The sequence below is a fragment of the Acinonyx jubatus genome, chromosome E4, assembly GCF_027475565.1.
Source record: "Acinonyx jubatus isolate Ajub_Pintada_27869175 chromosome E4, VMU_Ajub_asm_v1.0, whole genome shotgun sequence".
In the NCBI taxonomy this organism is placed as follows: Eukaryota; Metazoa; Chordata; class Mammalia; order Carnivora; family Felidae; genus Acinonyx; species Acinonyx jubatus.
Window position 1 is genome coordinate 44,425,319 of NC_069395.1, and position 288,358 is coordinate 44,713,676.

Below are 288,358 nucleotides of genomic sequence, written 5' to 3' on the forward strand. Positions count from 1 at the left end.
ATAAATGCTTAAAATGTCCTACTCTGCCTATCTGAAACTCCTCATCCTTGGCTTCCACGTCACATACTCACTGCGCTTTGCATCTTACTTTTCTGACGGCCCATTCAACAAGTCTATGCTTCAGGCTCTGCTCCTCTAATCCTGAAAGGTGGATCCAGCCTAAAAACATGGCCCTTGGCAGTCTGGTCTTTCTTCTTTCCACTTTCTTCTACAGAGATCTCATCGACTTTCACACTTTAAACTTACATGACAGGGCAATGAATGAGGCTTCTCCTTTTCTCAGGAGAAGGAGCCCTGGAGCCAATGCTGAAGGCAAAGAGGCCTGAGTATTCCCCACTTTCTCAACGGGGCTGCAAATAGCTCTGCTGTAAGGAGAATTAAGAGCTTCTGGGCTAAGGGTATTCTTGAACTTTCTTCCGAACCAAGCATCTGCCCAGATCTGAGTGAGCGCAGAGGGAAACGATAGAGCGCATTTGATCAGGCGCTAGCTCCGTTGGCCGGAGGGAGGGGCTGATGGAACTTTCCTCCTCTGAGGATCTGCGCCCCTCCGCCAGGAGGCAGCGCGCGCCGGGGAAGCGGAACCCAGCCGCGCGCGCCACTGCTTCCGGCCGGGCGCGGGGCGCGGTGCACCATCGGCTCGCCGCCCAGCCCGGCATGGAGGAGCGCGGCGGTGCCGAGCCCGCGCCGGGCTGCAGCGGCCTGGGCCCAGGCGGCGTTCGCGGCGGCGGCGCCCACTCATGGGCCCCGGAGGACGCCTGGATGGGCACCCACCCTAAGGTCAGAAGGCGCGAGAGGAGCAGGGCGCCGGTCCGGGGCCCTACCCCAGGTGGAAGGCCGCGCCGCCCCTTCGGCCCTCGACGGCCTTGGGGGCCCTGGCGCCGAGTTTGCGCGCGAACCTCGCGGAGGGGGACCCGTGTGCACACTGCCTGTTGCAGCCAGTTGTTGTTTTTGTTGGTTTCAGTGAGTTGAACTGTTGCTCTGACACCCCACTCCGACACACACACACACACACACACACACACACACACACCCAGCCAGAGTTGAACTATTGCTGGGACACCCCACCCCCGACACACACACACCCCAGCCATTCCAGGGCAAGACATTAAATCCAGCGCCTCTCAAGGCAGAGCCCAGTAATAACGTAGGGCTCCTCCTGAGAACGGTCTCATTTAATCCTTGCAGTAACCCAACAACCACAGCAAAAACAGTCTGCGAGCCTTGGATGCATAAGAAGATAAGAGTTTAGGCACAGCTACGTTTGCACTTAGCATTGAGCCCAGAGTGTGCCGTTGTTGATTTTGTTGAAGTGCGAATTCCTAATTTTTCTGATATCTTTTAAAATTTGAATACTTCCCCAAAGCAAAACTGCTTAACAATAAGGGTGTATTTTTTGGTAAAGCAGCAAAGAAGATAGAGCACCTTGCTTGCTTCTGTTTGGCAAATTGCTGCCTTGGACCAGTGATGTCCCAAACAATGAACGGACAGTGAATGGAGATGGGGGTTTTGTAGGAATCTCAGAGAGGGGTCTAGTAACTTTAGTACCATTGCAGTCTTCTGCTGGGGAGCAGTATGTGATAGATAATTATCTAAAAACAGTCAAGGAAAGAAACATTTTTGAAGATAGAAGTTTGGAAAGAGTTCACCCCTTTTCATGTTCTCTTTCTTGATTTTATCCTCCTCCTCTGTCCCCTTATTCCTGGTCAAGGTGAGAAAAACAAACATGGAGATGTTACTCAGTGCCCTAAAAAGAGACAGATACCATATGTTTTCACTCAAGTGGATCTTGAGAAACTTAACAGAAGACTGTGGGGGAAGGGAAGAAGAAATATATACAGAGAGGGAGGGAGGCAAACCATAAGAAACTCTTAAATACAGAGAACAAACCGAGGGTTGGAAAGGTGGACGATAGGGGAAAATGGGTGATGGGCATTGAGAGGGCACTTGTTGGACTAAGCACTGGGTGTTGTATGTAAACGATGAATCACGGGAATCTACCCCCAAAACCAAGAGCACACTGTATACCCTGTATGTTAGCCATTTTGACAATAATAGTTTTTAAAAAAAGGACAATAATCATAACACCCTTAAGAAGCATGAACCCAATAGTTCTCTGCCTGAGACTTTGAGTAACTGCCGGGCTCTGAAAACCTGTTATGTCACCAGCTTTGTGATTTTTTGAGGGGGGCCGGGGGGAAGTTTTCAAATCTCATTGTTCCTCAGTTTCCTCATCTGTAAAATGGGGATAGTAATAGTACTTACTTTAAAGGGTCATTACCGGATTAAATCAGTTAATGTAAAGCACTGAACATTTAGTAAGTACTATATAGTATATATAAAATATATATAGTATGCAACATCAATTTCATTATATTGGTCTCATGCTTAGAAATCCTCAGTGTTTCTTTATGGGTAAAATTCAAACTTTTGGTTTGACTCTCAAGACCCTTGCAACCTGGTCTCCAGTCACCTTTTCATTGTCATTTTCAAACACATCTGAGGTATGAGGGGGACAACTAATAAAACCCCTGTTCTCCCGGACCTGTACACACTTAGGACAAAGCTAGTCGGAGAAAGGACTGAAAGTTTATACCCATGTGGGTCTGCCGATGCCTCACCTCTACTTTAGGCCTGCTCACCCACTGAGTCACTGGGATAGTTGGAAAACCTCAGGCTTCCCTTGCAGGCATAGCCCACTGAAGAATGCTCCCCCAGCGCTGACCAGCAAGTCTGAATGAAGCGGGAGTGGTATTTTAGCAGACTTTCTTCACAGGCAAACAGAGACCATGGAAATAGTGGCTTCCACAAACATGCTGCAACAGAAATCCTATTTAAAAAATGTTTTGAGGCGCCTGTGTGGCTCAGTTGGTTCAGCATCTGACTCTTGATTTTGACTCCCATGGTTCATGAGTTCAAGCTCCACATCAGGCTCTGCTCTAACAGAGTGGACCCTGCTTGGGATTCTGTCTCCCTCTCTCTCTGCCCCTCCTTCACTCACACTCACTCTACCTCTCTCTCTCTCTCTCTCTCTCTCTCTCTCTCTCTCTCTCTCTTTTTCTCAAAATAAACATTTAAAGATTTTTTTTTAAAGTCTCTATTCTTGGCAGATAGGTTTCTTTAGAGGCCCTTGAGTATGTGTGGCTTATTCCCACCTGTGTGTGATTATTCACACTGTTACCCTGACTTCTCTATTTCCTCAAATCATATCTGCCTTTCAGGGCCCAACTTGTATCCATCTCTGCCATGAAACATTCATGAGCTGATCCACCTGAGTAGAGCTCTGACTTGTGTCATGGTTTCTTTTTTATCCTACACACTGGTTTTTCATCACTTACTGTCATGAGTTCTTATTTGCCTAACAGTTGCAAGTGTGCATGTGTTTGCCTTAACAATTTCAGGTTTTTTTGTTTTTTTTTTTAGAGATGGGGATCAGGTATTAATTGCCTTCTAACTTGCACTATACCTAGAAGAAAGTCTTCTACTTTTTTGTATATGTGTAATGAGTAATTGATCAAGTGAAAGAAAATATTAAGACATTCGCGCCTCTCTGACAATTACATTTTCATTTCCAGTATTTAGAAATGATGGAATTAGATATAGGAGATGCCAGCCAAGTTTACATAGCATTCTTGGTTTACCTGGACCTCATGGAGAGTAAGTTATTTGTTTTATTGTTTTGTTGTTGGGCCTGTGGTGGGGGGGCTGGAGGGCTGGGTTGGGCTATGGCATTTCTTCATTCATATACTTTGGGAATTACTGGGTAACAGAATATACTAGAAAGTGAAGAGAAGATAATATTATGGGTGATGTTTGCTCAGCAGAGTCTTAGGTGGAAGTTTAGAATTTTATCTTTTATTTTTGATTAACATTATTGTCCATTCAATGATGTACTTTCAGGTAAAAGTTGGCATGAAGTAAATTGTGTGGGCTTACCAGATCTACAGCTCATCTGCCTTGTCGGTACTGAGATAGAAGGAGAAGGATTACAGACTGTGGTGCCTACACCCATCAGTGCTTCCCTCAGCCATAACAGGTAGGCGGGTGATTTTGGTCTTTATCAGGTTGTTTCCTTTCCACCAGGAATCATTAAATTCACAATAGTAAATATTTTTAAAGGAATATAGGGTACAGAGATCATAGCTTTACTCTGGGCTATTTGAGGACTGAGTTAAATATGAACATTTAACAAGTATTTAGCACTTATTGTATGGTCAGTACTTTTTCAGAGAAGGAATATATATGTTAGAAATACTGTCCTTAAGGAAACAAAATGTCTTCATTCTTATAAGGAGGCAAGACCTTACAGTTGAAACAGATATTTTAAGATATACCATAATAATTGGTATGGGTAATATTTGCTTTAGATGTTGGGGAAGAGTGTGATTAACCTGCAAGTTGAAATCAAAGAAAGTGTCATGCATTTCTGGAACCTTTTTAAAAAATCTTAGTTACACATAGTTGGAAAACATCTTTATTTCATGACACATTCTCTAAATCAACCTCCCAAAACAAAACTAGATTCTTGGCAGTAACTTAGAGCTAACTTTGTGGGTTTGCTCCTTCTCTGTTTCCCAGAAAAAGGCATATGTATATATGCCTTATATAAAGGGCATGTAATCTTTTGAGGTTGACTTTATGCATTCTATATTATACTGCTGAAATTCACCCATTGTTCTGTATGTGTATTATATTCCATCGTGTGATGGTACCATAGTTTTCACATCCACCCTCCTGATGATGGAGTGTTGTAATGTTCAACTTTAGGGGATAATTTCAAACTGTTTTCCAAAGTGGTTGCCTCACTTCACTTTCTACCTGCAATGTAAACAAGATATTTTGGAGTAGTATTGTCTCTGACATTTAGTATTGTCAGATTTTGAGATTTTTGCCGGTTGAATGAGTTATCTCTTGGTAGTGTTCATTTGCATTTTTCTGATCTCTGATAATGAACATTTATTTATATATTTATTTTTTCTTTTCTTGAGAAATTCCTGTTCATATCCTTTGCCTATTGGATTATTTGTAGTTTTCTCATTGACTTGTAGGAGTTCTTTATATATTCTTGATAATAATCATTTTGGTTGTTTCCCGGTTTTTAAATCTGTTTTCAGGTATTTTTTGATGAATAACAGTTCTTAATTTGAATATAATCATATTACATATTTTTAATAATCAATGTCTTTGTGTCTGGGTTAAGAAATATTTCCTTTCTAGACAAATATCATGTGACTTCATTCATATGAGGACTTTAAGAGACAAAACAGATGAACATAAGGGAAGGGAAACAAAAATAATATAAAAACAGGGAGGGGGACAAAACATAAGAGACTCTTAAATATGGAGAACAAACAGAGGGTTACTGGAGGAACTTTATTTTCACGTGGATAATCATTTTTTTCTACTTGCATTTGCTGAATAGTCCCTTCTTTCCTCATTATCTGACATATCTCCTCTGTCATTTTCCAAAGCTCCATCTGTGCAATGGCTTGTTTCTGGGCTCTCTTTATATTCCATTTGTCAATATACCTATGCTTGTGCCGGTGCCACATTTTCGTAATTTCTGCTTCAGAAGTCCTGGTATCTGGTTATCAAGTTTCCCCTTCCTGCTTTTTTCCTTTAGAAGCTGTAGCAGGCACCTTCTAACCTGGCTTCCTGTACTCCGGTAGTCACACCCTTGTGTAATTCCCTGTCCTTGAGTGTGGTCTGTGCTTATTGACTGGCATGTAACAAATAAAATGAGACAGAAACAACGGGATGTTACTTCTAAGATGACATTACAAATGACCATGGCTTCTATCTTGGGCACTCTGTCTCTCTTTCTTGTTCTGAGGGAAGCCAGCTGTCCTGTGAACTGTCATTCAGAAAGGCTGAAAATAGAAGAGTAAAAAAATTATTGATAGAGTAAAATTCTTAAAAAAAATTTTTTTTAATATTTATTTTTGAGAGAGAGAGACAGAGTGTGAAATGGGGAGGGGCCGAGAGTGGGAGACACAAATTCAAAACAGACTTCAGCCTCTGAGCTGTTAGCATAGAGCCCATCACGGGGATGGAATCCATGAACTGTGAGATCATGACCTTAAGTCGGACACTTAACCGACTGAGCCACCCAGGCACCCATCATGGAGCAAGATTCTTGAGAGATGGGAAGGGATGGATTCAAGGAAATAGTTGAGATCAATATTGAGCTAAAGGAGGAGGATCCTAGCTTCTGAGCTTGTGAGTCAGGAAGAAAGGACAAATAAAAACATAGCTATATTTGGGTAGGTGTATTTAGCGTGGAAGACGGCATAGCACCTTAAATTCCAACATGAAGGACTTTGATAAATACCTGTTTTTTCTAGTTCACTATGATCGAGGTAAAAAGAGCACTGGACTAAAACCTTAAGACCTGGGTTCTGGTCTTGGCACTGACACTTAATATTTTGTTTGATGGTTGGTGACATACCTAATTTCTCTGGGTTTCAGTTTCTTTGTCCTTTATTGAGGGGTCTAGATTATCCATAGATAATATGTAAGATCCCTTCCAAATCAAAGCTATTATAATTGGTTATTTTTATTGTTATATTCCATAAAACTGTACTACACTAATTTTTAGATTTCTATTAGTATTTTTGTATGGCTTTGTATAATTCGTTATGAGAATTGTGTTTTGATATATCAGGCTATTCACACCCTTCTCTTAGAGGCCCTTTATTGTGAGATTTTTGTATGTGTTTGGATCACAAATAGTTGATAGAGTTGACATAAAATTTGATCACTGTTACTTTGTATTTTTCACTAGCATGATTTCCAAGCCTTTCTATATCTAAAAGACTTAATAATTCATTCCTTAAAACTCCCCCTCTGTGTCTTTTAGTTATTGCAACAAATACTATATTATCTAGTATTATTGTTATATTATTTGTTTGGACAAGGAACTACCATTTTTAATTAACCTGAACTTAATCCTAAAAAATAAAATCAGTAGTCTATTTGAATCAAAATGATTTCATAAGTCTAGAGGTACAAATTTGAGTCCTATTAATTTCTAGGTCTTGCCAACTGATGATTATTGATTTTCCAGCTTTATTGCATAAAGCTTGTTTTCTTCTTAAATAGAATTAGTTGGAAGGATAACTTAGTAAGCCATTTTTACACTCTTGCATTTAATAACCCAGAGGGCTTAAGTCTTTGTATATTGGTTTTTATATAAATATTCATAGTTATATTATGCAGTAGAATAATAATATAGAAAATAGCATAAATGAGGCTCAGCACCTATTAGATTTATTATGCCTTTTATGGCATAAAATTTTCTCAACTCAAAGTATGCAAATAACTTTTTAACAAATAAAGATTTGTGTGTGTGAATGAGAGAATGTGTGTTTGGTATGGTTCCTCGGTCTTTAGCAGAAATGATATTTTAGGTGGTAGGCATACTTTTATGTGTTTTTACTTCCATGAATGCTTTATATATAAAATGTTATGTATCTAACAGTAATGCTGTAATTTCCGACATTTGTGGTTAATGTAGGAATTTTCCTTCATTAGTAACATAGAGGAGAAAGTTGTTGGCTTTAAATCTTTGGCAGCCTCGCATAGGTAAGAAATTCATTGAGATATGTCCAAAAAGTATTTGGGTAGGACCTTGTGAGGGTAGCTCACCATAAAAATATATATTAGAGAGCTAACAGCTCTTACTTTTCTCAATAATAAATCACTGTGTTTATTTGTAAACATCATTATTTGTCATATAATAGGCTTTTTAGTCTTTACTTACCAAATATTTATTGAGTGTTATGTGTCAGGCAGTGATCTAAGTACTGGGGATACCATGTTAATCAAGACAACTCCCTTTTTTGGTGTAAGTGACATACAACATCATATTAGCTTTCAGAAGTACAATATAATGATTTGGTATTTGTATATATTGTGAAATGATCACAATAAGCCTAGTCAAGATCTGTCACCTTATGTAGTTTACAGAATTTGTTTTCTTGTAATGAGAACTTTTGTGATCTACTCTCTTAGCCATTTTCAAATATGCAATATAGTATTATAAACTGTGGTTGCCGTGCTATACATTATATCCCCATAATTTATTTATTTTATCGGAACCCTGTACCTTTTGACTCCCTCAACCCATTTTGTCTACTGCCTACCCCCTGCTTCTGACAACCACCAATCTGTTCTCTGTATCTAGGGACTTTTTTTTTTTTTTTAAGATTCCACATGTAAATGAGATCAGATGGTACTTAAGACATCTCCTTAAAAATAGTGTTCTAGCGCTAAATGTTGGCGTGGAAAATAAATTTTATTTCATTTTTTGGTAATTGTTGGATGGAATCTAATAAAAACAATTCTCCTTTGTTCTGAGATTTCATTAAATGTGTAATTTGGGACTGTCTCAACTTACTTTATTGTTAGGTAATTGAATAACAAGGATAATGGAGTATGAGTACGGAAAAGTACTTTATAGAAGGTTGTAGCAGGATCCAGAGGAAGGACAGGAAAAACCTCCTGAAGGTGGTAAGAGGCCATGTTTTAGCAGGACAGCTACAAGTAATTAAGCATGATTGCCTGGCTGTATGCATGGTGTCGGGTTCAGAGTAGATGCTTAATAATGTTGGATAAGGTAGCTGATGAACAAATGAGTAAATAGAACTCATGAGAAAATAGGGAAGTATGGGAAATGAGGTGGAAAAGGTTACCTAGATTATGAAAGCCATCACTGATTTCAATTTTTTGCTATCAAAGTTTGTACTGTAATGAAGAGCCTCATAAGTATATCTTTGTTGTCATGTATGAGAGTTTCTCTGGTGAAAGTCTAGAGGTAGAATGGCTGGGACTTCTAGCATTTACACCTTCCCTTTTACTGGTTGTTAGTAAATTGCTCCTGCATACGCTGTATGTTAGCCAACGTGACAATAAATAATATTTAAAAAAAATAAAGTTCAAAACTACAAAAAAAGGCTATTGGTTTATAGTCTCATAATATGTAAGTTTTCATGAGTAGGAGAAGACATTTACTGACACATAACTGACAAATTCATAGTATATGAATAACTTACGTGACTCCAGGAAAAACAACCCAACAAAAAACATGGACAGAAACAGACAAGTCACAGAAAAGGAACTCAAATGGCTCAACTCCATTTGTAGCCAGGGAAAGAGAAACCTAAAATGTGCTCATTGGAGGTTTGTCTTAACTATGCAGAAGCTTTTCAGACAGTGCACATTGTTACTGTTTGACAAAAAAGAAGGTATTAACTTATGGGGGAGTCTTTGAATAGGGCTACAGCTAGCTCAGAGAGTGCCTTTGAATTAGAGATACTCCTCCTGGACTGACAAAAGTCTCTTCACCAGGACTTAAGGCTTGGCAAGCAGCATAAGCCGGATTTCAGACCTGCTTGCATCTGGCATTCTTGTGCAAGGCACAATCTGTGCAATGTACATGAGTCCCTGACCCTGAAGCATGTCTGTTGAGTCCTAGGTTCCACAAAGAACACTGTAAAACTTGCTGCCAGATGGATGGTGTCACTGAAGGGCTTTAAGCAGGGGGAGTGATACTGTAGATTATAACTTGTGGTTGTAAGAGTATTTTGCATTGTAAACATTACAATATTTCAAAGTATATTCCTAAGTATACTCTCATTTCATCAGTATTAAAATTCTAAATAGTATATAGAGAACGTATTTTATCCCAATTTCACATATAAAAAGCTGAGGTTAAAAATGTATCTTTATTTATACTCTGCTGTTTCCAAAAGATAATGAAGGATTAAGTGAGTTGAACCAAGGTTTCATAGTAGGCAGCAAAGTCTCATAGCTATTAGAGTTTTTTCTATTTTATTGGTGTTTTTTTTTTTATTGAAGTATAGTACATATAGTATTATGTTAGTATAACGTAGTGATTTGACAGTTATATACATTATAAGATGTTCACCACGGTAAGTGTAGTTACCATGTGTCACCATACAAAGTTATATAATTATTGACTGTATTCTTGATGTTACACTTTTCATCCTCATGGCTTATTTATTTTATTACTGGAAGTTTGTAATCCCTTTCACCTATTTTGCCTACCCTCCACCCATTTCTCTCTGGCAACCACCAGTTTGTTCTCTACTTATGAGTCTATTTCTGGGTTTATGTCTGTTTGTTGTTTTGTTTTTTAGATTCTACATTTAAGTGAATTCATGTGGTTTTTATCTTTTTCTGACTTGCTTCATTTAGCATAATATCTTCTGGGTTCATCCATGTTGTTGTGAATGCCAATATTTCATTCTTTTTTTTATGGCTGAGTAATGTTCCATCATTTATATTACATATATATGATGTATGTATACACACACACACACACACACACACACCCACATCTTTACCCATTCAGCTATTGATGGACACTTGGGTTACCCCATATCTTGGCTATTGTAAATAATGCTGCAGTAAACCTAGGGGTGCATATATCTTTTTGAATTAGTATTTTCATTTTCTTTGGGTAAATACCCAGTAGTGGAATTACTGGGTCATATGGTATTTATTTTTAATTTTTTGAGGAACCTCCATACTGTCTTCCATACTGTTTGCACCAGTTTACATTCCCACCAACAGTGCACAAGTGTTCCCTTTCCTCCATATCCCTGCCAACACATTGTTTCTTGTCTTAAATCTTTGTTGTAAAATAAAACCAGATACAGAAAACTGCACAATAAAAATGTATAGATTGAGTTATATAGCAAACATCTTGAATCCTTGTAACTACCATCAAGCAAAGAAATAGAACTCTTTTCAGCTATCCCCAAACCCCTTCCATGTGCTTTGTTCCAAGCATAACCCTCTCCTTCCCACAAAAGTAGCTGTTATTCATAGTTTTATAGTAATAATTTCCTTGTGTTTCCCTGTAGTATAGTTGTGCCTTTTTTTAAGTCAATCTTACTGAGGTAAAATTTATATATTGTAAAAATCACTCATTTTAGGGAAATAGACCTGTGAGTTTTTAATGAATGTATAGTCATGTAACCAATACACAATTCTCCCCAAACTTCCCTCATGTTCCTCTGTCATCAATCCCTACGGTTTTGTCTTTTCCAGAATGTCATATCAATGGAATCATAACCTTTGTGTCATGTGTCCGTCCCTTAGCATAATGCTTTGGAGATTCTTCCATGCTGTTGCCTAAAGTAGTGTGCCCCTTTTTATTGCTGAGTAGTGTTCCATTATGTGGATGCACCACCATTTGTTTATCCAGGTGCCAGTTGTTGGGCATTTGGATTGTTTCTAGTTTGGGGCTTTTATGGATGAAAACACTGTACATATTCTCATATAGGTCTTTGTGTAGACATATGCTTTCAGTTTTCTGGAGTAAACATTTAGGCATTGAATTACTAACTAGTTCATATGGTAAATATATTTTTAATTTTATGAGAAACTGCCAAACTATTTTCCAAAGTGACTGTGTTACTTTCTATACTCACCAGCAAAGTATAAAAGTTCCAGTTGGGTGATCATTTTGGATGATCAGTTTATTTAGTTTTAACCATTTGGATGATCAGTTTATTTAACTTTAGCCATTCAGTTAAGTAGTGATATCTCATTGTGGCTTTAAATTTGTATTTCCCTAATGACTAACGATGCTGAGCATCTTTTCATGTACATATTTGCCACCCATACCTCTTCTTTGTCAAGTATCAGCTCAAATCTATTGCTTAAATTTTAAAGGTTGTATTGTGTTCTTCATAAATTGTAAGAGTTCTTTATGTGTTCTAGATGCAATTCTTTTATCAAATATTTTTTTGAAAATATTTTCTTTTAGTCTATGACTTTTACTAATTTCTTTAGAGGAACAGAGGTTTTAATTTTGATTGATGTTCAATTTAATCTTTTTATTTTCTTTTACAGTTTGTCATTTTTGGGTTCTGTGTGAGAAGTGTTTTCTTATTAACCCACAGTCATAAAATTTTCAATTATGTTTTCTTTTGAAATTTTACAGTTTTAGTTTTTACTTTTAGGTCCATGGTTAATTTTGAGTTGAATTTTATATGTGGTGTGAGCTAAGAGTCAAGATTCTTTTTTTCTTTTTTTGTTTTTGCAAATGCATGTCCCGTTGTTCAGTGTGATTTAATTACTGTGACACCTGTGTTGAAACTCAGTTGACCGTGTGTGTGCTTCTCTTTTTGGACTCTCTAGTCTGTGCTATGCTCTGTGTGTCTGTCCTTATGTCAGTGTCACACTGTCTTGATTACTGTAGCTTTATAGGAAGACTTGAAATCAGGTAGTGTAAGTCTTTCAACTTTGTTCTTTTTCAAAGTTGTTTTTTTTTTTTTTTGCTATACTAGTCCTTTTATTTTCCATATAAAATTTAAAATCAACTTTATCTCTGCAAATAAATTTGTAGAGTTCTTTGTGAATTTTGCCCATTAAATTTTTTTGTCGTATCTTATAAATCTCCCATGAGATTTTTGCCCATTAAATTTTTTTGTCGTATCTTATAAATCTCCATTAATCTGCAGTAGAGATTGGCACACTTTTTCCATAAAGCTCTGGATAGCAAAGGCTGTTTGTTTCACAGGCTCTTTTGTCTCTGTCACAACTAATCAGCTCTGCCATGTTAGTGTGAAAGCAGCCATGGACAATACATAAACAAGTGGGTGTGGCCGTGTTCTTATATAACTTTATTTACAAAAACAGAAGTTCAGATTTGGCTCACAGACCAGTAGCTTACTAGCCCTGATGTATTGGTTCTGCCTCTATCCCTTTCTTTTCTTAGCAATTTTCCTGTTAAAGAATCTGGGCAGTTGGACCTGTGTACTTTCCCATAGTCTGGGTTTGCTAATTGCTCACTCATGGTGCATTGCAACATGTTTCCCTGTCCTCTGTGTTTGCTGCAAAGTGGCAGCTGCAACCAGAGGGTTTATAGATTTAATTTGATCACGTTAGTAAGACTATAGCTGGTGGTCTGTTCTTTCATTGGTAGGCATATAATGTCTGGTTACGTCTCTGTGTGATCTTAGTTACGTCTCTGTGTGATCTTAGTAACTATCGATACTTAGTGCTTAGCTTTTGCTGGTGGTTTTAACCTTTGTTATTATAGTTGTTTTGACTCACTATTCCAGTTCACTTTTGTTGGATTGCTGCATAGACACATAGTATTAGTATTATAGGCTTTGGTCCTGTATTGTTCCCAGGACTTCTTGATGCTGACTTCTCTCTTTGACTCTCACTTAGGAAAGCATGGTGGAATGTAAATGGATGAGAATGATGATTATTTAATTTTATATTGAATCATAACCTGCCAACTTTGGTACTTTATTGTTATAAACAAATTACTTGTCACACATTGCACAATCAACCTGAGCACACCCAATTGTAAATCACTATCCTAAACTATGCTGCTTAGCTGCTTGATTGATGGTATGCATGCATGCATGCATGTGTGTGTATGTGTGCATGCTCTGTATCCCTCAAAAACATTAAATCACATTTTTATTACTAGGGAATCTGGGTAGTATACAAAGCATGAGAGCCAGAGGAGTTAGTAATTTGCTGGAGGTGTAAGCTCATGCTGTCTACAAATGACATATAGCATATAAGGCATGATAAGCTGTCTCCTTTATTTACATCCTAAATTTTGGAGTCTGTTGTTTGTAAAACTGGCCCAAAGTCTATCATTTACATAGGTAACGACAACTTAGTTATAAAGCATTTCCCCAGTGATGATAATGAACAATCTCACTGTATCTCTTAAAATCACTTCAGTAGGTACTTTGCTCCCTAACCACTGAGTGCAGAGTAGCATGGGTATTTGCATAGCTTATTCTTTCCATTATTTATTTTTGGTGTATATATATATTTACTGACACCTTAAAAGTTAACAGTTCTAGTCAATATCTAATGTTTTATCTGTGTGAGTTTATAAGAATGCCTGAACAGTTTTTTTATCCATTTCCTAATTGTTTTCCCAGGCTTTGGACATGATTTAATTTACACAGTTTCTTGCAAGAGTGAATGTGTATTTGAGTGGAAGTGGGTAAATGCATTACTTTGAGCAAAAGTACACTTTGCGACCTGTAATTTCTGTAAAGCAGTTATATATGATATATGTCTATAGTTAAAACACTTTGATGTATATTTCAAGTCTCAGAAGGTCTTGTGTATAATAGTCCCTTGTGAAAATATTGATTCAATACTAATTGCTGATCTCCAGTGGGGAAGTAGAATTGGTAAAGTGCCCGCATCCGACTATGTAGTGGGAAAATTATGCTGATGGAGTAGGAGGTTGTTTGTGTCTCTTTCAGGAAAGGACACATCTCCTTTTTCTCTCATCTAAAAATACCTCTTAAAGCTACTATAGAATGATTTTTAGCTTACATTTTAAAATACTATATTAAGTTATATATTTGGATGGTATATGCAAATGGGAAGTACTCCACGTTATTTCTTACTAAAGTGAATCTAGGAATCCATGTAGCAAGATTGGTAAATGACAGCAAATGTTCTGAGTAGAGTTTCCACAGACTCAGCAATGGTATAAAATCATATTAATGAATTCACTGAGGTCAAAGAGATCTGATGAATTTAAAGATGAGGTAACCAGAGGAATCCTAATGAAAGCCAGAGACCTTTTTCAGTGCTACGGTAGCAAATGAAGTCGAATAGTTTGATTAGCTTCTCTTTGGCCACTGATATTTGTTGAATGTTCCTAAATGGGAGAAGTATATTATAACAAACTTAGGACAATGGTATGACAGGTTTCTGTAGTAGTATTATAGGTAGCTGTAAATGTGAAACTAGCTTTTCTTTTTTAAATGTTTATTTATTTTTGAGCAAGAGAGACAGAGCACGAGCAGAGGAGGGGCAGAGAGAGAGGGGAACACAGAATCCAAAACTGGCTCCAGGCTCTGAGCTGTCAGCACAGAGCCCGGCGCAGGGCTCGAACCCGTGAACTCTGGGATCATGACCTGAGCCAAAGTCAGACACTTAACTGACTAAACCACCCAGGTGCCCCAGTGTGAAAGTATCTTGATTAATTTACACCAGGACACATAGCAAATTATGAGGAAAACTTTTTTTTCAAGTTTTTTTTTTTTTTTTTTAAAGTAAGCTCTATATCCAGTGTGGGGCTTGAACTCACAACCCCACGTGCTCTACTGACTGAGCCAGCCAGGAGCCTGTTTTTTTGTTTTTGAACTATGAGTTTTCTTTCCTGAGAGAGCCTGTGTCATCTCCCAATTTCAATGTCAATTTAGTTTCTTCAGTAAAATGTGAGAGATGTGCTGAAAACTGAAACCACAGTTGCCATATTTTATGCTTATCTGTGTGTATGGATATTATAAGTTTAAAAAAAAGCTGAGTGAAGTATTTTGTGCAATTATGAAAACCAAGGATAGTTAAGATACTGTTTTTTGAAACGATCTGTAGATTTCTTATATTACAAAGAATTGTAATTCCTTGCTTAGTAATATGAATTAATCATTCATCCTTTTGAAACCTGACTAAATTATAAACGGTCCTCTCCTCTTGGTCCAGAGGATAGTGGATAGCTCGTGGGAGGATAGATTTTCCAGCGGCCATTTCATCCCTCCACTCCCACAAATTAGTGGCATTTATTTTGATTTATGGTGATTGATAACCTCTCTAAAATGGGTACCGTCAGCCATTTTATCTGAGAGAAAATGTTTCTGAATGTTCTCTTTCTTAGTACCTTCCAATCTGAATATTACTCTAGAAACTTAGAAAAAGGTTCAACATTCCATATACCAAATTGGGCATCTGCTAGTTCAGCAGCTGTAAGGCTAACAGTCTAAGAACTGTAGTCATTTGGTTTCATCAACACTCTTCCATCAAGATCCTTGATCCTGGTACAGTTAAGGGAATTTATGTGGTAAGAGAGGTGAAAACAATTCATTACACATAGAAATGAGTGTCAGAGCCAAAATTAGGATTTGTAGTCTGTGATTTTTTTAAATTTGATGCTCACCTTATTAAGCCCTATCAACCTGTTTAGTACAACATTATTTTCTTTTTAAAAATATTTTTTAAAAAATCTTTATTTTTGAGAGAGAGAGAAAGAGAGAGAGAGAGATTGTGAGAGGGAGAGGGCAGAGAGAGAGAGGGAAACACAGAATCTGAAGCAGGCGCCAGACTTGAGCTGTGAGCACAGAGCCCAATGCGGGGCTCGAACTCACGAGCCATGAGATCATGACCTGAGCCAAAGTCGGACCCTCAACCGGCTGAGCCACCCGGGGGCCCCTACATTGTTTTCAAAAGAATGCACTCACCTTTCTTCCAACATTGAATCAAAAAAGCTGCAGTTCTTTTTTCTCTGTTAGAATTAATACAGCTTTTAAATAATTCTGTTTAAAAACTATTGATAGTAATTTTCCCTTTTTAAAGAACATGATTACTTTAGAAATATTAGCTGTTTATGTGTTTTCACAGCAGTAACCCAGATAATAAAAATGGACCAAACATTTATATTTAAATATGTTATGTCCGTGTTTTTATTGGAAGAAGAAAAAGAACCCATATTTTAAAACACTGAGATGTGTAGGGAAAAATTAATATTTTATTTATTGTTCTTATACCAAAATAATGTACCTTTTAGTAAAAATGTTAAAAATGTATAAATTATAGTTTTATTTAACATTAAGTATAATGAACATAAATGTAATTATAGACTAGAGCAAAGTAGAAGCAGGTTTTGCCTTTAGAGGTACTTAAAAAGGCAGTATTTTCTAGGTTTTCTATTCATTTACCGGGTGCCTGTTATGTATTGGACGTAAGGGGTACAAAATATCACAGACCTTGCCCTCATAATGCTCACAGTCTAGAGCTGAGACGGACAGGCATTTATATCCAGTGTGAGAGATGTAATGAGAGGTGTGTACACGGCACTGAGGAAGACTGCAGAGGGAGAAGATCCAGCCTCGGCTGGTGGTGTGGGAGGTGGGGGAGTCTGAGAACGTTCTTGCAAGACCAGTTGTTTGAAATATGTGTAGGCGTGTCATATGGAATGGGGATAGGAATGCAAGTTCCTGGCAGAAGTAACATCATGAGCCAGGTATTGAAGACCGAGAGCCTGAAAATTGCAAATGGTTTATTATGACAGAGTATTAGTAACGGCAGAAGGAGTACCTGTCTGCAACTGGTGAGAAAGCCCTAGAACAAGGGTGTGCGTGCGTGTGTATTTGTGTATGTGTGTGATGTGAGAGAGATGAGGGTTGGAAGAATGAGGAAGAAGTGGGGGGGAAGGAGAGACAGACAGAATATGAGAAAAGTAACCACCCTCCAGGTAAGCAGTAGTAGATCAAGGGAGGCAGAATGGAATCCAAAGACAAGAGAAAGTTAGAGCAGAGGTTTTGCCTCTTTGAGGCCTTTGAGAGACACAGGTATATCCTGACACAAACGTGGGAAATTATTTGAATGAGAATATTAGGAATTGTAATGTTTGTTTGCATTCTCTCTAAAGACTCCAATTAAAATACACACATCTGAAGAGATAGGAAATGATCGGCTATTAGTGCAGAGTATAACTTGGGGATTTGAGGAGGTTAATAATTCTCCATCACTTGCCATTTCTTTGCCTCCTGTGCTGAACTTTTTCAGGTTTCTAGCCTCTACATGTTAAAATGCTCTAAGGCTTAGATCTCTGAGCTTTTCTCTTCCTCATACTCACTCCTTAGAAAACGTCATCTGGTTCCAGTTTTATTTATTTTTATTTTTTTTTTTATTTTTATTTTTTCAACGTTTATTTATTTTTGGGACAGAGAGAGACAGAGCATGAACGGGGGAGGGGCAGAGAGAGAGGGAGACACAGAATCGGAAACAGGCTCCAGGCTCTGAGCCATCAGCCCAGAGCCCGACGCAGGGCTCAAACTCACGGACCGCGAGATCGTGACCTGGCTGAAGTCGGACGCTTAACCGACTGCGCCACCCAGGCGCCCCTGGTTCCAGTTTTAAATATCATTGATATACTGAGGACCCCCAAATTTATGTCTCCAATTCAAACTCTCCATGTTTGACTGCCTTTTTGATATCACCACTGAGATCTAAAAGGTACCTCAAATAACATGTCCAGAAAGAACTCAATTTGTCACCTAGACTGGTCCTTCTGCAGTTTTCCCCAAGTCTGTCAATGGCAACTCTATTCATTCTGAAGCTCAGGCCGAAACCCTTGGAGCTGTTCTCTGTATAGATAGACTTTAGTTTTGAGAATAATTTTAGATTTACAGAACAATTGAACAGATAGTACAGAGGTTTCCCATATAAGCCCCAGCCCAACGCAGTGTTTATTAGTGTTATTTTTAGCATCTTGCATTAGTGTGGTGCATTTGTTATAATTAATGAATCCATATTGATACATTATTTTAACTAAATCCCATGTTTTACATTAGGGTTTACTCTTTATTGAACACTTCTATTGATTTTGACACATTCATAGTGCCATGTGTCCACCATTACATACAGAGTAGTTTCACCACCCTAAAAATCCCCTGTGTTCCATGTATTCATCCCTTACCCTACCCTGAACCCGTGGCAGCCCCTGAACTTTTAATTTTCTCTATAGTTTTGCCTTTCCCAGGATGCTGTATAGGTGAAATTACACAGTATGTAGCCTTTTCCTATTGGCTTCTTTCACTTAGCAATATGCATCCTTGCCACCATGGCATTTTCTGTGTTTTGAGTTTTAGCTATGCTCATAGGTGCATAAGTAGTATCTTGTGTTTTTAAATTTGCAGTTTCCCAATGACATATGATGTTGAGCATCTTTCATGTTTATGTGCCACCTGTGTATCTTTTTTGGTGAAATGCCTGTTTAGATCTTTTGCCCACTTTTTTTTTTATTTGGTCTGGTTGTTTTTCTTTTTGTTGAGTTTTAAGGGTTTATGTATTTTGGATACGAGTCCTCTTGTCAAACACGTGTTTTGCAAATATTTTCTCCCACTGTGTGGCTTGTTTTTTCATTTTTTTAATAGTGTCTTTTGCATAACAGAAGTTTTAAATTTTAACAGAGCCCAACTAAGTAATTTTTTCTTTTGTGGGGTCACACTTTTGGTGTTGTATCTAAAAACTCATCACCAGGGGCTCAGTTGGTATGGGTGGTTCAGTTGGTTGAGTGTCCGACTCTTAATTTTGGCTCAGGTCATGATCTTATGGTTTGTGAGTTCAAGCCCCACTAATAGTGCAGAGCCTGCTTGGGATTCTGTTTCCCTCTCTCTCTGCCCCTCCCCTTCGTGTTCTCTGTCTCTCAAAATAAATAAAAATAAAATTTTAAATAAAATTTTAAAAAACTCATTGCAAATTCCAAGGTCACTTAGATTCCCTCTTATATTGTCTTCTACAAGTTTTATGATTTAGTGTTCTATATTTAGATCTATGATCATCTTTGAGTTAATTTTGGTGAAAAGTGTAAGGAGCGTATCTAGATTCATTTTCTTTCTATGTTGATAGTCAGTTGTTCCAGCACCATTTGTTGAAAAGACCGTTCTTTCTCTATTGACTTGCTTTTTGCTCCTTTGTCAAAGATCAGTTGACTGGATTTTTGTGGGTCAGTTCTGGGCTCTTTATTCTAGTCCATTAACCTATTTGTCTATTCCTTCACCTATACAACATGGTCTTAATTTAGTATAGCTTTATAAGTCTTGAAGTTGGATAAGTCAGTCCTCTCACTTTGATCTTCTTCAGTCTTATGTTATTCTAGGTCTTTTGCCTTTCCATATAAACTTTAGAAACAGTTTGTCCATATCCACAAAATAATTTGTTAAAGCTTTGTTTGGGCTTGAGATCTGTAGCTCTCTTTGGGAAGAATTGGCATGTTAACAATATTGAGCCTTCCTATCCAGGAACATAGACTGTTTATTTAGATTTCCTTTGATTTCTTTCATCAGAGTTTTATAGTTTTCCTTATATAGATCCTGTACATATTTTTGTTAGGTTTATGCCTATTTTATGCAAGTATAAATGATGTTGTCTTTTTTATTTCAGATTATAGTTGTTCATTGCTGGTATATAAGAAAGCACTTACTTGACTTTTCTATATTAACTTTGTATCCTGTAACCTTGCTATAATCTCTTACTAGTTTTAGTCCACCTAATTCTCATACCCCAAATTAATACATCAACAAATTCTGGCAGTTCTGTCTTAAAAGTATATTCCAAATCTGTCATTTCTCCCCACTTGTGCTACACTGTCCTTACTCTGGTGTAATCTACTATCACCCGCTCTACAATTGCAGCCGATAAAGTAGTCCTCCTTTAGAACACTTACCACATTTATTGCTACTCAATATATTATATATTTGGTAGTCTTTGATTGTTTCCTATCTTCCTTCCTCCACTAGAAAATAACATCCATGAAAGCAGGAACTTTGCTCTTTTTGTTGCTATTGCCCCAGTGTCTAGGTAGTACTTGGTCTTAATTAAGTATTTGTTGAATGAGTGAGTGAATGAATGAATGAATGAATGAACTCTCAGACTACTCAGTTCCTGCAGCAGAGACTTGCTAAGTAACATTATAAAGAACATAAAGATACACTACAAGCAACCTTCCAAGAGTTTCCAAAGAAAATTAGAATGTCTGAAAAATCCATCCATTTGCAAGGTTTATCACTGTTTCCCACACTTTATACTGTAACTATAATATGCATCTGCAAATAGAGAACACTCACAGGTCTGAAGAGGCACTCAGCCAGTGCTATGAATAGCTTCCTTACTTCTTAGTTAAATTCTTTTTCATTTATATCCTCATTGGGCACCAACCACCTTTCAACCCTTCTTTTTCCTTAGTGTCTTGAGGAAAGGACTTACATTAATGGTGGAGTAAAAGGTTACTAAAAATAACTGAGTTCCTTTTTTAGGATGTTTGAAAAGATGTTCTTAGTTATAAGATTTAATCCTAAAGTGCTACATATGTCACTGAAGGATACTCCATTATTTCCCTGTAATCAAAAAATATTTCTTCTCTCCAAAAGTATATACTTTATTACAAATGCATTTAATGACCATTATTTTATTTGAGGCCTGAAGTCTAATAACTGATAAAACAATTTCTGTCATTTCGTTCCCTGCATATCAAAATGTGTGTCCTCATACTGCCTCTGCTGGAAATCTGTTGCTGGAAACCCCCAATTCCAGCAGTGTCTTTCAACTGACACAGCATTTTTTCTCTTAGCCTCAAAAAAAAAAAAAAAAAAAGAGCTTGAAGTTTATTTTAGCAGAATGGCTTCCCACTGGGGTGAATGGCCACACAGGAACTTAATTATTCAATAATCCAACCTTGGGACTTAAGCTGCCTTGATTTTTTTTTTTTTTTAAACTAAGAAGACATTGGCATCATTCCCAAGGAAGTGGTCTGTTATCCTTGAAACTTTTCATCAAGGTCGAGCCTGTGAATGAATAAGGCTTCTTTGGTACCCTTGGGCACCAATTTAATTTTGTATTGTGTTTCAGAGTTGCATTATGACGTGTTGTTCCAATAACAAGGCAGATCAAGGAGTATGGCTTGATACAGTTACAGTATGTACCAGTTTGGCCACCTTGAAGAGGACAGGACACACTGCTTTCTGTGGATTGAAATTAATAATAATTTTAACCTGTTATACATTCTATTTTACAACATTTGAGCTAAAAAAACGTTTTCAACTTGTTTGTCCTACGTACAGATCTTCAGAGATCACTCAGTCTCTGTTAGGGAATCGTCACAGAAAAATGAATGCTAAGATTTACAGAAGGCATTTACATACCTTGGAGGAAGGGCAGTAGCCAGATAACGTTACCTATGTGTTTGCCTCAGACTTTTTCAAGTGAGCTCTTATGAAATTGCAGAATTACTCTGTGTCCAGTATGTTTAGCTCTTCTCTGAAGTTATGAGAAGGAAAACCTGTCATAAACCTCAGCTTCTGTTACTGCTGATCAACAACTGTCATTATTACTTATTTCTTTCTTTAGGTTTTTCCTTTGAAATACAGTGAACTTGAGACCGGGAACTTCTTATTATGAATGCATAGGTTATGTTTTTCATATGTGGATTTCTATGAAATAAGAACTATAAATAATTTTCTTTTTTTTTTTTAAATTTTTTTTTCAACGTTTATTTCTTTTTGGGACAGAGAGAGACAGAGCATGAACAGGGGAGGGGCAGAGAGAGAGGGAGACACAGAATGGGAAACAGGCTCCAGGCTCTGAGCCATCAGCCCAGAGCCTGACGCGGGGCTCGAACTCACGGACTGCGAGATCGTGACCTGGCTGAAGTCGGACGCTCAACCGACTGCGCCACCCAGGCGCCCCTATAAATAATTTTCTTATCTAAATTATTTTAGATTTGTGTGATGACACATCTCCCCAATATATTTCCAAAGAACTGAGCTTTAAAAATTTTCACATATAGGAAACTTTGTTCTGAGCTTTCTGAGTTAAGAATTCAAGCTGCAAACTTGTTAGAAGTCAAGTGAGATTATAGTATTTTAGTGCAGCTTCATTGTTCTCAGCATCTTTACAACTGTGTGTGATTTTTAAAGTAGAACTTTGGAACCTTTTGTTATATTGTTGCTGTTAGATTGAGAGAGTGCAGTCTGTTGACTTAAAGGCAAAGTAACATTTTTAGAAGTTTATCAGGGTCCCATAAAGGAGACAAACAATGAAGATCTCCAGTAGGGAAAAATGATAGTGTTGCTTTGATGGCGTTACTTTAAACATTTGCTAAAAACAGACCAGAAGAGATCCTGAACAAGAATCTTTGTAAGACTTCCTTCAATGCTTTTAGTTTTATTTTGTTACTACTGAGAAAACTCACTGGTAGTTTTCCCCCAACACACAAACAAGTAGGATAAACAGAGCTCTGAGATGGGAACTTCCATTTCATTTTTGACAGTGATTTCCCTCAACTCTGAAGACAAAACCCCTTTTACAACTCTGAGCTAATTTTCACATGTTAGGTTTCCCACATAGGTGTTTTGAGTAAATTTGAAAATGTTTTGCTGTTTATATTAAAGAACTCTGGAAACAAATATGAATGAGATGGAAATTTCTATCCTAAAGTTTAGTATATGGGCTAGAATTTGCAAACAGTTTGCCTTAGGAAAAAGCCACACGCATACATGCACGTGCACATGTACATGCACACACGTATATGTTTCTGATTCAAACGATACCATATCTTAAGAAATGGAAACTATGTAACAATTGCTTTAATAGGTTGTTTTTTTTTCCCCCTTCCATCTGTGCCCCATCCTTGTCATACTCTGCCAATTAGGGATATTTAAAGAAAATTACTTTTTTTGGTTTGTATTTTAATTCCAGTTAGTTAACATATATTAGTTTCAGGTATAAATATAGTGATTTAACACTTCCATATATCTCCCAGTGCTCATCACAAGTGCACTCCTTACTCCCCGCCACCTATTTAACCCATCCCCCTACTCTCCTTCCCTCTTGTAACCACCAGTTTGTTCTCTATAGTTAAGAGTCTGTTTCTTGGTTGGTTTTCTCTCTCTCTCTCTCTCTCTCTCTCTCTCTCTCTCTCTTTTTTTTCCTTTGCTTGTTTGTTTTGTTTCTTAAATTCCCCAAGTGAGTGGTATCATATGGTATTTGCCTTCTCTGACTTATTTTGCTTAGTATTATACTCTCTAGATCCATCCATGTATTGCAAGTGGCAAGATTTCATTCTTTTTTATGGCTGAATATTATTTCACTGTATATATATATATATATATGTATATACGTATATATATGTATATACATATATATATATACGTATATACATATATATATATATACCAAATCATCTATTCGTCAGTCAGTGGACACGTCAGCTGCTTCATATCTTGGCTATTATAAATAATGCTATGATAAACATAGTGGTGCATGTATCCTTTTAAGTTAGTGTCTTTGTATTCTTTGGGTAAACACCCAGTTGTATGATTGCTGGTTCATAAGATAGTTCTATTTTTAACTCTTTGAAGATCTTCCATACTGTATTCTTCAGTGGCTGTGCCAGTTAGCATTCCCAACAACAATGCAAGAGTGTTCTTTTTTCTCCACATCCTTGCCAATACCTGTTGTTTCTTGTGTTGTTTCAAGGTACCCGCATGGTCTTGTTCTGGTGGAGGTCCTGTCCTCTTCCTGTTTCAAAGCCAGCATCTTCTCACTGTGTCCTCACATGGTGAGGGGCAAGGGATCTTCATGGGGTCTCTTTTACAAGGCACTAATTCCTTTATGAGGGCTCTACCCTCGTGACTTGGCCTCCCAAAGGTCCCACCTCCTAATAATCATCATCATTGGGGTTAGGATTTCAGCATAGGAAATTTGGGGGACACATTTAGAATCTAGCAGTATAGAAGAAGTAGCTGAAATGTTTCCAAAATTGGTGAAGATCCTTTGCCCCTTGTTCCAGGACAAGACCATGCTGGTACCTTGATCTTGGGCTTTCTAGCCTCCAGAACTATGAGAAATAAATTTCTGTTGTTTATAAGCTACCTAATGTTGATACTTTGTTATAGCAGCTTGAACGGATTAAGGCATATGCCATTCTCTCTCCTTCTGTAATTCTATTTACACATATGTTAGGCTGATACTGTACCAAAGTCCTCTCATGTATTTTTTTAATTCTTATTTCTCTTTGTACTTTAATTCAGTTTCTTGTGACCTGTTTTCAGCTTTACTAAATCCTTTAGTTAGCCGTATGTAGTCTACCACTAAGCCTAGTTGATACTTTGAAAAAACATATATATTTTAATTTTAGAATGTCTATTTTCTTCAGAATTTTCATTTTTCTACTTAAATTTTTTTATCTTACCCATTTTGTTGGTGTTTTTCCCTCAATAGTGTAACATTTTTATAATGGTTATTTTAAGAGTCTTTAGCTATTCCTTCCAACCAACATCTGAGTTTTTCAACAACCTTAGTTTTCTGAAGGTCTTCTTATATTGACTTTTTGCGCTTGATTATTAGATACATTGTTTTTTTTTAATTAAAAAAATTTTTTTAATGTTTATTTATTTTTGGGGGAGAGAGAGAGAGACAGAGTGCAAGCATGGGAGGGGCAAAGAGAGGGACACAGAATCAGAAGCAGGCTCCAAGCTCTGAGCTGTCAGCACAGAGCCCGATGTGGAGCTCAGACTCACAGATCATGAGATCATGGCCTGAGCTGAAGTCGGACACTTAACTGACTGAGCCACCCAGGCACCCCTATTAGATACATTTTCTTGCTTCTTCACATAGCTTAGAATTGTTCACTGTGTCTGGACATTGTGTATAAATAAGAGACCCATGGGGCGCCTGGGTGGCGCAGTCAGTTGAGCGTCCGACTTCAGCCAGGTCACGATCTCGCGGTCCGTGAGTTCGAGCCCCGCGTCGGGCTCTGGGCTGATGGCTCGGAGCCTGGAGCCTGTTTCCGATTCTGTGTCTCCCTCTCTCTCTGCCCCTCCCCCGTTCATGCTCTGTCTCTCTCTGTCCCAAAAATAAATAAAAAACGTTGAAAAAATAAATAAATAAATAAATAAGAGACCCATGTTGTCTACTCCATGCCCCCAAGGAGCTCATCCTTTCCTCTATCTGGCAAGTTGAGTCAGGGCCTGATTTAGTCAATGTAGTCAGAAGTCAAGATTAGTCATGGCTGAGTTACAACTTTAGTTATCTCCATTCTCTTCTAGTTTCCGATGTCTTGAGAATGGAATCAGACCTCTCTCTTCGTGAGGCCTTTGTGATTAGAGCTTGCTTGCTATTTTCCAGTCCCTGCCCTAACTTCTCATGCTGTCCCCTAAATGCAGCATTAGTCCTATAAAGGAGAGTTGGTGAACTGGAGGGACTGGTGTCCCTACAGACTTCAGTCCACCATGCTAGGTCATGTGTGGCTCTTACAGGTATTGATGCCTTCTTTTGTCAAAGTGAAGTTGCTCACCTGTGACTGGCTTCCTCATCTAGCCACTGTGCCCACACTTTGCAATTGCCCTCAGGGATGGAAGTGGCTTATCTCATGTTCTCTACTTACCTGAGAAGGACTCAGTTCTCATTAAAGTGTATTTCCTCTAAACTCTGTGTTCACATTTCTTTTATGCCTTTAAAGAAAAATGTGATATTTTTAAAAAATTCAGGTGTTTTTTCTTTGTTATGGTAGGAATGGCCGTTTTTGAGGTCTTCTACGTTCTAATTAGAAGTAGAACCTCCTTCTGCTCTTCCTTTTGAATAAATAGTTTTGAAAAAAAGTACACTGCCCTGATGGTCATTTCTTACAATTCGTATTTTTAACCTTTTTCATAGTATACAGTAGGGGTCAGCAAATCTTTTCTGAAAGGGCCAAGTAGGAAATATTTAGGCTTTGTGGACAAAGTAGCAAAATCGTGGCTATTGTGTAGATACTTATATGACCATTTATTTAAAAAAAAAATTTTTTTTTAACGTTTATTTATTTTTGAGACAGAGAGAGACACAGCATGAACGGGGAGGGTCAGAGAGAGAGGGAGACACAGAATCGGAAGCAGGCTCCAGGCTCTGAGCCCAGAGCCCGACGCGGGGCTTGAACTCGCGGACCGCGAGATCGTGACCTGAGCTGAAGTCGGACGCTTAACCGACTGAGCCACCCAGGCGCCCCAATGACCATTTAAAATGTACCATTTAAAGACAGAGGTCATTCCTAGCTCATTGGCCATGAAGAAACAGATGACTATAGTTGGCCAAGTTCTGGTGTGGAGACAAGTGATAAAATAATTAGAATGTTTTGATGAATAAAAACCAAGCAAATAGCAGATACTTTCAAGAAATTCTAGGGAGTTCTTTGATACACCATCTACCATGGTATCTACAGTAGTAAGTACCAAAAATGATCGTGATCTCTCAAGACCAGGTAAACTTTTATTTAGTACAATAGAATTGCATAGTAAACTTTAGAAAAGTATTTGTCAGAAATATATTTAGCCATATGAAATCTTTGTTCAAAGCTTCATTAATTCATTCTGCCCAGATATTCTACTACAATATTGGGCATTGGGCTAATGTGTTTATCTTCAGCACTGAAAATGGGTACAGTCCAATGGAAAACAGACACTGAGAGGTATAAATACAAGGTAGCAATTATAGTAGTATAGGTTTGCACAAGGTGCGCCTGTAAGGTAAGATACATGACTTTGCCTAGATGTTGGGGAAAGGTGACAGGGAAGACTTAAGAGAGAAGATGATGTTTTGCTAATTCCTGAAAAGGAATTAAGATTTTGCCAGGTAGACAGATTTTATATATCCAATAAATGTTGCCTGACAGTTATGCTTAACAACTGAAGTATTACCATATTGTTGACTTGACTCACTCAAGGTCGTTTTAGAAATGGCTTGACTCTGAGGAAAAAAAGTTAGAAACACATTCCCTCCTTATATCATTACATACCTGTGAACACTTAAATGAGAGGTAGTAGGTAAGCAGCCTTTAGCAACTGTTTTCACAAACCACTTATCACTGGGTGACATAAAGTGATTAAGTGATATTTTAGCAAGAATAATTTAGTTCCAGCTTTCTAAAAGTTTATTGCTGTTTTTAAATCACTAAATTCTCCAGTCTCTGTAATGTTTTTTTTTTAAATTATAATTATTGTAGTAAGAATGCTTCAAAGCAGAGACTTTTCTTTTTAGATTGTTTATAGATTTAATAGCTAATAAGATGAGTGAAGAGTGACCATAAGAATTTTTACTTAGGGATGGGAAGTAGAACTTAAGGGGATAAATTACACTTGTGCTAAAGAACACAAGAATATTGAGTTATTTATGTATTCACTTGTAGCATGTTAATATGCCAGTAAATCTTTTTGCAATTTCTGGAGAATTGGTTAGCTTAATGAAAAAAACAACTGATCATTTTTTTTTAATTTTTTTTTCAACGTTTATTTATTTTTGGGACAGAGAGGGACAGAGCATGAATGGGGGAGGGGCAGAGAGGGAGGGAGACACAGAATCGGAAACAGGCTCCACGCTCTGAGCCATCAGCCCAGAGCCTGACACGGGGCTCGAACTCACGGACCGCGAGATCGTGACCTGGCTGAAGTCGGAGGCTTAACCGACTGCGCCACCCAGGCGCCCCACAACTGATCATTTTTTATTTGCCTTTTTAAGAAAGCTCCTCTGGAGGATACATTTTACTGAATTATTGAACATAGGCTTTATTGAGTAGGTAATAAGGATTTTTAGTTTGTGGTAAACAAAAGCTAATAGAACTTTGAAGACCTAGATATTCGATTTGGTACATTATTTTCCATAGCAGGCAAACTGAAATCCTTTATAAAATTGATGCTTGATATATAACCTTATAAGAAAAAAAGTTTTATTCCTCTCTATATTTTTCTCTTAGCTTCTGTTAAGTATCAGAATACATATTGAGAACCATAAAAATATTTATATTCATATATAATAATTCCAATCCTTGGAAAGACCCAACAGAAACAACTAACCTCATAACCACATCTTTGTTAGTACCCTCCTCCCCCTAAAAGGCCTCAAAGAACTTTATAGAAATAGGGGGATGATTGGGTAAATTTTGAGTCAATAGATACTATATAGCCATTTAAAGGTAGAAATGATTAATACCATGTAGAAACTTGGAAATGTTTATCATAACCTTTTTTTTTTTTAAAGCAAACCTGAATACCACATTGTTCTGCCATATGATACCAAGTTGGAAAATTGGACAATGAATTCCCAGGATCCCTAGACAATGTAGACTCACTGAACACTGTTAGTACCCTATTCTGTAGGTTCCAGAATGCAGTAATTTTCTCATGTACGATGATCAGGAGAGACGGGTAAATACAAAAGGGACTGAAAGATGGCTTTCAGTAAATGGCTCTTAGTTGCAGGATTTTCTGTATGAGATGGCAACTTTAGATGTTTATATTTGAGCTTTCAGACATTTCCTGAGTCAGCACTGTGGATATAATGTTATTGACTCTCTCTTCCCCAAGATTTTACAGTGTTTGATCTTATTATTAATTGAGTGACTATGAATCCTAAATGTATTATGGCTTTATTTTCAGGATAAGGGAGATCTTGAAGGCATCTCGAAAATTGCAAGGTGATCCAGATTTGCCAATGTCTTTTACTTTGGCCATAGTGGAGACCGATTCCACAATAGTCTATTATAAACTTACTGATGGATTTATGCTGCCAGACCCTCAGGTCAGTTTTGAGGCAACTATCAGTAAACAGTGGAAAAAAAAAAAAGAAAATTATGACATGTTTTGAAGTGTGAATCAAGCCATTCAACTTCCTTTGCAATATGAAAATTCAAGGAAAAAATGACCTGATTTTCACACCTCAGAAAACTGGCTGTTTTGTTTAAAGTAATATGTTCCTAGGTTTCACAAAAATAATTAGATTTACTTATTCTTTGGAGAATTTCATCATTTCCTAGAGTACTTTATAAAGTCATGATACTATTTGATAATTAACTAATGTGGAATATAAAGGCTTATAAAAGTTTCAGCCAAAAGAATACATCTTTAGAAAATGTTAAATGGGTTGGCATTTTGATAGGAATATTTTAATAAAGTAAATATGTTGTATATGGTTTCTTTATATATTTTGTTGGTGTAATTGGGATAATTACATTAAATATCTATCTGATTTTGCTTTTAAGTTACCTTCCATACTGGGGAAAAGGTCCATCCTGATCTTTTTTTTTTTTTTTTTTTTTTTTTAATTGCAGAATATTTCCCTTAGAAGATGACACCTATTCTTCCTGATGCTTACTTTGGGATTGGATTTGAGATCCGTCAACCTGATTCATCCTTTATCTCAGAGATAGTTAGGGTTGACTTAGCTGGTCCCATTCCATAAGTTTTTCTTTTTGAGGAATAAAACTTTCCCAGATAGAAGAATTTTTTGTTGTTGTTCCTAGGTATAGGATAGTTGCTCTAGAACTTTCTTATCTGGAGACAGTTTAATTATAGTTATATACAAATTTATGCTTAGGATGTGTTCAGAGGGGTAGAACACATGTGTTTCTTCTGTCTCCCCCACTCATAGCTGCCTCACTGTTCGTTGCCGCCACTGCTTACACGTTGTTGAGACTGTCACCTTTTTCTTATTCAACGCACTTAGTGCCTTTTGGCCACTACAGCTAGCCTGGAATGGCATTTCATGGACAACTTGACATCTGGAGAGTTTGCTCAGTTTACTTTTAAATCCCCAAGTTTTCTTCCAGTTGGTTTTTATGTGGCAATTACTGTTGACTTTACACCAAAAGTAAAAATATGCTCATTCCAACCATAAAAGTACATGCACAGGTGGATTAATAGGGACCAGAGAAGTGCTACCTATGAAAGTACGGGGCCTTGCTTTCCATTCTTATTACCACTGCCATTATTGTATCCTGGCTAGAATGTTAGAGAGATGGTGAGGGACAGTGCCAGCCATAGAAACATCTTTGTTAAGTAGACCCAGTTATTCCACTTTTGTTTAATACCTCCCAATTATGTTGCCTAGAGTATACAAAATTATATGCACAAAGATATTCTAAGTGGTATTAGTTGTAATAACCCAAATTGTAAACCACTTAAAAGTTTAAGGCAGTGGTCAGCAAACTTTTACTATAAATGGCCAGAAGGGAAATATTTTAGGCTTTGCAGACCATATAGTCTCTCTTAAAACTTCTCAAATGTGCTCTTTGTAGTACGAAAATAACCATAGACAGTATGTAAGTAAGTGGGCGTGGCTGTGTTCCAATAAAACTTTATTTACAAATGTAGAGCCATAGTTTGCCAACCTCTGGTATAGGGAAATAGTCATTAAACAGATACAGATAGCCAATATATCCAATGAGTGGTACGTTATGTACTCATTAAACATTAGTAGTGAATATAATGAAAAACATGAGAAAATATATAATTAATGAAACAAGATATGGAAGTGTATGAATGGGTAGGACCATGGATGTAAATAACACACCAAGCATATAAAGAAAGGGTGACAAATTATTAACTGCACTTACAGTAGGGTGACAGAGCAATAAATGGATGACTTTGTCTTCTGTTTTTCTTGTATCACTTTTATAATAACAATGTTTTAAAATAAAATATCTTGAGATCAATATTAGTCATCTATCATTGCATAATAATAGTACCACAAACTTAGCAACCTACAATAACATACATTTAATATCTCAAAGTTGGGTTCTTTGTAAGGCTGCATTCAGGCCAGTCTCATCTGAGGCTTGACTGGGCAAGGCTTCCTTGCCTTCCTCGTGTGGTTGTTAGCAGCTTTCGATTCCCTGTGGGCTGTTGGACTGATGGTCTCAGTCCCTAGTGGGCTGCTGGCAAGAGGCCACCCTCAGCTCTTTGCCACATGGGCCTTGCCAGCACAGCTGGTTGTTTTCCTCAAAGCCAGCAAGGGAGAAAGTCTCAGCAAGATGGATCTCATAATTTTACCATGTAATCAGTGTAATGTTACAATAAATCCTGTCACGTTGGGCATGTTCTGATGGTGAGAAGCAAGTCACAGCTAACTACACTAAAAGACAACAGGAGCAAGAATGCAAAAGTGGCAAAAAGGAGGAACGTTATAAAATAGTGTAAAGCATCGTTCTTGGTCTGTAGTCATTCCTGACTACTTTCCTTTGATGATATTTGAATTTCACTTTTATTCTTGATGGAAAGTCTTGACAACTCCTTCAGACTCCCTCTGCTTTCCCAGAAGGTCTGAAAATGCACCCGTTCAAAACAATGTGTGTTTCTGTGACTCCAGTTGGCAATTTGTAGACCTAAGGATCCTAAGACAGTTTATGATCTATTCTTAGGGTCTCTACCACTTGATTCCGTTTGAGCCTTCTCATCACAGTGCTACAAAAAAAGTCTGCATTTTCAGAAAGAAATGTGAGGCTTAATGAATGTTAGATTTGTATGTCAGATCTGGTAACCAGTGAGCTCTTAGGTGTCCACAAGACCAGAAGTATCTTCTGGGGTTAACTCAAAGGAGCATTCCCACAGAAACCTTTCAAACTAGGCCTTGATCATTATAATAGAGGATGGCTTCTCTATTTCAGAATGTCCCCTTCACCAAAGGGGTACAAAGGTTGTACTTCAAAGACTCTTCTATCCAAAGCCTGCCAGATACCTGCTAACATGAATAATGGTTGAGAACAGTTTGGAAAGGGAGACAACCCAGATGTGTCAGTCCCATTTGACTGAGAAACTAGGTAAAGGGTTTTCTTCTGTATGATCAAATTAACTGTGTGATTGCAGCCGCTTTCTCTTGTTAGATTTTGGGCCCCGTAAGAACACAGCAAGGAACCGTGTCTTTTTTTCTTTTACATCTGTGTATCTCATCTCCTTCCACAAACTCGCATGTACTAGGCTCTCCGTAAATATTTAGTGAAAATGAATGCGGATTGTAGACTAGTTTAATTATAGAGAGGCTTACTTTTTTGCCTCAAGGCAAACTAAAGGAATCCATTTGGACACCAGAGGGCAGTGCTCAATAAGCACCAAATTTTCAGGCGCTGGGAGTAGGTTAGCTTCAGAAGTGGTGCTCTTGAAAATTTCTTTTCAATCTGTGGGGAGTAGACATAAATAAAAAATATAAATAAGTTTTACGTGCTTACATCCCCCCTTTTCCTTTCTGGCCTGCCTGTAAAATTATACTCTACTGACATTAAATATGTGACTTGATTCATGCTTTGTGCAAAATGTAGATCTATATTGAAAAATAAAAGCTTGTTTGGGGCAAGGGTGGGGAGGTGGGTGTTTTTCCTAGACTATGGTTTTATTCATAACCATATGAAGTGACACATTTCCTTTTTTCCTTGCAAAAGCCTAATTTATTAAGTAAACTTCAAGGTCCCATCACATAGCAAGAGACCCCAGCTCTGAAACACTCACTGAACTGGCTTATAATGTTGGTAAAAGACATAAATTGCTGCCCTAATAAACACAGACTTTCCCTATAAGAGGGTCCTCTCTATGTGGGAGCAGGAACGGGGAAAGGGCATTGCTGACTTCTCTCCAGTGCTGTCTTGGCCTTTGTTCTTTGGAGTCCCTAGTCAGTGAGCCCTCTGTGCTGGGATGGATCAGTGGAACATTGGCGAATCTAGATCCAGTGACTCCAGACTAACCTATTTTGCTTTCCAGGGCGTGGGCCTCTCTAGATGAATGTGTTCCTAAAGGTGAAGAACATGAGGGCAGAGGCACTTTGGAATTCTAAGCTCTGGTGAGAATAGCAATCTCTTACCAAGTTCATGTGACCTGCATTATTTTTTAACTGAAACTTTTATATGCCTGGAACCAAATGACTTAACCAAAAACTTCTGATGTGTCATCTTTTTCTGAGCATTTCTGTTCTCAACTCCTCTGTGAGGTCACGTTTTCCATTGCAGCCCCAGCAGGAAGCTTTTCACTAGTGCAGCACAGTGGGTCTTGCCAGAGCTTATAGCTCCTCTATATAGAAGCCCTTTATTCCTCCACCGCACTCTGTTTACTGTGCAGAATGGTGTTGTATCTGAACAGTTAGTACAATTTTCCTTTCTTTCCAGACTGATAGCTGTTCCATTCCTTACACTCTCACTCTTGCAACCCAATCCTTTTAATGATCTTTGAATAAGAACTGCTTGTGCTCGCTAAGGACAGAGGATGGAAAAATCATGTGACTTACTGGGCAGGTGGACTTTTAAAATGTTTTGGTGGATTCTGCGAAATTGAAAGCCAGTTTAACCAAAATCAAACAAAAGTTGGCTTTTTAGGTTTTGGGGTGACTGAATGGAGGTAATATTAGGAAGTATTTCCTTAAAGTCACTCCATGCATTTATTAATTTATCTTCAGACATTAGCTGGGCTCCTTCTGTGTGTCTGCAACACTAAGGTAAATGTGGGATACAAAGGTTAATGACATATGACCTGTTCCCTCAAGGAACTCAGATAACCAATTACAACTCTCCTTAACCAAAATTCTGAAAGGATGTCAGTAAGGGAGGAATATCTGTCATGCAGTGTATGAAGTTTATGCATTTGACTTTTTTAATTTTTTTTTAACGTTTATTTATTTTTGAGACAGAGAGAGACAGAGCATGAACGGGGGAGGGGCAGAGAGAGAGGGAGACACAGAATCGGAAGCAGGCTCCAGGCTCTGAGCCATCAGCCCAGAGCCCGACGCGGGGCTTGAACTCCCGGATCGTGAGATCGTGACCTGAGCTGAAGTCGGACGCTTAACCGACTGAGCCACCCAGGTGCCCCACATTTGACTTGATGGTGAAGGGGTTCAACAACTTTTGGTAAATTGAACAGTTTTCAAACAATCATTGTATGTATATTATTTGTCCCAAAGGACAGAACGTCCCAAAGGTAGCATACAAAGAGATCTTACACAGTGCACCTCTAAGGACTTACTATCTGGCCAGAGAGGAGAAAATCAATGTGTATAAGATAATCTGAGAGCATTCCAAGGCAGTATTCTATATAAAGGCTAAGTTTCAATTGCGTAGCACTTTATTTACGACCAAAGGCTTCTGTACTCTTTATTTTGATTCTCCCAGCAGAGCTGATGTTACGTACTTGTTGTTATTAACTTAGTATCCTCATTTACTAGGAGGAGAAATTAGTGCACCCAGTAGCTAAGCAATGGCTTCGTGTAGTAGTAGCAAGTGAGTGGGCAGTGAGGGTGAGAACCAGGTGTCCCAACACCCAGCTCACTGTTCTTTTCAGGATGCCATGCTGCCTGTTTCTTGTGTGGTGCAGAGACATGTATTAATGTCAAAAAAAACCTCTGGGGAAGAAAAACAACTCTAGTGAGTCCTGGAGGGAGTTGGGAAGAGATTTAGGGATCACTTATATTAACTTCTTGTACTCTTGAACAAGAGTGTCAAATGTCAAGCTATTTGTGGATAATTTGGAAAACCATATTCAGAGGCAATATATTTACAAAGTTTTATTCCAGAGAATAAATACATTCATGCCCACACTGTTTTGCAGGCAAACTTAAAACAGTATTTAGTGTTAAGTGAGAAAGAGTTCAGGAATGTTCCCTGCTTGTTGGAGCTAACTTTTGTGTTGGTACAGAGTAGACTCTAGGAACTTTTAAATGATCGTTTCACACTCAGTGAGAAAGGGTCTTGCACCTTAAATATCCCCCAGATCTGCTTGCTGTTGCTTGAACGCCTATTGTAATTCTACTTCTTAATCATGAAGCTTTGATTCAACTTGACAAACATTTTTCTAGTACCCCATGGGTGAGGCACAATGCTAAGATTTTGAGAGACTGTAAGCCCAAATATTATTAGATTGAACAGATAAAATTAATCAGATAAATTGCTATAAGAATTTCTAAATGTTTATTCTTAGTATCTGTACTTACTTCATTGCAAACCGGCCATATTTTATGGATACCATAAGTGTGCACACCACACTTTGAGTAGCGTGTGTTTGAGCTCAGGTGAGAAGTGATGAGAGCCTGAAGCTCAACAGGAACCCAAGTGTATGAGTCAGGATGAGCTAGATTATGATGCTGTTGGTTCACGGCCGAAGGATTTCCCGGGGTGAAATGCAAAACTGGCCCCCATACACACTGGGCAGGGAGAGAACAGAGAGAGGCAGAGCACTCCAGATTGGTAGATGGCAGTTTTAATAAGCAAGGGATCTTAAATCCAAGGCTCATCTTGGGTGGCTGCAAGATAAGTAGATCTCCTCTCCCACTCTGCGAAAATCGTAACTGGCTTCACTCACATGTATCGTTCGGATGGTTTCAACAACGCATTGCTCTGTCAAACTTGCATCCTTGAAAATGGCTTCCCTGGTGGGAATGGTGGGCAGAGTGTTCATGCCAAGGATAGGGGAGAGGGTGAGGAGCCTCTGATTACCTGGTCCAGCTCTTGGGTCAACCAGTGGTCATGCCCTCTTGATGACATGCAGTAATAACCAGTGAATTAGTTAAAAAATGTTGATTTCTTGGTCACATTACACACCCATTGGACACAGACTTGGAGTCCTTACTCTGAGAATCAGGTCAGCAGAGCCTCTGCCATCTGAAATGTTGTCGGTTCCAGCGGCCGGAAAAAAGTGTTGTAGTCTCACATATTGCAATTAACCACTTCCACCAAAAGCAACATCCCCTCTGCCCAGCTTTCATTGGCCAAAGGGTCACATGGCTGGCCAAGATCAGCCTCAAGGAGGAGAGGAAGTGCAATTCTGCCATGTTCCTGGACTGAGATAGAGAACAGCATTTCCATGTAACGGAAAGGGAAGGAGAGATAGCGACAAGGTAGGTTTAACAACTGATTGGCTGTGGAAACAGGGGAGGAGGAGGGGTTAACCTCATGCTGTTCTAAGTTCCTTGACCTGAATGTGAATGAGTTTCAGGTTGCAGTGGGAAGACGGGGACATTGCAAGAAGCACTGGACACCAGGCATCACAAAAGTGGGAAAAGGGGCAACTTAGAAGGCTGACAAGGAGAGGAGAGCTTGGAAGACACTTTCCCCACCATTCTGCTCAGGTTCTAGATTTAGAATCTGAGCTAAGAAGGGAGATATTGTAGGTATCAGGAACCTAGGATCACTGTAGACCTACTCTTCTCTTGCGATGTCTCATGGGCTGTTACACAGGATATGTTGCCTGGTCTTCTCTTTATTTCTTAAGAATGAAAAAAAATGTGCCTACCATGTCAGGAGTATAGTTGAACCCTGTGAGAATTTTTCTGAAGGAAGCTGGTTAAGCGTGAATGTATAGATGGGGCTGGGTTTGTGACAGAGAACCCAAGGGGGCTTCTTTTCTGGGATGGATAATTATCAGGAGGAATCATGAACCTGATGTATTTGTACAGATCTAGGGAGCTGTCAGAGTGCATTAGCATGGGATGGGGAGAGAAAGTTGGGGGGGAGATAACCAGTCCTCAGGGTTTCTTATCAGTCCATGCTGCCATCTGCTGTCCTGCTCACATCACACTACAGTGACTGTGTCCCACACAATTTACCACTGTGTCCTCCCAGCCCCGGGCCACAAGATCTTTCAGTTCTGAGTCTGTCCCATCTATTCCTCTTGGGCACTTGGAAAATATTTTCTTCTGTCCCTGAACTCCATGGGCATATGGGGGTAACTTGCAGGCTGTTTTGGGTCCTCTTCATCTAGATACACGTCCTCAGCCAGGCAGTCTCTGCCGTGTCCCCAAAATGCGGGGTAAGTGACCCTAAGGGCCTGGGGTCTGTGAGGCTTTCCCTGAGCCTGGAGGCAGCAGCCAGAAATGAGAGGCTGGGTGCTGGCCACAGATTGCCCTCACAAAATGAGGGATTTGCCCAGTTTCCTGGACTATCTATTGTGTCTCCTCTACACCAGGAACTCCGTCCAATGAGGTCAGGGCAGAGGAGACAAACATAAGCCTCTTTAGTGACCCATTCAAGTGTCTACCTTTTCTGCTTTTACTCTCCCTGCCATTCCCCACTCCCCACCCCCCAGTTTTATCTTATCTTAGGATTAGAAAAAAAAACTATAACCATTTCCAGATCTATTTTTCTTCCAGACATACTGTTTTTACCAAGATTTCAGGTTTTGAAATTCAAAAGGCAAGAATTTGCCTCCTTTGTTCTGTAGTCTAATCCCATCCCTGAGGCAGTGTGCCAAGAAATCCTGTGTGGGAAAAGGTTCACAGGTAACAAGAATTACTGAGAAGGGAAAACATACCATTTAATATATCAAAATATTATCCTGTGACATTCACAAACAGAAGGTGTTCATTATCATTAACACACGTATTTATACTCACAAGAACTATTTAATTTTCCGAGTGTACATCTTATTTTACCCATCAAACCACATCCTACCTGTCAGTAGTGCAGTACTTGGCACAGAGTAGGAGCTCAATAAATGTTTTGTTTGATGACGTCCAAATGTTCAGAGAGGGACTGCTCATCATCCAGTCTTATTCCTGCCCATTCTAATGACAGGACATGTATTGGAAGCCTCTCTGCCCTGTGAACCCCATGTAGAAAGAGGAGCCCTAAGTTCCTTGGGGCATCAGAGATCTCATCGCATGCTATATGCTCGTGTAAACATGCTTATGCTATGAGATCCGTTGTATTTTGATCCCTTGCCTTAGTTAATTTTAGGGATCAAGATGGGGATTTCTAAACAAAATATATCTGCCTGAAAAGCTTACTTAATATTTTATTACACATTCTGTTCTATGCTAAAGCTGTTCATTTTCATTTAACCATTCTGGAGGGGAATGAAGACATGCGAACACTGCTGAATTTAGAAATCCCTCTTAGAAATGGTAATTTCCTACTCAACTATAAAATTATGGTGATGATACTTCTGTTGATGATTTTAGAGGGGGATACTGCAGTTTTAAATGCTTTTTTTTTAACATTCATTTTTGAGAGAGAGAGACAGGGCATGAGCAGGGGAGGGGCAGAGAGAGAGGAAGACACAGAATCTGAAGCAGGCTCCAGGCTCCGAGCTGTCAGCACAGAGCCCAGTGAGGGGCTCGAACCCACAAACTGTGAGATCATGACCTGAGCTGAAGTCAGATGCTTAACGGACTAAGCCACCCAGGCGCCCCTGTGATTTTATAAAGGGGCGAAAACTGGTTACCTCTTCTCTCATCCCCTATTAGAAAATCTGGTTCCTGTAAATATAATCACGTAGGTGTGCTTTTCCTGGACTGTACGTTGTAATCTTAATCCTTCAGGCTTAAATGAGTATAATTCCTCCACTTTGGGCCTTGCCATTGCACTTCTGCCAGATGAAGGCATCAGTGCAGGCACTACCTGAGATACAGTCTGTCTCTGCATTTTGGTGCACCTGTAATTGAGAAGTCTGGCTGCATGGACCCTGTGTCATCAATACCTACATCACTTGCTCCCACCTCTGCCTGTTTTTTAAAAAACGCCCTCCATTCTGGGCTTTAGATAATCCATCATCAGAAATGTGCTCCTTTGAATTTTTGAGGCTCAGGAGGATTGGAAGGCAGAGCTGACTTCAGACCATCCAGTGGGAGATGGTGATGTGGGAGGGTTACATAATCTCCTTGAGCCTCAGTTTTCTCATCTGGAAAATGATGGACAAAGTATGTCCTTCTAGGTTGTGTTTTCCTCACACATTGAGAGGATTGTGTGGGGATAAGGGGAGCCTGATGCATAATAAGCTATCAGTGTTCCTCACCCACCCCCCTTTGCGGTCTCCAAGCCTTCCCATTGAGGTGCACCTTGCCACCTTAGGAGGGAATACATGATAACCAGTTGAGGGCCAGGTTCCAAGAAATGGAACCTAGATGTGCAGGAGGGTAAGAAGGAGGTACCAGATAAAGTAAGAAGACAGTAAAGATAAACTCTGTCTTTGGAAATTTTTATCAGCCCTAACCCTGCTGCTGCTGTAGCTGCTGCTGCTGCTGATGGTGATGACAACGACAATTATGATGATGATGACAAAATTATTTGGTCCCATTTTGGGAACCCCTTTGAACTTAGATAAATTGCACAGGAATAAGACTCGCTATGTAGCTGGAAGCTTACAACAAGTAAGGGAAATTTCCACTGCAAGGAAATTGTATCGGGACAATTCATGGAGTTTCAAACAACCAAGTTAAACTTAGCTCAACACAGCACAAAAGCACATTGAAAAATTCCCTCTAAAGAGAAGCTGGACTGTTCAGGGTGGGTTTAAGTCATGGGACCTGGCATGGAGCCTTCTGTTGATGGTGAGGATTGGGCCTCTTCTGAAGGGATGAATAAGTAAAGAAACATGAAATAATAGCTAACAACATATCTATATAGCATGCTTACATTAGAGTGCAGGATGTAGGGTGTATTTTGCTCCCTTCTGTGTTCCCAAAGCTTGTAGGAAGGACAGTGCCTGACACATAGTGAGGGTTCCAAAAATATTTGTGGCAGGAAATAAAAAAATGAATACATCTAAAATAACGTCAAGTGATGGTAATACTTGAAGAAAGTAAAGCAGAGTAAGAGAACAGAGTGCAACGAGAATGCAACCTCAGGTGGGATATCAGGAATGGCTTTTCTCTGCAGACAGCATTGGAGCGGAGACCAGAATGCAGTGAAGGAATGAGCCCAGCGAGTAACTGGGAGATTAGCCTTATAGACAAAGGGAGAGCAAGTGCAAATGTCCTGAAGTGAGATCATGATGGATTTTGCATTTCTAATAAGCTCTCAGTTGTTGCCAGTGTAGCTGGTCCACGAACCACACTTTCAGTAGCAAGTGTTCAAACTACAGCTTGACCCTGGAGTCAGTAACTAAAGTGAGGAGGTCATGGAACTGAGAAATGAGGTCACTGCATGAGAAAAAGAGGATGAAAAGCTGCATGTGCAAAATAACCCTATTTATGTAAAAAATATATGCAAAAATGGATATTAAAAATATTAATAGTATTTTCCTCAGTGAGATCACATTTTAGGTGATTTAAATTCTCTTCTTTTTAGACTATTGCAAAATTTCTACCATGTGTATTTATCACTTTTGTATTCAGAAAAAAAAATTATTTTGGGGATGCTTGTGTGGCTCAGTTGGTTGTCCAACTCTTGATTTTGGCTCAGGTCATGATCTCATGGTTTGTGAGATCATGCCCCACATCGGGTGCTAACTAGAGCCTGCTTAGGATTCTCTATTTACTCTCTCTCTCTGCCCCTCCCCCTCACTCTCTCTTTCTCTCTCAAAATAAATAAATTTTTTTTTTTTTTTTTTTTTTTTTTAGAAAGAGAGAGAGTGTGAGCAGGGCAGAGATGCAGAGGGAGAGAGACAGAGAGAGAGAGGAGAATCCCAAGCAGTCTCCGTGCTCAGTGCAGAGCCTGACCAGGGATTGATCCCATGACCCTGGGATCATGACCTGAGCCAAAATCAAGAGTCAGTCAGTCAACTGACTGAGCCACCCAGGCGCCCAAGGGAAAAATATATATATTTATTTATTTTTATTTTTTATTTTTAAAAAATGTTTTTTAATGTTTATTTATTTTTGAGAGAGAGAGACAGATCATGAGCGGCGGAGAGAGAGAAGGAGACACAGAATCTGAAACAGGCTCCAGGTTCTGAGCTGTCAGCACAGAGCCTGACACCAGGCTTGAATTCGGGAACAGCAAGATCATGATCTGAGCCAAGGTCGGACGATTAACCAACTGAGCCATCCAGGGGCCCCTGAAAAAATTTTATTTTTAAATTAAAAACAGGACATATGTCTTTAGTTAAAACTCTGATTTCAAAATGTACACAAAATTTTCTAAATTAAAAATATTAGTATAGACATATGAGAATTGGCTGGGGTTTGTTAGGAAAGTCTTCACAGAGGGGATGATTTTGAACCAAATCTTGATATCTAAGTAAGTGAAACCTAAGTGTGAGCTCTTAACAACTTCCTTTCTTATTTTCCTTTCCTAATGTGGGAGTGGGGAGGGTATGTGGGGTGCGAGTAGTGTATTAGTTATTTCTTGCTGTGTAACAAATTATTCCAAAACTCATCTGCTGAAGACAGCTAACATTAATTACCTTACAGTTTCTGTGATTTAGAAATTTGGGACCTGCTTAACTGGGTGGCTTTGACTCAGGATCTCTCATGAAATTATCATGAAGACATTGGCTGGAACTGTCGTCCTCTGAAGGCTTGACTAGGGCTGCCCAGGGGATCCAAGATGCTTGGCAGGATGCCTCAGTACCTCGTCATGTGGAACTCTCCATAGGCCTGTGTGATTCTCTAGAAAGAGATGTGGCAGCTGGCTGCACTCAGGGTGAATGATGTGAGAGAGAGGGAATGGAGGAAAGAGAATGCCTTTTATAACACATGTGACACTTTGGCTTTATTCTATTCATTCATAGAAGCATGTCACTAAGTACAGTCCAAAATGCAGGGGAGAAAAATTAGAGTTTACCTTTTGAAAGGAGACTGTGCATATATTTTTAAACCACCACAGGTGGAATGGGCTGTGATAGTTCAAGGGCATTCTAATTTTCATTTAAAATGAACTGTATAAGATTATAGAACACGGTGGCCTGCTTTGTTAGTCATTTGGCATGCCTGATGTTAGCAGAGTACCAGGTGGAAAAGATGAAGGGTAGAAAGACGTGGTGAGGAAAACATCTAGAAGATAATGTGAACCACAATGTAATTTTAAGTTTTCTAGTAGCCACATTGGAAGATATCAAAAGAAACAGATACAATTAATTTTAATAATATGTTGCTAGCCCAGCATATGCAAAATATTCTTTTACATATACTCGATATAAAAGTTATTAATAAGATATTTTACATTCTTTTTTGTCTTACTAGCCCTTTGAAATCTGATATGTATTTTATATTTTATACTTATAGCCCCCCCTCAATTTGGATTAGCACTGTTTCAAGTGCCCAGTAGCAACATGTGGTTAATGGTCACCATATTGGACAATTTAAGTCTTGAGAGCTAGGCCAGAAACCAGTCACTGAGAAAGTACTTTGGGCAGAATCCATCATGCAAATAGCGGGCCCAATAAAGGACTTAAGCTGAAGAGTAATATGATCAGACTTCCTTCTGTTTTAGAAATCACTCTGACTGCCTATGTTTAGGACCTGGTGGGATAGAGTAGGCATGACTGGCCTAAGAGACTATTAGAATATTCTGGGGCGCCTAGGTGGCTCAGTAGGTTGGGCGTCCGACCTCGTATCAGGTCATGATCTCACGGCTCGTGAGTTCGAGCCCCACGTCAGGCTCTGTGCTGACAGCTCAGAGCCTGGAGCCTGCTTTGAATTCTGTGTCTCCCTCTGTCTCTACCCCTCCTCCGCTCATGCTCTGTCTGTCTCAAAAATAAATAAACATTACAAAAAATTTTTAAAAGAGACTACTGGAATATTCTGTGTGAGAGTTTGGATGAGGCTGGTTACAATGAAGATGGGGAAGAAAAGATATAGATAGCAAGGAGGTGGTTTCTAATTGGTTCAGTGATTTCTTGGATGGAGGGAAGTAGGTGGTCAGAAGAGAGAGAAGCCTAGAATGATTCCAAGGTTTGAGTGGTTGACAGGATATAAAAAGGAAACACAGGACACAACATATTTTGTCCTGGGAAGGTGGCAAAGGAAGATTACAAATGTAGATTTGGAAAAGTTTTGGTTGAAATAATTGTGCAGGCGAGAGGTAGAGGTATCTCACAGACAACTGGATGGATAAATCTGGAGCTTAGCAGAAAAAAAAGAAAACAAAACCCAGCTTCAAGTAGAATCATTACAGAACTTATTAGAACCTTCTATGTAAAATTACTATGAAATTACAGAGCAGTTTGGGAAGTTCCAGGCTCTCAGTTTCTTGTTGTGGAGGCAGACTTAGCTGAGAGGAAGGAGCAGAGCTGCCTCATGTATAGGCCTCTGAGCAGTGGGCACCAGGCTGGGGGTCCTGCTTTCCTAGCCCAGTGACCTGGTTGCTTGGGAGCAGGAGAGATGCTATGGGAGCCACGGCGAGTGGTCATCTTAGAGGGAGGCAGGAGCCCCTGGGCCTAAACATTGTGTTGTGTCATTGAGGAGGAATGGAGGAAGCGAAAGTGTCTGATAAGGCATCAGAAGTTAAGAATTCCTGTCCTGGAATGTGGTCGTTTACCTCATATGTTGTCTCCACCTCTGATAGTACCTGTCCTGTGAGTGAAGTGTGACTAGTAACCTCTTCCTCTTCATGACTAGAGATGGTGCCTTAACTCAAGGGTTGCAGACTGAAATGCCTACAAGGGCCAAGCGGGGCACCTGTAGGAGTGAAGTGAATGCAAAGAGCGCGCAGTGTGCTCGGCCAACGGGAGCAGCTGAGGCTCAGCTCCCGGAGATTTTCGTGAAGCGGCAGCAGGAGCCTAGTTGCCAGAGATTTTGATTTTTTGTGCATGCAGATTTTTTTTGTGAACTTTTCAGACTTTTAAATATTGGATGAATTGTATTTAAGCATTGCAAACCAAACAAAATATGTCTGTGGGCTCTAATCAGCCCACAATCCACCAGTTTTTGACATCAGTCCATTTATGCCATTATATATCATGCTTGTTTGTATTTTTCTACTTAGGTCTCCTACTGTAACCACCATTGTTCATATGGGTTGTTTCTGTTTGCTTTGCTTGCTCGTTTTTTATTCCCCTTCTATAATGGGTCAGACCCTATTTGTTGATTAATTTCGTATTTGGAAGGTGGACAGAGATACAGGAGGTGCTAAGACCTTTCACTCTTTTAGGACCTAAAACAGCAGACCGTATGGAAAATGACATATTCCCCTGGCAGATTCAGGCCTCACAATTGGGGTAGGAGAGGAGTAGCTAAAGACGCAATTGGCCATGTTTTGGTGATGACTCTCCTAATAAACTGAAGATTATTTAAAGTAGATCCGTATTTAATAACAAAATGAAACATCAAAGTCATTTATGAGGGTAGTAGGTCTTGTGATGAGAAAATGTTACGTTTTCCAGGGCTCAAAACTAAACATTTATTTTTAAAAATTGAAGGAAGAATGAAATGAAATAGAAAGTACAAGAAGAAAACAAGTGAGGGAAAATGGGAGAGAAATATGTAAGATAAAATGGATGTACTATGCATTACCCATGGATGTTATCGAGCTATGTGCTTTAAGTTTGTAGAAAAGAGGGGATGCTCTTTCATCATGCTTCTTATCCCTCCTCCCTCTTTCCTACCTATGGACAGAGTTGCTATAGATCAATGACATTCTAGGACACTGGACCATGTTTCCCAGTAAGTCCATTAAAAGATCATGGGCTGTTCATTAAAAGTTCGTGCACAATGTCCACACAAAGACTTATACACAAGTGCTCATAGCAGTTTTATTCATAATAGCCAAAACCTGGAAACAACTTGAATGTCTGTCAGTAGGTGAATGGATAGATGAACTGTAGTGTATCCATACAATGGAATACTACTCAGGAATAAGAAGGAACAAAAATTATGATACACACAACAAGATGAATGACTCATGAAACATTCTGTTGAACAGAAGTCAGAGCCCAAAGAGTTCACACTATATGATTCAATTAAAAACATTTTTTAATGTTTGTTTTTGTTTGTTTGTTTACTTATTTATTTATTTAGAGAGGAGAGTGGGGGAGGGGCAGAAAAAGAGGGAGAGAGGTCATGGAGCCCAATGCCAGGCTCAATTTCACAACCATGAGATCGTGATTTGAACCAAAATCGAGGGTTGATTAATCGACTGAGCCATCCAGGCACCCTCTATGTGACTCAATTTATATGAAACCCTTAAACCCAGGCAAATCTAATCTATGGTAACAGAAAATATATCTATGATTGCTTGGGGCTTGGGGTGGGGGCCATGGAATAAAAAAAAAGCATGAAGGAATTTTTGGTGGGGTTGGGTGATAGAAATTATCTGTATCTTGATCGTGGAGGTTACATGTGCGGTTATATGTTTCAAAACTCCTCAAACTTACACTTAAAGTAAGTATATATTGTTCTATGTGAATTATACCTCAGTACAGTTGATTTAGACAAAAAGGTCATGTACAAAGGTATAGCTCTCTCTGCTGCTCTCCGGTACCTTTCTCACCTGTGCTAAAGAAGCAGTTATTAGATCTAGCTCTCCTTTCTGCTTCCAAATGGCATAAATGGGGAGAAAGCCAGGGCCTTTCTGCTTGGGACATGTCCAGCTAACCTGTGGGTCTCACCTTGCATCATCAAGCATTTTTACCTGTTTGGTTTTCTATCTCCATTGATGGCAGATGAGATGTGGTGAAATCCTGAAGTTGGGTTTGGGCTTATGGGGAGAAAAGGTGTTCCTGCTCTGAGCATTCAGGCTTACTCAGGTGCTTGCACTAGCCCAACCTACAAAGGCTCTGCATCAATAGGTGTGTGGATAAATGGTGTAGGAGCCCAACTTCAGCTGTGAACAGGACTTACTTTGCTTTTCTTTACAATTGTTCTATAGGTAGATAGCTCCCTCAGTGGAATTTTGAAGAGGGGTAGCTAAGGTTGAGGACATGATTTGCGTATTTCTAGGAACTTGGGTAAATACCATCTAAACATCATAATTATTTCTAAGATAAGTCTTCCATAGACCTACCACGCTCATTCAGGCCTCAGTACCTTTGCACATATTATGGCTTCCACCAGTCTGCCATACTCTCTGGCTGGCCAAATGCTTACTTTTCAAGGTCCAGCTTGAGTCATTGTCCCTAATCCTTTCCAGTGACCAGTCTCCAAGCAGATCTATGTATTTCTTGCTACATGATACAAAAGAAGGGAAAAGGGCTTGAGTGTCATACAAGTCTGGGTTCACATCTTGACCTGCCACTTGCTATGTGACTTTGAACAAGTTATTTATCCCCTTTGAGCCCCAGTAGTGTGTGTGTGTGTGTGTGTGTGTGTGTGTGTGTATAGGCACTAAGGCTTAGTGATATATTTATGTATTTTTTATCTCTAAAATAATGATAATTCCTACTTTTTAGCATTGTTGTACATATTAGATGAGATAATTAAAGTATATAATTTGCAAAATGAAGATGCGTAATGTATTCTAGCTATGATGATTATTAGACTCTGGTGGCAATAACACCTATAAGGCTGTTCTTGCATATAGGTGTGGACATGTGACATGGAAACAATAGAATATGACTGCTGTGTGTCACTCCTGGAGTGAGAATTTTAGGAGAGGGTATGTACCTTCTCCACCATCTCTGTCACCAGCAACACCTACTTCGCAAGGAACAAGCTTATTTTATGTTAGGTCCCTGACATCCTAGGGTTTATTTATTATATCAAGCTAGTGTTAATTACTCTAGTGAATTTAGAAATTGGCACTTTGAGGTGAGGGGTTAATGGCAGAGAAACCTAAAATACATTGTGTTGACTGTAGTTGGATAGTGGGTGGCTCAGACACTGATATGGAAGGCTGGGAAGATGGAGACCCATGGAAGAGAGGGCAAAGAATTTGGTAAATCTGTTGCTGGTGATAATTTATAAGGTAGGCCAGGTGCCAGACAAGCTTTTTGTCTCCAGATCCTGGTTGTCACTTACTGTGCTTAGTGAGATAGATATGCTCAGGCAAGATTTGGTGTGTTTGAGAATGAAATGAAAAGGGATTAGATACAGTCCAAAAATGTGATGCTTTTCTGGGACTGGAAAAGAAAATACTTATTGACCCCAACTAGTCAAAGATATGCCTGAAAAAGGCTTTGAGCAACAGAGGTCCACTTAAAAATCGCAGTTTAGTAGATGCCATGTTAGCCTCCAGAAAGGTTATAAAATAGCTAGGGATTGTTCTCTACCCTCAAAGAGTTTATAATTTACTAAAAAATTTTTTAAAAAGACATGTACAAATAACTGTGGTGGGAGACAGTTAATTATCACAGCATGCTGCTTTAAATAATGGAAGAATTACAACCTTCTGGAAGAGCCCAGAGTAGGGTTCTCATGGGGAATGAGGAGCTTGGACCTTGGTAACGTATCAAACCTTCAGACCCATGAATGAATGAACCTCAGTTATCTTTCAAACTCATTTTCATCTTTTTGAAATGTGAGGGTTCAAATTTGGTCTGTGGGGTAGTAGCATTGAGGCAATGCCTCCAGCAAGCCCATGACTTCTCCATTGATGTTCTTTCCTGACTTTACAAGTCATTTGGACTAAAACTTGAAAAGGTTCCCCCTCTTCAAGTCTCATTTCCGTAAAGGCAGAAGAGGACCCTGTTTGCCCCATCCTTTTTCAACTGCCCCAAGAGTATGAGATGCCCCAGACTTTAAAGCACATAGATTGCTTGTTTTTATTGTCTCTTGTTTTCTAATAGTCATTCTCTGGGCAAAGAAAGAGAATTTGCAGCTTCTTATTGTTTCCCGGCATGAGTCTAGTACCTTGTTAGCTTGTTTTTATTGTCTCTTTGGCTCTGCAAGGCATTTATCTAAATATAGAATGGTACAACACTATGGACAGGATTGGAATAAGATAAAATTCTTTCCAATCAATTCCCTTGCATTTTCTAGTGAACAGTAGGTACTGTTCTTTTCTCCGAGTGGCAAGAGTGGGCAGCAAAAAGAAATTATATTGAGCTGTGGCACTTTCCACCCCAGAAGTCAATCACTCTAAGACCTTCCAAGGTAGGAAGTCCAGAGTGGTCAATGCTCTGGACGCTGGCTCTCCTGTGACCTTAGGCAAACCACACAATGATGGTCAGCAGCACATACCTGCCCATTGGGGCAATGTATGGAAGGGGCACAGGCATCAACAGTCCCAGACTGGATCTCTTGCCTGGCCACTTATTTCAGTGGGACCTTGGGTAAGCTAGTCAACCCCATCTATAAAATTGGTGATCCTAATGAAACCTATCTCTAGAGTTCTTATGGGGGTTAAATGAGATGGATATATGTAAATTATTCAATAGATTTTCAAGAAATGGTAGCTATTATGTTTTGTAGCCTGATATTTTATAGCATTAATGTTTCAAATGAGACCATATCTTTAATTTTGTTTCTGGGAGAAATAATCTATATAAATTTATTTATGATATTAATAAAAAGCAGCTCTCACCTACCTTATGAATCAGATACAAGTCTCTTATTCCCTTCATTCTGATGAGAGGGTTTCATTACTGGAGGCAGTGCCGTATAGTGGTTAGAGCAGGGACTCTGGCACTAGTGTTTGGGGCTCGAATCCTAGTGTGTGATCTTGAGCAAGTGGCTTAACTTCTCTGGGACATAATCCTTTATCTGCAATTCAAAAATGATACTTTCATGTGCATTACCACACAGTATAGATCTTCCTATTTTTGGTGCAGAAATATTGTGACTGAGTCTAGAGGACTCCCTTAGACCCTGACGGGGCTTCTGCCATATATGTTACGTGCATCCTGTTATCTTTATGAAATCTGAATTCTGAATTCCAAAACTCATCTGGTTCCAAGGGTTTTGGATAAGAGAACTGTGATACACCCTCCTAAGATTATTTTGAGTTACATTAACTTCATGTGAGCCCCTTGGAGCCTGATTAGCTATTACTGTCATCCTTGGAACAATCCTTTGAGAGACTAATTATTATCCCATTTTATAGATGAGGAAACTAAGATACAGAGAAGTTTAGCTGCATGGCTCATATGTGTTAGAGCTGGAATCCAAACAAGGCCTTTCTGACTCCAAACCCCAGGCATTCTGTTGAAACAGATCAATTCCCAGGGCCCTGTACATGCCCCCACAGAGCCAACCCTAGTTAAGATCCCACTCAGAGAATTAGGGTCTATGGTTAAGGAAACACCATAAACCGGGCCTGCCCTTTCCAGACACCTCCACGGGCAGACCAGCGCTCTTATGGGCTCTCCGCCCCCTTTCCACAGCCATACAGAGGAGGGAGGAGTAGAGAGCTGCCAACCACACGGCGTCATGAGAGAGCCAGCCCTGCACACGCTGGCCAGCTGCGCTCCTGTGTCAACTTGGGTCTCTCCAGAAGCTGACAATAAGAAAAGGGCTTTAGTGCTAACAGCTGATTTGTGAAACACAGGAAACATCATTTGCCATTCGGCAGTGGAGAAGTGATCCAGAGAAGGGAAGGCAGCTAGTAGTAGGTATGTTATTATGCTATTTCTCACAGTGAGCGACTGAAACTCCACAGGGAAATGTGAGTCACGGAGTAAGACACATGTCTCAGAATGATCCCACCCAGGGGATGAGAGAACTGAGGTATTTATACTCCATCTCTGGAGAGTCCTTGATTGAGGGCGACTCCCAGGGATGTCCTTGGCAGGCAACCAGAAATAGCATGGCCTTCCTCATTCTGAAATGTGAGGTCTAAGCGATGTGAGTGAAGCATTGACAGGGTCTGTGACACACCCTTTAGCACAGTTCTGTGCAGTAGCAGGAATAGCTTTATTTGTGAAAAGCCCAGGGTGGATGATGTCTCACTCACTGTGAGTTTGATATCCACAGACAGACCTACCTACCCTCACAAAAATTCCCACTGTGCTGCCTGCCATGGTGCCTGAAATTTGTGTCACAAGTTCCTAGTTCTCTAGAGGCCACCAATAAAATGTTGGTACACTACCCAGGAGAATTAACAAATGAGCTATGACCTTTCCTTTCCTAGCTAAGAGACCTGCCTCTAGAGAATGGGACTTTGAGCAAAGAGGTTTTAATGGAAGAAATATTAAAAAAAAAAAAAAAAAAAAGTTCTGGATAGGGGTGGGAGTAAAGGAAGAACATTAAGAAACGAGTCACCACCATTGAAGACCTTACGTAATCTGTGGTGCTAGCTACCAGGTCACAGATGGACACAAAGGGGAGCCTCTAAGGACAGTGGGACCAAAGGGGGACCAGAAGGGTCTCTCAGACAAGGAAGGGGCCCAAAGGGACATTTTCTTGTTCCCCAGTTTTACCCAGATCAGGGCCTGGGAAGGAAGACTCCCTTCACTGCTGCTGTGACAGTGAGCTCCGGAAAGACAGTGACCGTGTCTTCTTGTCTGTGTCCCCAGAGCTCAGCACAGTGACTTACCTCACTGAGTAGACCTGCCATGAATTCACTTCCCTGCTCTCGTTTCACCTGCTTGTTCCTTTCAGATGTTTCTATAAGCAACCCTACATTCATACCAATGAACTTTCCATATCACCATTTTGCCTTCTGTAAAAAAAGCAACACCACCACCACCAACTTATTTATTGGCAGTGAGACCTTGGACAAATTACTTAACCTTCAGTTTACTAGACAATAAAAAGGAGAGAATGCCCCTGACTTCCTGAGCTCGTAGTGTGGACTCAGTGGGGTTGTTATGAACAGAATTGTGCCCCCCCCTCCCCCACCAAATTTGTATGGTGAAGCTCTAACCCTATTTTTGACTATTTGAAGTCAGGGCCTATAAGGAGGTAATCAAGTTAAAATGAGGTTGTAGGGTTAGGCCTTAACCCAATAGGACCTGTGTCTTTATAAAAAGAGGAAGAGACTCTAGAGATCTCTGTCTCCTTGGGTGCACAGAGGAAAAGCCCTGTGGCGACCCAGTGAGAAGGTGGCCGTCTGCAAGCCAGGAAGAGAGGCCTCAAAATAAACCAGATTTTCTGGCACCTTGGTCTTAGACTTCTAGCTGCCAAAACTGTCAGAAAATTGATTTCTGTTGCTTAAGCCACCCAGGCTGTGGCTTTTGTTATGGAAACCCTAACAGACTAATATGGAGGTAACTCATCTAAAGGGCTTTGCTACAGAGCCTGACACAGGGTGGGGATTCATTAAGTGCAGCTGTTGTCATTACTTATTGCATCCAATAAGAATACCTTTCTAGAAGAGAAAGAGAATCTGGAAATGCTGATACCATACAGTTTGAAAATCCCCTTTAAGCTCCTGACGAGAAATTGAGGACATCAGAAAGAAGGCAAACCACACTCACTGAAGTTTTCCAATCCTATTTCTGCGTATAAGGCATAATGATTTGTGTCAAATAATATGCCTGCATCTTTCCTCTGAGGAATTTTACGTGCTCATGCCAACAACTTATACATCAGGCAAACGTCTGTGTCCTGAGGATGAGCTAAGGGAATGTCTGAGATGGCCCGGTGCCTGAGGCCAGGACCGTGCGCAGAGGGGCGCTAATAAAATAATTGTGTTTGCTTCACTCTCTCTGTAGTTTAGGCTGTGCAGTCTGGAAGCAGGCCAGGCTGGTCTGTTTTAGGAATTGCAGCATTGAGTTTACAGTATAAGACAGGTTTTACTTCAAGCAGGCCTTAACTAATAATGGCCTTTTAGAAGTACAGCTAGCTGTGACTCATGGGCACATCAGGGTGAGGGACCTCCCAAAACTCTATTCTTTCACTAAAACTCTGAGGTTCTGGTTTCTTAATGTTGTTTACATTCCTCAGGACACCTCTGTTGGCCCCTCCACGTGGACTTCTGGGCTACGGACCTCCTGTGAGCAGGTGGGGAAGGGGGAAGAAGAGGCCTCTCAAGCAACTACAGTTCTTTTTGTTTGTATTTTCAATCCAAATTCATGCGTTGGATATGGTACTAAAATCCATAAATCCATTTGGGAAAACAGAGCCATCTGGGCTCATTGGTCAGAGTTCTAAATGGTGTAGAAAGAAGGAAAAAAATGTGACTTCTCATAAATGGGAAGGGGGTTGCCTTGGCTTAATTGAAAGCAGTTGAAAGGATTCTTTTGTCTGTTTTTTTCCCCTTAAGTTTTTCTTTAAATCAATGTTGTCCAATTGTCCTCAGAGACGACATAAGGCACAGTTGAAACTTCTATTATCCTTTGCTGTTACTGCCTCTCCATCAACCTGGCTTCACAGGGTATGATGTTGTGGCCTATAGGATTTCTTGCCATTTATTCCTCTCTTGCAGATGAATGAAGTGCTAAAATATGGTTCATTAAACTCACTTCTTTTTGTATCTCCCAGACACTAAGTATTCTTTGATTCAGTGTTGATTCAACATATTCATTAAACCCAAACATTTACTCTACATTCACCAGGTTCCAGGCCCTTTTAAAGGCAGTGGGGATGCAAGGCAAATGAGACACAGATCCTGCCTTCAAAGAGCTCCTGTTTAATGGGAGAGCAGAGAATTCATTCCTAACACATGACCACAGAGGAGGACAGAGCATGGAGAAAGTCTTTGAAGAGAGTACCAAAGGATTTGGCAGTGACCTTCCATGAGGGAAGAAGAAGAGAGGAGCATTAGTGGGAAGAAAGATGAAATGAGGAAAAAGAAGCAATATGCAGGTTGTTTTCGAGAGAATCAGTCATTCTGATGTATGGATGAAGGCAGCTGGTGATGTCAATGTATATTGCAGACAAGTTTAGTTTGAACACCAGGAAGGTAGCCTCAGTAGGTGAAAGCCTGAACGGAACAATCTTTCTCATCTTGAGCTGCACTAAATAGTAATTTAGCAAAGGAAGGAAGGGTGGAAAGAAGGAAGGAAGGAAGGAAGGAAGGAAGGAAGGAAGGAAGGAAGGAAGGAAGGAAAGAAGGATGGTAAGGAGGGAGGAAGGAAGGGAGGGAGGGAGGAAAGGAAGTCACCTTATATGCTTGGTAAAAAATCGTATATGAATCTGTCTGCCTCCATTCCATAATTCCAACCCCGCTTCCCAGAAAGAGTTGAGAGATTGGCCCACCAGAGTTTCTCTTTAAGAGAAACTTATAAGATACAACTAATAAACACCAAATTCATTGTTTGCCTGGTTTCTCAGAAGATTGGGGAATGGACTGACCTTGCCTTAAACCCATGAGAAGTGCACTATCTTAAGAAAAGCAACGGGGCACCTGGGTGGCTCAGTCGGTTGAGCGTCTGACTTCAGCTCAGGTCATGATCTCACAGTTCATGAGTTCGAGCCCCACGTCAGGCTCTGTGCTGACAGCTCAGAGCCTGGAGCCTGCTTTGGATTCTGTGTCTCCCTCTCTCTCTGCCCCTTCCCCACTCATGCTCTGTCTCTCAAAGATGAATAAATGTTAAAAAATTTTAAAAAAGCAACGACAGTATGATATCTTTTATTACATAGGGTGATATAAAGATGGACAAAATTAAATATATATTATGATGTGGTTTGAACATTGTAGTAAATTAGCATGTAGCTTTGAATTTGTTATGCTCGTGGCCAAAATCTGTTATAAACAAGTTGGAATGCTGCTCAGATTGTGTCAAAAATAAGTTTCCAGAAAGGAGCCCTAGCATATGCCTACACAAATGTAGTACCACTCATAAGGAACAGGGAAGTGAGGGGCAAGAGAGAGATCTACTAGCTACTAATTAAAGCTGAATTTAAGGATTGCTATGGGATTTTCAAATGGACTGGGGTCAATGGTGAATCTTATTTAAAGGCCATTTGGGGAGGAAGAAGGGCCAGCAGGAGCAGGAAGACTTCAGGAAAGCACCTGTACCCCTTCAGAAATACATGTCTTTGGTTTCTTCCTTTCATCCCACTCACTCATCGGGCTTAACTGGTGGGATCTGGTTTTGATTCTATCTGCATAGCTATTTTGTACATATGTGGACACCCCAGATAGTGGTAGTAAAGAAGTTCACTCAAACTTGCTCAGTCCAGAGATCAGGTGATAGAAATCATGTTCACCTGTGCATTCCGAGTACCCAACATAGATGTTCAATATGTTCAGTGTCTAAATTAACAGGCTCCTTGCTCTATTAGTTGTACTACTGGAAAATCTGTTTCTCTAAAAAATATTTACTAATTATCTACTCCTTGGCAGGTATTATATAAAGCACTAGGGATATAAGTGTGAGCAAGAGAGGCATGACCCTGTCTTCCTGGAGCTTGTTGCTCATAAAGAGAGGCAACAATGAAATCAGAAATTATAAGAAGTTATGATAACATCGTAATATGGTAAGTGGGGTGCTGATGAGGTCAGTGCCAGGGAGACCATGTCTGCTGGGAAGGTAGATCAAGGAATGCTTCCTGGGATAAGTGACTCAGATGAAGTTAGTCAGAGTTCTCAGCCCTAATGGGATTTATAATCTATTTGGAGAAGGAACACTGTCACACATGCAAAAGTAAGGAACAGTGTGAGATAAGATGCTCCAGGTTCAGTGTTAGAACATGGATTATAGATGGTAGAAAGGGCAAAACCAGAGGACAGAAGTGGGCATGGAGGTTTTCCAGGAGGGAGGGGCCCATGACTGTCCTTGAGAAATGGGGAGGACAGTGGAATAGAACAAGAGGAGAAAAGGCTGAGAAGAGAATTGCACCAGCTGGGGAAGGGAAGCCTAAGATGCGTGGTAGCAGGAAATAGGCTGAATTATGCAGGACCTGGAAAGTCAGGCAGAAATGGAAGTAGAGACATAACCATATTATAGTTATTATTTTAATAATATGATAAAAGCTACTACCTTTCACGTCCCAGTCTGGGGTTAGGTGCTGGGCAGGAAATGTTTAGCAATAAGCCTGCGATCCTTCCTCTCTCTTTAGCAGGGGGAGGCCTATGGGAAAGGAAGAAGGAAGGTAACAGTCAAATCTTCATGTAAACACACTAATGATGTATGGCTAGCGCAGGTTCTTATCTATGAAATGCTTTTGGAAGGAGGTACCTGTCCTGCCTGGGTTGCTCATCTGTGGCAAACCTGGAATCTATGGATGTAGCGAGCATGGGTCCTGGGAAAAGGTAACGTGAGTTATGCAACTATCTGAATATAATGTGAAGATACTTGATGATGGCTCTTTTCTGTATAGGTGATGTGGCCACGTACATGGCTTAAAGGTTTTCTGTTGATCTGGGTAAGAGAGTGTCTTGATGTGGCATGAAAGGCCTGAGGATTTGCATGAGTCCTGGACCCCTGGCTGCTTTACCTGGGCTTTGTGATTGTTTACTTCATTGAAATTATTGGGGCGCCTGGGTGGTGCAGTCGGTTAAGCGTCCGACTTCAGCCAGGTCACGCGTCAGGCTCTGGGCTGATGGCTCGGAGCCTGGAGCCTGTTTCTGATTCTGTGTCTCCCTCTCTCTCTGACCCTCCCCCGTTCATGCTCTGTCTCTCTCTGTCCCAAAAATAAATAAAAACGTTGAAAAAAACATTTTTTAAAAATAAAAAAAAGAAATTATTAGTAAAGCTTGATGCTGGTCAAGGTCTCTATTTTTATGAGTCTGCTTTAACACTCTGATCCTTTGTGTTGCCTTAGATACATTACGTATATTGTCTCATATCAACTGTATATGGTAGGTGCTCAGAGAAACTGGTTAATTTGTCCAATATCATACAATGAGGAAGCAGCAGCCTCCAATTTCAACCCAGATCAGACTCCGCAGCCCACACTTCCCACTGTTCTGCATTGTTCCCCTTTTTAAACTTGAACAGAACAGAACAGAAAAGAACAGCTCATGGGGCCCCAGGAAAGCCCTGGAGGACCAACAGGAAGCCCAGAAGCCCTTTGAAAGCCACTTCCCCAAAGTACAGTTTTAATGGGAAAAGTCTTTCTGGTGTAAAACCTGATTCATTCGAGATCCGAAAGGTAATGTTTGTGTCACATTTTCCATGGAAATTCCCATTTTCACCAGAGGCTTACATCCCCACTGGGACTCTGCGACTCATGGAGCATTTGTGTGCTATCGGGGGAATAATACCACAGTCTTTGAATGCTGAGAGAATGGCCAAAAGACTCTGCCCTTGATCAGAATCAGATGATATAAATTGGAGTTTCTAGTTCCATCTTTAGCTCGAAAGCAAGCTGGGCCTTGTGGGAAGACTCACTATTCCCCGATGGGTTGGATCAGCCATATTTCACATGGGCTTCAGTTTATGAGGATATTTGTACGCATTCATTCACAGCTCTGAGGGGTTTTTTTTCCGTCTGTTTTGTTTTGTTTTGTTTTGTTTTCACATGAATTTTTACAAAGCATTGGATCCATTTCCTGTTAGGAACTCGAGGTTCTCTTAAAAAAAAAACTGGCATATGAATGTGAGGAAAGGGGGTAGGCCATATCGAAGAATCCACTTTTTCTTTTCTGGAGAAGTGGTTTAATTCTAGTTGCCTCAGGTCAAGGAGTCCCATTCTTAGAGGCCAGCTGACTAGTATAGCACCTTGGTTCCTGTTAAAACCACCACGGGATACCCATAACTGGGATGTGGCATATTGCCTTATGCCTGGAGCTCTCTCAGGGCTGCCGGCATCGTTAGTGGACAGATGGAGCCATCTTCCCTTCCCTGGCTGTGCCTGTTTAATCATCTCTGGAGGTAGCTATTGTACCACCAGCTAACACAAGTGCTTAATAAACATCTAAATTGCAATACCCCCAAAAGGTGTTCACCTTGATAGAAAAATCTGACGGAAGAGCACCAGAATCTTTATTTCAACAATCAAAGCAGACCCACACATATCTGGTATCTATTTACAGCAATATGCTGAGGAGCACTTTACCTTGGGTCTTTACAAGAAAAGTAAAAATTTAGTTGAGAATTACCGAAACCCAGTAATTACTGAGCTTAGTTGAGAGAAGGCAGTGGTCTGATGTAGACTTCAACTTTCTCTTTTTCTGGATTCCATTGATCCCCTTCTTCGCCTACACTTAGCATCCCACTGTGGTCTCTCTCCCCTGGGCAATTGCTTTCTTGCTTCTGGACTCTTACCATCTTCAGGGTCTTTGGTCTTTCTTTATGCTCTTATCCGATCTTCCTTTTATACACAACCTTTCTAAGTCATGAAGGAGAACTTGATTTGTTCTAATGCATGGCAGAATACTGGCTATTCACTTTGTTGAGTTGCCAGCCTATTTGCTGATGGTCCTGTGATTTTCCAGACTCAGCACTTGATGTTCTTTATGTCTTGGTGCCCTGCCTCTTATATTCTTTCTTTGGCCTTCCGTGTAATGAGGAAAAAAAGAATAAATACCTCTTTGCTTGTGAAGGGAAGAGTAAACTACAACTGAATATGGATTTCCTGCAGTGTTACAAAGACATAGACATACAACTGTCTTTGTAACACCACAATCCATCGAATCATCTGATAGGGTAAACAGAATATCTAACTAACTACTGGCTTAAACAGGGAGCTGTTTCTAGGCATAATTAATACAGTAACAAGGTTGTCAGGATTCCAGATTGACTTATCTGTCATTCTTTGTCTTCATACTACAAATCCAAAGAAAGACAGGGAGAAAGCTCATCCCATTAGAGTTCTCTCTTTTCAACAAAAATAAAATGGAGGGAAATCTTTTCCAGAATATATACCCCACCTCTAGCAAGTTTCACTTTAATACTATGGGTCAGGATAGGGTCACTGCCTATGCTGCCTGTAATGCAACTGGGAGAGTCACTGGTCTCTTTACTGGAAGTGGACTTTGTGTGTAAAGAAGGAGGGGAAAGCCTCTTGGGTAGCCAACCACTGTCACAGACAAATTCATATATTGAAACCCTACCCTTCCATGTGATGGTGTTAGGAGATGAGGCCTTTTGGAGGCAATGAGAATGAGATAGGATCCCTTGAAAAGGATGGAACCCTTGAAAATCATGAGAGAGCTTGCTTCCTCTCTCTGCTTTTTCCACCATGAGGAGAAATCTGCAACCCAGAGCAGGACCTGACCATGCCTGCACCCTGGTCTCAGACTCCCAGCCTCCGGAACAGTGAAAAAATACATTTCTGTTGTTTATAAGCCATCCAGTCTATGGTATGCTGTTAGAGCAATTCCAACAGACTAAGACAACCACAGCCATTCAATACTCACCTAAAGTGCAACAGCCCAGGGATGGATTATATTTAATCATTTCATGCTTGCTGTCACATGAGCCACACAAACAGTTACTATGGAGTCATAAAAGAAGAGACCTCAAAAGTTGGGAAGTTCTGAGTCTCTGGCAAGCTTTTATTTTTTACAAAAGCTCCCTTACCTGGTTTTGGTTGAATATCTACTGAAACCCCGAGGATATCACACACACACATGCACACATGCACGCACGCATATCTGACACCTTTTATGTAGACTTGGTCACAGCTATGCACGTTACTGAATCATTTCTAAAATCAGAACAGGAGCTTACCAGAAAATAATCTAACAAGTCTAGGAATCATAACAAAATCTTGGGTACAGCAAGGGCTAGATGCAGCTTAGCCTCTGAGTATTGCTGATTAAGTTACTGAAAAAGAATTTAGCAACTAGGATTTTCTAATGATGAAATTTTTTTCCTGTGTAATTGACAGTAGCAAATTTAACAGAAGAAACGCTGAGGAATGGTGATTATAGATGCATCCCAACCTAATTTTTCTTCCCCAGTCTATAATAAAAGGCATGGAGCTCAAACCCCTGGGGAAAGCAAGAAAGCCAGGTCTGTATACTTTTGGTAAAGACAGGTTCCCTTCTTAGGATGATGTGTCTGCAGAATCATCTGGAGAAGCAGATGTGAGGGAGGTTAATCCGCTTACTTAAAATATCCTGAAATAGCAGGAAAAGCTATTTGAATCTCAGAAAGTCTGTGAGGTAGTTGAATGGGTTAATCAATATTTCATTTGATGAACTGGCTTGCTGAGGGGCTTTAGGGGACACCTTTTCCCTTCCTCTGAAGAAATAACAAAGCGGTTGGGTGAATCCAGGGTCACACCCAGGGCACCTGGAAGGGAACCTCTGTGGAACTCTCTCTTGGGTTTGATTGTGGAGTTTTGTTTGTTTGTTTGCTTGTTTTTTTAATGTTTATTCCTTTTTGAGAAAGAGAGAAAGAGAGAGCAGGGGAGGGGCAGAGAGAGACACACAGAATCTAAAGCAGGCTCCAGGCTCTGAGCGGTCAGCACAGAGCCTGGGGTGGGGCTCAAACTCACAAACCTCAAGATCATGACCTGAGCCGAAGTCCGACACTTAATCGACTGAGTCACCCAGGTGCCCCAATGTTTTTTTTTTTTTAAGTTTATTTATTCATTTTGAGAGAGACGGAGACAGCATGAGTAGGGGAGAGGCAGAGAGAGAGGGAGAGAGAGAGAATCCTAAGCAGGCTTCGTGCTGCCAGCTGTGGAGCCAGATGCAGGGCTTGAGCTCACGAACGGTGAGATCATGATCTGAGCTCAAACCAAGAGTCCTTCACTTAACCGACTGAGCCACCCAGGCACCCCCTTGATTATGTTTTTAAGGGTTTGGAAAAATTAAGAAATGTTAGGCCTGTTTCTGATTAGTTTCTGAGACACTCACCTAGTGTTGTAACAATGTTTATTGAAGAAATTGTATATTGTGTGTATAGCAGTTTTGACAGGAGTCCTGACCCTGTGGGTGAGGAGGAGCCCGTAAGTAGCACAGCGTGATCTCCAATCGGAAGAAAGAACATGCGGGGGCTCCTGGGTGGCTCAGTCGGTTGGGCATCCGACTTCTGCTCAGGTCACCACCTCATGGTTTTTGAGTTCGAGTCCCACGTCAGGCTCTGTGCTGACAGCTCGGAGCCCGGAGCCTGCTTCAGATTCTGTGTCTCCCCCTCTCTTTGCCCCTCCCCTGCTCTGTCTCTATCTCTCAAGAATAAATAAGCATTAAGAAAATTAAAAAATAATAATTAAAAAGAAGAAAGGACATGCTGGGACACATGCCTTTAGAAAGGAAGCATTTGATCCTTGAGGAGACAAGGGGACAGAAAATTTTTTAAAAAATCTAGCCTATGGGAAAAAAAGGGCAAAGAGACATTTAGAGTAGGTTGAAAATAAGAATGTTAAGAAAATTAACATCTTCTCTTTGATAAGAGTAAGTAGACAGTTATGGGCTTTTTATTCCATTTAGAAGTTCTAGAACCAGTGCAGTCTCACTGGGGAACTGCAGACAGGCTGGGCACTTTCACAATTTTCATACATGTATTCACTCATTTATTCTTCCAGGCATCGTTCATTAATCATCCGTCCCCAGTCATTTACGAGGGGCCTCCTCTATTTCAGGCAGCAGAGCCACCATGATGAACAAGAAGTTCTTCATCTGGAGGACTGTGGCTCGGCTGGAGGGAGGCGTATATAAACAGCTAGTAGGGTAAACACAGTAAGTGCTGCACTAGACCTAATAGCAGGTCACTGTGGGCGCACAGGAAGGAGAACCCCTGACTCCTCTTGGGTGGCTGGGAAAGGCTTCACAGAAAGGGACGTTAGAAGTGGCCTGGGAGGACGAATGGGAATTGGTCAGGAGAAAAGAACGAGGAGGAAACCCCACTGAGGGAAGGGTCTGTGTGAAAGCCCTGGGGTGTGACTGGGCTCGCTGAGAAGAGGAGACAGCAGTAAGGGTAGGGGTGAGGCCCGCCTCCAGAAGGTACGGGAGAGGTGACCAGGGCGAGCTGAAACAGGAGCCTTGGTGTGGGGGAAGCCCTCCACCTCAGGGGCCGGAAGGTACCAGTGCACCCCACGGGGCCCAGGCCCTCCCGCCACACACACACACACACACACACACACACACACACACACCCCACACACACACCCTCCACACACACACAAGAACTGTTGTTTCAGTCAGCCCCCTCCTGAGAATACAGTTGAGTCTCTCAGTTGTGCCCTCCAGAGCCCAGCACTCTGGGAACGCTCTAAGGTGCTTTGGTAGAGAGGACCCAACAATGGTTTTTAAGCATGGGAAAGACACACACACACTGGATCTCTAGGCTGGAAGTTCATTGAGTCAGGACTAGGTCTGAGTCGTGAGCAACTCGGTCTCCTGTGAAGACTTGGCATGTAGAAGGTCCTTCCTAAGCAAATGCTACTTTGTTAAATGAACTCAATGAATCAGGCGGAGTGGAGAATGGACTAGCGAGGAAGGAGACTACGATCAGCCCAACTGAGAGGCTGAGACATAAGAATCCAGGTGAACTATCACAGTAGGGTTAGAGAGGACGAGCCAGTATTTAGACCAGCACTGTCCAATAGAACTTTCTATAGTGATGGAATTGCTGTTCGGCACCGTCCATAACACCAGCCACTAATCACATGTGGCTCTTGAATACTTGAAATGTGGCTAGTGAGAGTCAGGAACTGAACTTTTAATTTTAGTTAATTTAAATGTAAATAGCCACGTGTGAACAGCCACACTGAACAGCACAAAACTAGAGTTTTCTGTGGCAGAATCAAAAGAACTTGTAACACATTGGATATATTCATTAGTTCAATCAACAAAGATTTATTGATCATTTTCTGGGTTCTGGAGGAGAAAATGGGGGCCAATTTGTGGCAACTGTATGTACCATGCTAAGGTGTTTAGAGTTTGTAATAACAAGGGGAGGAGAATGGACAGGCTATTTCAGCAGGATTGGTCAGGGAAACCATCTCTGCATGACAAGTCGAGAGTTGGATGATGAGAAAGTTATGCAGCTTAAGAAAAACAAAAACAAAGACTCCAAATAAGAACTAGATCAATCATTGATGAAAGAGAGCAATAAAATTCAGCATGAAACACTCAGAGCAAGAAGGGACCTGCACCATCTGTAAGTCTAACTCGCTCTTCCTTTCTCTAGGAAGACAACAGAAGCCCAGAGAGGTAAACTGACTTACCTAAGGCCACACAGCTACTTAATAACACATTTGAGAACAGACTCAGTCTCCTGACTTCCAACTCCACTACTTACTGGGTAAGTCTATCTTAGCATCTCAAACCTCATTTTCCTGATTACTGCAAAGGGTTATTGCGAGAAATGAAAAATGTAACAGAGACAAGGTGTTAAAAATGGTAGCTATTTTCATTACTGGAGTTGCTTTAATCTTACAGGGTCCTCTCAAGTAATTATGTTATTAATAAGAACTATGTCATTCTTTTAGCAATACAAAAGCATAATGCAAAAAATTTAGTAATTTAATAATACAAAAAGCATTAAGAGAGGCAATGAGCATTCAACTCCTAATTTGTTTTAGTTGTTCTTTGGGGTGACTCTCAGCCTTGGTCCTGTGCAGTCAACAACAAGTACCACCTGCCATTTGCCTAGAGGCAGCGCAAGAATTACGAAATTCTGGAATTCTCTGTAAGGGAAGAAATAACCAGCCTCGACACGGCCACCCTTACAACCCACCTTGTTAAGTGGTGGCAAGTATCACAGTCCTCAGATGCTTCTGAAGACAGAAAAATGAGGCTTTGGTTTTCCCGACAGGCACAGCTGTCATCAAGTTCCTTGTGGAAAGCTGCTGTAGACAGAGGCTGAACGGAAGTGAGGGCTTTAACAGGATGTGAATGTTGAAATGATGAAGTGTGCGCTAAAAGCATATGGCACAGGGAAGGATTTTCTGCCTTCAGGATTAGGCACCACATCTGTGCCCTGTGAGCTTATAGTTTTGTAAATATTCAGACAAGGCAAACAGTACGATAAACAGGGTCATGCCTTTGCCAGAGTGACAGTCGGCGTGGAAATATACGTGGTGGCTCTCTCTGACTTCTCCGGGTCATTTGGTGTTCAACCCAGGAACTAGCCCACGCTCAATCCATTCTGTTGTGTGGTGTCCGAGCTTAGGGACTATGGAGCCACCGATGCAATTATCACTAATCAGTAGTTGGATACGCTGCCTGAGTAACATGAACAACGAGGCACTGAACAACTGCAGGCCGTTGTGAAAGAGTGGCTGAGAGCCATGTCTGAGGCTCGCTGCCCATCGCCTCACCGCTCCAGCCCCACCTGGTGAAGCCAGGATCCTCTGCCCAGACCGTAGGGCCGTCACCTCCTCCCATCATTCCTGAGCAGCAGGGACCTATCAAGATAATGCCTCTGCACCTTCAGTGCTCCCAGTGTACCTCCCAGTAGACACAGTGACATAGTCAGAGCCATAGAGGCAGGGGGTCCAAACCCTTGGCCTGAATCCAGCAGGTCTGGATCCCAGACCTCTTTGTACCACACAGTTCAGCTTGGGACAGTTACTTAGTTTCTCAGAACCTCTATGTTCTCAAATGTGGAACTGGAATAATGTCTACCTCATAGGCTTATGTGAATCAAAAAACTTATTATTGTATGGGAAAATGCTTTGAAAAATAGAAAGCACTACTCCAATGAGAGCAAGGTATTATTTAGTAGTCTACACCACATGGTATATTTTTGTGGAAAAAAATAAAGCCTCCTGAATATTACATTATATTCATATCACTTCATTCATCCATTCATCCACCTCTTCATTCATTCAGCACAGTTTTATGAGACAAGGAATCTAGGCCCAGTGCTGTGGTGTATACTAGGTAGATATCAGATCATGAACAGCTCAGATTACTATTCCTCATGGAGCTTACAGTCTATTTAGGAGAGGGGGACACTGTAAACCAATAATTATGCAAATGCATTTAAAATTACAAAGCGCGCTAGGTGCTGTGAAGAAAAAGTGCGTACGGCCATGAGCGAGGCTAATAGTGGAGGTCCTAAATATGAGACTCAGTTGAGTTGACTGACTTGAGACAAGGGACTTCAAGGTAGCAGAAAGAGTATGGGGGAAGCCCTTGAGAAAGCAGAGCATTTGGTAAATTCAAAGACCGAGAGGCCCATGTGGCTGGAACCCAGGAAAGAAGGATCGTGTCGCCAAATTCGTGCAGGCAGAGCAAGGGTAGCAGATGCCTCCTAGGATTCTGTTGTCAGAGAGCTGCGAAGTTTGAGCCCTAGTGGAGAAAGGACAGAGCAGTTACAAGACTGGGAAAATGAACTCACTAGAGAAATGTGGTAATATAGTTGTGTGATCCATTTAACTTGAGATAAGATAAACTCATAAAGATTCTAATCTCTTGGTTGAGAGATTTCTTTTATAGCAGTGTTCAGCACTTAGATGCACTCACATAAATTAATTTTGACATTGTTAGTTGTGGCTTTCCACTCTGTACTATTCTACGTAAACATTTCTACATGTTTGTAGTCCATAAACTTGTTATGCGTAATGGCTGTATAGTGTTCCATCACGCTTTCCACCGGGACATTTTGGGCCCTTCCACACACTGGTGTGGTTTTTAGTTCTGTATAGATCCCCCCCCCCACCCTTAAAAATAGTGCTGCTGGGAATCTTTTTGTTTTCTTCTGAGTTATTTTCTTGGGTTACATTCCCTCATGGGTCACTTCTCTGCATGTCAGATGGCTGCTCTGATGCTCATGGTCTTGTTTTCTCATGCTTTATTTGTCTGGATGTGAGCAAATTCCCTGGGTACCAGCTGCCTCAGGGAGTTGCATGGGAGGGGCAGGGGCAGGCAGGAAGAGGGTCATCCTCATTAGAAAGACGGAGAGTACCAGCTCTTGCCTTAATGTGTTTTATCCTCGAGGATGACACCTGTGTTGGGGGTTTGCTCTACACTCAGAACCTCCATGGCCGTTAGCCTGACAGGTAGTTCATTCACTCTCTCGCTTTGCAATCTCCCTCAAGGGACTGTTAAGTTCCTGGGGAACGCTGTATGTGGAATAAAATGCAAGGTATGGCAATGACTTGACTTGTTAGCAGGAAGTGATTGTGAGAAGAGACCTAAAATCTCTCTGAATGTTATTCACTCAAAGTGATAATTCTATCATCTAAGGCAGATGGTTCCCTGAGTATCAACCTTTTAATTTCTTTCTTTAATATTTCATTCAGAATTTCTAGATGTTGTTTAGAAATTGGTCAGGGACCAACTAAACCAAATCGAGCACATTATCAGGGAAATTCAGACAACAAACATCTTTTTCTTGCCTGATCATGGCTCACCCACTCATTTGATCCAGTGTATCTCTTAAGCATTTGCTTTTAACATTAGTCAAAAAGTTAACGGAACAAAACAGAGTAGCTGAACTCATTTGATTTGGGATAGAATATAGCACTCTGTCCTCTGGGGAAAAAGTTCTATTCCCTGAGTCAAACATAACACCACATAATAATGATTCAGTCTAGAGTTTTTGAAAACTGGAGAATAAGTCCCAAAAGGTTTCTCTATTTTATTAAAAGAAAACAAAACAAAAAGACAAAAATGGAATATAATAACTATTTTGTCCTCTTACCCAAAAAGGGTGCATAGGAAAAGACAAAATCATAGCCTTTTTGATCAGAACCACCATCACTGACTGTCAGTGATACCTACTGTTAATAATAATGGCACAAAACAGCTATGGAGCATTCACTGTGTGCCAAGCACGGTGCTTTACATTTTGCCCTCATCTCACCTCCACGAGGTAGATTTTCTCAAAGTCACACAGCTAATGAATGATGGACTCAGGATTCAAAGTGTGACCCCAAAGCTAGTGCCCTTCACCTCCTCTCTGCCTTGGGGCTACAGTGACTGGAGGCAGTGTGTGGTAACAAGACAAACCCATGCCAGGGGTTCCGGAGCATGGGTGTCACCTCCATGTTAGCCTCCAAATTCACCTGTTAGGTGAATTTAGGTAAGTCGCTCAAGCCTCCTTGTGATTCCACTTTCAATGAAGCAGCATGGACTCGTATTTTTTTCTAACTCCCAATGTGAGGTCATGCTAGGTGATGGCTGTGAAAGTTCTCTGATAACCAACCATAAAGTCCTATAGAAATAGAAGGACTTATTAATGTGTATTGTGATTGCTCTGATGATGTGGCAAGATTCTCATATTTAAAATGTGAGGCACGCAATAGCCGCTGTGGGGTAAGGTGGCTCGGTGGGGTCAAATTTGAATGTCACATCCAGTGAGCTTGTGATTCAAAATTAATCATCTCATACCCTGACGTGCCAGGGAATCAGAGAATACCCAGCCAGGAGGCAGCTGGGGTCATGTATGTTGTGTATATGACTTGACTGATGTGATGACAGATGTATTCAAAGCATCACCAGGGTCTCTAAGCAGACCTCCTTCTTGGAAAACTGATGGGCATGGGAGGCTTCCTCCAGTGGCCGCAGGTTGGGAATGGATCGTACCAGATCTAGATCATGAGGTCGAGTTCTAGAACAAGACTGAGGGGTGGAGCAGGAATCGGACATTCTTCAGAGCGGTCTTGTTGGCCTTGTTCCAACCCAGGCTCCATGCCTTGAGCAATCAGCACATCTCAGGTCTTGGGTTTCTAGATGATGGAATATTTTCCGTCACTGATCAGGACATGGAGGCCAAGGCAGAAATTTCATCTGTACTTCTTGTAAACCCAGCAGACTAGTAGGTCTCAAACTTCAGGGAGACTAAAATCTCTTAGAAAATTTGTTCAAAGGCAGATTTCTGGGATCCATTCCTAGGGGGTCAGGATTTCCTTGGTCTTAGGTGGTAGCCAGGATTCTGCCTTCAAACAAACTCTTAAGCAACTTTGATGCAGATACATACAATTTCTATTTTAGGGGGGAAATGTAGAGGAAGAGAAGAGAGCTAGTGTGCTAAAAGTTAAAAAGCATTTATTGACCACTTACTATCAACCAGGCAGTCTTCTATACATAAATTACCATAAGACATAAAGTGCTACATAAAGTAACTCCATGAACCCTCACCACGGTCCCCTGAGATATACAATATTTCCTCCACTTTACAAATAGGATGACAGAGGCACAGATTACTTGAGAAGACATTGGCACCCGGTTTCATGGTAGGATGTAAAAATGTTAATATCTCAGAAGAACTTTCCAGGAAAGGGATAGATTGCTCAAATCCCATCCAGAGGGAGAGCCATTACTCCTACTGCTTGATTCTAACATTAAAAATTCATGCCAGCCCAGGGGCACCTGGGTGGATCAGTCGGTTAAGTGGCCAACGTCAGCTCAGGTCATGATCTCACCGGTTCGTGGATTCAAGCCCCACCTCAGGCTCTGTGCAGACAACTCAGAGCCTGGAGCCTGCTTCAGATTCTGGTCTCCCTCTCTCTGCCCCTCCCCCACTCACACTCTGTCTCTCTCAAAAATAAATCAACATTAAAAAAATTTTTTAAAAACTCATGCCAGGTAGGAATGGAGGTTGGGTGAAATTGCTTGCCCTAGAATCTGTTTCACCAGATGCAAACTTTGAGACTGGGGGCCATGAAGCTCCCATAGTTCCAGCTTTGTTCATAGGGCCCAGCCTCTCATGAAGAAGTTGCCTTTCTCCCAACCAACTTTTTCCTCGGCAGGCTCCTAATTGAAATGCTGCAGGCCTCATACTTGCCTATCAGGTTTATAGAAATAGGAGTTTTAAGCCTCTTCTAATTAAAAGTATAATGCTAACCATCTATGGTCAGTTAGCTCATTTGGTGAGAGTCAATTTAGAGTAAGGGTGAACTCACTGGATTTGCTCTGTTATAATAGAATTCACTGGAATTTCTTTCATGTCTTTGCCTAAGAAAAACTCAGGGAGGCAGGGAACTCAAGGGACCCCCTTAACCGTCCCTAGTTACTAAGACAATTCAGGCAGCCCAGAAAGGAGGTAGTACTTGAATGGTTGGTTAGAAGTGCTCTCTTCTGATTTCATTATTCATATACTATGATTTTAATAACATTGAAGTTGGCTGAAGGTTGTTTAAAAATTTGAAGCTCCCGAGTTCCAGACCCACATTTTTGTCTGACTGTTAAGTTCCATTTGGTGGCTCTGCCAGCATCCCATCCCCAAAACGTGTCCCAAACCAAATCCATCATGTTCCCCACCAAGTCCCTCTTCTCTGGATGACACTGTTTCTGTTCACGATCACACCATTCTCTCAGTCTAGACCCAGAACCACAGCCATCTTTGAATGTACCCTCCCTAGTGGGCTATGAGAGACAGTCACAGGTTCTCCCAGCTCTGCTTTTATTCTTCCAATACTGCCATCACTATCGGTACCACAGTCCAGATCCCTTTTCACCTCCTGGTGTCTGGACCACATTCTGGAACCTTCCTGACTAACGTCTTCTTCCTTTGTTCGTCCTATGGCTTTTTCATACAGTGGCGCTGGGATATTGAAACCATATTATTCTTTAGCTCAGAATCTCTCATGATTTTTACTGCCTACTAAAAAGCTTTGCACTCATTCCAGTGTGTGTGTGTGTGTGTGTGTGTGTGTGTGTGTGTGTGTATGTGTGGGTGTGTGTGGGTGTGTGTGTAGGGGGCAGCGGAGTTCTTACTCACACCACCAGTTCTCTGACACCAGCTGGGTGTCCTCTAATTCAACTCATTTCGGACACTGTCCATCCAGAGATAGCGTCAGATTCCACAGGGTGAGGACGCAGTCCCTCAAGACTGTCCCCCACTTCAGATGCCAGTTGCAAGTCCAGGTTGTCATCTAAACCTCTCACAGACTGGCTATACATCAGAGGTCCCCATGACTCCCAACTTGGTTTGATTAATTTGCTGGAACAGCTTATAGAACTCACAAAACCAGTTTACTCACTAGTTCACCACTTTAACGACAAAGGATATTAAAGGATACCAATCAGGGGCGCCTGGGTGGCTCAGTTGGTTAAGCGTCTGACTTCCGCTCAGGTCATGATCTCATGTTCCTTGAGTCTGAGCCCCACATCAAGCTCTGTGCTGCAGCTTGGAGCCTGGAGCCTCCTTGGAATTCTCTCTTTGCCCCTCCCCCACTCACGGTCTGTCTCTGTCTCTCAGAAATGAATAAATGGTAAAAAAAATTAAAAAGTTAAAAAAGGATACCAATCAACAGCCAGATGAAAAGATTCAAAGCACAAGGTCCCAAACAAAGGAGCCTCTGTCCTTGTGGAGTTTGGGGCCAGCCACTGGCGCTTGGAAGTGTGCTGGTTCATCAACCTCTCTCTGAACCCCATCCTTTCCATTTTTTATGAGACTTCATTATATAGGCCTGACTGATTAAATCATTGGCCATTGGCAGTTGAACTCAATCTCTGGCCCCTCTCCCTTCCCTGGAGGAGGTCAAAACGGGGCTGAAACTTTCAGCCTTCTAATCTTGCCATTGGCTCCTCTGGCAACCCCTTCTATCCTTTGGATACCTAGGGCTTTCCAAAAGTTACCTCATTAGCATAACAAAAGCACCATTATCACATTCATCACTAAGGAAATTCCAAGGGTTTCAGGAAATCTGTGCCAGAAACACGGAGGAAGACCAAATATATATTTCCTATTATAAATTACAATATCACACCTTCTAATGTTCAAATGCATAATATTCAAAGTAAGATGTACAAGACCTTCCATAATCTTATTCCATGTTATTTGTCTAGCCTTGCTACCTAATAATCTTTAAAAACGTTTTGCTATTCACAGGGTTGACTTATCCATTAGGAACAGGAGGCACAATGCCTAGGGCCCACAGTGCTTTTGGGGTCCATAAAATGTTTAATTTATTTCAAATCAGAACAAAAAATATTTTCCACCTTGGATTATGTTCATATGTATACCAACATAGTTATAAAACATAATTTGAAATATATCCTATGGAAGAAGGAGCCAATGAAAGCAAAAGTACCCAGGGATCTTGAAAATCTTAATTGCAGCCTTGTCTCCTCATTCATTCAACCACTGAAAATTAATTAAGCTCCTACTATTTTTCAGGCACTGAGCAAACAGATATGGTTTCTGCCATCAGAAACTTTAGTTGCAGGGGGCACCTGGGTGGCTCAGTCAGTTAAGTGTCTGACTTTGGCTCAGGTCATGATCTTGCAGTTCGTGAGTTTGAGCCCCCTTTCAGATCCTCTGTCCTCCCTTTCTCTCTGCCCCCCCCCCCAACTCACTCTCTCTCTCTTTAAAAAATAAACTTAAAAAAAAAGAAAAGAAACTTTAGAGGCAACTGTTAGAGACAGACAAGTAAATGTATCAACATAATGACTATAAACTATGGTACATGTTATCACTTAAAAGAAGGGGCACTGAAGGAGGTAACATTGTCAGGAAGGAGTCCAATTTGTACATGTGGTGGTCAGAGAAGGTCATTTTTGAGGAGGTGACATAGAATCTCAGAGTTGAAGGATGAGAAGGAGCTAGTCCTACTGACAGAATTGGGAAGAACATTCCTGCAAAGTTTCTGGGTAAGACTTGGAAATCATGCTGTTCCTCTGTTTTCTGGGTGCTTCAAATGAAGGAGCCTCTGGGACTTGAAGATTCCTGTCCTTGTCAAATGACAAAAGAAAAACAATTTAGGAATGAGTTTGATGTCCTTTATTCAAGAGAAGACAGTCCACAAATTGGGGCAGTGCAGTGCCTCACAAGCAGTGGAGACTCTTTCCAAGGGATTGTGGGCAAGAGTGAGCATTATAGAGCTTTAGAAGAAGCAACTCGGAAATAGGGCATGATTGACTAGGATTTGGGGAATTCCCTGATAAGGCTACCAGGTCTGATTTTCTAAGGTAAAGTAAGCTAGCTAAAGCTGAGTCGTAGGATGGTGATTGGAGTATGTTAGGTTTCCTTGACAGTTATTTCCCATAAGAGCAGGCTGACCTGGGTTTAGATTTGGGACGTGGGCAGAGTCCCAGGATGGCTTCCATTTTGTAGGTCCCCATATACAAATTAACTTTATCATCCTCAAATACAAGCTAAGTTCTTCTGCTTCCATGGTTTCGTTCATACTGCTTCCTCCCCTTATAATTCTTTCTCCTCTGCCTTCCTTTCTCTGTTTTTAAAAACCTTACTCATCCTTCAAGTCCCAGTTCAAATGCCACCACCAAGCCACCGTCTCCATGAGACCTCCTCTGACTATTCCAGCTGAAGTGATCTTGCACTCTTTTGAAGCCCCAACTCACTCAGGTACCTGTCATCTGTTACCTATTTCTTTCATATCTCTCTGATGTCCGCCGCTTGCTGAGGAATCCCTTGAAGGTAGAGAGTTTTGTATCTCAGCATTTTTGGAAGCACCGCCATGGTGACCTTCACAAATTAGTTAGTGACTTACCACAAATTTTCTGGCTGCATGGAAAATGAATGGCTAATTCCAAGGCAGACTGTCGTAATGTTGTATTCCTGCAATCTTTCCTTTATTTCCTCCCGCAGACCACGACAGCTATGACTGTAATGAGACCTTGCATATTTAACGTGAGGCTGAGAGAGGAGGAGGCATGATGAATGAGCTCAGGAAAACGTGCGGCTTCTGCAGTGACACTAATAAATGAAATGTAGAATCCAACTCCAACATTTGGGACTGGAAACTAACTACAAACAAGCAAGCAGAAAAATGAACGGGTTGGGGGGTGGAGTGGGCAGCATATGCGATAAATGAAGAAGATAAAAAGCTACATGCTGCTGATAGGACAGAAATGTCTGGTTTTACATTAGGATTGTTCTATTTTTCTTTTTCTTGCCTTTAAAAAAAAATTAATGGGAAACCAGTCTCCAAAAATTTTTACACAGTCTGGGAGTCTGTGGGTAAGACAAAGAGCCTGACATTGTAGGTGGTCCCCCAGCAGGCCTTGGATCTAAATCAGAGCTGTTACAGCGAACTGTCAGGCCGGGTGCTGCTGTAAACACCACATCCACGGGAGTTGGGTGGAGCATCCGAGTGCAATAGGGACACAAGAAAACCATTCTCCCACTAAAACATGTGTTTAAAAAATATTTTGGTCATGCTTTTGGTGGCTGGATTCTTACTAGACGGCAAGTGAGAGACAGTCCCTTCTTTCAGTCGGAAATGCAAAAGAACAGAGCTCAATTCTAAAGACCAAAAAAAAAAAAAAAAAGCAATTTTAGAATAGCAGGAGCTGAGTGAATGGTGTGATTCCCAGGAGGCGTTCTTGACCGACTGGTTTTAAGATTGAGCTTTAGCAAGATGTTAAGATAGGGTGAAAATATGGTCTGGGCTCCAAAGGATCGGAGTCACTTACTGAAACACACTGGTGTGAAACGCTGTGGGGTATTGCTGACGGGGTGGGCATGGGGGTGTGAGGGGACAGAGCTCCCTGGGTGTAGAAAGGGATTCAGGTTAAGGGGTCTCTAGAGCTACGCTCTGGGTGTCCTGGCTTGAGCTCCACTGCTTTTCCTGTTCTCTGGTTGTCAGCTGTTCATTCATGCAACAGATATTTATCGCTGGCCTGCTAAATGACAGATACTGTCACAGACTCTGGGTGAACAGCTGTGAATAAACACCAAAAATATCTGCCCTCATGGAACTTATATTCTAAAGGGTTGAGAATATAGGAATATGTTCTTTCGGATTCTATAGACAGTCTCTAGACAGATGATCAATGAAATACAGACAATTACAAAGATAAAAAGGGAAAATGCATACATAGTATGTCAGGTGGTAATAAATAGTATAGAGAAAAGAAAGCAGGGAAGGGAGATTGGCGGGGTTAAAGGGGTGCAATTTTAAAAAAAGGTCAGTGGAGAAGGTCTCCCTGAAATGGTGGTTTGTGAGTAAAATCCTGAAGAAAGTGAGAGAGTTTATCATATGGATATTTGGGGGAAGAACACTCCAAGGAGGAGAAACAGCCAGTGCAGATGCCCTGACGCGGGGCACGTCTGGTGGGCTGGGAGAAGGATGTGGCTGGAGCAGAGAGAGGGGGAAAGTATTAAGGGATGAGGCTGGAGATATCATGGGGGGCAAATCATGTAAGGCCCCAGGGACTTAGGAGCTTACCTAAGGACTGGCTGTGAGCAACATGCCCTTGGACAGACTGTAATGATTTATAAAAAGTAATGTGACTTTCCTCACTCCCTTTTTCAGAGGACTCTGGAGTCTTCCTCCTGCAAACACCGCTTCATATCCTCCAATTAGAGCCATCCTCTGACCTTATTTATTTTTGAGAGAGAGAGAACGTGTGAGCCAGGGAGGGTCAGAGAGAGAGAGGGAGACCTAGAATCCACAGCAGGCTCCAGGCTCTGCATCAGCACAGAGCCCCACACGGGGCCCAAACTCACAAACCACAAGATCATGACCCGAGCGGAAGTTGGACGCTTAACCAACTGAGCCACCCAGGTACCCCAAGAGACTAATATTATTGTCCAAGGAGAACTCACTGCATTTCAATGGATAGCTTACCAGTTTCAGGCCCAAGGACCTCAGCAATAGAGTTGGGGGCCTTCATGCCAAGGGTCTTCATGGCACATGAGTGTGTATGTTCTCCTTATATTTTCCCAGAATTTCCGAAGGAACGATGATCTGCAGTTAACAGTCCATGGTGGAAAAAGAAGTACAAGTATTGTTCTTATCAGTATGTTGACCTATTGCTTTTTCTTCACCTACAGGGTTGATCATATGTTTGTCCTTTATTCTACTAATATGGTGTATTGCATTAATTGCTCTTTGAATGCTAAACCAACCTTATAAAAATTCCACTTGGTGATGGCATAAAAATTCTTTTCATATGCTCCTGCACTTAACTTTGTCAAAATCCTAAAGACTTTTGTGTCTATTTTCCTGAGGGATACTGGTCTGTGGGTTTCTTTTCTTAAAATATCTTTGCCTGACTTTTATATCAGGGTAAACTGGGCTCATAGCATAAGTTTGGAAGTGTTTCCTATTCTCTGTTTTCCAGTGCTTGTAAATAATTAGAATTATTTCTTTTTAAAATATTTCTTTTTAAAAATATTTGGTAGAATTCACCAACGAATCCACTTGGGCCTGGCTTTGTCATTGTGGAAAGATTTAAAATTACTAATTCAATTTTTTACTTAATATTCTATTTACATTTTCTATTCCTTCTTGAGTTAGTTTAGGTAATTTGTGTCTTTTTAGAAATTTGTCCACTTCACAGAAGTTGTGTGACTTGATACAAAGTAGTTCGTAATATTTACTCATAATCCTTTATTTTTTTTTTTGTAGAGATGGTAGTAAAAATTGCCCCTTTTTTTTCTGATTTTGAGAACTCCTGTCTTCCCTTTCTATTTCTTAATCAGTCTAGCTAGAGATTTATCAACTTTGTTGATCTTTTCCAAGAACAGATTTTTTGTTTCATTGACTTTATTATTTTTCAGTTTTCTACTTCATTGTTTTCTAACTCTTTGGATTTAATTAACTCCTTTATTTCTAGTTTCTTATGGTGTATGTTTAAGTAATTGATTGAAGATCTTTATTCTGTTACAATGTAGGCATTTATAGCTATATATTTCCCTGTAATCACTGCTTTAGCTGCATCCCATAAATCTTTATGTGTTGACTTCAGTGTCATTCAACTAAAAATATGTAAAACATTTCCTTCTGGTGTTTTTGGTTGACAGTGGGTTATTAAGAAGTATTTCTTTAATTTCCAAGTATTCGGTAATTCCTCAGATTTCTAATTTAATTGCATTGTAGTTAGAGAACACACTTTGTATGATTTCATACCTTTTAAATTTATTGAAACTGGTTTTATGACCTAACATATGGTCTGTTCTAGAGAATGTTCCATGTGTGTTTGAGAAGAATGTCTATTCTGATGTCATTGGGTGGAATGTTTTATAAATACCAGTGAGGTAAAGTGTTCTTCACATTTTCTATATGCTTGGTTTCTTTTCTTTTCTTTTTTAATGTTTATTTATTACTGAGAGAGAAGACGGGGCGGGGGGTGGGGGGAGAAAGAGAGGTGGGGAGGGACAGAGAAAGAGGGAGACACAGAATCCAAAGCAAGCTCCAGGCTCTGAGCTGTCAGCACACAGCTTGACGTGGGGCTTGAAGTCACGAACAGTGAGATCATGACCTGAGCTGAAGTCAGACGCCAACCGACTGAGCCACCCTGGTGCCCTGCTTGCTGATTTTCTAATTGTTCTATCAATTATTGAGAGTGGGGTATTAAAATCCCCAACTGTCATTTTTGAACACCATTATCTCTTGCTGAGGTTATTGTGATAGCTTAGCCCTCCCTTTCCACCCTCCCTATTTTATTTTTCTCCATAGGACTTATCATCATCTGACCTATTATATATTTTACTTATATGCTAGAATGTATAATCCCCATGATGGGAAGGATTTTTGTCATTTTTCATCACTGCTGTATTTCTGGTACCTTTAACAGTGACTGACACATAGTCGTCACTCAAAATATAGTTGTCAGAAGAATAAAAACATTACAAAACAAATGACATCCCCTACTCTCTTGGATCAGTACAAAACTCCTCACCCCCACCATCTGGAGGAGATCTGAAATGGGTCAACACCAGTGGGAGTACTGAGATAGATTCAAGGCAAAAGGTGGGAGACATAAGGGGTGCATATGCTTTTGGCCACAAGTAGAAGCTCTCCCTTTCCCTGCATGCCTTTCTTTTGGATTTATCCCTCCTTCCACGTTCTTAGTCATAAAAGTGGCAGATGCTTGAGAATCAGGACTGCAGGTGAGTTTTGAGGATATGGGCTACTGTGCTTGATCTTGGTCAGGGCTATTTGGTTTCCTTCTCCAGGCAAAGGAACCCCACTGACATCAGGTGGCCTTGGGTATCTCATTGGGGGTTAGTTCCCAAGTGAAGAGGGCAAGGTAGGACTTAAACTTCTGAGTAATGAACAGAATGGTTTTCTCCTATATATATGCTTTTCCTTCCTGAACCTGAGAGAGGTAGGTGGCTGGTCTGAGATTGTGTTCAGAATCCCAGCCAGATATCATCCCACCTTAGCATGGTTGACACTGTCTACTTGGATGTACACCTGAGGTAGATCTGAACTTTTATGTTTATCTTGCTTTCAGAGGGCTACATTATAAAACAACATCAGGAGGGGGGAAAAAAACATTATGTAATATTTATTGAGTGCTTGGCATATAATTTAAGATGTTTTATATGTATCTGGCACATAGATACTTTACATATCTATAAGCTCAATCAGTGAAAAATAAAAGATTAATATTTTTTTCTTTTACTCATTGAAGTTAGGCCTAAGTTTTGTACACTGTTTTTCTAGGATCTGTATAACCAACTGGAGCTCAGAGTAGAGGTCTGGGCTGGAAACACAAATTTGGGCACCATGAATAAATATATGATAGTTAAGGCTCTTGGAATAATAGATAATATGCCCTAGAGAATGGGAAGAGGAGAGTGCCTCGGGAAAAACTTTGAGAAATTTCACTTTTCAATTAAAAATTGAAAATGGCTGAGTAGAGGATGAGGGGCCTGAAAAGAAAAAGAAGGAGCATCCAGAGAGGTAGGAAGAAAACTGGGAAGATATTACATACAGGAAAGTGTTTGTCAGCTTTCTGGAAACTGACCATTCTCATGACACACCTTGCTTTGGGGGAGTCTAACTCTTAGTAAAGTACCTTCATTGAAGTATAAGTTCTCATTAAATGGGTGGTCTTGAAATTGTTCTTGACACCAAGTTTTATGTTATTCAGATGCTGTGTTTTCATCAAAATTATTCTACTCCAATTCTTGGGTCCCCCTCTAAGTATGGCATACCCTTTCCTGATGACCCTCTTATCAATCTATGACTTTTGGCATTCTAATAGTAACCTGAATACTTGATATCAGTAAAGCACGACAAACAAGCATTGCACAAACAAAGTTGAATTATCAGAGCAGCATATCCAGCTTTTGTGTGCATCAGAACCACCCGGCAAACTTGTTAAAAATACATAGGCCCCAATCCCACCCCTCATATCAGCAGGTCCCGGGTAGGTTCCAGGAGTTTCCACAAGCTCTCTGTGTGATTATGAAGCACAACCAAGTTTTAGGATTATTAGTCCATGTAAAAAAATTAAGTGAAAAACTTAAATGTAATAAAGTGTAAGAAGTGTCAAATAGAAGTATGTTCAGGGTAAAGTGTATATTAAATTTTATTGTATTCGTATCTTAGCATAACAGTAGGCTGTACATTCAGCAATATTATTACAATTTTCAACTATAATGGAATTTTGTGTCAGGGCTTTAAAGCCTTAGAAGTATGATTTTAGTTTCATGAATATTGGAGCAATTTTTAATGTCTTTGTAAATGATCATAAAGATAAGGGAATGCTCTAAACATACAAATATCATGATATTTGTGCTTATAACTTACTTTAGTAGGAATGAGGAAAGCATCTGGCAGTTCCTACTTAAACACTGGGGAGCTTAATAAATGGTCATTATGGGACTGGGCCTCTCATAAGTATTCTTTCTTTTTCTTTTTTCCCTTTGTCTACTAGGCTCTTTTGCAGCCTGTTGATACAACAGATTCAAACAGCATTGCAGGAATATTCATTAGCAGTTTCTACTAAAACCCCAGCAATGATGTAATGTGCAAAACTCTGAGTCTTACATTAAAATAAGCTTTCTTTTAAAGAATAGTTGGTGTTTTCTTCTTAAAAGGAGGTACTCAGTCACCATGCCATTCATAAAGAAACTTAGACTTCTGTGAGGGACAGATCATCTCCGCTTTTATTGTAGGGAAACTGAGATGTTCTTTAATTACAACAAGACTTAACAGGAAGAAATAAAGATTAGAAGCAACTATTTAACAAATCTAATTCAAACATTGAGTGGAAACAGCACACAGAATTAGAAAAACAAGTTCAATAGTTTCTTCAAAATGTTGCTTCAAAGGGTCACTTGGCTTCTTGAATTAGCTTCAGTAAGTGTGACACAGCACTCATCGAGCACCAACATTCCTGATCTTCTCTCCTTCCTGGGCACACAGCTGAGCTGCCCTTCCCAGCTTCCTTTGCCATCTATATGGTCCTGTGACTAAGTTCTACCCAATGGCATGTGAGTGGAAGTGACACAATTATACACCTGTTCTAGGCTTGACCCATGAAAACACCCCACCGTGCTTCTCTGTGCACCTTGTCTGTTAGCTGGATAATGACACCCAGGCAGCCTTGAAAACCACACGTTGAAAATTGTAGGGCCTCGGTTAGCCTGGGTTCTTGAATAAGTATATGGAGCAGAGAAATGCAACCTCTACTCTTCCCCACCTCTCCTCTTCCCCATTTCAATGCCAATGGGCTTTGTTTGAGAGAGAAAGAAACTTTCACCTTGTTAAGCCCCTGAAACGTTTGGGTTTGTTTGTAACTGCAGCTAACCTACTTTAACTAATACAGGATGTAAGGATATAGGCAAGTCTGTATCATGAGAACATGCAGTGGCCTACTATTTCTGGAGCCAGAGCCCAAATATAGTCTCATAATTCTCCTACAGAGGTTGTTTTTACCACAACCTCTCACCAAGAAAATCCTCTAGAAAAGAATCCTCTGGCTCCAAAGGGCAGTACTTGGGCTGTCAGGAGTGTTCTAGTCCCGCAAGGACAATTCAGTTTGAATTGGGACACAATCCTAGAAGCACACAGAGAAAAAAATACTGAGAAATTCTAACTCCAGAACTTGTCGTGAACAAAACTGGAATGAAGGAGACTGGAGCATAGCCACAACAGAGCCTGACATGCAGCAGAGACAGAATCAGAACACAGGCCCATCTTCTGGACCCCCTACTTTCATCCGCAACAGACTGGCACATGCTATCATTAAAATCTAAGAGAAAGTCCTCCTGGTTTTTAAATGTTTTACTGTGTGGAAAGTCAGATAACAAATTTCACAGGGTTCAAAGTCCTAGTTCTTATCAGTTATGAAGAGATAGGTTTGTCCCTCCTTTTAAGATGATGACTGAGCCCTTTGTAAACATCTCCTCCCTTCCATGGAAGCCAGCCTCTCACATACCAGCACCTTACCCACTGAGTGATCACTTTCCACTAGGTAGCTATTTTTGGTATTGCCCATTCTGAATACAATCTCAGTGGATATAGAAAATATTGCAGCTTGACTTTATTTTTAATTTTGCCTTCATTCTTATCCAAAGTATTCCTCTGTTAAAAAGAGACAATAGGCCCAAAATGGAGTCACTTATGCTAAGCCCCAAATCACCAAACCAAGAATTACTACTTAACTTAATTATAATTTCAGCCTTTCCTTGGCATGGAACCTTAAACCAGTCAATCTAGAATTACCTGGTCAGCACTAGTAGGATAATCTGCTTGATAGATCCTATCATCCCCTAACGAAAGGTGACCGTAAAGTAATTTTTTTTTTAATTGGGTGAAATGGTAACCAAGCTGCAGATGATACTTCCAATTATTATTTTTGAACATTTGGCCATTTATAATTTTGAAAAACTTAGGGAAGTGCCCTTGTAGAGCACTGGTTTCAATCATTCCCCTTAAGAAGCTGTTTGATGAAGCACATTAACTTTCGCAACAGAAAGGAAGAAAAAGACAGGTGACTCTACCACTACCAATTTGCTTTGTGCTGGTATAACTTTCTTGTCCTCCTCCCTTCTGCCTGTAAAAGTATTTCATTTTGTACAGCCCCTCGGAGCTCCTTTTTATCTGCCAGATAGGATGCTGCCTGATTCATGAATCATTGAGTAAAGCCAATAAGATCTTTAAAATTTACTCATTTGAGTTTTGTTTTTTAACACCTCTAAGCCTTAAAACTCTTTGGCCATTTAGGTACCTCTCTCTCCTTCCTAGTCTGTTAAATAAAATAGCTGTCATCTGGGGTGCCTGGATGGCTCAGTTGGTTAAGCGTCCAACTTCAGCTCAGGTCATGATCTCACAGTCTGTGAGTTCAAGCCCCATGTCGGGCTCTGTGCTGACAGCTCAGAGCCTGGAGCCTTAAAAAAAAATAGCCGCCATCCAAGCAGGAGTTATTCTGTACCAGGCATTGTACATGGCCTTTACATACATTGTTACTTAATATTCACACTAGAAATAGATATTATTATTATCCCATTGTGCAGATTAAACAAAAAAGGAGGCTCCAGAAGGTTAAGTAACTTGGCCAAGCTCATATAGCTACTAAGGAGCAGAACCAGGGTTCAAACCCAAGCACCCTGAGCCCCCAAACCTCCACTCTCAACCATCGTACACTGCTTGTACTTTCATTCAGCGATTTTTTGCTCATGAAAGACACCACCTGGAAGAGTAGTTGATCCTTCAGAAGGTCCAATAAACAAGTTCCAGTCCCTCAGAACTTTGTATGTGTACGTTTTTCTTCATTCCAGCACTCGTGGTATGTGGGAACCTTGCACATCACGGTGCTGGTGTTCGCTCTCAGAGTTACCTCCCGTCTCTACATCTTAGCAGCTTTCTGGCATGGTGAGAGCCTGGGGCTGTTGCCACAGTCATCCGGAAAAGAGGAGCTTCTTGGCTCTAGCACGTTCTTAACGCTCGGGGGAAGAGCTGTGGGGCCAATCTGTCACTGTGTCTATATTTAGCACCATCTGCCAGGAATATTTCAAGCTGCCTATTTTAGTACATGTCGTTTTGTGCAAATGCCACTGTCCCACCACTAGTTCGTGGGAAACCAAGGGCATTAAGTGGGTTTTCTGGTGTTTATGTTAAGTGTTGTGAGTTGGCCCCTTAGCCAACCTTCAGATGAGATAGGGGAGAGGATGGAGGCAGGATTTTCCCAGGGTGTCAGTCCCAAAGGCCTACACTTTTTAGTGGCTCAAAAGTTATGCAAGAGCAGCAACTCCAGAGGAGATGGTGGAAGTCCTGGCAGGGGAAAAGGAATATAAAAGGCCCAAGTCTCTTGTCCAGCATCCCTGGGGCAACATGGGAGGCTTGCCCATTTCAGAGCTCCCCACATTGGCTCCATACATTGTTGTATAGACTCTTACAGCCTTAACCAACTCCCCATACAGCCTTATTGGTCTGTATCAGTGAAAGACAAGAGCTCCCATTGACTGAGCGTTTCCCAGTGCTGGCTTGGACACACACCATCCATTTTGTCCATATGACACCCCTATGAGGCGGTTCTATTCCTGCTTCCACTCTACAGCTAAGGAAACTGAGGCTGAGAAAGGCTGAGGGACTTGTTGCAGAGTCGGAATTAGAACTCAGGCCCACCTAAATCCAGACCTCGTGATTTTACCCATTATCATCAGACTGACCCATTCTATGTCCCCTACCCATACAGTCTCCCTGTTTTCTTCCCCCAGTGACAGACACTGTACTTTTTTGCATATATTTCCATCTCCAGCTTATTTTCCAGACTCAGTGCTTAACTGCATTTGAGGGGTTCTGACCACAAGTTTGTTATCCAACCCCACTGCAGATAAATACCCCTCCCAGATGGGGTCCAGCCAAGTGAGGTGATGGGGCTCTGGGATTTGCCCCTGCCCTTGAGTAAGTACTGGTAGGCAGAAGCAGTTGAGCACCCTTTTAGGAGGGGTTGCCCCTGCTGCAGAGGTGAGTTTGACTGGCTTTCATCTGATAAGGCTGCTGGAAAAGGAACTGCCACCAGGAAGTGGCATGGGGCTGGGCCTGAGAAGACGAACAATGGGACGAAGTTCATTAATCCAGCTGTCCTAGGTGACTTATTAATCTTCAGAGTGGCTGAATCTAGGAAAATTCTGAATTGTGATAATAGGAAAATCTTGATATATATATATATTTATTTTATATTTTTATAAATATATATATTTTATAAATATATATTGTAAATATATATTTATAATATATATATATATATATTTTTTTTTCTAAGCATAATTCCTGAAGATAAGCACATTTCACTAAATCATCCTAGGGTGAAGGTTAGAAGAGATGGCTACACTTTTGCTGTGGTTTGGTACGTTGGAAATAGTCTTTGGGAAGAAGAGGGACTGGCAAGTGTGAATGGCACAGAAGACAGATTAGAAATCAGATCTTCTAATAGACCATTTCATATCCCATCTGTTTCAGTTACTTATTCCTACAGAATAAGCATCCTTAAACTTACTGGCTTAAAACAAGAATGATCATTTTATTATTGTCCTCCATGGATTTTAGGGGTCTGACTGGCTTGTGGTTCTCACTGTGGTCTCTCCTACAGTTGTAGTCAGACAGTGGTTGGGGCTGGAGTCATCTCAAAGGCTTCCTCCTATGTCTGGAAGTTGGGACCTCAGGCTGTTATCTGGGACCTTAGCTTAGCTGTCAAGACATCTACACATGGCCTTTCCACATGGCTTGAGATTTTACACAGGATGGGGGCCGTGTTCCTGGAGGGAGAGGCCTAAGAATGAGGTAAACAAGGTAAACGCTGTCTCACCTTTATGACCAAGACTTGGAAGTCACATGGTGTCCCATTATAGTCCCATAATAGTCACAGACCAGCCTAGATTCAAGAGGAGAGAACACGAACACACTCCTCAAAGAAGTATCAACATCAGTTTGTAAGAGGGACATGTGAACTGGGATATACATTATGGTGACTCTCTCTGAAATATACAATCTTCCATACCAATTGCATTGGACTAGGGGAAGAACGTGGGTTTGGAAGAAATTGGGTGAGGTAGGGTGACTAGTATGGCAGTGGAGAACCAAGACTCCAAGAAATGCCTTCAGTCAACACATGTTGAATCTCATGAGGTACTCACCACAAGCCAGAAACCAGGGATACAGCAGTGAATAAGAGACAAGGGCCTGGCCTTCATGTAGGTTACAATCTGATAGGGAAACAATGACCAGCTACTCAAATAAATACAGAAATGCCATGAGGAACTATAAAGTTGGAAAGGACATTGACAAGTTTGGAGACAGTGTCTAGTTCAGATAAAGTGCTTAGGGAAGACCTGTCTGAAGTGGGAACATTTGAACAGAGGCCTGAATGAACGGAGGGAAGGAGGGAGGGAGTGAAGCATGCAAACATCTGAAGAAAGGGCAATCTGGGCTGAGGGAAGAGCAGGTATAAAGTCCCTGCAGAGGGATAAGCTTGGTGTGTTCATACAGGAAGCTGTAGCTAGATTGAGTTGGATTGAGTTGGAGAAGGGTAAGAAATGAGGTACATGAAGTTGCCAGTAGTTGTGCTTAATCTGAGGCAAAATCCATTTCAAAACATTTTTTTTTTGCTGTTGATATTTGGTTTCCTAAGTGTTAGGATGGAAGGACAAATTCTCAACAGAAAGTATCCATCATTAATATGGGCTTCCTGTTTTCTAAATGTAAATGACCATTTTCCTTTGGGGACAGAGCTGACTGCATACAAACTTCGGAAAAATGTCTCTGACATGAATGTAGTAGCATCTGGCTACCCTCAGGGTACCTTCCCACCCCTTACTGCAGCCAATCTGGTCTTTGTCAGGGCATCTTTCTTTTCAGAGAGTAACTATGACAACGGAACGTGATGCTGTGGGTCTGCGGCCCTGTATTTGCACAAAATATGTGATGCTATCAGAACACAGAATTATGAATCAAGATAGCGTCAGCCTCTCCCTTTGTAGTGAACAACTTATCTGCTATCTGATTCAATTAATGTTTTGTTACTGGTTTTGTTTTTACTATGACTCTCATAACAAGGTGAGTAGTATGTTCTATAATCTATAGCATCACTTCCTAAACTAACTTGATCAAGACCTCTGCATTAGTTTTCTATCGCTGCTGTAACAAATTACCAAAAATTTAACAGCATAAACAACACAAGTGTATTATTATACAGTATGTAGATTGGAAGTCTGATGCGGGTCTCACCAGAATAAAATCAAGGTGTCAGTATGCCTGTGTTTCTTTCTTGAGGCTCAGTGAGAGGATTCATTCCCTTAGTCATTCCGGTTCTTGGTAGAATTGAATTCCTTGTGGTTATAGGACCGCAGGTTTCCGTTTCCTTGCTGGCTGAGGGCCATTCCCAGCTTCTTCTAGAGGCTTCCCGAATTCCTTGGCTCCTATGTCAAAACCCTCTTAAACTTTGAATCTCTCCCCCTTCTTCTTCTGTCTCATCTCTCTTGGACCACAGCCAAGGAAGATTTTCAACTTAAGGGCTCATGTGTTAGGTTGGGCCCACTTGGATAATCCAGGATAGCCTCCCCATCTCAAGGTCCGTACTCTTAGTCACATCAGCAAAGTTCCATTTGCCATGTAAGGCAACACAGTCACGGGTTCCAGGAATTAAGGTGTGGGCATCTTTAGAAGAGACATTATTCTACCTGCCATTCCCTAACCCCCAATAAACTAGAGCTTAATAGTTTGAGAAATACTGCTCTAGAGGTATCAAAAGGACCGACTTTTTGGCAGGAAAGGCACTAATTCTTTGGGGGCAGTGACAACAGTCAAAGCCCTGGATGAGCAGGAGACCAGGTGTAGGCTGGATTCCTCCATGTGGTTGGGGATGGAGGTACAGAGGAATAAGGTTTCAGTGATGGATTTACTTTCTTGCCACACCAGCGTATGAATCAGATAGGCTTTTGGATTGGGCTGGTCTGTCAAGATCTTCTGCCTCGTAATGCCTGAAGGGAGAGGGAGGGACAGTTACTGTACCAGGGGCTTTTCACAATCCCCTGATATAATGGTCACTCTAACTTGTGAAGGTGAACGCTGCATTGGAACCTATGTGTGATGGATTCATTTGCTGTCCCACCCACGTCCCTCTTACCATGCTGGTGAACCCATCCTACAGCAGCCGTGTGCTAACAGCTCACAGCTTCCCTTACAGCTAATGGGAGATGACTCAGCTGTGAGGTCAAGTCTCCCCAACACACACACCCACACATACCCACACACATACACGCGCGCACACACACAGACACACACACACACACAGACACACACACACACACACACACACACACACCTTCCCAACCCACAGAAGTCTGGCCCTCTTGCCTTGTGGTGAGAAGATTTCTGTGATATCACTTATGCCTCAGAGTTTTCTATGGATCACGTCTGGCATTTTCTGAGACCACATCCTTGCTCTACTCTTTCCTTCACTTTTCTGCTTCCCTGTGTCACTTACAAGTTTTTCCTGAATAGATCAATAAATCACATGTCCCCAAAACTTTGCCTCAGGCTCTGCTTCCAAGGAACCCAACCGAAAATATGATAATGTTAATTTGTATCTGGGGACCCACAAAATGGAGGCCACTTCAGTGGACCTGCCCACATCACAAATCTGAACCTAAGTCAGCCTGCATTTACGGGAAGCACTTGTCAAGGAAACTTAACAAACACCAATCACAGTCCTCCAACTCAGCTTTAACTAGCTTACCTTACCCTAGAAAATAAGACCTGCTTGCCTTATCAGGAAATCCCCAACGTCCTAGCCATCGTGTCCTGTTACACAATACCTCTACTAATGCTAACACTCGCTCTTGTCCAAAATCCCCTGGGAAGATTCATCCACTGCTGTGAGGCACTGCACTGTCCCAATCCATGTCTCCCTCACTCCAAAGTTCTTGCTTTTTGCAGGCTCCTGGCCTAGAATCAGATGGCACCAAGAAAAATCCTGGAGAAAATGACGCACCTCGTGCACGTCCCCTTCGAGGTATGTGGTTGAGCAAATAAAAGGAGGCTTGATTGTTTATCTGCAGAAGTGAGGGTGGGAATTCCATGCAGGATTCTAAAGACTTCATCTGTGGAAAAGAATGAGAAGCTGAGAATATAGTGCAAAGGCAATGGTCCTCTCCAGTGCAAGTTCCTGGGGGCAAGGACTGAGTCCCCGGAGCCTCGCACAGTAGCTGACACACGGCAAATCTGCTGCTTCCTGAATAAGTGACTAAAGTGGAGACGAGCAATAAGAGGTAAGGTCTCTGTGAACCAGGATTAGCAGGGTAAGCAGGAGAAAGTTGGGGAAAGAGCGTCTGTTCTCAGTAACATGTGCTCCTTGGTGCCCTCCCAAACTCCTCTGTGATAACGCTTCCTGGAACCTGCTTGTGGTTCCCAGGAATCTGTGGACATAGTCCCTCACCTGGGAAAGAGGCACTTCTGGTCAACCCTTCCTCCACAGCCTGGAAAGAGCACCAGCAGCCTGCTCTTTTACCTGGCACGTGTCCTGCCTGTAAGAGACCTAGTGTAGCTTTAGGTTAGGCTTCATTTATGTTATTAGCATGCTATTTATTTATTTCTTTAATATGAAATTTATTGTCAAATTGGTTTCCATACAACACCCAGTGCTCATCCCAACAGGTGCCCTCCTCAATGCCCATCACCCACCCTCCCTTCCCTCCCACCCCCCATCAACCCTCAGTTTGTTCTCAGTTTTTAAGAGTCTCTTATGGTTTGGCTCTCTCCCTCTCTAAGTTTTTTTCCCTTCCCCTCCCCCATGGGTTTCTGTTAAGTTTCTCAGGATCCACGTAAGAGTGAAAACATATGGTATCTGTCTTTCTCTGTGTGACTTAATTCACTTAGCGTAACACTCTCCAGTTCCATCCACGTTGCTACAAAGGGCCAGATTTCATTCTTTCTCATATTAACTTCTACAATAAAACACCAAGAATTAACCCGTTTTACTTTAGTGCTTAGTAAGTACTAAAACAAATAGACCCTATATATGGTTTCCCTCTAGGCAGCAAAGCCCTGGAGAGTCGAAAATAAGTCTTCACCTTGGACTCCCCCATCGTGCCGGCCACATCGTAGATGCCCAAATACGTATTCATCTGAATGGTCTTGAACTCTTAGGTAGTCATGGCCCAGCCTGAGATCTTTCTCCAAGGATTATCTAGAATTAGAAAAAGAGACTTTGAGGCAGAGAGTGTTTCTGACAACACGCATCACTGGCTAGCCTTGGGAAAGGAATGGGAAGGTTTGGCAACCTCCTTCAGAGGCTGGACCCCAAGCCCCACTAGTAATGTAGGTAAAAAGCATGTGACTCAGAAAGTAGCAAAATCGTGGAGCAGCATGCCAAGTTGAGAATCATTGAAGCAAGTGGTGTAAATGATGAAATTGAAAAGACAGAGACCTTTTTAGAAAAAGCCAGGGTATGCAGAAGTGACAGCGCTGAGAGCCAGGTTTGGGTGGAAATGACAAGACCTCCCCCGTCCCCTTGCAGGAGGGCCTTGGTGAGTGGCTTTTATATGCCCTTTTAAGTTGCTGCAAGAGCCACCTGCTGGATCAGCTAAGGCTGGAAGTTCCTCGTGATGATTTGTAACACAATCGAGGTTCCCACATCCTCTCTGTACAGGCTGCTCCTCCGGTCAGATAAAATGCACCCCGGGTGCTCCACAGTTCATTTGTTTATGTTTTCCTCCCTTTACTGCCCTTGTTCTTTTGCTCTTCCAGAATCGCCAGGTTCTTGCTCACCTCTCATTGAACAGGAAACTTTGTTTCCTCTCATAGTGTTTGCTGCTTCCTCTCTGTGCTGGTTTCCAGCCAGTGAGAAGCCCAACCCGTTACTGGTTTGTGGTGGGTGCTGGGCAGCAGACAGCTTGACTTGCCCCGTGTTCTCTCCTCCCCCACTTGCCTGAGAGGAGTGTTTCGGACGGAGTTCCCAAATGTCTGCTAAACCGCAGGGTGTTTTCCGTGACTGATACCTTTCCAAGCTGGGACATCCTTCCCTATATCACTCAGTGTGGGTGGAGAGAGGAAAGGAGCTGCTATCTTAGACATGCCCCATCCATGCCGGGTACTGGTCTAGGTACCCAGTGGAATGGCTGGAATTCTCACAGCCACCTGGTGGACTCAGTGCGGTCCTGACTTTGCAAATCGGGGAGCTCAGATTTGCCCAAGACGCAGCCAGGACGCTCAAGAGCAAGGGCTCAAGGCTAGGTCCCCGGCCCCAGCATCCACATCCTTGAACACACCAGAGGGACTTTAGCTTCTCCGCCCACACCCCCCACCCCACAGAAGGGAACTTGTTCTCCCCACTTCCCCTCTCCCCTAACTCCTGATTCATGAAGAAACTAATGAATTCATGATTTGTGAAGACTTTTGTCCTTGAGCTCTGCTCAGATAGGCTTTGTTTCAAAACAGTGTTCATTCATGCCAGATTCTCCAGGGCACTTCCAATTTGATACAATTTTACAATTCTTAATAAATTCATTTTGGTACATTTATGATAAGTATGATCTCATTTTATACTGTCTTAAGGCATTCCATGTGCAGAAATTCAGTAACTAGGTAAAAAAATTTCTCAGATACCATGCCCTGACTTTTGAATCAAAATGCTTCTCTCTCTGATGCAGACACCAAGACTGCAACACGATCGTCTTTGCTCATCTGTCGGCATTTTTTTTAGGGAGCAAGTTCTGTGTTCCAGACCCTGGAAATGCTGCTGTGCATCCCTCATTGCAGCCCAGCCCCAGGATATTCCAGCACCTTTTCCAAACAGATCCTTGACCAAGCAATCTCAGCTTCCCTCCCCACCCCGCACTGCCATACTGAGAATCAAGAGGGTTTTCTCAACCTTGCTGCAGATGGAACAGCTGTTTCTGCCCTGAGACTCCCTTCTCCAACTCCCATCCATGGACATGTGGGGCAAAGCCCCGAGTGGACAGGCTGATTGCTATCTCTGGGTGCCAAAAAGAAAGTCCTGCGTGCCCCTCCCCAGTTGCCTGCCTCCGGCTGACTCCACTCCCTCCCTATGGATGGGGCTCCACACATGTTGCCTCCAGCCTCTCTGAAGCCCACTCTTTCCAAACCATTGAGTCATTTCCTCTCAGGGACTTTCTCATTAAAACCTTCCTGTTTGCTTTTGCTCTGGAGCTCCACTCCGAGTTGCTGTTTCCTTCTCTGTCCCCACTGAGCTGTAATTAATGGCCCAGCACCTTCCAGCCCTCCCTCCCGCTGCAGTGTTCCTTCCCACTCTCTTCTCTTGGCTGGAATCTCTACACCTTGTACACATTTGTGCAAAGCCCCAGAGTTCCTAAAGCTGTGAGGAAAATGGGGGATACGGGTCTTGTCCTACAAAGTATTGCTTGAAGGATAAATTGGGAAGATGAGTGTCTACAAACAGACACCAGGGAGCAAACCCTCTGACCAACAGCTTGTCCCAGATCTAACTGACACAGCAAACAGAGCGGTGGGGAATAATAACATTTGATTAATGCACTCTGAGCTGCATGACCCTGAGCAGCTGCTGAGTCCCCCGGAAGATGTCTGTGGTCTCTGTGAAGCCCCAGTTTGGAGTGTTGCAGGCACATCTGAGACCTGCTGACCCGGGGACAGTTTGCTGTGTGGTCAGCAGCACCAAGGCAGGACTGGATGGGGCAGAAGAGGCCAGAGGACATCGGGGCTTTCTGATTGAGTGATGGGGCGATGGGAAGAGAGTACAGAGAAAGAAAGGAAATGATCAGACTGAACATGGCACCTTTGTTCTTTCTTCAGGCTTATTTTTTCAGGGAGGCAATTCTCTGATCCGGGCACACAAGAACTATTGTCTATTTCTCATTGCAGGTACAGCCCCAGATTATTCAAGCCCCTTCACCCAGTTTGTGGATCAAATGAAATGTCATGGGCTGTACTGAGAACACTGCCATTTTCGCCCTGTGGGTATTTGATAAATGTTCACTGAAGCAAGTCAAACTGAAGTTCAAAAAGTGTACATGACAGAAAGGATAGACCATAAACTCATCTACTGACCCCAAACCTTCCACTGTCTATTCACTCATCACAGCACCTATCACTAAGAAAAACCCATGGGAGATACTCCTGGGGTGATGGGCCACCCCTCAAATCCCATCATATGGACAGCCTCCTGCTCCAATAATGTGCGAGGCCCACATGGTCTAGCGCCTCCTAATGTGGCTTTGCAGAACTTAAAAACCAGCACACTGTCCCTTAGAAAACCTGCTTTCCAAGTATACTTATCATTGTTAATCATCACCAGTTTGGTGACTTGAACAGAAGGTGAGAGTTGCCTGGTTTTGGTCCTGACTCCTGAACGTTCACTCTGATTCAGAGGAAGCCAGCCTCAGTCCTGCACAGGGTCACCAGCCTCCTCTGTGCTCCACCCAGTTCTCTGCTCTGTGGCCTGGGCATCCTGTGCTATAAATGATCCTGCCTTCTCGAGTCTTAGGTTTTCAATTTCTTCATTCCCACTGGCCTTCTCCAATCTACCGACACGCTGCTTAACTCTTTGTTGCTCTGCCGGCTTCATAGAGCCTTCCCTTTACATCCTGCAGGAGGCGCCACTCTCGCTGGGTAAAGGAGCAGTGTTCCAGTGTTTCCTTTACCTGGAGCACACCTGAGTGGCAACTTGTCGCTGCTCACCTCCTTGTGCAAAGATGGGCACCACGACTGACTTCTACTTGCTGTCTTGTGTCCTTCCCCCACTGCCAACTCTTTACAAGAACCACCTCTCATTCCTTATCCCTCCACGTGCAAAAGTCTTTGTTGACTTCCTACCGTGAAGTCAGTGACCTTTTATTCTTCATCCTGCTTGCCCATCCTTAGCATTTGATACACCTGGCTATCCTTTCCTCTGGAAACCTCCCCTTCCCTGGCCTTCCTGCTTCTTCTGTTCTTTCATGGCTCATCCTCAGTCTCTGACTAGCTCTCTTTCCTTGGTCTTCTCTCTGAAACCTTGATGTTTTTGAATGCTGTGGTCTTAGCCCTCTTATTCTGGATAGCCCCTTCCCTGAGCAATCTCATTTACTCCCATGGCTTAGGCTAAAACTTATATACTGATGACTTTCTTTCCTTTATATTAAATTAAAAATCTCTTATCATTGGGGCACCTCAGTTGGTTGAGCATCCGACTCTTGGTTTTGGCTCAGGTCATGATCTCATGGTTCATGAGATCGAGCCCTGCGTTGGGCTCTGTGCTGACAGCATGGAGCGTGCTTGGGATTCTCTCTCCCTCTCTCTCTGCCCCTCTCCTGCTCTCGCTTGCTCTCTCAAATAAATAAATAAACTTTAACATATATATATTTTTAAACTATCTTATAATTGCAAAGCATCACATGTACTGGTAAACAAATAACAAATAAGAAAATAAAAACACTATTTCCACCAACTAGAGATTACCACTGGTAATCTTATTGTATACCCTTCCAGAATTTTTATGTATTCTTACATATCTTTTTCAAAATGAGAAATATACTATTTTTTAAATTGTTACAGACTCTTTTGTAATTGCTTTCTTTCTAAGGTTAATAATCTGGAACTTTCCATGTCAATACATCTAATCTCATACCTGGTCCACCTTTTATTTCCTCAGTCATCCCCCATATGTCCTCTCTAGCTGGTTTGTCCAGTTAAGGACCAATTCAGGCATGAATATACACGATTGTCATTACATGGATATTTCTTAAGCTCTTTTGCCATAGACAAAAGACATGATATCATGCTTGTTAAATGGATTTGGGCAATTATCTATAAAACATCCCATTTTCTCGATGTGACTAGTTCCTTTTCTGTGTTTCTCTAGAGCTTGTTTCTCTAACCCACTTAATTTTTCATAAAATGGAAGTCAAACGCAAAGTCATAATGAATTTAGGTTAAACCTTGTTATCTAGATTGTATCACAGGAGATGTGAAATTCATACTGCATTTTGTCATAAGATAAGTATGTTCTGACCGACCCACTATTAGGGATCCTAGCATTTGAACTGAAGGCAAATGGCAATCTTACCCTTCCATTGTAGCACTAAGTTTTCACCCTTGTGACTGGAAGGCAAACTGGGTGGTGTTATTTTGGCAATACTATACAAATGTCTGGTGCCCCAATAACCTTATGCCGAAAGCTTTTAACACCAGTTTATACCTGAGTCAATAACTCCACTAAGAGTTTAAAGTGATTATCAACTAGAGTTCTTCGTAGGATATGGATAACACATTTTAGCTAATTAAAGGTTAATTAAGAACATTTTTATGAAGAACCTATTTCCTGAGGTGTGGGCAGGACTACCAGGATTTACAGCCATAAATACTGACAATCATCATTCTGCTGGTTACAGGAGAACCAGCTTCGATGAGGTAAAGTGAAAAAGAATGAGTTCTGGAGTCAGAAAGACCAGAGTTCAAAATGTAGGCTATGCTTCTTACTGATTGTGTGAAATTAGACAAAGTCACCTGGCCTCTGAGCCTCAGTTTCTTCACCTGTAAAACAAGGAGAGTAATAGAATTTACCTCATAGGTTATTTTAAAGATTAAATGCTGAAATGTAATTAGCACAGTGTTGGCAAGAATATAACCTCAGTAGTTTTTTGTTATTAAGATCAGCGATCCTAGCTGCCTGTGGTAGGCAGGATCCCCCAGTGTGGTGCCCGTCTAATCCCCGTGAGTTCAGAAGGACCTCTGAATACAGTGAAATATCACCCCCATGGTTATGTTATATTATATGGCAAAAAGGGAGCTTATCAGGGTGGACCTGACCTGGTCACGTAAGCCCTTTAAAAGCAGAGAGCATTCTCCACTGGTCACAGAGAAGTCGGAACAGTACATTCCAGCTGGCCTGGAAAAAATTAAAAACATCCATGTGGTGAACGGCCTATGTGGCAAGGAGAGCCACTGGCCTCTGGGAGCTGAGCATGATTCCCAGCTGACAGCTGGCAAGAAAATGGGGAACTCATTCCTGCAGCCACAAGGAACTGAATTCTGCCAACACCTTGAATGAGCTCAGATGAGAACCTCGAGTGTCAGATGAGAGCTGCAGCCTGACCCTGACTGCAGCCTTGTGAGACCCTGAGCTGGGATCCCGTGAAGCTGTGCTTTGGATCCTGATCCACGAAACTGTAAGATAATAAATTCGCGTTGCTTTAATCTGCTTAGTTTGTGGCAACTTGTTCACGACAATAGAAGACTAAAATCCCAGCTAGAGTTAATCACCACTGCTTCTGCTGTTCTTGCTGTGCCCATTCCTGTGGCTAATGGCTGTCCTCTAAAGCAAGACTTGATTGCATAAATCATGACATTGCAAGAATGACGAGAGATGTCATTCTTCAGTACAAACCCCTTAGAATGTAAATATTCTCTCTGGCTTCTACTGCTAATGGACTGGCGGTGGTCATGGGGAGGGATGGCTTATAGACCTTTGTGGCTTTAGAAAGGAACAAAAATATCATCAGGGCTGAGTCTTTCCTGGAAGACTCAACTCCTTATGCAAAAGCTCTTTTCTTCATGGGTTCCTGTTTGACACTGAGTCTCTACAAAGGGCTTAGGTGAATCTGAGGCCAAACTCATCCAAATGACCTGGTGAATAGCTTAAGTCCTCAGTGAGTTTACAGTATGTTGGGAAAAGCAGACATCATACAAGCCACACAAACTTACTGTTAGAAGTCGTATTGTGTGCCTTAAAGAAAAAAACATTGAATTATGAAGGCTTTCCTGAGGAAATAATCCTTGAGACGAGATCAAAAGGATGAATAGGGGTTGACTGGGCAAAGGGATGATGATGATGATGATGGTGATGGTGATGAGCATTCCCTGAGGGTAGGAACAGCTCATGGAAATGTCCTGAGGCAGGAAGGGTCATGGCAATTTTAAGGAACCTTAGGACCGATGAGCTAGCAAGAAGAGTTGAGGGTGGAGAGGTAGGGAGGAGCAAATCTTTCAGGTCCTGTTAGGCAATGCTAAGGATATCCGTCTCAGTCCAGCTTTCTCTTTAAAAAAAAGACCACCGTGGCTGTGATGGATTATATGGAGCAGGGACAGGTGCAGAAAAACCAGTTAGGAAGCAATTGTAGCAATCCAGACAGAAGGTCAGGGTGGCTGTGACTACGATCATGGCGGTGGAAGAGAACTTAGATCAAACAAATTTAATTCAGGGATTTTTAATTTTTCCAGTTTTTAAAAATTAAGAAAACATTTTCCAATCATCTCTATCATTCCATGGAGAAGTCACACTCATTCATTTACTTATTTGATAAATATGTGTATTGTGTTATTATGTGCCAGGCATAATTCTGGGCATGGGAATAGAGTAACGAATGAAAAAAGAGCAAAAATCCCTGCTTCCAAGGAGCTTTCGAGTAAGTTAGATAATAAGCAAGAAAAATAAGGAATACGTAAAATATATTTGATAGCAACAAGTGCTAAGGAGAAAGTTAAAGTTGAAAAGGGAGGGGCGCCTGGCTGGCTTAGTCGGTTAAGCGTCAGACTTCAGCTCAGGTCGTGAACTCATGGCTTATGAGTTTGATCCCTGCGTTGGGCTGTGCTGACAGCTCAGAGCCTGGAGCCTGCTTTGGATTCTGTGTCTCCCTCTCTCTCTGCCCCTCCCCTGCTCACTCTCTCTCTCTCTCTCTCTGTCTCAAAAATAAACATTAAAACAATGTTTTTAAGTTCAAAAGGGAGAAAAGGATGTGTTAGAAGATCATATTATATATGTCCAGACAAGATCTCACTAAGAAAGTGACATTGGAGAGATGATCTGAAGGAGGTTAGGGATCAAGGCATGCAGCTATTGGGGGTGGGGTGGGTCAGGGAAGAGGACTCTAGCCAGAGGGAACAGCAAGTACAAAGCCTCTGAGGTAGGAATGTGACTGCTGTTTTCCAGAGGGCAATTATGGCTGGAGAAGAATGGGCAGAGGAATGTATCAGTCATCTATCTCACAAGAATGGTGAGTAACAAACAACCTCAGAACCTCAGTGGCACACAATCATTTAGTTTTACTCGTGAGTCTAAAGATCACTGGGGTGGTTCTGCTGAGATGAGCTGAGTTTGTCAAGGCTCACTCAATGCCTATGCAGTCAGCTACAAGTCAGCACAGTTTTGCTGATCTTGTCTCGGCTCCCTCACACATCTCAGTCTTAGATAAGACAACTGGATTGACTTAGCTCTGCTCCATATGTCTGTGTGCCTCACATCTTCCAGTAGGCTGATATTCTGTTCTTATGTCATAGCAGGAGTGTGGAGGGAGGAGGAGGAGGAGAGAAAGGAAAAAGAAAGTAAGAAGAGAGGAAAGAGAGAAAGAGGACAAGAGAAGGGGAGAGAGAGAGAGAGAGAGGAGATGGGGAGGAGGGAGAGTACACAGCGCACACAAAACCTCTTAAGGTCTGGGTTCAGAACTGAAACAATGGCACATTCTATTGACCAAAGAAATTCATGAGACCAGCTTAGTTTCCAGGGATGGAGAACAAATCCCACTTCTTTTGGGGGAGACTGTCGAAGTCACACTGCAAACGGTGTGAGTATAGTGAGGGATGGAGAATTAGGACCAGTTGTTGTCGTGAGTCTGCCACATTAAACTAGTGGGAGATAAAGTCAGAGAAGTCATGGGAATCTAGATGGTGTGGGGCCTTGCAGGCCAAAGTAAGTCCTTTGGCTTTTGCTCTGAGATGAGAAACAAATGGAGGGTTTCCAAGAGAAGAGTGAGACAGGCTAACTTCTATTTTCATGGAATCACTCTGGCTGTAAGGTTAAGAATAGACTGAAGTGGGGAAGGAGACAGTGAGGAGGCTACCACAGCAATCCAGGCAAGAGGCAATGGTGGCTTGGCCTGGAAAATAGTAATAGTAGTGTTGAGAAGTGGTCTCGCATCTTGGCTCATAGAGGAGGGAATGAACACCAACATTTTGGTATTTTCTTCATATGAAGAGAAATGCAGGGGAGGAAGGTTTCTCCTCTCTGTCTCCTCCCCATTGCGCACCCCTTCTCAGACAAAAAAAAGACAAATGTGATAGGCAAGAGTCTGACATTTCCTGGGACATGCTTTAGTAATGGGCAGGGACTTACTCTGTCTGCTGAGCAAAACCAGTCCAGAATGTTCCCTTCACTGGAAGTGTGCTGCTAGATAGCGGGCTCCTACTCTACCCCCTGGTAGTTGGGGGTGTGAGGCAGCCCTGGTCCTCACAGGTGCCTGGTGAATGAACTTGGGTTGACTCTGCATACCCAACTCTCAGATACACACTGAGTTGAGCAGGTCTCAAGGTCTGGTTGCAGTGGGAGTAAGAGGCTTCATTCGACCTCAGCCTTGTTTCTTTGCATTCAGAATCTTTGGGTCAGCCAGTCCCCCACTTAGTTCCCTTTGTATGAGTTCCCCCACTGGTGACAAGAGAGGTGAGTCACAGAACCTGAAGGCCTAACATCAACATCAAGCTCAACTGAGAATTTGCTGCCATGTTAACCCTTGGCATAGTCTTCCTTTCTTTTTTTCTGGTTTTAGGTAGTCTTTCTTCATCCCTCTATCCCTTTTTCTGAGCCATATTTGAAAGAATGTGAAATTACATTTTTATTAGTGATGCCTCCCTTAGTTTCAAGTAACAGAAACACATTTAAGCTCTCTTAAAGACAAAGCTAGAATTTGTTTTGAAGAAACAAATTTGTCTCAAGACCCAAGGGCAGATACATAGTAGACTTCATAAATAAACTATGGAGTGCATGGGTGGCTCAGTTGGTTAAGCGTCCAGCTCTTGGTTTTGGCTCAGGTCATGATCTCATGGTTTGTGGGTTTGAGCCCCACATCGAGCTGTCAGCACAGAGCCTGCTTGGGATTCTGTCTCTCCCTCTGTCTCTGCCCCTCCCCTGCTCTCTCTCTCTCTCTCTAAATAAATAAACTTATTTTAAAAATTAAAAAAAAAGAGAAATAAACTATAGCCAGAGCTTCAAATGCAGTCAGGACTTTCCCTTCCGTCCCTAGAGGAGGTGAACACACACCCTAGTTTGCACAGAACTATCCTGGTTTACATCTGCCAGATGTAAACAACAGGCAGAAACCACACAGTGACTTAAATAAGGGAAGCTTAATATAAATATTTTTAAATTTTTGATAAAAGAGCAATTATAAGATATAGGGAAAGTCTATGTGGTATCCTAGGGCCAAGAGAGAGCACCTAAGGAGAGACAGATATGAAAGGGGACCCCCTTCCCAAGGCTGGAATTGCAACCATTGGATGGCAGAGAGATTTGCCCAGACCAGAGCTGGTCTGCAATCCGTGAGCAAGCAGGAAGCAACTCTCTGGGGCACAGGTTGGGCATAGAAAATCTGCAGCCAGCGGTCTGGCACAGGAGCTTGAAGAGAGAGTGGGGTGCCATTGAAGACAGGAGGCTTGGAATATACCATGTCCATGTCAAGACGTCCAGGTGATCACTGGCCAGGTTGGGGCTGTAAAGTCACCAAGGGACCATGAGTTCTGAGCCTGTGGCTGGGATAGAGTACCACCAACTGACAATGCGGCTGCCAGAACCAGCAGGAAGGCCCCTTCCTCCTGCATTATCCCTCTAGTACCCTCTCCTGAGAAACCTCAACAGGTGTTCTTTGTAGGGGAGAAATGCTTTAAAGGAATTCCATTTGTTATTGTGGAACCTGTATGGAAGGGTGAATTCGGATCTGAGTGACAATAAATTGCTAACTGATGCAGCTCTCAACAATACCCTGGTACGAATGATTAATTCCCAGAATAGTCAGATTCATAGAGAAAGAATGTAGAAGAGTAATTACCAAAGGCTGGGAGCATGGGGGAATTGGAGAAGTATTGTTCACTGGGTAGAGTTTCAGTTTGGGACGATGAAAAGGTTCTGGGGATGGATGGTGGTGAAGGTTGCACAACAATATAATGTACTGAATGCCACTGAATTACACATTCAAAAAGGATTACAATAGTAAATTCTACATTGTACATATTCTATCACAATTACAAAAAAGGTTAATTCATGGTCACTGTATTTGTCTCTCACCTCTGCTCCACTCTGTACATTAACTTTCTTCTTCGTTTCTCTGTTTCTCTTCGATACCCTGGAAAATCTGGCTGCCGACAGCTCTTGACCTAAAACAGCTCTTCTTTTCTCAAGAAAGCAGCCACACTGAGTCTGGCTCTCACAAGTCTGTCTTGCAAATTCTCATGTAAGTTCTGCAGCTGCGTTGGTCCAGTGCTCATCTTGGCCATTGGGCCAGTATCACCTGATACAGACGACTTTGCAGAAGTGTTTGTGTGTGGTGTTAGGGGTAGGATGGAAGAGGGAGAGGAAACTGTAGTGACAAAACAAGGGAAATCTGCTATAATCATTTAATGGCTCCCCTTCTCTCCCTTCCAGAGTTTTAACTAAATAGGGAAGCCAGGCAAATAAGTAAATAAGTAAATATTTTAAAATTCACATTAAGAGGGAAACCAATAAGTAAAATAATGCCAGATCAGTCAAATATTTTTCCTCCTTTCCACCTGTGCTAGTGGTCTGAATTAATAATAGAGGCATACGGCCGAATAATCAGAATTATTCATCAAGCTAATTAACCATATATAGTTTTCTAAGTAGCCACAAAATGGTGGAAATCTTTATTCATACATATATAGTGAGATTTACAAATGTATTGTGGTTGTTACAGTGATTATCATTTTTTATCTTTGTAGGCACAACTTCTTGAATTGATATATATTCCCATCAGGTGCTTCAGAGAAGCTCTGACCTTTTTCTCAACAGGCAAAAATGTGCATTTTGGCACCAGATTATCGGATGGAAAAATACAGGCATTTTCCAAGCCCTAAACACAGAGTGTGCCATCTATTAGTTTGGATTTCTTCCTTAACTATCATCATACTAATATGTGGTGGTTTTTCCAAGAAGAAATGAATCCAAATCTATTTTGGACTCAGAATCCCGGAAGCCTGGGTTTTATCACTGGCTGATCACAGATGCACTGAAAATGGGTAAGTCACCTCCATCTTTGTCTGAATTTCTCCATCTGGCAAATGTAAATTCTGACACTCGCCATCAGATAATGTTTGCAAAATGTTTGATGGTCCTTGCTGGTAGACGGTATGTAATTGCAAACAGTTGGATCATTTTTTTTCTGTCCTAAAAATTCTTCTCTTTTTCTAGAAACTATTTTTAAATTAAAAATGTCACTTTTAAAGTATGGGCACATGGCAATAAAATTCAGTTGGTAGTAGAAAGTAATTTTTTTAAAAAGTAAAGGTCTTTCTCTATGGCATTCCCCAGAAGTAACAGCTTAAGAGTTTCCTATTTTTAATCCTTCTGAGGCGAACCTCTGCAATAATAATTTATTATCCCTTTATTTTTGATGTATCAGCTTCAAAGTACAGCTGATGGGCCCCCTTATGAAAGATGAGGAGCTTGGCTCATTTACACTTTCCTTCAACAACCACTGCCAGATATATTTCATTTTTTTATTATTCCTTTAGATGCGTCGATAGCTTTGTACAATGTATTCAACCTTCCATTTCTTGATCCATCAATTTTAGGCAGGATGTCAATACTTCCCTCTAAGTTAATGAGAGATTTAACAGCCCTACCTTTCCCTCCTCCTCTCTTGGTCACAGTATCACAGAGTCAGTTCATCATATAGTTAATTTACATGGTCAAATGTATAGAATTTATTAGTTCTGATATAATTAATTTTGGTGTGTTTTGGCCATGTATTAAGTCTAAAAACAGCCAGAATTTATAATATTTTAATTAGATGAATACTATTGATTATACAATTTCATTCCATTCAAATAAAAAAATATTTATTGATTGGATATGCAGTACCAGCACCGTGCTAAGTGCTAAAGATACATCAATGCACAGAACAGAGAAAAAAAAACAAACCTGCCTTCGTAGAGCTTACCTTTTAATGTATATGTGTGGACTCAGAGAAAAAGTGATGAAACTATTTCATTTAACCTGTGCTGATAGAAAAAGAAATGCCCAGGGGCACCTGGCTGGCCCGGTAAGTAGAGCATGTGACTCTCAGTCTCAGGGTTGTAAGTTCAAGCCCCCATGTTGGGCATGGAGTCTACCGGAAGGAAGGAAGGAAGGAAGGAAGGAAGGAAGGAAGGAAGGAAGAAGGAAGGAAGGAAGGAAGGAAGGAAGGAAGGAAGGAAGGAAGGAACAGATGTAAATTGGGAGGAGGAGGGAGAAATAGAGGAAGCAGGGCACTGAATTTTTATAATGCATTATTATCATATGCCTTCACTTTCTTACTAAAATAATAATTTAAAATTTACAGCAATTTAGAAGAAATTTACTTCTTGAAGTTATTCTTTCCAAGGCCTCCTCATTTGCTAATGTAGTTTGGGTTGCTAATTTGTGAAACCTGGTTTTCAATATCATTTTGCTGGGTTTTTGTTGTTGTTTTTTACTGCATGTATTTTTGTATTTTTTTCCAATTTTACTTTGTATTAAGCAGTTGGGCTTGGGCAATTGTTATTTGTATGGCTTGCCTTTCTCTTTTCTTTATCCTTCTGTATAAATTCTAAAATCATTATTTCACGAAGCATCATATTTCATATAAGGACATTATCTTTACCATTTTACTCTCCCATTTCATTGATAGTTTTTACTGGGTATAAAATTATTTGTTCAAAATCAATTTCCATTAGAACTCTGAATGTGTTTCTCTGTTATCCCAATGGAAAAGTTTGATGTCAATCTGATTTTCACTCCGGCAAGGCTAACTTGTCCTACTCACTCACCACCACATAAGCATGAAATATTTTTTTTTAATTTTTTTTAATCTTTATTTTTGAGAGAGAGAGTACAAGCGGGAGAGGAACAGAGACAGGAGACACAGAATCCGAAGCAGGCTCTAGGCTCCCAGCTATCAGCGCAGAGCCCAACACGGGGCTCGAACCCATGAACTGCGAGATCATGACCTGTGCTGAAGTTGGATGCTTAACTGACTGAGCCACCCAGGCGCCCCATGAAATATTTTTGTCTTTAACCTTGGCTTAAACACATTTCACAAGGATGTATTTAAGTGTGAACATTTTTTATATTAATTGTGCTGGTTACCTCCAAGTTGCTGACATTCATAAGATTCTTATTTGTCTTCAGCTATGGAAAAATTTCCTCTATTATATTTTGGGATAAATTCTTGACCTTTTAAAAATCATACTGATTAGATTTATGCCCTTTTCTATTACTTCTCCATATTTTTTTCATTCTTCTCATAATTCACTTCTCTGCTTTTTTGCTCTATATTTTGGGATACTTATCTAACGAGATGGATCACTGGTAAATTCTACCCAACATTTAAGGAAGAAATTATACCAATTCTCTACCATCTCTTTCAGAGAATAGAAGCAGAAGGAATGTTACCTACCTCATTCTATTTGGCCAACATAACCCTAATTCCAAAATCAAAGACATTATAAGAAAACAAAACTGTAATATTCCTCACGAATATAGATGGAAAAATCCTCAACAAAATACTAGAGAATTGAATTAAACAATGTATAAAAAAGAATTATATACCAAGAAGAAGTGGGATTTATCCCAAGTATGTAAGGCTGGTTCAACATTTAAAAATGAAGTAATGTAATCATATCAAGAGGCTAAAGAATAAAAATCACATGATCGTATCAATAAATGCAGAAAAACATTTGGCAAAATCCAATACCCATTTGTGATCAAAAATGCTCAGTAAACTAGAAATAGAGGGGAACTTTCTCAACTTGATAAAGAATATCTACAGAAACCCCTACAGTTAACATCATACTTAATGGTGATAAACTTCAATATCAGATACAAGGAAGTTCCCTCTCACCACTGCCTTTAAACATTGTAATGGGATTCCTAATTAAGGTAATAAGACAAGAAAAAGAAATAACAGATATAAGTTGGAAAGGAAGAAATAAAACTGTCTTTGTTTGCGGAGGACATGATTGTCCATGTAGAAAATCAGAAGGAATCAATAAGAAAAAAAAAACCCTAGAATTAATTAAGTGCTTATCATAAGGTTTTAGGATACACAGTTAATATTAAAAAGTCAATCACTTTTCAGTATACTAGCAATTAACAAGTGGAATCTGAAATTAAAAACAATACCATTTTTATTAGCACTCCCTAAAATGAAATACTTAGGTATAAATCTAACAAAAGCTGGACAAGATCTTTATGAGGAAAACTACAAAACTCTGATGAATGAAATCAGAGAAGAATTAAATAAACTGAACTAATGGAGAGATATTCAATATTGTCAAGATGTCACTTCTTCCCAACTTGATGTGTAAATTCAATACAATCGAAATCAAAATCCCAGCAAATTATCTTGTGGAAATGGATAAATTGATTCTAAAATTTATAGAGAGGCAAAAAGCTCAGAATAGCAAACACAATATTGAAGGAGATGAATAAACTCAGAAGACTCACACTAGCCAACTTTAGAATTTACTATACAGCTACAGCAGTCAAGACAGTGTGGTATTGGTAAAAGAATAGACAAATAAATCAATGCAACAGAATAGAGAGTCAATGAATATATGCAAGTAGATATAGTTAGATGATGTTTGGCAAAAGAGTAAAAGCAATATAGTAAAATGTAGTCTTTCCAATAAATGGTGCTGGACCACCTGGATATCCACAGGCCAAAAAAAAAAAAAAAAAAAAGGAATCTAGACACAGACCTTATACTATTCACAAAAATTAACTCAGAATAGACCAGAGACCTAAATGCAAAAAACAAAACTAAAAAGCTAGAAAATAATAGGAGAAAACATTGATCATCTTGGGTATTGCAAGGACTTTTTGGATATGACACCCAAGGCATGATCCATGAAAGAAATAATTGGTAAGCTGGACTCCATTAAAATTAAAAACTTGACTTCTGTGAAAGACAATATCATGGGCATGAGAAGACAAACCACAGCCTGGGAGAAAATATTTGCAAAAGACATGTCTGATAAAGGATTGTTATCTGAAATATGCAAGGAACTCTTTAAACTCAACAATAAGAAAACTAGCAACTGGATTTAAAAATGGCCAGAGACTTTAACAGACACCTCACCAAAGAGGATATGCAGATAGCAAATAAGTATATGAAAAAAATGCTCCACATCATATATTATTAGGGAAATGAAAATTAAAACAACGAGATACCACGACATACCTATGAAAATGGCTAAAATCCACAACACTAACAATACCAAATGCTGATGAGGATACAGAGCAACCGAAACTCTCATGTACTGCTTGTGAATTCAAAATGGTACAATCACTTTAGAAGACAGTTTGGCAGTCTTTTATAAAACTAAACACTCTCTTACCGTATATGATCCAGCAATCCTGCTCATCGGTATTTATTCAAAGGAGTTAAAAAATTATGTCCACACAAAAATGTTGTGCACAGATGTTTACAGCATCTTTATTCAGTGCCAAAATTTGGAAGCAGCAAAGATGTTCTTCAGTAGATGAATGGGTAAATAAACTGTGGTACATCTAGACAATTGATATTAGTGGCAAAAAGAAACAACCTATCAAGCCATGAAAAGACACGAAGGAAACTTAAATGATATTACTAAGTGAAAGAAGCCAATCTGAAAAGGCTATATACTGCATAGAAACCATATGACATCCTGAAAAAGGCAAAGTTATAGAGACGTGAAAAGATCAGTGGTTGCCAGGAGTTTGGGGGCAGGGAGGGAGGGATGAATAGGCGTGGCAGTGAAAATACTCTGTATGATACTATTCTGATAGATGTATGTCATTATACATTTGTTCAGACCCAGAGAATGTACAACATCGAGAGTGAACCCTGATGTAAACTATGGACTTTGGGTGATTATGCTGTGTCAGTGTAGGTTTATCAGTTATAACATATGTATCACTTTAGTGGGAGATAATGGGGGAGGCTATATATTTGTGGGGGCTGGGAGTATATGGGAACTCTCTGGACTTAAAATTGCTCTTAAAATATTGTCTTTATTTAAAAATTATGCTAATTCTAAGAAGCCAGCCTCAGAAGACCAATATTGTATGATTCCACTGATATGAAATGTTCAGAATAAGCAAATCTGCAGACAGAACGTAGGGGAGGGATTGCCTCGGGCTGGCAGAATAGTAGGTTTAGGGAGATGGAAAAAGGGTACACAGCTTCTACTCGGTAATGAAAACATTGTAAAATTGATTGCAGTGATTTGCACCAACTCTCTAAAAGCCACTTACTTGTATACTTCAAAAAATAAGATTGGGTCAGGAGGCAGTATTGAACAGGGTTTAAGAACATAGACTTTGGAATTAGCCTGACCTGAGTTTACTGACTTTACTACGTACTGGTTGTGTGACTTCTCACACAGTTCTCTCTGAATCTCCACTTCCACATCTGGAAAATACAAATAAAGTCATCACGCACACATGCGCGCACACACACACACACACAAACACACCTCAAAGAGTCTGGACAGTATCCTGAGGAACCAGGGCAGGGGAAGCCAAAGGTTCCCACCCTCTCCTCTGCAGCAGCACTCACCTCACTGACTGGGCGCCATGGCAAAGAGGCAGCTCCCTGTTGCCATCCTTGCCACAGGGAGGGAAGACAGATCAAATTCAGTGAGACACCAACTGATTGTCACCTTCTCTTGGCCCTTCCTTTCTCTGTGAATTTGGTCAATACCAGACCCATGTCCATAAAGACCCTTCCTCAGATTTGAAAAATGGATAGGGGGTGAAAGAGAGCAAGAAATGAACTCTAAAAATCTCTCACCATCATGATGCTATAGCAAAGGTCCCAGGTGCACTGCAGACAAAGATTGGACATTTATCAAGTAAAAACTGCAGGCTAGGATGAATTACTTCATTGGATGTGGAAATTACAAGTGGTACTTAAATGCTAGCTGCTTTTGGCACGGACAAAGTGGATTAATCATTATGGTGTAATATAAAGTCCAGATGAAACAAAGTCAGCCCAGCAATTTTAGCTGGAGAGGACAGTGTAAACACTACAAAAACAACCAGGCAAAAAAATATAAACTGTGGAGAGCAGCCATTTCCAAAGCCACTCAGGAACCAGTTTTCCAAGAGAATGTTTTATCTCAAGCCAAGTGGACCTAAGATTAAAACCCTAAGATTAAAGCCTCTTGTATCTACTCATCCATGGTTATCAATAAAGGACCACTCATCCAAGGGAAAAGTATCCCAACTCATTTTTTTTTTTTTACTTACTTCATTCTGATCTATAATTGACTCTTACTGCGAAGACAACAATGAAGCCGTGACTAATATTTTGTCAGGAAGCAAATCCACCCTACATATCAGTACAAAACTGGAAGTAGCCATCGGGGGTGGCTGGTTCTAAGCAAGATGATAATGATGACATAGAGTCGTGAAATGTCCAAGCTAAAGGGAAAATAAGAATATTAAACATGATGTGACAATACAATGATTATAGCAAACATTTATTAAGAACTTAATATGTCCAGGAAGTATTTAATAATTTACATGTTTTAATTCATTGAACCCCAAGCATACCCCTATAAGATAGGTACAACCAATATTCCCATTATTTAGGGGTGGTTAGGTGGCCCCATCAGTTAAGAGCCTTACTCCTCATTTGGCTCAGGTCATGATCTCACAGCTGATGGGGCTGACCCCACGTCAAGTTCTGCGCTGACTGCGTGAAGCTTGCTTGGGATTCTCTCTCCTTTTCTCTCTGCCCTGTCCCCACTCATTCATTCTGTCTCTGTCTCTGTCTGTCTCTCTCTCTCTCTCTCTCTCTTAAAAGAAATAAATAAACTTAAAAAAAATTCCCATTATTCAGAAGATAAAACCGAGGATAGAGACCAACTCTCTCATTGGGCACTTCTGAAAACTGAGGCCAAAGGTAGTGAGAAAACTTGCATGTAGTTATTGAAGTTTGTTGTATTTCCTTCAAACATCCTTCATCATTCTTTACCTTCTTCCTCTTCACTCCATTTCAGGTGCTCAGTTCACTCTTTTTTTTAAATAAAGAAACCCATTTTCAGGCAAAAATCCTATATTAGCCGTTTACCCCATACTTGTCAAGGTCACTGCCATCCAAATGATGCTGATGTCAAATCCAATGTTTAGTTCTCCATCTTCCTCTTATTTGTCCCATCAGCAGCAATTGACATAATCAATCTCTCTCTCCCTTCCTCCTTGGAAATCTTTTCTTCTTTTGGTTTCTGGTACACTATTCTCTCTTAAATTTCCTTCTACCTCAGTGGTAGCTACTTCAATGTCTCTTTTATTGGTTCCTTCTCTTTTCCCTGACTCTAAGCCTGGGACTTAGTTATTGGACCTCTTCTCTTCCATAACTATACTCACTCCCTTGGTGATTCCTTCTAGTCACATGGCTTTAAATGTGATTACTGAATTTATATGTTCAGTCATGACTTTGTCCCAGAAGCCCAGACACATACATTCTACTTGACACATATGTCTACTTGACATCCCCACTTGGATTTCTAAGTGACATCTCAAACACTAACCGAAACCAAAGGTGTGATTTCTCCCTATCAAACCTGCTTTGCCCAGTCTTCCCTACACCCATAAATGGCAACTCGACCCTTCCAGTTGCTTAAGTCAAGAATCTTGAAATCATCCTGATTCCTCTCTTTATCCCATATTCATTTGAACAAATTCTGTGGCTCTACTATCAACTACACCTACAATTCAATGCCTTCTTGCCATCTCCATAACTATTGCACTGGTCTGGTCCAAGTCTCTATCATCTTGCCTGGATTGTCCTAATAGTATCCTAATTGCTCAGGTTTTCCAACTCTGTCCCACTGCAGTAGCTAGAGGGCTCTTTTAAAAGTATAAGTTAAAAATCCTCCAATAGCTTCATATGTCACTCGGGGAAATGACCAAATTCCTTCACTGGTTCATAGGCTCTATGTGCTTTGCAAGTGTTTTAACCCCACCCAAATATCTCTCTGACCTCTCTCTCTTACTTATAACTTCCTTTAGGCCATTTGTTTTTGGTATCTTTGTTGTTCTTGAATTGAGCCGTATGCCTACCTCACGGTCTTTGCATGTGCTATTTTTCAGTCTGGAACACTTTTCTCCAGATATATGCATGACTGGCATCATTCTTACTTTATTTAATTTTTGCTGTGCTCAAAACTCACTTTATTAGAGAAGCCATCTACTACAAATAACAAGACAGCATTTCTGTATTCCTGATACTCTATATCTTGATTTAAGCCTTAGCAATTATGATACTTGATTATTATATATTTAGTTATTTATTATTGGTCTCTCCCAATTAATTATGAGCCACATGAACTCAGAGATTTTGTTTTTTTTGTTCACAACCCCCAGCACCTCAAACAATGCTTGACACTATTGAGTGAATTAATTAATTAATTAAATCAGATTGTTACCTATTGCGGGCCTACTGACAATTAAGACTTATCTCTCATTGGAGAAACAAAGGTATCTATCCTATCAAAGAACTTCAAGACTTAGATATGGTGATGGTGAATGTATCCATGAAATTATTCTTCATGAGGTCCCTGACTCTGTCTTCTTATGGATTTATCCTGATAACTATTTCTTTAAGAATTCACTTAAAAATTAAAATTAATGATAAAATAATGACTATATTGCTTTAGTTTGGACAGGGCTCTTTCAGGCCTTAAAATAAGTTGATCATAATGGCAATTGGCTTGACTAGACTTTGTGCCACCTGTTTGCTATAGGAAATCTTTCCCCTTCACAAACCTTGGGGCAAAGCATGAAGAACTGGGAGAATAATGGCCACAACTATCCTCTGGGAACAGACTTAAGGGCTATGTCGCTTCCTTTAAAAAACACACCACACATACCCACTGCTAATATAAATACAATAGCCATGAGTCTGACTGCCATGGAGACCCAGCTGCACCACAAACCTCATGCCAGATGAACAGAAGGTTAAAGGAAGGAATCTGCTGAAAAGGCCAAAAGTTTGGTTTGCTTACAGAATATTTTTTATAACCTTTGCCCATTCAGCAATTGTGGTGTCACTGTTTTGTTTCTGTCCTTACTCCACAACATAGTACAGGGTCAAGTGTCCATCAGTGACTTATCTTACCCTTCTTGTTTTTTTGGTGTTTAATGTGGTTGTGCTTGATTAGGATAAACAGAAAAGAAGATTTGAATGAGTTCCTGTTTCAAAGGAAAGGGGGAACCCTGATGATGCCCCACCCATATCCCCTTCATCTATTCTGAAGGTCACCTGCCAGTGGTTCCCACACACTTTGGTGGATTCCTGTGACTCTCCTCCTGAGAGCATTGTCTAGTTTCAAGAGTAAGCTTCACCATATTCTCTTATGCTCTAAAGACTGAAGCAGACCAAAAATGCTGAGAGCCAACACTCTAGGAGTTGCCCTCAACCAATGAGGATGGGAGTAGGTGATGAAGAATTCAGCTTTTCATTCACTCACAGGGACAGTTCTCAGATGTATTACATCCATTTTCTTATAACATCCCCAGAAGTATTAAGCCCCAGTCACCCACAATTCATTAACTCACAGTTTATTGGCTTTACCCCGTTTGTGTTTAATTTTCCTATTCCCATAATGTTCTTCATAGAATCACTTCCCAAATAAATTACTTGTGCTGAAATTTCCTTTCTCAGATTCTGATTTTGGGGAATCCAAACTGAGATGGGCATATTTTGCTACCTGAAATGGCCTGGACCTATATTTGCTCTTAAGGAGAGCAAGAATTTGGAGTACAGAATTTCTGGCAGCTGCTGCTGCCACCTAGAAATTGTTATTGAACAACAGGAAGCAATATGGCAAGGCTGAAACTGGTAATGTATCTTATCATTTGGATAATAATAAAATTACTTGTCACTTAGTAAATACCAAAGAAATAATACTTCATTTCTTCACTTACTTTATTGACTTAAGTATATGTAAATTATCAAAGTGAATAACATAGTAATGTATATTATTGTTTGTATGATAATCAGATTCATTGTTTGTTATAGGGTACTTTTAAGAATTAATGGTCATCTATTGAATTTTTTAAACATATTCAGGAATGAGGAAGCTTTAGAAAAAAGCACTCCAGAAATCTGCATTAAGATTCCTTTGAGGGGCACCTGGCTGGCTCAGTCAGTAGAGCATATGACTCTTGAACTTGGGGTTTTGAGTTCAGGCCCCCCATTGGGTGTGGAGATTACTTAAAAACAAAATCTTACTATATGCTAAGAACTTGGATGTAAATTAAAAAAAATAAATTAAATTTTAAAAATCTTAAAAAAATAAAAGATTCCTTTGAATCTTTGTTAAGTACTGGCTACACGTGAAAAGAGTGAAATTGCACAAACTGTTCAAAGAATACTGGGAAGGGAGGGTCAGCTTGCATAGAGATGAAGGTTTTCAAACTTTATCATCCATGGTGGAGAATCTTTGGAGATCACCTGGGACATTTAGTAGGGATTCTTGAGAGGTCACACTTTAGAAGTAGGACACAATTCCTGAAGTGAAAACTATTTTAGCACTACTTAGAAAAGCTTAAAAATAGTCCTCAGGAAGATTACTTTGATTTGAGAGTGATGTAAGTGTCTATGAATACAAAACCCAACCCTCTTTAAAAGAACAACAAAATCCAGACACTCAAGAATACAAGATTTACAATGTACAATTGTGCAATGTACAATTCACAGACCCAATAAGTTTTTCTTTTGCTAGTTATAAGAAGGAGGAAAATGTGATCTCTAACCAGGAAAAAGGACAATAGAAACAGATCCAGAAATTACAGAAATGCTAGAAGTAACAGATGATAGATGACCGTTATTAATATTGTGTTCAAGTATATAAAGACATGAACATGTGAGAAAAGAGATGGAAGATATAAAAAATAAGTTAGAATGAACTTCAGGAGTAGAAAAATTAAGTATTTGAAATGAAAAAATCCACTGGATAGGATGAACAACAAATTTCACACTGCAGAAGAAAAGACTAATGACTTTGAAAAGATATAGCAATAGCATCTATCCAAAATGAAGCAGAGAGAACAATAACTTTAAAAAATGAACAAAAGTTCAGTGATCTCTGAGACAGTATCGGGAATTCCAAGATACATGTAACCTGAATCCCAGAATAAAGAGAGAGAAAGGAAGGGAAAGCAAATATGTTGGAAGAATCAATGGCCGAAACAGTTCCAAATTTGATGAAGACTATAAACCCACAAATCCAAGAAGTTCAAAGCACCTCACATAAGATTTCACACACACATAGTAATATCCACATTTGGAGTGACATAAAGCACATTATAAAGTTCTGAAAACCAGTGATAAAGAAAAATATTTTAGCAGCTGCCAAAGAAAAATGATAGTCTATACAGAGAAACAAAGTTAAGAATTATTCATACCTGTGGTCAGAAACTATGTAAACCAGAAAGAAAAATGAACCAAAATCTTTAAAATACTAAAAGAGGAAGTGCCCGGAGTGGCTCAGTTGGTTGAGTGTCCAACTCGATTTCAGCTCAGGTCATGATCCCAGGGTCATGGGATGGAGCCCCGCATCAGGCTCCACACTGAGCATGGAAGGTTGCGTGAGTTCGAGCCCTGAGCTGGGCTCTGTGCTGACAGCTCAGAGCTTGAAGCCTGCTTCAGATTCTGTGTCTCCCTCTCTCTCTGACTTCCCCCACTAATACTTTGTCTCTGTCTCTCTCTGAAAAATACACATTAAAAAATTATTTAAATAAATAAATAAATAATGAAAAATAAAGTACTGAAGGAGGAAAAATATTGTCAACCTAGAAATCCATATGTAACTAAAATATTCTTCAGAATATGGTCATTTTTTTTAAGACAACTGCTGTGACAATTCACCATCAAGAGGACTACATTACAAGAAAGTTAGAAAAAAAGTTGCTCAAATAGGAGACAGTGACACAAGATGAAAACATGGATTTATTTAAAAGAATTAAGAGTAATCAGCAATAATAAATATGTAGATAAATATAAAAGATTATTTTCTCATTTTAAAATTTCTTTAAAATATAATTAACCTTTTACAGTAATAATAATAATAATGTTTTCTTTACTTTATAACAGATGTATAAATAAAGCAAATGACATTAATGGCATAAAAGAAAAGAGGAGGAAGTGGAAACATAATGCAAATGTCTTATATGTCAATTGATACAATATTATTGAAGGTAGTTTGGATAAATTAAATATGTATGTTATAAACCCTAGAGCAACCAGTTTTTCTTTTAAGTATAGGTAATAAAATAGTAAATAAACATAAAATTGATAGGCTAAAATTGATAAAATAGAGATAAAATGAATGCTACAACATAATGAACTAAACCAAAAAAAAAAAAAAAAAAGGCAGAGAGAAGATAGATAGATAGCAGATAGAATGAGTAGGAAAAAAGAACAAAATTATAGGTTTAAATCCAAATATATTGAACATTACATTAAATATAAATGACCCACATATTTCAATTAAAAGACAAATTCTCAGATTAATAAAAAAGCAAGATCCAACCATACACTATCTATAAGAAACCCATTTTACATGTAAAGACACAGATACCTTAAAGGAATATGATGGAAGATTTAACACAAACAACAAAAAAATAGATCAATTGGATATTAGCAAAATTAAATCTTTTTGCTTCAAAAGACACCATCCAAAATGTGAAAAGACAATCCTCAGCATAAGACAAATATTTTTAAATCAGGACTCTTACAAGGGACTTGTGTTTAGGCTATATAAAGCATCACAGCTCAATAAAAAAAGATTACCTATTTTTAAAATGGGAAAGGATCTGAATAGACATTTCTCCAAAGAAGATATACAAATGGTCAATAAGCACATGAAAAGATGCTCAACATCATTAACCATCAGTGAAGTGCAAATCAAAACCACAGTGAGATACCACTTCACACCCATTAGCATAGCTAGAATAAAAAAGACAATAGGAAGTTGATAAAAGTATGGAGAAATTAGAACCTTTATACACTGCTGGTGGAAATGTAAAATGGTGCATCCACTTTGGAAAACAATCTGGAAATTCCTCAAAATGTTAAACATGGAATTATTGTGTGACTCAGCAATTCTATTCCTATGTATATACCCAAGAGAAATAAAAATGTATATCCACATAAAAACTTGTACATAAATATTCATAATATTATTCACAATAGCCAAAACAACTCAAATATCCATGAACAAATGAATGGATAAATAAAATGTGGTAAATCCACATAGTAGAATATTATTTCATTATTAGATGGAAAAAATACTGATATAATCTGCAATATGAATGAACCTTGAAAATATTATGCTAAAGGAGGCAGACACAAAAGGCTACATATTGTATTATCCCATTTCTTTTTTTAAGTTTACTTTTATTTATTTTGAGAAAGATACAGAGAACAAGCGGGGGAGCAACAGAGAGAGAAGGAGACAGAGAAATCCCAAGCAGACCCCACACCATCAGCACAGAGCCTGACATGGGGCTCGATCTCATGAACTGTGAGATCGTGACCTGAGCTGAAATCAAGAGTCAGAGCTTAACTGATTGAGCCACCCAGGTGCCCCTGTATTATTCCATTTCTACGAAATGTTCAGAAGAGGAAAGTCTACAGAGACAAAAGTAGATTAGTGGTTCCAAGGCCTGGGTGAATAGGGAAAATGGGATGACTGCTAAAGGATGTATAGTTTCTTTTTTTTTTTTTTAACATTTATTTATTTTTGAGACAGAGAGAGAGCATGAATGGGGGATGGTCAGAGAGAGAGAGGGAGACACAGAATCTGAAACAGGCTCCAGGCTCTGCACTGTCAGCACAGAGCCCAATGCAGGGCTTGAACTCACGGACTGTGAGATCATGACCTGAGCCGAAGTCGGACGCTCAACCGACTGAGCCACCCAGGCGCCCCTATAGTTTCTTTTTAAGGTGATGAAAATGTTCTAAAATTGGTTGTGGTGATGGTTGCACAGCTATGAATATGCTAACAACTATTGAATTGCACACTTTAAAAAGAGTTAATTGTATGTTATGCGAATTATATCTCAATAAAGCTGTTATAAAAATAGTAAAATGATGGAAAAGTTATGCCGTGCAAAAACTAATAAAAAAGCTGAAGTAGACTTTGGAACAAAAATATTACCAGGGATAATGGGGAGCATTTTATGATGATGGAGTCAATTTACCATGCAGATATAACAGCTCAAATGCACCCAAAAATAGACCTCCAAATATATGAAGCAAAAGTTGACCAAACTAAAAGTGAAATAAGAAAATCCATAAATATGGTTGGAGATTTCAATTTTTATCTCTCAGTAATTGACACAGAAACTATATAAAAAATTAACAAAGATATCAAAGTCCTGAGCAAATTTGTCAACCAACTTGGCCTAATCAAGATCAATAGAATACTTCACCTAACAGCAAAATATACATTCTTTTCTAGTGTTCCTGGAACATTCACTAAAATAAGCCATTTTCTGGGGCATAAAATAGATCTCAATAAATTAAAAAATATATAAATAAAAAATCATGGTCTCTGTTTATAATAAGAATTAAATCAGAAATGATAAAAAAAAAGTATCTGGATATTTGGAAATTAAATAAGCATTTCTAAAGAACCCGTGGGTCAGAAAAGACATCACAAGAGAATTTAGAAAACATTTAGAACTGAATAACAATGAAAATGCAACATGTTAAAATTAGAGAGACATAGCTAAAACACTTAGCTGTTTAGTGTGTAAATCACTCTTAAAGGGAAATTCATAGCTTTAAAAGCTTATATTTAAAAAGACGAAAGGAGGGGCGCCTGGGTGGCTCAGTTGGTTAAGCGTCTGATTCTGGATCTCTTGGTTCATGAGATCTAGCCCGAGTTGACCTTTGTGCTGACAGTGGGGAGCCTGTTTGGGATTCTGTCTCTCCCTCTCTCTCTGCCCCTCCCCAACTTGTGTGCATGCTCTGGAAAGAAAGAAAGAAAAGGATTAAAATTAATTATTTAACCTTCCAATGTAAAAATCTAGATAAAGAAGAGTAAATTGAAATGTTATAGAAAATAATAAAAATGATTTAAAAAATCAATAAGATCAAAAGCAATTTATTTAATCAATAAAATTGATAAACCTTTAGTCAGAATTATTAAGATTAAAAAAACAGAGAAATCACAAATTACTAACATCAATAATAGGAAGAGACATCACTGCACATCCTTCAGATATTAAAAAGATAATAAGAAAAAACTTTTTAGAAGGAAATATAGGCAAACATCTTCGTGGCCTTCAGATAGTCAAAGATTTCTTAGTTCAAAAAAAAAAAAAAAAGATAAACCCTAAATGAAATAATGATAAATTAGAGTTTATCAAAATAAAAAAAACTTCTGCTCTTTCAAAGACCCTTTTAAGAAAATTAAAAGACAAGCCACAGGAAAAAAAAAAAAAAAAGACAAGCCACAAACAGGGAAGACAGTATTTACAGTGCACATATCTCACATAAGACTTATATCCAAAATATACAAGGAACTCTCCAGAATATACAGAGAACTCTCTTGATCAATCAGTACACAAACACAAACAACACAAGAATGCTCAATAAGTGCATGAAAAAATGGGGCACCTGGGTGGCACAGTTGGTTAAGCATCTGACTTCAGCTCAGGTCATGATCTCATGTTCCATGGGTTTGAGCCCCACATCAGGCTCTGTGCTGACAGCTGCTCTGTGCTGGAGCCTGCTTCAGATTCTGTGTTGGCCTAGTTCTCTGCCCCTCCCCCACTCACACTCTGTCTTTCAAAAATGAATAAATGTTAAAAAAAATTAAAAAATAATAAGTCCATAAAAAATGATTAACATGAATAATAAATAGGGAAATTCTAATTATACCTAAATTCTAATTATATAATTTTATACCATTTGGATCTCTTTTTCTTTATTATCATGCATCATTTATTGAATACATCATCTTTTGCCTACTGTGTGTAATGCTACCTCTATTATATATGAACTTGCCATATATGTGAACATTTGTTTCTGAGATCTATTTGTCTATCCCTGTGCCAACACCACATATTCTTAGTTACTATAGCTTAATAATAAGTATTATATTTGGTAGCGCAACTGTCCCTCTCCAGCAGAAATAAACAAATCCTCTCTGAGGAAGCAAATTTTACAACTGTTAAGGAACAAAAATTCAACTGAGAAAATTTTAAAGATATAATTGGTTTATTAATTAATTCATGAATTGAACATTATCCCATCTAACAAGCAGAGGGGAGCTCTGGGGAGCTGTACCAAATGAAAGGATTTCATAGACAGAAATGGGGCAGAACAAATTAGCAAAAGAAAAGAAAGGATTGTTTCCGGCAAGGTCACCTTCTCGTAGGGGGTAGGACAGGGAGTTTTATTAAATGGATTACCTCATCTTTTGGGGGTAGGTAAACAGGATCCATGTGACAGATTACCTCATTGCTGCTGACCAGAAAATTCCTGACTGACTGGTTAAGGCTATATTTCTTGGAGAGGTTGAAACTGCAATTGGATTAGATATTAAGCCCCACTTGGTGACTTTGTCCAGCATAACTGACTCCATTCTGGGCTTGTGGTTTTCTATTTTAACACAAACCTCAAAGAAATCCTGTAGTTAAGGTTGTATGTTCCATGCACTCACCAAAATGTTACTGTACATAGAGAAAATACACAACCATAAATGAGATTCAACAAAAATAGCAAACCACAGAATCAGACCTGCAAAAACTGATATTATAATTATCAGATACCAAATATATAATAAAAAATAAATATGTATAAATCCATATAAAAGAATAGAATTAGAAAAAAGAATTCTGAAAAGAATCTACAGCAATGAAAATTATAATAACTGAAAGTAGGATCTGGATAGATTGACTTAACATTATATTAAACACAGTTAAAGAAACAATTAGTGATTTGGAAGTTAAAGCTGAAGAAATTACACATAATGTAGGACAGAGACAAGGCAAAGGGAAATATGACAAAGAGATTCAGAAACAGGGAAAGAAGAGTTAACAGATCCAACTTACATATAATCTGAGTTCTAAAAAGAAATAACCATGGGGGACACACAATATTAAAAGACGTAATGACTGAGTGTTTTCAAGATGGGATTAAGAACACCAAACCTTAAACCAAGGAAGTTCCCCAAAGTAACAAACACCATAAGTAAAAAGAAATACACATGAGTGACAAATTAAAAACAATGAAAACACAGAGAAGAGAAAAGAAGCAGCCAGAAAGGAAAAAAAAGAGAGAGAGAGAGGAGGACATCTACAGTGACTGATAGCTGACTTCTCAGAAACAACAGTGGAACCCAAAAGAACTGAAAATACATTTTCAGAGTACTGTAAGAAAATAACTTTCAACCTAGAATTCTATACAGTTAATCCTCAGAAAACATGAGTTTGAACTGCACATGTCCACTTACATATAGATTTTTTACAGTCCAATACTATAAATGTATTTTCTCTTCCTTATGGTTTTCTTTACAATGTTTTCTTCTCTCTAGCTTCCTTTATTGTAAGAATACAGTGTATAATGCATATAACATACGTAATATGTGTTAATCAGCTATGTTATCAGTAAGGCTTCTGGTCAACAGTAGACTATTAGTAAAGTTTTGGGAGAGTCAAAAGTTATACCCAGATTTGCAACTGTCAGCACCCCTAACTCCTGTGTTTTTCAAGGGTCAACTGTATTCAGTGATACAATCATTCAAAAGTAAAGGCAAAATAAAGATATATTCAGACACAAGCCCAAAATGGTTTACTATCAACACATCTTCACAAAAGAACTTCTAATGAAGGTGTATCACGTCAGAAGGAAGATGTGTGATGTATGAAAATGGAAAGCATAAATATTGACTATGTACAATGGCAAAATTAATGTCTAATTGGTGAGGCTACATATCAAGAGAGGATAGCATATTGCTTAGGGAGGGTGATGATTTGCTTGAAACATTTGAAGACTCATATGGTTCTGAAGAAGAGTAAAATTATTTAACATGTTAATGCATGTTAAAATTTCTAGGATAATCATTAAAGGGATAGGATAGAAATAGCTGTAAATGTTAACTTTTATCATCATCATTGTTATTATAGTTGCAATTATTATGTTCTTATAGAAAAAACAAAAGGAAAGAAAGAGAAGGGGGGGAGAAAAAGAGAAGGAAAGGATTCTATAGTCAAATCAGTTTTTCTTAACCAAAACAGATTTATTTCCTGCTTGATTTCTCTAAGTTTTTTCTCAGCTAATGGGCATTCTAAATCCCCAGATAGACTGTAGAGGGTGTGCAGAATTTTGTTTATTTGACATCAGAACCTTTAGCTCATTAAACATTTATTAATATATTGAGAAACTTGCAGGTTAGAGAATACCTTTTAAACTGAATGTGAATCTCCTACAGCTTGATTTGCTTGTTTAAGGGGTTAATATAACCATGTGGGCTTGAAGAGAATAACAGACTAGATTAACAAGGTCAATCTCAGAAAGACCTCAGGTCTGAGAAAAGAAGACAGTAAGGAAGAGTTGAAAATACTCTTGTCCAATGATACCAGGAAGGAGGGGACATATTGCAAGTTATTAAACTGGAAGAAAAAAATTAAAGCACCACCTAGCAAATAGGTTGGAAAGCTTCTGCTATAAGGCTGGTGGAACATCTGGGAACACTGCCAAGTAATTTTGGGGAAGAGACTTGGCACTAATTGTGGCCTTGTGTTCTTTGTGAAAGAAGAAAAAGATTATTTTATAAGTCATAATACACTACCTAGAAGCCAAATTGCCAGTTAAAATTCTATTTGCGGGCAGGTGTAAGGTTTCAATATAGCTTTCACCTAATATCATAGAATACTGCCTCTTTGTAATCAAATAGGATGCCAACTATCGTTTCAGATCCATTTTTGATGTTTCAAATGTTCAGAAAAATAGCAGGTTAGGAATGTCTGTAATTATAATGGAATCATATGTGTCTGCTCTAAATGCAGCTGTTTGGTTTATACAGTCCAGAGGAAATAAGTCACCAAATATAGAAAGGTGCTTTTGCTCTTATCAACTCAATTATTTCCTCTGGAAGTTAACATTTTATTTATTTTATTTTTTTAATGTTTATTTGTTTTTGAGAGAGAGAGAGGAGGAGGAGGGGCAGAGAGAGAGGGAGACACAGAATCTGAAGCAGGCTCCAGGCTCTGAGCTGTCCACACACAGCCTGACACAGGGCTCAAACTCAGGAACAGTGAGATAATGACCTGAGCTGAAGTCAGATATTTACCCGACTGAGCCACCCAGGCACTCCTAGAAGTTAACATTTTAAATGGATCCAAACAAAGAGAAAGGGGAAGGTATTTGGTGGCTAGCTTTTAAAATTCTATGCTGTTTAGTATCTTTTTAAAAAAGTCTGTGATACTTAAGTTGCCACTGATGTAATATAATCCCATTGATGCTTTTATGTAACTATACATACACTAGGCTTGTTTTCTCCGAAGACTTAAAGAAATTTGGAGGCGTGAATCTTCACATTCCTCGTGGTGGAAGGCTTAAAGAGCAAGCCAGATCCGAGCTGGCCTTGAAAACTCTGGTAAGTGGAAAGAAGAGATGCCTTTCACCCCATTCTCCACAACTGGAATGCCCTTGGCACTTTTTTCTCTTGCTCTCCAAATCCTAATAGGCTCAGGGCCTGCCACCACCATGAAGCCTCCCTTGATGTCTCTGGTCCATCTTAATATCTTTTCTTTCTCTGAAGGAAAAGCGGGTATCTCTTGTTCTCTTCATGGTAGCACTCAAATCCTACTGCTGTTCATTGTGCCCTCATTATTATATGACCTACTCTTCTAAACAGAGAGATTCTTCCAGGCACAGCCAGTTCTTATATTTCTTCTTCTATTTATTTATTTCACAGAAATTTATTACATTTAGAGAGAGTGTGGGCACTTGTGGGGTGGGGGTGGGGGTGTGTGGAAAGGGAGGGAGAGAGAGAGAATCCCGGGGCTGGAACTCACAAACTCTGAGATCCTGACCTGAGCGGAAATCAAGAGTTGGACGGTTAACCAGCGGGACCACCCAGGCCCCCAGGGTAGCTCTTATATTTCTGATTCTCGTTCAGTTCAGTGCTGGGGTTACAGTCGGTGGCCCATAAATACTTGTTAATAAAGTGACTAATGAAAGACCTAGAGAAGTCAACTGCTTAGGAAACAATTATTCTGGCTGCTCCCTGACAGCAGGGAGGTTCGGGGTGGTCTGCGGTTTGGGAATGACTTGTATGTTACCATTCTTGCCATCCATTTTGAAAGAGTTCAAGGGAACACACTGCTCCAGGGAGCGCTGGTTTCTTGTCTGTGCTTATGATCCGGTTGGACCAAAAGCAAACTGAAGGGCCTTTCCCAGAGAGTCACAGCCCTCTCTGTGACAAAGGAACTGCTGTGGACGGCTGAGGGAGGACGGGGGTCGGGGCAGGTCGGAACTGGAGCCACAGCTCTATTTTTCAGTCCTCCTTTGTCCTTTAGCCACCACACCTTGCTGCCCGGTTTGTTCTTCCAACCCCAACACCCCCTTCCTTGTAGGCTTGTATCTTAAAGGACTGCTTCAAGGTGAGGATTTTGAAAAGTACGTTGGGCACTTGTAAGCTCCTCCCCCAAGCGAAGTCAGCAGGAGGCATGTTGACGATGGCTGTTTGCTCTCAACACACGGAGAGTTTGCAGAAAACTGGAGGTCAGACCCCTGCCTCTTCTTGGGCTCCGGAGGCCTCGTGCGGCCAGGACAGATGCAGCGGGCCTAGCGACTATTGCAAGCCCGCATCGGACCGGGCAGAGCTAGGGGAACACAGCCTTGCGCCCTGCCGCTTGGGCCGGTGACGCGTGGGTGAGAGGACCCGTGTGCAGTGCGGATGGCGCAGGGTCTGCTCTGAAGACGCACGGAGCAGTCTCCTTGAATGCGATGCCCACTGAGGCGGCGCAGGACCCACCGCCGCATCAACTGCTGATCTATTTCAGTGGTGGCGTTTCCGCAGCAATGGGAAATTACTTATTCTCAGATCCTTAGCTGGTTTCCTTTTACATAACTTCTGCGTCTTTCAATTATGTTCACTTTGGGGAAGCCCTAGGGCTCTCCTAAACCATACAGGTGTGGAATTTTAATAAAACACGATTTATTAAAATCCGAGCTCACAAAATTGGTAAATTATGGAGATGGATTATTTTTACCGCAAAAGGATTTTGTGATCAAATTCAGGTTCCCTTTTATTAATCCCTAATTCTCCTAGTGTGTATAATAACATCACATTGTGGATTTCTTCAGAAGTAATCCATGTGCCCAGCTACAGTACATCATGGCAGGTAAAACCATGTTATTTGACTTCAACAGGACCTAGATTTGAGACCAGGCTCTGACACTTACTTGCTGTGCGTTTGAATAAATTTATTATCCTGTCAGAAATACAAATTAAAATTGTTGCAAATGTTAAATGAGATAGCATAGCTCGAACACTTAGCATACAGCAAGAGCTCCCTATTTTAGTGAGCAATTCTTTGTCTTCTTATTAGAGTATTCATAAAGGTCGGTTGACCCACATCTGGTTTAAATGCAACTTTTTTTGTATCTTTTGTGTAAGTTAGATCTACCTTTGTTGCTGTGACTTACTTCTGTGACCATTCTGCCAGTTTCCTGTCCTGCCCAGTGGTTTGGGTTCTATGGCCTTGGATTTCCCCAAAGGCCAAAGTTTTTCCATCACAGAAGTAGGTGGAAAAAGGGCCACTCCCATATCATACTGCCTGTAGGCTGAGAGTCTGCATAATTAGATGGGTTTCTCTCTAAAATAATGCTTCTCAAAGCATAGCCAGTGAACCCCTTTATCATAATCTTAGGAGTGTTTATTAAATTGCAGATTCCTAGGGTCCTACCTCACAGCTTTTGAAATAGAATCTTCTGTGGAGGTTCTAGGGTAAGAATCTTCATTGTAATAAGCACCTAGCTTATTCTGATGCTAACCAAATAAAATTGTAGAACTGCTCCAGTGCAGTCCTCAAGTTTGCCTGATTATGGAATGGCCTAGGGATATTTAATAAAAATAGAGGTTCCTGGGCCCCACCCCACAATTTCTAGGAAGGAACCTGAGGATGTGTACTTTTAAAATATTTTTTAGTGCTTATTTATTTTTGAGAGAGACAGACAGACAGACAGACAGAGCTCAAGTAGGGGAGGGGCAGAGAGAGAGGGAGACACAGAATCCTAAGTGGGCTCCAGGCTCCGAGCTGTCAGCACAGAGCCAGATACCGGGCTCAAACCCACAAACCTTGAGATTATGACCTAAGCAAAGTCGGACGCTTAACCAACTGAGCCACCCAGGCGCCCAGAGGATATTTTTTAATAAGTGCCCTCAGGTGATTCTGATGATCTGGCAAATGCAGGAAATGCTGCTCTAGAATGACTGGCCAGTGGCACCTTTGGTGGTAGTGGTGGTAGCAGGAAAGGGATGGGGGCAGTGATCAGGGACGGGATGATGGTTTGAATGATCCAGAGAGCGACTTAGGTCAAGAGCTGAGCCCCCGCTGTAAGGGTTCATCTTTGCTTTTTACTTTTTTTTTTTTTAATGTTTATTCATTCTTGAGAGAGAGACAGAGTGTAAGTGGGGGAGGGGCAGAGAGAGCGGGAGACACAGAACCCAAAGCAGGATCCAGTCTCCGAGCTGTCAGCACAGAGCCCAATGTGGCGCTTGAACTCACAAACTGCGAGATCATGACCTGAGCTGAAGTCGGACGCCCAATCAACTGAGCCACGCAGGCGCCCCAAGAATTGAACTCTTAACCAGTAACTGAGCCACCCAGGCACCCCTCCACATCACCTTTGCTTTTCAGCATCTCCCCCTGCATGCCAGTCTGTGTCCAGCCGCTCCCACAGTGTTTCAGAAAGCAAAACCGAGTCACTTTGGGGAGATGAAGCAAATGCAAGAGTGAATAGTGAAGCTCCTGGGCAGGAACCAGCAATCTCAGATGAACAACTGTGGGGCTGTGAGTAAATGGAAAGAACAGCTGCTTATCATAACAGCCATCCCTGGTTCTCTCTTACAGCCTGGCTGAAGTTCCCATTGTCACCTTTTTCAGGAATTGCCTCCTTTCCTTAAAATGGTCTGACTAGGTTTGTAACTCAAATGGCTTTCATCAAAACAACACCCTGCACCAGGTGCTGGCCATTCAGTGACCTGTGACTGAGCTGTGCGTTACCTACTGTCTTTCTGGACCTCTGTGCCAGCCTCTGCAACCAGATTAGTTCTTTCAGAGCTTGCACTGGGTCCCAGCTTCTCCTCAGCAACAGCAGTCCAGGGATGACAGGTGCCATGCTTTCTGCACAAGTCTTCATCTGTGGTGAGTAGAACAGTAATGCTTCAACCTCATATTTTATCGGCAGATATGGCTACCAGGTAAAAAAAAAAACCTACTTGTTACAAAGATGCTCTCTTGGGATACTCATCCTCTCTCCATGGTGCTCTCCTTACTCCCAGCAAAGCTGGACAATACTTCCCTTAGTCTGCTGTCTACCCCGTGATGGGAAGGCAGCCTACAATCACAGGAGTCTTCTCTCTCTCCGTCTTCAACTGATGTTCACAAGGTACCTGTTCTGTAATTTTGCCCCCAGTTACTTTGGACCTGGGTCTACCACCTCATGACAATACTGAGTTTTTTCTTTCCCTCTGGTAGGGATTATCTGTGATCCCAGTGGGTAATAGAATTTGCAATGAGGAAGACTCTGATACCACCATAGTCCTTCATCTATCTTGTTATATGACATTCTGGCCAGCAAACAATGATGAGGGCTTTATTCTAGGGAGATATTGTAGTGTGTTCAACCAGAGATAAGTAAGATAAAGTCTAGGACAGAAAGAAATTCAAATGAGGAGTACAGCAACATTTCAGTGGATGACCTATCCTAGGGTCAGCCTGGCAATGAAAACATAAGAGTCAGGATATTCAAAATATAAACAATATGGGAGTTCTTTAGTTGTGATATCTGTGTGTATCTATATCTCTATCTACAGAAAACTAAAATATTAATCTGGAAAAAGTGTTGATAATGTGCATTGTATTAAGTGTTGTGTTGTCAACTAATCTAGACCAATTTGTTCATTCACAACTGTTGGGTTCTTTTGGCAAATAACGGTGACCTCTAATGACTAAAGGTAGAGAGAGGAAGGGTCAAGGTCTCATTCCCAATAAACTTGTTACAAAGTGGTACATTACAAGAAAAGCAAATCTCAAACGAAATCCTGCAACACAAATGTGAACATTTATTAGCAAACAGACACGAAGAGTCATGCAATATGCTCTTATTGGCTCCCTCCCTTGGTCACTCTGTCAGTCCCCTTTCATGACAGTTTCACTAGTGACAGATACAGCAGTATTCTCTAGGGAGGATCAGTTAGCCATCCAGTCAGAATCAGACAATAAGTCCTTTGGTAAGAGATGGGACACAGGACCGAATGGGACTTCTAGGCTGGTGCATCATCCCAAGAGATATCAGGCTGCTGCACAAGAGAGGTTCATGCACAAGTGAGGGTGTCTGTACCTTGCGAGTCAGTTTACATATACTGAACACTATTCCAATTGCCTTTGAAAAACTATTTCTAACTCCAATTATGCTAATGAATAAACCCTTGACTACAGACAGAGATAGACATCGTTGAAGCACTCCTAGTACTCTGGAGTAGACTCCTGAGTGGGCTTCTTAAAATTTTAACTAAGCACCTCTGGACAGTTTATCCCAGGTTAGGAATGTTAATTAGGTACTCCTAGCATATAGAATAAAACCAACACACACACACACACTTATGCTGAAGTATTTTAAAGTAAATTAGACAACATAACAAGTGGACAACAGGGGTGCCTGGGTAGCTCAGTCAGTTAAGCATCCGACTCTTGGTTTCAGCTCAGATCACGATCTCAAGGTTCATGGGTTCGAGCCCCGCGTTGGGCTCTGAGCTGACAGCGAGGAGCCTGCTTGGGATTCTGTCCTCCTCGCTCTCTGCCCCCCCCCGCCCCCTCTCTCTCAAAAATAAATAAACATTAAAAAAAAAACAAGTGGACAATAAAACAAATCTTCAATTTAGTTATAACATTGTCAACAAGAGGATTAAATGAGAATGATTAAATTTACATTATATATGGAAAAATAAATACAGCTAATTAAGAGTTATTTAAACTGGGGCGCCTGGGTGGCCCAGTTGGTTAAGCTCAGGTCATGATCTCGCGGTTCGTGAGTTCGAGCCCCACGTCAGGCTCTGTGCTGACTGCTCAGAGCCTGAAGCCTGCTTCAGATTTTGTGACTCCCTCTCTCTGCCCCTCCCCTGCTCATTCTCTCTCCCTCTCTCTCTCTCTCTCTGTCCCTCTCAAAGAATAAACATTAAAAAAAAGAGTTATTTGAACCAACTTACCTTAACAGACAAAAGAACAGATAATATACCATTTGTTTCTGATATTCAGCTCCAGTTTCATTAAGGACCATCACATCAGATCAAGGGAAATTACTGTGCCTTCTTCTGTCCAAATCCTCTTCTTTCATCATCCAGGTCATTCATTCATTTTTTTTCAACTGATGAACATTTACGGACTCTCTACTCCCAGACTGAGGTTACAAAGATGAATACAACTCGTCCCTGAGTTCAGTGAGTCTCCAGATGAGTGGAGAGAGCTGGCTTTTAAATAGATGCCATGAGTGGGAGTCCTAGGGTATAAACTCAGGACAGTAAAAATTGGTTAGCTTGTTTTCTATAATCATATTTAATTTCTATCTTGATCTCTCACTATGTTTGTAGTGAGAAGTTTACTCTTGGTCAATGCAGAGTAATAGATAATTCAGGGTTTCCCCCACGCCCTTCTCCGTGGGGCAGCATTTAGATTCCACTAGTTCCATGACATCAGTGGAAGGAACATCATTGTTTAGCATGTGGGCATCTGCTGTGGTGTGTGGGCTCATGTCTGGTTTCCAGTCACCAATTCACTCAGGACACACGGTGCCTTCCCATTTCCCACTGAGAGGCCCTTTCACCAACTTACTCCCAGCTCCTCAAGTTCCCTTCTTGGATATGAGAAGTGAAACTCTAAGTGTTCTCTTGCCCTCTCGGGCCGCCTCTCTCATAGCCTCTCCCCGCCCACCCTTACCCACCCTCAGATCATTCATCAACGGCTTACTATCTCTTGCTCCAGCCTCCCTTTTCTCTGGCTGCAGTCCATAGGATCTTCCAAATCAGTTTAGGGAAAAGAAACTTTGTGCTGTAATAATTTAGGACCTAGGCCTTTGATCCTTAACAATATTCTTCTTTAAACAATGAACTTCCAGGGTGCCTGGATGGCTCAATCAGTTGACTTCAACTCAGGTCATGATCTCACAGTTCATGAGTTCGAGCCTCACATCGGGCTCATCGCTGTCAGCACAGAGTCCCCTTTGAATCCTCTGTCCTCTCTCTCTCTCTGCCCCTGCCAGGCTCATGTGCTGTCTCTCTCTCTGTCTCAAAAATGAATAAACATGAACATAAACAATGAACTGCCAACTTGAGTCTATTTGGGGAAACTCAAAAAGCTCTATTAACTCATTTTTTGCTCTTTGGATTTTTTATTGAACAGCCTAACTCTGGAGGGTAGTGAGTATAGACTGCCCCTCTGCTCTAAATGGGGAAAGAGCAGGGTTATCAGAGAATATGAGGGAAAGAAGTATAGGTTTTTTCCTAAATGCTTTCCTTCCATATAGCAATTCCAGTAGAGTATAAAGGGATGTGATAGAGGGGACATCAGGTGTATTGTGCATACATGAGAGGGTCACTTAAAAGCTGACTAGGAGGTTCAGGGGAGGTTTCCTGGAGGAAGAAGTTAGCTGAGTGGTTGGAGGAGTAGAGGGGGCAGAGAGTGTAGCATGATAGAGGGCCATAGGCATGATAGAGAATGTGTCATATTTAGGGATCCACAAGCAATTTAGTGTGGCTGGAATATAATTTATCGTAGAATTGAAAGTTGGCAAAATATGAGGTTACACTAGAAAACTGGGTTCAGATCATGAAATATACTATCTTAAAAGCAATGGAAAGCCACAAGGAGAGTGACATTATTAAATCTATACCATAGAGAGGTCAATCTGCCTTTGGTGAGAAGTGACTAAAAGGCAGTGTACAGCAGGCAGGGAAACCAGTGAAAATGAGCTTTTAGGAACCAAGAAACATTATGAGGCTCTGATTGGCTATAATGGCAAATGGAGGTGAAGAGAAAGGGAGATACTGGAGACATAATTAGGAGGTAGAATAAGAGATTTAGTAATGGGTTGAATGATTCCAATGTCTTTAGTGGATGATGGTGTCATTCTCCAAAACAAAGAATGTAAGGGGAAGAACTCATTTGGGAGGTGAAGGAGGAAGATAAAGTAAAAAAAAAAAAAAATTAATGTCTGTATGACATCCAAACAGCTGTCCAGCAGCATTGCCCCTGAGGCAAAAAATCTGGGCTGGAGATGGGAAGTGGAATTCAGTTCCATAAAGAAGGTAGTTGAAGTCTAAGGAGTGACTTAAAATCATAGGAAACAAGTATATACAGAGGACTAACTCCAGATGCTTAAAGATCACCAACATTCAAAAGTCAATTCCTTCTGTGTCTTCTCTTCTGTTTCTAAGCTGGTTTGCATCAGAAAGAGAATTATCAGGTCAGGATTTTAATGCCAACTGCAGAGAATTCTATCTCTCTGTTTACAGTTGGTTGAAGCTCTGGTTTTGAGAACAGCGTCTTCAACAACTGTTTTCAACCACTTTAGAGACCTGGTTGGAACATAGTTTTTCTCTTGTTAACTTATTGTCAGTGAAATGTGACATCCTCCTGGTAACTGGCAAATGTATCTCCTACTCTAGTTTGTCCTGTGGTGAGGGAGAGGGGCAGGAATGTTTTCATGGTTCCCAAACTGAAAGGAGAGAACTATGTTCAACCTTTGTGCTGCTAAAAAGATCTCCATTTCTTCTCAGAAGTCTTACACTTAAGACTTTTATACCTTAAAAATATAGTCCATGATGAAGTTTGGGGGTAATGGGGGTTCGTGGGGTCACGTCCAAGAAAGAATTCTTTTTTTAATGTTTATTTATTCTTGAGACAGAGACAGTGTGTGAACAGGGGAGGAGCAGAGAGAGAGGGAGACACAGAATTGGAAGCAGGCTCCAGGCTCCGAGCTGTCAGCACAGAGCCCGATGCGGGGCTCAAACTCACGGGCTGTGAAATCATGACCTGAGCTGAAGTCGGACACTTAACCGACTGCGCCACCCAGGCACCCCCAAGAAAGACTTCTTGAAGACTTCTTTGGTGCAAAAAGGTGATTTTATTAAAGCATGGGGACAGGACCCATGGTCACGAAGAGCTGCACTGGGGTCCTGATGGGTAACTCATTACCTACCCTCAGATTGGGAGGGTGTCAGAGCTAGAGTAAGTCTCTATGGAATTTTGGAAGCAAAGTTTCCAGGGCCTTGAGGGGCTAGCTGTTGCTAGGGAAACACCATTTAGTACCATTTAATAAAACCTCAGTCATGAGACCCTTCAGATGCATGTCAGGGGGCCATAAGCTTGGAGTATGATTGCCAGCACATATCTTGGGGCAGTTGAGATAAAGGAAATAGACTTACAGGATCCTCGAGGTTGGGGCACTATTAAGCCAAGGTTCTCTTTTGCCCCCAGCAAAATGTCATCATGGAGGCAGCTGAGCTCCTAGAGGGAGGTCACTCTGCCGGTTTCAAGGACTTGTCAATGGGCTGTAGGCAGTAAGGAAATTTAATTTTTCATTTGCCTCAGTTTCCCACATCACCATGGCAAGCACTTAAACCCCTTTCCTTTGTTCTTGGGTAGCTAGGAATGTCCAAGGAATATCACACAGATCCCACCTGGGTGGGAGGGGGTGCTAGCTTGTGCTTTGCCCCACAGCCTGCCTCATGCTCCCTCATCACCTCCTGGTCTGTAACAGAAGATTTCTTAATGTTTTGATATCACAGGACACCCACTGATGAGATTTTTATGCGTAGAGTTGTAAAGTGTTTCTTTAAAAACTCTTTATTTTGTTAGGACAACAACAAAAGCCCCAAAGTAACATTTGGGTGAAGAAGGAAGGAAGGAAGGAAGGAAGGAAGGAAGGAAGGAAGGAAGGAAGGAAGGAAGGAGGAAGGAAGGGAAGGGAGGGAAAAGAGAGAAAAAAAAACCTAATTAGATCTTGAAAGGTAAGGCAATGAAATTCCTTCACTATTTTTCATTATCATGATAAAATAATTATGAATCATGAGATTTGGAAGTATCTTTCCATTTACTCACAGCACATCTGCAGGTTATGTGTGGAACACCAGTGTTCCATGGCATGCAGTATGAGAAACACTGTTGTGGTGACTTAATTGTCACAGTCCACAGGTCTATGCTCATTATGTGGGGCTTTACAATCTTTAAATCTGAAAGGCAGTTACCGAAAAGACAAGGGGTGGTCCCAGAAAGCTGGTTAGTTCTGCCCTTTAGTGTCCACTGTCCTTGTCCTTAGTGCCCTTGGAGAGAGCAGAGCTCTGGAAGGCCATGGAAAGACCCTACAAAGGACCTGCAGGGTAGGAGGCAGTGCTAGGTGATACTTTGGCAGCAGCTGCAGCAATGAGAGGTGGAGGAGCCATCATTAGATAGGCCGCCCAGAGGCAGAGCGGCCAAGCCACTGATTGCCACCAGCTTAGTTAACAACAGGCCCCACCATATCACAGGAGGGGTGGAAAAGCCTGAAGAGGCGTCCTGGCCTCTCATCTCCTGCTGTGCTCACATACACCACCAGCAGCAGCTGCGTTGCAGAACTGCGTCCCTCTCCGCCTCTCTGAGAATCCTGTGAGTGTGTGTGCGCTGTATATTTTTAAAGAATATTTAAAAAAAGAAAGTAAAATCATGGCTGTCCTACAAATGTAAGATGAAGACATGTCAAATATTGTGTTTAATTTAATAAATGAAGGAACCAATAAGTCATTCTAGCTGGCTTAAAGAACTCCAAGAACCACATAGAAATAGGGGGCACCCGACTTCAGAAATGAATTTAGGAATAGATGCAAGATGTGCCCACCCATAGGGCGATAATCAATTTATTTGCATTTCTATAGATAAGAATCATTTGCATTATTATCCATGTTCTACAACTTACAAGGTTGCAGAAAAGCTCAAAGAAGATGAAAGATGGAGATTATCCCAATGGGTGAGCTGCTTACTTTCTAGTTCATAGTAAATCCAATGTAAATTTTAGCTATTATGTATTGTTACAATAATAGTGTATTTGGAATCAGACAGGCTAGGGTTTGAATCTCTTCTCACCCACTCGCTAATTGGGTGACCTTGGGCAAGGAAATTCATCTTTCTCAGCCCAATTTTCTTATCAGTGTGCCATTATTTGGGGACTAATGAGAAATAACAAGAATAATGTTTGTAAAATACTCTATAAAAGGTTAACACAGAGTAAACATTCAACGGTGGTAGTGGTTTTTTTGTTATTAAAACTGGCAATTTTAACAATGCTGAAACTTCTGTTTATGTGACCAGCCGTTGCTGTTTTCATTACCGGTATACTCAGATAAAATTAACTTTTGGATATAGTTAAAGTTTTAAATCATAAATAGATAAATAAATGGATGTCAGATACTGAGCCTGGCCAAATGGTACTGTTGCCAAAGCTAATGACTGAGTAGGTCTGTGTTCTGTCTTTTTCAAAAGTTAGGCGTATCAGCTGCATAAAGTGGGTTTTTATCCCAGTAGGTTGGAAATAAATGATAAACATTAAAAAGCAAAAGGTTAAGCATAAATGCTTCTTGTCTCTAGACACAGAAGGGAGGTTGCCAATGCTCCCTATGAACAAAACACACAGCACACACACTTTTATCAATAATTATTTATGAAACAATCACCAACATCATGAGTCAATGACTATAACTTCAAGAAACCCACTGTTTCATACAATCACAAAACTGATAGGAAACTTCAGGATTACCAATCCATCCATTTCTTCATTTTAGAGATGGGAAAATATTATTCAGAGAGATTAAGTATATTGTCCAGTGTCACACAGCTAGCAGAGTTGGGACCAGAAGCCCAGTCTCCTGATTCCTAAGCTAATTTTCTGTGAATTTCCCTACGTCATATCCATCGAGTTGGCAGTCGCTAAAAATAGAACTGCTAGCCATCCTCAGTATGTATTGAATTGAGAAATCAAGGCCCACAGAAATGACACACAAGCTTCCCTGCAGCACTCAGGACAGATTGGACTTGCCAGAAAAGGAGGTTCCACTTGACTAGAGCTGAGCAACCATTGTCCAGGGCGGAATGAGCGGCCCACTCGGCTGTAGCACCTCATGATTTATTAACTGCTACTGGTGCCCATGAAATATTCATCCGCTCTTTCCTACAGTTACTGCGCCCCTGCATCAATAAACCATTGCTCCCCCATCTGTTTAGGTGTGCAGCTTGGAGAAGAAAAGCTTCACAAAAATGGAAGAGGCCTCTGTGCATGCTTAGCTCAGAGGCAGAACACCAATGCACTTCTTGGTTTCCTGTCCTTTTCTCAAAGGGCACTCCCCATGTGTTGCCAGACAGGGAGAAGCCCTGATGGCTTTGTAAGGGGAAGCTCGAATAGCTAGGGAGAGGAGGGGAAGAAGGATTTCGTGTGATTGGCGTGCGGGTTGTAATGCTTCCAGTTTCAGCCTGAGTTTATTTCCCCCTGTAAGTAATAAAGCAGGACCCAGGGAGCCCAGGCTTGCCTAGTGTGGAGGCTTGCCTGGAGTCGATTCGTGCTCAGTGTGAAGCATGAACCTGCGTTGCTCTGCAGAGCCTCCTCTTTGTGATCAAAAGTGCTGCTCCTTAGTAGCAGAAAGAGTGGACTTTCTGCACCACTTCCCTCTCCTATTTCTTCAGAGGCTTCTTCATAGACTTGTTTTTTCCTGTATACCCCTTTGCTGCGATCGTCTCCCTTGAGACTTCTCTTCTCACCGTGTGTATTTCCCATAAGTATTTGGATCCTTGATCATGCATTCTCCTCCTGTCAACAATCCTTTGCAAGTCTCTCTCTTCGGCTTCAGATCTACAAGTCCCACTACACCATCTGTCTGTACCAGGATAACCCATCGCCCCTCAAACTCAATAGGTCCCAGCCTGAACCTATTATTTCCCCTCCAACGCCCACCCTCCTCTACTCACCAAACCTGCTCTACCTGGACTGGATCCATTACCAAGACGACTCACCCACGTGGCTGACAGGCTGGCGCTGGTTGTCAGCAGGTTGCTTACCCAGGGCATTTGACCAGGGAGCCTCAGTTCCTCTCTATTTGGGCTTCTTCACAGTACAGTGTGGTAGCTGGGTTCCAACAGTGTTCCAAGAGACAGGAAGTGGAATATGCAGGTCTCTTAAGGCCTGGGCCTGAAAAGTGGCACAGCATTACTTCCATTGGTCAAGCAGTCACAGAGTCACATTCAAATGTAACCCTGCCTCGAGGGGTGTGTCAAAGAATTTAGGGCTATCTTTAATCTACCATGTCCTATGTCCAATCAGACTCTTGCCATCCTGTCCCTTCTTCCATGGCTTTCACACGCTGTCCCTTTGGTCTTGAATGCCTTTCTCACCTTGTCCTATTTCCTGCTCTTTCTTCAAGATTCTGCTCAAGAGTTATCTCCCCAAGTCTTTCTTAACCCTACCCCCTCCAGGGTGTAATATAACACCCTGTGTTACCATTTACTATTCTGTATTGCAGTTGTTCATGAGATGTATTTCTCATGAGACTGTGAGCACTATGAAGGCAGAGACTGTCTTATTCTTTTATGCATCCCCAGAACCAAGCATGGAGCTGGGCAGAGCAAAAGACCTCGGCAAACATTCATTGAATCAGTGAGGGTTTCCTCATTTTAATCTCTCAGTGGCCCTGCAAGGTGGCAAAAGTTGAGGAGTATTCCTGTTTTACTGCCATGACTTCCTTATCTTAGATAAAAAGAAATAAACAAACAATTATGGCAAAGAGTAATGACATGACCCAAGGTCTTATAGCCAGGAAGATGATTCAGTTGAATCAATAGAAGTTCAGTTTCCCAAAGTAAGTTAAAAGCACAGATCTTAGGGACAAGGTTGGGGAGACAAGTGGGGAGAAAAAGCCCCACTATGAATGGACATGGTTGTTTGGCAGAAAATGAGGTTACCCATTCTATTCTGTGTTTACTGGGGGAATGCAAATGACCTTCTCTCCACTGCCAAGAAACTAAAGACAGCATAAGCGATGGAAGATGGTCTGATAGAATCTGTTAAGAAAGAGAGTGGACACAGTGCAAGTGCTTTGTGCAAATAGGAAAGGTGGATCTAATGGAGATTCTCAAAATGACAGTGGGAGAGTGAGAGTTTGCTAGTAATTCTCAAGTGACTCTTCAGAGCAGAGAGAGACAGCTATTATCAGAAAGAGAGGCTGTGCCTACAGGCCCAAGTGTTAGGGTCAATTGGATAATTCATTGGAGTTAAAAACCTCAGCTAAGATAAAACATCCCTCAAGGACATCTGACTTTATGTGCTCCGATTTCATGCTTAACACGCCCCTTCTGTTCACTGATTTGGCTTCTTACATATTTTTTTTATTAGAAAAATATTCTCTTGATAATAGATAGGGGTATTCCAGTCACTAGAAAGAAACCTTCCTCCTTGTAAATTCATGGGTATTGCAGCTTGTAAGCCAATTTCTTTTAAATTCAATTAATTGGGACAAATGGATCCTTTCTTTGAGTTTTGATGGTCTTAGCTTTTTTTAAATCACACAAATAATTCATATATACTTTTTCGTGTAAGAGAGTCAAACAGTTGAAATAAGTATAGATGGAAACCCCTTTCACCACCGGGCCCCCATCCAACTCCCAATCACAGAGATAATCTAATCATTGTTATGCATCCAATATATAGCATTCAGTCCTTTTTCTATGCCTTTATATAGAGAGGTGGGTGTGTTTATATATTTATAAATGTCCCTTTCGATTTTTATACAAATTAGATCAGACTCAACATTTCCCTTTTTCATATAACTCTATCCCATGAAAATCCTTCTACGTTGGTCCACAAAGCTCTGCCTTCTTATTTCTTATGGTTGCGTGCTTTTTCTTTTCTTTTTTTTTTTTTTTAATTTTTTTTTCAACGTTTATTTATTTTTGGGACAGAGAGAGACAGAGCATGAACGGGGGAGGGGCAGAGAGAGGGAGACACAGAATTGGAAACAGGCTCCAGGCTCTGAGCCATCAGCCCAGAGCCTGACGCGGGGCTCGAACCCACGGACCGCGAGATCATGACCTGGCTGAAGTCGGACACTTAACCGACTGCACCACCCAGGCGCCCCGCGTGCTTTTTCTATAGGATATATTAATCAGAATTCTCCAGAGAAACAGAACCAATAATATGTATGAGTTAGAGACGGGGGAGATTTACTATAAGGAAGTAGTGCACATGATAGTGGAGGCTAGAAAGTCTCAAGATCTTCAGGGTGACTTAAGCAAGCTGGACACCCAGGAGAGTGAGTGGTTTAGTCCCAGTCTGAAGGCCTGCAGGCTTGAGACCGAAGAAGAGCTGATATTTCAGTGTGAGTCTGGAGGCAGGGAAAAACCTATGGCCTAGTTAGAAGGCCATGAGGCAAGAGAAATTCCCTTTCACTATGGGAAAAGTTAGCCTTTTTGTTCTTTTCTTTTTAAGTTAATTTATTTATTTTGAGAGAGAGACAGTGCCAGCAGGGGAGGGGCAGAGACGGGGGAGGCGGGGAGAGAGAGAGAGAGAGAGAGAAAGAGAGAGAGAGAGAGAGAGGGAGGGAGAGAGAGGGAGAGAGAGGGAGAGGGAGAGAGAATCCCAAGCAGGCTCCACACTGTCAGTGCACAGTCCAACTCGGGGCTCAAACTCATGAAACCACGAGATCATGACCTGAGTCGGCCACTTGGCACCCCCTAGCGTTTTTGTTCTATTCAGGCCTTCAAGTGATGGATGAGGACCACCCACATTAGAGAAGCCCACTTGCTTTACTCAGTCTACCAATTTAAATGTTAATTGCATTCAAAAACACTCTCACAGAGACACTTTAAATACTGTTTGACCAAATATCTGAGTACCCATGGGCCAGTCAAATTGACACATGAAATTAACCATCACATAGGGTTATATAATTATTCTCCTTTTTATGGATAGGTTTTTTTTTTTTTCCTTTTTACCTTTTTCCATTTTTTTACTATTAAAAACACTACTTCAATACCAATTTTTTGATCATACAGTTTTGGGCACATATACATATACATGTATGTATATTTCTATAGGGTATATTGCCAAAAGTGGAACTTATTGGAGTGGTAGGTAAAATAATGAATGCCCTTCCCCCCCAAAATGTCTAATCTCCTAATCCCTAGGGCCTGTGAATATGTTAGGTTGCACAGCAAAGGGAAACTAGTATTGCAGGTGGAATTAAGATTCTTAGTCAGAAATGGACCTAATATAATCACAAGTGTCCTTAAAAATAGAAGAAGTGAGGGGACCCTGGATGGCTCAGTTGCTTAAGTGTCTGACTCTTGGTTTTGGCTCAGGTCATGATCTCACCATCCTGAGATTGAGCACTGCTTTGGGCTCTGTGCTGTGCATAGAACCTGCTTAAGATTCTCTCCCTCTACCCTTCTCTGCTCCTCCCCGCCCCCACCCCCATCCGCACGCTATGAAAGAAAGAAAGAAAGAAAGAAAGAAAGAAAGAAAGAAAGAAAGGGAGGGAGGGAGGGAGGGAGGGAGGGAGGGAGGGAGGAAGGAAGGAAGGAAGGAAGGAAGGAAGGAAGGAAGGAAGGAAAAAACAAAGTAGAACACAGAACCAGAGAGATCATGCTGTAAGAAGGAGTATGCTCAAAGTTCCTGGCTTTGAAGATGGAGGAAGAGGTCCACCAGCCAAAGAATGTGGGTGCTCTCTAGAAGGTAGAAGGAACAAAACAGATTCTCCCCTCACAACTTCACACTCCATAAAGGAGTATAATACTGCCAATACCTTGATTTTCAGTCAGTGAGACTTATTTCATTGTTCTGAATTACAGAACGGAAAGATAATAAATTTGTGTTGTTTTAAGCAACTAAATTGGTAGTAATTTGAAATAGGAGCCACAGAAAACTATCATACTAAGTCCTAGGGAATATGTATTTAAATTTTGATTGATAATAAGAATGGCTTCAAAAAAATTAAATAAAAAAATTTTTTAAAGTGTTTCAATTTACAATTTTATTACTAGTGTAAGAGAAAGCCCGTTCCCTAATGCCATCACCATCACTGGAGTTCATCAATCTTTTTCATTTTTAGCAATTTGGTTGGGTGAAAAGTGATTATTGATTTGTTGCTGAGACTGGGAATCTTTTTACATGCTTTCTTCCTTATTTACAAATGGAATATTTATCTTTCCTTATTTTTATACAAGGTTGATGGTATGCTTTCTTATTGAAGTAGAGGTGCTGTTTAGATATTGTGGCTCCTAATCCATTGCCTTTTATATATGTCACAAATATTTCCTCCCAATCCTTCACAACTTCATTAACTAAAATTATGGGATCTTCTGTCAGGTAGACAATTTTGTGTCTTGATTAGGAAGAAAAGATTAATATCTTAACTAGAAAAACTATAGGTGCCTGTCTGACTCATGTAATAAAACAGCTTGAGTGACACTCCTTTCAGCATTAGTTTTCTTATTATAGTAATGCATTTATTCATCCAAAAATCATTGACTGTGAACCACCTTATGCCATGGGTAGATGCCAGGGAGACATAAGTAAAGTCAACATTCGAGGACTATGCGATCTACATGGAGATACAGACAATGAGACCACCATAACAATAATAGAACATGTGCTGCGATAGAGATTTGTGCAGAATCCCATGGAAATCCATCGGAGGAGCCCCATATCCAGACCAGAAGCTTTCATAGGGCTTGTCCAGGGGAGGTAGCAGAGCAGGAAGGGTACACGGGGCAGACAGAACTGCAGGTACAGAGGCTGGGGACAAGAGCAGGAGCTGTAAACAGTTCACAGAATGGGGGTGATGATGGGGTGAGTTGTGAGTTTGGAGAGGTCAACAGAGACTGTTGCAATCCGTATCATTCAATTCAGTCTGTTTTCTGAAAACGCTAAAAAGCCTTTGAAGTTTGAAGCAGGTGGATGAGGTATGGACTAGCCTTTAGTAGAGACCATTTGGGCTGGTCTGTGGACAAGGGGCTTAAAGGGACATTGGCCAGAGGCAGAGAGGCCAGTGAGGAAAAAGGCTGTCAAACTAACCTAGCAACAATGGCAAAAGTGAAAATAAAGTAGTGGCAGAGGAATGGACACACTGGACAGATTGAGAAATCCACCCTAATTTGTCGTAAGTCAAAGACAATATGTAGTGTTCTTTTCCAAGTGGAAGTTCCCTATAAACTAAAACATTCAACTTCCTGATGGAATTATAGGCACCGTGACAGGCCAGTAGAGATGTTTCTGAACACAGAAGACTTTCCAGGGAAAAGTAAAAGTAAAAAAATCATGGCATATTCAGACCATATTTGGATTTTGTCCTTTATATTTGGATTTTCTTTATATGACTATAAATGCATAACCCCAACATCAGCCTGTCTGCCCTCCCCTTTATTCCTACCAGCCCCGTATTCTTTGTGTTCTGTATCTTCCTATGTATGTTTTAGGAAACAAGAGGGCTTATTGTCCGTCCTTCCTGACATTTCTCACTGCCACTCTGCACTAGACTCCATTCACGTTCACTACCTGGAAATCCTGGACCAGGGGATAAGGTAAGAGTCTGCCTCCTTGACTAACGAACTAGCAAAGGTATGAATGGGGGAGAAGAAAACTCTCTGATGTTCTTCCACCCCTTTATTCCACATGACACGACTTCTCAAAGTGATATAGGGACTTCACACTTTACTGAAGCATTAAATTGGCCAAAATTATAATATAGAAGAGCAAATTATTAAAACTGTAGACAAACATTTTTACCTTACTCTAAGGGACAAATGCTTCCCTCTGCTTCACCCTCATCCCCAGCTCTGCTTTTGTTTCCTATTCTCAAGCAAGTGACCAAATAACATGGGGGGGGAAGGACATGCCCTTTGCCAGGAGCAAAGCTTTCCTTATTACAGTATTATTCTCTCAGCTCTCTCTTTCACTCAGAAATGGGAAAAATATTGAACAGCATTTCCCAGACCTACTGCTGGCTAATAGCATCAGCTGCTAATGTTTTATGAAATCCATCCCAGACAATGTGGAACATTAAGCAGAACCCACTGGGTTAGCATTTGCCCCCTTTCCTGCTCTCTCCACATTATTTGACCTGTCCTGCTATGTGAAGAGACTGTCTAGGATCCAAAGCTTTGTGTCTGCCCAGCAACAATGATAGGAAATGAATGCCGTCTTGACATTGCTAAATGCCCTTTGGGACTGACATTTGGTGGGCCTTCCAAAGAAAGCTGAGTTTATTGACACTGTGTGTTTGATTATCACTCGCTTTTCTAGGACAAAGGCCCAAAGCAGCCCCTGTTACCATTTGGCTGGCATTAATTCTATTTCGACTCCTCCTGATCAAAAACAGAAGCTGTATCACTGGTGCTCTGGTCTAAAGATGCCCCGTGTCACCCGTGGGACATCTGGCCTCAAGTGGCAACATGTAGAGGGTGAGGAAGGAGACAACTGGAGACACATTCAGAAAGTTGTAATAATAATCATAATAAATTTACATATGCTATCTTATTTGATCCTTAAATGAGATAGGTATTTTTTTTTCAACGTTTATTTATTTTTGGGACAGAGAGAGACAGAGCATGAACGGGGGAGGGGCAGAGAGAGAGGGAGACACAGAATCGGAAACAGGCTCCAGACTCTGAGCCATCAGCCCAGAGCCTGATGTGGGGCTCGAACTCACGGACCGTGAGATCGTGACCTGGCTGACGTCGGACGCTTAACCAACTGCGCCACCCAGGCGCCCCGAGATAGGTATTTTTATCCTTGTTTTAAAAAATGAAAAAAACTGAAACTCAACGACTTTAGAAATTTGCCCAAAGGCCTATATCTTGGTGGGAGGGGATGTATGGATTTATGTGATTCTAGAGCTACATACTCCAGTATCTTAGGCTGGGACCCACTATGTCCCTCTGCCCTGGCCAAGGGGTGCTATCATCCAAGAAACTCAGTGACCAGATCCAGGTGAGTTTTGAGTTTTATTTTATTTTATTTTAAATTTATTGTCCCATTAGCTAACATACAGTGTATACAGTGTAGTCTTGGCTTCGGGAGTAGATTCCCGTGATTCATCACTGACATACAACAGCCAGTACTCATCCCAACAAGTGCCCTCCTCTATGCCCATTTCCCATTTCACCCCCCACCCCCAAGCCTTCACCCCCATCAACCCTCAGTTGGTTCTCTGTATTTAAGGGTCTCTTATGGTTTGCCTCCCTCTCTGTTTTTAACTTATTTTTCCTTCCCTTCCCCTATGGTCTTCTGTTAAGTTTCTTAAAGAAGGGGGAGAAATGAGATCTGGCACACAGGAAGGAGTGATGTTCATCTTGGGGCTGGGGGATAGGGCTCTATTAAGTCCTGGGCAGTAAACTCATGTGATTGGGAGATGGCCTTAGCACTACAGATCCTACCAAACGGGAGCTCCATCGACCATTGTCCTTAGGGAACTTTTATGTTTAACCTGCGATCGGTTTAGCATTATGGACTCTTATCCTCGGGGTCTGTACATGGTCACAGCCTCCAGTAGAGTCGCCTCCAGTTCCACGAGGAACTGGGAGCTAGGGAAAGACAGGACTGAAATGGGCTGGATGATGGAAACCTGGCCCTTTCTCTTAAAGCTTGAAAGGGTAGCCAGTGTCACCAGCAGGAGCATCAGCTGGGCACCATGCAGCTATTTGCAGCTTGACAGCCTCTGCTGAATTATTGATACCCCTCAGTACCTCGGGACCTCCCCCTTGTTAACAAATCGCGCTCCATATTAAAATTTAAAGAGGCAAATGAGTGCAATCTCTCGCCCTATTATTCCCCCCTTCTTTTGCCATCTGAGCTCTAATTTTTAAGTCAATCAGCCTGAAAGGTGTCTCTTGGGAGATGGCACAGCTCAGACAGCCAAACCCAGGACAGGAAAACCAAAGGCCACGAGTAACACCATGACCTGAGCCCTGAGTCAATTAATGGAGTCTGAGTGACTCTGGGCCAGGTGAGTACTGACTCTCTCTGAGTCACTGAAATGAATAAGAAATCTGTTCACCTACTTCCTGGGACAGCAGCCCCTGTCCAGTTTGTCACATCCCTAAAACTTCCCTAAAGCACAGTATGAAAACTTTTAAGTTGTGATCCAAATTTGGATTTGGGATGCTCTGTTTGGTCTGCAGAGTCATGGTTTTTTTTAATGAAAAGAGTTTCTAAAAATTTTAAAAATAGGAGGTTTTACACAAATATCAGATTTTCTGACTTTTCTTGAGAGATCAAAGGACTTGGGTGTTCATTTGCACATTGTACCACTTCCAAGGGCTGACAGGGGCTGCTCCTTTATTTTTTATTTTTTTAATGTTTATTTATTTATTTAGAGAGAAAAGAGGGGCAGAGAGAGGGAGAGGGAGAATCCCAAGCAAGCTCTGCACAGAGCCCGGTGCAGGGCTCGATCTCATGAACCACAAGATCATATATGACCTGAGTCAAAATCAAGAGTAGGACACTTAACCAGCTGAGTCATCCAGGTGCCCCCATGTAGCTGCTCTTTTAAATGAGGTAAGACTTCTTTTCTTTGCCACAGTCTCTACCCTTTCCATTAATGACTGAATCTGTGACCCTTGGGCTCGAGAAGGATAGCAAGCGTTTCTGTGTGCCAGCTCAAGTCTGTTAGCAGGACTGCCTGGGGTCCCATAATTGATCTGATCAGTTATGACAGATTGCATTGCACTTTGCAATTGTTCACCTCCCCTTCCCTGTAAGAGGATTGTACATCTCTGACTGTTGCCATGTGACTATGTGCAGATTCTTGAAACAGACACTCTGAGAGGCATTGTGGGTTATCACCGGCTGTCTGGCTCTTTTCCTCTGCCATGGGCATAACGTACCCTGTGATCCTTCAGCCTGAATCCCCGTAGGACAAGGACACATGGTGCAGACCAGCAGCTGGCTTACAGGTTGGAGCTGAGCCACACCCTTGACAGAGCAGCAGCCGACCCACAACCTTCAGTAATATGAGTAAGTCAGCTGTAAGCAACTGAGAATTGGGGGATTATTTGTCACTGTAGTAGAACTAACCAATACAGCAAGGCCAGGATTGCTATAACAAGGTACTGTGATGAAAAAGCAAGATTGTCTTATTTTTGGAGAAGAGAAACATGATGGCCTTAGGGAATTCTTAAACAACATTAATTTTGGTTGTTTTTAATTTAAAAAATAACTTAAGAGGATTCTGGAAAGATAATGGCAGTGGCCTCAGAAGAACCGGGTTGAGTTCCCGAGTGCATATTTAATGAATAATTTTCCTTTTATCAAAAACTTATCTTTTAAAAAATCATATGTGTACTGAAGCTTATTTTCAGTTAATTTCACTTTGTATTAGTAAAGAGGACATTGCAAAATACTTGTCATGTAAAGGGTGTCTGGCGTCTGAAAGAGTCTTCACCACTGCTTATTATGAGGATCAAAGGGGCTGAACTATTTGAAAACGCTTTGTCAGTACTACATGAGTACAAATGCTAGTTTTTACTAGGTTTGTGGTGATATGGCATCGTTTTCTCGTTTTCTCCAGTAGGAGGCAGGTCAGGCGTTACTGTCCCCATTTGACAGATGTACAGACTGAGTTAGTAAGCAGGGACTTGTCAGCTAGTTAAGGAGAGAACTGAAGGAGAGTCAATTTATCATTCAGACTAGGGCACCAGCAATCTGTCCGTTGCCTTATACACAAAGGGGCCAACCAGGGACTTTTGAATAATCTTGCTAATACCCAGATTTCTAGTCTAATGGTGTCAGTTATAATGAGATTTGGCCTGTGTTGGTTTCTTAATAGTAGCCAAAACCTAATTAATTATCTACTTCCGTATATATCTACCTTCTGCCTCCTTTGGCCCACGGCATTGCTTCTAATTTACATTTTCAGTTCATAATGTCAATATTCACCAGCCCCTTTCCATCCTTGATTAACCTGGTCATTCTCTGAGCCATCTGGTGGTAGGCATGGTAGTTTTCTTATTTAAGAATTAGCATATGGGGCGCCTGTGTGGCTCAGTTGAGCGTCCAACTCTTGATTTTGGCTTAGATCATGATGCCAGGATCATGGGATCAAGCCTCTCTCTTAAATAAATAAATAAATAAATAAATAAATAAATAGCACATGTGTCATATTAGTTTGAAACATCCATAGCCTGCAAAGTCAAATTCCAAGAGTTGCAGTTTGGTATCATTCAGTAACTTTGGACTGTGTTGTCTGTTACAACTCTAGGTCATTCTTTTGGACATGAAGGGCATTTTGTTACCTGGAAGGTATCTATGTCCCATGGATGGCCAGAACACTCAAGGATAGGGACTGAAACAGAGTGCCTGGTGCTAGCTGGCACATCCCCCTTTCAGGAGACGCTGGTTTGGGGCAGAAGCTGGGTCACTGGTTAGCTTTCCTCTGCTGTCAGAATCCTGGGGGTCTCCCGGGGCACATGGCCTCCGGAGTCCTCAAGGATTTGGGAATGCCATGTCAGGTGCTCAGGATTTGCGGGCAGGCAGGCCGTGTAGCGTGGTTCTTGCTCTGGAACAGCTGTACGTTTGGAATGAGAGTTTCCACTGCTTGTGTTCTTTGCTCACTTCTAACTGCTTCATGGAAAGTAGGCTTATGATGCCACCCCATTAGGGAAAAGATACGTTTTCCACTGACTTAAAATTTGTTTTTTTAAAGAGGAGGATATACTGGACCAGAAGCGGGTCAGCAACCACCAGGTGTTGGGGATGTTTCCCAGGGGTCAGGAAGAGCTCAGAAGAGCCATTTGGGGGTGGAAGCAGTGAGGCCGGAGGTTATCCTGGTCTGAAGAGGAAACCTCACCTGGAGGCACCGGATCCTTAGGGCAGTCCCTCCTGGCCCCCGGCCCAGGCTTCTCTTGCATTTTCCACAACCTCCCTAATGTTAACGTTTCTTAAAGCCCCAAGACCTTTGGTAAATTTTTCTCAGGGTCAGGCGTGAGGGCAAGGGGCTCCTCAAAGCACTACATTCAGTACGCTGACCCCCCTCCCAACAATCAAGTATCATCTGACTCCCAGCTTTTCTCCCTGTTCAGTAACGTGGCCCATTTTCTATGTACAGGGAACCAAAGTGCTCCCGTTAGAGAGGTTCCTGCCCATGCAACCTCCACTCAGCGTTTCTGGTCACCTTCTCCATAGAAGCACTAGCGCAAACCAAGGTTGTGTGCCCTGACGTCCCTCAGCACGTAGTCAGCATGTGGCACCTTGTCCCCCCAGCCCCACATGAAGAAGGCAATTAAAACCCCATCCCTAATGTTTCACAGACACACATACCCACACTTCTCTTTACCTCAGTCGCTTTGAAGGCGGGAGCAATGACCGCCATCTCAGCTGTGAGAAGGCAAAGCCTCCCACAGGTTACACTACTTGACGAAGCCACACTGCCAGGAACCTGCAGAGCCAGCAGAGACAGCCTTTCACTTGGAGTCCTGTCTTCTCCTACTGGGATCCGCCGCCTGGGCCTGTGAAGCGCAGGATCCTCCTATGCTACAAGGAAATTCCCTTCTGTTTACCCCCGGGTGCCATTTTCCCTTCTCCCCACTTGGTTCCCAGAGCAGCCTTTCCACTTCAGCTTAGCTTCAGCCACATCAAGGGTCCTTCCTCAGCTGTCTTCCCTCTTCACCCTGGACTCTTACTCAGTATATCTTTTCAAACTTGTGTTTCTTTTACAGTCTTCTCTGATGGATGGCTTCCTCTCTTCCCCAAGTCCTCAACAAAGACTTCTCTTCCTTGAGGTTTTTCAGTGGCTCCTTATGACCTACCCGATAAATGCATAATCTTTAACCCAGCATACAAACCTTCTCTCCTCGTCTATTTCTATTCTTACCGCTCCTCCTTATGAATCCTGTATTCTAGCCATCTTTCTTGGATTCGTGTCCCTCACTTTCAACTCTGAATCGCTTAGGGCCTAAAGGTCCTCACTTCTACAGGGTGCTGTCCCTGACTTCTCTCCCCTCTTCAGGCCTAGAGCACTGGGTTTATGTCACTTATAAGACATCACACTTTGGAAGTCTGGTTACTTTTTTGCATGTGTGCGTGTGTGTGCACACAACAGGCGTGATCTCCACCGCCAGTGAGGGAAGTCTTTGAGGGAAGGGATCCCGTCTAGTACATCTTCATTTCTTGCTTTACAGTGCTCCTTACTGTAATAACTCCTTATAGCTAATGCTGTATAATTCCTGGCTCAGTAACTGAGTAAATCACGATTCATGACCTTGGCTCTGGCTGTTGCTTCATTGCCAACCTATTATGTGGCCACAGTTCCTACTATGTGCAGAACTCAAAGAACACCAGCCCAATGCCTACTGCCCCAAGTTTGCCCACTGGGTGTCGTGCTGGTTACAGAATCCATAGGGCTGTGGTCTCATTTGCTCATAGATTATCTGGAAGAGCAAGGTACATGTGAGAACTGTTTGAAATTTCATTTGATTATCTGAGATCTGAGTGATACTCAGAAAATACAGTAAATAGTGGCTACTATTATGGTGGCTGAGACTATAAATATTATGACCAAAGATAAAGTCAGGAATTAAAGCTAAAATTAAAGAAAGGAAAACCTTCGTTTCTCCACGCTTCCTTTGAGTCCCTTCCTGCTAGAAGAAGGGCAAAGGGAACCACGTTGCTTGGAGAAGAATTCAGAGAGGCTGAGAATAAGGCACAGGTGTGTAAACACACACAATAATTACCTCATTAATATGAAAACCAGTAGGAAACAGACTCATTCCAGAGGGCAGGGATGGGCCAGCATAGAATGCTCTAGAAGGAGCCTCTGGCCAGCGTTATAATTCTTCTGAGGTGTGGGGCTGGCTTGCAATGTTTTTCCAGCCCCTGCAGCTGTGAAGGAGGAGCCGAGACCACCCAAGAGCGCCCTCTAATCCCACTTCCAGTCTTCCTCACCTTCCTCTACTCGCTGTAGGTGTTGACTTCATAGTACCTCATGTTAGCCTTCACATGTGCTGTCCCCGGTGAGGACCGGCAGTACTATAATCCTAACAGCAGAGATGAAGGACTGACATGTGGAGAAAATACGCATCTTGCCGAAACTTGTTTGCAGTAAAAGACAGTGAAAGAAAAACATGGGAGGAGATCAAGCTCTCAGGCATACAAACTGTCCTTAGATGAACCCAACGTACACTTTGTTTATTTTGTGACTCTTCACTGCCCTCCTCACTTCTAGCCTTCAAAAGGTTAGGTGTCCCCCATATCCCTTGCAGAGCAAGAGCCCATCGATGGACTTGCATTCTTTCTTCCAGACTACACAGATTTCCTCACCTTAGTAAAAGCCCCTCATGGGCCTCCTCTCACAGAGAAGGGAATGGAGATGCCCAGGCTGTCTGGAATGACTTGCTCAATGTCATTGAACGTGTGGTGGCCGAGTCAAATTTATAGGGAAAGCTGCTGCTGACGGGGTCTGTCCTCCAACCAGCAGCCTGGGTCGGTGAGTATCTCTGTATGGCATGTTTTTCTCTTGGCTACCTTCAAAGCTCCTACCCGATGTTTTCTTATTCAATTACTTCTCGAGTAATCTGTTCCTACAGACTTGGCCTCACTATTGCCAGCATTTACAACCTCCTTCATGCATTTCCTTAAAAATGTGCAAGCTCTGCCATTTGGCAAGCTCTGTCAGAGGTAGGAGACATCTCTGTTGTGTCAGTCTCCACTCCCACCTCACTGCTAGTTTTTCAGAATGAAATGAAAGTGTCCCTGAGCATCCCAGGAACCGTTGGCTGACGAAGCCATTTCACCTCTAGAGTTGACTTCCACTTGCTCATTGCCATGGCCCACTGAGGGCTCAGTAGCATTCCGTGGAGACTAGGATTTCACTGCAGCCTCTTACTTGTGCATTCCAGGCATCTGGCCTGGAAAACACAGTGGCAAGAGCTGGTGGGACACCAGGGGGTAGCAGTGGAAGGGGTGGGTTTTCACACAGGGAAAGTCAAAGGACTTGAGTTCCATTCTGTGGTGGACATTGTATAGGGTATCAGACAAATCATGTACCTTGTCTTTGCTTTAGTTTCTTCTTTGGTAAAATAAAGAGAATACTAATTTTAATTTGCTTGCATGGTCAGTAAGTGCAAAATATTTTCTGAAGCTTTGTATGTCCAGATAAGGCCTGGAGTGTGATTAGAAGGAGTTTAAGCAGGTGTGCTCTGGCTGTGCCCCATAATAACCCAGGGACCTTGGGCACATTACCTAATATCATCAATCCCAGTCCCTTCAACTAGAACAAGGGAATAATAATTAGTACCTACCTCACAGGGTTGGGTGAGGTTTAAATGACTCAATGTTTATAAAACACTTAGAGTCGTGTCTGGCATTTCTTTATTGCTTAGTGCAGTAATAGCAGTCAGAGCAAAATTAAACTAGCTCAGATGAATGGAGTTATGGGTCTAGTCTATTCATTAACTGATAGCATTTAACAAGCTGATCTTAAGTTTTATACAGAAGAGCAAAGGACAAAGGATAAAGAGAGGCAGTTTTGAAAAAAAAAAAAAAAGTAGGAAACTAGCCTTGCCCAATATCAAGACTTCTTAGAGTGTTACAGCAGTGATGAGAGGTGGTACCAGTGCAGGAATAGAAAAATAGACCCAAAGACTGGAGGACAACAACTAAAATATCCCATCTTTAAGTGAAAGTTTGGTATTACAGAGCAGAAGAGGGATGGACCATTGGTTATCCAGACAGAGAAGAATAAAAACACATCACACACAAAAATCAATTGTCAGTGCATTAAAAAGCTCTACATGAAAGCAAAAATGTAATACATTTATAAGGAAATATAGGAAAGCATTTCTGATTTAAGGGCTAAGGAATGATTCCTTAGACAATGTATAAAGGGAAAAACCATAATGGAAAATGGTGGCACATTTGACTACACTAACATTAAATTTTAAACTGACTTTTTTTGAAGAATGTCTCCATAAACAAAGATTAAGAGAGACACTGGGAGGGAATATTGGAAACCGACCATTGATAAAAGCCTCGTATCCAGAGTTTAAAAAAACACTACAACTCAGCAAGAAAAAAATAGAAAATAGGCAAAACATAAAACGATAGTCATTAATTACCAATAAACACATAAGAGATGCTCAAGGCCCCCAGTCACTAACAAACTACAAATTAAAACAACCATGAGATACCATTACTCACTCATCATGTTGACCAAAATTTTAAGTCTGATCAAAACAAGTATAAGCAAGGATAATAGACGCAAATCCTCCCATACTACTTTGTACCTAGTTATGACCACTTTGAGTCAGATTCCACTTCTAGGCATATAACCTAATGAAAGTGTCACATCAGCATGGGAGATTTATAGAAGAATGTTGATTGCAACACTGTTAGTACTCGGGTAAAAAAGGGGAAATGACCTAAATGATCATCAGGAATGGACAAATAATTTATGGTATAGCCATACAATGGAACATCATACAGAAATTTAAATGAATGGACTAGGATTACATGTATTAACACGGATAAATCCCCAAAACATAATGTTGAATGACAAAAAGCAAATGACAGAAGAATAGAGACGATAGGATGCCATTTGTGTAAAACTTAAAAGCATATAAAACAGGGCGCCTGGGTGGCTCAATGGATTCAGTGTCTGACTCTTGATTTCAGTTCGGGTCATGGTCTCATGGTTTGCGAGATGGAGCCCCTGTCCGGCTCTGCACTGTCAGCTTGGGATTCTCTCTCTCTCCCTCTCTCTCCACTCCTCCTGTGCTCGCTCCCTCTTTCTCTCTCCCTCAAAATTGAATATGTAAACACTTATAGAAAGCATGTAAAACAAAGATCAGAGAAAGACAAATATCATATGACTTCACTCATATGAGGACTTGAAGACACAGAACAGGTGAACATAAGGGAAGGGAAGCAAAAATAGTATAAAAACTGGGAGGGGGACAAAACATAAGAGACTCTTAAATATGGAGAACAAACGGAGTGTTACTGGAGGGGTTGTAGGAGGTGGAATGGGCTAAATGGGTAAGGGGCTCCTGAAATCATTGTTGCATGTATGCTAACTAATTTGGATGTAAATTAAAAAAGTAAAACAAATTAAACAAAGATAGACACATAAGACACCTACATGAGGAGTAGTATAGAACATGAAGGAGGGTGACAAACATCAGATTTTGGATGATGGCCACCTGTAGGATGGCTTAGAGAAGGGGTGCACAGGAGACTTCAAGTATAGTTGTAATATTTTATTATTTAAAAAAAATAGTAAATAGGTCAAAATGTTAAGGTTTGATAAAGTTAGGTGGTGGGCACCCAAGTGTTCGTTATGTTATTTTCTCTCACTTTGTCCCCCTTTACAGGATTTTGTAGTCCATTTTTAAAAATTCTAAATTGGCTCCTACTTCCAACACAAAGGAAGATGAAGCATAACTGTTTGCCATTAAAGTGCTAATATATGACCTGCCACCTCCTTCCAACAGCCCAGGACAAGTGCCCCTAGCACCTGCCACAGTGCATGGCTCCAGAAGGGCTTGCAGTAAATGAAGATGTAAAAAAAAAATGAATGGATGAAAGGGCCTATCCTTAGAAATGGAGGCCTGGTCATATGTTCACTATGCCTTTTTTTGTCATTAAGTCACACTCCGAGAGTCATTTTCCTCCCATCCATCTCACTCAGTCTGAGTTGCCATCTAGTATAATAATTCGGGGGGATTACCTTTAGGGACCATTGCTTGCAATTCAGTCCTGGCTGTGCTCTGAATTCATTAGTGTTTTTGCAGCATTGTGCATTACTCAGAAGAATGATCCTCTCTCAGATTAGGGCATTGCTGTCTCTGTCATATTCTAGTAATAATAATAACCAAAAGCAAACGTGAGGAAGTAAAATCCCCAGGGAGGCCTTTCTCTTCAATTAAGGAGTTCTAATGCATCATAGTTCCACCATGCATGTGACTCAGTTGTCCTTTATAAATGCAGGGGGTGTTTCCTTTTGTGGCTCTGCTGCTGTTTCTCCTTCATGTCTCTCTCCTGGTGCTGCTGCTTCTCTCTGTACATGCAGACAAACATATGTGAAATAGATGACATGGGGATTTATACCTGTTTATTGACCTAGCCAGCGTGCACTTCTAAGATTCTTTTGGTGTCATCCTAGGAAATATAATATGGTAGCTTAATTGGTTGGTAATGGTGCTAATAAAGGTAGAGTCTTAAGTTCTATCCCCTAAAAGCCAGAATGATTTTCTTTGTTCAGCAAGATGCAGAGGGCATCTCAAATCTTGGCAAATGTATCCTCATTTATATATGGCAGATTGGACAAGGCAGGGTGGCAAGAATCATGTCAAATGTGCCACTACCATCAGAATTCAAAATTGACCCCACCCTGGTGAGTCTGTGGATTCCTTTTATGAGGAAAGGAGAGTATCTTAGTGGTTCGAAAGGGTTAGTAATGTCCCAACTCACCTACAAACGTGAAACTGAGGAAGTGGTCTGGGCTGAGATTCCCACCTTTTACTGCTGAAGAGTAGAAAATAGATTTGGTTATTCTTACTTGTGATGTTTCTGAATCTGAGTATTCAAAGAGAAATAAAAGGTGACAAACTCAAGCAAAGAGAAATTTGGGCTGAATCTCTGGGGAAAGAAATCACAGTGAAATCCATTAGACTGTGTAATAGTTTCCCAAGGGGAATGACATAAACCTCATAGTTTTGCAGTCGTTTAAATGTAGACCAATCCATGCATTTCTGAGAGACCCCAGGGAACAATCTTGCACTGAGGAGAGAATAGGGAAGGTGATAGGCCAGATGACCTAATAGTTCTTTTTCAACTTAATTTCTAGGATTGTGGGATTCTAATTAAAATGAACTATATTGCCTATTATGAACCCATTACATTAGTATTCGGTAAGGTCTCCAGGCAAGCCAAGGGAATTTCAGCTTTTTCTTATTTCTGGAGAGCTAGAGTCCACGAGCCACCTTAACCACGTTGTTGGTGCCCATGCACTGACTTCTCTACCAATAATGGTCAACTTAAAGTCTTTAGAAGAAGTTAAAGCACATACTATGAATTAACATTTTATTCAAAGCAATCCAGTGGTATGAAAAGGATGCCTTGATATGTGTCACGACAATAAATATCGTGAGCCGGCTCTGTGATGGAAGCAATTGCCACCAAGCAACATCTGGGATGAAAATCTGCTTTCTCACATCCAGCCCTGACTCTTCCTTTCAGTTTCCACCAAAGCTTGAAAAGGAATGTTGATCACTGGAGAAATCATAGTATTTCTGGGTCAGAGGTCCTGCCATCATGGAACTACCCAGTTTTCCACTGACATTAGCTTCATTTCCTTGACTGTCCTCCAGAAATGGACTCCAGTGAGGAAACTCAGGCAAGGCCATTAACAGGCTGTCCAGGGCTGGTCTGAGAACACCAGCCAAGGGACAGAGGGCACTGTAGCCTCCAAAGTAGCAATAGTAGGGCAAATGGAAGAGAGTGGTGGTTCAGTTGCCCCATGTGGTGTTTTAGGTAAATATAGCTGGTGCATAAAAGAAAGAGTGGTAAGAAAAGAAAAAAAAAAAAAGGAGGCGTGCCTGGGTGGCTCAGTCAGTTAAGCAACCAACTCTTGACTTCGGCTTAGGTCATGATCTCACAGTTTGTGAGTTCAAGCCCCACATGGGGCTCTGTGCTGACAGCATAGAGTCTGCTGGGGATTCTCTCTCCTTCTCTCTCTGCCCCTCCCCTTCTTGCTCTCTATTTCTCTCTCTCAAAACAAATAAAAATAAACTTAAAAAAATTTTTTAAGTAATAAAATATTTCCTATGATTTAAAAAAGGGGTGGTAACATATAGCTAGTAAACTATTTTATCAGACTTTCTTGAGGATCCCCAAAAGGTCCCTGATGGTCCATAGAACTCTACCAACAGGAAGTAGACATTGGCATGCATCAGAGAATATTAAGGTCTACCTATTTTAAATTATAAGCTGGTCTCTAATTAGCCTGCAGGGAGGTTTGTTTGTTTGTTTTTTTTAATGTTTTATTTCTTTTTGAGAGACAGAGAGAGAGAGAGACAGGGCACGAGTTGGGGAGGGACAGAGAGAGAGGGAGACACAGAATCCAAAGCAGGCTTCAGGCTCTGAGCTGTCAGCACAGAGCCCAACGTAGGGCTCAAACTCACAAACTGTGAGATCATGACCTGAGCTGAAGTCGGATGCTTAGCCGACTGAGCCACCCAGGTGCCCTGCATGTAGGGAGTTTCTATGGAAATTGAAGATATCACTCTTCAATAGTACAGGAGTAAAGCATCAGGTAGGGAGAAGAACTGGAAGGTCCCTATTCCTTCAAGAGTCAGTTGGTGTCACCTCACTATGACATTGTCCCTTACTCCTTTGGACAGATTCCAGGAGCTCTCACTTCCATTGTAATATTTCTGGTATGTAGTTAACAGTGTATATACATCCATATCCTACAGAGAGGGGAGAGACTGCATCATTTTATCTATTTCCGCCAGAGGATAGCTCAGTCCCGACATAGAAGGCTTAATAATTAATAAAAACATGTTAGGTTGTTATAATGATATCTTAGAACCTTGATTTCTTTATCTATAAAGTAGATTAGTAATATTAACTCAGATGGCTGTTGTGAGGACTAAAATGCCAGAACAAAGTCCTTAGGACAGTGCCCAGCACTTAAATAACATGCAGTTCTTTCTCCCACATTTTTGGTATGGGAGGGTTTTTATTTCTGGTTCTGATAAACTACCCAGGCCCAAAGTGTTTCTTAAAGCAGCAAATAAGGTTGCGGTTTAATTATGTGTCCAGGTTAGGTCAGTGTTTTGTACCCTAAAAGCGTGATAGAGGTTGTACCAGCTCCAGCACAAATTTTGGGGCATTCAGCCTTTTTCTTATCACCCGCTTGGCCAGATGTACACCATGAATAAGGGAGATTTCTGAGATGGTCATACTTGATTCAATTTCAGACACCCATGAAATAAACTTGGAGAATGAGTGAGTAACTCATCAGTGATGATAACAGTGGAGATCGGAAGGGGGCCCTGTTTTTGTTTGTGGATCATCAGAATTTCACCCTTGCTGTCCCAGAATACCTTCAGGCCTTCCCTGAGAACTCCCCTAGAGGTATCTTCACTCTTTTTTCTTGCTTTATTTCTACAAAACAAGAAGCATCTAGAGGGTGACTTCTGAAGGAGGTTTGTGCGGTCAAAACACCCTGGAGCGCAGTGGTGGGTCTGCGGAGCCATCCTGGGACTGGTCGGCAGGAAAGAGCACACGGAATGGCCTACTTCCAACCAAAGCCGGGATTCCACTTTCCCACCAGCTCTGAATTCACCTCTCGCAGGTGCACTGGCGTCACCTCGCGGCCTGCAGGTCGGTCCTCTCAGATGACCTCTGATTGCTGCACTGGGCACTGGACCTACAAGAAGCAAAGGAGGCCAAGAAGAGGAAGAGGTGGGTGCTGCCAGCACCCAGTTGCCGCCGAAGGCACTTGCTCTGTTGTGAGCCCAGTACCGGGCGATGCATCGGTCCCTTCCGCCCCAAGCGCCATGCCTGCCCGGGTCAGTCATCTCTGGGTTCCCGATTCTTCCACATCTCATCTCCCACCCACGTGAAGTCTGTGTTGTCCTGGAGTCAGGGAGCAAGGGCCTTCCCTAAGGGCCTTCCCTATTTCTTGCTTGTAATCCCAGTTGAACTCCTGACTTCTGATAACTGATTCTCCTCAGTAGGTTTGCCCCCTTGGAGGCCAGAAAGTCTCCTCCTCCTGCTCTTGGCCCCACTGCTGGCCATCTCTGGGTGCACGTTGTCATGCACAGTGTGCAACGGGAGCGGTTTCTTTGCTCCTTCTTGATTCTCATGCTTTCTCTTCCTTCTTTTTAAAACATTTAGCTGCACTCAGAGTTTTCCGAGCAGCACTGAGACACCCCATGTCCCCTTGCTCCCAATGACAGTCTCATGGATCTGTCATAATGCATCCCTCACAGCATCTAGCACCGGCCAGACACTTAGTGAAGTTGACCCGCATGTCTGAAATGGGACGTTACTGAAATGGTAACGGAGCACTGTGTGGGGTTTATACGCTGGAAGGCTTTATGTCAGAGCAGGGTTTCTCAAACTCGGCGCTAATGACATTTGGGGCCAGGTAATTCTTTTGTTGTGCGGCTCTCTCTCCTGTGCATTGCAGGATTTTTAGCAGCATCTCTGGGGTCTACCTCCCCCAAGTTAGTTGTCCTCCCAGATAACCAAAACTATCTTCTCCAGGCACCGCCAAATGTCTCCTGGGGGCAAAATGCTCACTGCCCAGAACCCTGCATGAGGCTTCTACCCCCACTTTCCTCTGATGGACTTCTAAATGCTAGAAGGTGCAGGTCTGCTCTCTGGGGCCGTCCAGCGATTTGAAGGACACCCTAATTTATTTGAGAGATTGACGCTCGGCTGCTGAATATGCCAGAGGGGAGTGAAGTGGTCTCATAAAGAGGCTTTCTCATAAAGACTTCTGATGAATCCTCCTGTTTCCTGCTGGCTCAGTCTGTCGAGCCTGGGTCCTAACTTCTGAGCATCCCCTTTCAGTCGTGTCCTCCCCCCTTGCTCCCCTCCCTCACCACCTGCCTTCAGTGCTCTGGGCAGCTGCTTCCTCCATAATTCCTCAGTATACCTTCTATATCCACGTTCTCTCTTCCTTTGATTTGTTAAAAGACTCTTGTCTGAAGGTACCTCTCCCATTTTCTACATCGTTGTGGGTTTATACTTACAATTTTGATGTCATTACAATCGATGGTTGTAATCAGTTCTCTCTCCCTGGTCTCAGGAGAGAAAGAGAAATTAACCATGTGGAGATGACTGGTCATCTTTGACCAGAAGTCATTCCTCCCACTGCATTTGAATGCCCCTCATCCATTTCCCACTGGACGCACCCTGGACTTTCCTCTCTCCACAGCACATGGCACCCTGTGCTAGGATTGGATGTCTTTGTCAGTCCTCCTGACTGGACTGTAAGCTCCTTGCATTCAGGTAGCATGGTTTTTTCATCCTTAACATCTCCAGTGCTGAGAAGAAGGGCTCACAGTACTTAGCACATGCTCAGTAGCAGATTATTGAGTGCAAGAGTAACTTCAGCCTAGGAAAAAATTCTTTAATTTAAATTTAGCAGCAGTCTTCCTTGAAATTAAAAAAAGAAAGAAAGAAAGAAAGAAAGAAAGAAAGAAAGAAAGAAAGAAAAAGAAAAGAAAAAGAAAACAAGAGACAAATGGTTTTGAACTTCTTGGGTGTGCTTTTCCTTAAGGGGCATATCTCTGCTTTAGTTTGTCAAAACCAGCATTCATGGGGGCTCCTGGGTGGCTCAGTCGGTTGAGCGTCTGATTCTTGGTTTCAGCTCAGGTCAGGATCTCGCTGTTCACGGGATCGAACCCTGCATCAGGCTCTGTGCTGACAGCATGGAGCCTGCTTGGGATTCTCTCTTTGCTTCTCTCTCTCTGTCTCAAAATAAATAAATAAACAGTAAAAAAACAAAACAAAAACAACCCTGCATTCAACCTCAGGTTTACTAGAATATGGGACTGGGAAGCTCCTGGTCTGTTAATGATCCACTCACTGTAATCCACAGTGAGATGAAGCCCATTCCTCTGACATCCTGGTTGGCATGCTATGAGGATGTTACCACTACACGAACGCTGCAGACAGACAGACCCTAACATACAGACAGCTTTTTCCTCACAGGATATTGATGGTATCCCCTTAGACAGCCATGTAAATACAAACAAAGCAGGATGAGCTAAGAAGATAAGGTGCAGATATCACCTTCTTTGTATTACAGTTCCATAACATGATCTGGGAGCCAGCCTAACATTATGGAAATCACTCGGAAGAATCAGACCATCTTTTCTTCCTAGGGCACTTTTATGTATGCAAAACCATACGTAAAAGTCAGCTTCGATTACTACTTATTGACATGTATCACCATTCATTTTATTACCTCTTCCCCAGGACTATTGACAGACTTCAGGACGGTTATTTTACAGTTGGGGAAGCAGAGGCATAAGGAGGTTTGGTAACTTGCTTAAGGTCACGGTTTAAATTGGGTGTCAGGCTGAGACCAGGAGGCACAGATCGTGAACATCCGGTTCCCTTGCTGAGAAGCGCTGCCGCTCTGGGGTCCGCTGGGCGGGGTTCGCCTCACCTTTGTTCGCCCGGCAGACAAAGTGAGCCACCTCGTAGCTCTCCCAGACACCCGGCAAGAAGCAAGCTTCTTAAGAGGGAGCCAGCTCCCTTTTCTGACACATGTCACATCTCTCACCAAAGGGAGAGCCCCACTGCTGCCCGGATTGTCCGTGGGGGCATGTCACAGTCTAGGTGGCATATGAAAGACAAAAAGCTCCCTGTCATCTGCCTTTCACTCTGCAGAGACACAGCCCCGAAAGTGTGAGACGCCACAGCGCATAGTAATCAGGAGGAGCGTATGTGAGCATTTTTAAGCCACGGGCTGTGCATGAAAACAGCGGCCAAAAGGAAGTTCGGTCAAGGTTTAAGAAGTGGGTTCTAGGCTCAGACGCTGTGACTGAATCAGTAAGACCGTCTTGCCTGCCTCCATGCAGCCCTCCCGGCCCACCTGCTCCTCGGTGAAGCTCTTTGCCGTTTCCTCGGCCCAAGCCCCTCTGTTCTGCAGCCCTTGAGATGAGGCGGGGTAGGGGAGGGGAAGGAGGTGCCCCCACCACCTGGAGAACAGGGAGGGATGTGCAGAGCGGCCTGGAATCAACAGTCTGAAAACTAGAAAACAAGGCAAGAGTTGGAAATAAAGTATCTTCTGGCCCAGTAGTTTTCAACCTTTCACAAATGCCATATCCTCTTGGGCAGCCCCATGTCTAGAAAGTACATTTTTTTTTTATTGACCTGCAGTGCTGTCTCCTGAATATCGCTCTTTTTTTTTTTTAATTAAACTTTTTTTGTTAACGTTTATTCATTTTCGAGACAGAGTGTGAGTTGAGGAGGGACAGCGAGAGAGGGAGACACAGAATCTGAAGCAGACTCCAGGCTCCCAGCTGTCAGCACAGAGCCCGATGCGGGGCTCGAACTCACTGACTGCGAGATCATGACCTGAGCCAAAGTCAGAGGCTCAACGTACTGAGCCACCCAGATGCTCCTGAATATCACTCTTTTAAAAAGGTTCTTCTTCCTTCTTAAAAGAGATGAGAGGGGTTTCTTTCATGTCAAGGGAACTTCCACCCTCTTGGTCAAGATTCCTGGTGGATCCTCCTTCTTTATGTCATCAAGTGGAATAGAATAAGTCCTTTTCTGCCCTCGGGCCATTGTCTGGGTGCTGGTGACAGCTCACTGGCCTGTAATTCTTGCATTTCCTCCTCCCCAGGCTCCCGTTCCCAGCCCCCGAAGCCAGGGCCCTGCAAGGCACTCGATACACTCTCCAGTCTGCTTCCAATGTGGCCAAGTTGTTCTCTCTCACTATTGACAGCTTTTGGCCTGAAAAAGCTAAATCCAGTACAAGATTTACATAACAGTTCAAGACAACAGAGGATTTGTCACAGGGCGGCACATGATTAATTGCCAAATAAACCACACGGACAGCCTCGTGGCTACAGGGGTCGAGCCTCCTCGGGTCCTTTCTGGAAGTAAGCAGGGCACGCATCGTGAACAAGCATAAATGAACAAGCTGGCTGAGAGGAAAGATGTCAGAGCAGACGGAGGAAATTAAGTGATGTGCCTCTAAATGGCCCGTGACCAACTGGACCATGCAGGAAATATTGGGCCACAAAAGGATCTTACCATTTTAATAAGTCAAAAACCAGTTGAATGTTGATCATTTCATATGGTTCAGCTTAAACATCATGGTGTTTGATAAACGTTTTTATACTCACATGAGGAGTTAATGTGGCTCTTTCTGTCAAGTAGAAGATAAATCTGGACCATGGTTTTTATCTCTCGTTTGGTTACCGGTACTGACAGCTAATATTTGCCACATCCTTTCTACGTCCCTTACGTACCACATGAATTGTCTCATTTCAAACTTACAACCCGTGAGTTAGGTAATTTTTATCCTTATTTTATATAGGAAATCCAGTTTGAAAAGGTTACATAACTTGCCCAAAGTTACGCAGCAAGGGGTTGGTCAGACTCTACCAGGGCTCATGCGGTTCCGGAGTCCACACTTGTAATGAAATAGCACTTCACAAGTGTGCGTCCGCTCACATGTTGCTCAAACCCCAGCTGCCCAGTCAGCTTTCCTATTTATAGTTGATGTTTAAGAAATACTTATTTTGGGGTGCCTGGGTGGCACAGTCAGTTAAGCATCCAAGCCTTGATTTCAGCTCAGCTCAAGATCTCATGGTTTTGTGAGTCGGGCTCTGTGCTGACAGTGTGGAGCCTACTTGGGATTCTCTCTCTCTCTCTCTCTCTCTCTTTCTCTCTCTCTGTCTCCCCCTCTCTCTCTCTGCCCCTCTCCCACTTCACTTTGTCTTTCTCAAAATAAATAAACTAAAAAAAAAATTTTAGGACACTTATTCTCTGTTTTAATGTTTATTTTTGAGGGAGAGAGAGAAAGCAAGTGAGGGAGGGGCAGAGAGAGAGAGAGAGAGAGAGAGAGAGAGAGAGGGACACAGAGAATCTGAAGCAGGCTCTGGGCTCCATGCTGACAGCAGAAAGCCTGATTTGGGGCTCGAACCCATGAACCGTGAGATCATGACCTGAGCTAAAGTCTGATGCTCAACTGACTGAGCCACCCAAGCGCCCCAGAAAATACTTACTGAGGGGCACCTGGGTGGCTCAGTAGGTTAGGTGTCTAACTCTTGATTTCGGCTGAGGTCATGATCTCACAGTTCATGGGTTCGAGCCCCGCATAGGGCTTTGCACTAACAGTACAGCACAGGGTCTGCTTGAGAGTCTCTCTCTCCTCTCTCTCTGTCCCTCCCCGCATACATGCTCTCTCTCAGAATGAACAAATAAATAAACTTAAAAAAAAAAAAGGATACTTACTGAATCAAACTAAATACACATGTTTGAAAGTTCAATCATTGTTCTTCTTCCAAAACACATGATTCTCACACATGGACATTTGTCTCTCATGCAACCCATTCACCACTTTTCCCTTTCCCTTTCTCAGTTACGAGGTGTCTCTGACCCTCATTTTCTCTTCCCAAACATTTAGTGAGTAAATACCGTGTGAAAGGTACTGTCCTGGGTATTCTTTCTCACGCCTTTAATTTCCGCCATTAAAAAATTATTATATACACACATATGTGTTTATCAACACCCGCTGTGTGCTAGCCCCTAGACTCTGAAGTCGTGGAGACGGATGAACGATGTCTCCTGCTTTCCATGAATGCAGAGTCAAGCAGAAGAAGTAAACCACAAGCCATAGAAAGTCCATGTCCAACAGTGTGGATTGGAGCTAAATAATAAAAGAATGCATGGGATAGACAAGATAGAGTATATGGAGAGGTAATGACCTCAAGGGTGTTGCGGGGACTTCCCAGAAAGAGCTAAGCCCCACCGTTCTGTAACTCTAGGGCACGTAGAACCAGGCATGTAGTAGATATCCGATGCATTTTTATAAACAGAATCACACTGACTAAACATAAATTTGGAGAAAGACATGACACGGAACATGGCTGGAGGGTTTATTCAGCTCAACGGATTTTTCTCTGCTGTGAAGTGAGGAATCCTGAAGAAGGTTAAATGGAAGAGCACGGGATCGGATTTGCTGGATGCGTGGCTGGTACCAGTGATGTAGAGAAAGAGGTGGACGCAGAGAAATGTGCCGAGCGGACACTCCTTGCAGGTCCGGAGCTGGGGCCAAGATTGGGAGGGGGGTAACGCAGTGAGGGGCAGAAATGCATGCCATGCCGGGGACTAGGAAAGAGAGGCTTCTTCCGGGGCCACCATCCTGACCCTCAGGACTTCTCTGACTTCTTTTTTATTCAGAAATCAGTAGTTTATATCCTACTTTTAAAATTTGAGATGGTTTCCAAACAGAAAGATATGTGTAATAAATTTATTAAAATAAAAACAGATTTGGGTGCCTGGGTGGCTCAGTCAGTGAAGCGTCTGACTTCAGCTGATCACGATCTCACGGTTTGTGAGTTCGAGCCCCGCGTCGGGCTCTGTGCTGACAGCTCAGAGCCTGGAGCCTGCTTCGGATTCTGTGTCTCCCCCTCTCTCTGCCCCTCCCATGCTCATGCTCTCTCTGTCTCTCAATAATAAATAAACCCTAAAAAATTAAAAAAAAAAACAGAATGCATATATATCAGATTTCATATATCATATATCAAATCTATTCTTATGTCAAGCAAAATAAATATACATGATACATATTTATTCTTATATTAAATATAATAAACATATTATATATGTATATACATGTATATCAGAGAGAGAAAAAGATACTAAAACTGTGGCCTAAACAATTATTACTACCATTTCTGAGCATGAAGTTTGGCCCTAAGCTTCCAAGCAGCCAAAGCAAAACAGTACATCCCAGAGCTATTTACTCCTTATGGTTTTTTGAGAGAGACACTTTCCTGACTAAATTCTGAGCGGAATTTCTCAAAGCAGACCTGATTCGAGGTGCTGGCATCAACCCCACCTCCATATTTCCTTCAGATCTGCCCTCTCCGTAGCCTCGGAGGGCTCCTATCTGGCTCTCCCGTCTGGAGCCGCAGCCTCACCCAAGCGCTGAAGGAGATACAGGCTCTGACTCTGCACTGTCTCTGACCTGTTGCTTGTAGTTATGTTTTAAGATCGTGTCCCCAGTCCCCGTCAGAAATGGGGATGAGCCACAGTGCACGCAGACTCGTCCCGTATTTTCTGGAAAACCGGTACTGAAGACAGTGCCCGCTGTTTGTGCAGCACGTACCGAGGCGAGAGCCCGCTCTCGGTAGGATGGTGTTTTAAGCAAAGGCCGTGCAGCAGGGAACCAAACCGATCCTGTTCTGACCCTACGGGGACTTCATTTCTGTGGGAGGACAGACAACACACGAGTTCCTTATGGTAGGCGGTGGGAGGTACTGGAAAGAAACAGAGCTGGGTAAAGGCAGTGAGTGCTGGCTCAGAGAAGGCTCGCTCAGGGCTCAGGACGCTGCCTTTACATGGCTCAGCTGTCGCCTGTCGCTGCATTATCTGGCTACATCACCTTTTCCTTAGCAACGGAACACAGAATAAACACTACAGAACTAAATACCTTTCACCACGTTGACCACTAAGGATGGGAGGAAAATGTTCTTCTACTATTTGAGGCCGACGCTTTTGCCAAAATGTTCATAACGAAAATAACGGTTCATACCAGTCAGGTCATTTCAATGGTAAATCTAATCTGAACTTATGCTACTGAATCCAAGCTCTTTCTGAATTCCCTTCCAGGGTGCCAGAATAGCACCATTTATGCGGCACTTATATGGGCCATGCCCTCAACATGTATTAGCTCACTGAATGAGATTCTTGGTAATCAGGAAAGAGCCAGCAGATGGTCAGGAAGCTGGGCTCTGGAGCCAGACTGCTTGGCTCTACATCTGGACCCAAAGAATTCCTAGCGGGGTTATCTTAGACAAGCTATTCAACCTGTCTGAGATTGTCTCTAAAATGGGGGTAGTGATAGTAAATACCTCACAGGGTTGTTGTAAGGATTAAATTAGTTAATAAATGTATGACTCTTAGAACATATCTGGTATAAAACAATTAATAGGTGTTTGTTGTTGTTATTATTATTATTATTCCAATTTACAGAAAAGGATATTGAGGCTCCAAGAGCTTAAGTAACTTGCCCCCAAGGTCATACAGGTGGCAATTTCAGAATCTATACCTAGTTTTTTCTGACTCCAACCTCATGCTCTTCCTTCCGTGGCCTCCTCTGTCACTGTTAATAGAAATTAATGTTTCCTCTGAGAGATCTAGGTCCAAAAACAATAGTAAGGCAGTCAGGATCACTCACAAGAAATGGGGATCATACATTGTACTGGTGAATGATTAATTAACAATCTTTATCAAGCGCTATTGTGCCCAAAGTCTTCCAATCAATAAACAGTGGTAAGTCAATGCAAGTGAATTTTCTCTTTGCCTGATTATTCACCTAATTCCTTCATGTGTTTGTTTGCATAATATTTGCTGAGCTGTGGGGGATTCACAGAAACAGTGAAATAATCCTGCTCTCAGGCTGGGGGAGGAAAAGAGCAGAAAACATATACAGATGACAAACCAGTTGAGAATCTGCTCAGATGATCAAGATGGTGGGCTTAGTCATAATGGGGCTGGAATGAGAAGAGCATTCTTGGTCCAGGGTGGGACTGGTCACAAACAGTCTGGTGTAGGCCCTGTGCGAAGTGGCCAACATTGCGCATTCTCTGAATAATGATGTCAATTCTCTGAAACAATGATGTCAAATTTAAGACCTAGAGAATAAAGGTATACTGAATAAAGCTCCCTGCAAAAACATTACTAATTCAGTGCATGTTTTGGAGGTAAACTTTTTTTTTAAGATTTTGTTTTTTTTAGGGGCTCCTGGGCAACTCAGTCAGTTAAGCGTCCGACTTCAGCTCAGGTCATGATCTCGTGGTTCATGAGTTCGAGCCCCCCATCAAGCTCTGTGCTGACAGCTTAGAGCCTGGAGCCTGCTTTGGATTCTGTGTCTCCCTCGCTCTCTGCCCCTCCCCCATTCGTGCTCTGTCTCTCAAAAATAAACAAACATTAAAAAAAATTTTTTTTTAAATAAAAAAAAAAGAGTTGTTAAACAGATGTGGTTGTTAACTAGATCACTGAAAGTATAAAATGAGAATTCTACAGTTCCATCGAAGTAGCAACTGCAGGGAGCAGCTCCCACCTCCAAGCCTGGGAGAACAGGGAAAGAAATTGGAATTATTAAAACTTTGAGGCTTTGAGGATTCCCTGGAGACTGGGACCCAGACCTCTGAGCGGGGGCAGCTGGTTCATGCTGGCGTCCCTTTGAGGGAAACAATGAGGCTTGTTCTACCAGGGTTGGAAAAATTGCAAACGGGATTCAGCTGCTACTTCAGGAAGGCAAGGAAGTGTTGCTGGAGTGTTGCTCACAGGAACAGGAAGCAGACAAGACGCCAGAAAGTAGCAGACAGGAAGGAGCAAGTCCCTTCTTCCTCCTCCCGTCTTGCAACTTCTTTCTAGTGCTCTCTTTGGCAAAGCCTAACAGGGAACCAACTGGCAACACAAATATGAATACAATACGGGGATGAATATGGCATCGTCATCCCTTATCTTCAGCCTCAAAAGGAAAACAGACCTGGAAACCAGAAAGCACAATGAGTATGTGTGATACCAGAAGACTGTGCAGGTTTAACGGGAGCACTGATTAGGAATAATTCTACTTAAAGGAGTGGACAGGAAGGACTTCCTAGATAATTCTTCGGCTGAGCCTTCAAAGGTGGGCTTTGTTGGCCAGGTAGACATGGTCACTGAAAAGAACATTCCACACGAGAGGAGCCTGAACAAAGGAATGGGATGCGTTCAGAGATCACGAAAACAATTCATCCTGGCTGGACTGTGAGATAAGAAATGGGGGGTGTGATAAGACATAAGGTTCATGAAGTAGATGGGTCAGATCATGAAGATTTTTCTATCCCAGCCGAATTATTTGAGCCTTCTTCTAGAAGCAGTGAAAGATTTAACCTATGCCAGTACCATTAACAGAATCGTGCTTATCAGAATTGGTTACTCTTGATTCATTAGGGAAAATAGGCTACAGGAGAGCAAAGGAGGCCAGTTAGGAGACTGTAATATTCCAGTTGTGCAATGGTGAGAACCTGATTAATGGCAGTAATAGGGATAGGGTGGTGGACACAGACAGGGAGAATACTAAGGGAGTGAAAATGAAAGAAGCAGGAATTGCAGTGAGGAAAAAACATAGGCATCTGGGTTACTGGATTAGGTCACTGGATAGATGGTGGTGTCATCCTCCAAGATGGGAGGCTAAAGAGATTGCTACAGGTGAGGGAAGAAATTAAAAAGATAATGTCATGATGTAAGCTCTGTACACATGGCTTTAATATTTCAAGTGATGAGAATATTATTATTTGCAAGGTGGTTGAGTTGAACTCATCTTTAATAGGACTCTACAGTCCAGATGACATCAACTGCTGCCTTCCTAAAGAGGTATTTCTCACTAAAAAGATGGAAATAGTTCAGTAATTCCAGGAAAGATCTCTGAGATCTTTGATACTTACAGAAGATGTGCTCATCATTTCCCATATTAAAATGTTTTCCCTCCTGTCCACGTGATGATGTTGAGACCTGTGTTGGCGATATGGCAGATGACCACAAAGATTGCCATGTTAATGGATTTGTCCTGGTGCTTAGTAACTAATTCCTTAATGTGATTTCTGACCTGAAATCTCCCCTTAAGTAGGTGTCCGGGAAATTATTTTTGTAATGTTTTACTTTGTGCCTGAAGTGAATTCAAATCTCGGGTGATGATGTTATTGCTATTTTTAAATTGTTGGAAAGAATACCTGTTGGGTTTTAGTCAGTTACCGTCATGATTATGATTAGAGCCTATATTTTTCTTTTTTCCGTAACTTCTGTGTTGATATAGCAAATATACACATAGATATCATAGAAAGCTAGCACTACAATAGAATTGCTCTTTTTGAGGATCTGTAGAAGAGCTCCTTTTATTCATTCAAATTATCTTCCTTTAATGCAGTATTATTGCTTGAAAGGGAGAGATGAGGAAATTCATGGGGTCTGTAGATGTCCCAGAAGCACCAGGGGGGCCATCTCATCTGTCTTTTCCCTCTTCCTTTCTGACTTCCCCTCACATACATTTTCATCCACTCACCCATTTGGGACTACTCTCTCTGCGAAGCCCAGCTCAGAATCACCTCTTTCTCCCCAGCTACCCAAGCCCACAGCAATCCTCTAAGCTCCCACACCATTAGGACTGTAATTCCTTTAACCCTTAAGTGTCAATATTGGGCATGCTATAGCACCTTTCCATGTGCATAACCTGTCTTCCTAAGTAGAGTATAAATCTTAGGAGGACAGAGACTTTCTCATTTACCTCTTTATGTATTTAGTGCATACATTGCTTTAATGATAACCTTGACCTCTCTGTTATTCCAGGCTAAGCCCTAGAAGTCATCAGATATTTACTTCATAGCTAATTTCTGTCCTTCCCACTATTTATACTCATGCTTCCTTGTAGCTCTTAGAGAATCTTGCCTCAGTACTCAGCTTGAGTAAGATGCTTTCTTTAATCACTCTGTTCATCTCATTTATTTCTCCCCATAGGTGAGACTCTTTTTAATTTGCACCGTATTTATTAACTCTCTGTCTCCCAGTGATACAGCACGCACATCTCAAGGCTACACACAGCCTTGATAAATGGGATACATGAGTGCTCTCAGAAGGCAACGAGCTGCCATAAAAGTTAATATGTTTAGTTCATAACGAAAAAATCTTCCCCCACACAACGGTAGCTTTGAAATTGGCATATTCACTTTATGACCTTGTTTATTAACCAAAATGATGCTTTGCTTGATCTTTGAAATTTGTTTAGGGTCATTAGGAAAGGACTCCAGAGTGTCACTCACTGAAAAACGCTAGCCTTGTACACAAACCTTGGAAATAAAGACTAAGAAAAACGCTGTTTTTATTTCCTCTAGGGTGCAATTTCTACTCTCTACTCAGTTAGTATCTGACTGTTTCTAAAGTAGTTTGCATTTGCAGATTTTCCAAGCCTCTCAGAAAGACTGTATTAATTTATCACCCCTGCTTTGGAGAAGGAGGCACAATTACCGATGGTAGAGACTATTTGGGGACATAATGGTTCCTTAAAAAAGTCACCATCAGAACTGAGCTCCCATACTACACTATTGAACATTATTTTCCTTTTTAGGTAGTTCCCTCTGCCCTGAAAAATTAGAAGAGAAGTGTACTATCCTCCCTATCTTGTGAGTTGCTGACTGTCAAGAATGGAAAGAATTTGAAAAAGCAGCTGAGAAAATGTGAGAAAACCTGTTTTCTGATCACTATTTCTATATCCTCAGGTGCTTTATCTCTGTTACAGAATGGTGAATGGGAAAAATAGAATTTTTTGCTAATTCTTCCTTACATTGGCATGGCCACAAACCCCCTACTCAACACCATTTTGCTGTCACAAACATGATATCTTACCTTTGCTTTGAACCTTGGCTTTTAGCTAGATTTTTTCCCCCTCCACTTATATTTTAACTGAACATTGTCTATGTGCCAGAGGATGTGGTAGAAGATTATTTTCCAATAAGGATGTAAAATTGGCACCATTAACTATGTTAGTGATGCCTTCTGGGTACACCGACACCATTATCAATTTGTACCTATTCAATGATGAGGTTGAATTTGTTAAATCCCGGGGTGGTTTGAATTTCAGAGAAGGTTGATCAGTGGCTCGGTGTTGTCCTGGATGACCTGATTTTTCTGTCTTTGAAGGGGAAGCATCATCATAAGGCTGTCTTCCCTCATGGTGTCAACATGGCTGCAACAGTTCCAAGCTTCAGGTCCACACAGCACACCAACCAGAAGAGAGTACTTTTCTATCCAAGCATTTTTAAAAAGGCTCTGTGGCCACGTCTGAGCTGACTGGGGTTAGGCTGATGGGCTGTGCTGATTGGCCTAAGCACATAAGAACCTCTCCCTGGTATTTTACCTGTCTATAGTACTCATTTCTTTTTTATTATATCCTGTCACCCCAGGCCAGTCTTTATTATAGCATGCCTGGTTACTTGAGAATTTCTCACCTAAACTCAGAGACGTCTCTTCTCCATTCAGTCTATATTCACTTATTTAGGTGTTGTTTGCATTTCTCTTCTATGTTATCCCCCTTTCATCTTTATTCTTCTTCGTTGACATGTCCTGAGATTCTATTTACATTTCACTATTCTTTCCAGTACAGATTAGACCTTCTCTCTCCTGCTGGCAGAATTATTCCTCCATCTCCTTTTTTTCTCAGCAAGTTGTCCTCAGCCACCTGCTAATTCCACCTTAGTACTCCCAAAACACACTCATCCACCTCTACTTACCCATCAAGATATAAAAATCTCATGCCAGAACACAGACAAATGGCACCAAGACTAGACATTCCGTATTGTAGACTTAAATGTGAACTGTATTTACACTTCAAAAATGGCCATGTTATGTTTCTTCCACTTTATTACCTTTGCACCTAAAATTTGACCAGCACTGGCTCAACATCTCTTTTCAACAAGTATGCAAATCAACAAAAACCCAGATGTTTGAATTTTGAATTCAGGAGCTTGAATGAAACCACAAGTCTCACAGTGAAACCTAGTCAGTAAGAATAGAATGCAATGTGGGGTGTGTAAATTATCTTGGTATTCCAGTAGCCCTGAGGAGTTGAGTTGTTTATCTGATTCTCAAGATTGGGACCATCCCTCTCAGAGTCTTTGACTCCTGACAGACATTTTTGGTGACCAGACATTTTTCAAAACTTATCATTATTATTATTACATAGGAAATGCTCCATCCGTATACTTTTCTGATTTTGGCTCACTTCAGTCAGTGAATTCTTCCCAAGAACACTTTCCCAATCATTCCAAAAGCAGTTCTCTGAAAAATCTATTTTAGAGACATAGTTAGAAAAGATAGAAGTCAAGAACCTGTTAGAAAGAACAGATGGTTACATTCTGTGAGAAACAAGTGTTTTAAAAACTTCTTCTATTCAAAGCATTAACCAACAGATACTGGCCCAACCCCTAGTTGTTGCTGGGACCTCTGTCATTTGGTTCTTTGCTAACATTGATATGAAAGATTTTGGCTCATTGTAAAAAAAAAAATCTTTATTAGTCCACTAAGATACAATGTTGTCAAACAGGGGCTTGAATGGATGTATGAATGGACAGACAGTTGGATGGACATGCCATAAAGCAAATAACCTAAAATATTACTGGTAGAATCTAGGTGGTGTGTTTATGGGTGCTCACTGTCTGATTCTTTTAATTTTTCTGTATGTTTGAAATTTTAAAAAATGTAACGATGGAGAAAAAACAGGATGCTCACCAATGAGATGATTCAGATTAGCACATTAGTATGGACAGACCATAGAAAGATGCCTATAAGCAATGGGGAGAAATCTATATAAACACAGGCATTATGGGGAAAGATTGGCAGTCACTGGGCAGAATAAGAGGGAGGTTAACATCAGATAGTTCCTGTGAGAGACTATCAGGAGGTAGACAATAGAAACAGCCAGTGGAGGATAAATTCTATGCAATATCATTTCTTATACTACTATTAAATGCCCCTTTTCTGAATGTTTCAACAAAAGGGAAGAGAAAGCCCTGACTCCTGTGTCAGGTGCTTTGCCTAAACTATCTCCTTTACTTTTTTTTTTTTAATTTTTTTTAACGTTTATTTATTTTTGAGACAGAGAGAGACACAGCATGAACGGGGGAGGGGCAGAGAGAGAGACACAGAATCGGAAGCAGGCTCCAGGCTCTGAGCCCTCAGCCCAGAGCCCGACGCGGGGCTCGAACTCGCGGATCGCGAGATCGTGACCTGAGCTGAAGTCGGACGTTTAACCGACTGAGCCACCCAGGCGCCCCTCTCCTTTACTTTTTGTAGCATTCATGAAACCACGTTTTATAGTGTTTGTTTCCTTTTTGCCTTTACAGCATCCCTTACCCCATTTTCAGGTAAAATCACACCAGTTTTCCTTGGGAGATGAACTCTCCATCACTGAATGAATACTTGATGACCTACCCTACTGAATTAAAGGTGTGGAAAGTAACATGAGCCAGACCAGGTAGGCACCCTCTCCTGGGAATCTGAGTCTTGAGCAGTCAGCCACGGATGGAAGATGGTTGGAACTGACAACACGGACGCCTTGAAGAATGCATTCATTAGTTGTTACTATCTCCACAACTCCCTGGAATCCGGTCATTTTGATTGGCTCGTGTTTCTTCTGTTGCTTGCAAAAAAGAGCTCTAACTAGCTGAGGCAAGGCAGTTCCCATTTCAGAAATAAGGAAACCTAAGCTCAGAGGGATTAAGTGTTTTGGCTCAGATCATCATTTGATATTTGTCACCAAGTCTCTTTGATTTCAAAACCTGTCTTCTATACTTATTCTACCACGCTTTCTCAAATGCTGCAGACTGGATTCAAATCTTGTCTAGCTAGGTAAGTTTGGGAAAGCTGTGTGCCAATTTCTAAATGCCAATTTCCTGATCTCTAAAACAGAGTAACAATAGTCATGCATACCATAAAGTTATAGTAAGGATAAAATAAGTAATCTGTGTGAGAAGTTTGGGCACAGTGCCTGGAACATAATAAGTGATTAGTAAATGTTAGTTGCTCTGATGATGATGGCAATGATGATGATGGTATCAGTGAGAGTTCCAGCAAGAAAAAGGGGATATTTGAAGAGATTAATAAAGGGGCTACTTAGAAAAGTAAAGGCAAGGTTAAGGAAACCCAGAAAGGGTTAGGTGAAGGACCCCAGGAAACTGTAGAAACAACAGCAAGCTGTAGACCCAGGCTGCCCAGCATGGGCTGGGATCTCTAGCTATGTTTCGAAAATAGTGGCTGTGGCAAATGTAGTCAACTGTAGCCCTGCAAGGAGGGAGGCAGGAAAGTAAATCCCCTGCCCTTTCTCTCCCAGCTCATCCTCTAATCTTCTGCCAGTGCCTTAAATTGGCCAAACCTAGCCAGAAGCCAGAGGACAAGGAAGCCTGGTTGATGCTGTCTATAAAGATCAGCTTCTCAGGACACAGGGCAGGGTGGAGAAAAATGGAAACACGCTCTCACCTTAAGCCACACTTTGCCTCAGCATCCTTTCATCTGAGTAAAAAAAAAAAAAAAAAAACTTACATCCTCAATACAGAGGACCCACAGCTACCATTCATTGTAGGAGATATGAATTCAGCCAAAATCTCACCTAAACATCAGATGTCAGCCATTACCAGTGCCTTTTATATAAGGTTTCAGAGAAATAGAGGGGGAAAAAATGACTAATATAAAACAGTGACACAGTGCTGTTTCTGAGGCTAATGTGAGGACTAAGTGGAGAGGCATGGCTTCTTTCATCTACCACCAATTCTCTGTTCTCCAACCCCTAAACTGGATCGGGGTGCTTATATGCAAGAAAGTTTTAAGACAATTTGGGGGTTCAGAGTTCTTGGTCTTTTCTGCATCTGCCCGAATACTCCCAGCCCATGTCTCAAAGGTAGGCATTATTATTATTATTTTTTTTTTTTTATTTTTGAAGGAGAGAGAGAATGTGTGAGCAGAGGAGGGGCAAAGAGAGAGGGAGACACAGAATTTGAATCGGGCTCCAGGCTCTGAGCTGTCAGCACAGAGCCTGACGCAGGGCTTGAACTCATGAATGGTGAGATCATGACCTGAGCCAAAGTCGGATGCTTAACCAACAGAGCCACCCAGGTGCCCCTAGGCATTGTTTAAAGCTGCCAGAGAGGTTTTTTAACTTTCTACTTATACCCTGACTGTATCTCCAAAGCTTTAAATCAGTACTTTTATCTGTGTACATTATTTAGGACTGACAGAAAAAGCCAACTCACCCCACTGTCTTGAAAATTACCATTGTCATCATAGCACCTAAGGACCACAGCTAAATGATTTTTTAATACCTTGCCCTTCACCTGCATGGCATCCCAATCCCTGTTACTAGCAATAATTTTAATAATATACTATGGATTATACATATTCCATTTTCTTACATCAAGAAAGTTCTATGTTCTGGGGTACCTGGGTGGCTCAGTAGGTTAAGTCTCAGACTCTTGGTTTCTACTCAGGTCATGAATTCATGGTCTGTGGGTTCGAGCCCCACATCTGGTTGTGCAGCTGACAGCATGAAACCTGCTTGGGATTCTCTCTCTCTTTCTCTCTCTTCTCTGTGCCCCCCCCCCCACTTGCACTGTCTCTGTCTCTCTCAAAATAAATAAATAAACTTAAAAAAAAAAAGAAGAAAGTTCTATGTTCTCATCGAATGTGTTAGTAACCTGTATCAGTTTCCTATTGCTACTATAATAAATTACCATGAACTTATTGACCTAAAACAACACATATTTATTATCTTACAACTCTGTAGGTCAAAACTCTGAGACGGGTCTCACTGGGCTAAAATCAAGGTATCAGCAGGACTGTATCCTTGCTGAAGACTCTAGGGAAACATCTCTTTCCATGACTTTTCCATTTCTAGGGACTGGCTGCATTTCATGGCTCATGACGCCCTTCCATGTCCAAAGTCAGAAACAGCTGGTCAGTCTTTCTTACCTCACACCAGTCTGGCACTGATTCCTCTTCTGCCTTCCTCTTCCACTTTCAGGATCCTTGTGATTGCATTGGGCCCACCCAGGATAATCTTCCTATCTTGAGGTCAACTGATAGGCAACCTTAATTCTATCTGCCACCTTAACTGTCCTTTACCACCTAACATGTTCACAGATCCCAGGGATTAAGATGTGGACATTTTGGGGAGGACGTCCTTCTGCCTTCCACATGATACAATCCCAATGTACAATTTGGGAGATCTATTTCTTGAGGCCATTCATAGTGGGATCACTGCATCAGTCTGGGTCCTGTCAGAAAAGAAATAGCACATTTAAAAGTGATGATTGGAGGCACCGGGGTGGCTCAGTTGGTTAAACATGTTCAGGTCATGATCTCACAGTTCGTGGGTTCGAGCCACACGTCAGGTTCTGTGCTGACAGCTAGGAGCCTGGAGCCTGCTTCCGATTCTGTCTCTCCCTCTCTGCCACTCTCCCACTCATGCTCTCTCTCTCTCCCTCTTTCTCTCTCTCTCTCAAAAGTAAATAAACATTAAAAACTAAAAACAAAACCAAAAGCCATGATTGGAAAATAGTTAATGAAGAGGCAAAGATGTGGGCAGGGTTAAATGAAATCAACAAGGGATAATAAAGCTCCCTAAGTACAATAATAGCAGAAAGGGGCAAGGATTGGAGGAAGCAGTTACCAAAGCCAGGTAAGGGCTATGGCCTTAGGTAGAGAAACACAGCCAGTGCCAAGTCATGGCCCAGGAGGGAAGGAGCCAGGGGAATAAATACCCTAATCTCTCTTTGCTTCCACCCTTTGATCTCCTCCCAGAACTGTCCATGGACTAAACCTGCCCAATCCGGAAGGCAAGGGAGCGAGGCTATGTGGCCAATAAAAATCAGTAACTCAGGACACAGAGCAGGTGGAGAAAGGTAAAGGACTGGTCTGTTGGGGCAGACTCTACACACATACTATTTAGTTAAATAATTCTTACTGGAGGAGAAGTGGAATCTACCACCCAGCAGGACATTTGTATTTTAAAATAGCCAGTTTAGCCCAAATTAATCCCAAATCCCAAGTGGAATTTATGGGGAAATTTTTTTGAGCTGCAAGGCCTAAAGGAAGTCCTATGTGTGAAATTGCACTATAGGACGTATATTTTATACAACTAATAAAAATAAAGAGGTACCATATATACACAGAACTATATGGAGCAGGGAGGATTTCATTGGGTCACAGTGATGAAGCACTGATCCAAAGGGTTTAGCCATGAAGGAATCATAACTTTCCTATCATTTCATCATTTCATCAGAGGTGGTCGTCATCACATCCTGGACAAAATGTTAGTCTGGCAGGGTATGTGGCTTATATATCGCTTTTCATCTTGCCAGTGGTTACCCAGATGCCATTTTTGCAATAACTCCAATGAAGGTATAGGTCCAAAAGTAGGGAAAGCAAAGAAACCATTATATGTGTGTCAGTCACTCACATGCCATGTTCATGAAAAAAATTACAAACTAAACAAATAAAAACCACCAGCTTGGCTGAATACTGGCTCAGGGGAAAGAGTTTTCCTCACAGTGGAGAAATTTCTAGTGAAGGAGAGAGACACAGTTGTAGAGGAAAGTACATTTTAGCAAATGGGAAAATCTTCCAAGGAAAACTCAATGCAGAAGAAATTCTTTTTCCTTCCTCAAAACACAGAGGGCTATAAATTCCTGCCTCCAAAATGTCTGGAAGGAAAGGACCTCACAGAGAGCAGTTGCTCTCTTTTTCAAAGTGAAGTTCAGGAAGAATGGCACATCCAAGGCCCTGCATTACATTGTCTATGGAATAATTTCATTGGTAAAGAAATAGCATTTAGACATACAGCAACTGAAGTCTGGATAATTGAGGTCAAGGTAATCTTCTTCACTTGATTTTTTTTTTTTAAAGGTTGAGAACAATACAGGCTTCTTATTCTGAAACATTTAAGCAGTACAGAATAATATAAAGTGAAAAGCAAAAGTTTTCCCTTTCTTTCTCCCTCTCTTGACTTTCCTCCTTCTTTCCCTTTCTCCCCTCCACCTCAAGATCTCGAGATGTGTGTGTGTGTGTGTGTGTGTGTGTGTGTGTGTATCCATCTGTCTTTCTCCAGCCACTTATACACACATTTTGGGGAACAGCTAGTAGTCTGTCAAACACACTTTAACAAAGAAGGAATTTACAGAAGGCTATTGGGTAGCTCACAGGATTATCAGGAGGACTTGAAAACCAGGAACAGAAAAGCAGGCAAACACCTAAGGGTTCCCAGACAGCTGTGGACACAACCAAGTCCAGAAAGGGCCCATGTACTGTCAGCGCCACCCCGGCACGTGTTGCAAATACGTCTGAAGGGGCCATCACTGGACACTGAACTGCTCTCGTTGCATTTTCCAGTCCTCTACTGTTGTACAAATGGTCACTATTATTTCTCCATCTTCACATCACAACCTTCCTGTCTGCAGTCTCAGGTAAGAGAGTTGGATTGACGAGACTCAATCCGATTGGCTGAAGCACAGCTTCCAGAGGGTAAGGATAGAGAACGTTTGGTTAACTAGGGTGCGTGGTGGGATGGTACCACCTGCCAAGAGTCACACAGAAATCTCAAATTGGAAGAAAGTTTGGATGCTGAGCAGCCCAAGACAGACAAACCCCTATTATACAGACTCTGGCCTTTTAGTGGGCAAGTTGTCTGTCAAGAGATTCAGCTCAAAGCTTCCCAGGCAGCAACCCCAAAAGAAAGAGAACATCTCTCTTACAATATCCATGTGTTAAACTCAGGAAATATTCTGACACTGTTTGGGTGCTCATTCCTGCACCAGCCACTGGAGTCCTTGGAGTGGAATATTTTGATCGGCTCAGCTTGGACAAGCATGCCCACATCTAACCACCGAGAGTGGTTAGGTAGGCACCACTATTGAAAACCACTCATAACCCAGGAAGCGAGTAGAAGATGGTTGTTCCAAGGAAGATACACTGAAGATAGAAACATAATGTACATTTTAGGAGGTCTCGTGATCATTTGGTCCATAATTTGACTCTCATTTCTTTATGTTAAAGATTGTATTTATTTATTTATTAGAGAGAGAGAGAGCAAGAATGGGGAAGAGGGGCAGAGGGAGAGGGCAAGATAATTGTAAGCAGGGAGGCACCTGGGTGGCTCAGCTGGTTGAGCGTCCAACTTTGGCTCAGGGCATGATCTCACAGCTCATGAGTTCGAGCCCCGCGGTGGGCTCTGTGCTGACAGCTCACAGCCTGGAGCCTGCTTCGGATTCTGTGTCTCCCTCTCTCTCTGCCCCTAACCCACTCATATTCTGTCTCTGTCTCTCTCAAAAATAAATACACATTAAAAAATTTTTTAATCTAATCTTAAGCAGGATCCACACCCAGTACAGAGCCTGATGAGGGGCTTGATCTTAGTATAGTGAGATCATGACCTGAGCCGAAAGCAAGAGTCCAACATTTAACCGATTTCACCACCCAGGCACCCTTCTCGTTTCTTTTTTTGAATTTAGTTATTATATCTTCCTTTCTCAGTCACCTGAATATCACCATAAAATCTCAGATGTTGTTATTAATGGATCTCAGATTTCATCAGGTAGCTCCTTAAAACTATAGATAAGACTTCAGCCATGATAGAATAGCTGGTGTGGGATTAGCCCTCCTTCCACAAACAACTAAAACTGTACAAAATGTATAAGGCAATTGTTGTCAAGCTTTGAGCAACAGGCAGCACAAGTCTGTAGTCCTTGAGACCAGGAAAAATTCACAAGGTGATCCCTATGATTGCCATCTCTCTCTGCCTGGAGACAACTTCAGAGTTTGGAGATGCTGAACTAGTTAGGATCTTTAAGACAAAGCAAGACACTAGGTAGGGAGGAGTTACACAGAAGTGAGACTCAAAAATCTTGACCTTGGCTAAGGACTAGGCTGTGCATGTTCTAAGTTTACCAGAGAGTGGCTTCTATGTGAGTGGGACAAAGGGATCTGAGAGATGAAGCTGGGAAATGTTGGTGTGCCAGCCCAGCCAGAGAGTAGAGACCTCATTAACACCCTGGGTATCCAGCCGAGACACCAGAAACACCATGCTTTAGTACTAAGGATCATGATCTAGCAAGGCCTACAATACACTCAGTAACAAGACCTAAAAACAAGACTTCTGATTGGTAGAGCCATCAGAGTTTGGAAGCTGACTCTACCCAGTTTACAGAGTCTTAGAAAACACCAGCACCTTCCACATATCTACTATAAGAAAGCATAAAACATGTTTATGTAGATTTAAGGTGCTCAGCAAGCAATTGAATTGCCTCCTGGAACAAAAATCAGAGGAAGATTGTAGAAAATAAAAATTGACTACAAGATGGTCCAAAGATTTGATCTGCAAACAAAGATTTAATGCAGCAACCATAAATATTTTTAAAGATTTAAAATACAATGTGGTCTCAGTGAGCTATCAGATAGGGAATCTCAACAGAGGAGTGAAAACTATTTTTTAAAAAACATAAGAATTCTAGAACTACAATGTACAACAACTTAAATGAAAAGTTCACTGGAAAGGATTCATACCTGAATGGAGATGACAGGAGAAATAATCAGTGAACTTGAAGACAAATTAATAGAAATTATCACTTAAGAACATTAAATAAAAATATTTCTAAAAATGGGATCTCAGGGATGTGTAAGATAATAGAAAACAGTCTGACATCTATGTAATTGAAATGACAGAAAGAAAAGAAAGTGAAGAAGGTACATAAAAAATTTCTGTAAAAGTAATGGTTCACATTTTCTTAGATTTGATGATTAACTGACTTACAAATCCCAGAAGCATAGTCTGTTCCGAGCAGGATTCTGATTACTAAGCAGGTAAGAATACCACACGTAGACACAGTCAAACTACTGGGTTTGATGTGTGAAAAGATGAATCTAATGTATAGTGTCAGACAACAAACCAGTGCTCCCCTGGGTCTGGGAGTGGAGGGAAGAGGTTGACTAGAAGGAACCATCAGAGAACTTTTGGAATGATGTTCTATGCGTTGACCATGAAGGTGGCTGGCTGATGGCTGTAAGCGTTTGTGAAAACTCATCATGCTGTATTCTTAAAGTATGTACATCTTATTGTATGCAAATTATTTCTAAATAAAGTTGACTTAAAAAACTAGAGGTAATATTTAGTCAAGATAACACTTCAAACATCCGGATTTATTTTCTGTCTTATTTTCGTGCCATTAGTCTATTTTTATTCAGAGAAATCTGATTTTTGTTCCTTCCTGCAAAAGAATAAACTGGCCCACAAGTGAAAATTTTAAACACAAATGACATGTTGTTTGCCTTTTTCCCCACTTAATAACAGACTTCTGCCTAATCAAATTCACTTACACAAAATACACCCAACTACAGGGGCGCCTGGGAGGGTCAGTCCATTAAGTGTCCTACTCTTGGTTTCAACTCAGGTCATGATCTCATGGTTGCTGAGTTTGAGCCCCACACAGGGCTCTGTGCTGACTGACAGTGTGGAGCCTGCTTGGGATTCTCTGTCTCCCCCTCTCTCTCCCCCTCCACTGCTCATGCTCACTTGCTCTCTCTCTCTTTCAAAATAAAGAAAGAAAAAACCCAACTACACATCTTCTTCCACTCAATATTTAATCTCTTTAAAAAATTTTTTTAATGCTTATTTATTTTTGAAGGAGAGAGAGAGACAGAGCACAAGCAGGGGAGGGGCAGAGAGAGGGAGACACAGAATCTGAAGCAGGCTCCAGGCTCTGAGCTGTCAGCACAGAGCCCGACGCGGGGCTCAAACTCACAAACCATGAAATCGTGACCTGAGCCAAAGTCGGACACTTAACCTACTGAGCCACCCAGGCATCCCGATATTTAATCTCTTAATAGAATAGCACTGTTTTTGCATCTACTCATTGGATACTACACATTACTGTTACTATATGTTAAAATGCAGATTATCCAAACTTTCGCTGTTTAAATATTCATACATTATAAATGAATATGAAAGTGCTGTTAAAACCAACATGTTGTGTTTATAATTTGCCATTTAATTTCTTGCTTAATTATTTAAAAAATTAAAACTTCAATATTTTGGAAGTGATGCAAAATTTCAACTTATGTTTTAAAAGTGTTCTGAGAATTTTATCCAATACAGACAGATTATAGGTTTCTATGGGAGTAAAATGCTTTAAATTATTTAATGGATCTGATTATTCAGAATTAGTCCTTCCCTTCCAAAGAAATGTTTTAGTTGTAAATGAAGACAGATTCTAGTTGAGGTTGTGTGATGTAAAATGCTAGAAAAAAGCAGAAGGGATATACTCTCAGTGCACAAAACAATAGTAGCAATAAAGCCTGTGAAGTTACTTTGGTCAATTTTACTACATACATCTTTAAAATATTGTTTTAAGTTTATTTATTTATTTTGAAAGAGAGAGAGAGAGAGAGACAGCATGAGTGGGGTAGGGGCAGAGAGAGAGGGGGAGACAGAATCCCAAGCAGGCTCCACACTGTCAGCACAGAGCCTAATGTGGGGCTCAAACTCATGAACCATGAGGTCATGACCAGAGCCAAAATCAAGGGTCAGACACTTAACCAACTGAGCCACCCAGGAGCCCCAGTAAAAAAAAAAAAAAAAAAAAAAATTTAAAGGATGAGCCTATAGGGATAAAACAAGATGATATAAACAGAGAAGAATAGTATATTTGTTAAAGTATCACTGAGGTAAAGAGCTTTTAGATTAATGAAGAGAAACTCAAACCATAAGCTTACAGTAGACCACCATCTAGAATCTGGAACTGGCACAAAGGCTTTAAATCCTGGTCCCATTACTTAACACCTATTTGATTCCCCTAAGGCTCAGTTTTATGTTTGAAAAACAGCTGTAATAAGGGTCCTTGCCTCCCAGGATCGTTGTGAAAATTAAATGATAATACATGCAAATTTCCTAACATGGCAGGAGGCACATAGACATGCCCCTCAACAGCGACTAAAAGAGAATGACCAGTGTCCTTCTCACGATTAAATCTTGGTAGCAGGTGTGGCAAAAGATTCTCTTTCTGGCTCTTAACAAAGTTGTAAAAGCCAACATATAAGGAAAGGCTCTCTGTCGTCGTGCTAGTCATACTTCAAGTGGCTCAAATGCCCCAGAGGGAAGCTTATACTCTAGATGTTCTGGGATCTAACCATTTATGCTGTAGAAGGATGTTGGAAGCAAGGTGACCTTCTGAATAACAGAGAAGCTGTTCTCATGTGCTATGATGATGATGTTAGCAATGACAGCCATTTCCCTAACCAAGTTGACTACTGACCCAAAAATGAGATTAAAAACTACACATTTTTTTTCCTGAGCCCTGAAAAGCCCAAAGAGAGAACTAAATAAGAAACAGGCTTGAGATCTGGATGATATCCAGGTCAGTGGCTATAGGATATTCTTCTAATTGTTTTGTCACTACAAACTTAATGCCCACAATATGCCAATGCCTGCACATTTTTATTTATGACATGATATAATAATTTAATTACGGCAGGCAGTTCAAAATGGTGACTATTTGTGTCTCCTTAAGAAATATGCCAATTTCTTATTCATTCTGGAATATTGTTGGGGGTGGGGGAAGGTGGGGCAGAGGGACAGACAGAGGGAGGGGAAGAAGTGGACATATGAGCTACATAATCTTCTGCCCACTGAAGGGACAAAAAACCTAAAGGATTTAAAATCTACATGATACAATATTGCTATGGCAACCACTATTGCCTTAAACAAGGTAAGATTTAAGTGTTGGGGCTCCTGGGTGGCTCAGTCGGTTAAGCCTCCGACTTTGGCTCAGGTCATGATCTCACAGTTCATGGGTTCGAGCCCTGTGTTGGGCTCTGTGCTGACAACTCAGAGCCTGGAGCCTGCTTCAGATTCTGTGTCTCCCTCTCTCTCTGCCCCTCCCCAGCTCGTGCTCTGTCTCTCTCTCTCCCTCAAAAATAAATAAACAAAAAATAAAATAAATAAATAAATTAATTAATTAATTAAAAATAAATTTAAAAAATCTAAGATTTAAGTGTTTTGTTTTTAATTTCAGTTTTTATCAAAATAATGATTGTGTGTGGTAAAAATCAAATAATAAAGAATTCATAAAGCTTGGTATTTCCCCAACTACCTCTTGATATATTTTCATCTCTTTTCATTGTTTCTCTTTTCAACTCTTTAGTTATTTCCACAAGTGTAGGTACTATAATTATAACGCTGTAGTCTTATTATCATTTATAATTATGATCAATTAATGCATAAGAAATGAAAATTTACCTTGCATTAACATCCCCTTTTGCATCCTCTTCCCAATATTTAGTATTCACACGACTTTTAATTCTTCCATTGGTTACTTTTGTAACATGAAATAATATGATTAAACTATTTGTTTCCACTGATTTTCTACTGAGTCATTCCAACTTGGAAAACTGCCTTACCCTTCCTTTCCATATCTCCCCTACCCCCACTGCCATCTATCAGCTCTATATTATTTTGCATCATCCAATATTTATTCATAATTACATTTTGTCCTGAGATTTCACCAATATTCCTGCTTTGTGGACCGACTCTGAAATTTAAAAATGAATAAACAGTGTTTGCGTTAGTATAACAATGTAACTACCGTCTACTGCTTCGCAAAGCAGTGTATTAGGGTTACTTTTCATTTTCTCTAGGCTTTATAGTGCCAGGGTTGGGCCACTTTAAAGAAGCTCTTTCTAGCGTCAAAGCCAAATAGATTTCCCTTTTTCCATTATGTCATTTGCCTAAATTGACACCACATTTTGGATTGCCTCTTATTGCACAGCACTTTTCTTATAGTCTTTGTTTTTCTGAGTCTTTTTTGCCCTTACTTATTTGATTAGAGGTTGGCATTTCAAACTTTTATTAATCTTCTCAATTAATGCCATTTTTAATCACATATTTTATTCCACAGAGATTTCCCTCCTGGTCCCATCTGGCCTCTTGCTCCAGTGGGGACTGGGGCTCTAGAGTTGCTGCAAATGTCACCCTGAAAATTCCCATCATTGTTTTAACTTGGTTGGATAGACTGTTTCTCGAATCCTAGGTCTTCCCTTTTTTTTTTTTTTTTAAGTTTTATTTGTTTGAGAGACAGAGTGAGCGTGCATGGGAGGGGCAGAAAGAGACAGAGAGAAGGAAACTGAGAATCCCAGGCAAGCTCCGTGCTGTGAGCCCAGAGCCCGATGCAAGCTTCAAACACAAACCATGAGATCATGACCTGAGCTGAAACCAAGAGTCAAATGCTCAACTGAGGCATCCCTCCTTTTTCTTTTTTATCCCAATTATGTGGAGTAGTACATACTCCAGGAATTAAGACAAATTGTTTGCAAATTACATTTTCTGAGTGCTTTCATGCTGAAATCTTGTCTCATTATTGGCCAGAGTCTGGAGATATAAATAATTTTCTTTAACATCTTTAAAGCACTGTATCTTTTGTTTTCAGGCCTCCAGACTTACTCTTTAGAAGTCTGGTGACAATCTGATTCCCCTTCCCTTGCATGTGAACTGTTGTATCTCTCTGAAAGCTTTGGGGGATGTTCTCTTTTTAGTGTTCGGTGATTTTATGAAGATGTATCCAGGTGTGGGTCTTTTTTAAATTCATTGTGGGGAAGGCTCTACCTAGTTTTCAGTTCTAGGAACTTCTCTTTGTAATATAATTTTCTTTCTTATCTCCCTCCCTTTTTTCTGAAGCCTTAATTAATAAAAAAATGGCTTTCCTGGATTACTATTTGAATGCCTCATTTTACAATTTTATGTATTTTATATTTTCAATCTGTTTGACCTATTCTACATTTTGAGAGGTTTTCTCAACCTTAATTTTCAATCTTTCAATTGAATGTCTAGTTTCAGTCATCATTCAGCCCCAGGGAGCTCTTTACTCTTCTCCGATTGTTCCATTTTGGAGCCCACGGATGGCAGCTGTGGAGGTGTACCTTTCAAATCTCCCTCTGGGAAGAACCTGCTAGAAGTGGTGTGGTTGACTGAGCGCCTACAGGTGCAGATCTCTGGAATCCACCGCAGCATCCACCCCGAGCCTTCACTCACTGGAAGCTCGCAGGCAATGACTGAGCATGGTGGGGACCCCAGAGCCTTTCCACCAATAACCCAGGGGGCTGGCTGAGACATTCTCAGATGGCCCGCAGTCTGAAGCTCTTCCCCTCCCCTTTGAAAGCTGTTAGACCTGCATCACAGACTGAAGGCTCCCCACTCCTCCTGTCCCCTCGGGCCTTTATCTTTCACAGCCATTAGCCCCCATATATCTCTCATACTGGTTACTTTATCTTGGCTTTTGCTTCCCAGAGGACTAGAACTGACAGAGCATCCCATCCTTTCTTTATGAATATACTATCTTCTCACACCTCTTTCAACATATTTAGCTTATTCTTATAACACCCAACACACGTAACAGGATGCGCTTTACCTCATATAGTGACCTGGTAAGGTCAAATCACATTGCAGTAAACTGAAATTCATTAGGAAAAAAAAATGCCATCAACACATCAAAAAAAGGAAGGAAGGAAGCTAGATGCACCCTTCCCCTACCATGTTTCCAGAGGAGGCAAAATTTTTAATAATTCTAATAGTTGAAATAACACAGCAAAATATATGAAAGCATGATTCTGTTCCACCTGCTATTACAAAAAAATTTCAGACTTTGTGGCAAGATATGCTATTACCTCATTCAAATAATCAGTGGCAGGGATCGCGCAGGGCCTTGTACTTCTAGTTATCCTCATACTTGTCCAGCCTTGTCTTGCTACTGGATTTTTGGATTGTTGAGGGCAAGGGGCCATATCAGGCACTGAAGAAGTGCCTGGTAATAATAACAGTAAGAACAGGTGCTGATTATTGCATGCTAACTATATGCCAGATAAGCTGGTAAACACTTTATGTGCATTGTTTTCTTTAATCCATGCAAACAATCCAGCTTTACAGATGGAAACACTGAATCTCCAAGAGGCGGTGAAAGCGGCCCACGGTCCCACCTTAGGAGGCTAGAAGGAGGCACACACCTGCCTGCCCCCCGGAATGGACACTCTCCGTCGCACCCAGACACTGCCTCCACCGACGCACAACACATACAGGACCCGCAGTAGTTTCGGTTACATATAAAGTGGGTTATAAAAACGTCATTTAGTGCCCTGTAATATGCATTCTATAGCCTTGTGATGGGGAATGCATGTGCAGAGCCAAGGAAGTCGTGTACATTTTGAAATGATCTTCCTGGGAAGAAGCACACTGTTTGTCAATATCAAATCTTAGCTTGTTTGAAGTTCCCAGACTCTCTGGAGCTCTAATAAGAAGTAGCTTGTTAATCTTTGAAATACAAATGCTGATCAGCAGACAGTTGTTGGTTTTTTTTTTTCCCTCTTCTGTCGTTTAGGGCCTCTGTGGGAGGGAAGATCATGTTAACATATGCATGCTTACTCTCTTACAGAAAACCAACTCTTTATTTACCTGAGCTTCTCCTCATGTCCCTGGACAAGTAATTAAACCAAATCATTGACCTCTTCTGGAGCAGCTTATGAGTCATTTTTTGCTAAGTGAAAGAAAAGGTGTTTGGAAAAAGAAAATGCCATTGGTCCAGAATCAGAATAAGTAAGTTTATACAGAAAATATGCACAGGAGACTTGGCAGCATCTTTTGGGGCCTATTTTTTTTCCCTAATATTCAGAAACATGAACTTTCATAACAACAAATGTCATCCTTTCTGTTCTTGCAATCCCTTTATGCGTTGCACGTAGCTCATGAGGGATTGCGTGTCATGACAATTACGACAATTACAACATTGCATTCAGCTGTTTATTAGAAGGTTAGGATTCACCCAAGAATTGGATATGTGACTCCCTTCCCTCTCCTGAGAAGAATATAGGTATTTGGAGGCAAAATTCTATTTGTTTTTCCTCCTAATATTTTCTAGTCACCAGTCCATATGGCCATAACACGTGTTTTCACTTCTCTTAACGTACCCATTCAGAAGTTACCAGAGGTTAGCAATCAGAATCCCAGAACATAAGATGGCAACCCCAGTCGTTAGAACTGAGCTGTGACATGTACAAGGGACTGGTATACAAAAGATGTTTGGAAACTAAGGCTGGCTAGTTCCCAGGTACTGTTTCAGTTGATGGTCAATCTAAGAGTCTCTGGAAAACATATAAGCTGATGCTCTCTTGACTCCAGTGGCTACTGTTTGGCTTGTCTCTTTGAAAGTGTCATGTCCCCCCACCCAGAGCCAGCTGAAGTGTTTGCTTTTTCTCAAACCTGACTTAACGCAAGCAAAACTTTAAAATTTTAAAACATTTTTGGGGGCGCCTGGGTGGCTCAGTGGGTTAAGCATCCGACCTCAGCTCAGGTCATGATCTCACGGTTCGTGGGTTCGAGCCCCATGTCAGGCTCTGTGCCGACAGGTCAGAGCCCGGAGCCTGCTTCAGGTTCTGTGTCTACCTCTCTCTCCCTGCCCCTCCCCTGCTCACACTCTGTCTCTCTCTCTCTCTCAAAAATAAATAAAACGTTAAAACGGTTTTTAAAAAACATGTTTTTGAAAGATGGAATTGACCTGAAGAATGAGAAGACAGTTGCTTAATGATCTGAAGTTCATTCATTCTACGAAGATACTGTTTTAAACCTCTGGGATGGATGTCAGTGATATGATGGAATAAGACAAACGTCACTAATAAGGTCACTGCCATCATGGAGCAATGGCAGACAGATCACCATTTAAATATACACGAATTAGGGTTATTGTAGGTCATACAAAGGCAAGATCTAGAGAGCTGTGACGATCTAGAGAACTATGAGGATGAGCAAGAGAGGGAAGCAATATCACTTAGGGGAGACAAGGAAATCTTCTTTGAGAAGGTGGCATTTAGGCTGAGACGAGCTGGAGTTGGCAGGGGAAGAGTGTGGATAAGCAGTCCAGCCTGTGTGAAAGTGCAGAGGTGAGAAGGAACCAGAAAGTCGGTGTGACTTCAGAGCAGAGTGCGAAGTTCTTTTGGAGCCCCAGGTAATCTCTGAAGAGTAGAGACTTCTATGACCACAGCTCAACCTCAGTTACAAAACCCCTGCAAACCACACAATATTGGGCATGCAGTAAATGATTTGCCAAAATGCCATAATCATACACAGCTCAACACGGTGAAGAAATGTAAGCTGCCTCCTACAGACACACCTGCACTTATACCAGATGATGTGCATACAAGATTATTCATGGCAACATTGCCTTAACCAAAGATGAGAAAAAACCCAGTGTTTCTCAGTAAGAGGCTGGTCAAGATAACGCCATACGATGGAATAGAATGCCTCTGAAAAAAGAATGGATGAGTTTCTTACATTCTCAAATGAAAAAATCTCCAACATACAATATTTAAAAAAATTTTTTCTAATCTTTATATATTTTGAGAGAGAGACAGAGGGTGAGCAGGGGAGGAGCAGAGAGGGGGAGACGCAGAATCCAAAGCAGGCTCCAGGCCCCGAACTGTCAGCACAGAGCCCACTGTGGGGCTTGAACCCACAAACCGTGAGATCATGACCTGACCTGAAGTTGGACACTCAATCGACTGAGCCACCCAGGCGCCCCCAACATATAATATTAAGTGAAGAAGTAAGATCCAGAAAAATGTGTACCCTGTGCTAGAACTTATAATTAAAAAGAAAAAAAAAGTAAAGAACAGTCAGAAAATGAGAAGACAAGTCACAGACTGGGAGAAAATATTTGCAAATGACATATCTGATAGAGAACTGTTATCCAAAATATATATAGGACTTTAAAAACTCAACAATAAGAAAATGAGCCCATTTAAAAAATGGGCAAGAGACCTGAACAAACACATCACTGACACAGATATGTAAGTGCCAGTAAGCGTATGAAAACATTTTCAATATCATATGTCATTAGGGAATTGCAAATTAAAACAATAATTAAAAGAGTCGTATAACAAATTAGAATGCTTAAAACACAAGAAGTAGATTTCCACAAAAATATTTTAACAAGAGTTTGTAGTTAACACCATATTTTTAAAATGAGGTATGCTGTGAATGTATTTCCTATGAGAATCCTTTCCCTTTGCTGTCCTCCCTCAGTGTCTGACTACTTAAAAAAATAAGTAAGTAAATTAAATAGTAAGATACCACTACACATCTATTATAATGGCCAAAATTCAAACCTCTGACAACACCTAATGCTGATAAGGATGTAGAGCAACCGAACTCTTGTTCGTTGCTGGTCAGGATGTAAAATGGGACAGCTACATTGGAAGAAATTTTGTCAGTTTCTTATAAAATGAAACACACTCTCACCATATATATCATCCAGCAATTTCCCTCCTTGGCATTTACCCAAACAAGTTGAAAACTTATGTCCACACAAAAACCTGCACACAATGTTTATAACAACTTTATTCTTAATTGCCAAAACCTGGAAGCAACCAACATATCTTTCAGTAGATGAATGGATAAGTAAACTGTGGTATATCTAGACAATGGAATATTTTTCAGCACCAAAAATAAATGAGGCATCAAGCCATGAAAAAGACATGGAAGAAACTTGAATATGTATTACTAAGTGAAAGAAACCAATCTCAAAAAGCTGCATACTGTATGATCCTAACTATATGACATTCTAGAAAAGGGGTATCCATGGTGACAATAAAAATATCAGGGTTGGGGGAAGGGAGGAATGACTAGGCAGGGCACAGGGAATTTGGGGGGCAGTGAAACTATTCTGTGTGGTACTATTGTAATGGATATATGTCATTATAAATTCATCCAAACCCATAAAACATTCAACACCAAGAGTGAACCCTAAGGTCAACTATGGACTTTGGTTGATAATGATGTGTCAATGTTGATTCATCAATTGCAACAAATGTACCACAGTGGTAGGGGTTGTTGACAATGGGAGAGGCTGTTCATATGAGAGAACAGGCAGTATATGGGAACTGTCTGTACTCTCCACTCAATTTTGCTGTGAACCTAAAACTCTAAAAAATAAAGTCTATTTAGGGGGCACCCGGTGGCTCGGTGCATTAAGCATCTCACTCTTGAAGGCTATTCCAGAATCTCAGGATCATGGTTTGTGAGATCGAGCCCCCCCGTTGGGCTCCACACTGTCAGCGCAGAACCTGCTTGGGATTCTCTCTTTCCCTCTCTCTCTCTGCCCCTCCCCAACCCTCTCTAAATAGATAAATAAACTTAAAATAAAATAAAATAAGGTTCAAATAAATAAAATAAAATAAAGTTTATTTTTAAAAAGCAAAGCAAAAATAAACAAAATAAACAATGTATTTGTATTTGGTTGTATGTGCGTAAGAAACTTTTAAATACTATTCCAAAAACTGATAAAAGTGGTTACCTGTGACAGTGGGGACATGGGGCACATGGAGACAAAGATGGGAGTGATACTTTTATTATATACTTTTTAACATTTTTTTTGATTTATGAAATATGTTTATCTAAAATTGAATTCTTTGATGTAGGTACAGTAGAATCAATCTCATTCTGATCCACCATTTATTAGCTGGGTAGTCTTATAAGGTTTCTAAATTCAGTGCCTGTGTTTCCTCATGCGCAAAGTGCGGTTAATAGTAGTTCCTACCTCACAGGAGTGTTTTGAGAATTAAGTGAAGTAATTACATGCGAAGCCATTAAATCAGTGTCCACCACATAGTAAGTGTTCAATAAATCATGGCGATAATCAGTGTCATGCTGCTGTCTAGAAACATACAATTTTTAAAATGGCATGTGTGGGTTTTTCTGGTGTTTGGAATTACTGGTAGGATTGAGGATGATTTGTATTTTCTTTATCGTGCTTAAAATGTCTTGCAAATATTCTATAAAGATCATGCAGGTATACTGAGAAAATCAGTAAGGTTTTTTTTTGTAAGTGGCAAGAACACTTAACATGAGATCTACCCTCTTGACAAAATTTTAAGGGCACAATACAGTATTGTTATCTATAGGTATCATGATGTACAACAGATCCGTTCATAATCTTACATGGCTGAAACTGTATATGCAATGAGTAGCAAGTACCCTCTCTTACCTCTCCCCCACCAACTTTAGCAACCAGCATTCTATTCTTTGTTTCTACATGCTTGACTATTTTAGATATAGTGTTTGTCCTTCTGTGATTGGTTTATTTCACTTACCATAACGTCCTTAAGGTACATCCTTGTTCCACATGAGCAGAATTGCCTTCATTTTTAAGGCTGAATAATATTCCTTTGTATGTGTGTACATACCACACATTGTGCATTCATCTGTTGGTGGGACACTTAAATTGTTTCTGTATCTTGGCTATTGAGAATAATGCTGCAATGAATTATGGATAAATACTCAGAAATGGAATTGCTAGATCATAATGCTATTGCTACTTTAATTTTTTTTAGGGACACCTGTGTTTTCCATAGTGGTTGCACCGTTTCATATTCCCACCAACAATGTACAAAGGTTCCCTTTTCTCTGCATCCTCATAAACTTGTTATCTTTTGTTTTTTTGATACTAGCCCCTCTGATAGATATCAGGCGATATCTCATTGAGGTATTGATTTACATTTCCCTGAAGATTAGTGTGTTAAATGTCTTTTACTTACCCATTGGTCATTTATATCTTCTTTGGAAAAACATCTGTTCAAGTCCTTTGCTCATTTTTAAATCATGTCATTTGTTTTCTGCTTTTGAATTAAAGGAGTTCCTTATGTATTCTGGATGTTAACCTCTTATCAGCTATACGGCTTGCAAATATTTTCTCCCATTCCATAAATTGTCTTTGTACTCTGCTATATTGTTTGTTTTGCTGTGCAGAAACTTTTTAGTTTGACTTAGTTCCCCTTGTTTGTTTTTGCGTTTGTTGTCTGTGCTTTTGGCATCGTACCCAAGAAATCATTGCCAAGACCAATGTCTTGAAGTTTCCCCCTTATGTTTTCTTCCAGGAGTTTCATTCTTACATTTAAGTCTTTAATCCATTTTGTATGGTGTTCAATAAGCTCTATTTAAAAACAAAAACAAAAACAAACTAAAAACTATTTTCAGTCTTAAACACTGCCCAATGGGTTTTGCCTTCACCTCTGCCTTGCTTCTTGCCCTTTAGGATAACCTAATCCACTCATTTACTAGCTTTTGCATTCTCTGGCTTCTGAGATAATTATCCCTCCAGGCCACACCTTTGTTCTTGGTTTGCTGTAGTTCTATATAAGTCTCACTCCTGGCTTTAGGATTCTAACTTCAGCCCAGCCTCTGACCTTTAGGACTAATGTTTGCATCTGTTTACCATTTGAATTTTGTGCTTAAATGTGGGTGTGAATCCCACCCTAGCTTTGTCGCCAGGAAACCACCCCTAACAAAATACACTTGGCTATCACTTGGATATCAACCTTGGATATCTGGATAGCCCCTAAACTGGAGAAAGGTTGGCAGGTAGGAAATTAAGATAATTCACATGTTATGCAGAAGATATATTTACTGACATGATAAAAGACTCGGCATCTGGGCATGATTTTCAACCAGAGAAGTATCGAATTTATAAAAGAGCCATTTGATTTTCTAATGTGACATGATAAGCATGCCTTCTTGTAAAAGCATTTTACAGAAAAACAAAATGGCACAACACCAGGCTGACAGCAAAGACAATTCCGTGAACAACTGCTGGAGCTGTTCCATGCAGCATTTGAGGTTGCTTGATTTGGAAAGAAAGAAAGAAAGAAAGAAAGAAAGAAAGAAAGAAAGAAAGAAAGAAAGAAGAAAGAAAGAAAATAAGTTATACGAAAGTGTAAGGATGAACGAGCCATACACTACTGTCTGGAGTTTTAAGGAAAGAAGGGCAGTGTGGGTGCATTTCCAGCCTAAAGTGAACATTGGATTTGACAGCCGGAGGGAGGTCGTCTTGCTGATGCCTGTCCTGCCCAAGATCTCTGCATTTTCAGTGCATCCTCGGCAACTTCCAAGAGACGGAGATGTCATTACTAGATTTTATGTTAACTATCAATGGGCAGAATTTGCACATCAGCACATGCTTAACATTCGAAATAATTCCCCCCACACTGACATAGGAAAGAGAAGAAAAAAAACAAACAAACAATGTAAAACAAAAAGTGACTATCTCGCTGGCTCAGAAACATCTGTAGCCTGATATTTCTAGCTACTTGGATGAAAATGTCTACTTTTGTATTCCTCAGTATGATTTTTATGCTTCTAGAACTTTCTAGAGAATGCTCAACTTTATTTATTTATTTATTTAAAAAAATTTTTATGTTTATTCATTTTTGAAAGACAGAGAGAAACAGAGCACAAGCAGGGGTGGGGTGGAGAGAGAGGGGGACACAGAATCCGAAGTAGGCTCTAGGCTCTGGGCTGTCGGCACAGAGCCTGATGCAGGGCTCGAACTCACGAACGGCGAGATCATGACCTGAGCCAAAGTCGGATGCTCAACCAACTGAGCCACCCAGGCGCCCCGAGAATGCTCAACTTTAAACTGATAATTTAATTTTCTTGTTCTACAGACATATTTCCCCCAGTATATGTGTAATCCCAGACGTTATGAAAACAAAAATTTAGTGTTTCCTTCTCTTTCTCTTCCTCCTCCTTCTTTGTCACTTCTAGAAAAAGGAGCAGTTATTAAGTGTGCTTAATATAGAGAATCATGATCAAGAGAATGCAAAGTCACATAAAGTCAATTTTGATGCTCAGCTAATCATAGCGATAAAAAACAGTTCCCAAGTACTCTGTAAATGGCCCTACATGACACTTCTTTGTGGACTGGGTAGTTGATTTTGCTTTACAACTCTGTCCTGGGGGTCCTCCATAAAAAAGCAGCAACATAACAAGCTACAAAAGAGAAGAGGAAAGGAAGTAACATTTACCAAGTACTTGTTGTATATCAGCCTGGTGCCAGACGCATTATATGCCGTCACTCTTTCATTCTCTTCAGGGCCCTTTAAGAAAGTCACTGGGGTTTCAGTGATGATGAAGATGAGGATGAGCATGATCACAATGACCACGGAGGTGGTGGGGATGACGACTTCGGTTATGGAGATTTTCTATGCGCCAGGCTCTATACTATCTTCACTCAACTATTATTCATTCAAAAGTCATTTACCGAATGCCACACTGTGTGCCGGGAACCGTTCTAGGAACTTGGGACATATCCGTGTACAAAGCCCACACAAATCCTGGCCCCCGTGAAACCATATTTGGGGGTGAGAGTGGCACTGGACAACACGCACACACATAGATAGGGAAGTGGGGACGATGTTCGAAGGGGTAAGTCCTTTGGAAAAATAATAGATCAGAGCACAGCGGATCAGGACTGTGGGGATGAGGGTCAGGTTGCAATGTGAAATCAGGTGATGATGGTGGGAGGCCTCACTGAGAAGAAGGTGACACTTGACACAGCTGAAGATATTGGCCACATGGGTATCTTGCAGAAGAGGGCTCCATGCAGAAGGAACAGCCGATGACAAGGCCATAAGAAAATGTGTCCTTGGAGTGTTTGCTGGAAAATGGAGGCCAGCATGGCTGAGAAGAGGGGAGCAGTAATGGGGGCCAGTTCCTGCACGGCCTTGCAGGTCAATGGAAAGAGTTTACTCTGAGTGAAATAATAAATCATTGCACAGATTTGAGCAGACAGGTGGCATGGTCTAATGTACATTTTTAAAGAATCCCAGGGGCGCCTGGGTGGCTCAGTCGGTGGAGCGTCCAACTTCGGCTCAGGTCATGATCTCACAGCTCGTGAGTTCGAGCCCCATGTCAGGCTCTGTGCTGACAGCTCAGAGCCTGGAGCCTGCTTCTGCTCCTTTGTCTCCCTCTCTCTCTCTCTCTCTCCCCCTAACCCACTCATGTTCTGTCTCTGTCTCTCTCAAAAATAAATAAACATTAAAAAAAAATTTAAAGAATCCCTATGATTGTTGTGTTAATAATACTTCACCTTGCAATAGTTCTCTGAGGTTCCTGGAAATTCCATTTTACAAACAAGAAGCTGAAGGGTGGAAAAATCAAGTAACCTTTAAATGAGTAGCAGAGCCAGGAATTAAGCCCAAACCAAGCGTTGTCTGACTTCCAAGCCTGGGCTCATTTTCTGACCACCTTGAAAGAAGACCTTCTAGGTTCACATCAGTTCAAGTTCACGATGACTGAAATACAGATCTCAGGTATAGGAAGAAGCAGAATGTTCTGTCTGGCTTGGTTGACAAAAGACCAAAATAAAACAAAAACAAAAACGAAAACAACACCCCAAAATACAAGGTCCTCAAATAACTACTGAGTTTCCATGTTTCATAGTCACCAAGGGGTGAGGCAAAAACTCACCCCTTAAGTAGCTTGCAGTTTAAAAGGGGAGATGGAATATTAACAAGTAGATGCAATAAAGTATTATAGGAGTCACTTAAAAGGAATGTATAAGCTGCAGCGGGGGCCAAGGAAGCAGTGGTCAGCTCTAAGATGGAGGGACTAAGTTGTGGTGTGGCTCCTTATAGCTGGCGAATCCTTTCTCATATCCAGTGTTCCATGTTGCCTAGTGGCTCACTGGCTCTCAGTTTGGTTCACATGGCTTGAAAGAAAAGGCTCTGTGTTTCTCTGAGGTACTTTCCAGATAAAAGGCAAAGAGTTTCTCGCCTGAAGCTTCCTCTCTGAGCCTTGCCACTGACTTCCCATCTGCAATTTCAGTCTGTTGAATTCTGTCTGGATACACCGCAGATCGTCAGAAATCCAGAAAACCGAAGGGAACAGAAGGCTGTCTGTGCCTTTGATGTTCGTGAACTGTTTCATGTTGAATGTGTGTCTATGCACACACAGGCACACACTCATACATCTGAGATTCCTAGAAAGGCTGCCAGGCCGTGCACCCCATCCCTGGGCCTCCCCGACAGAACTTTTTGTTTAAGAACCTTAGTCAGTATCGAGTCACCGTGTGGGAGCTTTATCTGTTGGATAAAGCATGCATGCTACCTTTCCAGTTTTCCCCAGATGAACTCTTGACTCTGCTGCTTTTCCATCCTGCTGCCTTGGTAATTCTCTAGACCTGATCCTCCCAAGGCTACCTTGCCAACCATCGGAGAAGCAGTGCCATGAGATGGAAACAGGATGGCCCGTGAGCACCTCGCCTATACTGGCTAGAATTCCCAATTCTGCAGTTTATTCAACTGTGTGACAGTGGGAAATCCACGTACCCTCCTCATCTGTGACTCAGACAAAAAAGCACCCATTTCACAGGGTTGCATTAAATCAGATAACCCATCTGAGGAGCCCCGCTCATAACAACTGCTTGGGGCTCCTGGGTGGCTCAGTCGGTTGAGCGTCCAACTCTTGATTTTGGCTCAGAAATCTTGATTTCTCTTGATTTCTTACAGTCATGGGATTGAGCCCTGCATCGGGCTTGGTGCTGGCTGTGGAGTCTGCTTAAGATTCTCTCTCTCCCTCTCCCTCTGCCCCACTTGCATGCAATCTCTCTCTCTCTTAAAAAACAAAACAAAAAAATTGCTCGATGAATGCCAGCTAGTTGTAGGATTATTTCAGTGACATCATCTTCTCACACATACATGTGCAGCAGTTCTGAGCACTGGGGCATGGCTTTGGCCAAGAGTAATGGCCACTTGTCCCTTTGGGGAGGAGCTGCAGAGGGCTGGCCACTGGCTTTACTTACAACCCTGCTGGAAGAAAGAGGATAGAAGAGGGTAATCACAGCCCCATGCTGAGATTTCACCTCGGCTGCTGCCATCAGTAGCCTCACCCTAGGGATTAGGAAAATATTTTGTGTTCCCAGAACCTTGCTCTGGGCACCATCCCAAGAGAGCTCAGTGTTTAGAATGCTGTGTCCTCAGCGGTCTGGTTTAGACTTTATGAAGCAAGAGAAACTGCAGAAGACAGGAGACTTCCTCAGGAGACTTCTAGGGAGACAATGAAGAGATTATAATCACAATTGTCAAGGAACACTGATTGGATATGTCTTCTCTCCAAGGCAGTTTTGCTGGGTACCAAAATCATCCAATTCATGGAGTCAGCTTGGCAGTCATTTATTCCTTGCTCTACTCTGGGTCATAGTTGCTTAACATCCATCCTGTGACCCTTTGACATGAGACAACAGGGACAGGTATCAGTCCTAAGTGTCAGAGACAGCCACTCCCTGGAAGTCAGCCACCGGTTCGTGGGCTTGAGGATGAAGCAGAATCCAAACTCCTCAGCAGAACCCACAAGCTCAATATGGGGAGTGCTTTTCTGTCATCGTGGGACACAGCCAAGAGAGCAGAACTGTGGCACCCAGAGATGAGGGCAAGGGCCTGCAGAGGCACCTTTCTGGGGCATACACCCATTCCACAAACATGCACGGACCATCCCTGCAGGCAAACCCTGCCGGCTGTAGCTCCCAGGCTTTCCGGGGGGGGGGGGGGGGGGGTGCGGATGGCAGTGGGAGAGACTGGTAAGCAGGTCCAAGACAATGGGATACGTGCAGGGACAGAAAATAATGTACAAAATGCTCAGGGAGCACCGTGGAGGTGGCACATCATCCTATGTATAGGAATGTAGCTTGATGGGATCTAAAATTAACAGGTCCCCCAATTATTTAAAAATTCCTGAGTTGTAAACTCCTGCAAGGGCAAGGCTTCAGCATCTCTGATTTGCTTTGTGTCATATCTGCCATGGAATGGAAAACGTGTACACTGAATACAGGAGAGCCACTGTAATAATAAAGCAAGAGGCATTTGCTAGAATTGAGGGCAGGGAGGGAGGGGGAGTGTCGCCCTAAGTGTGGACTCGTGGGCTCAGTGCTGATGAGAGATTAAGACATCTCACTGCTTTCCAGAATAATTTTCAGCCATCTCCATGCGTGATTCAGGCTAAATCAATTCAACCTTAGGCTTCAATCTGTCTGTCCACCAAGCTGGAATTTGGCAGCCTACCCTCCCTTACCGAAGCATCGAGGAGGCTGGTAGTTCGGAAAGGTGCTTTGTGTTTCCAGAAAGAAAGCAGTTTTGAACATCTGAGGCTTTATCCCTTGCACAACGTGACTCAATAAGGGCAACGTTATACTTGGGGCAGAAAAACCAGACCCGGGACGCGTGAGAGGGGAAAGTGTGTTCAAGCACGTCAGAAATAGACCAGAGGGTCATTGTCAGAAATAACCGCTGGGGCTGGTGTGGTATTGGAATGCAGACTTGAATGTAGGAACACCAGAGCAATCTTCTCTTTCTACTCAGATAAAATCAGCCCCTCTGGGATCGTGTGTCTAATTCCAGGAGCTTCAGCTGAGAAGGGCAACTTTCAGAGGAAAGTTGTCAAGATGATTGAAGGGATGGAAAAGAATACCTATGAGGGGAGGTTAAAGGAGACATGTCTGGCACCAACTAGCTATGCGACTTTAGACAAGTAACCTCAACTCTGAGGAGCTCCGTTCCCTGGTCTGTAAAATGAGAACGGAGGCCTGGCTGAGCCCTCGGGTCCTCCCAGGTCTCACAGTATTTTTATAATCCAGAAGGAGAGGAAGCCAGGCAGTAACTGTGTCATTCATTTTAATTATACGCCTATCTGTTAGGAATCTCTGTCTTCCTTAAGGGAGACAGAATAAGAGAAAAAAAGGCTGAGACTGAAGATTAAGATATTTTGCTGAAGCAAAAGGAATGCACTAGAAAGCTTTTCCCAAGCAGAGCAGAATTCAGAAAAGCAAATGAAGCGAACCTCTAAAGTTTTTGTTTAAAATGATATTTCAGGTCTCTATCTTCATAAATTACAAGCCCACTCTCCCACCTGGAGCCCTTTCCCCTTCGCCCCACCCGTGCTGTCCTGTACACTTGTTTCTTCCACTGGGATCAGGTGAGATAGGAATGATAATTCATCTTCTCCTGAGGAGATGTCAGCAGTCTGTCCCTATATGCACTGGCCACAAGTCACCTTAGGGCAGGAGATCCATGTACAAAACGGGAAGGGGAGAAGTACTCACCAAAAAAGCTCCCCCTCCCAGCAATGGTGCTTCCTCAGAGGCTCCCTGCCAGCTGCAGTCAGCCTGTCTCCAAGAAGCTCCAATGACTGACTCACCCCTGAGGCTACCAGCTTCAGAGTTCCACCCAACCCCCACCCTCATCACCCCCACACTGCCGCCCCCCCCAGCCCCCCATCTCTCCATCCTGCACCTTTTCTCTGTAGGAGACACAGATCGGGAGCAAGAGTAGGAGATAATAACTGGAAAAAGGAACTCTCGAGCCTGCGGCTCCCATTCATCACTGCCTGGGTGGGAGTGACTCAGCCGGGTTTAGGGGCACAGTGTCGTGTTGCATGGAGTGTGGGAGCCCAGGAACAGCTGTGCGGATTTCACCTGTAGGCTAGGCTAACACCCTAGGTCCAAATGTCCACCTTCCAAGGGTCCTCTTGGTCGGAACCGGCTCTCCACCCTGGCTGCACTTTGCAGTCAGCTGGGGAGCTTTTTAAAAAAATACTGATGTCCAGTATTTTAAAAATACTTTTTAAAAAAATACTGAGCCTGGGTGGCTCAGTTGGTGAAGCAGTTGAATTTGGCTCAGATCACGATCTCACAGTTCGTGAGTTCGAGCCCCGCATCAGGCTCTGTGCTGACAGCTCAGAACCTGAAGCCTGCTTCTGATTCTGTGTCTCCCTCTCTCTCTGCCCCCCCTGCCTAGTGCTCTGTCCCTCTCTGTCTCTAAAAAATAAATAAACATTTAAAAAAAGAAGTTCAGGCTTAAAAAAAAATACTGATGTCCAGACCTCGTCTGAGATGAATCACATCATCAGGATCTCTGGGATTTCAGGAGGAATTTCCTTACACTACAGACCATACCATGAACCACTATATGCTTCCAGTAGCAAATCAACTTAAAACGCACAAAACATCAGAAGAATCACAAGGGAATAGGGAAACTCCAGCTTATAATACCATGTCCCTAACATAGATAACACTCCTTGAAAAGCCGTCTTCTTGCCAAGATGATGTGTTTGTTCACGCCTATGATAAGCATGCTTTTATGCAATGTCCTTTCATTAGCTTTGATTATCTGACCTAACCAAGGAACATCTGCCCTCAATGAGTTGTCTGCAAAAAAAAAAATTGTTTGCAGATCAGTCTTAACATTCACTTAGCCCACTAGATGCTTAGATGGTATTTGGGTAATGTATTCAGAACCAAGAAGGTTAGGAGCACTAAATCAATTTCCATAGCCATAGGGGCTACTGGCTGTAGTATAGGTTTACAGAATTTCACTTCCAACTACAGTTTTCCTGCCCTACCTCATCTGTCAGACAAAGGGCTCACATTTGTATTCTCACTGCAGAATGTTTTCCCCTTGTCTGTAGATGCATCATTAAATAGCTCAAGATCAGTTGCAGCAGGGATAAACAGCAATCTCTTTCACTGTTTATGGCAAATTTCAGAGGTGGATTCTTTGCTTCCACCTATACCTGAGTTGTTGTTGTTGCTGGTGTTCTTGTTGCTGCTGCTGTTGTTCGACATTCCTTTGCTGTTCTCCTGGTAGGTGCGGGATGATGGATGGGGCAAGAGTCCAATCTATCAAAGCATCATGCTGGCATGCGGATTGCAAAACCTATTATGTCAATCATCAGTACCCTTGTAGAACCCCTGTTTCTCAGCTCTATTCATCTTTGCTCAAGCTTCTATCTCAACTTGGAGGCTCCATTCATAACCACCCTCTTTGCCTCATCATATCCTGGTCATTCTTCAAGGAACCTCTTTCAGAAAGCCTTCTGATAGGTATCCTGATAATATCCACTGTTCCTCCCTATGACCACAGCTACCAGTAAGTTTGGACTCCTTGAGGACAGAAATTTATGCTCAATTGCCTCTGCATTCACAGGACTTAGAAGGTTATAGACACTTGATAGGTTTTGATCAATACTTAATATATAATTGTGCAACCATCATCCAAAAACATTGTTTTGAGACAGAATTTCTCAGTATTCCCTAAAGAAAAAAGCAAATCACTACCCTTTGCTACAAAAGCTGCCAAGCCAGAATGGTGGTTCCTCTTTGACTCCCTCCCTTCCAAGAGTGAGTCCTTTCTTCTTCTGGAATCCCTTGTGGTCCTTCTCAACTCGGCATGCGGTCCCCTGCCATCCTAGGCCTTGACCTCCTCACCTCCCTCTTACAAGGCAGTATTGGCCTCCTCCCCTGCTTCCCCTTTGGTAGTCTCTCTCACCTCCAACCAATTTTGCAATCTGCTTCCACACTAATGTCCATAAAGGGAAAGACTTGCTTTTTCCTAGCACTTGTTCAAGAATCTATAATGGCTCCCTATTTGTGTTTCTTTTTTCCCCTAAAATCCTTATTTTTTTCATTATCTGACTCATCTCAACTACTTATCCTAAATCTGTTTGCTACCCTCCTTGTTCCACCCAGTCAACAAAGATTTTCCACTCCAGTTCAGTGGGATGTGTCCTTTCCTATGCCATCAACATACCCACAGCCCTCCCACCCCACTCCCTCCAGCTGTGTGGCTCTGTACGGTTTCTCTGTCAGCAGACAATGCCTTCACCTCCACTGTATGCCTCGTATCCTACCTATTGTCAAGGCTCATGTCAATATCATCTCTCGAGAACGTCTAACCCCACCACCGCTGTCCCCGCTTAACTCTTCTTTCCCTGGTTTCCTTTTACATTATTAGCTGCTACTGTGACCGCTCGATATTCCCTAAACAATGCATATGTTTTAGTATCTTTTCCCCAACTTGACTGTAAGCTCCTGAGACAATGTATAATATTTCTTTTGTGCTTCTCACCTTGCCTACTGCAGTGCATCCAACAAATTTGGTGATACCTCTTAAGAAGAAAGATACGCCTTACTCACTGTGACTGATAGGAATGTTATGGGATGCTGGATTGAAAGAGTAGAAAATGCCAAGAAACAAGCTCTGGATTCATCTAGGAAAAATAAAATTGGTCCATGCAAAAGGGTCATGTGTACATCTATTTTGGATAGAATTAAGATACTTGTTAGAACACTTACTTTGGTGATGCTAATAATGATAGTCATAGTAAACCAGAACCATTATTTTAATTCAACCCAGCACACATTAGAGCATTTAATGAGTATATACTATGTGCCAGCTCCAGGATGAAGAAGTTCAAAAGATTTCAAAAGTGAATAAACTGTAAGCAAGCGATAACAACACCAGGTTCTTATTATAATAGTGGTAAATTTTTTAAATGTATTTTGGCTTGTGGAAGGACTCACAGAATCAGAGCCTTGATTCAGGATACAGGAATTTTAACAAGAGAGGGTAGAATCAGGGAGGGAGGGAATTGAGGGATTAGGGCAAGTGTAGAATAGAGTAATAGTGCTAAGAGGAGCAAACTGCATGGGATTCAAAAGTACAAAAGTTTTTTAGAGAAAAGTCAGTTATACACCATTTAGTTGGAGTGTTAGGTATTGAGAAAAGGGCAGGAATGGTGAACATACAGAAGGGTAGAAAGGTTCCTTGTCCCAGGTTGCACAGTCCTCAAGGGTTTGGACTTTGCATGTAAAAAAAAAAAAAAGAAAAAGAAAAAGGAAAAAGAAGCCATTGAGAATTTTTCAACAAAGTCCTGGTAGCAAATTCTTGGAGAACTTTGTGACATAATTCCCTTTAGGATGTTGGAGAAGTCAAAGCTTGACCTAAGGCAACCAATGTCCTTTTTGCTTGAAATGCTAGACTTGAAAGAAATATGACAAGTAAAACTGAATCCTGTCAAACATCTCAGACAGCCAGGAGTTTGCTCTCTAACATGTGGGATTTTGCTAAATGCATAATATTTGCATGTTTCCAGTGTTGTCATAGAAACAAATGGCATGTTTTTGAGGATGCAGATCTCTGGTGTTTCCTGGCTAGTACAGAATGTACTTTCATTTGGAAGGCTGGAAGTCCAGAGCCCTGACCAGGATACGCTCGCACCTTCCAGAGTTGATGGGAGGTGAAAGGTGGCTGTCGTCTGTAACATGAGCTGTTCTTTCAGCCTTTAGCAAGAGTTCCCACTGCAGCAAAAGTAAATCAGGGAGGCTGCAATCAAAAGGAGTTCATTTTCACTGACAATTCCATTTGCACTTAGTTATTAAAATTAGTATTTACTGGAAGTGGCAACTTGTGCTCATTTTCTTGGATCATTAAAATGTGGTCATCTGAGGCATAAACAACGCCAGCCATTCCCAGATATCAACCAGGGCAACAGGTTTAGCAATAATGGCATCACAGCTCCATTGTGGCATTTCACAGAAACCCACTGGATGGCAGTGACCCAAGACAGTCCTGGCAGGTGGAGGTCATTAGACCACTTGTTCTTAGTGGTTTCCATCCTCAGGCAGATCTGACAGAGAAGGGATGCTACCAATCAACTACTCGCCCTCAAAAGCATGTCAGCACCTCAGCTACTTTGGTGGGGTGAATACAATAATATTACAATGGTAAAAATTTTTTTAATTTATTTCAGCTATGGTTTATGGAAATGCTCCTGGTATCAGGGCCTTGATATAAAATACAGAACTTTGACAGGAAGAGGTAGGACCTTGTAGAGTATTGGGGAATGACGAAAAAGGTGGGGTAAGAGTAATAATGTTAAAAGGAGCCAATTGCATGGGATTTGAAAGCATAGGACAAAATAAGCAATTATATGTGGAGAAGTGTATTGTTATTGTTCGATTTTAAGCATAAACACTTTAAGAAACTGGTCTTACCAACTGGAGTCCCATGAATTATATTTTGAGAGCCATTTTTCAGATAATTGATAAGTGAAAACAAAATTGAAGGACTCCACCAGGGCAAGGAGAAGCAAAAGAATGGATGAGAAGTCGCCCTCTTGATGGCTCAAGGTCATGTTCTGGAGTCCAGTTGCATGGTGCTTCTCGGAATTGGGCATTCTTGAATCTCAATTTTCAGATTCTTGGCTGGAAAGGCCTCACTTTAGAATCCTTCAAGTTCAAATCTGACCAAAGACACATGCTCTGTCTACAATCTCTGAACCCTTCAAATTGAGCACATAGTAGGTGTTCAAAGAGCATCCCCTGAGCGGGGCGCCTGGGTGGCTCAGTCGGCTGAGCGTCCGGCTTCGGCTCAGGTCATGATTTCACGGCTCGTGAGTTGGCACCCCACGTCAGGCTCTGTGCTGACGGCTCAGAGCCTGGAGCCTGCTTCTGCTTCTATGTCTCCCTCTCTCTCTGCCCCTAACCCAATCGCATTCTGTCTCTGTCTCTCTCAAAAATAAATAAACGTTAAAAAAAAATTAAAAAAAAAGAGCATCCACTGAGCAAATCCTCACAGATACTGCAACTTCACATATTTCAGTGAATCTGAACCTGGATGAAAAGAGCTCATTGTCTGCCTAGGGTACCTGCCACTTATTGAGCATCTATCATTTTCTGGGCATTTGTCACATAGTTAATTTGGTCCTCATAATCATCCTATGGGAAAGGTACTAGAAACTGAGGATCAGAGAAATTAAATAACTTGGCCACACCTAGTCAGGGCTGTTTCTAAAAGGGGCAAGCGTTGGACGCTGACAGAGATTCTCTCTTTGTTGATTTCTGTTTGTTTTTTAATGTCAGTTTGTTTTCTTGTGCTTTTGATAAAACCAAATCTATTGCAAAGGTAGAGTAGGAACTTCCTTTCCTCAAGGGTATGTTCATTCTTCCAAACTGAGCGAAAATCACTATTATTAGCTTTAGCAATGCTTGAAAAAACTTGTCCCTAATATATTGCTTCTAGGGGACAATGGGAAATTCTTAAAACTGGGTAACCAATAAGAAAGACCCAGAAAGAACCAAGTATGATGAGAATGTCTGAAAAAAAAAATGTGTTCTTTTGAGCAAATTGGCCCATCAAAAGCACTAATAACCTATTTTGAATAATCATCACAGAGGCACAATCTATAACTCTCACTGCCTGAGCTTCTCCATCTATGAAACAGGGATAATAAAGAGTGTTATGAGGATTCAATGAGTCATAACATGTAAATGTGTAGAAGAAAGCCTAGTGTGTAGCAAGTTCTCAATTCTAGATCCCATTACTTTTATTCACATGATTTTTTTCTGAACTTGTAAAATAAGTTTGTACAACCGCAATCTCCTCTCCTTTGGGACCTAGACACAATACCTACCACTCGTTGAACGTCTATCATTTTCTGGGCATTTGACACATAGTTAATTTCGTCCTCATAATAATCCTATGAGAAAGGTACTAGAAACTGAGGATCAAAGAAATTAAATAACTTGGCCACACCAAATAAGGGCTGGAGCAAGGATCTGAACTCAGGGCAGAGGGACCCAAAACGTATTTCCCTACCCTGCTTCTCAAAGGCACTAAGGTAACTGCTCTCTGTATCCCAAAGTGAAACTGAACTCAATTAAAAATAAGCACATAGGCCAAGGACTTATCTCTGACAGGGTAGATGCTTGGTGCCTCTCAGAGAATTTTAGCTTAACACCCTGAGATTAGTTAGCCTTGCATCTCTGATCCACAGAGGTCTGTTTAATTCAAGTCACATGTGGGCATTTTCACTCCGATTATAACGTCAGTTCTAAATCTGTTGGTATGTCACAGAGGCACAAAACCCAGGAAAGAACTTGAGCTGTTACTGTTCCCAAGCAGAAACATCCTTGGAAGCTTATCTGAACAGAAGGCCCATCTGAAACCTTGGAGGTTTGCCCAACGCTGGTTTCCTGTCTAACTGAAAGCAGAGAGGCCCAGACACAGAGCCAAGAGGTTCGCACTTGTGTGATCGGCAACCTAAATTTGTGGATTTGGACCAATAAAGGCCAAATGCAGCCGGCAGCCGGGGCCCCGCATGCGATGACACCACTCCAGTTGGCCCAACGGTAGGGGGAGGAACTCACAGAAGACAAACGTTGTAAATGAAGCAACAATGCAACAAGGCAAACCGACTTCCCAACTGGCAGAGAAGGGGAGACAGAACCCCCAGGATTATTTTTGTAAATTATTCTGCTGTCCTTGGCATCCAGAAAGGATCCTTTGCTATCTGTGATAACGCTGGCAGCTAACACGTACTGAGTGCTTGCCGTGTTTGTGAAACTCTACCAAGCACCTTACATATATTATTTTAATGGTGGATGATGATAACAAAAGTGGCTGAAAAGGCTAGTGTGCAGGGGCACCTGGGTGGCTCAGTTGGTTGAGTATGACTCTTGATTTCGGCTCAGGTCATGATCTCATGATTTCATGATCCCTGAGTTGGGCTCTGCACTGACAGCAGTGGACCCTGCTTGGGACTCTCTCACTCCCTCTCTCTCTCTCTGCCGCTCCCCTGCTCATTCTCTCTCTCTCTCTCTCTATCAAAATTAATAAATACACTGTTTTAAAAAAGGCTAGTGTGAAGCTTCAGCATTTCCATGGAGGGTGTCATGTGGCCACAATCTTTGCTAACAAGGAGCCACCTGTGTTTTTAGAGCTGCACTATCTCACCTGCCTGCACCATTTTTTTACCCCAGCACAAGATCAGCCTGAGTTAAGACATTTCCTTGTTGCTATGCCATGGCCATCGCTGCAGAGATGACCCCATTGCCCCCTGGGAAGTAGAACCCCTGATGCATCCAAGGCCCTTCAGCAGGTATTTCCAGCCACCTCGCAGTGGGGCTTCCTGCTCTGGCTACACTTGAACCCACAAACTACATTGATTTGATTTGTCGAACACCCTCCCTTTGCTTAGCTGAAGCAAGGCAACATCTGTGGGAAGAGAGGGGGGCCATGTCTTCACATATTGTTTTCTTAGGAGAGAGGAAGCTTTCCTAGATACCCCACAGGAGATGTCGTGTGTCATTGATCAGAGTTTGGTCCTGTACCCATTTCTAAATCCAACCTTCACGGGAACATGGCTGCCATGATTGTCTTAGACTTATTGGGATCTGCCCCTGAAGCTGAGATGGGGTCAGCTTCCCCAGGATCATGTTAGCAGAGGTCACCACCAGAAGACATGGAGGTTAGATAGGAAGAGCTGGGGCACCGATGCTGTGACAGCCAGTAGGGTCTAAGCAGGAGTGCATATTCACAGGTGTGACTGCCGCAGACAAAGTCTTACTTTCCCTCACCCGTCACCTGTCCAGGGCTCGTTCTACTCGTCCCAAGGGGAAAAAAATCTGTCCTTCTTTATGTTCCCATGCCGCTCTCTACCTGTTTCTATGAGAGCACTTATATCTTATTTAAAAGCTGTCTTCTTTTCACACATATCTCTTCCAGCTAGACTTGCAGCTTTCCCATTACAGAGGCCATGTATTATTCAAGTTTGTATTTCCAGTGCCTACCATAATTCCTGGAATAAAATAGGAGCTCAATAAATGTTGGGTTGAAATGATTTCTGAATTTCTCTTATGGAAGTCTATGTCATTACCTAGAAAGGGGGATGGGGTGCAGGTTTGGTTTAAAAAGTGGGAAAGAGGAGCAGCTGGATGGCCTAGTGGGTTGAGCAGTCAACTGTCGATTTCAGCTCAGGTCATGATCTTGCAGTTCTTGAGATCGAGCCCCGTGTTGGGCTCTGCGCTGGGAGCATGGAACCTGTTTGGGATTCTCTCTCCCTCTCTGTCTGTCTGTCTCTCTCTCTGTCTCTCTGTCCTGCCCCCGCTCATGCTCTCTCTCAAAGTAAATAAATAAAACATTTTAAAAATAATAAAAAGAAAAAAGAAGAAACAGGAAAGAAAGGAACATGACTGTTGTTGGTTTGTTATTTTAAAATTAATTTTTAACCCACCTAATTCAAAAAAAGGACGTAAGGGAGCAGGGATGCTGGGTGTAATGTGCTGTGCTTAATGTCACCGTGCCTGTGCTCCCCAGAGCACACAGGAGAGGGTGGGGCACAGTGATTCAGACCTCATCTGTGCTCAATTCAGAAAGACACATTTCCCAGCTTGCCCAGGGCTCTGGCAGGGAAAACTCAGATCCCCAAACTCAGGTCATTCTAGTGCAGCAGTAACCAGCTGGGTTTTCAGCGACTTGGATGGAGCCATCTGTTTTCCCAGCCCACATAAAAATATGCACAAGTAGGGTGCAAATCAGCACATCTACAGCTTCCAGGGGACCTGCTGGGATGCGCCCTCCCTTTGGGGATCACTGAAAGGTAAACCCAGCGTGGGAAGACAGAGGGAGAGCAGCAAGGCTAAGGAGCTAAGCAAATCCAGACCCTGCGGTCCCTTCTCTGCCTTTGCCTAGAATAGGGCCCATCTGGCTTCCCGGCCACGTGGCCATTGTGTTTGTGCTCCTGTGCCGGGCACCGCGGGGCATGCTGAGTGCCCGGAAAATTACCAGCGGCCTCACGCAGTTCCCACCCGGCACCGGCACCACCGGGAATTGGTGGCATAGGAACTCCCTTCTCTGACGCTCCTGGGTCCTCTGACTGCCTGGGCCAGCCTCGGATTCCCACATAACGAGCCTGGTGAGCCCAGGTGGTCGGGAACAGAGGGGCTTTTTGTGTCCCGGTCCTAGAGAAGAGAGCCCCTTAGCTTTTCCCACATAGCCACCCCCTCCCACCCCTCTCGGGCTGCAGCCTCCCCTTTCCTGCCCCTCCACATCACAGAAGGGAATTTAGAGCAGTCTTGGCTCTGCAGCGAAGACGGAGGACAGTAAATTCCACATGGAAAATGGAATAAAATGGGGGTGCTGTTAGCCAGCCACCCAGGTGCAGACGGCTTTTGGCAGCCCAGGACCAGGCGGTGATTTAGAAGGGTCTGTCTCCAAGCCATTACAGTTAATTGTCGCAGAGTTACAGACTCATCAGCAGGCAAAGAGCCAGCTCCAAATCCCCAGGGAATTTCGGATGGATTAATAAACAAAGTGGCAAGCATGTAAGGCAGCCGATTCTCTATAAAGAAATGATTTCATTTTTTTTTTCTTTATTCCTCACTTCTGGATCCACTGCCTAGGATCCACTCTTCTCCACGTCTTGGAAGGCGTCTGGCCAACAGGCCCCTGGGTTGGGCGAAATTATCACGTTCCTTATTTTTGATCTAGCAACACAAACACTTTCCCTGTGGGGTAGTGCATTTTCCGAGACTCCTGATTCAGTTCAGAAAGATGCATCTCAACCCGGTCATCTTCTTGACTCGGTGGCAGTCACCGTTAAACCAAGATTCCGCAGAAAGACAGTTCTGCGTCTTAACATCGGTAGCACGGATGACATCACCACTGTCTATGTATAGAAAGCCTATGCGCAATTGGGAGCCGAAGCGGTAGCTTAATTGACATCATACACGGGATCAGCGAATCTGTTCATTGGAGCTGGTGCTGAGGAAAAGAGAAACGCAGTGCTGGGCTTTGATTATAACTTCCTCTTCCAGTTTCTCTTTCTTTGATGTTTCTGCTAAGGTCTCTCCTGTTACTCCTGAGAGGCAGGAACTGTCTCAGAGAGTACACTGCTCTTTGCTGTAAATGCCTGCTGGCTCCCCTGCCCCACAAAGAGCTGTAAAATCCACGCCATCACAAACGATCGGGGCCTGCCTTTGTCTTTCCTTGCTGCTTGTGAATTCCCGTCTCCTCTAAGCCTTCTCTATTCCACACAGCCCAGAGAAATAGAGCCATGAAAAAGCAAGGAATCCAACTTATAAATGAAGAGGGAAATGCATTTTCTAAAAACAAATGCTAAAAAACTAAGTGAACTAATTAATACCTGTGCGAGGAAAAGAAAGTTCTTCTGAACTGCTTAAGAGTAATGATTTCAGGGGCGCCTGGGTGGCTCAGTGGGTTAAAAACTGAAGGTTACAGTTGAACAAAGCACCATCCGACGTGGGCTCAGGTCAGGATCCCATGGGTTCGGGGGCCTGCAGGCTGCTTCTGATTCTGTGTCTCCCTTGCTTTCTGCCCTTCCCCCACTTGCACTCTGTCTCTCTAAAATAAATAAAACGTTAAAAAAGTTTTTTTAAAGAGTAATGATTTCATTTCTGTGTTACTTATTTGAAGATATACTTTATATTTTGCTCTTATTGTGCTTTTCTATTTAAATTTCTCAGTATGACTGAACGCTCTATTATATCGAGTCTGAGCTTCCCGGAATTAAAATTGCAGGGAGATAATGCAGAAAATAAGTGGGTGGTGTTGACCTGCTCCCAGCACGTAAACTGGTCAGGCAGACTTCTGAGGAATAATGCTTCGCAGCAAAACTTACTACTTCCAGCAAGCTTTTCCTGCAGGGGGCCAAAGAATAAGTATTGTATGTTTTGTGGGCCATGCAGGCTTTGCTTCGACTCTTCAATTGTGTCCTTATAACACAAACACTGATACAGCCGACATGCAAATGGATGAGGGTGTCCGGGTTCCAACAAAACTTTATTTATAAAAACAGGCCACAGACCAGATTTGACTCATCAGTCATAGTTTGGCGATCTCTGCTTTGTAGTAAAGCCATAGTAAGTTTTCTTCTTTGGCCAAATAGTGACTGGGAGCTTGCAAAACCAAAGTCATTCCGAGGGGATGACACGCCCCCACATGGTCGCCAGCACATAATAACTGGGTCCCTGTCTTCCACTTTCTAGCAATAATAACTGACAATTTAACAGCTATTGTCAGCTTACAAAGTGCATATTAACTACTTGAACTGCAAATTCTGTGGGATAATATCTTCATATTGCAGATTATTTTTTATCATGGGCTTTAAGTTTCTGGGAATAAGCAGGTGAGTTATCCAGACCAGCCATCCCAATAAAAACAACCAAAAATGCTAAATACAATACAAAAAGCACCTACTTAAAAGCACCCCAAAACTAACACATTAGAAAGGGACTAGCAGACCTAAATGGAGGGAAATTATTAAGAAAGCACAGAAGCAACTTTTGCCTTGATACTATCTGCTGATCCTGGCAAAATGGAACTTTTGGTGACTTTATGGAGTGATCAGGACAGAAATCAAAGCCTAGAGACTGTATGAGCTACCACGTCTACCAATAAATCACCCCTATGATAAAGTTGAACCTCAAAGAAATAACCCCTGGGGTAAAAGAGCCAGAAGTGAAGCAGCCTTCCTGCAAAGAAACAGGTGGATTTCATATCCCCAGGTAGGTCAAGGACCCTCAAGCCTTGAAATTTGGTTTAAGGCGGTAGTTCCTCCAGACATCTTTCAGAAACAAATAATAAATTCTTTTTGGAGGAAGGTATATATAATTCATCCTGGGCCTCAAATTACTCCTATAAATGATTTTCCAAGCACAAGGACTTAGCATATAGTCAAAAACGTAAGGTTACAATTAAACAAAGCACCGTGAAGTCAACTAAAACAGATTTGCAAATATTTAGCTGGTAGAGTTATCAGATACAGGTTACAGAGCAAGAGTGTTTACTATTCTTAAAGGGGAAAAAAAAGAACAGGCATGATAGCAGAAAGCCATAAAAAAATGACAGTGTAAATTTTTCTTTAAAGAACCAATGAACTTATAAGAAGGGAAAATGAAATAACCAAAAGTTTAAACTTATTACAAGTTTTTAACAGCAGACTAGACACACCAAAGGAGATAATTAGATATTAGAAGCCCCATATCTGGGGGGGGAAAGGTGGCCAATATTCCACTGGTAGTAGGTACCCAAAAAGATAAATTTATTTCTTTGGAACCTAAAGTCCCACAAACTTTTCAATCTGTGGCCAACTTGGTGGTCATAGGTGTTTGTATTGCTAAGGGAAAGAGGAAAATTCACCCCGTCTCCACATCAAACTGACAATTTCTAACCCAGTTTTGATGCCACGTTCTACCCCCTGACTACATATTCCTCACCACGCCACTAGGACACTGATGTCTTTGTCCTGTCCAGGAATTTTGATCTATGACCACATCCACTTGATCTGCCGCAGTGGAATTCCAATTCTTCCCTTGAGTTTCAGTTTGCTCTAGATAATGAAATGAAGAGAGAACAGCCTGCTACTTTGATCAAAGAGTCCTTGTGGTTAATAACCAAACAGGAACAAAGTTGAGAGTAGAGGAAAAAACAATGAAAGAAGTGCTAATAAATATATTTCTTCATCTAAAACTATTGAAAAGTCTCTACACGAGAATATTAGCTCCCCTGGTAGTCCCACTGTTCAGAGAGAGGGCTGCACAATCGTGCTCCTCAAACAGCCCCATACGCTGCCCTTAGCTTGACGCTCCCAAGGTCCCCCAACCGCTTTAGTAACTAACTTCGCAGTGATTGAACTCTGTCCAGATGCCTTCACACGGACCCTCAGGACTTGACCAATTCAATAGGATTCTTTTTTTTTTTTTTTTTTGCTTCCTATAATAGACTATAGTCCAATTGAAACCCCTGTCCTAGTTTTCTGTTACGCTTTTCATGAATGTTAATTCTGTCTATATTTTAAGTCCCATAAGACAATCAGTACACATTACATTTACCATCTAGTCTTTCTACTGGTCTTCATTCCTTCTTGGATTTCTGGGATAACTTTCCCAGAAAAGAATTCCCTTTAGCATTCTTCTTAGTGCAGGTCTCCTGGTGTGGAATTCTCTGCTTGAATTTGTCTAGAAATGTATTTGAAAATATATTTGAAAGGTATTTTTACTGGATAAACAATTCCAGCATGACATTTTTGTTTTTTCTTTTGGCACTTTGAAGATATCATCACATTGCTTTCTGGCTTTTATTTCTCTTTTAAGAAAATAGCTATCAGTCTGATTAATGGTCCTTTAAAGGTAATGTGTCTATTTTCTCTGAATGCTTTTAAGACTTTGGTTTGCAGAAGTTTTACAGTTATGAGCTTAATCATGGTGATTTGCTTTGTATTTATACAGCTTGGAGTTTGTAACACTTCTTTGATATATTTCATTAATTTTGGAAAAGATCCCAGCTGTTATTTTTTGAGCTACTGCTTCTGAACTATTATCTCTCCCCAGGGTTTCTATGACTCCAATTATATGTATGTTGGATCTTTCCTCCAAGGTCCACGTATCACTTCTGTAACTTTCTGTGTTCTTCATCCTTTTCTGCTGTGTGCTTCAGTCTGAATATTCTAACTGACCTATCAACCCAGTTAACACATCCTCTTTTTTGTTATGTCCAATATGCAGTTAAACCCTTTACTAAGATCCTAATTTCAGTTATTACATTCTTTAGTTGTAGAAGTTCCATTTGATTCTTTTACAGAATTCAGTTTTCTGATAAAATTCTCCCTCTTGACATCTATGTCTCTTGAACACATTAATCAGTTTTTTTTAAGTCCATGTCTCCTAATCCTATACCTAGGTTAACTGTGGGTCTGCTTCAGTTGTCAGTTTTGTTTTTAATTCTGTTTCTTCGTATTTCTAGTAATATTTTATGGAATATACAACACTGTTTATGGAAAACTGTAGATGTTCAGGACGATGTCATGTTTCTCCGGGGGGATTTATCCTATCCTCTGATGGACAGCTATAGTAAACCCCAAAAAGTGAGATGATTCAAGTAGCTTGTAATCTTACTAAGGTTTTGTATACCTCTGGCATATCAACCGAGAGCCTGCGGTATTTGCTAGAGCTCCTCCTCCTTGGCAAATTCCTGAGCTCCAATTTTTATCTCCTCACCCTCATGATACTGCCTCAAACTCCTTTTTGCTTTCTGCCTGCTTTCCTCTTTGGCTTCGTGCCTGCACACCTTAAGAGTTTAACAAATGCCTCCAGGTGAAAGGTTCTCTTCCTCTCCTGTCAGACAATCTTGGCTCCTCAGGTCCTGTCGGCCTCAGCAGCTCTGAACTCCAGTTTGTGTCCCTCTAGCTGCACAAGACCACTGAAATCTCTGCTAAGTTCTCTGCCTCTTAGCATTGCTGCCTTTCCTTTCAGGCTGAAAATTGTCACATTTCCTGAATGTGACACAGGGAGTGTTGGACTCACCTTAATGAGCCTCTCCCTTTCATGGATCTTCACACCCTTCAAGTCCTAGATACCTTGGCTGCTCTTCGATGTCTTAGAAAAATGTGTATTCTGTGTTTTATACGGATTTCCTGGGTGTTTTCAACAGGAGACGTGGCCTGTGAGATACTCCCTTATAACGAGAAGTAGGGTGAGCTTCCTAAAATAGAAACACAAAATGTTTATCTTTCTGCTCTCCTCTTTCTTCTTTTGTCAGGAACAAGAAAAATTTTCATTCTAGATCCCTTCTCAGATGCGTGAGAATCTTCTTCCAACACTACTTAAAGGTCTTCAGGCTTCATTACTTTAGGGCTAAGCCTACCCAGATCACACTTCTGAATATGTCTGGACCTTCAAGTAAGAGAACCTGGCTGTTGCATGTTGCCTGTGGTGTAAGCTTCTAGTCCAGTGTCTGGGAAGACACATTTCCTTAATCTGTGTTTTCAAGTTTTAGGTTAGTCTGCAAATTTCTAAATTTCTCAAATTTAGTGAGGCTCTTCCTGCTTTTCAGAAGTGGAGTTTCCTTATTTATTCTGCAAACATTTACTTGGCCCCAATAACTTCTTGGCCCTTTCCTTTTTGAGTCCATCCTTTTTTCAAAATGAAGAAACTATGAGACAACTCTATGTAAGTCTGTTCTTACGCTCATTGCTATCCCTCCCTTTTCTTGGTAACGCCTTAAAAAAACATCTTTTAACTATATAAGGAATCCACCCAATGAGGCCCATTTATTAAAATCGCATTAGGCATTATTAATCAATTAAAATATATCATTCAGTAGACATTGTATTGGGCCTAATTTAAAATGCATATGTTGGAGCCATAATGGATCACTGCGTTGTCAGATATGGCGGGTCTTCATCTGTTGCTGATAAAGATGAAACTGTTTCTTGAAAAGTAAAAGCCATCTGCAGCTGCTTTGAATGTCAATTGACATTTTGTTAATTAGCATTTATTTACAGTAGTTGAATAACAATATCAAACTACAATAAGGAATGAGCAGTTAACAGTAGGGGGAAAAAAAAGCTGGTGCCATTAAGTTCCATCATTTGGCATCTAGTTAAAAACACAAACTCTTTCAGAGATGTAGAAGGGGATCATTGAAGTCTGTTTAAATGTAAAGTGAACCAGAGAAGAGAATGAGATCCCAGAGAGGTGGGGTCAAGGTGTGGCTCTTGGGTCTTAGAATGGAACAGATGAGCAACCAGCAGTGGAGTATCCGCTTGAGCAAAAAGAGAGGATAGGAAGTGAGATGAAATTATTTCCTTATTTAGTGACTTTTTAACACATGCCAAATCATCACTGGAATTTTGGCACTCAGCAGATTCCAAATGACTTGGGTGATCAAATTAAGATGTCAAATTCAGCTCAGGTCCTGAACTATTATCACCCACCTCTGGGCATGAAGCAGGGAGGGAGTGAGGGAAAAAGAGAGGGACCTGATTTTATCAGGAACATTTTGACATGGGGGGGGGGGTGCCTATAATCTTGATTTTTGGCTTGCATTCTTCCCTCCCTGTGACTCCTAAAAGTATGAATGTCAAAACAGAATAACGAAGATATTTTCATAAAAAATAGCTGGTGCTATGTTACCAGATTTCCAGTTGATCTCAACTGCTGTTGTCAATAAACAAATAAATCACAATTTCACCATACTCCATAGAGAGGCACATTTGCCACCTCTACATTTATTCCCTATAATTGGCACCATTCTAAATATTCATTGATGAAAGAGGAAAAAATAAAATCTTCTGCTCTTTTGTCTTTTAGGAATGTTAACAGGCTAACCCAGAAGTCCAATGTGGCTGAATTTTCGTATGAATAAGCAGGACACAGTCCTGCTTCTTCTTTCTTAAAAATGCTGGCAAGCCGGCTTTGCCCCACACTTACAATATTCTGTAACATTACTGTCTTCCAAGAGAGCAATAAAACAAAACACATTGCCAGTAAAGAGCTAATGATTTCCATGATCATAAGCATGCTAACAGCTGTGCACTTATGGAGCTGGTATCCATTTTCTCGTTTCTCTACAGGTTTGTTAGGATTTTCCTAGCTGGCCGTGACTCCCCCTCCATGAAGTAGGATGGGCAATTAGTGATGTGGAAGATCTCTGTCATGCTGGATGGAGTCTGCAGTTCTGCCTATCTTAATGCTCATGTACAAATTAAGAATACAGATACAGAACACTTTAACAGAAATTAAAAAAAAAAAAAACCAAACGCATCAACCTTTCCATTTCCTGGCTCATTTCAGGCAATTGACACTAACCAACTAGCTCTGACCAGGAGTGCAAAACTAGTTTTTTAAACCACCCTCATTTACTGCAAAACAATTGATGAGAGACTGTAAAGCCCAGTTGCTTGGAGAATTTTCACTCTGCTGAAGCCAATGATTGTACCTTAAAAAGAAGTGGTGGCTTTATATTTTAATGATTAATCTCACTTTGAACAGATGGGTTCTAAATCTGCCCAGCTACTTGTTGGCTCAAGTCAAGTGAACTATTCCTTTTGTGAATATTAGCATGTGAAATGCTAATAAATATAATATTTGTGCTATAAAGTATTCCTCAGTTTTCCTAAAGATTTAAGGTGGGGAGATTTTTAGGGGTGCCCAGGTGGCTCAGTCAGTTGAGCATCTGACTTTGATTTAGGCACAGATCATGATCTCATGGTTTCTGGGATGGAGCTTTGCATCTGGCTCTGCATTAGCAGTATGGAGCCTGCTTGGGATTCTCTCTTTCTCTCTCTCTCTCTCTGCCCCTCCCCTGCTCATGCTCTCTCTTTCTCTCTCAAAATAAATAAATAAACATTAAAAAAAAGATGGGGAGATTTTTTAAAATAACCAGCCTGGGTGACTCAGCCAGTTAAGCATCTGACTCTTTCGGGGCTCAGGTCATGATCTCCCGGTTTGTGAGTTCAAGCCCCACATGGGGCCCTCTGCTGTCACTGCAAAGCCTGCTTCAGGTCCTCTGTTCCCCTCTCTCTCTGCCCCTCCCCTGTTCCCCCCCCCTCTCAAAAATAAATAAACATTTAAAAAAGATAACCAGCCTAAATTACAATATGGTGGCAGGACACCATCTAATTTTGTATGTTGGATCTGTATTTGGTGTTAATATTCCTCAGGTTACCTTTTTGCTTCAGAATATAAAAAGGCTTAATTTTTTTTTAGTAAACATCTCCCCGGGGCTCCTGGTTGGTTCAATCAGGAGAGCATGTGACTCTTGATCTCAGGTTTATGAGACTGAGCCCCACTGGGGGTGTAGACATTAGAAATAAATAAAAATAAATAAATAAATAAATAAATACACTTTCCCTTTCACATCAGTAACTTTATCTGAGATCTAGGGAGGGCTGAGCTTGCCTACCCTTATTCTAATACCCAGAAGACCACTGGCTTGAAAAATAAATTATCTTTTGCCTGCTGAATTATCAACCACTTTACATTAAATCAAAATGTGCCAAGCACTTCAACATATACCATCTTCTTTCATGTGATTCAGTCCTTCGACAGTCTTGCAAATCAGGCAGAATTATTCCCATTTTATGTATTAGGAAACTGGGGCTCACAGAGGTTAAGAGAAGAATTCAAAGTGACACAACTGGAGAGCATCTAATGACAGACAAATCCTTCTGTGATTCCAGTGCCAGCGCTCTGTCACAGACCAATGTACTCATTTTATGAAGACCATTGGGAAGATAGCTGATATTAAGATAAGGCCTTATCCCTAAGTTTTTAATTCAGTTCTGAGCTGTGCTGTCTTTTGTTTGAATTGGTCCTCTCTTCTCTCAAAGTCAAAACTAATGCCAAACCCCCCCATTATCATTAAAACATCCAGAAAAGGCCAGCTCACCTTTTGTCAGATTAGGGGAAAAAAGTAGACGTATGTGCTATGGAACTTTCAAATTCAGAAGTCAAGAGAGGTAAGATGGGGCACCTGGGTGGCTCAGTTGGTTAAGCGTCCGACTTCGGCTCAGGTCATGGTGAGTTCGAGCCCTGTGTGGGGCTCTGTGCTGGCAGTTCAGAGCCTGGAGCCTGCTTCAGATTCTGTGTCTCCCTCTCTCTCTGCCCCTCCCCCACTTGCACTTTGTCTCTCAAAAATAAAGTAAAATGTTAAGAAAAAAATTATAAAGAAAAAGAAGTCAAGAGAGGTAAAAAACCCAAAACGATCTCTAGAAGTTACCAGGGACTTTCTTATGCTGCCATAGACTAGCCATCTCTCTCATTTTGTGAGGGGTTCTTTCTTCTTGCCTTGCTTTCCATATCCCAGCAATGTCTGCATCTTCTTAAATGTTCCTACATATGGAGTTACGATCTTCAGTATTTCAAACTCGACGAAAACTAGCCCTTTAAAGAAAGTGCAGTGCACAAGAAAAGTGTGGGCTTTATCACAGGCAGGCTTGGCGTCGAATTCCTTACGTGGCCCACCCCCACACTGTAAGAATAGGCAGGCTAGTAACCTCTGAGCCTCGGTTTCCTGATGATATTTGTCCTACAGAGTTTTTGCTGAGTGTGATAACATGAACATAATATTTGAAATAGCAGGAGACTTTTACAGTAAAAATTATTCTCTTTCTCTTCACTTCCTTGCATTAGTTCATCTGGAGGCAACTTATTTCTGTAAAGAACTTTTCTCCATTGCTACTTTTTCTGTCCTGAAAAAGTAATTATTTATTATTGGTGTTGTTGTTGTTGCTGTTTTCATTGTGGTAAAACTCACAAAACATAAAATTTACTATTGTAATACTTTTAAGTGAACAGTTCAGCAGTTCCAAGTATATTCACACTGTTATGCAATCATCACCACCGTCTGTCTCAGGAACTTTTTCATCTTCCCAAACTAGATCTCTGTACCCATTAAACAATAACTCCCCATTTCCTCCTCCCCCAGCCCCTGACAACCCCCATCCTATTCTCTGTGTCTATGAATTGGATTACTCTGGGTACCTCATATAAGTGGAATCATACACTCTGTGTTCTTCTGTCACTGGTTTATCTTACTCGGCATAATGTCCTCAAGGTTCATCCATGTGGTAGTGCGTGCCATCATTTCCTTCCTTTTAAAGGCTGAATAATGTTCGGTCACATGTGCAAAGCACATTTTGCTTATATATTCATCTGGGCAGATCATTTTGATTGTGTAGATGCCTGGGCAAAAATATAACTGAGACCATCTTCCTTCAGAAGCTCCTTCCGGGGTTTGAGGTTGAGGAACAGAGGACCCCCCAGGAAAACTTAGCGCTGGGTGGACAAAGCTTTATTGTACTCATCACCTTCTCATTGCTTCCTCTCTGTGATCCAGCACTTTTCCTTCTGTATCATTCAAGTAGCAAGGGCCTGGCCCAAACCTTAAACCCAAGCTTTCATCCTGACATTAAGTCAGGCAACCACCCAGTGTGAGGAGAAGGTAAATAATATCTACTGTGAATTTTAAAATCTTCCTTAGGCAAAATTTGGATATGGAAGGTTGAGGGTTGCCACGTCTGTGAGGTTAGGAAAGAATCTGTTTTCATTCATCGCTGTCTTTTGTTTCCCTGCTCGCCTCCCTCTCTGTCTTCTCCCTTGCCCCTGCAGGAGAGCAAAACTTGCCACCCCAAAATGTGTCTCTTTGGCATGGGCATTATTTGAGGCTGATTATTTTTAAGAAACAGAAGACTCGAGAAGTTTTTCTTTTTGACCTTCCTCTCCCCCTAACTGCCTAAAAGAATTTAGAGAGAGTACCTGTTCCAGGAAGGAAGCTATCACCACAGAGAACCATAGGATACCCTGAATTAGGTGTGGTAGACAGGGAGGAACCTAGCAAAGATGGTTTGCTAAAATTCCTCTGTGTCCCATTGTCTCTGGATGGCCCAACAAACACTTGATTACCAAATATTTACTCTTTCCATTTTCTGTGTGAATTGTCTTCCTTCGTTTTGAAACCCCAGGACCCTACTCCCTTCTCCTTAGTTCAGAGTGACATATATATTTCATTTTGCCCGTCTTTGGAATCTTTCATGTTTCTGTGAATTCCCCATATGTACATAATTAAATTTGATTTTCTTGTGTTAATCTGTCTCATGTGGATTTAATTCCTAGGCAAGCTTGGAGCGTAAAGGAAAATTTTTTCTCCTTAACACCCCATTTTCATTTCCCATACTCATGATAGCTCTTTTGCTGTCATGATATATTTGAGTCTATATTCTTTCCCTGAAATAGGTGCAATGAAAAGCACAGTATTCACCTAAGGAAATAACTTTCTGCTTCAAAAATATTCCCAAGAAATGCTCCCTTTTTTTGTTCATTTTGTTTTGTAAATCCAGGTCCCCAAATCTTAGGAGGAAAAGAATAGTGAAACACTAAATACCACAGAGCAATGTTGTATAGTTTAATGGGAATTTGAAATAATGAAAAATCTAGTACAAATACAATCCACTTACACCAAACTTCCGGGTTAGTTCTCAAGATATTATCTTTTTGAAGAATTGTTTCAACCCCAAATCCACTGTAGATAAAAAGAGCACATGGAACGTCCACCCTTCTTTTTAGAAAATGAAAAAAATACAAATCAATCTTAGTTTCTTGCCTTCAGAACAATGTGAAAAATCACCATTGGAAATGTATGCTCTTTCCCACCTAGGCAGATTTTTAATTCTCTTTTTAAAAAATGGAATGAATGATTCTAAGCAGAAGCTGTTTAAAGCCCAAATCCCAAAGCAAAAATGTTCATAACCAAAGTGTCCCTGGTAACGTTCCCACCATTAACAGTGGATTGCTTGGTGCCTTAAAAAAAGAATTGTAGAAGTTTAGAGATGGAAGGGTCTTGGTCCAAGCCTCTAAACATATGCTTCTCTTCCAGTTTACAAAGTGGGAGACATAGCCCCACAAGTGTGGGGACTGTGGCTGGTGTGATCATTGCAGGATGCTGGGTAGTGGAATCAATGCATTTGGGCAGCATGAAGGTGGAGGAAAGAAAGCGAAAGAGGGAGGAGGAAGGGGGGAGAGCAGAGGGGATTAAGGAGGGAGGAAAGAAGCAGAGAAGGAGGGACAGGAAAGTAAGTAGTATTTGTCCTATCTATCTATCTATCTATCTCTCCATCTATCTCTCTCTCTCACATATATACATATATCCAATAGTTTTTACTATTCAGGTTAATTAAATTATCTCAACAAAATACCAATGCAAATATTAATATCCCATATATAGAGTTGAAGAAACTGAAGTTCAAAGAATGCGAACTCCTGTGTTTTTAGCACATTGGAGAAAGGAGGTGTAAATAAGAGAGGCAGAATTCCTCTTGAGGGGGACCCAGGGCAAAAAGGATGCATGTGAAAGGCTGAAGTGTATTAAATGCTTCCTACCTTTGACTACAGTACTACAGGGAAGAGATCACAGCTCTGACCACGAGTTACATAGACCCCGTTTAATAGTGACTGAGGTCAATTTCTTCCTTATTTGTCAGATATGACAAAAGAAAATAGTAGAATTTATAATGTTTTCCTTTCTATAAGTTCTTTTATACCACTAATGTCTCCTTTAACCCCTTACCAACTGCAGGACATAGTCAGTTGCAGACACAGTAGGAAACGGCCTAGAACGAGGATGTAATGCTAAAGAGGAGGAAAACATCACTTTGATCCAAGCAGTGCTTCTATCCCAAGATGTGAGCTTTGAGTATTCTCATTTCAGCTCCTAGAACAATTGGTACCTGACTGATGGGTCAACAACTGATTTCAAAGGAAAACAAAAGATTCCTGAAATACATTGTGTCTGTGATTTGCAAACAGGACTTTACTGACACATTATTTGAATAATTTGGAAAAAGTGAAGGGCTCTCAAATTCACCAGCGTCTCTTGCTTCAAAACACAGAAGTCTTTTTTCAAGGTCTTGAATGTAACATTCTGAGGCTCCATGCAGATTTCTCTGGCAAACTATTAAACTTCTGTGTCTCTCAGTTTCCTACACACGCGCGCACACACACACGCACACACACACAATTAGAAACACTGACTGGTCTTTAAGTCACGTGCCAGCTCCAGCCTTCCCAGCTTCTGTGATTCCCTGAAGGGTTCTTATGTGGAATGCTGAGTTCACCTGACATTTATGCACCACTGAAGATTTATAGACAAATTTTTGTCATCATCATCATCCCAGAAACTTTCAGAGTATCGGTTATATGCTAAGAACTATCTGTATATTGTTTCTACTTTTCACCATAATCCTTAGAATAGGCATTGTTCTCTCCAATATACTGATGAAGAAACCGCACTAGCTCAAATGTTATTCAATACGGGGGATTAATTGGGGCACCTGGGTGGTTCAGTTGGTTGAGTGTCCAACTTCAGCTCAGGTCATGATCTCTCAGTTTGTGGGTTCAAGTCCTGCGTCAGACTCTGTGCTGACATTTCAGAACCTGGAGCCTGCCTTGGATTCTGTGTCTCCCTCTCTCTCTGCTCCTCCCCCAGTTGGTACTCTCCCAGTTTCTCTCTCTCTCAAAAATAAATAAGCATTAAAAAAATTTTAATAGTGAGTATTAATCTTAGAGTAAGTGCTATAGGATATTTTTAAAGCTGACTCACCAAGAAAGGTTTTTGTTTGTTTTGCTTTGCTTTGTTTTTGCCTAATTCTTTTTCTTTAAGATTACATCCTTAGGCTAGAGTCATAAAAGAATAATTATATTTGCAAAGACATGAAGGTGGGCTCTTTTTCAAGGCAGCACAATTCTCACATCTATCAGGCAGTTCGTGAACTTCTCTCCCCACAAACAGAATGGAACCATTTCTATCTTAGTGTCTGTTTTGGACCCTGAACATGTTTTGTCCCAGCATCTATAACATTTCATACAATTTAATCATTACATGCCTATCTCCCCTCACCAGAGTCCCTAACATGATTACTTTTATCTTTGCTGGAGGAGACTTTTTATCTTTATTGTTCCATCAATTCAATAGCACCTGATGTATAGTGGGCATAAAAACCCCTGAATTAATGAGTGAAATGCTGATAAATTAGCTTTCACAGTATTGTGTAAATTTAAACTACAAGCAAAAGAAAACTGTGTGAGATAGTAACCATGATCTCTCAGCTTATTTCCATTATTTCTTGACTGATCAACATTAGCATTAGATTGGTTATTGGCTTTCTGCTGAAGCAAGTCCATAATTTACCTCTTATCCCTTGGGGCACCTGGGTGGCTCAGTCAGTTAAGCGTCTGCCTCTTGATTTCAGCTCAGGTCATGATCTCATGGTTCATGAGATCGAGCCCCATGTCAGGCTCTGTGCTGATGGTGTGGGGCCTGCTTGAGATTGCTCTCTCCCTCTCTCTCTGCCCCTCCCCAGCTCATGCTGTCTCTCTTTCAAAATAAATAAACTTAAAAAAAATTACCTCTGACCCCTCTTTTTCCCTATGTACTTGTGATGGTTAGTTTTATGTGTCAACTGGGCCATGGGATATCCAGATATCTGATTAAACATTAGTTCTGAGTGTATCTATGAGGGTGTTTCTAGAAGAGATTAGCATTTGAACTAGTGAATTGAGAAAAGTAGACAGTCTTTCCCTTTTGGGGTGGTATAATCCAAGACACAGAGGGCCTATAATAGAACAAAAAGGCAAAGGAAGTTTGGACTGCCTTCCTTCTGCCTGACTGCTTGGTATAGGACATCTATCCTGCCCTTTATCTCCTGGTTCTCAGGCCTTCAGATAACACCACCAGCTGGCCCAGTTCTCCAGCTTACACGCATCAGATGGTGGGACTCCTCCGTAATTGGGTGAACCAATACCACATAATAAATCTCTAGCTATATAGACACATTTCATTGGGTCTGTTTCTCTGGAGGACTCTGACTAATACAGTACTTATTTTTATTTCCTCTGTTGAATCTACCTAAACTTCCTTTTCCATCAGTACTCTTTCTTAGCTTATACCCTCAATTTGTTGAGGAGCACATCATCAGGTAACTTCCTAAAAATCTACATGGGAAGGTAGATTTTTAAAGCACTTGTATATCCGAATGTTTTATTATTGGATTGATCATGTGGCTGAGCATTATATTTTGAATCAAAGACATTTTCTTTCATACTTCAAAGATATTCATCCATTTTCTTTTATCATTCGCTGTTACTATTGAAAAATTTGCTGCCAATCTGGATCTCATCCATTTGACCCTTCCCCCACCCTCCGATCCTGCCCCCATGTCTGGAAATGCTATTTTCCCACAACCCAAATTCCATGCAGTTATGTCTAGGTGTGTACAAACATTCACTAAGCCTTCTTGTCATCAGGTAGGTTCTTTTTTTGTAGGAATTTATATATTTCACCACTTAATTTATAGTGATTCTCTAGTGACAAATGCCAACATCAGAGTGAGATCTTCCTTGACCACCCAGATAAAGTTGTAGAAATGCCCAGTGCTCAATCTCTCTTCCTTCCTTGCTTTATTTTTATTCAGAGCACACACCAGTCTCTAAACCACTGCATAATTGGCATGTCCAGGTGGTTTAGTCGACTAAGCATTGGACTCTTGATTTCAGCTCAGGTCATGATCCCAGGGTCATGGGATCGAGCTCCACATCAGGTTCCAGGCTGAGTGTGGGGTCTGCTCTGAATTCTTTCTCTTCCCCTCCCTCTGCCCCTCCCCACTATGCTCTCTCTCTCTCTCTTTCTTTCTAAAATAAAATAAAAACTAAAACAAAATAATTCACTTACTTTTTTTTCCTCTTCCATCACTAGAATGTAAGAGGACAGGGAGTTTGATCTTTTTTCTTCACCATTGTGTGCCCAGAACACTATCTGGGTCCTAGCAGGTATTTAATAAATCTTTGTTAAATAAATCTTTATTTCATATTCAAGGAAGAGGCAATAAAAACTCCCTCTGCATGTGTAGGGCTTGTCAACTGTCAGATTTCACTTCACACTGAGTGATTGAGTTAAGGCAGCTGGACATGAGGAGAGCTGGCCATTAAACCGGGGCCTCTCAGATGAGAGATTAAAGAATTTACACCCAACTTCTCCCCAAAGAGTTCATTCTGAAAAACAATTCAGATAACAAAATTTTATTCAGAGTTACAAGTAAATAATTTTAAAATAATGTGTGGGGGGAGGATGTGGAAAGAGAAAGAGAAGAGAAATCGGAAGTAACTCCACCTAAACAGACGATAGGGTTGTTGGTGATGAGTTTTTATCTTTGTATTTTCCTGTACCTTTCAGTTTTTTCCGTTTATTATACAAATTTGTAAAAGTCTAAAAGTTAACGGAATACGTTTCCCAGATGCTCTAGTGAGGATTATCCCCGTGTTTGCCGTCTCCAGTGAACTGCTTTCATGTGAATATTGATTCAGTTCTTCCTCTTCATTCCAAGTCACTACCTGATTCTACTCTCCAGTGTTCTCCATGTCCTTTTAACTCTTTAACCATCTGGAAATATCACTTTAATTTAGGCATAGGTTTATTTAGAAATCTTACATTTGATGGCATTAGCATTTCCGCTACCTAGGCAACAAAGTATGCGTTTTTTTTCTCTAACATTTTTTTCATTTTTAGCAAAGTGAAATCTCAAAATCTTTTAATAAACTTGTAAAAGAAAATCCAAACTTAAATATATTCCTTTCTCTTAAAGAAAAAAGTGAGGGGATAAGTATAAAGGGCTGCATATAGGACCATGTTTCTTAGAGAAAGCAGAATAAGCCTGGAAAGAGAGAAGAGTGTATATTTCAAAATAAAACAGAAAACATCCTGAAATGTCAATGAAATCCACATCCAATTTTCAAAGTTCAATCAATTCCTTGAAGAGCATCCTGACTGAGTATACACACTGCATCTTAAGTACACATAGACCCACATACACTATTTCTTCAATTCTGGAAGCAATGCATCTTCTTCTAGAAACATTCCAGTATTAAAAATGCAAATAAAGACTCCAGCAAAAAATGCCCTACCCTAAATTCTAAAGATAACTTCTGTAGGATGCAATTTTGAGTTCTACACTTTTACTTAAAAATTATGTTGCAAACACTATCATATCATTTAAGTTCTTCAAAATTGGATTTTTTTTCAGAACCATCAATGGACCATAGCCTAACCACGCCAATACAATTTCTCACTTAATTTCTTTCCAGTTTTTGATATTATAAGTAGAATATAAAGAACATTCCTCTGCAAAAAGGATTGTCCACATTTCTTTTTTCGTTTCTTTTTTTTAAATGATTTTATTTTTATGTAAACTCGACACCAACATGGGGGTCCAACTCACAACCAGAGATCAAGAGTCGCGCACTTTACCGACGAAGCCAGCCAGGCACCCCTCTTATTCATTTCTAATGACAGAATTGTCGAAGAATCCTTGGGCCAAAGGACCAGGGGTTTTGAGGCTCCTAAAACACACTGCTGAATATCTCCCCAGGAGAATGGCACCATGGGACACTCCCTGCCCCAGGGTTACCTGACACTATCCACCTGCTGACCCTCTCTATCCCTGACTTGACAATTCGGTGAGAAGTGATGTTTGGATTTGTGAGAGTATTAGGGACATTTAACTTTCTCTTCTTTTTTAAAACTATTTATAATTCCTCCATAAATTGCCTCTGCCCTCTTCTACATTTTTTTTCCTAAAGTGATAGTATTTTTCTTACAGATTCATAAAAACTGAACAATAAATGTTGCCAACTCTTTGCCTGCCATCAGTGGCAAGCATTTCTCCAAGGTTGTCACTTAATGTTTTCTGTGACATTTTCTTTTTAGTTTAAGGAGTGATAGTTTTTATATACAGTGTTAAAAACTTTCTTTCATCAAATCTATTCATCTTTTCCTTGTTCAAAAAATCCTTCTTCTGAGAGCAATCCTTACTTTCCTCCACTCTTTGTGTTGTTTTATTTGTGACATACGCTGTGTTACAGGGACGTGGCTGGAACTGATCACCACATGTGACATACGGCGCAAGGTAAGGATCCAGCTAGATATTTCCCATAATCCATTTATTGAGTAATCCTTCCCTGCTCTTGCTTTGTAATGTCACCTTTACAGTGTCTCAAATCATTCTAACAGGGTGATTTCTTTTTTTGAGGGCTATTCTCTTTTTTTGATCCCTGCTTGTGACGATACCACTGCTTACCACATGTATCAACTGTCTGGTAGAACAAATTCACCCCTCCTCATTTGCTTTCCTTTCCAAATTTTCTTTTGCTGTTCTCATCTGTTTATTCTTCCAGCAAATCTCCCAAAGAAAAACTCCACCGAAAGTGTATTGGAGTGCATTAAACCTAAAAATTAATGTGAGAAAAACTGATACATTTCTAACAGTCCACACAGACACGCTGTATGCCTTTCTTCGTTCAAGCCTTATTTTCTGTTTCTTGAAGTTGTACTGCGATATTTTCCACAAAGGTCTGACACATTTCTTATTAAGCTTATATTTCTAGGTGTTTTATATTTCTGCTACTATTGTGAAAGAGATTTTTTTTCTCATTATATTTTCTGACTGTGGCTGATGTGTTTGACAGCCATTGATACTTATATTCATTCATCTTGCTGAACTCACTTCTAATTATTTTGTAGCTGATTCTCTAGGGTTTTTCTAGATATATGATCATATCATCCGCAAATAATGGTAACTTTGTTTCCTCCTTTCCAGCAATCACACTTCTTATTTCTGCTTTCTACTATTAAACAATAGGGAAGATAGAAGACATTCTTGCTTTATTCCTGACGTTAATGGAAATGTCTCTATTGCTGTTTTCACGTAAATAATGATATGAGCTACCAGTGTAAAATATTCTTTAATGTTTTAAGGAATGATTCTTCTATTTATAGGTAACAAAGAGATTTTTTCCATCAGAAATGACTTTACCAATGTCTTTCAAAATTTAATGATCATATGGGTTTTCTTTGTGACCTATCAATATGTTATAACAATACATTTCCTAATATTAAACTAAACTGACATTTTCTATTTGGTTGTGGTGGATTATTTTTTTCAAATATTTTTTTATACTTCAGTTGGTTGTTAAATCATTTAGAATTTTAAAATATATTAGTTCAGGGGTGCCTGGGTGGCTTAGTCAGTTAAGCGTCCTGCTTCGGCTCAGGTCATGATCTCACAGTTGGTTCCTGAGTTTGAGCCCCGTGACAGGTGAGCCCCGCTTCTCTCCTTCTCCCTCTCTCTCTCTTTCTTTCTGCCCCTCGTGGGATTCTCTCTCTCCCTCTATCTCTGCCACTCACTCACTTTTGCCCTCTCTCTTTCAAAAAAAATAAAAATAAAAAATATCAATAAATATCAGTACAATTTTTAAAAAAATAGTTCATTTCTTGTTATCCTATCTTTGTTAGGCTTTCCTACTGGTAATCATAATGGCAGTGTGATCATTTTGCAAGTGCTTACCACATTCCAAACACTGCATTTTGTCGTTATGATTTTTACAACATTTAAAAATTAGATATAGCATTATCTATATTTTACAGATAAGGAACTAAAGCCCAAAGAGGTTCTTAACTGAGGCTAGGATCACACAGCTGGAGAGAGAAGCCTGTCTCTGCAGCTTGTACTGCATAGTTCTGGAGAGTTAAATATGAGTTGGGTAGTTTTCCATGCTCTGAAAGAGAATACACACAATAGGAAAAATCTGTTCCTTGAAATAATGAAAAGACTGATCCATATGCATACAGGAGGCAAAATCATGCTGTGAAAATACATGGGCTTTGAAACCAGAAAAATGCTGGTTTGAATTCCAGCTCTGTCCATTACTTAGTACCACTCAATAAATAGGAATTATGGTCATTATAAAAAGTCTTGTCCCCAAGCCTTCTTTGACAACATTTTCCACTTACACCTGGGTCTTTTTCTAATGCTTTTCCATAACACCCTATTGCCCCAGGAAGGCAAGCATTTCATGTAGACGATGAAATGTATTATTTCAGTCATATGTATTATTCTCTGATAGTCTTAAAATCTCTATGTTTGTTTTCATATCCTCCTTGGTCTTTGGTATTTACCTGTGTGCCCCCTTTTGTCTCAACTCGATTTTCTAAACATTTGTCTATTGTTTTCTTTTAATAACCTTTTTCTTTTAGAATAGTCTATTTCTTTTAGAACAAGCTGAACAATGGTCCCCAAAGTGTCCATGTCCTAATCTCCAGAACTGGTAAATGTTATCTTGTATGGCAATAGATTATCTGCAGATGTGATTAAATTAGGGATTTTATGTTGGGGAGGTTATTCTGGATTATCCAGGTGGGTCCTCTGTGATCCCAGGCTCCTTCTAAGAGGGACATGGGAAGGTCAGACAGAGGACAAAGCATTATGACCCCAGAAAGACAGATTAGAGAGATGTAGCCACAAGTAAAGGCATGTGGGCAGCCTCTAGAAACTAGAAAACACAAGGGATGGAATTTCCTCTGGAGCCTCCAGAAGGAACCAGCCCTGTCAGCACCTGGACTTTAGTCCCTAAGACTCATTTTGGGCTTCTGACCTCCAGAACTGTAAGAGAATCAGTTGTGTTATTTTAAACCAATAAATCTGTGGTAATTTGTTACAGCAGCAATGGGAAACTGGTGCAAATAGCTTTAGATGGACAGAAGAGCTGCAAAGATAGTACAGAATTTCCATTTACTCCATACCCAGTTCCCTCTATTGTTACTATCTTACAGGAGTATGATACATTTGTCACAATTAATGAACCAATACTGATAGGTTACTGTTAACTAAATCCATACTTTACTCATATTTTCTTAGTTTTACAAATGTCTTTTTTCTGTTTTAGATTTGGATCCAAGATATCACATCACAATTAGTAGTCATGTCTCCTTAGGCACCTCACAGCTGTGACATTTTCTCACATGTTTTGATGACCTTGACAATTTGAAGAATACTGACCAGACATTTTTTAGAATGTTCCACAGTTGGGATTTCTCATGACCAGGCTGGGATCATGGGTTTGGGGGATGAGGACCACAAGGATAAAGTACCATCTTGATCGCATCGTGTCAAAGATGCATATTGTCAACATGACTTATCACCATTGATATTGACCTTGGTCACCTAGCTGAGGTCATGTTTGCCAGTTTCTCCACCATAAAGATACTCCATTTCCTTCCTTTGTCTGGGGTTTTTCAAATAAGGAGCTTTTAAAATTTGTTCATTCCACTGGTTTTGTTTGCTTTGCTTTGTTCTGTTGCTTAATAAGTAGTTAATGTCTGCTTTAATCTTAATGGATTTTTTTCTGTCATGTTTGTGGTTCCTTTTTTATTCTTTTTCTAATTTATTCAGTTATATCCTAGGTTTACTTCTTTTTATTCTTTTTAAAAAAATACATACAGTGTTTAAGGACACATGATCTCTGATTGTCAAGGGGTTGTTTGCTTTCTTAAACATTTATTACTAATAGTGGTAAAAGAATGTATTTTATATAACTTCTGCCCTTCGGAACATTGTCAGTTTTTCTTTTGGTCTATTATACGATTACTTTCTGTACTTTCTATATTTCCATGAGTGCTTTGAAGGAAGTTATGTTTTCTGCTTGCAAGCTATAAACTAAACACTAAATTTGCTGTGGATAGGAACATACTTGTTTTGAATACTCAACTCCTCAAATAGGGCCTGACACACAATAGGACTTCACTAAATAATTATGGAGTCAATGATTATAAAATTTTGACACCCCTGTTGTGACAACCAAAAATGTCTCCAGACATGCCCAACTGTCCCCTCGTGAACAAAATCACCCCCAGGAATGAACTACTGCTCTAAGATAATATGATTATCCACATAGAAAATCTCAGAGAATCTGCTCCAAAAGTATCAGAATTAGTATTTGAGTTCACCAGGTTTAATTGATACATATAAAATCAGTATTTTAAAAAATTACATTCCTATGTAGTGGGAATACCATATACAGTATAAACACTTAGAGAAAGTAGTTTTAGAACAAAGAACATCAACAATATCAATAAAAATTAGAATAAATTTAATAAAAGATGTGCAAGAACTTATGAAGAAAATAACAAAAATGTAATGAAAGATGTTAGAGAAAACCTAAGAACAGAAAGATTCACCATTATCCTGTGAGAAGACTCATTATCATTGAGAAAGCATTTCTTGCCAAATGCTCTATAAACGCAATGCAGTTCTGATCAAAACCCAACAGGGAGTTGACTCTGAAATTTATATTGAGGAATATGGAATAAAGACAGCTAAGCCACTTTTGTAGAAAAATGATTTTGGAGTCTTGTTATAACATACATCAAATTTTACTCCAAAGCTAGAGAGTAATCAAGAGTGTAAGCAGAGATGGGTAAATAGAACTAGGGAACAGAATAGATATTTCATTTGTAGACCTACATATATATGGAAACTTGATAATGGCAAAGGAGGCTTTTAAAACCTTGGGTAAAGTCAGTAATATACTGAGATAACTGACCTTATCTTTTGAAAAAAGATTCTTTTTTTGTTGATGTTTACTTGTTATTTGTCTTTTACCACTATAATGTAAGCTCCATGAGCACAGGGCTTGGATCTATTTCCTTCACAGCTATATTTAAATGTTGCCTTGGATAACTACTATTCATTTATATCACAGTTCATCAACCTAATTTGCTTTTGTTTTTGAGGGTTTGTGGCTTCCTTTGCATTGCGGTAATCCCAAAGGACAAAATGTCTTACACCTAGTTCCTCCACCATTAGTAGACGATGGTTCTTGTGATAGCTTGAACAGTGGTACTTTATGCTACTGAGTGGTTATGCTCGCACACATATCCTTCAGCTAAGCTGGCTAGAACATGGCCATCATCAGGCCTGCACCAGGCTGAGCCCCTGAATGAGGCCAGTCATTCCACCCTCTCAGAGGAATGACATTCACAATCCAACATGGTACCCTCAGTCAGGACCCTCTCTCACAGGTAGAAGTGCAAAAGAGCTTTCCTAAGAGAAGCAGGGGCTAGTGGGTAGCTCAGGACAAATTCATTAACCCTCCTGGAATATTGAGTGAATCTACATGCCTCTCAGATATTACTAATTCACTTACCAAGAATTTGTGTGTTCCCTTTACTAATGGCCCTCGTCCTGAGTGTGGAGGTTGGGGACCCCACCTAGACATCCTGTCTGATATTGGTCTCTTGGTGCTTCATGGGTTAGTCTAAAGACAATAGAATCTATTTCCACTCCAGGAAAGAAACCTCTTCATTTTGTAGTCTAAGAAATTAATACATGGAATGATAGAGTGACTCATTCCAGGAAGCAAACTGGTATGTTCGAAATAGGGGTGGTTGGGTATAGCACTTGGTTCTCTGAAGTTAGAAACATCTGAATGTGAATCCTGCTTTAGCAACTTATCAGCTGAGTGACCTCAGGGAAGCTACTTCACTTTCCTAAACCATTTTTCTTACTTATAAATTGAGAAGGATAATATCTTTGTACAGTTGCTGTGAAGATAAAAGACAAAGTATATAAAGTATCTGGCATGTACTAAATTTAACTGTAGGTTTCCTGGTTTTTTTCCTTAATTTTATTGCATGCCTCTTTCTACAAAACTAATCTTGAAAGTAGGATCTAGGTTGTTTTAGTCCCCTGTATTCTCCATAATACCCAACCCAGTTCAGAGCATACAGTGGGGGCTCCAGAAATACATCTTTAACTGAAGAAGGTTGTTTTCTGAAAAGACAACATTCATTTAAATGAACAGTGAATTTAAATCTACTCTCGTGGGGCACCTGGGTGGCTCAGTCAGTTGAGCCTCCAATTTCAGTTCAGGTCATGATCTCACAGTTCATGAGTTCAAGCCCCGCATGGGTGCAGATCCTGCTTTGGATCCTCTGTCCCCATCTCTGTCTGCCCCCTCCCAGCTCATGCTCACTCTCTCTCAAAAATAAATAAACAGTTTTAAAAACGAAAATAAAAAAAAAATCTTTGTATTTCACCAGTTTCACTATGATATGTCGAGGGGTTGATCTGTTTTTATTGATTCTGACAGGAGTTCTCTGTGCCTGCTGGACTTAGATGCCTGTTTCCTTCCCCAGACCAGGGAAGTTCTCAGCCATAATTTGTTCAAATAAACCTTCTGCCCCTTTCTCTCTCTCTTCCTCTTCTGGAACTCCTATGATACGAATATTATTTTGTTTCATTGAATCACTTAGGTCTCTGATTCTCCCCTTGTGGTCTGGTAATTTTTTTTCTCTCCTTTTCTCAGCTTCATCATTTTCCATAATTTTATCTTCTATTTCACCTATTTTCTCCTCTGTTTCTCTCATCCTTGATGTCACTGCATCTAGTTTATTTTGTACCTCATTTACAGCATTTCTTTTAAAAAAATTTTAATGTTTATTTATCTCTGAGAGAGAGAGAGAGAAAGAGCACATGAGCAGGGGAGGGGCAGAGAGAGAGGGGGTCACAGAATCTGAAGCAGGCTCCAGGCTCCCAGCTGTCAGCACAGAGACCAATGCGGGGCTCAAACTTACGAATCATGAGATCATGACCTGAGCCAAAGTCAGACACTTAACCAACTGAGCCACACAGGCGCCCCTACAGCATTTCTTAATCCATTGTGACTACTTCTTAGTTCCTTGATCTCTGCAGCAATAGAGTCTCTGCTGTCTTCTATGCTTTCTTCAAGCCCACCTATTCGTCTTATGACTATTATTCTAAATTCTTGATCAGAAATATAGTTTATATCTGTTTTGAGCAGTTCTCTGGCTGTCATTTCTTCCTGGAATGTCTTTTTAGGAGAATTCTTCCATCTCCTCATTTTGGCTAGTTTTCTGTCCTGCACATGTTTTAATATCTTCTTATGTGTCCTGCCCTTGCCAGCACTACTATATTAAAAAGGGGTCACACACTGTCCAGAGCCTGGCACTTCAGAAAATGTTTTTGGAGGGTGTTACATGCACTCTGTTGTTGCATCCTGGCTGCTTTATCTCACTACTTGTGGTGGTGGATTGGACCGCCCGCCAGGTGTGCTTTGATTTGTTCCTTAAAGTAATCCTGGAAAGGAGGAAAAGGAGAGGGGAGGGGAGGAAACCTTATCCCAAACTAAGAGAGAAAACGATAGGGGTGGTGAGAAAGACCAGGCAGAGAATCAAAGAATTTATAGGGCTTAATCCAGAAAGAGAGAGAGGAAGATAAAGAAGAAGGAGATACCGAAAAAGTGCAAAAAGAATATAGTAAAAAAAAGCCTGATTAGAAAAACAACCAGAGGAGAGAAGAAAAAGAGAGAGAGAAATTAAAATTTATAAAATCTGCTGTTTTGTTTTTTCCATTCTTATTGCTATATTATGCTCTTATCTTTTACATATATTCCCAAATGTGAAAAAAATACCACCTAAATAAAATGTTAGTAATGAATAAAATTTCTAGCCTATAAGAGGGTAGTGTTCTTGAACAAGATTTAGGAGGTTATATAGTTTTAATCCATAGAAAATAATTAAGTTCTTCCCAATGTCAATTTATATTTTAGTATAAAAACTCCACATATCAGAACTGCAAAGATTTCCAGAATCATGCCAGAGGGTAGCTTCTAAGTTTATTCTGGCACAACGCCACTCACAGGGTGAGAAAAAGTTCATGATTTTCCATTGTGTGAAGTCACATGTACAAAGTCCTTTTGTCCAAGTGGCCTTGTCATGTGACACTGCTAAATATTTTTCACTTGGCCTTCCAATCACGTCCAAAGTGTCATACCCCTAGAAGCAATTTGATGTATGAATAATGGAAACCCGAGGTGAAGCTCAAAGCAGTGACCAGTTAGTGGGAATTGTACTGCGTCTAGTGAACGAAACGCATAAGTCTCCGAGTTTCCTTAGAACATGGGCAAGGTGAGGAAAATTCAGATTGAGAGCTGAATTCATTCTAGGGCTAAGAGGTAAAAATAGAACACTGGTCGGGTTATTGGAGGACAAAGAGGGAACGAGTTTATCTTGCTTGAGAACAGAGTTTGAATGAGAATGGAGTTCAGAGCATTTTAGGACTCGTCCATTTTACCAAAAAGAAGCAAAAGCAAACTGATCATTTATTACAGAGTAGAAGGCAAAGGAATTGGGATTTATTTTCCCACATGGCATAAATAAAAACATGCAACATTTTTCGTGTTTTGGAAAATAATCAAAAAGGGCTATTTGGCAGGAATATTATTTTGAAATTCCTGCTGTAAGCCACTCATTTTCGCCTTCTTCGGCAGGCAGACCCGACTCCCCTATAGCTGTTTAATCACAGGAACTCACAAAGGCCTGTGTCTGCTTGTTTTATTCTGCGGATTCTCAATCAGCCCTTGTGAATGCTTGTTTTGACACTGGCCGTTAGCAATTCTGTGTGCCTTGTCCAAGCTCCTCCTTTCCTCCAGTAACAAATCCTCATTAGACTTCAATTTTTCAGCCATTTAAACCCTGACTACACATTTTAGAATATTATCTAGCTCATCTATTTCCCAAAATTAGACGGTAATTTTCTCAATAAAAGATACAATTGTTGTGATATATCTCTATCATTTAATGTGCTAAAACAATATCCTTCTAAGAGCCATGTTACTATGCATTTTACAATTGCTGGACAGCAGAGGTGGGGGTTGCTTTCTTTAAGGATTTCTTCAGAAGGGGTCATGTTCCAAGTCCTTCTTATACAGTCTAAAAGAAATAAAGGAGATTAAAAAGAAGTTGCAAGCAGATGAAATATTCCTCTAGTGGTATTTATTATGGAAATGATTTCTGGGGTCCCTGATGAAATCTGCTCCTTTTGCTTCTTTCTCTGGCTAATCAGGTGACTAGATCCAAAGCCACTTTAAGACCAAATGAAGGAAACACACACAAGTCCCACGGATCTCTCTGGGAAGGTTTCTAGCAGTCCTAGACATCCAATTCTTTGCCATTTTGCAGGAGGTCTTGGGGACCCCAGATTCTCTTTTCATGGCACCCTTGTGGATACTGATCTTAGTGATTTAAAAATGATGGTACTGGGGCGCCTGGGTGGCTCAGTCGGTTAAGCGGCCGACTTCGGCTCAGGTCATGATCTCACAGTCCGTGAGTTCGAGCCCCGCGTCGGGCTATATGCTGACAGCTCAGAGCCTGGAGCCTGTTTCAGATTCTGTGTCTCCCTCTCTCTGACCTCCCCCATTCATGCTCCGTCTCTCTCTGTCTCAAAAATAAAAATTCTAAAAAAAAAATGATGGTACTGGGGGTACCTGGGTGGCTCAGTCAGTTGACTGTCCAACACTTGATTTCAGCTCAGTGCATGGTCCCAGGGTCGAGGGATCAAGCCCTGTGTCAGATTCTGTGCCGAATGTGGAGCCTGCTTAAGATTCTCTTTCTCCCTCACCCCTCTCCCTGACTCATGCTCTGTCTCTCTCTCTCTCTCTCTCTCTCCAAAATTAAGAAAAAAAAAATGATGGCTCTGGAATTTCTAAAGACAGTAGTGATCTGGATAGGGAAAATGATGTTTTTTGAAGCTGCACAAATTTCCAGAGAAGATAAAGAAAACATCAGTTGGCCATCTCAATGAATTATTTTCAAGAAGTTCATGGAGATTGTGGGAGGGGTAGACACCCCCGTATCTCCCAAACTCACATACACTGGCATTTATTCCCCTTCATGTATTTCTCCTTGATAATAACCCCCCACACACCTCTCTGACAATCAGCCAAACTGAAGAAACCTACCACACTACAGTCAAGAACAAGTCATTCTGTACTAATAAAAGGTAAATTCTAGGAATCATATATTTTGTAGAGTTCTGCTTTGCCTAACTTTTGAGGGCAGGGGGAGAAGAATGCCCTTTTCTCTCTTAAGATTCAGTATGTGGAGCTAAGGCCAATGTGATGTTTTCAATATTTGATATTTGAATCTAACAATATGAGTTTTCTTTGTCCACTATAGTTTATAAGGTGCTTTCTTTTATATAATGTTGTTTGTCAAACAGAGATCGTCAGAGATGTGACGGGGTATACAAGATCAAAGAATAAAGAGCATCCATTTATTGTTCCTGCTGGTGAGACATTAAAAATGTTACTTTGTATCAAAACAAACACATCTATTATTAACTATAATGCATAATTCACATGAATTTCTCAGATAAAACATGAGACTTCAAAGGAATGTCATATCTAAAATTTGCAGCTATGAGCTTTGCCCATAGCTTGCTAAGAGCAGTAAGGGTTCTTGGTGGAAATATGAGTAGCATAAGTATGTATTTTTCTTATTTTATTTTCCCAACATGTACATTAGATAGCATGTTTATCCCTTTACAAAACAGAAAATTAAAGCTTGGGAGGCTGAACACTTCTCCAAGTCACTTTCCACTTCCTACTTGACATGGCCCTTTCTGGCTGCTTCTCCAGGAGTAAGACTAGTCTACAGTGGTTTTCACGGTGTGGTAGGCTGAGTAGTAGCCTTCCAAAGATGTCACATCCAAACCCCCAGAACCTGTGAATATGTAACCTTACATGGCAAAAGTGATTTTGCAGATGTGATTAAGTTAGGGGTTTTGACATGGGGAAATTATTCTGGACATTCATGTGAGCTTAATACAATCATAGGGTCCTTGTAAGAGGGAAGCATGAGGATCAGAGTTAGAGAGAGGAGAAATAAGGATGGAAGCAGAGGTCAGAGAGGAGACAAGATGCTGCGCTTCTGCCTCTGAATATGGAGGAACAGACCCCAAGTCAAGGAGCGTTGGCAATCCCTCCAAGTGAACAAGGAAGTCATGGCATGAAGATGGGTTCTCCCCAAAGCCTCTAGAAAGGAACACAGCCTTACCAACGTCTTGATTTTAGACCAGTGGGACCCCTTTCATACTTCTGACCTGCAGAGGATAAGTTTCTATTCGTTTATGCCATTAAGATCGTGGTAGTTTGTTATAAAAGCAACAGGAAATTAATACATCTGGTAAGGCCCTGGTAGTCCCCCAATTTTCCTCTCATCATTGTCTCTTAGTGGTACCTCATTGTTTTATTTTAATAATTATAATTTGTCACATTGCTACATACACATAGCTTTTAGCTCTATTAAGAGTTCCAAGGGGCACCTGGGTGGCTCAGTCGTTCAATCATCCAACTCTTGATTTCAGCTCAGGTCATGATCCCATGGTCATGAGATTGAGCCTGCTTGGGATTCTTTCTCTAAATAAATAAATAAATAAATAAATAAATATTAGAGTTCCACAAGTTTTTTATTTCATTAAAAGACAAATGGACAAGTGTGGATGAGAATGTAAAGAAATTGGACCTCTTGTACACTGCTCGTTGGAATGTAAAATGGTATAGCCACCAAGGAAAAGTTTGGTGGGTTCACATTAAGTTAAACATGGAATCATCAAGTGACCCAGGAGTTCCACTTCTGGGTATATACTCTAAAATACTGCAAACAGGTGTTCAAACAAAAACCTGTACACAAATGTTCACAGCAGTGCTATTCACAATAGCTAAAAGGTAGAAACAAACCTAAATGTCCATACACTGGTGAATGGATAAAGAAAATGTGGTATATCCATACAATGGACTATTATTCAGTCATAAAAAGAAATGAAGTACTACTATATGCTACAGTGTGGTTAAACCTTGAAAACATTATGGTAAGTGACAGAAGCAACTTAAAAAAGTCCATATATTGTTTGATTCCATATGTATGAAATATCTAGAGTTCACAAATTCATAGGGGCAGGAAACAGATTTGTGATTTCCAGGTGCTGGGAGGAATGAGGAATGGGAAGTGACTGCTTAATAGGTTACAAGATTTCCTTTTGGATTGATGAAACTATTCTGGAGATGAGATAATGGTGGTGGTTGCACAACCTTGTGAATGTGGTAAATATTATTAATGGTAAATTTTACATGATGTGTATTTTACTGTAATAATTTTTTTAAAATTTTTTAATGTTTATTTTTGGGAGAGAAAGACAGAGCATGAGTGGGGCAGGGGCAGAGAGAGAGGGAGACACAGAATCCGAAGCAGGCTCCAGGCTCCGAGCTGTCAGCACAAAGCCTGATGCAGGGCTCGAACTCAGGAACCTCAAGATCATGACCCGAGCCAAAGTAGGAAGCTTAACCGACTGAGCCACCCAGGCGCCCCTGTAATAATTTTTAAAAAAGACAAATGGAAGGGTGTCTGGATGGCTCAGTTGGTTAAGCATTCGACTCTTGATCTCAGCTCAAGTCTTGATCTCAGGCTTGTGAGTTCAAGCCCAGCATTGGACTCTGCACTAGGCATGAAGCCTACTTGAAAAAAAAAGACAATGGAAGTAAAAATCTTTGAAGTTGAAATGTGATAAAGTATCTGACCCCTGTCACACTGATCTGTAGCTCCCAGTTCTCTAGTCCAAAAGTGTCCAGTTAAAACTTTGATTTGGGGGAAACTGATTATTTGAATATTTGCTGCATATTTCCAAATAACATGCTTATAGTATACTGTCATCTACTGATTTATAAACTTTGACATCATCTATTGCTTTCCAATTATAGGTAAGTGTTTCGTTTGATTTTCAGCAATTATATTTTGAATACCCAAGAACTTTTTTGTTCTTTGGCTTTATGCTTTTGCACTATATCGTTCTTCCTAATCAATGCAATATCTTCTTTCTCTGAGAATGTACGATTATTTTCAGTTTTATTCTGCTCCTGCCTTGCCTCTGTTTCGTCCAAGTTCTTTCTTCTTGTTTATTTGCTTCCTTCTCTGTCCTTCATGTTGAAGACTTTCTCTAAAAGTCTACGATCCTTGACTGTCTGTTCATGTCTGAGTGAGGCACTAAAAAGTTGGCTGGCAGTTCTTAGCACTGCAGAGTAATAAGGCCAGTTGGAAATTTTATGAGGAAGCATCTTTAAAAAAAATTTTAATGTTTATTTATTTTTGAGAAAGAGAGTACACAAGGCGAGGGAGGGATGGGGACAGAAGGAGACAGAGGATCCAACCTGAGAGTCTGATGTGGGGTTCGAACTCACGAACCTCGAGGTCATGACCTGAGCTGAAGTCAGAGGCTTAACTGAATGATCACCCAGGTGCCCCGTATGTCAGTATCTTAAAATGTCTTCTCTGGGGACACTTGGTTTCTGCAGAGAAAAATTCTTTAAATTTGTATTCTTGTGTGCAGTGGGGGTGGACGTAAAATACCTGACTGCTGGCCCTTTGGGTTTTCCATTAATAATTCTTTCCCTTGCCCTCCACCAAGCACCTCTCTGGTTCCATTTCTCCAGGGAATAAACTGCTAGTCTTCTGAGAAAAGCCTAGACGTTTAGCAGATTTTCCATCAGTCCCCTATTTCCAGCCTGGGGCTTTATCCACACCTTCTACAGCCTGATCCTGTTAGCGTTCTCCTTCCCAGATGCCTGCCAGGCAAATGAGTGCATTTCTCAGTGGTATTCATTCCGCTAGGACGTAGGTCACCGTTTTGTTGACTCCTTTGTCCTCTATCAACAATTTGCTGGTATTTTTTGCTCATGTTTTTATTCCTTTACTTCACTTTAGTGGGATTCCCATAGGGAGATAAGATAATTTGGTATGTTTACTTTACTGTTTTAACTGGAAATCAGAGGTGTTTACTTTAGGTGGGATGTCGGCATGCTCACTCATCCTGTCTCAGGTGTTCCTCACAAACATTCTGTAAATATGGCTGATACGATTGTCTGAAATTTCACAGCTAAGGGAATGGAAATTCAGAAAAGGCCTAACTTGCCCAAGCTGATAAGTGAAAAAGCCAGGATTTGAATGCAAGTCTTTAACTCTAAGGATCTTTAGTAGTAATGGTAATATTAATACCAAGAAAGGCTAACACTTTTATAACACTTACTATGTATGGTATGCAGAATAATGGCCCCCAAAGGTGTCCATGGCCTAATCCCGGGTACCTGTGAATATGTTATGATACATGGCAAAGAAAAAGTAAAAGTGCAGATGGAATTAGGTTTGCTAATCAGCCAATCTGCTAGGGAGATTATCACGGACTATTTGGGTGGGCCCAGTATCATCACAAGATTCCTTGAAAGTGGAAGAGGGAAGTAGAAAAGAGGAAACAGTCAAAAGGCGATGTGACTATAGAAGACACAGAGAAATGCACCGTTGTTGGCTTTGAAGATGGAAGGAGGGTGCCCATAAGCCAAGAATGTGAATGCCCTGTAGAAGCTAGAAAAGGAAAGGGAACAGAGCCTCCCCATGACCAGAGTCTCCAGAAAAGAACACAGTCTTGTTGATAATTCAATTTTACCCCAGTGAAACCCATGTTGAGCATTTGACCTACAGAACAGGAAGACAATAAATATGTGTTGTCTATGCCTCTATGTTTCTGTCAATGTGTTGTAGCTGCCATAGTAAACTAATACACTATTTGCTAGGAATTTTGAGATACCCATATAATAGAATACTTCTGAACAATAAAAAGGAACAGTGAAACATATAAAAAATGGATGAATCTTAAAAATATGCTGAGTGATGGGGCACCTGGGTGGCTTAGTCAGTTGAGTGTCCGACTTCGGCTCAGGCCATGATCTAGCTGTCCGTGAGTTCGAGCCCCGCGTCAGACTCTGTGCTGACAGCTCGGAGCCTGGAGCCTGCTTCGGATTCTGTGTCTCTGTCTCTCTCTCTACACCTCCCCCACTTGCACTCTGTCTCTCTCAAAAATTTAAAAAAAAAATATGCTGAGTGAAAGAAGTCAGACACAAAAGAATGCACACTGTATGATTCCATTTGTAGAAAACTCTAGAAGAGACTAATCTAACCTATAATGATAGAAAGCAAATCAGTAGTTGCTTGGGTTGGAGATTTCTAGGTGAACTGGAAACAACTTCAAGGGAGCATTTTAGGATAATGGAAATGTTCTTTATCTTGACAGTATTGGTGGTTATACAAGTATATACATTTGTGAAAACTCACCAAAACGAACACTTAATGTGAATACATTTCATTGCATATGAATTATATCTCCATATATTGATTTTTTAAAAATTTATGAAGTCCTGCAGCTGAAGTTATAAGATAGTCCAACTCTAGAGTCTGTGTTCTCACCACAGGTAATGCCACCTATCATACTATTTGGTCACTATTAAATCCAAATCGTTGTCCCTAATTGTGTGGGTTAAAATCTTTTGACACACCTCTCATCAAGGGATGGAGTCTAGTTCTCCTTCCTGTGAATTTGGGTTGGTCTGTGAGCACTTCAATCAATTGAGTAAACCAGAAATGGCACTATCCCAGTTCTGGGATAGCCTTTAAGAGACTGGAAACTACTATATTGGTTTCTTGGGGCCCTGGGATGCCTTACAAGGTCAAACCACCCTGCTTGAGAGACCACGTGGAGAGGCCCTAACACTCCATAGAGGAGGTGACAGTCCAGCTGGCCCCACCCACCTTCTTGCCAGTCTCCAAAAGACACCAAGTATGTGAGTGGAAATGTCCTAGACCTTCCAGACCAGACAACTGCTGGGTGAACACCACTGAATGACCCCGCACAATACCACACGGTACAGGCACATCTGCATTATACGACTCGCCCAGCTGACCCCGGCCTGAACTCCTTACCCACAGTATCGTGAGCGATGATAAAAAGGTTGCTGTTTTAAAACCCCAAGGTTTGAGATACTTTGTCACGCAGCAGTAGTTAACTGGAAAACTGATCATAGGGAATTCCCATTTCTGTTGCCACTGGGATTTTTCGGCGCTTCATGGAAACCTTCCCCTGTAGTGTTCCAGATGTGACACTATAATTGTCCCACTCGTGGGCTTAATAAGAACAGCTGAAAGAATTGTGGAGGCCCATCATCACTTGTTACATCAAGTCTATAAATAAAGAGAAATGGGAAAGCAGAACCACCAGGGTCCTCTGCTCAGTTACCGCATCAGGGCCTGCCGATGGTAAGGAAAGTATAGATGATCGGTAGCACACCTAACCCGAAAAGCAAACAAGCTCAAGATTTTGTGTGATAACTAGATATTTATATAGTTCTTCTATGAAAAGTAACTTTTCTGAAACTGAATCATCTCCTGGCTACATGTAAGCCATTGGCTACATCGGAATGAAGATATTTTCTGAAATGTTGGGCAACATCTGACTTCAGCATCTGTGTTAATGCAGCATGAGAAATACAAAGCACCGATGCTTCACTTTATGGGCCCGGAACTCTGCTTCGCTACAAAGTGCCAGCTGTCCCCGAGCTCCCGTTGCTTACTCCTCAAGAACAGTCAACGTACAAAATAGAGCTACGCACAGAATAGCAGAGAAGCCCTCACAATACTGCAGATTCAGGAACTGTCATGTCTAGCCTAATACCTTTCAGATAAAAATGTTTTCATTTGTTATCATTTCTAAGCGCATTTTCATACAATCAGGGTTTTTAAAATGTGTGTGTTTGTGTTTACAACAACCCAGACTGTTTATCTACAGTCTGACAAAACAATATCGACTGTGAATACTTAAATAATCTGTCCATATTGTTAGCGATGCCGGGTCACATCACTCCTTGCATAAAGGCCCCTAATAGCCACTTACTGAACACTATCTACTGTGCCTAAAACTTCTGACGTGATCACTCCACTGTCAACCTCTTTCACCTGCCGTTGCCTTTCCCTTCACTATTCTCTGGTCATAGGGGCCTTTTATTCAGCACTTATTATGTGCCAGGCATTGTGCCAAATTCCTTAGAGGCATTATCTGATTAAAATTCATAACAGCGCTAGGAAAGAGACAATATTATTGTCATTTCATAGATAAATTAAGACCCAGAAATTACACGAATTGGCCAAGGTGACATAACTACTGAGTGTTGGAGCCAAATATGTAACTCTCTGCATACTGATTCAACTCCCAAATGCATATCTTCCCTGAATTCAGACCATACATCCAGCTGTCTTATCGGTATCTCCACTTGAATCTCTAGTAGGCATCTCGAACTGAACATGCTAAGTGACCAGAAGTTTTGATTTCCTCTTTTTTCCCCCACTTTCCCAATTTCACTGGCACCACACAGTTGCTGAAGACAAAAGCTTAGGTGTCCTGCATTTCTCTCCTTCCCTCCCCACCAACACTCAGTTTCTCAGCAGCTCCTGTCAGGTTTCTTTCCAAAATATAGCCTGAATATGCCCATTTCTCTCATCTCATTACTTCTGGACTAATCTGGGCCATCGTCAATCTCCCACCTAACCCAAGAGTCTCCTAATTGGCCACCTGCTTCCTCTCAGGCATTCATCAGACAGTGGCCGTAACGGTCTTTGTGAAGAGTGTTCACTCACTCCTTATAAACCTCCAGTGGCTTCTTCCCGCTACACTTAGGATAACAATCCCTGCCAGTTCTCAACCTCTCATTGTTTAATATTGGCTTTTTGTTATTGTTGCCGTTGTTGTCTGGGAAAAGGAACTCAAAAGCAAGGAGTTGTGTCAATCATACTCTTCAGTTGGTACGTTAACTTCTTTCGTCCACATGAGACACCCCCCCTCGCTTGTTTGTTAGTCGGTTGGCCTGTTTATCTCCTTTGATCCAAATTCCTCACCTGCATTTCCTCCCCGTAATGTGAGCAACCATTCTAATGTGTTTTACACATGTTATTATAAATTGTTTGTTGATGGCTTTATATACCCACGTTTTTAACTTATATAAATGATACTGTGGAGTAAATCACATTCGGCTTCTGACTTTTTTCACTCCGTGTCGTATTGTGGAGATGCCTCCCTGCTGCAAGTTGCGTGTCGCCTCTAGTCTGAGTCTTCTGGCTGCTCCATAGAGCTCTCCGGCACATCCACCACCTTAGACTATCTGCTCCCTGATGGATAGACAGACACCCAAGTTACACTGGCTCCCGCTCCTCGGCCCCATAAGCAATAAATGTCACACTTCTGTGGACTTGCGTGAGAATTATTTTGCAATACATACCAGAGTGAAATTGCTGGGTAATCTTGTATATTTAATTTGAAATGTACTGCTAAATTGCTCTCCCAAATGCCTACAGCCTCCGTTCCCCCCAGTAGTGCATAACGGGGCCAATATCTCCCCCTGCCAATGTCCCTGCCAGCATTAAGCATTATCCAGCTTTCTGAATTTTGCCACTCAAATAGGTGGGAGGTTTATGACAGCTAATGAATTTGAGCATCTTTTGTGTGCCCTTTTGGCTTCCTCTTCTGGGATTTGCCTGATCATGGCTTTTGCCTATTTTTTCCACCGGGGTTATTGATTTTTCTTGCTGATTTTGCAAGACTTTCTTGTAAATGCTTATAAATGTTCCCTGATTGATGTAAACAATGAAAATATTTTCTCCCAAGCTATCATCTGTCAACTTTATCAGTGTTATTCCTTATTCGAATAGCAAGTCTCTGCTTTGATAAAATTAATTGTTAGCACTTCTGAATATTTTTAAGCAGTACTTTCTCACCACCAAGGTGCAAATAATAAAGGCTTCTTGTTTTTCCCTTCCAATGTGTGCACCTCTTTTTTCCCCTTCTGACAGCTTGGAAAAGACCTCCAGTGTTATGGAACACACTGGCAATGATACTGAGTACACTTTTCTTGTTCCCAATCTACCAAGAGGTACCTCTTGAGGTTTTCCAGGAGTACAGTTTTTGTTGTGGGTTATCAGGTAAAGTGAGTCCCTTCAGTTCCTTGTTTCCTGATAGGCTTAGCATAAATAGGTATTGACTTATTTGTGGTTGATTAAATGCTTTTCTACATCATTTGAGATTAATAATATGTTAATAAATATAAATATTTTAATATGTTAATAAAATTCTGTTTTAAAATGTTTTAATAATAAGTTAATAAATATTTAATATTTTAATAATATTTTTACAACACTCTACTAATGTGGTAAATTATATTGACAGATTTTCTGATGTTAAACCATCCCTCCATTCCAGGGATAAAAGGGATAACTAATCTCTTATTGAGGATTTTTGCGTGTATGGCTGTAAGTGTGATAAGCCTATCACTTTCTTTGTCTATGTGCTTTTCGCGCTATCCTAAAATACCTGTGAAGTCAAGATTACGCTTACCTCACAGAATAGTCTGGGCAATTCATTTCCTATTCTGTAATATTTGTATAAAACAGATATTGGCTGTCTCTTCAAATGTTAGTTAATACTAATGTGGTAAATCCATCTGAGATTTGGGGAGATGGTTTTTCTTTGAGCAGGTAATTATTTTCATTTCAGCAGATGATGACTGGTGTTTGCTGATATATTTAAGTTCTCCATTTCTTCTTGTGCTAACTCTGACATCTTGTAATTTCTTGGCATTTCTCCATTACATATAGATTTTCCGGTATTATAATACTCTTTTATTATTTTTTAAAATCTTGATTGAGACTGACACTATTTCTGCTTTTTCATTTTTTTATTCACATTCCCCTCTATTATCTTTTATTATGCCAACATTAAATTGTAATATAACATACACACGGAGGAGTACAGATCATAGGCATATAGCTCTATGAGTTTCTGTGAGGTACATACCTAGGAATAGACTTGGTGGATCAAACCTATGTATGTACAGAAACACATACGTACCACAATTATCACACCAACATTATAATTGCCAAAAGTGACAATAACTTAAGCGTTCATCAATGGTAGAAGAGACAAGGAAATGTTATTATGTTTATACCATAGAATGTTATACAGCAATAAAAGAACAAACTACTGCCACACACAAAAACATGGATAAAATGCACAAACATAATGTTGGGCCAAAGATACCAGACACAACTGAGTACATACTATATGATTTGATTTATATAAAATTCAATAAAGGCAAAACTAAATTATGATTATGAAAATCAGAATAATGGTTAACTTTGTGGGAGTCGGGGACTGGAAGCATTCTAGGGTACGAATGATGGTCTATATCTTGATCTGTAGTGGTTATCACAAATCAGTAGTGGTTATAAAGATGTGTTCATTTCTTTTTTTTTTTTTAATTTTTTTTCAACGTTTTTTATTTATTTTTTTGGGACAGAGAGAGACAGAGCATGAACGGGGGAGGGGCAGAGAGAGAGAGGGAGACACAGAATCGGAAACAGGCTCCAGGCTCCGAGCCATCAGCCCAGAGCCTGACGCGGGGCTCGAACTCACGGACCGCGAGATCGTGACCTGGCTGAAGTCGGACGCTTAACCGACTGCGCCACCCAGGCGCCCCAAGATGTGTTCATTTCATAAAATGCAATGAACTATTTGTAGTTATGATTTGTGTACTTTCCTATGTGTATAATACACTTTAATAAAACAGATTCAAAAGAGACAGCAACTATCACAGTGCTATACCTAAAAGCCTTATAAGTATCCCACACATAAGAACATTTCATACAAAGTGATTTCAAGAAATTGAAAATCAGGGGCGCCTGGGTGTCTCAGTCAAACATCCAACTTCTGCTCAGGTCATGATCTCACGGTTCGTGGGTTCAAGCCCACGTTGGGCTCTGTGCTGACAGCTCAGAGCCTGGAGTCTGCATCAGATTCTGTGTCTCCCTCTCTCTCTGCCCCTCCTTTGCTCGTTCTCTTTCTCCCTCTCTCTCTTTCTCAACAATGAATAAACATTTTAAAAAATTGTAAAAAGCACAATATTTATAAAGAAGTTATAATAGTCATAAACTTGCTTATGCCAAATAACATAGGAGCTTAATACATAAAGCAAACCTATTAGAACCTATTTAAAGTGCAATCAGAGTGAAAGATGTCAGGATACTTCCTTCAGAATCAGAGAATCTGGTACTCGAGTCAAAATAAAGACAAGAGGGACTGAACAGCATATCAAAAAATACAAATTAAGAAAATTTTAGATTGATTTTAAAAAGCTCTAGGGGAAAATATACAATTTTCATAAACCATAAAATATTTACAGAAATCAATAATATACATATTCATAAAGAAAACTTTATAAAGTGAGATTATAAATAACCCATCAAAATTAAGAATAATAATAAAATATTGACCAGAAGTAAAAAGCATTGACTACATGAAAATTAAGAAACATACTTTTAATATATGTTAAATATATGTTAACATACTTTAATATATGTTAACTGGCTGGCTCAGTCAGTAGAGCATGTGACTCTTGATCTCTGGGTTCTTGAGTTCAAGCCCCGTGTTGGGCATAGAGCTTATTTTAAAAAACACACACACATATTTCTAAATAGCCATTAGATCAATAAGCTCTCAAAGCTAAAATCATTAATTCTGTATAGAAAGTAATGAAAAGGGAGAACATGTCATACATGAACTTACTTGACACAGCCAAAGGTGTACTCAGAGCTTTAAAAACAGTCATAATGCCCTTATTATTTTAAGCAAGAAAGATGAGGGGCACGTGATTGGCTCTGTTGGCAGAGCATGTGACTCGATCTTGGCATTGTAAGTTTGAGGCCCACGTTGAGTGTAGAGATTATAAAAATAAAATCCTTAAGGGGGCATCTGGGTGGCTCAGTCGGTTAAGCATCTGGCCTTGGCTCAGGTCCTGACCTCATGGTTCATGGGTTCAAGCCCCACGTTGGGCTCTGTGCTGAGAGCTCAGAGCCTGGAGCCTGCTGTGGATCCTGTGTCTCCTCTCTCTGGCCCTCCCCCTGCTCATGCTCTGTCTCGGACTTTCAAAAATAAATAAATGTTAAAATTTTTTTTAATAAAATAAAATCTTTAAATAAATAAATAAGCTGAAAGATGAAGAAATTTGGTATCTACCTAGGATTTTAGAAAATGAATAAGAAAAGTTTTTTTTTTTTGCTATTTAGGAAGAGAGAATTTATAGAGATAAAAATTGAACCTAACCAAATGAGAAACAAAATTTAGTAGAACAATAAATGAATCCAAATGCTAGTATCTCAAAAGAATCAGTAATAGGCATAACCCATTGCAAACTTTCTTAAGGAAATAAGAGAGAAAGGTAGAAAAGATTACTAATGGAAAAAGAGACAAACTACAATATAGCAATTTTTTTTAAATTATAAAATGAAACTACACCCAACTCCTTGGCCACAAATCTGCCGATATAGAGGAGATAGGTAATTTCTCAGTAAAATATAAATGACCAAAATTAACCACAGAAGAAGACATGAAAAACTTTGAATAGGCTAATTATCACAGAGGACACTAGAAAGGTCAAAAAGATCTTTCACTAAAAATGTTACCTACTGGTTTCATAGCTGAAATCTACCTAACCTTTAAAGAACAGCTAGTTCCATTGTTATTTAAATGATTCTAGGCCATAGAAAAAAATGCAGAAGCTCCTTATTGATTTTACAAAACCTGAACAACTTTAATACCAAAACTTTGTAAAGAAGGTATAGAAATAGATAACTGCAATCTTGCTTATGTACATAAATGTAAATTTTTCTTTTTCTTTTTTTTAATGTTTATTTATTTTTGAGAGAGAAAGAGAGAGAGAGAGAGCACAAGCGGGGGAGGGCAGAGAGAGAGGGAGACACAGAAACTGAAGCAGGCTCCAGGCTCTGAGCTGTCAGCACAGAGCCTATTGCGGGGCTGGAACTCACGAACCATGAGATCATGACCTGAGCCCAAGTCAGACGCTTAATCAACTGAGCCACCCAGGCATCTCAAAATTTTCTTTTTAAAAAGGCAAATAGTGGGGCGCCTGGGTGGCTCAGTCGGTTGAGCACCTGACTTTGGCTCAGGTCATGATCTCACAGCTCTGTGGGTTCGTGCCCCACATCGGGCTCTGTGCTGATGGCTCAGAGCCTGGAGCTTGCTTCGGATTCTATGTCTCCCTCTCTCTGCCCCTAACCCACTTGCATTCTGTCTCTGTCTCTCTCAAAAAAATAAATAAACATTAAAAAAAATTTTTTTAAAAAGGCAAATAGTATCTAGCCTTTAATGAAAGAATAAAACAACGTAAATAATTAAGATTTATTCAAGGAATACAAAGGTAGTTGTACATTAGGAAGTCTATCAAAGTAATTCTTTAGAGCAACAAGGCCAAAATGTGTCCTATCACACGTACTAAAAAGGCATTTAATAAATTCAACAATCATTCCTGTGACACTCCAGGTAAGGGGCGGGACTTCCAGAAAGGCTGAGTGAGGAGCTCAGCAAATACTGTCCCAGAAAAACAATGATAAAACTGGACAAAATTGTTGAAAAAAAAAAAACCCACAATCATTTCAAATTCTAAAAATTAACCAAAGCATGCACAAGTTGAAAAGCATTATTTTCTCCTAGTTACATTCCTTGTTATGAAATCTCTTTTTCTGATACTCATATAGCCATGTCAACATTCTTTAGCTCAGTGCTTTTTATCTTTTTACTTGTAACCTATTTATGTCTTTAGGTGAAAGGTGGATTTCTTTTGTGTCATTTACACAAATGGACTAGGGTTAGGTTTAAATCTACCCTTTTGCTATCCGTTTCCTATTTGCCCCATCTCTCCTTTGTTCTTTTTTCCCCCTTTTACCTGCTTTCCAAAAAAAATTTTTTTAGTATTCCATTTCACATACTACTGTGTATTAGGCACACCTCTTTTTCTTTTGTAGTTGCTTGGCAGTTGGTAATAGATATCTTCATCTCATCACAGTCTCCCTTCAAATAATTTTATAACATTTCTCATGTATTTTAAGAACCTTACAAAAGTGTACTACCAACTTCTCCCCTCAAATACCTTGTTGGCCTACATTTTCATTCTTTCTATGTATGTTATAAACCTCACAATACATGTAAACACACCCGCCTCTCCCCCTGTGTCTCCTTCCCTTTGACCCCACTGCCACACTCCACTCACACCAGATGCCTCTGACACAAGATGTGGGGGCGTCCCCATAACAAGCAATTCTGTGACACCACCTGGGGGTCCTACCATTTAACTTGGTTCTGTAGATAGCATTGGATCTCGCAGGTTAAGGGCTCAGTCCCATGAGACCACCACCTCCTATATTTGATATATATACTATATTTGACAGTTATTCAGATGCCTGTCCCGAGTCCAGGTGGCCACCTGTGCTCCTGATTGGCCATAAATCAGAGGTTCCGAGGACCCCCTCCTTGGGTTCAGTTAATGTGCTAGAGTGGCTCACAGAACTTAGGAAGACAGTTTAGTTACTGTTCACCGCTTCATTTGCCACTTCCTTGTAAAAGGACATGATAAAGGATACAGATGAACATCTAGATGGAGGAGATGCAGAGGGAAAGGTCTGGGGAAGGCTCGCGGGGCTTCCGTGCTCTCTCCAGGTGCACCCCTCCCTCTCTACCTCCATATCTTTACCAAATGTGAAGTTCTTTAAATCCCACCCTTGTGGGATTTTTATGGGAGCTTCATCACATAGGTGTAATCAATCATTAACTCCATTTCCAGCCCCTCTCGCCTCTCTGGAGAATGGGGGGTGGGGCTGGAAAGCCCAAGCTTCTAATCATGGCTTGATCTTTTTGGTGACCAACTGCTGTTAATCCCATTCCTTGTAATTTTATGTCCAGTATGACACCGGAAAAAAATAAAGTAGGGAAGAAAGATAGACTCCGGGTGGATATTTTCAATATGGTGACCAGGGAAAAACCTTACAGGTGCCGTGAAATTTGAGCAGAGACCTGAAGAAAGTGAGGTGAGGAGATCCGAGTCTGCTGTCCACAAAAGCAGGATTATGCAGTTAGCACTTTTCTCTTTTCTATTTAATTTGCTCTTTCCTTCTAATAGAGCAAGAATAACTTTCCACTGTCTTCTGTGTGTGTGTGTGTGTGTGTGTGTGTGTGTTTTGTCTCAGAGTCTCCTTAAATATGTTCTTTTACATTTTTATTTTCTATCTGGCTCTCTCCTGTCTTCCTTTCCCTTATTAACTCATGCTGCTTCTCTTGTAGCTTCTGTATCTATAATGGTTTTATATTACTTCCATTCTTTCCAAAGTTTTGACTATTCACTGTTCATCTTCTTTTACCTTATATTTGAACTTTTATCTCCCCTTCAATATCATATTTCTAGAGACCACATTTTCTTTAATCTACTTGCTATCAGGAGGAAACATAGTCTGTGGCATGTCTTTTTATCGGATTTTTGTTTCTCATGTACCTTTTTCTTTGTGGCCACTTTCTGATTATTAGTCAACATTGAGAGGGACCAATTCTAGACCAATTACTCACAAAAGTTTGCGTGGGAAGGGTTCAGAAACTGAGTAGAGACAAGGTAGCTTGGACTTAGGACTTTCTCACACTTTTCTGCCACATGCTGTCGATACCGCAAGCTCTCAAATTCTAACGTTCTGGAGCTACCTTTGGGATAAGCAGAAAGTTCACCTATCTCTTATATGCAATGTTTTTTTTTTTAAGTGGTGATTTAGTGACTCTTGTTCCTGGGTGTCTTCTTTATCTATAAGCTGCAGTTGGGCTGATTATCACCTACCTTCATTCATCTATCCCATCGAATTGATAGCTTCTTGCAGAGATGAGAGGTCTTACTATTCAGCCCCTCATCTTCTGCTTCTCTATGTTGTTAAACCATGCTTGGGATGCTCCCAAACCCCACCTTCACCCTGTCAGACCTACTGATTCGAGAAAGTGAATAATGGTTTGGCCCTCAGCTAGGGCCAACTACTTCGAGGAAACCCACGTGCTGCTCAAGGTCTGTCAAGGTATGTGCCCATTCTTGCTGTGCTCCTGTGTTTGGTCCACATAATACTATATTTGACAGTTATTCAAATAGACTTGTTCCCTGACATTGCTGTTGCTTTATTTCATGTTCTTCTCTGTGGTTTGTTATTGTTGGGCTCACAGAGAAGAGTGGAATAGAAAAAGTCTTCATTCCAATTTTTAATTAGAAGTTTCTAGGCACCTGGGTGGCTCAGTTGGTTAAGGGTCTGACTCTTGATTTCAGCTTGGGTCTTTTTTTTTTTTTTAAGTTTTATTTATTTATTTAGAGATGGAGCTCCTACTCTGGGCTCAAACTCACAAACCATGAGGTCATGACCTAAGTGGAAACTAAGAGTCAGGTGCTTAACCTACTGAGCCACCCAGGTGCCCCCTCAGCTTAGGTCTTGATCTCAAGGTCATGAGTTCAAGCCTGTTGTTGGGCTCCACTCTGGGTGTGAAGCCTACTTTTAAAAAGTCTCTACTATTGGAGCACCTGGGTGGCTCAGTTGATTAAGCATCTGACTTTGGCTCAGGTCATGATCTCACAGTTCGTGGGCTCAAACCCCATGTCGGGCTCTGTGCTGACAACTCAGAGCCTGGAGCCTGCTTCGGATTCTGTGTCTCCATCTCCCTCTCTCTCTCTCTCTCTCTGCCCCTTCCCTGCTCGCACTCTGTCTCTTTCTCTCTCTTACAAATAAATAAACATTAAAAAAATTTTTTTAATCTCTACTTAATTACTTTAATTTAATTCAACTCAGTAAATATTTTTTGAGTGCTTATAAAGTGTAAGATGCTGTGTTTAGTGTTAGGGAGGGTAAAAACATGGGGGTAGAAAATCACAGCAAGTATTTGAAGAACACAAGTAATCCCATGCTGTTGGAACACAAGCGTAAGGAAAGAAATCCGCACCCACCACCATGATGGCCACAAGAGCGCTGTTTCAGCAGAAAAGTCTTTGCAACTTTGCTTATGTGAAATAGTCTTATTTATGTTCTGGGAACCCTCAGGACTATCCTAATAATAGCAATGCCAGGAAGTATTAATAAATGATGCCAAACCATCCAAATAATTATGGTAACAAATATTCAGCATGTTCTTTGGTATAGGTAGTTTCATCCAGAACCATGTGGGCCAACTAAAAAAAAAAAAAAAAAAAAAAAGACCAAATGTAGGATAAGCACAGATCTCTAGAGTGGCAGAGCGGCTCCTTGTCTAGCTGAGAACGTGGCTGTGTCCTACAGACTTAAAGTAGAGGTAGTGGTCACCTTCTCTTCTCTGTAAGTCTGGGGATATTGAAAGCAAAAATTACTACAAGGTTTCATAGGTGTAAATTGCTTCTCTCTACAGCCCCAAACCGTGACAGAAAGTCTTCACCTTAAAGAAACAGTAACTGACATTCAAAGCATTTTCTCACTCATTTGCCTCTGACCTTCTTGTCCAACTTCTTTTCTCTGACTCCTCTGTATTCCTCAAGAACCATATTTTGCTCAATCTCTGGATTCTGGGAAGAAGCCAATGGAACTCTGATCTGTTTTTTGAAAAGCAGAGCTTACAAGGTGCACAGTGTTTTTTTTCTCTTTCTGAATCTTGTGGGATATCTTACAGGTAGACTAGCTATGGAAGCCTTTGAATTGGAGAGGCACCAGGAGTGAAAAATCTTAAGCACTGTTGACCTAACATCAGACCTTGGCTTTGAAAAACGTTAGTATATGCCTATGTCAAATTGGCGATCCATGGTCCTGGATTGGAAATAACAATATATAAGCAGATTCTACAAAATATATTTTATTACATTGACAATAATAATTAGATAAATCCTATTAGGAATGATAGAAGGAGGAGGATTGACAATTACGGAGCTAAGACCTCTGGGGAAATGATTCTCTGAAATGTGGTCCCCACACCAACAGCATCAGCATCACCTAGGAAGTGGGCGGAAATGCAGAGTCTCAGACCTCTCCCCAGTCCTACTGAATCAGGAATTTTGTGAGCAAGACCCAACAGTCCATTTTAACAAGCCCTCTAGGTAATTCTTATCTATGTTAAAATTTGAGAACTGATAGCACTAGGGGCAGAAAAAGAACTCAAGGTACAGATCAGTAGTTCTCCAACTTTATCCTGCATCAGAATCACCTGGAAAGCTTATTAAAACAAAGATCACTAGAGCCTGCTCTAAGAGTTTCTGATTCAGTAGGGGTAGCTAGAAGGGAAGATAATTTTCATTCTAATATGTTCCTAGGTGATATTGATGCTGTTGATCCTGGGACCACTATGAGAACTACTGGTCTTGAGTAAATGCAAGACTTCCTTGGCTCCAGATTAGAAAAAAAGATTTTCTGGGCTGAGGAGTTGGGGAGCTGGGAGTGGGGAGGAGAAGTGAAGACCACATAGACATGTCCAGGATTTATACAGAGAAAGGTTCTGCCCGCTTTGGGCTCTGGGGAGGCAGCAAAATACAGGCAGGCAGGGCTTTAGTTTCACTCACTGAGTTTTCTGCTGTCCACATGTTGTAGGAAAGCAGTAGAAAGAGCCAGAAGTCCACAAAGGGCCAGACAGACAATCTTCAAAGTGGCCTTCTTGAACCAAGGCCCAAGGACCAACCACGATGATGGCATGTCAATCTATACCTGTGTGAAGAATTGAATTCATAGAGAAGATTGGCTCCTCCTACCCTGACACCTAGTGCCTCATAAGCCTCCAGAACTCAGTCATGAACTGCGGAAGAGTGGTAGAATCTCTAAATGGACTTAGATTGTTTCCACCGCCATGTAGGAATGAGGCCAAGGCCATCCCTGAAAGGGTGAAGGATCCGGGGAGATACAACCAACATAGTGCAGTTGAAAGGGTCCGTGCTGTTAGCATCTTTCATAGGCTCTTTGGGATATTGTTAAAGACAGAAATTTTGAAATTTAATTTCAGTGATGCTTAGAAAACATGAACGAAGTGCAATGCCTCGTGATAAATCCTTCAAGCTAGGACCTGAAATGGGAGTTTCAGTTGCCATACCCAAGGGACTGGTCTGATGGGGGCATAACATAGAAATTAAGTTGAGTTATAAAACATGAAATGACTAATTATGAGGGAACAATTGGAAAAATGGAAATTGAGGAACATTCTACTGAACAGCTGGCCTATACATTCAAATATGTATTGCATATTAGATTATGGGATTGTATCAGTATCTTCCTAAATTTGAACAAAAAAATGAATGTAACTTTGCAGATTGAGATTTATACCTGTTATCTCCATACCCATAGCTCATGCTTGCTGCTTTCTCCTGAATGGAGAGAAATAAATAATGGAGAAATAATTCAGCAAAAAGAACTTGTACGCCAAGAATAGGAATTGTTTGCTTTTCTAATTTTGAACTATTCTAGAACTTTCAAGGGTCCATGAGTGAGTTCCTTCTGTGGGTGGTTAGTTGGCTGCGCTCAGAGTGAGATGTGCTGGAATTGTCCAGGGCAGGTGTGGAATATCACACAGGCTTGATTTCAGTTGTTTCAGGATGATAAGAGCCACAATTTGCCACCTGAGACACCTGAGACATGAAGACCAGCCTCTTGCAATCCCTTTCAGAGTGACTGCTCTTTGATTTCTCTCCTCGTGCGATCTTTCTTGCTTTTGAATTTCTGCACTGCTTGCAATCTGAACTAAACATTCTAACACTTGATCCTACGCAGCCTGGTATTTTTCCCCAGTTGTTTCATGTACATATCACTCATCTCCCAACCGAGATGTAACCCCCCCAGAGGCAGGAACTGTGTCTTCCATTACTTTCGCATACTGAATGTGCACCTGTAAGCGCAGAAGGAACATTTGTCCATTTATTCACAGAATGCAGTGAATCAATGAATGGTAGTGCCCGTTTCTTCTAACATGCCAGTTTTAAAAAAATAAGCTTCTCTCAGACATATGTCTGTTGGATTTGGGAGAAGTATTTACTGAAAAAGTTGAGAATTCTCCATCTGCATATGTTAACTTGTTATTTATGTCATTAATGGTTGCCTGTATAGTTCTTTCAACTTCTTGTCAGAGAATGACTGCATGCCTCATTATTTATGGCCAATAATAAAACAACTACAGGGGTGTCTGGCTGGCTCGATCAGTGTAGCATGCGACTTTTGATCTCAGGTTCATGAGTTCAAGCCCCACGTTGGGCTTACTTTAAAAAATGCATCTATAATAAGCATAGTCAGTGCTTACCTCAAGTGAGCTGTTAGACTAAGCTAGACAAGACTGAAATAAGAAAAATATTGCTCTGTTGTCCCTTCTTTTTATGGTGTTCATATCTTCCTAACCTACCTCCCTACTCCCACTCTCCCAGTTCCTTCCTAACTAGCAGCCAACCAATTCATTAGCTAGTAAGAACTAAAGTATTACCCCTCCATAAGACTATTCGTCTTTCAGTAAAGGACTCATTAAGAACTAGATTTTAGGGGTGACTGGGTGGATCAGTCAGTTAAAGCACCACTCTTGGTTTCAGCTAAGGTCATGATCTCATGGTTTATAGGATTGAGCCACCCATCAGGCTCTGACAGCATGGAGAGACTGCTTGAGATACTCTCTCTCTCTCTCCCTCTCTCTCTGCTCTTCCCCATCCCTCTCTCTCTCTCTCAAAATAAATAAATAAACTTAAAGTAAATAAAAATTTAAAAAGCTAGATTTTAGAATCTACAGAAATGAATTGCCAATTGTAAATATTCATATATTGAAAAGTCAGTAGGAGATATTTAGGGATCAGGTTTCTTAAATCTTCCCTTCTAGGAAGGAGCCCATTTTACCTAGTCATGAAGCCAGTGCTAGTAAGATTTATGAAAAAGACCCCATTTCTTTCTCTTTTCTTTTCTTTTGTTCTTTCTTTTTTTTTTTTTTTTTTTTTTTTTTTTTTTTGAGTGAGAGTGTGAGCAAGGGAGAGGGGCAGAGGGAAAGAGAGAGAATCTCAAGCAGGCTCCAAGGTCAGCACAGAGCCCAACTTATGGCTTGACCTCACAGCCATGAAATCATAATCAAAACCAAGAGTCAGATGCTCAACCGACTGAGCAACCAGGTGCCCTAAAAAAGATCCCATTTCTATGTCAAGTTTAGAAACCCAATTTTTTTTCATTTTATACAGGTATATTCATGCTTTTGGGGAATGAATTTGGGCTAATGAAACTTATAAATCATTGGCTCATAAATCAGAAAGTAATTTATTAACTTGTTTATGCCTTTTTGTTATTACAGTATTCCTGTATTCTACTTAAGACATAAATGTCAAATATCCGGTAGAAGTGCTAACAGTTTCTAATACCATGCTCAGAGCAGACATTGCTAATTGAGCGTAGAGCTCCTTTCCTTCTTAACACAGCACTCCAGGCAACCATTGCTCTTGATCTGTGCTGGTTTGCAACATAAAACCTTGATGCCGTTGCTGTCCTTCCTGATACCAAGGTACCTAGGAAGTAAAAAATTATTAGAATTGGCAATAATGGAATCAGAGCAAATGATCTGTTAGCAAAAAAATACAATTAGAAAATAAAATGACACAAGCAAAAATAAATCAGAACTAAGGAATTATAAAAAGGAGTAGGAAGTCAAGCTAGGGGAGGGGCATGGCTTTATGTAATTAATGTTGTTAGAACTTAATATAAATTAACTGGATTCAGAAGTTAAGAAAGAAAAATGAAAGAAGGGAGGAGGGAAGAAAAGAAGGAAGAGAGGAAGGGTGGGAGGGAGTAAGGACATCTTTTGGATGGAATGTCATATGAGGGATGAGTGATTTGTTAGGCAGTGTCCCTATTTCAATGACACATGCAGCAATGAACTTCATAAGGCTATTCCTCAGTAAATGCCAAGGGCATAAGCCTTAGGCATAATTCAGTGAAGACAGTTTCATAGTGGGTCAAGATAATGTGCTCTAATTTGATACCAAAAAAAGAACATAGGCTACTAAGAAGTGTGGGTGAATAATCCCAGAAGGAATTTGATGGTTTTGCAGAATATTTTCTACATTTGGGATACAACTGCCAACCCACTACATAGTATAACTTCCTAATGACCGTGATACTAAAAAATAGTATCATCCTTGAGTAAGCCCTTATAAAATAACACTCTTCCTCTCTCCCTTTTAAGTAATTTTTAGAGTTCGCCAGAGACTTCTGTCATTGTATTCTCTCATAACATTGCTATGTCCTAGAATAAGGCGTTTCTGAATTAGTTAGATTTTGGAAGAGTTGCTTCTTGGGAACATATGAAACATATTAACTTGACCATGTTTTTCTACACCATCGTGTAGCACACGCTGGTGCTGTGTGCCCAAACATAGCAATTGTAATTCCAGATGCTTCCCAATCAAGAACAGTTCCTGGTACATCTAGGTGCTCAATAAATATTCATTGAATAAATGAATATCAAGAACCCTTTTATATTAGTTTCTCCAACAGGCTTTAGGTTTTGAAAGTTTGTCCAGGAAACAATTTGCATTTGAATAATGATAAATTTGCATGTTCAGATCAGTGTGATGTAACTCTGGCCTTGTTAATTCTGAATGTTTTGTGATATTTGATTCTTACTGAACTTCACTTAGAGAGAGTGAAAGACACCTCCTGGTCTTAAAATGTTGCCTTTATTTGGGACCTTCTCTCAATGATATATGCATGATCCTTACCACACACCATAAACCAGACTAAATTCTAGAGGAACTTAAGAGGTATATGCAGAAAGTGAAATGATTTTTTAAAAATTAAAAGAAAATTTAGGGGCACCTGAGTGGCTCAGTCAGTTAAGCGGTGGCTTGGTCAGTTAGGCAGCAGACTCTTGATTTCAGCTCAGGTCATGATCTCTCAGTTCATGTGATCAAGCTCCACATCGGGCTCCATCCTGACTGTGCACAGAGCCTGCTTCTGATTCTCTCTCGCGCTTTCTCTCTGCCCCTCCTCTGCTCATGCTTGCTCTCTCTCAAAATAAATAAATAAACTTGAACACATTAATACATAAAGCAAAAATTAAAAGAAAATTTAGATGAATATTTATTTTCCCCACAGTTTAAAAAAGGAATCTAAACATAAAAACGTTAATAAAAAATGGTAGATTTTATTACCTGAAAGTTAAACTTCTACACACAAAAAATCTAAGGCAAATAGAAAGTAAGAATATATTTTCATGAATAGGTAAAGATTTAATAGCCTTCATTTATAAAGCACTCATACAATCAGTAAGAAAAGTAATTTCTCAATAGAAAGATTGGCAAAGGACACTGGCAGTTTTAATAAGAAAAAATAAAAATAACCATTAAAAACATTTTTAAATGGCCAACACTAATAATAATAAATGGAAATTAAAATGAGATACTCAGTCTGATCTATCACTTTAGTATATATTTCCACAATAATAATAATATTTAATACTGGCAAAGGTACAGATTTTCTGGAAAGCATTTTGGCAATATGTGCCAAAAACCTTTAAGGCTCCCAGGCAAACGAGGACAAGGTTGTATGTATCACATTATTTTATTACATTATTTATAATGGCCAAGATATGGGGGCAGCGGTGGTGGTGGGGGGGGGGGGGAATCTAGATGGCTAAAGAGAAAAGGAATGGTTAAAATAAGTAAACCATGTAATGGAGAAAATTTTTGATGAAATTGTGAAATCATGAGAAAATTTGTGAAATAATATTAAATGACAAAAAAAAAACCTGTGTGCAGAGACATATACACAGTGTAGTTTCAGTTACCTAAAACCAATATATCTGTATATGCATAGAAAAAGTTTAGAAGCAAATATACCAAAACATTCACTCTATGTTTTGCTAATTAACTAATTTTTTCTTCGTTGTATTTTCCCCTTATTTTCCAAAATTTTCCATAGTGATCGTAAATTATTCTCCCAAGTTTTAAAAAGCAGCACATGAAATAAAAAATGAAATGCCTGATCTAACTGAAAAATTCTAGAATGCTTCCATATAAACATTCAGCTTTTTCTAGATGAGTATTCTCCCCGGGGGTGCCCGGGTGGCTCAGTTGGTTGGGCGTCTGACTTCGGCTCAGGTCATGATCTTGCAGTTTGTGAGTTCGAGCCCCGCATTGGGCTCTGTGCTGACAGCTTGCTCAGAGCCTGGAGCCTGCTCTGGATTCTGTTTTCCTTTCCTCTGCCCCTTCCCTGCTCACACTCTGTCTCTGTCTCTCTCAAAAATAAATAAACATTAAAAAAAGATTAGATGAGTATCCTCCTAGCACTTTTTCTGGGTTCTGCATTTTGACATTTCATGTCCTTAAGCTGTTCTCAACTTATCTCCCCAGGGGACAGGTGCACTTCCGTGATTGGATGGTACAGTTTCTCTAAGAGTATACCTTAATTGCTAAAAGCCAGGTCAAATCTGATGGGTCAGATGTGCCTTGTAATTAGGAAAAAGAAAAAGACAGAATGTCACAAAGAAATAGTCAAAGGCATCCCCGTCAGACTTTAGAAGCAAGCTTTCTGCCCAGTACACTTCCCCCAGGAGCCTTCCTTGAATCCCTGGAGGGTTCGGGGTTCCTCTTCTAGCTTCTGGTGTTGCTCTGGCTTGCCCTCAGCATTTACTGCCTTAATGAGATCATCTTTTTCTGTGCCTTTCTTCCCTCCCTGCCCTGGCTGCAAATTCCTTGTGCACATGTCTCCCATTTTACTCATCTCTGTAGCCTCAGAACGCAGTACTAGTCAATCAGAATAGTACTTCTTATCTAGTGGCTTCATCTGCACCTCGACCTTTGAAAACAAATTCAAATAAGAAGTGAAAATATTAGTCTCTTGAAGCCAAGATCAGGGAATGATACTCAATCCTGCTTGCTTTCTCAACTCAGCACAGCAAATCGGGCACATATAAAATTAGTGGTTTCAGATTGTTCTGGCCAGAAGTGGTATGTGAAACCCAAGCCTTGTATCATTATCACATGCTCACTTACAACTCTCCCCGTCCATCAACAGACTAATCATTAACTGAAATAAGCCCTTCTTTCAATAACTTTGCTTGGAAATGACTGCCCAAAACCATGAAACAGAATTGAAAGTTTCTCATTTTACTGAAATTGGACCAACATTTACTGTTGCACACTCACTGCTGTGGTCACTGTCTGTTCCTAGCCTTGCAAGCCAAGGGTCTCTTCTCTGTTAGCTGCCTAGCTGCCATATTGGTACAGCCAGAGGCTGAGGCTATGGTGAGCTCTATGGGCTGCAGGAATCCAGGGGGGCTCTGCAAGCTAGTAAAATTCTTCCATTTGGGATTTCCCTATACTGGATTATCAATACTATTTTCTCTGGGGTGCCTGGATGTCTCACTCAGTTAAGCATCTGACTCTCGATCTCCGTTCGGGTCATGATTGAATGGTTCATGAGATCAAGCCCTGTGTTGGGATTCTCTCTCTCCATCTCTCTGCTAGCTCTCTCTCTCTCTCTCTCTAAATAAATAAATGAACTTAATAAAAATACTGTTTCCTCAGACTTCCTCTGGAAATCTTCCTGAGCTTTTCCATCTCAACAACTAACATCCTTAAAGGGCCCTGCTCTGTGAAGCCTTGCCTGACCACTCTGTCCTTCAAGCCTTCATCGGACTTTGTATGGGTTTCCTCCCATGTCTGCTTCTTTCACTAGACAGTAAGTTCCTTGAGAACAGGAGTAATGTTTTATGTTTTTTTTATATAGCACAGTGCTTGAAAAACTGTCAATAATGAATGGAGTTGAGCCACTGGGGGAAAAAATACCGCTCTAAATACTTATTATATTTTTAGACTCACTCTGGGAGTTCCCGCCACTTCTAAGCAGAATTATAAACATTTTCTATGACATAGTGTGGTTGGTAGAAATCTTTGAATCATATTTGTGTCAGTTACTAGCTTTATAACCTAGTAAGCTAATGTCTCTTAAGCCTCAATGTCCTAATCTTTTATAAAATGGGAGTAGTAATAATGTATAATGGTCACGATAAATGAAAAGTATGCCATTCTTTTGGTACATAGTAGGGGATTAATAATCTTTTAGCTATGTTTACAGTTTCCCCCATACCTACCAGAACAATTTTTCCCACCAGTTTTTCTCTTATCTTTTAAGATTCTTATTGTTTTTTCCCATCAGGGTTTCCTGATGCTCTAGAGCAGTAGTCTCGAGAGGGAGCAGTTTTCTAGAAAAGGCCAGATATTGGATATCTTTAGATTTTACAGTCCTTGTTCCATATTCTTTGTTTTTGTTGTTTTGCTTTTGTTTCTTTACAACCCTTTTAAAACGTGATGCCGTTCTTAGCTCACAGGATATCAAAAAGCAGTCCAGATTGGACACATGACCCATATGGGTTTAGGGGTTGGCTATACCATGCTCTAGAGTCAGGGTTCTTAAAGTGAGCCCCACCAGTGGCATCAGCACCTCCCAGGAACTCATTAATGTAAATTCTTGGACCCTACCTCAGACCTGGTGAATCAGAAACTCTGAAAACAGACAGAGGAATCTGTGTTTTAGTAAACCATCCAGGTGATTTTAATGTAGATGTTCACCCTTGACTGCATGTTAGAATCACCTAGAGGGCTTGAAAACATTTCAATACCCAGGCTTCACTCTACTCCAAACCAGGAACTCTGTGGGTGGAACCATAGGTGTTGAAAGCCCTGCAGGTGAATCAATGTGCATTTGCAGCTGGAAGCCCATTGTATAGAGCTGGGGGGGAGGCTTTGCATCTGCAAAGAAAGACTTAATACTAATATTGCCAAAGGATTCAATACTATGGGGTCTTTTCTTGTTTTGACAATTTCTTGAAGGAATCTTACTACAATCAGTTCATCAAGATAGCTATTCAGTACTGCATATAAAGCACTAGACACTGGGGATATAAAAGAAGTATATTAATATGGTCCTTTCCACCTTTGAATAATTTGCATATATAAAGCAAACGTCTCAATTTCAAAAAGCTCATAATTCAGTTTTACAAAGAAAGAACAGCTCAAGAATCACTGCCCATATTTCCTTCGTCACTGAGTTTCAACCTGAAACATCTTCATTTGTCACTAATTCCACTCTCTCTTCACCATTACTACAATGGGCCGCACCCATTGCTCCATTATTCCACATCAAGTAAGCTGTAGGGTGTTTTATTCTTGTTGCAAAATCACATTTTCCTGTAAATATTCTGTGGAAAAGTCTTTGTACGGTTTTATATTGGTAAGATAATTCTAGAGTGCCACATTTGACAAATGACATCAGCTAGCCTGCTGTAGCCATAAACCATTTTAGAACTCTTATGCGTAATCTGGCTTCAGGTCAAGGTGGTGTAATATGAACCAGCAGAATATACAGCACAGTGTGTCCTTAGCAGCTATCCTAAAGATCAGCAAAACTCATTCCTGTAAAAGAAGCTCACCCATGAAGCAAGGTCAAGCCCAGTGGTCATTAGAAAAGGTTCACTTAATGGAATCACTCCTTGCCTAGAGGTCCTTCTGCTTTGTAACTCTTCTGTGGTGGTCTCTTTGGTTGCCTACCTTATACTTATTCCCTCCTACCACCCTTGCCTGTCTTCTCTGCTGTAGGTGTTCCCATGTTGGTCAAGAGTCAGATAGCCATGTTCCTCAAGGGAGGAACCTGGCCTCCTCTCCAGACCCAGGGGCTAACACTTGACCATTTAGGCTAATCATAGTAATTTCATTTCCTTTGTCAGTGATTGAGTTAGGAATAAGCTTGTGATTCATAATTCTGGCCAATGAGATTTGAGAGGAAGACCGCAGAGGGAGCTTTTGGAAGGTTCTCCTTGCTGTGCAAAATGCTGTGAAAACATGCAAAGGAAGATGTTTCTTCTTAGGCCTTTGGATACGGTTTTGTGAGGATATGATGCTTAGAACTGCCATGGCCATCTTGCAACCATGAAGGAATACGTCTGGAGCCAAAAGCCAACACAGTGAGAATGATGTAATAAAAAGATAGAAAAAATCTGGCCTCCACAATGAGCTCGTTAGCTGCTGAATTAAAGAACTCAGATATCACCTGACCTCCAGATTTCATTGTCATGTAACATAATAAGTATCCTTATTATCTAAGCCACTTTGGGTAGATTGTCTGTTCTTATAGCCAAAAGCATCCTAATTAATACATCTGTGTTAGTCATATAATCAGATCTGAAAGAATCTTGTGTTATACTTAGTGTCTGCTTACTCCAAGAACATACCTATTAGTACTGGCGATTTTTCTGTTGGGAGAAACATTTTTTTACTCATTCCTTTCTTAGTTTTCTCTTGTTTCCAACACAAAGCTGTCTCACTGAGTACTTTATATCTACCACTGTTATTCATGAAGACCTGAGTGAGCCCTTAACTTTGATACTGCCTCAACCTACAACAGAATGGTAATCCCATCCACCCCAGGCACAGACACAATGAAGGATAGTCCTTACCACACAACAGCTGACATTTTTATCCGCTTGTGGTTGTTAACATTGACATTGACAATACCGTAATCCTGAGTCTGAGTTCCTCAAAACCTTCTCTCTATAGTTCGGTGCTTGACACATAATTGTCATTCAATAAATGTTTATTTGGATGAATGCATGAATAAACTCTAATTATTTGTAAATATCACATCAAGGAGGATTTAGAGAATTGAAGATATTTGAGGCTCTATTTTTGAGGCCGAAACCCAAATACTAACTAGCCTCTTTCTGCAACATCTAGCTAAAACCAGAGTGGGAAGTATTATAGCTCCCTTTTAGGAATGAAGTGCCCCCCCCCTCTTTCTCTTGCTCTTGCTTTTACTTGTTCTGTTTGGAAGTTTCAGAACCTTAAGCGATCTGGTCCTATGAAAAATTTTAAAACAGGTATTTTCATGTCCACAAGAAGATTATTATTGGAGCCCGAAGAATTCCGTCATTGCTCGTTGAGAGTCTGTGACATACTGGAGTACGGCATGCATTTTGAGAGGCACATGCACTTGTTTCTGTTCTATAGTAACTAGTTTATTTGGATGACTTCAAGGGCAATATCGCTTTGAAGAAGCTCCTTCATTGGAACTATTTCATCCATCAGACTGACTCCGGTAGCTAGAGTAGAGAAAAGATGGGTTTCATTCAACCTCCTGTGCCCTTCCCCCAGAAAAGGGCCGATTTGTGACATTCAGGTTGAGCCTGCGCAAGGAGGAAAATGCCCTCTTGTTTTCTTGTGGAAACTTCATCATCTGTCTCAAAGAAGGGAAACTGCTTCATGCTAAGATTAAATGTCTCAAGAACCAGATCATCTTCACTGAGAGAGATTGAATGACCTCAAGGGAAAGAAAGGAATATCGTGCTGAGACCAGGCTTCTCTGAAGCTAATTCTGCTTCGGAAATGAATTCCTCGGTGCACAGCCCTTCTCAAATCGTCCCATGAAGGAGGGGAGAGCATACTAGAGCATAGGAAACGTGTGGGTTAAATGTGCTTCCCTCAGTCCCTTGTCATCTGCGCAAGGATATAAAAATTATTGGCTGAATCCTATTGATTAGTATTAATCCCTCCACAGCAGTATTAATCCCTTAACAGTCTGAATCTCTACCTAACAGTTAAGGTTTCCTTATGAAATGGTGACTTGCCTATACGTCTGTCTCTTTCATTACGTTTTAAGCGCCTTTAAACCCAGTGTCTGAAATACTTACAGTAGCAAGCACTCAGTAAATATTTTGAAATGGAACTAAATCATTGTGTAATAGTGAAAAGGCTCAGGCTCACTGAGTTGACAGGTAGTTACTAAGCCTAGAAGAAATCAGGCTGAGACTGTAAGCAATGGTACTTTGCTTATATGAGAAGACATTGTGATTTCTAATCAGAAAGACCACCTTTCAGACCCCAGCTTTGCAACTCACTGGTTGTTCTCCTTTGAGTTAGTTACTCAATCTCACTGAGCCTCTGTGATACGAGGATAGCGACACATTTCTTCAGTGGGCTGTTGGGAAGATTAAATAAAGTGGTGTGGGTTGATTATGGCCCCTCAGAATTCATGTTATTGAAGTCCTAACTCCTTGAATGTGACATAATTTGGAAAGAGGGTCACCGTAGACATAATTAGTTAAGATCAGGTCATACTGCCTTAGGGTGGGCTCCTAATCCAACGTGACTGGTTTCCTTAAAAAAAAGAGAAATTTGGGGGTGCCTGGGTGGCTCAGTCGGTTAAGCGTCTGATTTCGTCTCAGGTCACGATCTCACGCTTCATGAGTTCAAGCCCTGCATCGGGCTCTGTGCTGACAGCTCAGAACCTGCAGCCTGCTTCAGATTCTGTCTCCCTCTCTCTCTGCTCCTCCCTCCCTCATGCTCTGTCTGTCTGTTTCTCTCTCAAAAACAAACATTAAAAAAAAAAGGATACACACACACACACACACACACACACACACACTCAGGGAAAACACCATGTGAGGCTGAAGGCAGCGACTGGGGTAATATTTCTACATGCAAAAATAACAAAGATTGCCAGCAAACCAACAGATGCTCGAGGCATGGAACAGATTCTTTCTCTAAGCCCTCCAAAGAACCAACCCTGTGAACACCTTAATCTTGGGCTTCTAGCCTCTGAAACTGTGAGACAACAACTTGTTGTTGTTTAGAGCCACTCTGTTGGTGGTACCTTGTTACGGGAGCCCTAGCAAACCCACAGGGGCGGCGTGAACAGAGGGCAGTGCATATGTAATAGGTATTCAGAATCTGTACTTATTATTCTTTCTTTCTGTACTAGACTTTCATGGAAGTTTACATTCAAGAATGACTTGTGCTGGGGTGCCTGGGTGGCTCAGTCGGTTAAGCCTCCAGCTCTTGATTTTCGCTCAGGTCATGATCTCACACTTGTGAGATCGTGTCAGGCTCTGTGCTGAGTGTGGAGACTACTTGAAAGTCTCTCCCTCCCTCTCTTTGCCTCTCCCGTGCTTGTGTGTATGCATGAACTCCCTCTATCTCTCTCAAAAATTTTTTTAAAAAATTAAATTATTTTTTAAAAAAGGAACAACTTTGGCTGCAGTTAAACATTTGATTTTGGATGAGACAACTGAAAACTATAGGAAATAATGATATCATGATTTATGTTAGGAAGGCAGAGATTGGCTAATACAAGTCAGAATAAAAATATGAAGACATGGCACTTAAAGTGAGGGTATGTTACATGGCTTGAGAAAAATACCACATTTTCGAGAAGTTATTAAAACTTTATTTATTTATTTTTCTCCTGGTATTTTTCTTCTTCTTAAAGCTAGAATTAATGTCAACTTTTGATCTTCATGGTATATCCTTAGAACTAAAAACGAACCAACCAACCAAAAATGAAATCAAACCATGGATGTCTTTAAGAGTCCATTTTCTCAAGTTGCAAACAAGACCGTCTATGGTTTTTATGGGAAAAGTACAGTTAAGTTCTCCCTCTATTTCCCAAGACAACAAAGGCCTTTTCTTCTCATGTCCAAATTTCAAAGTCTTGAAGTGTGGCCATTCATAGACATTCAAATGTGCACCAAAGGGTTTCTGAGTGGTAATTTTGCTCCATTATATTGCTGTGTGTTGAGGTGCTCCTCCTTGGAGAAGCTTCAGGGCTAGTGAGAGAGACAGATGAGTGAACTAATGATTGCCACACAAAGGGAAGAGAACATTGAGAGATTCAGGAACATGATGCTGGAAGAAGCCACCCTGCCAGAGAAAGGAAAGAGGGCTTTCCCAGAAGGACTGCAATGAAACTCCATGTTAAGCAATGAGTAGAAGTTTGTGTGTTTCAGCAATATGTAAAGTACAGGGAGGGGTGCTGAGTGAAGCATGAGGAGTCAAGGGGAGGGAGGGACTTCCTGGTGGAAGAAGTCAGAGTTGAGATTTGAATGAAGCAGGAGAGCATGGAACCCCATGGTGCAAGGAGGGACAGTTCTATACCTTATCATGGCCAGGGAGACCTGCAGGAGATGAACCTGGGGTACTGAACCTGAGGTGATGACATGAAAGGTTTTATTGGCCATGCTAAGAAGACTTTATCCCATTGACGGTAAATATTTTTTTATTGTGGTAAAATAATGTAGTAAAATAAAATTTTATGCACAACATAAAATTTACCATTTTAACCATTTCTTAAGTAGGCAATTCAGTGGCATTAAGTGGATTTACAATGTTGTACAATAGCACTGTCCATTCACAGAACTTTTCATCATCCCAAACAGAAACTCTATTCATTAACATTAATTCCCCACTTCCCCCTGCTCCACCCTCAGTCTACTTCCAACCACTATTGTACTCTCTTTTTTTTTAAGTTTATCTATTTTGAGAGAGACAGAGAGTGAGCGGGGGAGGGGCAGAGAGAGGTGGGGAGAGAGAGAGAATCCCAAGCAGGCTCCGCACTGTCAGCACAGAGCCTGATGCAGGGCTCAAACTCACCACCCATGAGATCATGACCTGAGCTGAAACCAAGAGTCAGATGCTTAATCAACTGAGCCACCCAGGCACCCCTCTACTTTCTATCTCTATGAATTTGCCTACTCTATGTACCTCATAGAAGTGGAATTATATGATATTTGTCCTTTTGTGTCATAGCATATGTCATATGTCATAGCATATATGTTAGCATAATGTTAGCATAATGTTTTCGAAGTTCATCCAATTGTAGCATGTATCATGTTTTCATTTTTTAAGGCTGAATTACACACACACACACACACACACACACACACACACACCACATTTTGTTAATGCATTTATCTGTTAATAGACATCTGGGATGTTTCAACCTTTTGTCTATTATGAATAATACTGCTACAAACGTTGGTGGGCAAGTATCTATGTGAGTCCCTGTTTTTAATTTTTGGGGGTAGATACCTAGAAGTGGAATTATTGTATCATATGATAAGTCTATGTTTAGCTTTCTGAGGAACCATTGAACTCTTTTTCACAGCAGCTGTTCCATTTTACATCAACAATGTTCAAGAGCTCTGGTTTCCCATATCCTCACCAACATTTGTTATTTTCTAGTATTTTTGTCTGATAGTAGCCATTCTAATGGGTGTGAAGTGGTATCTCATTGTGGTTTTGATTTCCATTTCCCTAACAATTAGTGATGTTGAGCATCTTTTCATGTGCTCATGGGCTATTTGCATATCTTCTCTGGAGAAAATATCTATCTTCCTATTTGCCTATTTTTTTCACCTTCAATTTTTTTTAATTTTAGTTTTTATTTTTTTTAATTTACATCCAAATTAGTTAGCATATAGTGCAACAACGATTTCAGGAGTAGATTCCTTAGTGCCCCTTACTCATTTAGCCCATCTCCCCTCCCAGAACCCATCCAGCAACCCTCAATTTGTTCTGCATATTTACGAGTCTCTTCTGTTTTGTCCCCTCCCTGTTTTTATATTATTTTTGTTTCCCTTCCGTTATGTTCATCTGTTTTGTCTCTTAAAGTCCTCATATGAGTCAAGACATATGATTTTTGTCTTTCTCTGACTGACTGGTTTCACTTAGCATAATACCCTCCAGTTCCATCCACATAGTTGCAAATGGCAAGATTTCATTCTTTTTGACTGCCGAGTAATACTCCATTGTATATATATACCACATCTTCTTTATCCATTTATCCATTGATGGACATTTGGGCTCTTTCCATATTTTGGCTATTGTTGATAGTGTTGCTATAAACATGGTGGTGCATGTGTCCCTTTGAAACAGCACACCTGTATCCCTTGGATAAATGCCTAGTAGTGCAATTGCTGGGTCGTAGGGTAGTTCTATTTTTAGTTTTTTGAGGAAACTCCATACTGTTTTCCAGAGTGGCTGCACCAGCTTGCATTCCCACTATTCGTCTATTTTTTAACTGAGTCATTTCATTTGTTTTTTTGTTGTAGGATTGCAGGAGTTCTTTATATATGCTGGATATTAATTGCTTATCAGACATGTTATTTGCAAAGATTTTCTCCCACTCCTTGGGTTGCCATTTTGCTTTTTTGATATTGTCCTTTGATGCACAAAAGGGCATTAAGTAATTTTAAACAGAGAATTGATATTTTCCAGTTGGTGTGTGGAGTGTGGATTTGAATGGGGCAAGGCCAGGGGGCAGGGGAGACAGGTTAGATGACCACAATATCCAGGCAAGAGATGGCAGGGTCTGAACTGGAAAAAACGGAGAAGAGATGGAAAGAAGACTTACTTAGGAAGTAAAAGCAACCAGATTTTGGTGAGAGAAAAAAAGGGGAGGGAGATGTGTTGGGAAACTACTTTGATATTCAGTAAGAGATGATGAGGACCTGAATTGGGGAGCAGCAGTGAGGGCAGAGAAGAGACAAGAGACAAATCTGAGGAGATTCAGTCCTAACTGATCGAATAGGTGTAGAACAGAGAGGAGTGATTGATGGCTCCAAGCATGGACAGCCCAGTAAAATATTACCTCAATTTCCAGTTAACAACCTAAATTAAATTAGTCTTAGATACAGACTAGTCTAGATGTATCACCCCCTGTATAAGATGGTTTGGTTGAGCCTGCCCTGAATTTTCCCTCCCACCCTCACTTTCCACTAGAATCTTTTCCTCTTACAAAAGTATATTCTATGATTCGTTACTGCTCATGACACCAACCTCAAATACTTTCAGAAGGGTATGAGAAAACAAATAAATGTAAAGAAATAAACCCAGGTTCAAATCTGGATCACCATTTACTAGCTTTGCAACTTTAAGTGACCTAAACTCCATGAGCTTCTGTGTCTTTCTATGTCTGTTCAGTGGGCATAATAGTAGCATCTTCTTCATGCAGATGCCATGAAGATCCAACGGAAATGATTCAAGTCAAACCATTAGTGCTGGACTGAAAACCTCAATATGTATGAGCTTTTGCAACCATTGGTATTCCACCTCTATATCCAATGGCAAAATCCAGTTAGATCTAAAACAGCTTCAAGACTGTGGCACAACAGAGAGCAATGAGGGCAATATATGAACATCAGTAACCAGGGAGGATCATGGAAGAATAAAAGCCTTGGAATCAGAAGATCCTGGGTTTAAAGCCTGAATTATTCTCTTGACTTGCTCTATGGCCTCTTCTGCCTAAGACCCAGTGGGGGAGTGACAGCTGGTCAGTACCGGTGATGAAGGGAATGTTGGTTCTCACCCTTCTCACAGAGGTTTGCCACTGCGTTATGTCTGTCTTCAGAGGAATTACCTCCAGTAGAAATGGCAGCTCTGCCCATTTGGAGCCCAGATCTACAGAATCAGTGCTTAATCTCCTACCCACATGGATGTGGCAGTCAACTTAGATGATGCACAGGTATTTGTTAGGAGAACTAGCACATATTTCAAATCAGAGCCTACTGGTCACGATCGAGGGTGTTATCTCTTACTACATATGCTCTCCTCAACCTTCGCTAGAGGTGACACTACGGTAGGATGGGGCCTCAGCCTGTTGGCCACTCTGAACCTCAGGCAAATTCTGAGGAGCGTGGGTTACAGCTGTGGTGTGGTGCAAAAATAGTACATCACAAAGTGACTTCCCGCCAGGCTTTCTCTACCAACAAAAGATTGAAGCTCTTTTGTAGTTGAGAGTGGGAAGGACTTGGACATTGTCTCATTTAAATAAGCATTTTCTGCCCGTGCGTTCAGTTAGCAGTGGTGATATCAAGTATTTAAAGCTGTTGTGTCCCATCTAATTATATTTCTACAGGGAAATGTTGAAGAAATATCTAGCTATATGTACACACTTAGAAAGAGATGAAGAACCATAGTCTGAAACCACAGGATTTTAATATGTCTGACATAGACTAACCCAAGCTTTGAAGAACATATGACACACTCTTTTCCCCACAAAAAGCAATACGGCAGCTTTTAGAATTTTTTTGTTTAATTTTCTTGCTAATGCCAATTAACCTGTGACTATATTTTGTCTGCCTTCAAAGGACGTACATATAATGGAGAGTACTAGTCACAAACATTGTGTTCCACAAGCTAACACTGACCCATGCGCGTTTTAAATTTGAATTGATTGCTGACATTAAAAACAGAAAGATTTCACATGGAAATTCAGATTTCTGTTCTCTCCTGATAAAGTACAAAAAACTCACCTCCACAGATGTCAATAACCACCTGGAAGTGAAAGGCACCCCCACACGACTCAGTCCCCACCTCATCTGTGGCCATCATCCAAGTTACTCCCTAGCCCTTACAGCCAAGTGAGTAAGAGACCCTTATATCACACACATTCTATACCATTCATGTCACAACAAACAACTATTTATTTATATTTGTTCCACAATAATCAACCAGGTATTTATGAAGCATCTACCAAATTCCCGTTCCAGTCCGAGTTGCTCTTGTAAGACAAGAAGACAAGGAAAAAAATCACTCCTATATCAACAGCATTTATAGTCTGGTTCTGTACCACCCGAACAGCCTTTAATCATGTGGCACTACTGAGCATTTGAAATGTACTTAGTCTGAATTGAGATGTGCTGTAAATATAAAACACACAGTGTATTTTAAAGATATTCTACAAGAAAAAGTAAAATGTATCATTAGTAATTTTTATATTGATTACAGGTTGAAATGATAATGTTTTGACAAAATGAGTTAAATAAAATTTATTATTAGAAGTGATTTCACCTGTTTCTTTTTATTTTCCAGTGCAGCTATTAGAAAATTTAAAATTACACATGTGGTTCACGTTATATTTCTATTGAACAGCCCTGGTCTCGTTGGTGAATGTGTTCAGCAGAAATTTATTCAGACTCCAAGAAGTTGGGACGAAAAATGCACAGTAATGGAAATGGAAGATGGATCTGAATGGATGAGATGTGACTAAATCTATGTCTATTACCTCATAGAGCCTGAAACTGCAACAGGCTGTCTGTCCGTTAATCCTATTCTGACTCTTTCCCTTCTGCCTCACTGGCATGCACTGGGGACGTTAATGGTGACTGACTGTGAAAAGGAGGGGGAGGGGAGGCAGCAAAGCTTGGGATTTCAATTCTGCTGGGAAGTGTTGTTTGCTTAGGTGCTCTGAGAAGCAAACAGCCAAGATGTGATTAAATATGCAAGGATTTTGTGAGGGAAAATACTTGAGTGAGAAAAAAATAGGGAGGGACCCAGAGAAGCCTGGGAGAGCAAGTCAGAACAGTAGAGGAGGCGGGAGGGACTAAAGGTTGGGGGAACTGTCCCTTGCTGCTGCTATGGAGCCTGAGGATGTTTCAGCAAATAGCAGAGTGTACTGGGGGCAAGGCCAGGGGTACAAGGAGTCCTGGGTCTCTCAGGAATGGGTCTACTGTAGTATCCCTGCTGCACTTGGTCACTGGCTTGGAACAGCCACTGGAAAACCATAGTCTGAAACCACCAGATTTCAGACAAGCTTGGCCTCCACACAAACACAGCAATAGGTTTCAGAGCACAGCGAGCCAGGGCCCTTGGTTAATAGTGTTCTCTCTAGTTGAAGGTCTCCTAGTGCATTTTCAGGACTCCAACAGAAGCCAGCTCTGGTATCTTACAGGCTCTTAGTCAACCTAGAAAAGTCATGGCCAAAATATTTGCTGCAAGAGAGCAAAGACTTAAAATAGCCACTCCTTTTTCTCATCCTTAGAATGCCAGCATCTTTACCTGTTCACATAGGACTTGTGTTCTGATCCTTGAATTATTTGTATGATTCTCCTTTGAAAATGTTACATAAACAAATATGTGTGTGTGTGTGTGTGTGTGTATAGATATAAAAGAGCATTCCCAAAATATATATATTCTTTATAGCATGAGTTGAAGTGCTGACGGTCTAGCAGGGAGCATAATGGGGGTTTGAATTAAAAAATCTTAAAGGTGACTTCCAATCTCAATAGCTGTACTTCTCGAATTGACTCTTAAAGGAGTAGACTCTTTTTTCAATAGCCTTTTTCTGTAACTATAATAAATTAGGCTCTTTGAAAAGTGGAAGAAAAAAATTTTTTTGAAAAAATATATTTTAAAAAGTAATTACCCCAAACCACCATTATTGACATTTAATATTTTTCAAAGCACATGTGTATATATTTTAACCTTCTTATAATCTCTTCTTTTATAGTATAATGTAGCATATACATTTCCCCATATCATTAAAAATGCCTTAGCATGGTATATACTATACATTCTGCATGCCTCTTTATGATAAATTCCTAAAAGGCTAGTAATTGCTAGGGCAAAGGGCATACAAACTTCTAATGGTTTTGATATATATTGATACATTACTCTATCAGCAGTTCATGAGAGTGCCTGTTTCCCTAAACTTTCCTCAACCCTAGAGATAGTAATTTTAAAAAATCTTTGCCAGTCAGATATGGAGAAAATGGCAGCATATTTATTTTCTTTAAACACTAGTAACATTGAACTTTTATATTTGTTTTATACAAAATTGTTATACAAACTATTAAGTTTGTATTTCCTCTTTTGTGAATTATTTTGTCTTATCTTTGATTAGCTTTCTATTGAATTTGCATCTTTTCTTATTGGTTCATAGGACTCTTTACATACTGATGGTCCAATCCTTTATCTATCAACTATATTGCAAGTATTATCTCAGTGTGTCATTTACTTTTCGGTTTGTTTATGAGGTTTTTATGATATACAATTGTTTTATGCATTCAAAACTAGCAATCTTTTCATTTATGATTTCTGCTTAGTTAAGCCTTGCTTATTTGTATAAAATGTTTATACAAAATTTTAAACCTATGTTTTTTTTTGTACTGAAGAGAAAATAAAGGTGGCTTTACCTTTCACATTTAAATATGTCATCCTATGTCAACTATACTCCAATAAGAAAAGATTAAAAAATAGCAAAATAAAGATGAAGACATAGAGGCAGAAAATATAAACATATATGTCATTTATCTGGGATTTATTTTTCTATATTGCTCAAGGTAGGAATTCACTTTTGTTATTTTACATACTGCTGTCAGTTTGTCCCAACACTACTGATGGCATAATCTATCTATTCCCACTTATTTGAATTTTCATTTTTACTATGTACAAGGAGAGCATTTTAAGTTTTTCTGTGTGTTTAAAAAATCTCCTTTTTGGGGTGCCTTGGTGGCTCAGTCAGTTGAGCGTCCGACTTCAGCTCAGGTCATGATCTCACAGTCCGTGACCTCAAGCCCCGCATCGGGCCCTGTGATGGCAGCTCGGAGCCTGGAGCCTGCTTCGGATTCTGTGTCTCCCTCTCTCTCTGCCCCTCCCCTGCTCATGCTCTGTCTCTCTCACTCTCAAAAATGAATAAATGTTAAAAAAAATTTTAAAAAAAATCTCCTTTTTATTCATTTCCAGTTTTCCTGCATTGTTATCAAGATGAGGTCAATATGACATGGTGTATTGCAAAATAAATTTTTACTGCTAATAAAATATTTAAACTTGTGATTGATGTATATATGAATTAGAGTCCATCTGATATATCAATACTAATATCTTTCTCATTCATTGGTGTTATACTTCTTTTTTTTCTAGTTTTATTGAGGTATAATTGACATATAGTAGTGTATAAGTTTAAGGCATAGTAAGTTGACTTGCATACATTGTGAAATAATTACCACAATAACTTTAGTTAACATCCATCATTACAGACATATATATATATATATATTTTTTCCCCCCTGTTATGAGAAGGCCTAGGGGGCATTACAACTCTTTAGGGTGGGACAGACAGGTAGAAGCTATGTGGAACCACATCTTTATTGTTTATTTTTTTTAAGTTTATTTATTTATTTTGAGAGAGACAGCACAAGTTTGGGGGGGTGGGCAGACAGAGAGGGAAAGAGAGAGAATCCCTAGCAGGTTCCTCACTGCCAGCACAGAGTCCAATGCAGGGCTTGAACCCGTGAAGCCGGGAGATCATGACCTGAGCCAAAACCAAGAGTCGGAGGCTTAACCAACTGAGCCACCTCAGGCACCCCAACCACATCTTTACATTGGAGGTCTGGTCATTCTAGGGTTCTTGTTCTTGAATTTCCAGAAGGACTCTGTTTCTCACAATGTTTTAGAGAGTCTTGCAGTAATTCTTCCTGGTGCCTCTGACTCAAGCTAGTATAATTAAGCCTCTATTCCTTACAATCAATAAAGCCTAACTGAAACACCATGCACATGCTGGACGAAGGCACTAGTTCACATCAGATCAGTAGCCTGAGGAGGAAGATGTGAAACTCGAACACAGACCTCTAAGGGAGTGTGGCGGCCTTGGAAAGTGGCTGGGTTTTCCAGTTATGAAGTAGTTCACTGTTAGTTAGGTTGGGCCCTCTGTGCAACAGTCCCCCTAAGCAGCTGGTTCTGAGCACTGCAGTGGGATCTAACTCTGAGCATTGCTGTTGGTTCACTTCCAGGAGGTTCTCTAGGGATCAGTTCACTCCTCCCTGGCTACAGTAGCTTCAGCTCTCCAGCATGGCTAACATTGAGACTTCACTGCCAACCCCTTTTCCTTGCTCCTTGAGTCTTGGTTTCACATTTCATGAGTTAGAGATTGTCTTTCCTTTCTTTCAAATGAGTCTCACTTTGTTTACAGCAAGTGTCTAACAAATATATTTTTTTAGATTTTCTAGAATGTGGTAGCACTTTGAGTGTCTCCAATAGTTACAGGTTTGCTCTTGTTTTTAAAATTCCTTTGGAGGAGCATGAAGGGCTTTACTAAAGCCCTTGTGCTCCAATTACCATCATGAGCTGAAAATTACATTTTCCAGTTTAATTCTTCTTTTTCTCATTTAAAATGAAAAAGTCCTAATTTTTACATGATACTTCTTTATTGAATCCTCCCAAGTAATCATGGAAAAAAAATACAATGAAAGCAGATCAGCTGGGAGAAATAGCAGGATATCTTTAATAGCTGTAAAGCATTATTCAACATATATTTGTACACTGTCAGAATAATAGGCATCAGATTCTTCGATATTTTGGTCTATTTTTTTCTCCATTCTTCTCTCTTATTTATAGTCCGTTCACATCAGGATACCTACTGGGTGATATCAGCAACGAATAACTAGTCAAATAGGGGTGCCTGGGTAGCTCAGTTGGTTAAGTATCCAACTTCGGCTCAGATCATGACCTCACTGTTCATGAGTATGAGTCCCCCGTGGGGCTCTGTGCTGACAGCTCAGAGCCTGGAGGCTGCTTCAGATTCTGTGTCTCCCTCTCCCTCTGCCCTGCCCCCACTCGTGCTCTGTCTCTCAAAAATAATAAATAAAAATGTTTAAAAAAATTGTAAATAACTCAGTCAATAAACACTTGTTCAGCGCCACAATTTACAAAGTTTTAAGCAGAGGGTTATAGGAAATGTGGAGAGTAACCAAGTGCTGGATGTTTCAGCTGCCATCACAGAATTACAAGCAAACTTCAACAGAGCACACGAAAAAGTGTTCCGTGTGATTAGTCATTAGGGAAATGCAAACCCAAACTACAGTGAGATACCCCTTGGCACCCACTAGGAAAGCTACAACAAAACAGACCTGTAACAACAAGTATCTGTGAAGATGTGAAAAAAATGGAAACCCTCCTATTCTTTGAGGTGATAAAAATGTTTCAGAATGAGATGGTGGTGATGGTGATACGGTCATGTGATTATACGAAAAACAACCAAATTGTACAATTTACAAAATACGTATCTGTCATGTATTAGTCAGAGTTGGTTAAGTACTGTAACAAACAACCCAAATCTCAAAGGCTTGAAGAAAGCTCAAAAGTTCAACAGGAGGTGGGGGAGGAAGAGCTCAATTCTGACAACAGAGATTTTGGAAAGCTTCTCAGAACAAATGACATTTAGGGCAGGCCATAAAGAACCAGAGATAACATAGTAACAGCCCTTCACGAAGCATCCACATCTGCTCTTTAAATGTGCCAAAGCCAGGCCTTTATTTTTAATTCTCTGTATAGACAGGATGGTCCCTTTGTTGCAAACGAAGACCCTGAGGTTCAGAGAGGTCAAGATGGCTTGCCCACGGCCACAGAGCTGGTGAATGGCAGAGAAAGAGTAGGATTGGTTGACAGGCAAGCTCTTGTAATATGTAGAGGTCTGGGTAGTCTACACAGAGGGAACAACATGTGCAAGGGCCTAAGGACAGTAATAGTGGAATGTGGATGGGAACCAGCAAAGCAGCCAGGTAGCTGGGCCATGCCTCCAGTTAGCGACCGGAACTGAGACCTAATCTTCAAAGGTAGGCAGGGCCCAAATTATGGAAGGTTTTGTGTGCATGATGCAGAAATCTAGAAAGCCAGACCTCCTGTTCCCTCAGCTTATAATCCATTGGAGAGACAAGACCAACATGTGGAATAACAATACCATGAACACATTATAGGCTGGAAGTAGGATGATATTCTAAGCAGATACCAGTAAGAACTGGGTGACTTGAGTGTCTACGGATTCGTTTGGTACACCCACTGAGCCGGAGCTGTTGTGTGGCCTGGAAAAAGGGGCTCCATGCTAGAAAGCTACCTTACAATATCTGGGCAAGGCAGTGAAATGAGGAGAGGAAGCAGACAATCTGGGGGCTTTGCTGACCCCCTCCTGGTGTCTGAGATCCCTGCCAACCCCTTCATTCTTCTCTTTTATATGGGGCTGAGTCTCTCTCCTTGTTTATGGGTTCTTAACACTCCTTGCTTCAAGTGACTGTGTTCCTGGTTTTTATCTTCTATCTACCTAGCTTTGGAAAGTGGGATCAAAGAAAATACATACCCTAAGGAGAAACCCAGGGAAGAAATAAATAGATGTAAGTCAGGTCATAATTTTCAGATCTAGAAAAGCAAGTTACTCAGAGTAATTCACACATCACTGAGAGACCAATTAGAACCATTAGCAAGTTGTTAGCACTGACTGTAAACTACCTGCTCTGATGTAGCCCCAGCCTTTCAGAAGAGGCTGTGTGGTGTCATTGGAATTAACCATTATAAACATACCTGTTTATAAACAACCCTCAATCCACAACTGCTTGCTGGGTGCTTTACCTGTGTTTGCATTGTGGTCCCTCCCCAAAGGAAGTTTAAATACACACACACACACACACACACACACACACACACACACACGCACCTAGTCTCAAACCACTAGCTACTGATCTTGATGGTGGAGCTAACATAAAAGATGTGGAAGGTCCTCAATAGCATAAGGTTGTAAAAAAAAAATGTGAGGAAGACTATGGATACTACAAAAGTTCAGACTCAGAGGCTGGGACTACTCAGATAGGCCTCCCTTTAGGAGTTAGACTTGGAGCCTTGCCTTGAAGGATGAGTAAAATTGAAGCAAAAAAGTGGAGGAGATTGAAGAGAAAACCTATTTCTAACAGAGTGTGGGCTCTGGCATCTGACTAGTGAGAGCCAATCTTGGCTCTACCACTTGGCCTTGTATTCATCACTTTACCCCTCTGTGCTCCCATTTCCACATCTGCGTGGGAAAGATGAGAACAGTAGTGTCTATCTGATTGCATTGTCGGGGAAGATGAACTGAGTTCACATACATTATGAATTACATGATGCTATGTTAATACACAGCAATCAGTGCTAGCTGTTATTGAGCAGAGCAAATACAAAGAAAGCACATTTCAGAGTAGTACCTTTTAAAAACAAATCCCACAAAATGAATTTATGTAGATCAAGATAAGAAATTATAGGAGGTGGTATATATAGCATGCACTACTTTTTTTTTTCAATCAATCTGCATTTTCCTTGGTTTCCTTTTGATAGTCAATAAGAAAGGGAACCTGTATTTTTAGTCAGCTTGGGCTGCTATAACAAAATACTACAGACTGGGTGATTTGAACACCAGAAATTTAGTCCTCACAGTTCTGGAAGCTGAAGTCTGAGATCAGGGTGCCAGCAGGGTCAAGTTCTTGGTGATGGCCCTTTTCATGGCTCCCATTTCCAGATAGCTGTGTTCCGGGGTGGGTGGGGGCGGAGTGCTGTGGGGGAGAGCTCTGAATTCTCTTCTTGTCAGGGCACCAATCTCATCATGAGGACCTCACCCTCATTATATCATCTCTCAAAGGTCTACCTCCTCCTAATAGCATCAACATTAGGGTTAGGGCTTCAACATAGGAATTTGGGGATTGCAAACATTCAATCTACTTAAAAGAAAAATAGGAAACAAAAAATTCAAACTTAACTTGTTATGAACGACCCTTTGGTGCTAAGAATTTAGAAGTTAAAACTTTAGGGGCGCCTGGGTGGCGCAGTCGGTTAAGCGTCCGACTTCAGCCAGGTCACGATCTCGCGATCCGTGAGTTCGAGCCCCGCGTCGGGCTCTGGGCTGATGGCTCAGAGCCTGGAGCCTGTTTCTGATTCTGTGTCTCCCTCTCTCTCTGCCCCTCCCCCGTTCATGCTCTGTCTCTCTCTGTCCCAAAAATAAATAAACGTTGGAAAAAAAAAAAAAGAAGTTAAAACTTTAGGAATGAAAGAAAATTAATTATAATAGCAATGAGTTTGAAGTTTAAAAATGAACTTTTCTGAGCAAAAAGGATATCCTTTTTCTTTCAAAAATATAGTTAGAGTGTTTGAAGGTATGGAATTCAGAGATTCTGGTGGGGTGTAAGGGCAAAGAGGTGAGGGCTTTATTACTTGTGACCAGAGGGGGTAATTGTGTTTTTTATTGTTTTTATATAAGTATGTTTATAGTCATCTGAATAATTATGAATAGCTAGAGAGATGATCCTGTGATTAAATGTCTAGTAGATTTAGCTTGCACAGGCAAGCGCAATTTGTGTGGTTTGTGGAGCATCCCTACACCTAAGGAGCCTCTCCAGTTCCTCGGCGCCCCCTCCTGTCTGCTCCCCCACTTCCCACTGTTCTCTTCTCTTCTGCAGGCCTTGCCAAAGTCCAAGGTGTGTGTGTGTGTGTGTGTGTGTGTGTGTGTGTGTGTGTGGTGGGAGTCTCCACTCCCATGTCTTCTGGATCTGTTGGGTGGTGGAGGAGGAGGTGGGGAGAGGTGTCCCTGGGATCCCAGGTGAAATGAAGAATGAGTTTTCTCATTAAAGCAATGTTTACCAAAGCAGTTAATTTCCACAAAAATTACAGCACCAAAGAGGGTTTACTGAAAAGCTAAAAGGAGCTTAATTCTCACGACCCCTCATTTACATGAACTTTTCCAAGGGGTTTTTGTACTTTTGCTTTCCTTATCCAGAAGATGGCTCCCCAAATTCGAAGTGCATCCAGCCCTATAAAACCTGGATGGTTTGTGGTCAACATTATTGTTTAATTACAGAATCCCTTCATGGACTTTTTGCAGACTATCCTGAGAAGCTCACTACCATTTACAATGTTACTTCCAAGGAGTAGTGTCTACTGAGAAGCAAACACTTTCTTAACAACCTACAACCTTTTCTCTGCCTCAGGAAGTTGTCCAGGGACTTCATATATGGTTTCTGCTGAAACAATAATGAAATAAATGGAGAGAAAATTAGTACACTTAAAATAGTTATTGAGTGCTTCTCTCTGGGTGATAGGATTATGTGACTTTTATTTTCTTCATACTTGGCTGACTTTCCAAAATTTCTAAATTTTCTGCAATGAACACATATTACTTCGAATAATTTAAAATTTGCTTTAAAAGTTCATAGTGCAAATACTCTTTAATTTACACATTTATGAAGGACTTGCCCTGTGGCCTTCTGTTAGTTTTGAGGATACCAAGTCAAAGGAGATCTACATTGCCTTACCCCACCAAAATCTACAGTATCAGTCACTGTTTTTAAGCCCTGAAGGGATAGAATTCAACATAGGTCAACATTTTTAGAGTTGGTCTATTCAGGGTGGTCTATGAAGAAGAGGGAAGAAGGGGTGGGGAGACAAAAGCTTTTTACCCTTAAGGATCTTTTTATATAAACACACACACACACACACACACACACACACACACACATCTTAGTCATATGTTTCTTTCATTTTACCATAGGAGGCTTCAGGCTTGGCCTAAAAACCCCAGAGAAGGGTTGACCACAGTTGCATAAACCCAGCAGATGGATCCCTCTCCCAACTTTTAGAAGGAATGCACAGAGAAAAAAAGTCTACCAAATTTGGGGTTAAACTATATATCAGAAATAACAGCTCATATTTATTGAGTTCGTACCATGTGTCAGGCATTATGCAAAGTGTTTTACACACATTGGTACCTCATTTTATTTTCCTTTTACTTCCACAAGTCTACGAGATAGGCGCCAGTATCATCAATCCCATTTTACAGCTGAGGAAAGGAAGGCTAAAAGATAAGAACAGGTTGCCTAGGGTAATAGAGCCGGTGGCTGGCAGTGCCTGATTGGAATTCTAATTTGCCTCCTCTCCCTTCTTAACCATTCCTCTTTAGACTACAAAGAGTTCTGGCTCCAAAGAGAAAAATGAACCAGAATATGGATAGTTTAAAGAACGGAATACAAGTTGATTTTCAAAAACAACGTGATACCAGTCTTTTAAATTGAGGTAAAGCACTGGAAAACCATCTTTTTCCCCAAAAAGGCTGACTTCCTAGCCATTATGGGTGGTTACTAACTCATTTCATGACACAAAGTTACGAATTTGCTTTTCAATTAAGTGTCTCATCAGTATCACGGCTCTGACGTGTCTTTTTCCATTTTCCAACTTCATCTCGGTAAAAAGTGAGAAATGATTCGGTTTGTGTGTAATCTATGGGACCCCAGGATTATCTTTTGCCCCTATTGTTTTCTTGGGTGTCCCTCATTCTGGAGGCCTGGCATTCCTTACATGTCTGGGTCAATGCAGCAGCAGTGAAGCGCGGGGAAGCCGCACAAAAGACGTCCAACCGCTATCATTGTGGAAAGATCAATTCTTCAGCGCTCGCACGAAACACCCAAGATGACCGGGAAGAGGGACTAAAGGGAAAATATACCTTCTCCCAGAGGGTGGGAGATTGCTTGACCTCTTGTGAGTGCCCACAGAAAACCGAACAGATAAATAGTGGACGGCGATCTCTCCGGACCCCCAACCATCCCAGACGCGCCCAGCGGGCGCGGCCTCCGCCCTTTTAGTCCCAAGAGGCCGGGAAGGGCGGGGAGAGGGGGAGCAGGGCGCGAAGTCTCTGGCCAGGGCCGGAGGCGCACCGCTCTCTCCTCCGCAGAGCCGCTTCCGCCGAATAGCCGCGGCTCCAGGGCAGGGCGGAGGCGGTTCGGTGGCCCGGCGGGAGCCGCGGGGCTGCAGCAGCCCAGCCAGAGAGGGGAGGGGCCGCGCGGGGCGCCCAGGGCGCCCGGCCTTCCCTCCGTCCGCTCCCAGCAGGCGCAACTCAGTGGTAGGGCCCACGGGCTGGACTGGTCTACCACAGAGCTGGGCCCTCCGGCCTCGGACCTGCCCCGCTACTCCCACGCCTCCACCCCGGTGACAGGGCCCGCACCCAGCTTTCCCGCCGGGGTCTCCCCTCCCTCTGGCCCTCGGGCTTGCAGCGCGCGCCCGCGCGCGCGCGCGCACACACACACACACAGGCACACACACGCCGTCGGCGCCCTCCTTCCCTCCATGCAGCCCCGCGCGCCCGCTCGCCCGGAGCTGTCCTCCCCGGTGCGCAGCGGCCCCGCGGCCTCCGCACGCCCCGCCCCGGGGGAGGGGAGCGGGCCGAGAGCCGAGCCCCGTGCGGGGAGGGGCCGGCGGTGGGGGCGTGGCCGGCTGCCTCCGCCCCTCGAGTGAGTGACTGGGCGACGCGGGCCCCTCCCTCCCTCCGCCCCTCCCAGCGGTCCCCTCCCTCGCTCGCTCGCAGCCCGCTCCCGCTCGCTCCCTGCCCACTCCCGGGGGGACGTTCCGCGCCGCGGCCCCGCGGCCGCTGCTTCTTTCACACTTTAGTTGGGAGCTGCGCGCCGCGCTCAGTTACTGGAGAGCTGGCCGCGCGCCGTCGCCTCCCGCACGCACGCACGCGGGCCGGGCTCCGGGGTTCTCGGCGTCTACTCCAAGCGGCGGGGAGGAGGGGGACACCCGGACTCACCGTGGGGAGGCGGAGGAAGAGGAGAGGAGGGAGGAAGAGAAAAGGCGAGGAGGCAAGGGGCGGGGGGCGGGAGGCTTGCCACCTTCAGCCCCCCCCGCGAGCGCCCAAGGTAAGCGTGGTCCCCGCCGGTCCCGGGCGGGGGGAGCGGGCGGCGCGGCTCGCGCGCCTCGGCTCCCCGGCGAGCCCGGGTGGGCTGGGAGGGAGGCCTGCGGGGAGTCTGCCGCGCGGAAGGGATGCGAGCCGCGGTGGTGGCGCTGCCGGCGCGCGGCCCGGCCCGGGGCTGCCGCTGGTGCGGGGACGGAAGCTGGGGTGGGGGCGTCTGCTTGCCGGGGCGGAGGGACTGGGATGTGGTTGGGGCTGCTGACGACTTTCGTCACATTGAGGCCTGGGTGGCTGGTGTGAGACACCCCTCCCTTCCCACCCGCTCCCCCTGCCGCCCTCAGCCTGCCTGCTCCTCTCGAGCTTTGCATGTAGCCACCGTACTTTGCAAGCCAGAGCTTGAAAGAAAAAACAGAATTCGGAATCCTTTGCTAAGTCTTCAAGTCCCTTCTCCCGCTCCGATTGATTGATGTGTTTGGGTGGGTGCTGGGATCCCCGGGATTTCTGAAGTTTTGACCTTTTGGGGGTGGCTTGTGTCGGTGCATCTGTTTGCCCACCTCGGTGTATTTATTATTCGTGCCCATGCGAGGCAGCAGCAGAGGGTGCTTGGGTATTGTACACGGAACAGATTTCACTCCCCTCTGCAGGCAGTTCGCGAAGTGCGGCCGCCACGGCTGCCTTTGCTCTGCTGCTGATGTCCTTCCCTGATCATCCACCCTGCCTCCTCCCTCTACGGAGGGATTCCCCCCCCCCCCCCCCCCCCCACCTACTGTTTGTGTGAGAGAAGTCCCTGTGAGAGCTTAAGGGCTCTCATCTCCCATTCATTCCTCTTCTAAAGCCCTGAATTGGCTCAGGCACGTTGGTTAAATTTCAGGTGGCTTTCTTTGCTCCAGGAGTTACATGGTCAAAGATAAAAATATATGCCCAGAAACACGCATTCATCCTGAGTGATGACAAACACGGTTGGAGATAGAAGTGATTTGTTAGTAGGAAACCTACCTCTGTATGAGGTATCTTCCATCGCGTGTGGGTTAGGAAATTTGTTTTAAAATAGATCGTGCTTATGCTGTGTGTGGCTGGAAGACAGCCATAAGTTCAGCTATTGGAGCAACTCTGAAAGTGATACACCCTGATCATCCAGAACCTCTGTGAAGGCACACACGGGCTCTGACTCAGACGTCGGGAGGGGGGCTGACACACCATAGATTCCATGAAACACTTTTTTTTTTTTTTTTTTTGGTAAGGAAACACTATGGACTGTTTGGGGGAAGTGACACGTTCATTACACAGACAGATGTTATGAAAACCTCCCTACTCAAGGGGATGGACTCACCTTTCACCTAATAATAACCTTTCAGTTTGGTAGAGTTGGAATGTACCAGGGCCGAAGAAAATCATGGGTAGTACGGGTCTGGGCTATTTAGCTCTCCAGTGGAGAGATAGTGATGTTTTTGAAGGGTTTTTAAGTCCAAGATGCTCAATTTGGGGGGTTTTCTCCCCTTTTTCATACTTCCAGAGATGGATTTTAGGACCAATAGAGTATGTTCTGGGCTGGCTGTTTGGAAAATAGGATTGAACAGACATGGAAACTAATGTAGATTAGATCGCCAGGTTTTGTTTTGCTCCTTGTGAAGTGGGAAGTGTCAGTGATAGGACATCTGAGTGTATTTATCTGCGTTAAACCTTTGCTGGGACCAGCACTTCACTGATCACAAAATGCAGCATTGAAATGTCACCTCCCCTCACATTTCCTGCTGGGCAGACGGGGTTCAGATTCGGTTCTGGAGGGCCATTGGGAAAAGCAACGAAGGCGAGCAAACTTAGCTCTCAGATGAGCCGATGCCTGAGGAAGAGTGCCTGCTAATGTGTCAGGCTTATCTCCATCAGAACATATATCCTAAGAAAAATGGCCCTTGGTTGGTGGAGAGGTCTTATATCCAATGTTGAAAGTTCATCCTGGGAGAACCCTGAGGGTCTAGCTTCCTTCTTCAGCATTTTACTCTTGGAGAGAACTGATCATTTTGTTTCCTTGGCTAGTAATTTATTCATCACCCCTTTCTCCCTGTCTCATTTTATCATCTAACATGGATTTCTGGGAATTAATAGCCCACTGTTTGCAGTGGTTTGAGCTTCTTGAAGAGTCACAGTGTGCGAATCAAGAGCTTGTTCATTAATTGGCACTTCTTGCTGTGACCCATTCAAAAATCCTACCAAGGAGGAAAGTGGTTTGCCCGATTATGAGTATCATTTCCAGGTGCCTCAGCATTGTGTTGGATTTTCCACCAGGCAAGCCTTGACAAACATTTTGAGTGGTTTCCTCCAGGCTCTTCATGGCTGGCCCCCTTTCTCCTGGGGCCTCAGGAGAGAGAGAGAGAGAGAGAGAGAGAGAGAGAGAGAGAGTGAGTGTCATGGCACCTCTCGTGAGGTCAGGAGAGGAAGGAGACGGCAGGGACTCGCTCATGGAGGGCCCTAAGTGTGATGAATAGCACTAGCTTCACTTGAACTTACCAGTACAACTTGGTGCTAAGGCACAAACAAGTGCATTTTGGGCCATTTTATGGTCCTTCTTTGGAATTTTAGAAGTCCCATAGCATGGGAGAAATCAGTGTTGTGATTAAGTTCTTGTTAAAACATGAAAAGCAGATTGCAATAGACTAGGTATAAAATACTGCTTAGGAAACTAAAGACAGGGATAGGGCCTGTCTGCAGGGAGCATTGCAACACTGAACCTGTATTTTAGAAACTGGTGACAGTTGTGACTTTAAGAGATCATACTTCAAGGGCTTATCGAAAGTGGCATGTAAATTACATATGTACATATTTTTAAAGTAAGCAATTATTTAGCTTGACTATCTCAGTTCTGAAGTTTAATTTTACAAGTTACAGTTGCAACAAGAAACAACTTGACATGCTCTGGTTATGCAATCATGACAAGAGTGGTTGGATGTGAGCTGGGCTAGGAGGAACGTAGAAAGGAGCACCCAGCCGCGTCCTCAGTCAGCAGGTATTAAGAAGTTCCTTTCCTTTTTTTTTTTTTTTAATTTATTTTTTATTTTTTTATGGAATGTGTTCCTGGAAAATGGATTTCCTGGGTTGTAGGCCTGTCCCGGAATGTAAAGATTACCTTCTCTATCCACTTGTGAAAGGAGAGGTATCTCCCCCAATCCGAAATGGAAATTCGGAAGAGTAATTGCCCAAGCGACTGGAAGGCAGGCAGCTTTGGTCGTCTTTGCAACCCCAACGGCAACCCCCGTGGTAGCTGGCCCACTCACTACCTTGTACTTGGAAGTTACTCAGTGACTGATTGAATTGAATTGAATTAACCTAATTAGTTAAGGTCCGTAATGTGTCAAAAAACTCCTTGGAAATACATTAGCTGCGGACTTCCATTTTAATAAATCAGTATGATAGCCTATTAAGAGCTCCATATTCTGCCTCAGGTAGGATTTTTTTAGCTGTTGAAGAGTATTTGACAGGCCAGAAAACATACCAGATTACTGGATTTTCTAGTCAGGGGCATGTTGATTTGGATTATATATAATATCCATCTTTGACAAATATTTCTTCACTCAATAGTGTGAAGTGTGACTGCGGTCTTTATCTCTTTTGTCCAAGGGGTTCAGTGAGTAACAGCGCCTCCTACTGAAAGGGTGCCTTACGGTTTTCAGAGTCCTTTCACGTATCTTGTACCTTGTCTTACCGGACTTTGTGCTGGAGCCATGGCACCTAGGGTTTCCTGTGTTGGAATCTCTCCCAGAACGTGCCTGGATCTAGGAGTGGGGGAGAGGGTCTGGGGAGACTCAGGTAGCCCCACCTCTTGGTTTACCAGATTTTTCCAAGGGAGGCAGTAATCAATAGTCACTGCTGCTCCTTCTAAAATAACTTAAAATGGGGAAAGTGGAGACCTGCCTCCTGCAGTGAGCTCCCCAGGCCGCTAGCGACCCTTGACTCTGCCTCTGTTCTCCCCCGGCTGCCTGTTAACCTTGCTCCTTTGCCAAATATCCCTTGCACCTTTCTGTCCTTTCAGGAGTGTTAACATGGCTTCCCGTCCCACAGATTTTCACCCATATGCTTTCTTGCTTCTTACCCTTCCACCTTACTTTTGCCTGCAAGACTTGGGTATTTTGTATTTGAACAATCACTTTTCCAGTGTTTTAACCCCATCCCCAGGCCCACTTTCTCCTTGACTCCTCCACCTCTGCTCAAGCTTAGACTTCTGGCATCCAGGGTGCTGTCTTCCTTCTGCCCTCAGGGCCCCTCTACCTTGTCCTACTTTGCCCTACATCTTCCTTATTAATCCCACCCACTTCTCTCCATCAAGCCTTTAGATCTTCCAGCAGGTTCCTGCCTGTGCCTGTTTCACAGGCTCATGCCATCTTAGTGAATGCATTTATAGCATTCATGAGTTCAAGTCCACATGGGATCAGAGCACCCCCGAGTTTAGGGATCTTTTTGCCTTTGTGTTCAATTTTGACTTCACTATATTTTGGATTTTGTGAGGTTCTTAGGCCATTTAATAATAGCTGAGGTACTTTGCATCTTCACTTAGCTATTTTTTTAAAATTTATTTAATGTTTTTATTTATTTTTGAGAGAGACAGAGACAGAATGCAAGTGGGTTAGGGGCAGAGAGAGAGAGACACACACACACAGAATCTGAAGCAGGCTCCAGGCTCTGAGCTGTCAGCACAGAGCCCGAGGCGGGGCTTGAACTCATGAGCTGTGAGATCATGACCTGAGCTGAAGTCAGACGCTCAACCGACTGAGCCACCCAGGCACCCCTTCACTTAGCTATTATATCCAGTGTTGGATAATAAAGGACCATCTCAGTGATGACTGTTATTTTTCAAGATGTGGATAACAAATCTTGAAATTTCAGAGCATTTCAGAGATTTTCTTCATGGCACCATTGAAAGGTGTTGCTGCATACCAAAATCTGTTTACTGATGACAGAAGTAGAATGCCTTGTTTAATGTCATCCTCATTACTTGTTTTTTTCTCCTTTGGTTAAATAAATATTACTGTAAATTGAACCAACTTTTTCCTCATCTGTTATGGTTTTACTGCTCTCCGTGAAAATTTTAGAAGCTTACAGGACACATTTATGCCAAGTAAGGATTCTTTAGCAAAGACCTGATACTGTTGGTTCTCCCCGTACGTTTGTAGCCTACGTCAGCCCCATCAGTAGGGAGTCAGTGGGAGAAAAAGTATTAATGGGGACAACTACTAGAAAAACATATCCTATTGACTCATTGCATACATAGTTGGGTTGGTCTTTTTATAAAACTGTACTTCACAAGTAGGTCCAACACTAGTTATGCAATATCCTGAGTGCTCTAGGGCTTTGGAAGAAGGTGCTTTAAAGCAGAGCAGGAAAAATGGTAAGAATTCCCTTTTGGTGATAGACCTGTGTGTTGCTGGACTGTGATGGATACTGCAGTAGTTTTAGTGTTACTTCACTGATAAACCCCGTGTTAGGACATACTCCACCCCACTCGGTGACTGACATGGTCTTTCCCACCTGAGCTGGGTAGGGAGGAGGTCATGAGAAGTTTAGTCTTTCCTGGAGTGTGGGGACCTTTTTCATTCCAGTTGTCACAGATGCTAGAGTGTATGACAGCTACTCCTGGACCGGGTTGATAAGGAAGGAGGTCCGTATATGGGTTTCTTACAGTGCAGTGGAACCCCCTCTATTGACACGATTTCTAATTTTTTTTAATGTTTATTTATTTTTGAGAGAGAGAGAGAGAGAGAGAGAGAGACAGAGCGTGAGCAGGGGGAGGGGCAGAGAGAGAGGGAGACAGAATTCGAAGTAGTCTCCGGGCTTTGAGCTCCGAGCTGTCAGCCAAGAGCCTGATGCGGGGCTCGAGCCCACGAACCGTGAGATCATGACCTGAGCCGAAGTCGGACGCTTAACCGACTGGGCCACCCAGGCACCCCGACACTACTAGTTTTAAAACGAGAAGATTGAAAGGCCAGGTGTGGAGCAAGGAGATGCTGCATGCTGCCAGGCTGTGGCTTGCAGAGAACTTTTCAAAGACACAGATAGTTAATACATGCCAAGAGGTGACTTCAGCAGTTCTGTCTGAACGTTCTGCCAGAAGCAATTTCCCTAAAATAATTTTGTAACAGTTCTTACAGTGAAAAGGTTATACAGGAATAAGCAACATGTATCTCATTATATGTTTTAGAAAGATACTATTACTATTTTGATGAAGGGGATGAGAATCCAGGAACCTCTTTGAGTCACTTAGTATTTGCTGAAAATTCAGATGTTCTGGTTTCTGTGCCAGGCCTTCATGGCAGTATAGACAGAGCTCCCAAAACAAATCTGCTTATCCTTGGTGGCCTCCCTAGCACCCTCCCCAACACTGCCTTGAGATCTCAGGTCTCAGATCAGATCCTGTCTCTGACCCTTTGCTGACCATAAGAGACCCTCCTCCTTTGCCTTCCGTGAATGCTCATAGCACTTACTTGATGTTTGTTTGTTTCTGTATTAGTTTTGATTTGCATTAATGTGTTTTTTGTCACCCCACCCAGTTATAAGATCTCTCGTGCCCCCTGGGCATGTATTATGCTAAGCGAATGGCTGTTGGTTGGTTGACAGCTGGTCATTGGTTTGAAGCTCAGAATTTTTCTCTGTGGAGACCTTGCTCCCATTCAAAACCCTCTTTAACCAAATGAGGAAGTATAGTGTGGGATGAGAAAAGATAATGGGAATTTTTAAATTCGTGTGTTGGCCAAGATTAAGGCATGTAATCTTTCTTACTCACTCAGATAATTTATTAAACAAACATTTGCTTTTGTTGATGACGCTTCGTGTCATCCCGTGCCTGGCACTGGGGAGATGCTGGAGATACAGATAAAGAGGCCTGGCCTTGCCTTTGTGGACTCCTCAGACCAGCGTGTGAATTGACATGCAAACACATGACATGTGGTAAACGGACACTGCTTTGTGAGGTGAGGGAACAAAGGAGCGATTCTCTCTAGAGGTAGGCTGACCATGTTCCCTGGGACAGCCCTGGACTGTGCCTGGTGTTCAACTTGGGTTTTTTTTGTTTTTTTGGTTTTTTGGTTTTTTTTTGTTTTTTTTTAGAGAGAGAGAAGGCACAATTGAGCAAGGGGCAGAGAGAAAGAGAGAGAGAGGGAGAATCCCACGAGGGGCAGAGAGAGAAAGAGAGGGAGAGAGAAAAGTGAGGCTTACCCAAAGCGGGGCTTATGCTCACCTGAAGCCCAGGACTCAAGCTCACCTGATGTGGGATTCAAACTCACACACCGTGAGATCATGACCTGGACCGAAATCAGATGCTTAATGACTGAGCCACCTAGGCGCCCTCAACATAGGTCTTAATATACCCCTTTGGCCCTTAAAAGTCTCCCAGTTTTTACTCCCAGATGGTACTCCTACATAGTAAATCATGTGATTCCCCAACATAGAGAAGGCTTCATAGTTGGGATGACACTCAAGCTACACAAGAGTCCTCTAGGGTATTGTTTACATTTCTAAAAATATTGAGGGCAGCTAATGTTGTCTTTCTAACTATTTTTTTCACATTACCATGGATTCATAGACTAGTTCACAGACTGGCATATGGGGATAAAGGGGTTTATGGGCAAAGGGAAGAGGAAGTAGGGTATTTCGGGCAGAAGACACCATGCATCATGTGGAGACGTATGGATGTGGGTCCTCATGGCTGGGCTTTCCACATGTGATGGAACACAGTGGGAGATGAGGCTGTGTGGTTCCTCAGCCTCATGGTAGAGAGTTTGGACTTATTGCCCAAAATGTAAGCAGTGAGAAGCATTGAAAGATTGTAAACAGGGGAGAGACATCATTGGCATGATAGATAGTTTCTTTCAAGTGTGGGTAAGAGACTAGAGGGGAACAGACTGGAGTCAGAGCAGAGGAACTCTGGTCCTAACTGGGTGAGAGCTGATGGGCACTGAATTAATGCCTGAATATGGAAAAGAAGGACAGGCAGGAAAGGCATTTAGGAAGCAAGATTGGTGGGACCTGGTGACAAATTGGGACTGGAGAGTGAAGAAAGGGGTAATGGATAATTACAAAATTTCTGGGTGGATCGTTCTGTCTTTTACTGCGATGAGGAGTTCATGCATTGAGAGGAAAGATTATTCACTCAGTTTGGAGTATGTTGAGTTTTAGGTGCTTATATGCTTTTAGATGGAGATATACTGAAATTCTGGTCTAGATTTCAGAGGAGAGATTTGGGACAGAATTAGGGTTTGATCTCAGTCATCATTTCTTAGGGAATTATTCCCTGGCCTCCATGATGAGGTTAGATCCCTCTAGTCTCCCTCTCTCTCTCTCTCTCTCTCTCTCTTTTAAGTAATTTATTTATTTTGAGGGGTGGGGAGGGGAGAAGAGCCCGTATGAAAGAGGGAGAGGCAAAAAGGGAGAGATAGAATCCCAGCTCCCTGCTGTCAGCATAGAGCCTGATGCAAGGCTCAATCTCACGAACCGTGAGATCATGAGCTGAGCTGAAATCAAGAGTCAGATGCTTAATTGACGAAGCCTCCGAGGGGCCCCTCCTCTATTCTGTCTTCTAACTGCACCATACACCTTGCCTGCATATACTTACCACAATCTTTGTGATTCTTCATTACCCACCTCCACCCCCCAATGGAGGGTGGATGCCCATTTACCATGAAGGTAAAAGTATATCTGTTTTTAATTCTCTTGTATCCCCATGACAACTACCACACAATTGGTGCCTAGCATGTATTTGTTGAATGAATGAATGAATGAATGAATGAGAGAATCTTTGTAAATTTGGTAGTTGAAGCTATGTGGTTTAGCATGAGATTGCCCAGGGAAAGGAGAAGAAAACACTAGTCTTTAGGGCTGTGAAAAAGGAGAGTGAAAGAGAATGAACAGAGCAAGAGAATCAGCATGTGGTCAGAATGGTCCAGTGAAGAAGCAAAACAATATAGAAATAGAAGTAATAGAATAGAAATAGAAATAATAGAATAGAAAACAAGAGGTTTTCTCAGAATTTGGAATTCTGTTGTTAAATAAAAGTGGAAATGTTTACCTTATGGAAGATGTCAAGATATGGGTACTTAGCTTTGTAACGTCATGTTAGCTTGTGCGACATGCAAAGTTTGATGTTTACCTCTTTGGTCATTTTATATGTTGGGATTCTGGGGTTTGCTTTATATAATTTATACTGGCATCTGATGTACTAAAATTTGAGGCCATATTTTGGGAGGATGATGAAATAGTGCAGTGTTTAATCATTGTGAATTTATGAGTGTGCACATTGATTTAAGGGGTTCAAATACTTGAGTGTTTACATTCTACTTGATGAGGAACATTAACAGTTAAAGATGCATTAAGTTATAACATTGTAACAAAGGATGGCTAATTGATCCTACAAGCCTTGAGTAGCAATGTCATTAAAGCTTTGTCTTAAAATAAGAGGCTCTTATCATGGGGTCTGATTTTTACTTGTTTTCAGTCTCTACTGAGAGACTCAGGGTGGAGATGGGTGAGGGATCAGGGCACTGAAAGAGGGAGGGCTTTGAATTCAGCACATTCTATCCCAGTTCTATCACCCCTTAACTCTAGCTGCATGATCTTGAATAACAATGGCAATAATTGACAGTAGTGATAATAAAAGCTGACATGTATGGAGTAGCTCACTCTGTGCCTGGGTACTGTGCTAAGTACATTATATGCATTCATGTACTTTAATGCTTGCGACAGCCTTATGAGGAACTTTCTACCATTACCTCTACTTTGTGGATAAGGAAGAACTGAGGCTCAGGGACTTTTTTTCTTTTCTTTATTTATTTTCTTTTTAATTTTTTTTTTTTAATTTTGAGAGAGTGTGCATGCAAGCAGGGCAGAGGGGTGGGGGGGGGGGCGGAGAGAAAATCCCAAGCAGGCTCTATTCTCAGTGTGGAGCCTGTCACTGGGCTCAATCTCATGACTGCAAGGACCTGAGCTGAAATCAACAGGTAGATGCTTAACCACTGAGCTACCCAGGCGCTCCCAAAGATACCTGTATCTTTATTTATAGACTCCCTTTTTCTATTTTTCCCCTCTTCTGAGAAGCTTCTTTCCTGGCAGTTTATTTGTTGAAGAAACAGGGATTTGTCCTATAGGAGTTCCTGCATTCTGTAGTTTGCTGATTGCATCTTCTTTCTTGGTGCTCTTCACTTTATTTTCCTGTTTCTCTTATTTGCTGTAAACCGATCAGATAGTTTGGCAAGGGGACGTCACAGAAAGTGTGATGTGCTTCCTGGTATAGCGCTTCAGGAGGCACACGTGCCTTCTTGTTTCTTCTTTTAGGAAAGCAGTGGATTTAGGTGTTGTCAGCCTGATCTCCATTATCAAGTTTCCCCATCAAGAACCATTGATGGTCATCGTCTAGATACGTTGTTTCAGTAAAGGTTGTAAAAATGATGATATTCTGCCATCCGGTCTACACTTGTTAGCTGGAGTTT

At 41.2% G+C, this 288,358-nt stretch overlaps 2 protein-coding genes and 1 long non-coding RNA gene across 6 annotated transcripts in view; all 3 read left to right on the forward strand.

Moving 5' to 3' along the window:
- Positions 1-597: 597 nt before the first annotated feature.
- On the forward strand, positions 598-122,983 carry TSEN15 (tRNA splicing endonuclease subunit 15). 3 transcript variants are annotated; one of them, XR_008293343.1, is made up of 12 exons: positions 598-777; positions 3,573-3,654; positions 3,898-4,033; positions 60,196-60,292; positions 61,746-61,859; positions 85,096-85,171; positions 94,058-94,121; positions 97,259-97,343; positions 97,919-98,145; positions 107,802-107,978; positions 117,645-117,753; positions 118,736-122,983. XR_008293343.1 is itself a non-coding variant. In XM_027074368.2 (5 exons), the coding sequence occupies exons 1-5, from the start codon at positions 655-657 to the stop codon at positions 29,678-29,680; spliced, it is 504 nt and encodes a 167-aa protein (XP_026930169.1). In that variant the 5' UTR covers positions 604-654; the 3' UTR covers positions 29,681-31,042. The 3 variants fall into 3 exon arrangements, 1 of the variants encoding a protein (XP_026930169.1); XR_008293344.1 differs by lacking the exons at positions 85,096-85,171; positions 94,058-94,121; positions 97,259-97,343; ... (2 more) ...; positions 117,645-117,753; positions 118,736-122,983 and adding an exon at positions 64,502-64,649; XM_027074368.2 differs by lacking the exons at positions 60,196-60,292; positions 61,746-61,859; positions 85,096-85,171; ... (4 more) ...; positions 117,645-117,753; positions 118,736-122,983 and adding exons at positions 28,989-29,130; positions 29,660-31,042 and having other exon boundaries at positions 604-777.
- Positions 122,984-125,223: 2,240 nt separating this feature from the next.
- On the forward strand, positions 125,224-180,223 carry LOC128313108 (uncharacterized). 2 transcript variants are annotated; one of them, XR_008293346.1, is made up of 7 exons: positions 125,224-127,392; positions 135,872-136,952; positions 137,175-150,964; positions 163,264-163,372; positions 166,037-166,167; positions 179,639-179,824; positions 180,149-180,223. It is a non-coding gene; the product is annotated as an uncharacterized LOC128313108 (long non-coding RNA). The 2 variants fall into 2 exon arrangements; XR_008293345.1 differs by having other exon boundaries at positions 137,175-143,874; positions 179,639-180,223.
- Positions 180,224-277,771: 97,548 nt separating this feature from the next.
- Positions 277,772-288,358, forward strand: part of CE4H1orf21 (chromosome E4 C1orf21 homolog) — a 225,684-nt gene continuing 215,097 nt past the window's right edge. Inside the window, exon 1 of the mRNA XM_015073312.3 lies at positions 277,772-277,899. The gene's annotated coding sequence lies outside the window, so the exon portion shown is untranslated. The remainder of the gene's footprint in view (positions 277,900-288,358) is intronic.

Excerpts from the sequence above, each read along its gene's own strand:
- TSEN15 (XM_027074368.2), top strand. The coding sequence starts at position 655 with ATGGAGGAGCGCGGCGGTGCCGAGCCCGCGCCGGGCTGCAGCGGCCTG. Across the intron at positions 778-3,572 it reads GGATGGGCACCCACCCTAAG|TATTTAGAAATGATGGAATT; the intron begins GTCAGAAGGCGC and ends TTTCATTTCCAG. Across the intron at positions 3,655-3,897 it reads TTACCTGGACCTCATGGAGA|GTAAAAGTTGGCATGAAGTA; the intron begins GTAAGTTATTTG and ends ATGTACTTTCAG.